Source organism: Cheilinus undulatus, linkage group 17 (assembly GCF_018320785.1).
Source record: "Cheilinus undulatus linkage group 17, ASM1832078v1, whole genome shotgun sequence".
Lineage (NCBI taxonomy): Eukaryota > Metazoa > Chordata > Actinopteri > Labriformes > Labridae > Cheilinus > Cheilinus undulatus.
The window spans coordinates 36,101,064-36,351,007 of NC_054881.1; the positions used below are offsets into that span (position 1 = coordinate 36,101,064).

At 39.7% G+C, this 249,944-nt stretch overlaps 1 protein-coding gene and 1 long non-coding RNA gene across 3 annotated transcripts; one reads left to right on the plus strand and one right to left on the minus strand.

The window, feature by feature from the left end:
• Positions 1-12,534: 12,534 nt before the first annotated feature.
• lamc3 (laminin, gamma 3) lies at positions 12,535-230,237 on the minus strand. Of its 2 annotated transcripts, XM_041811015.1 has the most exons (30): positions 230,154-230,237; positions 228,289-228,412; positions 223,789-224,123; positions 203,319-203,623; positions 164,360-164,490; positions 151,911-152,077; positions 128,317-128,505; positions 125,959-126,076; positions 115,413-115,511; positions 113,308-113,444; positions 110,322-110,441; positions 93,426-93,624; positions 76,155-76,264; positions 67,558-67,785; positions 44,867-45,055; positions 42,658-42,903; positions 41,702-41,855; positions 41,478-41,620; positions 41,172-41,350; positions 36,048-36,228; positions 33,039-33,283; positions 29,535-29,611; positions 29,117-29,251; positions 26,322-26,541; positions 25,120-25,269; positions 21,063-21,165; positions 19,642-19,844; positions 14,409-14,549; positions 14,198-14,297; positions 12,536-13,785 (listed from the first exon to the last, which is right to left on the minus strand). In XM_041811015.1, exons 3-30 carry the CDS (start codon positions 224,087-224,089, stop codon positions 13,523-13,525), a joined length of 4,833 nt encoding a protein of 1,610 aa, XP_041666949.1. In that variant the 5' UTR covers positions 224,090-224,123; positions 228,289-228,412; positions 230,154-230,237; the 3' UTR covers positions 12,536-13,522. The 2 variants fall into 2 exon arrangements, with proteins under 2 accessions (XP_041666948.1, XP_041666949.1); XM_041811014.1 differs by lacking the exons at positions 228,289-228,412; positions 230,154-230,237 and having other exon boundaries at positions 12,535-13,785; positions 223,789-224,317.
• Positions 229,912-241,392, plus strand: LOC121525168. Its single transcript, XR_005993209.1, has 4 exons — positions 229,912-230,233; positions 231,677-231,745; positions 234,383-234,503; positions 241,108-241,392. It is a non-coding gene; the product is annotated as an uncharacterized LOC121525168 (long non-coding RNA).
• Positions 241,393-249,944: the final 8,552 nt, after the last annotated feature.

Here is a 249,944-nt window from a genome sequence, read left to right on the forward strand (position 1 = left end):
TCAGACTTATTTCCTCATGGCTCTTTTCTTTTATTTTATTTTATTTTATTTAATTTTTATTGGTGAGAAATAACAAGACAGATGAGTGATATTCAAGTAGTACATAAGGGACAGTGAGCGATGCAGAGGGGGAGAAAAAAAAAGTATATTCATAATATTGAAATATAATAACGAAAAAATGTATATGTAATAATAAAAACAAATAATAATAATAATAATAATAATAATAATAATAATAATAATAATAATAATAAATGTATATATATATGTGTATATATATATATATATATATATGATGGGGGTGTCCAAAACTATGGCCTGGGGCCAAATGCGGCCTGCCTAACTTTATTGTTCTTTTTAGTTTCAGCACAAGGCGGTGCTACCATGTTAATTCTGTAAACAAACATTTTGACAAAAGAGATCTTTTTTTATAATGTCCTGACGGACAGAGGAGGCTGTCAGGCTGAATTTGTTAATCTTGTTCTTGTTATTTAGTTCCATTCTTATTCTGTGTTAGACGTGGCCATGGCTGGACTGGTAATCTGGCACACGGGACATTTTCCAAGTGGTCTGAGCCACTTTGGGACAAGAATGTTTTTTTTTTTTTTGGTCTTAAATGTTTAACTTTAAAATACTTTACTTGAGTAAAATTTTGATTCTCTTGCTACCTCTGATAACAGTAGACTCAGTGAAAACAGGTTGAATACACATAATTTCATTTGTATGGCATTAACTTCTCAGCTTTGTCCTCTTTAGCAGATCTAAAGAGGTCAGATCTGCTAAAGAGGACAAAGGAACAGTGTGAAATGCTGGGGCCAAATTTTCCTCCCAGTCCAGCACTGGACTTGGTATTCACCTACACTTTGACTTCATAGGTCAACTGATTAGATTTTGGAAGTCGGTGCTCAATCTGTGAATCAGTTTCACCCCCATACACTTAACTAGCTCTGTGATCCAAATTAGTTTCATTTCTCTGAGCTCAGGTACAAACCTTATTTGATGTTGCTTTCAGATACCCTGCCCAATACATTGACACCCTCTATGCCTTACTGCTCATTTAAATTTCTTCCACTTTTCTCAATCCTGAAAACTTGTTAGCTTGTTTTACAAAGTGGAGTGTGTTGCATGGATATTCTTCATAACCACTTGAACCCTAACCACATGAATTTTTATGGTCTGACTTGTGCCAACACGGAGACAAAACTATGTGGCTTACAGCCGTTAGAGGCACCATACCTCAGATTTTCTACTTTCTAAGTAAAAGCATGAGATGTCATATTTTTACATGTAAATTTACATTTGCATATTTAACAGATAACAGACGGACAGTGAGGATGCAATGCTGTGTAATGCAATGCAGCGTGTAATGCTTGCATGCAGTAAGGACATTGGTTATAGTTTCTTTAGTTGTTGCATAGTTGTAGTACTAATGTAAAGTCAGACGAATTCCCAAGGCACACCTAAAATTGTCTCTAGGCACACCATTTGAGGACCATTGCTCTATTCTATTCAGTTAAAACAGCATATATACTCAACCCTAATTATTGACACACTGCATGCTTTTCTTTTCAGTTTGTTTTTCATTCTTAAATACTCAGCCAGTCATCACACAGTCACTAAAGCTGTATAAGATCTGATTTTTTAGGGCTACTGTTTCACCACTGCTGTCGTTCTGATTGTTTGTTACCACGCTTTCTTTGCACAATTAAAACATAAGAAATATTTTATTTAGATGTCGAAATCAGGACACATTTTATTCAAGAAATAAGGAGAAAGGTCCACATGCTGTGCAGCTCCAGCTGGGTCATTTTATTTACACAGGCCAAGCTGAATAGTGTGCAGACCTTTCTCCTTTTACTTGCAGTTGCACAGTTTCTTCTTTGTATATGCATTCATTTACACACTGGTTGTCTTTTCCCAGTGTACAAAACCTCAGCAAATCTGCAATAGACCACAAGATGGAGCCAAAGCCCTGACACAGAGAGCTCTATGAGTATCAGGTAAATACACACATCCAGGGCTGTCACACAGCCTACACACCTCTGTATGTTTAGTTCTGATTGGATGAATGTCTGCTTTTATAGGCATTGAGTCTTTCCCTGTAATAACACTCCATAAAGACAGACAGAGGTCATTCCTGAATAGGAGTAGACGTGTCAGTGCTAAGGCCAAAGCAGCTTCAGACACAAAACATCTTAAACTGGACAGATTTATTCAGATTGTTTCGAGAATTATGCCCAGAAAAAAAGTCTGATCACTCTCCTGATAAAAGAGTTTCTATTGAAAGTGCACGAAGGAAAATTAATTTGCAAAGTCATTCACAGTCAGAAACAATTATTGCCTAAACTTTAATAAAGTAGCAAAACATCATTAAAAATGGAAAGGAACGAGCTCTATTGAGCAGTGAAATTATAGAAAAACCTGCGTTCGCTTTGCTCATCATTAGCAGTGTCTGCTACAAAGACTTATTTAGTCAAATCTACTTATTCTGTAGTAAAGTGATCATCAACAGCAGGAAAAAACTGCCTTAGATTTTAGAAAAAGTTTTCCCACAGCAGTATGGTAAAATGTAGCCCAATTCCACAGCAAATTCAGGGACCTGGCAACCCTGCTTCTCCCCAGATAACTTGGTTTGGCTAACCTGACACACCAGATGGATTTGTTTCACACATCCATCTGGGAAAGCTTCAATAGAAAACATTTGGGAAAAGGCAGAGGCTTTGAAAAAAGCTTGGAGTGTGATTGGATGAACCTTCTGACTGTCAAATCTTTACGGGCCAATCAGAGCAACAAAACATGTGACGAAGCCGCTATCAAGCTGTGTGTGAGCAGCTGCCGAGGAATAACGCGAAACATGGTGACTGTGGACACGTCAGTACACAACTTTTGTCCTTTTTGAAAAGAAAACAACTCACTGCTCTTCTTTGTTCTTTCAATGAAGAAATGTCGTCAAGTTCTGATAAAACTGGCACTTCAGCAGCATCCATGCTAATGTCTTCCGCCATAATTGCACCAGCGTCTTGCTGCTGCTTGCATATGTCACGACTCCGCTGCGCCTGAAAGTACTGCCCCTTGTCGCTGATTGGTCCTGTCACTTTCTAAACGGGCCAAACGGTTCAGATGGGAGCTTTGCAAGATGGATTAACCAGTGAGAAACAAGGAAACGGGCGTATCCATCTGCTTTGCAAGGTTATGGTTTGGCCAGATGACCAGCTCTTAGAGAAGTCCTGGTAGTGTTGCCTACTGGGGTTTGTCACTTTCAGGGATTGGCTTGACTGACTCAACTTTCGTGGGCGGGCTTTATTTGTTGGGGGAATTAGTTAACCTCCATCCATCCATTTTCTATACTGCTTATCCCGTTGGGGATCACAGGGGGGCTGGAGCCTATCCCAGCCATCATTGGGAGAGAGGCGGGGTTCACCCTGGACTGGTCAGCAGTCAATCACAGGGCTGACATATAGAGACAGACAACCAGGCATGCTCACATTCACACCTACGGCCAATTTATCCTAACAAGAATGTCTTTGGTGGTGGGAGGAAGCCGAGAACATGCAGATTTTGCACACAAAGGGAGAGGGACCTGAATGCAGCAGAGGACCTCCACTTCATACCGGAAGTTGGACGAGCACCGCCATGCCTCGTCTTCTAATACCGGTAGTCACATGAACTGAACGTCTTCTTCATTGTTTTCATCGTGTATCGCCGCCATATTAACAGAGGAAAGTCCGCCACATAGATGAAAAATATGTAAATTTTCAGACTAACAAGCACAGCGATTACATGAGATTAATTTTAATAAATCAATGTACGATCCAAATTCAAGTATCACTGTACACAGACATAACATGTGACAGGAGATTGACTGGCCAGACACTGATGTTGCCACCATGTTGCCAGATCTGCTAGGTCATTCAATACAGTAGACAAGGATTGTGCAAGTTTTCAGAATAAACAGCTCTAACAATCAGATTAAATTTCTCTACACACATATATATATTCTGAATTAAATATAACACTCCATATATGAAACTGTATTATATGAAATTATTTTATTTGAAATTATGGAGTACATATTTTCATTTAGCTGAGAAAATACAAGAAAGCGGGTTCTGCTTTTATGTTTCACTATCAGTTATTTGAATATGGATCATTTATTATAAATGATTCATTAAAATCCATGCAATCTCGTCATTTGAGCTTTTTATTCTGAAAACTTGCACAATCCTTGTCTACTGTGTTGAATGACTTAGCGGACTTGCCTCTGGCAACGCTGGCGTTCAGCCAGCCAGCCAATCTCCCGTCGCATATTATGTCCGTGCTCAGTGATAAGTGAATTTGGATCGTAAATCGATTCATTAAAACAAATGTCATGTTATCGCTGTGCTTGTTAAGCCAAAAACTAGCTTATGTTTTTATCTACTTGCATTTCCTTATGAGGTGGACTTACCTCTATTAACATGGCGATGACACGCGGAGAAAACAACAAAGAAGACATTCAGTTCAAGTGACTTCTGGTATTAGAGGACGAGATATGGCGGAGATTTTCCGACTTCCGGTGTGAAGTTGAGGTCATCGGCTGCATTCAGGTACTTCGCTTCCAGGCCCTGACCGTCTTGCTGTGAGGCAACAGCGCTAACTCTACTGTGTGGCACCACTGAAAATAAATAAACAGGCTTTCAAATGCAGCAAAGAAGCACTGTTACACAAAGAACTCATCTACCAAACACAAATTTCCTTACTTTTGTGCTGAGTTTGTTTTTTCATCTTTCCCATCAGCCTCATCTCTGTGCATACTCTGGTTATCATCTTGATTTTAAGTGTTCTGGCTCCATTGGTGAAAAGAAGATCATGTTTGTTTAATTAGACAAATATACGTTCGCTGATGCTTTTGAACACGATCATGTCCCACAGAAGACAAACACCTTCATCAGCTTTCAACAACACCACGGCTTTCATAGTTTTATAATTTGGGCTCTTTTCTAACTTTAACAATTCCCTGCAGACGCCTCAGAATGCTCCTCTTTCCATGAGAAAAGCAACAGAACTGGAGCCATGAGGTAGGATTGTGAACGAGGTTTCTCTTATTTCATCATGCAAATCCATTTTCTTTATAGTTTCAACTTGAATGATTCCACTTGTTGCAATGCAGGGAGTGGATCTGTTGTCAAGCTTGTCACGACTCGTGTTTCTCTTTGGTTAGCATGCTTGTTCACGGAGCAGCTTAAACACACTGAATTATCATACTACAGCAGTATAGTCGTGATTTTGACTGTCTGTTTGGGCTCAGCTAAAATAATGCTGGGTGATTCTGTCCTGCTTGTGTTGTGAACATGTTTCTAAGCGTGCTTGATAATTAAAAATAGTGTTTTTTTTCAGTATAATCTTTCAGAAAGGTGTAAAGAATTAGAGGCACACCTCATAAATATAAAACTGTATTTATGTGGCTTGAAGGATCTATTTGCATATGTTTTTAGGATTTGAAGAGGTGAGTCGAGGCTACAATGCTAATCCTTGTTTTTGCCGTCTTCTTTGAACCTGTGGTCTGACATATTAAAGAATGGTCTGACATTTATTTCCACCTTTTTTCATGAGCCGGTTTAATCTATTTACTGTTTTTGAAGCATTCTCGCAGTCACACTGACATCTCTGTGTGATTCCGTGAAAAGAATGAGGCCAGGAGCAGCTTTAATATTTGAAATCTGTTATTTTGTGGTGCTAAATGAGGCCTGGCAGGGTTTGGAGTGAAAAGGTGAGGATGTTTCAGAGGGTACAACATTTTTAGTTTCCTCTCCTGAGCTAAATTGATGACTGGCTATGAAGTGGAAGTCAGGCCACAGTGGGGGGTTTGGTGGGAACTATCTTTGATGTTAAGACCCACGAAAACCTTATCTGGCCTCAGCATTATGTGCTACTTTTATGGATTTAATCACCTGTTTAATGTTTATGATGTTTCCTATGGAATTAATAATTTTTCTCCTAAAAATATAGTAGCAGCATGTGATCAAAATCCCGCCCATAAATGCCAATATGCTTATCGACACACAAGAGGAGAAAGTGAAAGTAGAGGCTTCCTGCTGATCCTGATGAGCAGCCATAATTACCCCCCCCCCCCCCCCTCCAGTAGCCAAGCTTAATCTATCATTTGGTGCCAACTTCTGATTTGGCTCTTGGCTCATGATCACTGAGCCAGCTCTGAAAATTGGGCAACACCTCCTCTTGGATTTGAAAAACTTCCTAACAAAATGCATTATATCCTCCCCGGCCAATTAAAATGATCTGCCCACAGCATGTTCTCCTCTGCTAATGGTGGTTCCCTCTTCTGGACATTTCTCCGTGGAAGAAACTTCCTTGGCAGAAACAGAGTGTAGGAAAGTTACATTTGTGCAAATTGGAGAACTCTGACAGTCCAAGTGATAGGAGAAGAAGAGCTGTTTAACAAGGTTAACCATGAAATGCTTTGGAGTGACAGTGCATTCAGAAAGTATTCAGACCCCCTTCACTTTATTCAGTTTTCTTATGTTGCAGCCTGATGCAACAGTGAAAAAAATGTTTATATTCCCATTAATCTACACTCAGTACCCCATCATGACAAAGGGTTAATAAAAAAGAAATAGACTTTTGCAACAACACTTAAAATATAGCTCAGGTTCCTCCCATTTTTCTAGATCTTTGCTGGGATGTTTCTACACTCTCTTTGGAGTCCATCTGTGGTAAAAAAAAAATTGATTGGACCTGATTTGGAAAGGTACACACTTCTACATAGAAGGCCTTACAGCTGCATATCAGCACAAATCTAAACCATGAGATCAACAATAGATACACTTGTTTAAAACTAACATAACAGCAGAAACAGTGCTGTGTTTAGCTCTGAAACTGATGTGGTCTTAATACAGAATTTCTAAGAGGGATGATTAGAGTTGATTATTTACTAATGACTCTGGGATGTTGGGGAGACAGGAGAGTTTGGAGCTTTGCCAGTAGATATTGAGGTCATTTTTATCACCAGCCTTGTGCAGTGGGACTACATGAGCACATTTCCTGACCTGGAGATGACTCCAGATATAATAGAGAGATTGAACAGACAAGACATCTGTTCAGAGATTTAAGGGTCACAGAGTTTTAAAAAGTAGAGGCCTAGATCATCCAGCCCCTTAAGATAGGACTGTATCATAGTGTCATTTGAATGTAAAGGATGTTGATGCTTAGCGTTATCTTGTCTTCATTCTCATTAATCTGAACTCAGTACCTCATCAGGAGAAAGTGAAAAACTGAAGGTCAATCTGAGCTCCAGAGATCTTATGTGGAGCTGGGACAAAGTTCCAGAAGGACAACCATCACTGCAGCCCTCCAATGATCTGGGCTTTAAGGCAGAGTGGCTAGACGGAAGTCTCTCCTTGGTGGAGAAACCTTCATGTGAAAGACAAGCAGGCTTATCTTACGGTGTTCCACAAGGTCCTGTATTGGGTCCTGTACTTTTTGAATTTTATTTCATTAATCCTGTACCAATGCTATCAGACTGTAATATCCATCACCATTGTTTGCTGATATACTACATCTACCACAAGGACTCTGCAGTGTTTCTGTTACAAGAGAGAGCTATTTACATACAGCAACTCCAGAAGGTCATAATATAGAAAAGGTCGTGCAAATGTTTTGATCTGGCTGGGTAAAAAAATCTTTCGGCTATCTGTGGTGAAACCATCTTCATTATTCTCTGGCCTGCAGAGAACAGAACACTGAAACCATCTGCATGCCTGTTCTGGACTATGGTGATGTAATTTATTGAAATGTGTCTGCCTCCACTCTAAAACCTTTACACTCAGTTTATCATTCTGCCCTCAGATTTATTACTGGTGCCTGTTACTCCACCCACCATTTCACCCTCCATGATAAAGTTGGTTGGCCTTCAATAACAGACGTGGCAGATGTCAACGACTATTTATTCATAAAGCTCTCACTGGAAATCTGTCATCCTCCATCTCTTCTTTGTTAAACTGGGCTTACGGTTATTATCAATCTCACAGTGCCTATAAAAGTATTGACTCCCTTGGGGGTTTTACTGATTTTATAACTCAATCATGGGCAATATAATTTGGATGTTTTTATAACCAAAAAACTCTTTAAAGTCAAAGTGAAAACAGATTTCTACAAAGCAGTATCAATGAAATTGAAATATGCAATATTCACCCTCTTATAGTCAATCAATTAATCAGGCTTACACATCGAAACGCTGCGATTTCCTCCTTTTTCAAGTCCAGCCACAAATTCTCTTTTGGACTGAGGTCTGGGCTTTGACTTGGCCACTCCAGAACATTCACCTTGTTGTCTTTAAACCATTTCTGTGAATCTTTCGCTGTATTCTTCAAGTCATTGTCATGCTGGAAAAGAAATCTTCTCCCATACCGTAGTTCTCTTGCAGACTAAATAAGATTGTCCTCCAGAATTTTCCTATGTTTTGCCACATTCATTTTACCCTCTACCTTTACAAGCCTTCCAGGGATGGCTGCTGAGAAGCATCCCCACAGCATGATGCTGCCACCACTGTGCTTCACAGTAGAGATAGTGTGTTGTCCAAAAAGCACCATTTTGGTCTCATCAGATCAAAGTACTTTCTCCCACTTGACCATGCCTTTCCACATGCCTTTTGGGGAACTCTAGTCCAGATTTAATTTTCAACTGTGGCTTTCTCTTTGCCACTCTCCCATGAACCTTTGACTGATGAAGAACCTGGCCAACAGTTGTTGTATGCAGAGTCTCTCCCATCTCAGCTGCTGAAGTTTGTAACTCCTTCGGAGTAGTCCTAGGTGTGTTGGTGTCCTCTCTCACTAGCCTCCTTCTTGCACGCTCACTCAGTTTGTGAGGACAGCCTGATCTAGGCAGATTTACACATGTGCCATATTCCTTCCATTTCTTGATGATGGATTTCACTGAGCTCTTGGGGATATTCATTGCCTTGGAAATTTTTTACTTTTCAATAACCTCTTTCTGAGTTGAGTTGAGTTCTGAGTGTTCTTTTGTCTTCAGGGTGTAATGGTAGCCAGGAATACTGATTAACCAGTTACTGGCAATCCAGACACAGGTGTCTTTATTGTACAATTGCCTGAGGCACATTCACTACACTCAGGTGATCCCCAGTCCACTAATTGTGAGACTACTAGCACCGATTGGCTGGACCATGGCAGTGTTAACATTTAAAGTTTAGGCTCAACCTTAACATACACTAAATATGATCTCAAGCTACAAAAACTACGGACTCCCCACCACGATAAAGCCAAAAATGAATATTTTTTGCCCTTGTTTCAGCTGTAATTCTGCAAAGACTGACTTGCTGTTAAATACTTTTTTTGTCCCAACATTGAAAGACACATATAACAAAAAGAAAGCCATCGAGAGTTGAACTCCTTGCTAAGTGTTGACAAAGAAGATCATACTGAAGCAAGTGCTGCTCTAATGCTTTTGTTTCTGCTCTTGAACTTTCATTTAAAATCTGAAAACGCTCTTGTCACATCCTTGTAATTCTCTCTGAAACACATTTTCTCTACCATCTTTTTGATTTTTTACTTGTTTCTCCTCTCTTTGGTAACGCATCTGTTGTACAAAGTGAGAACACATTTTGCTCGAGAGACAAACTCTTGCTTTATTGTCTTCTTACTGATTGAAGTGCATGTAAATGTTCAAAGAAATGCACATCAACAGAACAGCTGTATTAGACGAGGCGGATGTCTTCAATGCATCTTTTGCAATGTACCCAAAACTTTTGGTGTGCTCAGCTACAAGCAGAAGAAATGCTTTTCTGCTGCTTTTAATTTGCATGTGAGCAGATGATGACTCAAGACTTCTGATTGATCTATTTTTATGGGTGAGTTTACAAGGTTCAAGAGGACAGGAAACTTTCAGAAACGTAGACAATATCTTATTTTCATTGTTAAACTCCTGTGTATGATATTTTCTGTCTGAACTCTCCAGTGTTTGAAATTGCAACATTATGGAGCAGGGATTTTCTATAAAAACATTTGAAAGCCTCAGTGCTCCTTTAACTCCCTATGCTACTTCTGAATAATCCAGAATTTTGTTTTCATAATATGAACGGTAATGACGCTCATCTCTACTTAGCTACTACACTGACTGGAAATGACAACTCTTAACTCCCAGATCTCAGAGCTTCATTTATCCACATGATGGATTTCCATTAATGTTCGTCTTAGTGCTGTCATAATTTGAAAGTTGATCTACATTTTAACCAGTTTTTCAGAGAGAGAAAATAAAAATGAGCTTATCTTGGAGTTTGTAGAGCTCTACAACCTAAACTTGAGCAAAAATAATACATTACAAAAAGTTTATCCAGAAAGAATTCACACCCCCTTCACCTTTTTTATTTTAAGTTGCAGCCTGATGCTGCAGTTGAGCTAGACGGAGGCCTCTACTCCTTGCAAAACTCATGAAACCTCCTTGAAGTTTGCAAAAAAAGCACCTGAAGGACTCTCAGACTGTGAGAAACAAGATTCTCTGGTCTGCTGAAACCAAGACAAAACTGCTTGGCCTCAGTTCTTAAAGTTGTGTCTGGAAGAAACAAGGCACCACATCACCAGCCCAATACCATCCCAACAGCAAAGTATGGAGGTGGCAGTATCATGCTCTGGGGGTGTTTCTCAGCAGCAGGGACTGGAAGACCAGTCAGGGTTGAGGGAAAGCTAAAGGGAGAATACAGAGATATCCTCATTGAAAAACTGTTGGACATCCCTCAGGAGCTCAGACTGCGCTTAAGGTTCAACTTCCAACATGACAAAAACCCTAAGCACACAACCAAGACAACACAGGAGTGCCTTAGGGACGACTCTGTGAATGTCCTAGAGTGGCCCATTGAGAGCTCTGACTTGAACTCTATTGAACATCTCTGAAGAGATGTGAAACTGGCTGACCACCCATGGTAGGAATGACAGAACAATGTAAATGTGAATGAAGACTAGCGAGGTGGGGGTGGGGGGCAATCATGCTCGTGCATGGTAAAATAAATCAGGCCCAGAGGATGAGACCTACCCAGTTCTGATTTATTGATGATCTCAATCAGTTTCCTCATGGCTAACAGTTTCCTCATACTGGAGCTGATAAGTCAAGCTATTATTGGGTTCTAATGTTGAAATAATTCATTTGTGCAACTTTTAAACCAATTAAACCACTTTTAATACCAATTTCTGCTACTTCTATTGCTATTTCTAACCCATTTTTTGCTGCTTGTTGCCAGTTGTGGCCATTTTTTACCCTATTTTGCAATTTTTAACACATTTTTTCTGCTTATGTCAATTTTTGCCAATTGTAACTAATTTTGCCACTTTATGATGATGATCAAATTCTACCACTGTCACACATTTTTTGCCACTTTGAACCCCTTTTGATTGCTTTTTCACCTATTTTTAACACTTCCTTTTGCCACTTTTAACCCATTTATTCTGTTTTTAATTCCTATTTTGCCCTCCCTAACCCATTTTTGCTGCCTTTGTAAATTCTTTTTGAAACTTTTAACTGATTTAAACTTTTGCCCTATTTTTCCACTTTTAATCCAAAACTGTACCTTTTTGCCCATTATTGCTCCATTTTTTGCCATTGTTTGGCCACTATTTAGCCAATTTTGCAACTTCTTTTGCCACTTTTAAACCATTTTCTTGATTTTTTTTCACCCTGTTTTGGCACTCAACCCATTTTTGCCAACTTTTGGCACTTTTTGCCTCTTTCCATCCATTTTTGCTGCCTTTTCACCTATTTGTAACACTTTTGCCACTTCTTGCTCCTTTTTGTAACTTTTTTTTACAAATAACAATTTTTTGCCCCTTTTTGACAACTGAGGCCCATTTTTGCCACTTTTAACCCATTTATCCTGTTTTTTAAACCCTATTTTGCCCTCCTCAACCAATTATTGCTGCCTTTTGTCACTTCTTTTTGCAACTTTAACTCATTTCGACTTTTGCCCCATCTTGCCACTTTTGAGCCAATACTGTTTTTACCCATTTGTGGCACTTTTGACCAATTTTTGCTGCTTTTTGGAACTCTTTTTTGGCACAAATAACAATTTTTTCTCCTTTTATGACAACTGTGGCCCATTTTTGCCACTTTTTAGCCAAAATCATATTGATTTTTATCACCCTGTTTGACACTCTTTACCCATTTTTACCACTCTGCCCATTTTTTGACACTTTTTTTTGACACTTTTAAACCATTTCTGCCCTATTTTGTAAATAATTCACATCTGCACCTTTTCACCCATTTTTGTGCCACTTTTTTGTTTTTACAATTGTTCTGCCACTTCAATTCATTTTGCCTCTTTTAAATATTATAAAGTTCTCTTCGATCATAGTTGTCTAAGTTTCTTTGAATTTATAATTCTGGCATCCCGATCTCACCCTTTAAATTTCTTAAAAGGCTCTCTTCTAAACGCTTACTGTATGTGCTGACTAGACAGTTTTAGCTGACAGGAGATAAATGTACTGAACAATTTTGTTCTTAGAGGACTAAATTTAGAAGATGTGTCCAAATGAGCCAGATTCAGGTTGAAATAATTCCCAAAGAGCAAAAAAAGTTTTACAACTTAGTATTTATTTCTGTTGTCTTCCTTGATCCACAATCAACCAATTCAGGCTTTTTGTAGCTCCTCCAGTTCCACTGAGTTGATTAAAAAACTGGCACTTTTAGTATAAAAATGACCCTTTAAAACATAACTTATTGTGAAATGGTTTCTATGAATGTCCACTACGCTCTTAATAGGTTTAAAGTTAACTTCATAAAGATATGCAAGTATGGCTTGGTAATGACTGAATTTTTACAGGTTTTCATTTGTCTTATGTAATTCTGGTAAACATTCTTTTCAAGAGTCTTTTCAAGACAACATTATTATTCACATTTTGATCAGCAAGAGCCAGAGATTTTGACAACTGCAGCCCAAATGTTTCAACAATTCAACAGTGAGACAGAGAAAAATAAAACTGGATGGGCCATAAAAACAGAGAGGTAGGCACTGTAAGAATCCTAAACACAGGTTGTGTGCTATTGAAGCCTGACCTGAACCCCGCTGAGCCACGAGGACTAATTGTTAATTAAGCCAGGCTGATGAAAAGAGCTCAAGTGTAAATGAATGTGTCAGACTGGAGGAGCTCTCAGACACACCTTTTACACCCACAAAGGAACATCAGCATTATTTTTAACTTGACAGTGCACTCCAGCAGTTCAGAACGGCTGGTTATTATTCACGGTGAAATTAAACTTCTGATGCTGTTGATGAAAAACAAAGTGGGAGAGAAAAAAACTGTAGAAAAAAATAGCAGGAGGAAGATAAATCATTTGAGGAAGGGGATAAGTCTGTTGCTTGTGGTGAAAATGTGTGGAGGTAAAATAAATTGTACCCTGGGGGGGAAAAAAAGGATATTAAATGGCTTTTTCAAACAGATTAAAAAATGACCACAGCCCCTTTTATAAGAAAAATCCTCCCTGATTTTTCTGATGTTCAGCTGGCTTAACAGTGACTCTATAATATCTAGCCTTTTCCTACTTCTGTGGCCTGAGGACAGGACTGAGGCAGATTTAAGGCAATGTCCCGCAGACTGTCTCGCTCCTCTCTGATCTCCTGTAAGTCCTGCTCAATGAGGGACAGCCGGGTCTCTTGCTCCTTTGCGGCAGACTGCAGCTTCTGGATCTTAGAGCCCAATGTCGGACTTTCGACGCTGCCTCGGAGCATGCTCAGACGGCGAGCTGTCTCGTTCAAGATCCGGTCAAATCTCTCCAGTGCCACGTTCCCATCTGGTCGGAACATGTGAAAGAGATAGAAGACAGATGGAGGAAGGGAAGACTAAGTTATAAATAAAGTGCATGGTCTCTTCTTTCCTATTACATTCTATAAATTGAACATTGCAATATACAGGAAAAGGCTTTTAAGGAATAAGAGCAGGCCAGAAATAAGCCACTTAATAATCTTAATACTCTGAAATCCAACCACAAAGAAAATACTCCTTGGCCCAATGATCAGCAGTTATTCTTTCTTAACTATTGGGATAAAAATCAGGGATATATTTCCATGTTAAATGAGGTGTTAAGAAGCACAGAGCTCTTTAGTGATCTGACATTTGAGGTATAATGAAGATTTATGAGTTTAAATGATACAGAGGACTACAAAGCAGGCACAGTAAAAATGATCTATAAGAGAGTAACTCACCAATTTTGCTGATTAGCTCAGTAAGTGTAACAGAAAAAGCCTTTAACTGGAGCTTGGCTGCTTCCATGTCTTCTTTTACCGCAGACAAAGAAACCTCAGACTGAAGAGATGAAGATACACTCTATCAGCAGTCTTTAAAGCTTAAACAGAATACAGATCAATGTCTGCAGATTCTGATGTTCAAATGAGTGACTCTTTCTTTTTCAGGTACCTCTGAAGTGATCTGAGACTTTGCTGAGTTAGTCAGTGTCTCCTGTTTGGTTAGCTGCCGTAAAGCAGAGTCCAGGTGGGAGCTTAGGTGAGCAGAAGCCGTCCTGGTATGCTTGGCCTGTGTCAGAATGGCTTTGGATTCCTGCACACAAACAGAGAAAAAGAATTATGGTTTAAAATGAGACAAAACGCATTTTTTAACTGCTAATTTGTTTTGGGGCTTTTTGCCTTAATTTGAAGAGAACATGACATCAGAAAGCAAGAGCAGGGAACAACATATTGAAAAAAAGCCACAGGCTGAACTCAAACACGCGCTGTCCACTTTGACCTTACAACTAGGCAACCTGCACCCTTTGAGGATTTATATATAGAGATAAAACCATTCTAGTTTCAGATCTATGAGTCAAAGTTACTCTGATGACCACTCAACAGTCACAGGGTTACTCTGATGATCACTCAACAGTCACTGAGTCACTCTGATGACCAATCAACAGTCACAGAGATACTCTGACAACCACTCAACAGGCACAGAGTTACTCTGATGACCACTCAACAGTCACCGAGTCACTCTGATGACCACTCAACAGTCACAGAGTTACTCTGACAACCACTCAACAGGCACAAAGTTACTCGGATGACCACTCAACAGTCACCGAGTCACTCTGATGACCACTCAACATTCGCAGAGTCACTCTGATGACCACTCAACAGTCACAGTTACACTCTGATGACCACTCAACAATCACAGATTGTCTCTGATGACAACTCAACAGTCACAGTTACATGCTGATGACCATTCAACAGTCACCGAGTCACTCTGATGACCACTCAACAGTCACAGATTGACTCTGATGGCCATTCAACAGTCACAGTTACACTCTGATGACCACTCAACAGTCACAGAGTTACTCTGATGACCACTAGACAGTCACAGAGTCACTCTGATGATCACTCAACAGTCACGGAGTCACTCTGATGACCACTCAACAGTCACAGAGATACTCTGACAACCACTCAACAGGCACAGAGTTACTCTAATGACCACTCAACAGTCACAGAGTCACTCTGATGACCACTCAACAGTCACAGAGTCACTCTGACAACCACTCAACAGTCACAGAGTCACTCTGATGACCAATCAACAGTCACAGAGTCACTCTGATGACCACTCAACATTTGCAGAGTCACTCTGATGACCACTCAACAGTCACAGTTACACTCTGATGACCACTCAACAATCACAGATTGTCTCTGATGACAACTCAACAGTCACAGTTACATGCTGATGACCACTCAACAGTCACAGAGTCACTGTGATGACCACTCAACAGTCACGGAGTCACTCTGATGACCACTCAACAGTCACAGATTGACTCTGATGGCCATTCAACAGTCACAGTGACACGCTGATGACCACTCAACAGTCACAGAGTCACTGTGATGACCACTCAACAGTCACAGTCACAGTTACACTCTGATGGCCATTCAACCGCCATAAAGTCACTCTGATGACCATTCAACAGTCACAGTTACACTCTGACGACCACTCAACAGTCACAGAGTTACTCTGATGACCACTCAACAGTCACAGAGTCACTCTGATGACCATTCAACAGTCACAGTTACACTCTGATGACCACTAAACAGTCACAGTTACACTCTGATGACCACTCAACAGTCAGAGGGTCACTCTGATGACAACTCAACAGTCACAGTTACATGCTAATGACTATTCAACAGTCACAGAGTCACTCTGATGACCACTCAACAGTCACAGAGTCATTCTGATGACCACTCAACAGTCACAGAGTCACCCTGATGACGATTCAACAGTCACAGAGTCACCCTGATGACCATTCAACAGTCACAGAGTCACTGTGATGACCGCTCAACAGTCACAGAGTCACTCTGATGACCACTCAACAGTCACGGAGTTACTCTGATGACCACTCAACAGTCACAGAGTCACTCTGATGACCACTCAACAGTCACAGAGTCACTCTGATGACCACTCAACAGCCAGAGTCACTCAGAAGACCATTCAACAGTCACAGTTACAGTCTGAAGACCACTCAACAGTCACAGAGTCACTCTGATGACCACTCAACAGTCACAGTTACACTCTGATGACCACTCAACAGTCACAGAGTTACTCTGATGACCACTCAACAGTCACAGTTACACTCAGATGACCACTCAACAGTCACGGAGTCACTCTGGTGACCATTTAACAGTCACAGAGTCACTCTGATGACCACTCAACTGTCAGCGTTACTCTGATGACCACTCAATAGTGACAGAGTTACTCTGATGACCACTCAACATTCGCAGAGTCACTCAGATGACCACTCAACAATCACAGATCATCTCTGATGACAACTCAACAGTCACAGTTACATGCTGATGACCATTCAACAGTCACAGAGTCACTCTGATGACGATTCAACAGTCACAGTTACACTCTGATGACGACTCAACAGTCACAGTTACACACTGATGACCACTCAACAGTCACAGTTACACTCTGATGACCACTCAACAGTCACAGTTACAGTCTGATGACCACTCAACAGTCACAGAGTCACTCTGATGACCACTCAACAATTACAGTTACACTCTGACGACCACTCAACAGTCACAGAGTTACTCTGATGACCACTCAACAGTCACAGAGTCACTCTGATGACCATTCAACAGTCACAGTTACACTCTGATGACCACTAAACAGTCACAGTTACACTCTGATGACCACTCAACAGTCAGAGGGTCACTCTGATGACAACTCAACAGTCACAGTTACATGCTAATGACTATTCAACAGTCACAGAGTCACTCTGATGACCACTCAACAGTCACAGAGTCATTCTGATGACCACTCAACAGTCACAGATTGACTCTGATGGCCATTCAACAGTCACAGTTACACTCTGATGACGACTCATCAGTCACAGAGTTACTCTGATGACCACTCAACAGTCACAGAGTCACCCTGATGACGATTCAACAGTCACAGAGTCACCCTGATGACCATTCAACAGTCACAGAGTCACTGTGATGACCGCTCAACAGTCACAGAGTCACTCTGATGACCACTCAACAGTCACGGAGTTACTCTGATGACCACTCAACAGTCACAGAGTCACTCTGATGACCACTCAACAGTCACAGAGTCACTCTGATGACCACTCAACAGCCAGAGTCACTCAGAAGACCATTCAACAGTCACAGAGTCACTCTGATGACCACTCAACAGTCACGGAGTTACTCTGATGACCACTCAACAGTCACAGAGTCACTCTGATGACCACTCAACAGTCACAGAGTTACTCTGATGACCACTCAACAGTCACAGTTACACTCAGATGACCACTCAACAGTCACGGAGTCACTCTGGTGACCATTTAACAGTCACAGAGTCACTCTGATGACCACTCAACTGTCAGCGTTACTCTGATGACCACTCAATAGTGACAGAGTTACTCTGATGACCACTCAACATTCGCAGAGTCACTCAGATGACCACTCAACAATCACAGATCATCTCTGATGACAACTCAACAGTCACAGTTACATGCTGATGACCATTCAACAGTCACAGAGTCACTCTGATGGCCATTCAACAGTCACAGTTACACTCTGATGACGACTCAACAGTCACAGTTACACACTGATGACCACTCAACAGTCACAGTTACACTCTGATGACCACTCAACAGTCACAGTTACAGTCTGATGACCACTCAACAGTCACAGAGTCACTCTGATGACCACTCAACAATTACAGTTACACTCTGATGACCACTCAACAGTCACAGAGTCACTCTGATGACCACTCAACAGTCACAGAGTCACTGTGATGACCATTCAACAGTCACAGAGTCACTCTGATGACCGCTCAACAGTCACAGAGTCACTCTGATGGCCATTTAACAATCACAGGGTTACTCTGATGACCACTCAACAGTCACAGAGTCACTCTGATGACCACTCAACAGTCAGAGTTACAATCTGATGACCACTCAACAGTCACAGAGTCACTCTGATGACTATTCAACAGTCACAGTTACACTCTGATGACCACTCAACAGTCACAGAGTCACTTTGATGACCACTCAACAGTCACAGAGTCACTCTTAAGACCACTCAACAGTCACAGAGTCACTCTGATGACCACTCAACAGTCACAGAAACACTCTGATGAAGCCCTAGTTAATTCAAAATATCTCGCAGTGTCTCTTTACAGAATCTCAAATGTAAGAAATCACACTGGGGTAAAAGCCTCACCTCATATTTATATTTGCACTAAATAATCTACTTAATGTATCAATAACTATTTTAATCTATTAACTGTACTTAAATGCTACAAGTAATTAATCCATTCACTGTAACTCCTTCCAAATCCTTGTTGCTTAAGTATACTTGGCCAGTAAAGCTGATTCTGACGTTGTTGCTAGAGGTGCAGAGTTTGAGATAAATACAGTTTCAGCTTTTATAACATCACAAAAGCCAATATGTCAGTGCTTTTAAAGAAACCAGTTGTGTCTTCCTTTTTTCTGTGCTGACTTAAGGTGATGTTTTATACATGAATGCTTCTGCTCAAAGTCTTAATATGCTGGACAGTGTGTATCACACTGCACTGAGATTAATGACAAACTTTGGTTATCCTACTCGCATTGCACTTTATATTCTAAAGTAAACTGGACTGCTTTAGGTGCATACCAACTAAGGCACTGGTGTATCTTTATTTATAAAGCCATTTTGGGTAAAACTCAGAATGACCTTTCCTCCATTTAATCACAAAGGACAGAATCTACAACCTTTATTTGCTAAGAGTTGTTGTCCCCAAAGTCTGAAGAGAGTGTGGAGAGAAAGTGTTGAGGTTTGCGGCAACGTTTACTTGAACAATCTGCTGTTTGACAATTAACTAAAAACTAAATTACCCTGAATGTTTTTTTTAAATCCTGAGAGAAAAGCCTGGAAAAAGAGATTATGTGTGCAACGTTTTTGGCTGGTCACTCCAATATCTCAAAAAAATTGAATCATGTAAAAGTAATTTTTGTCCATGACTGACTTTAAAAAGTTATTTTTTAATAAATTCTAGATTCATCTCATACAACGAACAATCAAACCTATTACGATGCCTTAAAGAGGGAAAATGTGAATGCCTTGAATTTCCTGTCAATCCATTGAATTCTATTCAGCCATATTTAATCTGCACCAGACTGCAAACATACCTTGGCCACAGCGTGTGCTGTCTGTTCTGCCTCCTTGGTGGTGTTGCTGGAAAGGCTGGAGTTTTCCAGAGCTGGTTTGAGCATCTTCTCAATCTGTGAGACCTTTTTTCTGACATCAGCAAGAACTTTTTCCTCAAGGGGCTTTTCCTTCTTTACCGCAGCCTTAGTCTGGGCCTGCTTGTGGGGCCACTCCTTCACCATGTCTGGATTGGAACAGAAAGGCCAAAGAATTGAAGCCACTTTTAACCTTGTTAAAATTAAAGTATATCTCTAAATTAAAGGGGACATTTTATGCAAAAATCCCCTTTTCAGGCTTTTCTAACAAAATATGTGCACCTGGCCTGTCCATAATCCCCTCAGGTAACAGGAAAATCCATTCCCTCCCCACCCCTCTTTCTCCACCTTTCAGAAAATGTGTGCTTAAACAAGCCGTTCTCAGGTTTCCCCTCATGATGTCATGTGGGGAGTTAGCACCGCCCCCAGATTCGGTTGGCCTTCCTAGCTTGGAAGGACGTTCTGCCCTACTCCTCTGATCAGGGGAGCAACAGCCATTAAGCCACATCCATTTCCTGAGAGGGGTGTGATCAGGGGCGGAGTCAGACAGCTCAGTAACATTTAAAGACACAGACACAGAAACAGCGTGTTCTGAGAAAGGCTGGATTAGAGGGGGTTTTAGACATGCAAAAATGCTATACTAGAGTGTTTTTCAGCAACAGACTTCACAGGCATGTTTTGGGGACCTCTAAACCAATGTAAACTTGTCTTAAAGGGGTAAAATATGCCTCCTTTAAGGTAAGGGATAAATAAGTTAATCTGCATGATTATAACTGAAAGAAAACTGGATCGGAACGTTGTTTCTTTGCAGAAATCTCTTAGTAATGCAGTAAGTAAATCAGCTCAAACTTTGGGATAACTTTCACTCATCATATAGGCCCCCATCATTCATATTAAAAAGCTGATTAAGAATATATGTTTTCAGGGCTTTGAAAGTGCATCCAAGGTCGCATTAATCCTAAAACTTTTACTCTAAGATCTTCACGCCGGCTGCGTTATATTTTAGCTGCTAATGCTCTGCTCACTTTGTGCTTTATTCAGTGAGAATTCTCAGAGACAAAATCACTTGAAATTCTCTTCACGGATCTAAAAAGGACAAATTTTCATCTACACAACTAATGCTGTAAAAATTCCCACAACAATCCACTTCATTATGTTATTCAAATAATCTGCTGCCACATTCAATACATAACAATCAGGTCCTAACACTACAACGCTGTTGACAAATGTACAGTATAATTGTGAACATGAAGCTCTTGTGTTTGTTTTCACTCTCAATTTCAATTTAAAAAGAATAATTAGGCTGCAAGACAGACAGTAGAAGAGTGAAAACAGGAATAAGTAAGAAGAGAGAGGAAGAGACTCACATTGTAGTTCCTTGTGCAGGGCGATTGCGTCTGATTCCATTTCTTTTCCTGTCACCACAGCTGACAAAGCCTTGACCTTTGCCCCTTTGGTGTGAGCTTGTAGCTTTGGAGAGAAACAGGATGAAACATGACTGCAGAGGTGTATTCAAAGGTTACAGTCAAAGGTACAAAAGACTTTTCTGTAATGTAATGTAAATGGTGGAGTAGTGTTGTGTTAAAAAGGGTTTAAAGCCATGCTACTGACCCTGTGATGCTTTACTGTGACACAGCACTGATCTGAGATAAATGCTGCCTTTATTAGCATGGTAATGTAAATACTTGGATGTTTTTGTTGGGATGGTTAAATGTTAACAACACACTTAACATTGTATCTGCAATTTCCTTTCTAACAGATAACCCAAAACACTTACCACTTTACCATTTTAGGGTTACAGGTACGCATTTAAAGAGAAAAGCATTATCACAACTCTCAATGGCAGATTTTCAATTTGGCATTATGGTTTTTATTTGGAGTAAAACAGACGGAGAGTCAAGTTGTATTTTAACCTTGGCTTCTTTGTGTTTGACGGCCACATTGAGCTGAAAATAGTTTGTTTTGCATTATTTTTGGCTGAAGCCTAGGTCAGCCCTACACACCGGTCCACATGTAACTGACTGACTGAGTGGGTGGGTGACTATAATTTCAGATTCATACAGAGCAGAGTTGCACTATGGACGGGGTTTTGTTGTACTTAAAGTCCTTTATAATGGCTGCTTCCACTGTGGAAAATACCTCGGATATAGCTTTTGCATAGTATCAGTTTTACTAGAACTTGACTACGTTTCTGTATGAAATAAAGACAAAAACAACCCTAAAGTAGGGCTGAACGATATGAAAAAATAATCTAATTGTGATTTTTTTTCTCAGTTTTGCAATTTGATATGCATATTACCTAAGTTCATTATCTTGTGTATTCTACAACAAACACAAGCAATAAATCATTCTATATTATAACCAACACAGTATTAGATAAAACTAGGGCAGAACAATTTTGAAAAAATATCTAATCGTGATGATTTTGACTCGTATTACAAATAGGATATGAGTTATTGTATTGAAGGGAATGATATTTTTTTGTCATTGTCATATTTAATCAGAAAAATGTAAAAAAGGGGAGGAAATAGGATTTTTTGTAGACCATTTTTAAAAAATGGTTTTTAACGATTGCATGACATGTAATGCGTGACATCTCTGCTGCAGAAAAAAAATTAAACCAGTATTTTGACTCTAATTCCTGGTCAAAGAAATACTGCAACTTCTGCGATTCGAAAATTGCAGCAGGGCATACTGTGATTTAATCTAATTTTCTATTAATTGCCCAGCCCAAAAAAATTTCATGGTGTGAAAGGTGTTTTTGCTCTTCTGTCGACCTGCTTTGGCATGAGTATGTGATTGTTACGTGGGAAAGGTTTAGTTGTAATGTGAGTGGTTGTGTACAATGGCTGCTAATGGAGTGATTATCTCAGAATTAGCCACAGCGGCAGTTTTGTCAGAACTGGACAATATTTCTTGATTAAAACAAAGGCAGAGAGCAATGCTGAAAGCTTGTGATCATTACGGGAGGGGTTTGCTGTTAAATCCTATGGCTGTTGCTGCAGCAGCTATTAGCTTGGAAAGAGCTGTAGGAACAAATTTCTTTCGAAAACAAGAGCTTAGAGCCAAACCGAAAGCTTGTTTTGGCAGAGAGGATGTTATGCACGTCTCCCGACATGAATGTGACAGAACATTCCTCCAATCACCTTCGGAGAGTATTTGGAAAAGTCCTGCATTACCCAAAAGCTTTCCATGGGAACTTTCCCAGATGAATGTGAATTATATCTATGCAATTGAGATATGGAGCAGTCTATCTGGTGTGTCAGGTTAATACTCTGTCTATTGCGCTGTGGATACTTTGTTCAGGGGAGTAGGTGAAGCTACTCCTCTCCCCTGTCCTGCATTACAACAGGCATCCCAGATAGTTGTGGTCTGCCATTTACTGGGGTTTAACTCATTATTGTTTGGGTAAAATTCTGTTGAAACACCTGATTTCTTAACTTAATAAAAGCATCCAAATAAAAATCACATTTCCATAAATTCTGATGTGCCTGGTATCCATATGGTCTGTGTTATAGCCCTTCACTTGGCCTGTTGACCTCTTCCTGCTCCCTATCTTTAAACTCTTGTCCAAATATGGTCAGTAGGGAAAGAATGAATAGGTTATTTTTGTTTTGAAAAAGATATATCCTGCCTCTGACCTTTTGCCAGGGCAAGACTGAGGAAAAAAACCTGCTCTGGCATTTTAGTCCCTAACATTTGGTCAAATATGACACAGCAGCAACCTGTAAATACACCAACAGCTCTGCTGTTGGGGCACACAATGCATGTACTGAAAGTAAGTGAATAATAAAGAATAAGAACAAGTGGACAGTATTAATCCTCATCTAAGACAGGTCTTTACAAAATTCAAATGGTACTTGGTAATATGGAAGCTTTTGGAAGCAACTCAGTTTATGTGGATGATAATGATGATATTTTGTATTTGTCTTACATACAGGTGCATCTCCTTTTGCCTGTGATTCCATAAATTCTAGATTAATCTCGTACAAAGTTTAACATTTCAAGCATTTTATTGCTTCTGATCATAATTATTACAGCTTATGGCTCATGAAAATCAAAACCCACTACCTTAAAATGTTAGAATAATGTTGAAAAGTCCACTTTGCAAAGGTTTTCTGAGCCTTCATTTGCTCACTCTGGTTCAGTACACACAACCACAGTCATGGGGAAGACTGCTAACTTGGCTCTTGTACTGAGGAAAATCATGGACACCCCTCACAAGGAGAGTAAGCCACAGAAGATCATTGAAGAATAGGCAGGCTGTTCTCAGAGGCTGTATCAAAGCATATTATTTATAGCTTAGTACTTAATATTTCATCTGCAAATTGTGGTCCAACAGTCTGAAAGAAGATCAGAGAGGCACAGAATCCAAGGTGCTTGAAGTCCAGTGTTTTCAGTTTCCACAGTCAGTGATGGGGTGCCATGTCAAGTCCATGTTTATCAAGTCCAGAGTCAACGCTGTCAGCCGTCTATGAGGAGATTTTAGAGCACCTCAGGCTTCCATGGAGATACTGATTTCCTTTTCCAGCAGGACTTGATCCCTGACTGTGGTATTACTGTAATTGATTGGGCGGCCAACTGGCATGACCTGAACCCCGTAGAGAGTCTCTGCAGAAATGTCGAGAGGAAGATGAGAGACACCAGACTCAAAAATTCAGACAAGCTGAAGACTGCTATCAGAGCAACCTGGTCATCATAACACCTCAGCAGTGCCATGGACTGGTTGGCTCCATGCCACGTTGAACAGATGCAGTAATTTGTGCAAAAGGAGCTCCAACCAAGTACTGAGTGGCATAACTTTACAGGAGGGCAACATTTCCGTATTTTAAATCAGTTTTTGGACAGGTGTTTGTGATATTCTAAAATTTTGGGGTAGTGGATTTAGATTTTTGTGAACTTTAAGTCATAATCATCAGGATCAACACAAAAAAAGTCTTGAAATGCTTCACTTTGTGAGATGAAGGTAGAATATATGGAAGTTTAACTTCTTGAATGAAATCACAAAAAGAACGTTTTTTTTCATGATATTAAATTATAAGATACAAGAGAAGAGAAGAAAGGCATGCAGAGCAGATTAAAGTCATGCAAATAAACTTAACATAAGAGAAGAATCACAAAATGCGATAATTAACCAAACGAAGGTCGAAATTGTGATCACTAACAAAACTCTGTTAATTGTGCTGCTCTGCTTGGAGAGATTTGAAAACCTCAAATGTTAGACTCATGACAATAAAACAGAATTCACCTCTTCTCAGGAGAACTGTATGTAAATGTCCCGACCATCGCTTATTAAGTTGTAAGATATTTCAGTCAAATGTCTTATGCTGCTAGCAAAAGTAGTAAAAGTATTTTATCTGGCATTAAAACAGCATTAATTTAAATTCAACACATCTAGACATACAGCCACACTAAAGTGCTTACCTTATTGAAGTCATCCGTTATCTTCTCTATCTTCTCATTGGCTGTCTGATTCATAGTCTCTGTTTTGGCTCTGATCGTATTAATTACTATGTCTTGGGTCTGGATTTGCCGGTCCAGCTCCTCTGTCTGTTTAATCAGGCTCTCGTTCCACTAAACAGGAAACAGAAACACACAAATTAAATGCTGCCATCGAACCCTTCAAATGTTATTTCCTTTATCTCTTTTGCAGTTGATTGTGATATTATCTAGCTGTTAACAGAGGGCACACCCGTGTATTTCAGTGTCATTTTACTGTGTTTGTTTTGCTCAGAGATGTTGCAGTGGTTAATGGTCCTCCACTAGAACAACATGCATCCTCATGAGTATCAAATCCTGCCAGAATCTTCTCTCCTGTGCCCACTCAGTGTCCCCTAGCACTTGCCAAATGTTGAATAGTGAAAGAAAAAATGACATGGAGTTAACAGACCCCTCTTCAAGCACTTATATCTTATTCTGTGCAGCTATAAACCTAGTTTTAACTAGACTAAAGGCCACTTATACGTCGACAATCTAATGCAGTGAGACTCAACGTGTGGCTCTGGAGCCACATGTGGCTCTTTTGTGATTATTTGTGGCTCCTTTTGTCTTAATTTTAAATATCATTCCCCCAGAAAACCTTAAAAAAGGGAAACTTTTTTGCCATTTTCACAATTTTTGCTACTTTCACCCATTTAAGCTACCTTTTGCCATTAAATACCCCTTTTTCATATTTTTTTTGGCCATTTTGCAACGTCTTTTTGACACTTTTTCCCTTATTTTGACACTTTTATCCCATTTTTGCTCTCTTTCTTAGCCATTTAAGCTACCTTTTGCCATTAAATAACACTTGTTTCCTATTTTTTTTTTTACCCATTTTCGCCACTCTTGACTGCTTTTTGCCCATTTTAGTCACTTCTCACCCATTTTTGCTACTTTTTGACCATTTTTCCACTTTTTCTCCCCATTTTCTGCCCTTATCACCCATTTTTTCTGCTTCTTGACAATTTTTGCCACCTTTAACTTATTTTTATTGCTACTTCAAGCTGTTTTTTTCCACTTTTCATCTCTTAGATTGTGGCTCTTGCAAAGGTATTTTTCAACAATTTGGCTCTTTGGTTGAGCAGGGTTGAATAACACTGATCTAACTGGATAATGCTTCAGAATACCCTTGTGCTGTTACTGACCTCTCCTGTGTGGTTGTGGAGCTGTGTTTGGTTGAATTGTGTGCGGGCCGGCCCCGGTGATAAGCTGGCATCCGTCAGAGCCAGCTGATGAAAGGATGACGTGATGTTACCCAGGGCGAGCTTTAAACCTGCATCTTCCTCCTCCAGGGCCAACTGTTTGGCTACAGTTTCATTCACCTGTGCTGTCAGGTTCTCCTTCTGCTGCTCCATTTGTTTTATTCTGAAAGAAAGAAGGAAATGATGAACTGTAATAGCCGCTTTTTTAAAAAAGCAATGTTTCTATTCCTTTTAGGATCTGTTCATTTGATTTATTGGGGTTAGAATGATGAAAAGAGATGCTGTGTGGCAGACTCAATAGAACAACACATATATTTCACATCATTCAGTGTAGTTCTTTCCTCAGGCAGGAGGATCTGCCAAAGGACTGTTCCCCACCTTACTGAAATCAATATAAATCTGTGAGGAAGGCACTGCTGCTCGTTGTAAGTGAGTAAAGAGAAGGCGACATTGTGCAAACAAAGCATGATGGATTCATGAAAGGTGTTAGGCAGAGAGAGGTAGATGTTAAAATTTCATTTATATCCCTACCACAGCTGTAGTGATATCTAATCTCTTTTCCCTCAACAAAGCAGAAAGAAAAACTTCCACTGAGTGTCACTATAGCATTTTTAATCACATGTTTGCAATTAAGCATGCTCCACTCACGAGAAATAACTGATTATTTCAGGAATTAATTTCAAGTGTGGGGTAAACCTAACAAACAAGGAACCAGGGAAAATCATGTCAGTTAACTAGCTGCAATAGAGGATGGGATGCAATTCATATAGCAGTGAAAGAATCAGCAACATTAATGAAATAGACTGTAAAAACATGGAATAACAAGTAAAAGATTAAAAAACTAGAAAAGCACTTGGAGAGTGCAGACCTTCGCCATTAGCCCTATCTCCCAGTAGTACAGAATCCTAAAAAAAAAAATTCCTGGATCCAGACGGTGATCCGGATCAGTCCCAAAATCGAATTAGTTCTTCTTTCTGCCATTTCTGCCATTTCCTGAAATTTTCATGAAAATCAGTCCACAACTTTTTGAGTTATGTTGCTAACAAACTAACAAACAAACTAACTAACTAACAAACCCACCTGATCACATAACCTCCTTGGTGGAGGTAACAATGACAAGCACAAGCACTCGTGTTCTGTGCTGCTTACTTATGATAGACCTTGATTATTCTCTTTCATTCTGTACAAGCTGAATACTGATAGCGCACTCAGCTCCTCCTCTCAAGAGGACCTTCCATGATTTTCCAATATTGAACTTTTTCACAATATTCAAATTTTCTGAGACACTGAATTTTGGATTTTCATTATCTGTGAGCCATAATCATCAACATTTCAAGAAATAAAGGCTTAAAATATTTCACTCTATGTGTAATGAGTCTATATAATATATGAGTTTCACTTTCTGATATGAGTGACAAAAAATAATTAACTGTTTCATGATATTCTGATTTTTTGAGATGTACCTGTACTGCAATTATTTGTTTGTTTGTTTTTTTTCCATTATCATTTGTGTTTACTCTTTATCATAATGGCATTAAACGTGCTAAAACAATGTTTCAAAGATGGGTTAGTAGCACTTCAGGACATCATTGCTGCATGCCACAATGTAAATCTTCAACTAAATTTAACTTGTCATTGACAGCTATGTCGGGTAACTCCTGCAAACAGCGGGTAAACCACAACAAATCTGCAATCATACACTGTTCTCGTCTGTGTTCAATCGCCTGACTGGAAATTTGGGAGCAGCCTAATGTCAAATGCAGAAGTGTGCATAGAGCCTATACAAATAATGGGGATTCAAAGGGAAAAGAGGTTGGGAACCACTGCTTTAAATTCCTTTTTTGATCCATTTCTATTTCAAATAACTTTAACTTCTCACAGTTTTTTATAAACTCTTTTTAGGATGCAACATTAGTAGAATTACTATAAATAATTACAAATTCCAGAATGCCTAAAACACTTCTGATGATTAATTTAGGGGAATAAATGAAAAAAATGGAATTCTACTGAAAAATGAATATTTAAAGAAAAAATAAAAAGTCTGAACTATTGTCAAAGACACATGTTTAATCTGAGTTTTTGTTCTTTAATCCTATTGTTGATGAAAGGTTGAATACTTGTGTCATTTTTGTCATTGCAAATCTGCGATGCCTTTAAAGTACATTTGATCGGTTTAAGTACTGACACATGGGGAAATATGTTTGTGAAATGTAATTTTATGCTGCCCATCTGTGCATAAACTGCTCAGCACATATCCTATAAAGTAACTCACACATATACTGTGGTACAGCAGTTCTCCAAAGATTAACAGAACTCTCCTGAACTGCGCTGACTACTGTAAGGAGGGCGTAATCAATTTTGAGTTGCTCGCTTCTTGCTCTCATCATGGCCACCGGAGGGCTTTTTGCATCATTCTGTCTGGCATTGGAGGATAATCCTCTGAGCAATCACACGCTAGGAGATGCAGCGAGCACGCAGCAAATCCAAGAAAGCAATAGGCTTACAGCGGAGAGAAGCTGTCCCCCTGCGGCTAAATGTCTTACTCCTTAAACTTCAGCGTGCTGTGAAGAAGGGGGACCTTGAGCTGTAATACAGGGATAGGTGCACTTTGTTAGAAATATACTGCAAAAGCAATATAATCCGGGGAATTTGGAGAGGGGATGCTTTATGTGAATGGGAGACACTTTTTTCTGCTTGTGTCTACGTGGGCGTATGTTTGGATTCACTGTTGTGCTCACTGCTCTGTTAGGCTCCTGATGTACTCCTCGGTGGAGTTGTCCTGCAGCAGATCCATCAGGAAACTGAAGGTCTGCTTTGAGGCTTGAACCGCCCCGCTGGCTATGGCCTCAATGTGGTCTGCTGTTTCTCTGTGGCTACAAGGGAAGAAGAAAAAAAGAAGGACCGAGTGAGTAACATACAATAACAGACCATAACAGCTGCCTGAGGGGAGACTGAATGGATTTCAGCATCGATGACTTCTTCTTGCTGGCTCTGCAATCCAGATTTCTCTAACTGCCTCATAATAGAGCTGCAAACAGGGAGAGAGTGAGGGCATTGATTCCCAGAGGCCTAACAACAATGGAAGTGACACTCTAAAGGAAATCCCTGTGGTCTTTTCTTATAATTGGCCACGATGAGTTCACTGACCTGACTTACCTTTTCATGAGGACCTGTGATTCATTCACCATCATGTTCCATTTGTTGGGTCCTGACTCCAGCTCAAAAGGAATGATCTATAAAGTAATTAGAGAAGCAGAAAATCAAACACTGATTGACATTCCTGTTACTGCAGATTTTTTTGACACTAAAGCTAATGTTTGCATAATTTGAAGATGAATGCTCTACTCAGGGCCACACCTACGAGTACTGTTGTGCCTTGAAGAGCCGCTGAAAAAAACAGTAACGTATGTAGGAAAACAGGTGCTGGAAATTTCATTGACATCTGTCCAGCTTCACCCACAGCGATGGCACATGTGCAATGCAGCTGTAAACATTATGTTTGTTCATCTGTGTCAGGATCACACCAGAATGCAGAAGCTACATCTCTAGAATATGAACTATTTTTTCTGCAGGTTTCAAAACTGTAGAAAAATCTTGACTAGCAGTTAGCATACAAACTTAGCTGAGATGCCCCTATTTGATCTCAAAGCTATGAATGAAATACACACTGTTCACATTTTATGTAAGTGCTGTAAAATAAGACCACTACCAAAAATAGAAACCTTTAATAGTTTGATTTTATCAGTCAATCATTAATGAACAAAATGCATGAGCAGAAGAAGTGAAAAAACAGAAGAACAATCTTAATCAAACTACAGTTGTATTTGTGTGACCACCTTTTGCTTTGATTACAACTTCTTCTATGTTAACTCGGCAGGTGGGTTGTTAGAAACATCATGGAAAATTAGCCACAGTTCTGTGGATTTAGGTAGCCTAAATGCTTCTGTCTCTTCATGTAATCCTAGGCAGACTTAAAGATTTTAAGATCAGGGCTCTGTGGGGCTCATACCATGATATCCTTACACTGAAGCTAATTCTTAAGGTGCCCTCCCGCTGGCTTCCTTTAACAATAGCAACATTGATCCTTGCCAAGGGGCCACTTGCATCTGTACTCAGTCTGATACAGTAGGTGGCGGTATGGACGTGGCTGGTTTACAAACCCGTCTATGAGGGGATAGAAGAAGAAGCTATCATAGCAAGCACTCATGTCATGACCTGAGTGAAGATTGTTCATGTTCTTACCTGGCAAAAGAGTCTATACTGCCACCATGGAGGGTTTCATACATGTATCTAAATAAATAGTATCTACACATCTACGAGCAGCTTAGAGGATAAAATGGGCTTGTGCTACTTGGATATGGCAGGTTTTGAGGTGACGTTTATTGCCTTTGCTGACTCCAACTTGCGATCATAGATAAAGCGACTCATATCCGACCAGTTGTAGACTTGATTCTGATGATCTCCACTGTTTATTGTGAAAACATTAGAAGAACTTACATTTTTGCAATCATGTCACATAGCTGACTCAACTCTCTGTCCTGTATTGGAGCACGGTTGGGTTCACATCCCATTCTAACTGTGCCAGAGTCCACTTAAACTGCACCTGACACCACCTTCCCAAGTGGGAATGGTGCCCAGGTGCAGTTTGTTTGCATTCACACTGACCAAAGCAAACCAGACTTTTGGCTCAAGTGTACTCGAACCAGGCTGCTAGTGTGGAAACCACCTTAATGACACTGGATGTTTAGGTTTGTTGTTCTACTGCAGAATAAATTTGGGGCCGATCAGATGCCCCTGAATGGCATCGCATGATGAATAAGTATCCCCCTGTACTTGGCAATGAGGAAACCATTAATTCTTACCAAATCCTCAACTGATTTCCAAAATTGCAGCCCCAAACTTGTAAGGAACCTTTGTCGTCGTTCCTGGTTGCCTGCAGACACTCAGTCTTGTACTGTTCTCTAGCCTTTTGGCGAAAAAACTGCTTTTTTTTCAACACACAAATATTTCTACAGTAATTTGTCACTTAGCCTTGTTTTCACATTGGAAGTAGCTTTTTGGTGGCAGTTCTTCCATAACAACCATTTCTGACTAGACCTCTCCTCACAGTAGATGGCTGTACCTGGCTCTGACTGGTATCTGTCAGTTCTGAGCTGCTGGACATCTTCTGATTGCGAAGGAAAGTAAGCCTGATGTGTCTTCCATCCGCTGCACTAAGATTTCTTGGCTAACCACTGCGTCTACGGTCCTTAACGTTGCTCGTTTCTTTGTGCGTCTTCAACAGAGGTCAGACAGCACATCTGGAGCCCCCTGTCTGCCTTGATACTTCTCCCTGGGAGAGACCTTGCTGATGCAGTACAGCTACCTTGTGTCCTGTCCCTCTGCTCAGTCTTGCCATGGACTCCTGACACTTAATTGTTTTCAGCAACCTCACCTGGGATCATAGTTTGGCTGTTCCTCACCAGTTTTAACTTTCCTCCACAGCTGTTTCTGTTTTAGTTAATGATTGTGTTTCAACCCACATAGTAAAGTTATGATCATGAGTTCCTTATTGGTATAGCTGGTTAAACACATATGCCTGACTATTTGCCTACAAACTCCCTGACTTTTGCAAGTGTACCTAGAAGAACTGATGCTGTCTTGAAGATACAGAGTGGTCACACCAAATATTGATTTGATTTAGATTTGTCTTGTGTTCTTTCACTTCTTCTGTTCATGCATTTTGTTGATTGAAAAAATACACTGTTAAAATTCTATTTTTAATGGCTGAATACACGTAAGACTAAATTACAACTAACTAACTAAATTACATTGTTGTAAGGACTCTGTGGGATTGCATCTGCATGGGCTCTAAATTTTCAAATAATAAAACTCGTCCAATGAACCTCGTGTTTTGAAAAAGGTTCAAAGTCAGGCCAGACTGACAACAACCTCCTAAAAAATAACCTGGTAAAGTTTTGTCCTGATAAAGGTAATGTGTATGCATCCAAATGCTTCCCAGAGTGGCATTTAATTTGAGAAAATGCAAATAAAGTGCAAGAGCCGAATCCACAATTGACACTGACGCATTTTCTCTTCATTTGGGCGACTTTGCTTATTAACATGAAATTAAATTGCTTCTGCTCCAGGCTCACCCTAGTGATAAGAAAGGTACAGCGTGTCTGCATGCACACTAAGAAAAAAGAGAGGCATATATTGGCAAAACAAGCTCTCTGTCATCTCCTCGTACCTAAATAACATGGCAGCAGCATCCATAATAGATTCCTGAGAACATCGCAGGGGGACGGTAAAAAGCCTCGCAGTGTGTGAAGAACAAGTTGTTAATTTTAGTGTCCGTTGAACATTTGCCGGATTTTCCTTTGGAGGCAGAACATGCCACTCAGACAGAGGGAGGTGGTAGTGGAGGTGTGTGGGGGAGGACAGACATATTGTTTGCTGTGGGGGATTTTGTTTTTTGTGGATCCATACGGAGAACCAAGAGTAATAAACAGCAGCAGACAGGGACATGAAATCAATTGCCTTACAAATAATACCAGCATGTGTGCAGACAGGGGGATAACTTTTATAATAGGGTATTTTATGTGATGAAATGCCTAGGATATGTGCTAACTAGGCCACGTATTAACCAGGGTTTTAAAATGTGATGTTTGATTCACTTACCATATTGTCAAGATCCAGTGTTGCCTGCTTTAACTGTTTTTGAGACGCTCTGATCACCAAAACAGTCTCAGTGAAAGTTTGACACACCGCCGTGCTCCCTCCATCCTGCCTGCTCTCCTCCCTCTCCTCCTCTGTCATGCTGAGGCTGCAGTTCAAAGTAGATGTAATGCCATGCAGCTGAGCTAGGAGTGTGCCTGTAGAAGCTTCCAGCAAGGAAAATTGTTTTATGAAGGCCTCCCGTGCTTCTGGAAGAACAAAAAGCACAAAGCAAATAAAAACCAAGCAAGTCCTTCACGGATTATTTTAAAATGAATATTATTTTTCTTGTCTTTGTGCCTATAATACTGTATTTTAACACAGTAGTCTCATTCCTTTACCTCCCTTAGAATTTTTATTCTAACAATGTCACAGCATGGACTCGAATAGACAAATCTTGTCTACCTTTCAAGATACCCTTCAAGATACCTTTACATCTTGTAATGTTTGCTTTTTTTCCTACCTGTGTTCATAAACTAAACTCCAAAAAAGAGCAAACATTACAAGATGTAAAGGTATCTTGAAGGGTATCTTGAAATGTAGATTTTAAGTTTTTAATATTAATTATTTGCAGTAAAAACATGTTTCTTTGTGTGGTAAAGGCTGACAGATGTGGCATTTTTTGAGACTGGTTCTGATTTATGTATTGACAGATTACACGTACGGTGGTTTATGAACCAGGGTTCCTACAGACTTTTAAAAATCAGATTTAAGACTTTGATGACCTGAACTAAAAGAATTAGTAACACTCTTAAGATGGGGAATGAGGGTATAAAATTGTCAGTTTTGTCCCTTTTCTTTTTTTATTATATCAGGTGTTTAGGTTCAGTCATGCTCCACACCGCAACATATTCCATTAACTAAACATGCATTGTTGGCCTTTTTTTTTTAACTTGGGTCGCGATCTTTCCTAGGACAGACTGGTGCGTTCTGAGGACAGACCAGTTGAGAACCACTGTCCTAAAGGATCTAAAGTGCCGATTCTTCAGCCATAGCATTGTCCAGCTATGAAGTTGAAGTTTGTTCTTGCCTGAGGGAGATTTAAAGTTAGAGTTTGAAAAGTTACTGCAGCTCTGTAAAATTGAAAATATTTAATAACTTAAAAGTATGGTTTAACGATATGTAGTCTGGACCAATATACACTTTTAAAGTGTTAAATCAAACTCTATAGACTTTATTATAGAGGTGTGATTTTATCTGGACAACCTGATTAAAGACGTATTTTCTTTTCTTATTGCCAACAAAAAGTAATCCACAGGAGATACTAAGTGCTTCAAGTAAACTTTAAATTAAATACTTTTTACTTTTAGTTGAGTAGATTTATATACCAGTACTTTTACTTAAGGAAATTAAGTACAATAGTTATTTACTTTTTCCACCTCTGCGTCTATGTTATAAAATGTCAATTTTGTTGACTTAAATTATGACTAAAAATGTTAGTCAACAGCCATTTTCCAATGAGAAAGACTAGACTAAGACCAGCCAAAAACAGATCTTTGATGACTAAAACTGATTAAAAGCATGTTGTGTTTCTGGTAAGATGACTAAAACTAGACAAAAATGTAATTTAGTTTTTTTTCAGACAATCCAAATCCATGATATTTTTCCACTGTGGGTAAAACTGTTAAGACTGAAATGAGAGGACTTTATTTGGACTAAAAGAGTAGAAATGACTAAAATGTGACTAAAACCTACAGGCATTTTAGTTCATGTTAACCAGTTTAAACTGGTTATAAAAGGGAACTGTCATAATTGGGGACAAGGACAGGGAGGGAGGCAAACTGAAGCAAAAGGTGCAACATTTTCTTGAAAATCTGAACATATCTGATTTTTTTATGGCACCAGTTTTGAACCAGCAACCATCAATGTCTTCTGAGAGAAATCAAGGACAATTGGAGCAATGGTGTGCCATGCAAATTGTAACGGACACACATGCAGATACACTGCCAATTATAGTAGTAAGACATGAAAAGATACTTGGCAAAACAAAACCAGATTCTGATTCATACATGTACTTTACTGATCCTGAACTGTTATTGTGATTTAATCAGCCCTTGTAAAATCTGCAAAGTACATTTATTCTGAAAAATAAAACAAAATTCTGTCCATGTTAACACTTTTGGCAGTCTCACTTGTTTTCTGCTATATTTCTTGTCTAATTGGCTGCAAAGACAGACTGGAGAATAATTAGCACCGTGCATCTGCACGTTCATTGTGTTGTTCGGTGACATACTCTGCTTGTCTCTTTGTCCGATACTATGAGCGATAACAAGTATGTGTGAGCCCCAATGTCTCTATGTGAGCCTGTCGCTCCCACATGCTCATTAAATTATTATCAGGCCACCCAGTGCCTTAAAGAGCACTGCTGGCAAATAAGTGTGTGTATGTGTTTATAAGTATGTGGGTGTCGGTAGGGGGTTGTTAGACGACGGTTATCATGATTGCAAGTATAATCATAATAAACCAGGGATTAGAGATGCACCGCCTGTCATATAAATAGGGATTAAGTTGGTCACACGGCGCCTTGTTCTATATTGTTATGATTTGTCTCCATTTGGCCTGTGCAGCTAAGCCTGTAAGCCCTTTCCCCTCCAAAGATAATGAGGATATATCAGCATTGTGTTAAAGTGATTGGGAGAGATTTGCATTGTTGCCTGCTTCCTGATTTAATCGCTTTGTTGTGTGGTTGTATATGTAACAATGTCACACTGAAGAGACACATAGCAATGCCTCATCTGCAGAAACACCCGGGGGTGGTTTTGTGTCAACTATCATAGCCATGCTTGCTGGTCCTGTGTACACTGATATGGCATGTTAACATCTCACAGCCAAAATGTGACACAATAGTTAAAAAGGCTCACGAGTGAGCGTCACATTTCTCAAAGAGAAGGCTGCTAAGGCATGACCGGGAAGGAAACATTAAAAGGAGTGACAGGCCGAGTGGAATTATCTCCGGCTTGTGGCTGCTGTTACCTTGGAAGGCGAGAAAATCCTCCAGAGCGTTTGGTAGAGTATCCTCCCTCTGATGCTCATGCTCGTGAAGCCGGGCCATGTGATACTTCAGCAGGTGGTGCTGCTTCCCAAATCTACCACGGCAATCAAAGCGAGCCAGAAGCTTCTCCAAATCCTGCAGGCGAGTCCTCAGCTTTTCCGCCTGTAATAGCACCAAGATTTATCACTGACGGTGTCAATGAGAATACTGATTTTCAGTGAGAGTACAAAAACACAGGGCTGCGACATCAAATCCCACTGCAAAATATCAATCCATCCGGATCTGTATTAATGTATTCCAGCACAGGAATTGAGATAGGACTCCCCCTTTTTTTTTGTTGGTGCACCATAACATCAAAATGGAGTATTTCAACAAAAGCAATGAATAAATGAATATCAACAGGATAAGGATAGAATGCGTTTTCCTTACAGCATGCTCCTACACTGTTCTCTGCAGTCCATGACTGTCCATGGCCAAGAAGAACAGCAGATAACAACATCAGACATCTTAGAAAATGAAAATCCAGCTTTTTAAAATGGATGTATGGGCTGTGATTGGCACCAGTTTGTTGACCTGAGCTGTTAAATTGTCCAGACTTTCAAAATAAGAGCCAGTAATGTTGGTGTGATCACACTTTCCCACACAAGCAGAGATGCTGCTCGTGCCTTGTTTGAGTGTCATCTGTTCACAGGGTTATACACAGGATGGGATTGTTTTATTAGCAAGGAAGGTGCTAATTAGGGTATGACAGCCTAGTTATTTTAACACCAGGTACAACATATGCTCTATATAAGATACCGTGCAGTTATTCAGTGCTGGAAGGTACCTTTAATTTCTGTCAACATTTTATCACATTTTGTTCCTGTTTCTTTTTAATATCTTTCTCAACCATTGATCACACCTCTCAGCCTTCCTCTCTTTGTGCTTAATAGCCCTTTCCTTCCCTGACGAATATGTGAACAGAAAGATACAGAGAGTAGGAGAGCTAGAGCCGGGGGAGGCTGAGGATTGAAGAGAGTAGTTGCAGGTGTTCAGAGCAGACAAGGCTCAGGGATGTTCACTGAATTGCTAACACTGTGGAAATCACAGCATGCATTCACATAGGTACAAGGAGGTCCGGGTAGAACACAGAGCCACTTTAGCTGAAGCAAGAACATGTACAGAGAAAAAGACCCAACATGTCGGTGGGATTGGATTGGCCTCGGAAGGCAAGTCCACAGATGCAGCGACTTAGCATACAGACGTGGGCTGCAACAAATTTAAAAGGACAGAGAGAAGCAGCACAGGAGATCATTAGGGCAAATGTCACTTTCTGTTCCACAGCATTTGCAATCCACAAATACAAAAGGGGCAACATGGCTGGAATGAAAGGAAGGACATGCTTGTCGGGTGGGGGTGGTAATTCAAGCATAAATCACACCTTTTAAAAGGGAGAGAGGTCAGACACAGAGTACAACACATCTTAATGAATAAGCAGCAAGCAAACGTTAGCAGATGTAAAAAGGAAAGGTAGAAAAAATTAAAGAAGCATGAGTGCATCTATGTAGGCAGTTTACTTAGTTTCCACATACTGACACATCATTTGCATGCTGTCATATGTAAAATGCTGCACTTACGTAACACTGCATCTCAAAGACTACAAGATGCATTACTTTGAAACCTTACATTTAGAAATAACAAGGATAAATCAGCTTCTACATGGAAAATGAATTGCTAGTACATTTAGTAATTTAAGAGTTTTCTCAATACTTTTTTTAAAACTCCTATGTAAATGTTTTTTTTTTCTCCTTGAATTTTGTTGTTAGTTCTTTTCTGTTCCAAATTTTCTCAGCTGGTCAAAGTAGTTGGTGTTTCATGGAATCACAGTCTATATCTTAACTGGTTTAATCAGTCACATGAAATCAAAGTTAGTTGTCTTTTGGAATATGATACTTTATTTATGAATGTAACCTATTATAATATACAGGTGCAGCTTTAAAAAATTAGCATATCACAAGAAAGTTCTCTTTTCCTCCATAATTTTATGCAAAAAAAGAAAAACATCCATATACTCTAGATTTATCACACATAAGTGAAATATTTACTGTAAAGACTGCAGAGCACTTCCATCTGCCCCCACAGATAGACTCTAATTATGCCGTTCTGTTACCAACCTCGTCATTAGATGCTAATAAAATAAGGTCAGTTTGCTTGGAAAGGTGTTTATTAAAAAAACCCAACAACAAACAAACAAACAAACTGCATAATGGCTCAGCGTCTCCACACATCAGTGCGTGTTTGCAGTGATGGCCTACAACTTAATTAGGAAAGCATTTAAGCTGTGCCTTTTGAACTAGTTACATCTTTTTAGAGAGCTGTGGAGCTTCAACAAAGCATCTCACCATCTGGCTATACAGAGTCAGACACATTTTCCAACTTCAACTGACAAATAACAGCATATAAACTGTGATCTCGAACACCAACGTGTAACACATCTCCTGTGTTATCTTGTTTAATGTGTGTTAATATGAGCACAGAGAAAGGCTTTAAAGAGAGCTTACTGTAATCAGGGATTGTGGAGCAGGTGTATCATCACATCCAGGCGTGCCAAATACGTTTCCCAGTGGGCTTGTTTCAAGAAAGTCAATTATTTCAGCTCTGTCACCTTCTTTCTCAGTTATAAAGAAAAACCAGAGTCATAACCATGGTGTTGTTTCCGCCTTTCAGTGTGTATTTAAGAGGGCGAAGGCTGTCTCCTCTTCAGCATTGTGGTGGACCATGCATGTGTTACACAAGAGAAAAGATTTGATGGCTCATGTGAACTTTCCAGAGATCAGGAAACTACTCTACCTCTGTATGACTTAAAATAAATGATAAATAACATTGAGAAAGGGTTGATAAATTTGACTTTAACTTTGATATTACTATTACTAAGCCATAACCAGGAGTTAACTCAGTCTAAGACTCACAGCTGCTCTTTTATCCCTGTGCGGCACCGTTATGCATGACATATTGTGGTTGTTTTCTTAGACTTTTCCTTCATTAAGAGAGGAAACTTTGTCAAGCTGGTTATTAAGTGAACAAATTAATATTACAAGTCTTTTAATCAAACGCCTGTTATTACGTCTGTTATTCTGAGTATTTAACATGTATTGTCAGAATCAGTGTGGGATGCAAGGGGGACTGGACAGACCTGTTGCAGGTGTGGGCGACTGATATGGGAGTTGGTGGTAATGGTCAGAAATCCAGCAGGAGCGGGATTAAGAAGGGTCCTGAACAGGGCTCTAGTCACATGAATGCAAGCAGGTCCATGCAGGTCAGCTCTGAGAAAGTTATTTCAGTATGACGTAATATTGTTAAAAAGAATTCATTAAGCTACATAAAGCTCATGTTAAGTTTTTATTTCATTTGAACTTCCAGGAGGAGCATTTAGGATACTGGCATAAATGAGGCTGACCTTGAGATAACATGCAATTTTTTTCTGACAACAGCTCTATTTAAAAGCAGAATAAGAAGTTCTAAAGTTGTCTGAATTTGTATGATTAAACATAACTTGTAAAATATGTGCTTGCTCTTTTTTGTCTTTGTCTGCTGGCTGTGGAAATAGAAAAGCCTTTCATATAAACTTAAATGGTGATAGTTGTTTAAATATGCCTGTTGCAGTTGTACAGTTAAGGCCTTTGCACACTAAGTCTGCTTTCAGATCAGTGTTAATTCTGTCAACTAAAACTATAACACTTAAAATGTTCATCGACAGCATTTTTTCCATGACAAAAACTAGACTAAGACTAACAAAAATAGATCTGTGATCACTAAAACTGAAAAAAGTAAGTTTAGTTTTCGTCAGGATGACTAAAACTAGACTTAAATGTAGTTTAGTTTTTGTTGGACATTCAAAATCCGGTATATTTCTCCATTGTGGTTAAATCTGTCATAAAACAATGCAGCTGTGGCTATTCTGCCTCTCAGCAAAAGAAAGCAGGGACCCCAGGTTTAGCAGAGTGCATAGAACACACTACAATGATATGGTACCAGATTTAGGCAACAAATTAAATGCTTGGACTAAAAGAAAAGACTGAAATGTGAGGAATTTTTTATGAACAAAACTAGACTAAAATGTCTTGAGTTTTAGTCGACTAAAACTAAAAAGGATAGAAATGACTAAAATTAAAATGCATTTCATTTAAAGACTAAAACTATGACTAAAATTAAAAATAGCTGCCAAATTAACACTGTTTCAGGTGTATTTTTCAGATACCTCATGCTGTTAATAGGTTTGCTGAGCAAGTCCTTTCAGTCCTTGGTTCTTCTGGGCTTTACTCTTTTGAGGCCTGGACATTGACTGTTGGCCAGAGGCAACGGCTGGACTCCTTTGTGACAACTTCTGTTGAGCACATTTTTGGGTATGGTTGGCAGACCGTGTGTCTAACGCTGAGGTGCTTGATATGGGGACAGCCTGTCAGAGGTGTGGCAAAGTGTCATGTAGAGGGCAGCTGGGAGGGAGGATACCCGGAGAGATGGGGCATGGGCCTGGCACAGGCCTGGACAATGGCCATCAGGATACCAGAGCAGTACAGGACCAAGGCTGATGCAGTAAAGTGCTGAACCGGCATAGGCTCCCATACATGACCTGACCTAATGCAGTGCATTCTTGTTTTTTATTCATTGCAAAAAATACAACACAGACAAAAATCAAAAGAAGAAAAGACAAACACAGTCAGAGCTCTTCATATATTCATAATGCATCTTTTTAAGTGACAATTTTGTTGTGTCTTGAGAACAAATTTTGGCATGAATCTAAATGGTTTCAAGGTTGAAATCCACAGAATGGACACAACATAATGTTAAATGTGAGGTTTCAGTGCAAGAGAAAGAGAGAGAAAGAGAAAGGGAGCTACAGACACTGCTGTGAACATCCAAACAACGCTCAAACAACAAAACAATTAATGTCAGTGAGCCTCTTGTTAAAAAAGAAGTAACTTTGGACAAAAAAGGACTCAGTGATCAATGGCCTTTAGAGTTGTAGTTTCATGTATAAAGCCACTATGTGCTGTAGGAAAAACAATCCAGATTCCCCCTGTTAAGTCGCGGATGTCAAACTAACACACGAACAACCATACACTCACCTGTTTCTTGACAAGGCCGTAACAAACCGGGCATTCCTCACACTGATGTGTGACCCTGTTGTGGAAATAGTTCATCTCACATTGGTCACACTTATAACCCACAAAGCCTGGGCGACAGTGGCAGGTGCCGTTGCTGTGACATTGCATGGAGATGGAGCCCATGGGGTCACAGTTACAGGCTGAAGGAAGGGGAGGAGGAGGAAACATTTGAAGGGTTAGAAATGCCTTCATGTGTGATCTGTATTAGGCGTATTAAAGGATTAGAGGAGGGTACACAGAGCAGAAGAGAAGCCTGAAGTTCTGTACCTCTGCAACCTCGTGATGAGAATCCAAAGAAGCCCACACGGCAAGAATCACAAAGTCTCCCCTCCACTCCTGCATTACACACACACTGCCCTGTGATTGGATGGCACGCAATAGACGAGGAGCCAACTGGGTTGCACTTGCACCTACAGAAGGGAGGAAAATATCTTAATAATCAAGCAACAATTCAACAAATCCATCCAGAATGAAAGAGGTAACCTCTTTACCTTTCACATCCTACACCTGGTTGGAGGTTGAAGAATCCAACTTCACAAAAGCTGCAATCACGTCCGGTTACATGACCCAAGCAGCGACAACTTCCTGTCTGAGGGTGGCATTCATTTAAGTGCCCAGATGTTCCGGCATGGTTGCAGCCACATACTACAAGTATATAAAAAAAAGAATGTAATTATTATGGCAGTAACATTTTGTCTCTACATGTTCAAATTAAGGCAATATATCACTTTAGTATCGCAGACATTTTTTATTGATTTGAACCCCAGGGTGCTTAAGAGAAAAATGGAACAAAATGACAGACGGTACTGAGGAGACTCATGGATTTCTTTCTGACATTGATCTGTACCAAAGTTCAACCTGAGGCTTAAAGTGGATGAACACATCAAGCTATTGCTCTTTGAGTCTCTGTCTGCCTTAGTAGAATTATTTCACCACCTCATTCAAACACCTTTTCTGATTCTCCCCAACCAAAGACTCCCTCCCTCTTTTCTCCTATAGGTATCCGTCTCACAGCCCCATTTAAAGTCTTTCCCCTTTCATGATATAAGAACCCTACACCTGTCAAATCTGAACTGCTGAGCTGATTAGTCAAGTCCGTTTTGAATGTGCTATTTTCTGCCTTCTTTTAAGAAGCTGAACCCCAGGCCACGCAGCTCATAATGGGATTTGTTCAGAATATTGTTCAGACTTGAGTGAGGAGATTAAACTCAGATTTAAGGTGAACAGAGATACTTTCACTCCACAACATATGAATGTGGAAATAGATGGATGAGATCCAAATTTTAATAATTCTGCAGGTGAATTGAGAGAAAAAACATGTTTTTATGTAGGGGGGATTTAACTTTGGCTTACTGATGAAAAAAGCACATTTCTCTCTCTGTCTCTAAGTAAATTAAAAACAAAAAAATTAATTGACCAGTCTGCCTTCAGAGTGCCAGATACTCACGCTTGCACTTCTGCACAGCTGTCTGGTTGAGGGCGTCGCCATAATAACCCCTCCGGCAGCGCTCGCAGTGGTCTCCCTCCGTGTGTCCCACGCATTTCAGACATCGTCCCGTGACGTGGTCACATATTCCTAAAGCGTTGAAGTCCACATTGCCGTTGCATTCGCATCTAACACACGCTTGAGCAGCGCCAGACTGTCCCAGGGGGTCACCATAGTAACCGTCTTCACACCTCTGACAGCGCATCCCTACACATGGGAGAAAGATGAGAGAAGTGGGCAGGAAGTAGATGACTGATGGAGCCAAAACACTGTCAGAGGTCATAAGTGTGTTATAAAGTCATGTCAGAGACTCCTGCCTTTAAAGACATGATTGTGAGGTTAAACTAATAACGTCCATAGCAAAACATGGAAAGCCTTCAGAGCTCACATAAGAGGAGCAATGCTTAAGAGCGGGTATGAAGAACAAGGGGACAGGGTTTATGTACATATGGGTTGTTGCATTTCTGACTACATATCTGCATGTGTAAATGAAGTACTTTGATTAATTTCTAAAAATGTTGATTTTTCAATTAATTTAACATGGAAGAGTCATAATCAGCTTCTTTTGGCACTTTTGCTTTTAAATTTGATAAAACCCACCGACAGATGTAAAGGTTGACCAATAGCACTGATTTATGAAAAAAAACAACCTTTAGATAATGAAAATTTGCGATTTGGGCCCTATGTCAGCGATATTGTGAATGAGTTAAAATCTAAAGACAAGAAAATGATAAAATCAGATGTGGATAAATCATGGCAGTCCCTGCCAATGTGCAGTTTTAACAACAAAACCAACAATATTAATTCCAATTAGTTACAGATGCATGACATCAGCGGAATGATGTCCATTTTGGCAGATATGAAAAAATCCAATATGTACAACAAATATATTGGCCATTCATATCGGCCTATAGTGCTTTCAGAAAGTGTTTAGATACCTATCACTTGTTGTGATATGTTGCAGCCTGATGCTACAATAACAACAATAACATTGACACTCAGCACCCATCTTGACAAAGTGAAACAGAATTTTTGAAATTTTTGTAAATTTATGAAAAATTAAAAAATGAAATATCACAGTGACATAAGTATCTAGACTCTTTGCAAAAACACTTGAAATTTAGCTCGGTCTTCCTATTATTCTTGATTGTTGCCGATGTTTCTACACCTTATTGGAGTCCACCTGTGGTAAATTTAATTAACTGGACATGATAGGCCTCACAGGTGACAATGCATATCAGAGCAAAAACCAAGCCATGAGGAGCCAAAGGAGCTGCCTGCAGAGCTCAGAGGCAGAATTGTTGCAAGGCACAGATCTGATGAAGGCTACAAAAAAGTTCCTAAGAGCATAGTGGCCTCCAAAATTTTCAAATGGAAGAAGTTTGGCACAACCAGGACTCTTCCAAAAGCCTTTCCCCTGGCCAAAGTGAGCAACCAGGGGAGATGGGCTTTAGTAAGAGAGGTGACTGAGAACCTCCAGAGATCCTGTGTGGCTTCCCTGTGGAGTTTTTTGCAAACTCCAAGTGGGCTTTCAGCTCTTTGGAGAGTCCTGGCTGTGCCAAACTTCTTCCATCGTAGAATTATGGAGGCCACTGTGCTCTTGGGAACTATCAGTGAAACAGAAACTTTTTTTTGCAGCATTCCCCAGATCTACGCCTTGCCACAGTCCTGTCTCTGAGCTCTGCAGGCAGTTTTTTTCCCTCATGGCTTGATTTTGGAGCTGATATGCATTGTCAGCTGTAAGGTCTTCTATAGAGAGGTGTGTGCCTTTCGAAATCATCAATTTAATATACTGCAGGTGGATTCTGATTAAGGTGTGGAGACATCTCAGCTAAGATCCAGTGAAATGGGAGGAATCTGAGCTGAATTTATGAGTTTTTGCAAATGGTCTTAATACTTATGTCAATGTAATAATTCTTCTTTTATTTATTTTTTCATAAATTTGCAAAAATGTTTTTAATTCAGTTTCATTTTGCCAAAATAAAGTAAATATTATTAAAGAAGTTAAGAGAGGCCACAGTAGAGAGAAGTTTTCACTGCCGTTTCCAGAGAGTATGTTATCTCAGGGCTAAAATCTATAGCTGTCTTCTTTCTAGGAAGTGTTTTTAAAGACCCTTTTTAGTGTGCTAGGCCATGAGAACTTGTTTTAAGTTTCTGTTGTTTATCTCACCGGTCTGTCCTGCGGGGCAGTTGGTACACACCACCTGTCCTGTCTGTGCAATTTGAGCACAGCTGCTTTGGTTCGGGCAGGGGCAGGGCTGACAATCACCAGGTGTGCCAATCAAAGCGTTGCCAAAGTAACCATCCAGGCAGTGCTCACAGGTCATCCCTGTGGTGAAGTCTGAGCACTCACAGACACCTGCAACAGAGAGGGAAGAATAAAATAAAAACTAGCCACTTACTCTACATGCACCTGCTTCTGTTTGTCGTTTTTATTAAAGTGAGTTTGACACAAAATAGGCTGCAGAAGGTGTAATTTTCACTTCCGCCAGCAGAGCGTGCTCTCTCTCTGAACATAGTGCACCCCCTCGTGCAAACACTTCACTCCACAGCTCCAATTCGGTAAGAAAACATTCCCCACAGCCCACCGCAGAGAGCAGAAGACAACTAAATTCACCCTGACTATAATTGCTCTGGGAAATATAAGCGCCAAATGCAGTCAGAAAGACCTTCAAGAAGTAAAGCAATTCCCCCACCAAGAGAGGAAGAGATTACAAATTCTGTGATGTCCTCAAAACAAACTGTTGTTTTAGCCAGAGAAAAACAACTCACAGCTTTATACCATTTTAAAGGATTTGTTCACGTGCAAAATTTGTTGATTTACATGTCGGCTATATGCTCCAAATCTCGGCTGAATTCTACTCAGTTTGTTGAGCAGATTTGGAACTCTAGTAAGCCAAAGGCAGGGCTGAATGCTGTAAGATTATCATGAAAGAGGTGTGAAAATTGACATAACATATACTGTAAGTAATGCAAAACCTTAAAAATAAAGCAGCCATTTCTCTCACTGCAAATCTGTGACTTTAAAACGTCACACGCTGATTTGACATTCACCCTCAGAGCCTCCACTTTGCTGGCTAAATTTGTGCTACAGTAACTTCTGGAACGCACCAGCTGAAAGTTGACATAACACAATGTGGCATTTTAATTTAATAACTGACTGAGTAAAGCTAACAGAGGACAGCAAAGTAATAACAGTTAACAATCTTGGAAAAAGAGTCAGAAAAGCAACCACTGAGATGATTACAGAGCTAAATTTATCAGAAGATCATAATGAGGAGGCTTTCATTAAATTTTGATCAGCATTAATGCATTCTATAACAAATTAACAGCTAGTTTGTGCTACTGCAAAGTGCTGCTTAGCATTCTTTCTACACCGCATGGTGTTTTAGTATTCACAGAGCATCCTGATATCAGAACTTACAATTATTTAAATCTTTTTTTTCTCAAACAGCTTCAGCTTGGTTTGATAACAATAATTGTGTTGATTTTCGAGAGAACACCAATAACATCTTGATGCATAGCAAATAATCCACAGGCGTTCAGTCTTGCAGACTCCTCATTAAAATTTCCCATCACTCGCCGCATAGCCTACAGTGTGATTCAGTGTGAAGCTCTCCGCTGTGCATTTTTAAAATCAGCTCACACCACTGAATATTGGAGGAAAAAGAAATTCTCGCCTAGAGTTATGGGGTCAGTGCAACCACAACGTCTCCCATCACTAAATAAAAACCCTCTTAACTTCCAACCCGTAAGTCAAGAAAGTAGGCTAGAATAACGGCTGCAAAGCTAAATTGATCACAAAGCCATTAAGGGGAACAATTATCCTGTTGCCCGATGAAGTGTAGACTTCTGGGAAAAAATCATTAGTTCTTTGGCTAGGGTAAGGTGAATAATACATGACTTCCAAGCATGAAATACCAGTCACTTAAGCAGAGTATTTAGTAATGATGATCATTCCTGGCATAAAGAAGTGAATCTTTCTTGAATTTCACAATGACACTGATAACGCGCCGTGCCAGTCCCCAATGAGCCGTCATCAATTTAATGGCAGCAGAAATGTGCTGACTTTACTGGGTGTGAAGATGACTGAGCGTGATATGAGGAAGCAGAGCCACCGAGGGGAGCTCCTTTACGCCATTATCATTCCGATCTGCTCTTTGGAAAAACTAACGGCACGCATCACAAACTGTCGCTGAGCCGCATGATCGCTCCTCACGTGATGTTTCCTCATCGTCATGCTAATCGCCGTTACTCCAAAACACCCCAGCAGGATTACTCTATCAGTGAATCAATGAGTGTTCATTCAGGCTTATGAATTAGGGACTTCTGTGAAGCTCAGAATTACGCTTTTCATGCTCTCTTGTGCTATCTCTCTTTTTGGCTGTGGAGCACGGCATTCAAGGTCTTCTTCTCTGCCTGAACTGTGTCTGCAGAGGTGCAAAAGGTACATGCTGTGTATACTTAAGCAGAAGTACAGATACCTCTGTAAAAGTTGTTGATTTAACTTGTTTACGGAACTTTAAGGGAAAAGTTCAGGTCTGGCCACAGAATAAGAGTAAAAAGAAGCTTCTTGAAGGACATTTTGACCCAGAGGTTCTGTATAAAGCAAGCTGAACCTCTCATCATAAACAGAAAACCATACAACTCATAGAGTCCTTCTGAAATACCAAGCTGTAAGCTAAACCCACTGATGTCTTTTCTAGATGCTGAATGAAAGTGTGTGCTCGTAAATGCTGACAAAACAGCAAAAATTGCTCAGTTTGGATGGAAGTTTGGCTGGAAGTTGCATGGTCACTCAGTCTGTGAGAACAGCCTGATCTAGGCAGATTGACACATCATATTCCCTCCATTACTCGATGACGGATTTAACTGAACTCAGGGGGATGTGAATTTTTTTTAAAATCCATTCACCGATCTATACTTTTCAATAATCTTTTCTCTGGATTGCTTGGAGTGTTCCTTTGTCATCATGATGTAATGGTAACTATGAATACTGATTTAATAGTGACTGGACCTTCCAGACACAGGTGTCTTTATACTGCAATCACTGAGACACATTCACAGCACTCAGGTAATCCCAGTTTCACTAACTGTGAGACTACTAGCACCAGTTGTCTTATCCTCTGATTAATTAGATCAGTCACGGTAAAGCAGTGCTAATTTTGGCAGCTATTTCTAATTTTAATTTCAGTTTTAGTCTTTAGATGAAATGTAATTTGGTTGCAGTCCCATTTAAGTCATTTCTACCCTTTTAGTTTTAGTCTAGTTTTAGTTGATGAAAACTCAAAAATATTTTAGTCTAGTTTTAGTCCATAAAATGTCCTCACATTTTAGTCTCTACTCCTAGTCCAACATTTATTTTCTTGCCTAAATCTGGTACTAAATCATGGTAGTGTGTTCTATACACTCTGTCTAACCTGGGATCCCTGATTTATACAGCCGAGAGGCAGAATAGCAACAGCTGCATATGTATTTTGACAGATTTACCCACAGTGGAGAAATATCCTGGATTTTAAATGTCAGACGAAAACTAGATTACATTTTAGTCTAGTTTTAATCATCTTGATGAAAGCCAAAGTTACTTTTAGTCAGTTTTAGGCATCACAGATCTATTTTTGTTAGTCTAGTTTTTGTCATGGAAAAAAAGGCTGTTGCCAAACATTTTTAGTCATAGTTTTAGTCAACAGAATTAACACTGCTGCAAAGGTGAATATTGATGAAGTCACTTATTTCCACTTGCATATTTGTAATCAAATTACATTGCTTTTACAGAAATCTGTTTTCACTTGGACATTGAAGAGGTTTTCTTGTAAATACTTTTTGCAAAAAAGCCAAATTACACTGACAATGATTAATTTATAACATCATGAAAAGAGTTAAACATTCACCAATCCTTGTTCAGGAGACCAGGGATCAAGTGTAAACATATTTCTCATGTTTCTTTGTCTCTGACAAAATATATTTTTCCTAAAACTTAAACTATGTGTCTATAACAAAGAATGCAATCACTGCAATGTGCCAATTCAAAGAACACATTCAGCACTACCTTGGCCAGGCATAGAAGAGACTAAAGGCTTCTCCTCACTGACACTGGCGGCATGAGAATGCTTTGTTCTGTGGTGTAGGAGATGGCTGTGCCAAAATATCTTCTTTTCAACTCTTCACCTCAATGTCATCAAAGAGGATAAGTTATATATAAAAAAAACAGCCCCTCACCCAGTGTGCACCAATAAAGACAAAAGTTATTCAGATTCATTTTTGAACCAGAGTGTAAACATGATTCTGCTGTCAAAATCAACATTTGAATCAGGGAGTGTAAGAGGACTTCAGGAATTTTAGAGCCAGGCCTAAGGCTACAATTTTTGGAATCTTTTTACTGAAATGTCTACATTCGTTAAAAAAACCCCTACACCTTTGTTATACATCTTTAGTTGAGTTTTTACCATACCTCAAATATTTCTAACAGCTTTCAAAGCCAGAGACATTCTTGATTTTATAACTGTAACAAGATGTGCCTTGTAATGGTGCTTGCTATATCAGATACATGTCCATCATTGCCAGGATGTTTAATAAATCAACTGCATTAATATATTTCACATTCATCGAGGATAAACAGCATTTTGAAGGGAAGGACTTTTAAAAAAAAAACTCACAAGGTGATTGGATAAACCTTTTGTCTGGCACATTCACTAGAGGCAAATCAGAGTGACAAGACAAAGTAAGGTTGTACGCATGTGCAGCTTCAGGAAGCTGGTCAGGCTAATGTTTCGTTTCTCTCAACAGTGGAGCATGATGTGGATAAAAACTTATGTCAAGGGCGATTGGGAGAAGAGTGAAAACGCCACAGTGTGGCTCTTTACTCTTGTTTTAATGAAGAAATGTGGTGGAGGCCTGATTAAAGTGCCGCTTTTCTACAGCTACATCCAAGCTAATTGCTTCCAGGTAGGGGTGCGTAATAAGACGATCTCAGATCATGAAGAAAAAGAATGTATTGGTGATCTGCTTCAGCTGTTTTATTGTGGAATCGGCTTTTTTACTTCTGGTTCTTTGCTCCCTCTCCCCCTCCCCTTCTGCCTACCGATGCAGCGGAGACTCACGCTGCAAGTGAAAGTGAAACTTCAGATTTAGTCTTTATGAAGATTTCTAACGGTCTTAAACAAGGCTGTGTCTTGATTTTCTGAACCATCAGTGTGCAACAACAACAACAACAAAACATTTATTTGCACATTCCACGCATAGCCTGTGAATGTTTTTGATGAGCTTAAAAGACAGCAGCCTCCAGTCTGCCGAGGTTCAAACAGGGAAGAGAGATGAAGCATACCGCGGTCAGCTGAGTAAAGTTTGGCTGGGGCAGACAGCCTACTATTGTTGTTACTGTTACAGTCCACATTGTTTTGCTTTCCATAGTTTATTTGAGTTATTTACAAGCCTTTCCACCTGGCAGGTAACCATCAGGATAGCGGAATCACGAGGGGAACTTCATAACATCAGTGTCTATTAAACAGAGGGAGGTGGTGACCAGACATCGATTGTTATTAGGAAATGTTTTTAACAGTATAAAAATTTATTTACATGCATTTCTTTAGCCTACATTCATGCTGCTGAGCACCTAATCCCACATCTCCTTCTCCCCTCTCATCCATTGTGAGCAGCAGCAGAAACGGGTTGACACGTAGACTAGGTCACTGCTCATCACAGCGCTGTAAAATAACATTTCACTACCCTATTTAAAATAAATATCAAGATTGCATTAAAATAACAGTCACTAATAAACTGTAATAACCACATCTCAGAAATTCATCAAATTCTGTGTTATATTTAGTTTTTCTTTCTTTGCCAGTCTGTAAACAAGGCTGAAGTAAATGTGATATTAAATTGCATATCAATGGTTTTCAACTTTATAAATTCTATTTATAGTCCAGATACTTTAAAATGAAAATCAAGGTGTTAAAATGTGCCTAATAAACGTCAAAGTAGATTTAAAAACACAGAAGAGGACACATAATCATTTTAAAGTGGCACAAAAAATGCAGAAATTGTTTCCAGAAAATAGATCAAAAGGCAGGAAAATAAATGTTTGGAACTTAAATATATCGTGGGATTACCTGATGGTGCCAACTATGACATTTTAAAATGAAATAATTAAAAAAATGTTCAAATATTTATTGCATTTGCCAACAGGATGTAGAAGAAAAAGAGAAAAACCTGACTTATTGACACAGTAATTGAAAAATGATAGAGAAGAAAAGGTTGCTTTTTCTGGTTGTTTACTTACAAATTTGTCTTATAAATTAAATGAAAAAAATCCTGATAAAATTGAGATTGTGATCTGGCCGTAAAAAGACCTGTGATATAATTTTTTTTCCATATTTCCCAGCCCTACTTCCGGCTTGCAGTACAAAGCCCCCTTTCCAAGAAACTCTTGCAAACTTACGCCAAAGCAATTCGACATGCTTCCAGTGCTGTTCTTTTCTCTTTATTATAAAGAAATGTGGTCCAGTTCTGATAAAAATGCTGCTATGCTAAAGCTCAACCCGAGCTAACTGCTACACTAAGAGAAAGTCATTGTTATTAGATCATGGTGCAACTAAACCCCACCTGTAGCTACAACCTTGTTCTCCTCAAATAACGCTGATTGCTCACGGATTGGAACTTTTAAAGATGGATTTGCCTGAGGACAGACATGGAGCTGGGCCAATCCATAACTTTGCAAGGTTTATTACAAAACAGTTCTAGAAAAACTGCTTGAAAAGTCCAGAGACAGAGTCCACAATCGTTGAAAAATGGTCTTATTCTTCATAGAGACAACGTGCCAGCTCACACTGAGCTCTCGGTAAAGGCTGGCTCAGACTACATGATATATATATATTTGGTCATTCACGATGGCACCATGTCAGACTATGTCAGCCTGACCACACTACAAGAGTGATCCGGAGCACTCAGCGCATGCTGACGTCACCACTGTCTCTCTATCACAGAAGTGCTCTGTGTGATTGTAGCGGTCTGTTGCTCAAAAAAGGGAAAATAAGAAACAATTATGGATTGGATAATGGATAATAAGTATGGATGTATCAAGAGGAGGACAATATGGACTGGCCCTCCTTCAGATAGAACTAAAGGTATGTATGTGATAACGTGAATAAAATAAAATTCACATAGTTTTAGGAAAAAAAAGGGGATAAAAAGTGTATCTTGTAAATGATGATGCAAAGTTAAGGAACAAAGATGTCAGGATTCATGTCTTTGATGTCAGGTCAGGGTGTCAAACTAGACAACAATGTAAGAAAAATTCTGACATGTTAGTCTTCTTGAATCGTGGTCGTGGGGCGTCGTGGACGTGTTGTTAATTATGCCACACTACAAGACTTTTTGTCGTTCCCGAGGCTCAAAACCGGGCCTGAATTTTGACAATGAGCTGTGTGGGCTGTAACGTTGCTGTAACGTTGCAGTTGGGCTTAAATCTGACTTCTTCGTGTAGGAGCCGGCCTTAAAGCAGTTTCTCGACCCAAAAATAAATCAAGTGCTTGATCACTCTCCCTATTCACCTGATCTAGCACTGTGTGACTTTTTCCTTTTTCCTAAGATCAATCTGGTCTCTAAGGAACACAATTAGAGTCTGTGTCAGAGGTTAAGGAAAGAACAACAGAGGTTCTGAGACAATAAAATTAGTCTAATCTTTTGAAAAATTTAAATTGTAATGCAAGGAATAGAAGTAAAAAGCAATAAAAGCTACTAAAACACTTCTACGCTTTTACTTTCCCCTTGCATTTCTGTCCTCTGACAGGAAGGCTAATATTACTGTTTTTCTCTATTCTACCCATAAGGCCTTGGAGCTCCAGAAAAAGCAGCCTTTTTTTAATAGATGCCCTCCATCACACTGAAAAGAGCATCTTGCTCATTCTACCTGTGCCTCATCCCTCCACTCTGCTCTGCATTGTACTCCACATAAACGCACACTACCAGGCCTAATGCACGTTATTAAGGCCACCACTTGTAAAGGATAGGAACACATCACGGGGGCATAGACAGGCACTACACAATGAATGAAAGACTGGTGGGTTTGTCATCTGACTATTTCAAACATTTCTCGCTCCGACTGTGTTTGCACTTGTGCGTCATTCAGTGTTCCCTCTTGAACAAAGTGCAATGAGTGGCCCTTTCAAACACAGTAGCTTGTAATAGCTTTAACACCAGATGGGGAGAGAAAAGAATATGAGAAAGAAAATCCAAGGAGAAATGGATTTAGAATAAGTATGTTTTTGTTTAGGCGAAGATGAGAGCGCGCCTCTCTTCTGTTATTACATTCTTGCCCTGCAAATCTAATTTATTTACCAAGATAATTGAGTTTCCAAAGAGTGTTGCATGTCATTTCTTTGCCATCTTGGGAGGTCTTAGTGGAAGGGAAGGACAATGTGTGGGGTCTTTGATGATGTGTGAGCCTAAAAATACAAGAAAAACAAGTGAGTGAGTTCACAGATACATGTGGCTGTGGTTAAGATTCAGCCACTTTTAGCCGAGCTTCGCAGCAACAAAAGCCTTTCAAATGACTGCAGCGACTGCCAAAGATTACGACGAACTAAGGCAGAAGATGGCTCTTCACCATGACACTGGTTCTGCTTGTCAAAAAGGGAAGTTTTCTCTTTTTGCTGATGCCAAGTTCCCACTCATAGAGGATTCATGTAAATAATAAAACAAAGACAGCGCTCCAGAGTGTCCTGAGAGGAATTTGGATATAATTAAAGGCATATAAAGATGATATGTTAGTTTCTTGTCCTGCAACACCACTGTAGGTCTCCACTCTTCTGCCCTGTCTTTGAATACACTGTGATGACAAATATACTGACAGTGCACAATTTGAAAGTGATAAAAACAGCTTTTCAAGAGCTACCAATTTTTGCAGACTGTCTACCAAGTCCAAGGGAACATTTAGAGCTTCAAGCATGTGGGGTCTATTTATTAATGCATGTGAACACCCTGTCGTAATGAAGTAGAGAGGAAAGCAAAATAAATAAAAAGACAGAGGAGAAAACTTTCTCTGCAGCTCTGAGAACTCCAGGGTAGAAATTTGGGGTAAATCCGCTGCAGGACTGTTTGATGGCGATGCTGCTCTCTAATTTAACACAGATATGCTGCCAGCGGCTTCTGCAGATGTTGAGTCTGAATGAGCTGCAGAGAAGAGAGGAGAGGAGAGGAGGAGGGTGCTGAATGAAAGAAAAGGAGTGGCTTTATATATTCAGTCTTATATAAAACACACAATGAGGATGACCAGGGAAATATGTTTTGTCATACTGTGAGTGTGGAAAATAAATGCATCCAGTCCTGTTTTGTGTTCAGAGGCTGTCAGCTAAATTGCTGTGGCTAAGGCCTGAGGGTATCTGGGATGGGAACCCCAGCTGCAGAGGTTGTAGCTCATGTCGCCTCACCACAGCTCTCGGTCTCTCAGCTGTTACAGAAAAGATTGACTTGATATTTTACTTGAAGCATAAATCAAAATTTCTACGATTTTATCTGAACATCATGTAGATTTCTTCATTTAATCTTACTTACTTTGAACTAAGGATAGAGCACATTAATGAACACAAAAATGTAAACATGCCAGATTTCTATCCTTATCATTAAGTTTAAGTAGATAAGGTGCTATAGGAGGCAGGGGTTCAAGTGCTGATCTACTGCACAACATAGTGTAACGCATGTCTGAATTGCTCATTTGCCCTCATGCTCCTTAATGTAAAGTGTTGGTGAAATTGGACATAGCCCTACTGCACAGCATTTACATAAAAAGATGTGTTTTACAGGGTTAGCATGCATGGATGTGCTTATGTATGAAATATAGCACAGGAAAAACACATACAGATGTATTTATGTACCAGAGGTTGTATTAACTGAATATTCTCCATCACTGACGGATTTTTTTTTTGAAGGATGACCAAGAATTTTGAAGGCTAGCCATCATTCTGACGGACTGCATTGATGAGGATGAACCTGCATTTTAGCGCACACACAGAGACAGATGCATAGACCTTTCCCATTTTGCACACATGGACTATCAAGGAGGTTATTTAATCTATTAAAAAATCTTGTAGCCAGTGGGCTCTCTCACTGACCTCGACACCGTAGATTAGCGAAAGTGTGTCGATCTCTGTCTCTGACAGAGACCTGAGAGGCTACTGGAGGTGTCTCAGGGGATACAGGGATACAGGTCGGTATGCTGACTGTTAAGGCCGTTGCTCAATGAGTCTGTGTCATGTTGTTCTAATCATGTCTGCATATTGATGCTGAAATTGTCATTTTTGTCGTCCTGTTTTTCGGAGCAGGTTCGATTTTATGCAAAATTTCGTATCAGTCTAAATCATTTAAATGGATGATTGATGATTCAAAACAGTTCCTGCTGCTTCCTCCTTGCTTGCTCACTACCGCCCAACCCTTCTCTCTCTCTCTCTCTCTCTCACACCGAAACCTCACTTTAAACACAAAAGTTTGACTTTAGGCTAAAATCACAAGGATTTCTTGATTGGTCAGTCCCATTACAACTGCAGTACTTGTACAAGCACAACAGCTTAATCTGGTCTGATTTTCTTCCAAGCAATTGGCTATTTTCAGTTTTGCAATCACAAGTTTAGTTTATCTCTTTACTTTTTTATTCTTTAGAATGACCCAAAGGCGGTCATAATAATGGATAGTTTATACATAGATAATTTGTCAAGAACAAGTGAGTGAAGATCTATTATGTTGGGACTTTGGAAAAATGTGGGGATCTACTGCCCTAGAAGACCACCAATGGGTTCCAGAACTGTGATTTTGCAGATTTTTTAATGCTCCATTTGGGCACAATAAAACACAAGTGGATAATCAGATCACAGGAACAACCAGAAAGTTTCAAAACTAAACTCCAACCTGCACCGAACCCTTAAACTCAATATACTTTGATATAGTTAATCTTAAAACAGATTACTCCCTCTATGGTCAGTCTTTGGTTTTCAACAGAGCATTCAGTCAGTTTCAAAATATACAATACAAAAGATGCACTCCCTGTTTTAAATCTCAACCCCTTTATCAATACAAAGTCTCAGAGGTAATACATCTGATGGAAGTTATTCTCACTTAATATTTGGTTGTTATTGCAGGATCTTGGAGTTCCCATGTAAACTCATGAATCTCCTGTGATCATGTGATCTCTTGACACAGACTAAATGGAAAGTAGATTCTACATTTCTACATTTTTATGTAGAATCTGGCCCTGAGATTGGGTCAGGTTAAATGCTTTTATTGCATTAATCAAACTTAGTTATGCAAAGTGCCGATTTACTGAAATCTCATTGACTGTACCATCCAGTTCCTTCAAATAAACTTTACATCTGCTGTCAACAAGGTACAGGAGTTCTTTGTTTATGTTTGAGGTTGTCCCTGAAGGACAACATATGCAGCCTGATTCTATTTTGGTGATTTCTTTTCATATCTGCTGTTTAGAGGCTAGAAAACTTTGTGATTACAATTCATTCTTCTGATGCACCAAGTAGTTTGTGCTGAGTTTCTCTTGTCTAAACTAATTTGCATCAAAGGAAAGGTTGAAACCTTTTCAAACCAGCGATCTCTGACAGTGTGACTGAAAAACAGAGGCAGGCAGGCAGAGTATGCACATTGTTTATCTCGCTGTTTATTTTAGTGTAAAATAAATGCACTGGTTTTGAGGAGATAAGTGAAGCGTGCTGAATGGGATCAGCAGGAGAAATTACATGGTGAGATTCAGTCTAACTGACTACATTGACTACATCTGTCTTTTCTGCTCTCTCCCCACTTTCCTTTTTTTCCCCTCACTGTCGCTGCTCATATCCCATCACGCTGGTTCAGACCCGGCATCTCAGGGCTTAGCCTGCAACAAATACAGCCCACCAGAGAGATTAGAGGGCTGCATAAGCCTGGGCTAGAGCCAGCTTCACTCTCTATCTGTTTGTCTGCCTCAACTTTCTCCCATAGATTTTTCTAACTAATGACCTTAGAGGGCTGAGGATGGCATTTAAGCAGGCATTTGGGAGATGCACGTCCTGGTATGCTCCGACTCATTCTAAAGCGGCCTTTTGCTAGTAAACACAGACACAAAGTATACTCCTTTTTAAACTATGCATTTTAATGAGAATTACATGAGCAGCATGTTTGGTAACTTCTTTATCTGTATCCTTACTGATGCAATGAGACAGGTACCCTGGATGATGGCCTTTATCAGGCCAGTTTTAAAATATTTTGCTGCAGGAGTCCCTGGTGGTCCATTCCTCTTCACAGGCCAAGTCTGAAGAAAAGAAACTTCCCAGCATCCTCTGCCAGACTGCAGTGGGCGTGACATTTAGCTATGCAAAAACGAATGCACATTATAATATGAAAAAAAAAACCAAACAAAAAAAAAAAACGGCCAAGCAGAAATGTCAGAAAGAGAAACAAGCATATGCTGCTACAAACAAACCAAGGAAACCGAAAGACCTTATTTTTTATGTGTTTCTTTAGCAGATGCACATGCTGCTGTCAGGTTCTTGTGTAGTCAGCAGAAATTCAGCCAACTAAAGCTGGTCAATTCACAGCTGCAGGGTTAAAGCTGGATCCAAATCATTGTTGAACACAGTGCCTATAAAAGTATTCACCCCTTTGGACGCTTTACCCTTTACAAATCAGTCATGGTAAATATCATTAGGCTTTTGTAATAAAATGTCAAAGTGAAAACAGATTTCTATGAAGTAGTGTCAATTAAAAACAAATCTGTAATGTAAAACAAGTGACTGCATAAACATTCACCCTTTCAAGTCAATGTTAGTAGATGCACCCTTGATTGCAATCACATCACTGAGTCTGAGTAGATAGGTCTCAATCAGCTTTGCAAATCTGGACACTCAAATTTTACTCAATTCTTCTCTGCAAAACTGCTCTAGCTCTGTCAGGTTTTATGGGGATCAGCTGTGAACAGCCCATTTCAAGTCCAGCCATAAAATTCTCTATTGGATTGAGGTCTGGGATTTGACTCTGCAACGCTAGCACATTCACATTGTTGTCTTAAACCACTACTATGTTGCTTTCTCTGTATGCTTTGGGTCAAGGTCTTGCAGGGAAATAAATTGTCTCCCAAGCTGTAGTTCTCTTGCAGACTGAATTAGATTCTCCTCCAGGATTTTCCATTCTTTTTCAGCATTCATTTTAGCTCCAACCTTTACAAGCCTTCCAGGGCTGGCTGCTGAGAAGCATCCCCACATTATGATGCTGCCACCACTGTGCTTTACAGTGGAGACAAAGCGTTTGTGTTCATGTGGCTTGTTTGGTGTCCACCAAAGATAGCATCTTGTCTGATGGCCAAAAAGCACCACTTTGGTAAAGAACATTTTTTCCACTTGATCATGGAGTCTCTCTACGCGAGATTTAATCTAAGTTTTTTTCAACAGTGGCTTTCTCTTTTCCACTCTCCCATGAAGCTTTGACTGGTGAAGAATGCAGGCAACAGTTGTTGCCTGCAGAGTCTCTCCCATCTCAGCTGCTGATGCTTGAAGCTACTTCAGAGTAGTCATAGGTGTATTGGTGGCCTCTTTCACTGGTCTCCTTCTTGCACAGTCACTCTGCTTGAGGACGGCCTGATTTAGGCAGATTCACACGTGTCATATTCCTTCCATTTTTTGATGATGGATTTAACTGAATCCTGGAGGATGTTCAGTGCATTGAAAACTTTTAGTATCAGTCCCCTAACTTTAACTTTTCAATAACCGTTTCTTTGAGTTGCTTGGAGTGTTCCTTTGTCATCATGGTGTAATGCTAGCCAGGAATATTGATTAACCAGTGACTGGACCTTCCAGACACAGGTGTCTTTATACTTCAATCATTCGAGACACATTCACTGCCAATTTTTTACTGCAACATTAAAAAGGGGTTTCTTGTAAATGTTTTTTTGCCAAAAAAAAAAAAAAAAAAAAAAAGGGATGAATACTTTTTGTAGACACTGTTCTTGGCCGGGAGGCCAGGGGTCAAATGCAATCATGCTATTGTTAAAAGCTACCCCAAGATTTTTTCCTATCTCTGACAATTTATATATATATATATATATTCTTTTTTTTTTCTTTAAACTTAAATATACAGTGCTGAACAAATTTATTAGACCACCTGTCATATTTGTCTCAGAGACCATCCAGCATCATGAAGTGCTTTAATGCAGACTCTTTCATTTTCAGTGAGCTCTCAGCGTTTTACCATTTTGAACAGGAAAGAGGGATTTCAAACTGAATTCACCCAAATTTGAGCCGGCTCACTGGGCTTCTCTGAGAAGTCAGAAATTAATCAAGCATAACATTCAACCACTAAAACTAATTTTTCTGTTCAGGAATACAAGTAAATAACTATAATTTGACATATTAATCAAGAAATAATAATGAGCTTTACTATTTTTCCAGTTTTTTGTAAATCAGTAAATTTGAAAATTCATGGATAACAATAATAACTGTATTTTAGCATTAAAAATATCATTTGGGTTAAAGAGCTTCTACATATTGGTGTATTTACCATTGCAAAAACATAGAAAATGATTTTGATAATTACCAATGCTGTTAATTTAGGGCAGCTGAGGCATAAACCTTACTTTGGGTGGTGGTCTAATGAATTTGTTAAGCACTGTATGTTTGTAAGGAAGAATAAAATTGTGATTCAATCCCTGTGAAAGATCAAGTAGAGTGATTGTTAAAGGTGCAAAGATTTATAATATGGGGAGCATAAATACGTACTCAAAACAGCTTTGAAATCCAAGAAATGGCTGCTTTAAGTATGACTGTATATTCTGGAAACAGCCGCTGAATCATGCAGGACAGACAAAGGTTACATTCCCTGAAGCTAGGTCACTGTTACAGGAAAAAAAGTACAGCTTTAATCCAGCTTTAAGCTCCTTAAATATTGGGTCATTACTTTTTTCATCCCAATCGTGTAGTGATGTTTTTTTAGATAACCCCAACAAAATAAAATACCCTTATCTTTGAAGCCTTATGTCCCTTCGACTGTAGCACATGCACACAAAATACTACCTGACTATTTTCACAGGCCGTCTAACGTTCCCTAAAACTGTCCATTTTAATAGAGACACAGAAAATATCTTTGAAGGACACTGTTCTCTGATGCTACAAGTGTAGTTAATCATGTAGCACCAACACAGATCTATTAGGGAGCAAAGAAGTTCCTATACAGCGCCCTAATGCTCAATACCCAGCAGAGACTACGCAGTTCGAGAGCATCATGTGTTTCATTAGTTCAGGTGATTAATGAGCGCTTCACTACAGTGTGGGCTGCAGAGAAAATTGAGTGTCTCCATTTTATCTACAATCATCTCTTTCCTCCCTCAACTCTCTCCCTCAAGCTTATAAATGAAAGCCTGTGTATGCAATTAACACAGTGTACATACTGTATGGAAACATGTAATGCAAGTATGTCCAAACCATGCAAACAAGAATCCTTTCATGAATCAGAAAGGCATATGTTTAGTTTCATATGCCCTGCAGTACGTTGGGTAGAGAGGGGTGGGGGATTTGCTTGTTGCACCACAAATATTAACATTCCCAATCTGTTGTGTTGCGCTACAGCAAATAGAAGCGACGCAACTTGGAGAGTGTTAATAAATCATGATTATGATGCACCATTGGCTGCAGTTTCCCTCGGCAGCCAGTGGATAAACTTCATCCCAATTCTGTCTGTGGGCACACCCTGCATGATGATACAAGTCGTTAGGTAATTATACAGCAATTAAGATTCTGATAGGAGAAACAGCAGGTTGGTCCGCCCTCCTGGTGACAAATGATGAACAGGGTGTCTCTAATCGACTAACTTTGATAGTTCCCCTTGACCTGAACTTATGGATTTATGGAGCGCCTCCTTCATTTGTTTGTTTTCCTCCTTCGTTTTTATTAAAGACAAGCCAGCAGGCCTTCAGAATTCGACATGCAGTCATCATCCATTTGAAAAGGAAACGCTAATTTTACCCAGCTAATGCTATTCAACCTGAGAGCGACATGCCAAGGGACATAACACACCAGGATTTTTCATCCGTGACTCAGAGGACACATGGAGCTCCATATTTAACACTCGTTCATCTTGTGCCATGTCATATTTTTAAAACGACCCAAGAAAAGTATGTGTATATATATGTGTGTTTTTAAAGAAGTCCTCACTGTTTCTGCAGACTTGTCAGCGGGGAATAGGTCCTTAATGCTTTCCAGCTTAACCTGCTGAGAGTAAACATACTTTGTGTGATGTAAAACAGTTAAACAGCCTCATTAATAAGTAATGGGGGGTTCCTTATAATAGCACAGAACACAAACACATTATGTCAGGCTGCTTTGAAAACTCTCCTAAATTCTGCGGCTTTTAATCTTTTTAAAGAACAGGAAGAACTAAGGTGACTTCTCATGTTATCTTCAGGGTTTCAACAAGATTGCTGCCTAGTAGGAATGGGCAGTAATACGGTTATAACACATCCCGGGACATTCAAAAATAGCCACGGTATTGCTTTACTGTCATGAAGACAGCGCTGCATAATAAGTGCACTTTTATCAAATATGCCTTGAGAGTGTGTGTCCATTTCCAGCACCGCTGCCTGTGTGTGAAGATTCTATAAAAGTGGTGAAAGAACTCCTGGCTACTTTTGCAAACAACAAACACATGCATATACCAGTGCATATATCCAAGGCACCGATGGCACAGGGCTGGCATTGCGGTGTGGCCTTCTGTAGTCAAACTATATAAGCCAAACTGTTAAACATTCCCCAGAGCTAAGATGTGATCCAGGAAAACTTGAGTTCTAAAGCACTTTAATTCTTCTTTCTAGGTGTGGATAAGTGATGACAAATGATCAAGTTAAATAATAATAATCTCACATGCATCCTGCAGCAGCAAGGCCTGACACAATTTAAGCCTTCAAAGGTTTTTAAAAATGTTTCAACTTATCTGTTTCCCTTTTCATGTAAAATGTGGATAAAGTTTATCGGTACTTGGTGGTTATTTTAGGTGCTGAAGTGGTCTGTAACGTATACCCAAGCATCCTGTGAAGTGAAACCGCAGCTGGACGGAGCTCACCATTGAAGCACCACGTGGAAATTAATAACATTAATTTCCAGGTCCTGTATGATGTAACTCAGTTTACCAACTGTGTAATAAGGCTGGGCAATTAATAGAAAATTAGATCAAATGGCCTGCTGCAACTTTCAAATCGCAGAAGGTGTAATATTTCTTTGACCTGAACTTTGTGTTGAAATACCTATTTTAAACTTCCTTTTGCAGCTGAGATGTTATGCACAATATATCATTCAATCATTTAAGTGCCCCTTTTTTAGAATAGTCGACAAAACATCCTATCTTCTTAATTTTTGTCCTTTTTTTTAATTCAATATGAGAATGACAAAAACCCTCAATGCAACAATTCAGAATTCAATATATTTTAAAAAATGTGTTAAGCCCATGTTTAGGAATAAAAGAAAGTTAAGGAATAACAGTGTCAAATCCCAATATTGGGGGTAAAAATCACAATTTGATAATTTTAAAAAATCTTTCAGCCCTACTGTGTAAGCGCAATTTTTAACTATAAATCACTTCCAGCACTCCTGTAAAACTTGCCTTATAAACTTTTCTATTTAAAGACCCAAAGCATTTTGATAAAGGATTGAATGAAATATCAGTGGGGGCGCATGCTCTGCTTGCTGATACAAGACGCCAAACACTGCACATCACCACAAAACCAACATCCCACTGTAAAGCACAGTGGTGGCAGCATCATGCTGTGGGGATGCTTCTCAGTAGTCAGCCCCAGAAGGCTTGTAAAGGTAGAGGGTAAATTGATTGCTTAAAAATATGTGAAAATCCTGGAGAATGATCTTATTCAGTCTGCAAGAGAACCACAGCTTTGGAGAAGATTTATTTCCTGCAAGACAATGACCCAAGGCGTCCAGCGAAAGCTACACTGAAATGGTTTAAGACAACAATGTGAATGTTCTGCAGTGGCCGAGCCAAAGCCTAGAGCTCAATCCAACAGAGAATTTATAGCTGGACTTGAAATGGGCTGTTCACACCCAATCCCTGTCAGTCTGACAGAGCTTGAGCAGTTTTGCACAGAAGAATGGTAAAAAAAAGTAAAATTGCAGTGTCTAGATGTTCAAGCCTGATTGAGACTCAGTGCTCTGATTGCAGCCAAAGGTGCATCTACTAAATTGTGACTTGAAGGGGGTGAATATTTATGCAGTCACCTCTTTTACATTACATATTCTTATTAAATAGACATTGTAGAAATTTGTTTTCACTTTTAAAAGGGTATTTTTTGGTCAAAAAAGCCAAATTATATCGACCATGACTGATTTATAAAATCAGTAAAAGGGTAAAACATCCCAGGGGTTCATGCTTATTATATTATCCACGTAGCTTTACTGTTCTCTGCATTTTTGGGCCGTTTTAGAGTGTTTGATAGGATACATTAAAAATATTAGAGAAGTTTGCTGTACCCATGAAAGACAGGAGGATACACAGAGAGGAGAAACTCTCTAACACAGAAGGGAGTCAAGGACACTTAAAACAAAGTCAAGGTGAGTGGGGAGAACAGGTGCAAAACTAGCTGAGAGGAAGAAGGAAGCCAGGGAGAGGCTGACTAGTGAGTCTGGGGAACAACAGGGAGTAGAAGCGTGTGTTTGAGAGAGAGAGACATCTAGATTGAGAAGAGACATAAAAGACACAGGAAATCTGCAAGCAAATTAGACATCATTAGCCAAGAGGCGGTGAACAAGTCTAATTAGAGGGGAGGCAGGCAGGCAGTGATACCAGACTTGCTTCCGGACCTCAGTGGCACACACATCCACACACAGTCCTATAAACACACACATAGACCCAAACATAACACACTCTCACAGCCAAAGCTGGAGGCACCTCCTAACTAGGTCAGATCTCCGATACTTTAAGTCTGAGGGTAGGAGGGAGAGATAGAGAGGAAGAAAGAGATTGAGGAAAGATAAAAGATGGAGGGTGGGACCTTGGATGGGAAAGTCGTCTGCTCACGGTGAGATGGAGGGACGTGTTAAAAGCTGTGGGAATGAGATAGAGCAGAAAGGACTCAAGGAGGAAGAGTTACACATAGGCATCAATAACAGCAAAGGGTTTGACTTGTTTACACAGCCAGCAGCTGCTGTTTTACTCCACTTCTTTAGGAAAGGTTGCATTTAGGGTAAGAATCTGAAGGAAATCTGCAGCTGCTGCTGTTATCTCCTGTTAAATAACAGGTGCATTAAATACACTCCTCCAGTTTAGCTCTTATTATAAAGATTAGTTGTGTGAAATGAGGATATTGGCGCATTAGTGCTGCCATCCAGTTCTCAGTTTGAGTGATGGCTTGCCAGTGCTCCTGAGGGATGACTGAGTTACATTCCCTTGAAGCAGCGGTGACTGAATGGAGAGATGCAGAGAAGTGCTTCAGTCGAACAGCCAGCATCTCTGTCTGTTCCCCGCTGCTCTCTCAGAGGCACTGTGACAGAAAATATTGTCTCAGCAACCTCTGATGCTTTTTCATCTTATGTAACAATGGCTGTATAATTCAGATGAATGATTTCATTGCCTTGGAAGTAACTTAGATCAGTTTAATATTTTAGAATAATATGACTGCTGTGCTTCCTAAGAGAGCAGAATTGGCTGGAATGCCAAATACAACTGTTGGTAAAAGTTTGTACTTTACGTGACTTCTGAAATGGTTGGTCATTCTGTATATATATATTTGTATATATAAATCATTATGTGTTAGTATAGCTATCTATTTGATGCTAGGAGTTTAAATAACATGACACAGACACATTTACTTTCCTTTTTTAAATGTATTCCTGTGGCTGAGTATTGCACCCCCTTACAACACAATACAGGTCTAAGAAACGGGAAAAAACTGACTTTCGGTTCCTATCTGGGTTTTCAAAAGCAGAAAGATGTCTTTAAAATGACCATCTGATAGCAGCAAAAAAAAGCGAGTGAACCCACACAAACCCTAGTATTATAAAATGGCCAACTTGGATTAGTTTTATTATCTTTGGTACAAGGTTTGGGTCCATGAAGCTTAGCATTAGTTCATGCAGGACAGAATAGTCATATGCCCAGTCATAATCAGCTGATAGCCAGCTGATCCAAATTATTGCCTCCCAGCTCCCACAGCCAATAACAGTTCTTTCTGTCAACATAGTGGTGCATTTAAATATGTCGTACTTCTCACAAATCCCTGCTTGCATTAATGCCGATGAACCACGCTCCTGCTGCTGTAGCTGCTGGCAAAGCTTATACTCCTCCACCCCAGCCTCCTCCTTTATAGCATAAAGCCAGTTGCACCCTCAATTTCAGATTAGGGCTGAACGATTTGCAAAAATCATCTAATTGTGATTTTTTTTCCCCAATATTGCGATTGCATTTTAATGTGCGATTATTATTAGGTTCCTCAGGTTCGTAAGCAATTAATCCATAGTAGCATGAATTTGAATATGAGGTTGCAGCATAACCTGGCACGCCAGATGTATTTGTTTCACACATCCATCTGGTACACCACTCATACACAGTGTTTGGGAAAGGGCAGAGCCTTTGAAAAATAAAAATCTCGGAGGGTGATTGGATGAACGTTCTGTCTGTCACATCTTTATGGGCCAATCAGACCAACAAAACACGTGCTGTTGCAGCTACTGAGCTGGGCCCCTATCGAAGGTGTAAACTCCATAGAGAACTGCATAACGCAAACCATGGCGACTGTAGACATGTCAGTACACGACTTCTGTCTTTTTGAAAAGAAACCAACTCACTGCTGTTCTTTGTTCTTCTTTTAATGAAGAAATGGCGTCAAGTTCTGATAAAACTTAGGCTCCAGCAGCATCCACGCTAATGTCTTCCACCATAATTGCACCGGCCTCTCGTTGCTGCTTGCATACATCACGACTTCACTGCACCCGAAAGTGCTGCCCCTTGTCGCTGATTGGTCCTGTCACTTTCTAACCAGGACCAAATGGTTCAGACAGGAGCTTTGCAAGATGGATTCGCCAGTGAGAAACATGGAAACAGGCGTATTCATCTGCTTTGCAAGGATAGGTGCAACAAGCTTTAAGCTATAAAGGAGGAGGAGGGGTTGGAAGAAGGTGTGGATTAGTGATAAGTAAGTCGTTTAAAAACCCAGCTTTGTTCTTGTTTTCATTAAGAAAAAGATGAAAATAAAAACCAAAAAGGGGGATTTTTTGTAAACCACTCTAAAAAACATGACACTTGAAAGTTTGCATAATGGCATTTTTATACATTTCAAATTAAATATTGCACATTCTGTGATTTGTGAATTGCAGCAGGCCATATTGCATTTTAATTTAATTTGCAATTAACTGTCCTGCCCTAATTCAGATTCATGCAACTATGGATTAATTGCTTTTGGACTAATTTTACTGTAATCAGTACACAGTCCTAAATGTCCTAAATGTATCTGTCCATATGGGGGTTTCTAGCCATGGGCTCCCTGGATAGTCAAAGCATGCTGCTTGACTAACTGTACATCCATATTGCAATAAAATGGTAAAATATATGATCAGAACGTTCCTTGGTAGAATTTTATAAAACTCCCAATAAAATGTTCATAAGCAAGCGGTAGGTTAAATTTCACAATCTTTGCCAGTCACAGGGGGGGGAACACATTCTGTTGAAATTTCTAATAAATAGGTTATTGAATAAGCCTTGACCCAAAAGCTCTTGATTTTACACATATCATACCTTGTTAGTGGAAATTCTACTGAAGCTCAGAGTCAAGTGTAAAGTTTAATAAATGACAGGTGCCATTTTTTCATGGATGGTTAGCTGATTTACAAGGTGTAGCTATTAAATAATGAGACTGTGCTTATGGGGATAAAACCACGTGGATCACAGTCACACTGAGTATTATAATTCATACCAAATTCTGGGTATTCACACACAACTGCTGTAAGTTTCCAATAAGTGACTTCTTTAGTTCACTGCTAGCTACTGATTGAAGTGTGTATATTTTTGCTAAGGCTCTGGAAAATGATTAGTTTAAAAGTTGCATGAACTTGAAACTTTTGGTGAATTGAACAAAACAGCAGCACTTAACCACTTGAAGGCCATGCACATTATGTTCATGGCTGCCATGACTCCTTATCACAAATCAACACCTACCACTTAAAGGCAATACATGTCAGGAAGGACAGATTTTTAGACATTGACGTCATGTTGGCTGTACTAAAATTGCAATGAGAGGGGTGACGAGGCTTGCAACAACAACACAATACAGAATAATATCCATTGAAGTTAGATGAAACTTGGATATATCATTCTTGAAAGGTAAAGGACCATGGTAGAGACTGTGAGGGGTAAAGACATAAAATCACAACATTAGCACCTTTTCTGTCTCAAACTGGAGAATATTTAACAGCAATGCACCATGGTTGAATTCACACCCCCAGAAAAAAGCAGTAAATAAAATGTACATTAAGTATGCATTGATTGATTCTGTAGAGTGCGTTTCTTTGAAACTTGACTCTTGAAAGCTGAAGGTCTAAAGCTCAGGCTGATGTACTTTCTCAAGTGTATCAAAATATATTTCAGCTTCATCAAAGCTCCTTCAAAGCCATAAAAGACATTGTTCAGCTGTTTTTATGGGCAGTGAAGCACTCCTTGTGACTAGTAAATTGACTTTGGCAAGTGAAGCTGATGGAGTTCTCCTTTAAATATCAAATGTTCTGCACTTGATTTATGAATCCCTTTTAAGGGCTTTTTTAGGTCACTGAAACAGACACTTTGTTGAGTGGTTGTGAGCTCAGTTTGATCATGTTTACACATTTCTGTAAAATAATCTTTAATTACCTGTCTTGGGATGGCAAGTACCATGCTGGTGGCAGTTGCATGGCACACAGGCTGAGAGAGGCCCCTTTCCAGGGTTTTCCCTAGTGTATCCCTGGGCACACTGCTCACAAAACTGGCCAGCAAATCCCAAGGGACAGGAACAGGATTCCACCCATGGGGCAGGAGGACCGGCGGGACCAGATGAGATGACAGCTGAGGTCAGGGTTACCCTTGCAAGCTGTGATGTGTCTGAAGAGGATGGAGGAGAAAAGACATGAGGAGGGCTTATAAAGGTCAGTAGTAAACTGCTAATTGTTGCCTCAGAGGCTTGTTGAAGTGTTTGCGCTGGTATCCTTTCTCTAGAATTAGCAAAATGTGTTTTGTGTGCATAGATGTGTGCGTGGGTTTGTGTCCGTGAGTTTCTGTCTTGTTAAGCAGCAGGTTATTAGCATTTGTTACAGCACTGTCCCTCCCTCCCTGTCTCATTACAGGTTCTGGCCTCTGTCTACAGCTTACAATCACACACCTACACACACACACAATAACGGATTCATCCTCCCACACATGCCCATAAATGCCACACATAACGCTCACTTGCACACATTCCTGTGCACGAGTGTGAGCCCACACATACACTCATCACCTAGGGAATCTTTGATATAGCAAATGAATAAATCACTTCAGCAGAGCAAGACAAAAGGAAAAGGAGGCAGAGGACTTGGTGGAGGTATGTCAGGCGGGTTGTTCCTATGGGGTTGTCAAGATCCCTCTCTCCTTACATGAATAGTGATAGGACAGGCCATCCAGAACCAAATCCCTTTCTCTCTGTTCACTCTAAATCACTGACACAGAACACTGAATTGCTTCTCTCCTTTGCACCCTTCTGTGACTCTTTCACCCATTGACAGCATTAAGAGAGGATGCGTAGATTGAAGTTATAAAAAACACATATATATAGAAAACTTTATGCCAGGTTGTAAGTAAAAGGTCAAAAAAGATATGCGACTATTTCTTTTAATTTCATATCTAGATAGAATGGTGACAGACAAGAGATCAATACCCAGAAACACTGATAGCTAAATAGTTGACAAAAATGGAAAGGCAGACAGCTATCCCGCAAGAAAATTAGCTAGCAAACAAAGGCAAAAAATAGCCAAAAGGCTAGCTAGACAGCAAAAGAATACAAAAAGAAAAAAAGGACACTAATAGCTACATAGAAGAGTCATGAAAAGATAGCTAGCTAGCTGACTAATTCATTAATTCATTCATCAGATGAATGGATGGATATAAGTGATGCTCCAAGGCAAATACTTTCCCATCTGGTTTAAGGCCAAATTATAATTCTGTTTAGCCAATAAGGCTTTTAGCCAATAAGACTCTGTAAACCAACTTCACATGGTAAAAGTGCAAAGTTGCTTTGCAGAATGGGGCTAGCGTTAGCAGTGCTAGCACCGCCAACCTTCAATCCTCAGTGCAGGTTAACGTCCACATACCTGAGCTGAATATCGTTACTCAGTGACTCGGTTATATGCAAGTATAACCTGACAGCCTCTAGAAAACTTTATCCCCTATTCCTGGATTAAAATAGTGCTGAACTGTGCTGTTCTCATGAGATGCTATCGGTGCTATCAGATAGGGGTTGTTTATATTGGGTTAAAAACCACTGCAGCAGCAGCATTCATTTAGAGCACCTACAGTGACTATTAGTAGTGGGAGGCTGCTTTACAAGGTTGTCAGCCTTAATTGATATAATAATGTTAATAATTAGTTTAAGGGGCACGCAGATGGCCTAGCTGTCTAAAGCACTACCCATGTATGTGGGCGGCCTGGGGAGAATCTGGCCTGTGGTCCATTGCCGCATGTCTCTCCCCACTCTCATCCCATTTCCAACTCTATCCACTGTCCTCTTCTGTCCAATAAAGTCACTAAAAAGCCCAAAAATATATCTTAAAAAAAATTAGTTTAAGTATACAGTATGAAAAATTTAGCCACTAGGGGGCTCTCAATCAAAACAACAACAGGGTGAGTCAGACTGACTCTGCCCTAGACTGCTCAGCTCCACTCAGCTCTGCTTTTTGCTTCTTGTTTTGAATTGAGGACTCTTCTCTCCAAGAAATGCTCATCATAAGGTGTAAACTGAATACTGACCTCCTTTTATCATTTATTAATTTCAATCTGACTGCGTCCTGGTGAATTAGAATCGTCTATTTCAATTCAATTTCAATTCAGTTCAACTTTATTAATATAGCTCATTTCATACAAATGTAGACTCAATGTGCTTTACACAAGATTAAAAACAAACAGTAAAAGCAATAACACCCCCAATCCACACACACACACACACATCCCACCCCCCACAAACGCATACACACAGAATACACATATGCAATACAGTTTATGTTGTTCTTTCTGTCAGGACAACATATCCAAAAATGCAAAAATACTGCAGGTCTAACAGTTAAAGGCATGAGCGTATTTCTCCCTCATTTTTGGAAACTAATTAATGAAAACAGAACATCAGTTTTCTGTCTAGTTACTACGCCTTATGATGAGTGTTTTTTTGTAGAACAGAGTCATCGGTTCAAAACTAGAAGTAGTAATGAGAAGAAGGCTGTGAAGGTGGGCGGAGCAAGGCAGCGCTAGTTTGAACTGTCCGGGTAAGACATGAGTGTGTGGTCAGTTTAAGTGATTGAACTCACAACCCATGGCAGCCTCTTAAACAGGACACGTCCTGTTGTAATTATAAAAATAAACAATTTCTTTGTTAATGAAAACTTTAGGAAATATTTGAGATTCTGTACGACCTCGATTAAAAAAGTTATTTAACACAGAAATGGTCACTTTTTATATTAATATAGCTATTTCATTGCAGAAATTTTGCATCTTATATCTTTAACCAACTCGTAATTCTGGCACCAATTACAAAGAGAGCTAACCCAATTAGCTGGCTAATTGCATGCATCCCTGATGGATATAGATTCAACTTTTAAAGATCTGTTAATACCACCATGCAGCTGACAATCATCTAGTACAAAATAAAAATTAGGTGCAAAATAACACACAGAGCTAAAAATGGGTTAATGGGGGGTTAAGGTTTTGAGTTTTACTGTTAGCCGGTAGCCATTAGCTTGGATATAGCTGTTGAAAAGCAGCAGTTCAATCAGACTTTGACCACATTTCCTGTCGCTCTCATCAGCCCGTCATGTGACAGGCACAGCTTTTGTCCATTCACCCTCTAGGAATTTTTGAAAGTCCTGCCCTTCCCAAACACTTTGTGGGACGTTGCCCAGATGAATGTGAAATATATTCCTGCAATGGATTTCAGTGTGTGAGGTTAATAATGGATAACCTTGCAGCATAAATAACAATGGCACCATGGAGAATAAACACCAGAGAAGAAAAACAGAACAGAGACTGACAGAAACTAATACTCATGCTTATGCAAAACTCATGCCAAACAAAAAATCAGACTGAAGAAACCAGGTGTCTTTTAACTTGATTGATAGAGCTATAGATAGCTTAAAAGCCACAGAGCCAGACAGATACATATTTAGCTTTCAAGAGGGATAAATAAAATGCTAGACAGCCAGCTCCCATCATTTTCTTGACAAACTGGATATAATAAGCAGGACTGACTATGTTTAGTCAGATAAGAAAGAAACCAAATACAATGGTCTTAGAAAGTGGCAGAACCAGAGGAGAGGATGGACCTTGACTTCTAACAAGTCATGATTTCTTCAGTGCTGATGAAACCTAGTTCATTTACACCTCTGAGGGATAATCAGCAGGCAACGCTCTCGTCTTTCCCTCTTCCTGATGAGGCATGGCCTCTACCCTTTACTCTCCTCTGCCTCCTGAATTCTATTAGCCCATTTAACAGGGGAGAATGAGCAATTAAAACAGTTTTCAGACCCTGTACCTTACATTTCAGTTAATTAAAAAATATTGTTTAAAGTCAGGCAGAGCAAGTTCTCCTCATCAATCCTTTTTCCAGGAACTCTGTCAGAAAATGTGAGGTTTTAATACCCGGCAGCTCCCTAGCCTAGGATGAGTTAGGTCTCTTCAGGTACCCAGACACTCAGCCATTAAGCTGCTGACTTCTAATAAACCACCAATACGACTACCCACACTCAATTTTTGATGTGGAGAAAATGAAAGGCTGTTAGTGTGACTTCTGTCAGAGCCTTGTCTTTATAGTATAAAGACAATGTTGTCATTAAAATAACACAGCTCTGTTGTCAGAGAGTGTGCACAGGGAAATTTAACGAGTAAAGGAGAATGTGAACAGGGGAGCGGAGAAAGATGAGAGGACAGCTTTATGGGATTTTGAAATTAAAGTTTGCCATGCAGCCAGCAGCGATAAGACACTTCTAACACTGTTTGAGAACGTCTTTGAGACCTAACACAAGTCATTAACAGAGTTTCTCCTCTGTGATGTGTAATAGATGCAGTGTAAACTGTGTGTTTGACTTTGTTTGCTCGTTTGTGCGTGTGGGTCGTTACAGTAAATGGTTGGATGGAAACTGTGTGGCATTGTTTCTGTTTCTGGATGAGCAAACTTCTGTGCACTTCATCTCTGGATGCACAGGCGTAGTCTGTGTCACAACGCCTGAGAATCTATATCAAACGGGCCGAGTTAGTGTGAGAGAGCTGGTGATTTTGACCAGCTGTTCTGTCTTACTGGGGCTCTAATCCGTTGTAATACCTCTCAGATCCCAACTGTAGTTTACAATGCTGACTATCTGATAGAAAGAAGGAAGGACATGATGATAAAAGAAGAGGAGAATTTAAAGAACTAGTCCCTGACATCTGGGAATAAATGTCCTCTTTTTGAGCTGAACCACATTTGGAACAGTTGAAATAATTTCCTGAATACAAACACTGAAATTGTTTCAGCAACAATCTTTGGAGCAGGATTCCTTTAGATGTGATGAGTTTTTCTTAGCTTGCCAGAAGGTCGGACCATAGTGTACACACAAAGTTTGGTTCCAAGGGCTGTAAGAGAAATGGACTAGAAGCCTCCCTAAAACATCCTTCCTCTTGGAAAGAAATTGGGCAGTATCAGAAATGGTTCATTCTTCCAAAAAAATGGGGAGCTGTGTAATTTGCAAATCTCATCAACCCCATATTGCAGGGGTTTTCAAAGTGTCTGAGAGTGAGCCTCCCCTAAGAGAAAATCAGTTGTCTGTGGACCCCCACCACCATGAAAAACAAGATAATGAAAATAAAACTATTTTTTCAAACACTTATGTCTCATCTTTTAACATTTTTAAATTTTGTATGTTTTTTGATATTTTGATCTGTGTATGTCTTTAAACATCCATCTTACCAAGGCAATCAGTTATTTTGTTTCAGTAATGAGTTAAGAGTGAATACTACCTGATTTTTATGCTTTATGATCTGTTTTAGTGGGATCTGTTAGTTTGCATCTATGCAGTTGATGCAGGTTTGCATAACTGCATTTCATCCTCCACCTCCAGCCTTGCCTAGTACATTTGGTGGCAAAAACCCACACATGCATTGGGTGTCGTCTTGTTGACGGCACAAAATGTATGTTACCTTCAGTGACCAAAATTCCTTTAACTACCTGTCAAAAACTCTCCTTGGTTTTGGTCACTAGACTTAGTGCTTTGTCTCTGTATGCCCCTGGAGTTAACATAGCCTTATGCTGTCATCAGCGTGTTCATCTTTGCAAATTAAACACTGTGGCTGCTGAGCATCATCAGGACTAATACATTAAAACCAAACTTTAATGATCGACTCTATAGTGTAGTTTCTGTAGTTATTATAAATCTGTCCATTTTGCCCCGCAGACAGCAGAAGTTAGCATAGCAAATTACCTTCTGGTTTATGGTACCGCGCCTCCCCTGAAGTCCTTGGGCGCCCACCAGGGGAGGCCCACCTCAAACTTTTAAGACCAGTGCCATATTGTATTCCCAACGGGAATTACCAACTTTACAATGTTGAAACTGAGACATTTTATCATGGGCAGCAACGCATATCAAAAAAGTAGTGCCAGGGTCATGTTTACCATAGTGTAGCATCCTCTCTTATTTTTACAGCAGTCTTTAAATGCTGGGAAGTGAGGAGCAGTTTCTGCAGTTTTGGGAGAGGATTGTTGCCCCTTTATAGTCCGACATAGGATTCTAAACCAAAACAAACAAAAACTAAGGAAATTTACATTTAGTAGATTACTTCTTTGTTGTAATAATGCTTATTGGCAATAATTCATGCATTTGAGGGATGAGCAGCAGAATTGAGTATGTGAGTTGCACCTATAAAAAAGGTTCCCAATCTTCTCAGCCAATGCCAAACATCTCATTCTGCCAGTGACTTTTTTTGGTGTTGTTTTGTGGATTGGATGATTGAGGTCTGAAGAGACAAGACATGATGGAAATTTAACAAATTATTCATTTAACAAACAGGAGCCTCAGTAGCATGGTATCCCCGTCTTCAACCAGGATTTGTTGCAAGTCAGCCAATGTGGTCGTGTTGGTCACTGTGGTAAGTGTTCAATGGGGCTGACGTCAGGACTGTTGGTAGACTATTCCATCCTCTCAACTCCTAAATTCTGAAGGTAGTCTCTGACAAACCCCGCTCTGTGGTGGCGAGCGTTATTGTCTTGGAGGATAGAGTTCAGTCCCAGACTGTGGAGATATAGGATTGCCACTGGTTGCAGAATCTCATCTGGATATCTCTCTATATTCAGATTGCAAGATTCCAAGGATGACAAACCTCAAAAAGATGTTACTCTGAGCAGCAATTACCATAGCATTGTCTGCGTCTTCTTCGTGATTTGACCCTTTGATACAAAAGCAGTAGGCAGAATCTGGACTCATTGCTGAACATAACGTTCCTCTACATGTTCTGGTTCTAGTGCACGTGTCGCAGACACCAGTGCAAATGGGTCTGGCGGTGAAGGGCCTCCTGGCAACTCTATGGCTACATTCACACTGCTCGATCCTGATCTTTTTTCCGAGATTCGATTTTTTTGTTTGCCTGTTCACACTGCAGCTGACTCCCAAAAGATCAGATAAGTATCTGATTCAGAACCACACACAAAAGTGGCCTGGATCTGATTCAAAAAGGTCAGATTCAATGTAACTTGCACTTTTCACACTGTCAGAATAGAATCAGATACGAGTCACATGTGAGCAAAAAAATTGGATTCAGGTCACTTTAAACTGCAGTGTGAATGTAGCCTATGAGACTGGAGATAGGCTGTGTGCAGTCTGTTGCAGATTGTCTGGGCGAAAAGCCATTCACCATAACATCCTGCAGACCTTGACTGTAAATCTGTAGAAGACTGAGGAAACCTCAAAACAAAAGTCAATAGCAAGTGTTTGGCATTGGAAGAAAATATTTGGCAAATTTTTCATGGGCACAACAAATGCATGTTTCTTGCAAATGTGGCTCCATTTAAAAGGAAAATAAACAGACCTTCAGCAGTACAAGATTTATTACCAAGAAGCATTGTAACAACAAAGAAACAGTCTACCAAACACAATTTTTCTTACTTTTTGTGCTACGTAGGTTTAGAATCCTACATCAGAAAAGAATGGGACAACATTCCTCTCCCAAAACTGCAGTAGCTGGCCTTCTCACTTCCCCCAAAGAAATCATCTACCAAATACAACGCTCCTCTTAAACGTGACGCCTACCTGTATATTCGACTAAAAGCTCGAATATACAGAGGAGGAGAGAATCCTTTGAAAACAGTCAAATTCCACACATGGTCATTGTGTTAATGGGTGTGATGTGAGCCTGATATTCTCTCTACAGCATGGTTAACATTAAAAGCTAGTTCCGCCAGCCTTCGTTCCTCTTTGCAAATTAATATCATGCTTTGATACGTGGCCTCTTTCACTTTGGTTGAGAAGTTATACGTGAGTTCAACTCTCGATAGCCTACATATAACTTTAATTCCATTAACTACTTAAAAAACTGTCATACTGCACTGTTCCTACTACATGCTAACAGCTTCTTGTGTTTATGTCCGGTAAAGTGGTAGGGGAAAGCTCAGACAGGAAGGCAGCAGTTATTAACTGAAACTACAGCAGCTAATAGGGCGGGAGGTTCACTGCAGTATGAAAGAGCATTATAAAATGGGATTTCAACACCGTGTATATAAAAAAAATCATACTTCATTAGCTTAATCGACTCATAAATCTTATGTCGGCTAAATTCATAAACAAATTTAACAGTTTAACTGTGTGCATCCCTACAGGAAACCTTTGCAAATTGGACTTTTCCACAATATTCTAATTTTCTGAGATTGTGGATTTTTGATTTTGTGAGCTGTAATCATCAAGATTAATTTAAAAAAAAAGGTCTTGAAATATTTTACTTTGTATGAGATGAAACTAGTTACTGGAAGTTTAACTTTTTGGATCAAATTATGGGGGAAAAATGAACATGATGTTCTATTTTTTTTTAGATGCACCTGTATATAATGCATGTATTAATTATGTTTATCTGCACAGTGTGCCATATGACACTTTAAGGAAATGAAATTCAAGTGTAAACAGCCTTACACTTGTAACTGTGTTACATGAAGAGCATGGTAAAATGTTTGCTCATAATAAAACACACACACATACTCACAAACACAGACTTACAGTTGTGTCCTCCAGCGTTGCTAATGCTGAGTGCTGTCAGGTTGTATAAGAGATGTTGGAACTCAAGGGCAGTCAATGAAGGTTTAAATCTCCTCTCGTTTTCGTGGAGCCTAAAAATGAGAAGACAGAAAACACATGATTAATATTTTATATATGCGGGGCTTTCGAATACAAAGAGACTATGATAAAACATCAACGGCGCCACATTTTACAGGTACCAAAGCTGTCACGGTGTGGCTGATTTATGATCAACTGTAGAAGTTTATATTGCAATTTAATTACTCCCCACAACTAGGAAGATAATGAATGCCCTGTCACACATGTGCTTGGTTTTTAATGGAAATCTATCCGCAGCACTTACAGCAGACACTGTGAAAAAAAAATGTAAATGTGCTGACTTCAACACATATCCAGGGTCTTGATCACTGAGCTCTGCCATCTGCTGAAGGATGTTCAGTAAAACCAGGCTGCGCAGCTGACATCTGCCTGTTTTACTCCAGGTAGCATGAACTCTCTCCATCTTGATGAGAGGTGCTGTGTCAGCTCCACGCAGGCGATGTTGTGCTACAAGATTTTTCCCCTGTATCCCGTGAAGGTCCCAAGGGCGAGGAACAGCAGCATGAAAAATATATTCATGTACCATGATCCTCATGAATAGACACAGGGAACAAAATTACAGCTAGTGCTTCCTAAAAGTTGGTTTCAAACAATCAATAAGTCTCACGTTCTAATAAAACTTTTAGTGTGTTACATTTGCTATCAAATGTTAAAGGATTTAGGGACAGGTTCTCCTGAGCCGTATGAGTTAAAAGGCCCATTAAGTTTTAAATAATAAAGAACTAACTGACTGTTAAACACACTGTTAATACGGCTGCATAGATTCCCAATACCACAGCACTACTGCCCTGATGAAATATAACCTACGAAGTACTAAATGGAAATGTTGAACAACCATTTATGATCCCCCTGCTGCTTTAAATTAGATATTCAATGTTTGATATTAATGCTGTTTGTTGAAACATCTTATGAGGGAAAAATCTTTTACTTTCCTAATTATTAGGGATGTTCCGTTACCATTTTCCCTTCTGATACCAAGGTGTTGGGTATCGGCACTGATCCGATACCAGTGTGAACTTTCTGGACTGACTGTGCAGACTAGCAGATTATTTAAGACCTATATTGGACTCAGAACATCACAGCATATCTGTGACCCTAAAGTTGTTTTTCTGCTGATTATTGAGTTTTACTGCTAAATATTAAAATAACAATAATAAAGGGGGCTGCATCACAGGCACTCTATCTCTTTCTTGCCATTATGCTCTATTCAGGCAGCATCACATGATTACAGAACAGCCTGCCATTGGCTGACCCTCACAGAGGGTAAACAAAAAGACGGTTAGCATTCGAGTTAGCATCTGAGCTAGTGGTAATAAATGATCATAATTTGATTCGAATGGAAAAACAGACGTTTAATGTTGCGTTTACAGTTGTGGATTTATTCATTCAAGTCAAAAAAAGTCACAGGTATTCCAGACTTGCTGAAAACAAAGGCACAACCGCTAGTTTCAAGAGGAAAAACAAGTAAGAGGCAGCGATTTATGGTTCAAAAGTTAACTAACTTTTGATAAACTCTGTCACTTTCTGTCATGTACAACAGCATCGGTCTGGAAGGCATTTTGACGATCACATTCAGAGAAAAATTGTCATGCAGACAACATCTTTGCTGTTGCAATGGGTCTTTCAGTTCTTCTTCGCTGCTCTAAAAACAGTAGCTCATGCATGCAGTGCTCTCCAGTAGCAAAGAAGAATTGATTTCCGGTTTATAGTGCTAACTTTTAGCATGTCTAAAGAAGCAAAATATAAAGCTAAACCAAATGGTATTGGATTGGTGCATAAACTTGTGTACTCGCCGATACCAATACCTGCATTTGAAGCAGGTAGATACTGGTATCGAAATCCGAACAACCCTACTAATCGGTACCTTGTCACTGTCACTGAAGTAAAACATCATTCTAGAGCAGGGGTTTTAAACACCTGCTTTTAAACACCTGCAGTAATGTGGTATACCATGGGGAAACTTTGGGAGGCTTTAACAGTAACAAAAAAGTGGATTCCACCCAGTCCTACCTCAGCATAGTATTTTCTATCTCCTGTGGCATGACAAGTTTCCCACCCACATCTACATGCACGCCCCAGTCCATAACACCCTTTAACTGGTCTGACTGGTGCCGGCCTAAAACCTTCCTGCATTGAATTTCCCTCCCTCATGGACAGACTGAACAGCAACTTTCTCTTCCCGATAACAACATGAATTCAACTGTCATCTTCTGCTTCCGATACCAGCTGTAAAACTTTTCTAAACCTGGCCATGCTGCCATGTGTACCTACTTTGTGACAGACTCATCTTCCAACCTGACAGAAAGTGCATCAAGTTGCTGTCCCGCAGCACAATAGGCATGACGGGTCCCCGTCCACTCAATGGAAAATGAGTGACTTTTGAATACAGTGACTCATAAGTGTTGACATGTTGTTGTAATATTCTTGAAATAGTTGTGGCTGTAATATCATTTATTGTGAAAAGTAATGGCCTTGAAATACACCCTTGTCCTGTTTAAGCTGAAAGGAGTGCATAGGAAGGGTATTTCTAATGCTGTTTCAATGTCCTGCAAGTGGTCTGACTCAGTCTTGATAATAAAGGCATTTGTTACAACTTAAAAAAAACCCACATTGATAAAGGGCACCTTAGTTGAAAGTGGTACCTAATTATAATAAATGAGGCTTGTAATTATAGGAAAGAACCACAGACGAATAAAACTCCAACCTTTAGTTTGTTGACCGTATCCGCCAAAGTCAGACCTTCAATGTGTGGATGTACAATGGCCCCTATTTAATTAGGTCAACCGTTCTCATATCATTTTCTAAATGCATCATTTTGTCCATGGCCTCTGTCTTAGCATTCACATTTAAACTGTACACTTGAGAGCATATCTGTGTGTGCATGTTCATCCCTGGCTTGCCACACAGAGTCATCCTTGTTCCCTGGTCTGACATGTAGGCATGGTAATAAAGAGAGGCAATTACAAACTGGGCCTCAAAGCCATGGTAATGGAGCTGGTCAGACAGCGATAAGCAGAGTGTGCATGAAAGTGAACAAACTCCAAGTCAGGCTTTCCCTATGGAGCGTCAGTGTCCCTTTTAATCAGCACCAAGCAGAGCGTGGAGAGCCACACTGTAATTAAGCCTGCTCCACCGAGGATGAGGGGAGATCATCAGGAGAGAAAAGCCCAAAAGAATACTGGACACACGCACACACACGCATGGGTATCCTTATTGAGAGCACAGATAGAGATGCATGGCGATCAAGAGAGAAAGACATTAATGAGTGTGAATGAGGGATGGAGAAAGAGAAACACAGGCATGACAAAGCCAAGTAAACATGTTCATGACAGCTTAATTAAAAGTAGTTTCAAAAGTAGAACATGTATGGGGGCAAGTTATTGGCACATTGTAAACATAACAAGCTGTTAGAAAAGAAACATTTTAATTGGATTGTCTTTTAATATAAAGATAACAAGACTGCAAAACCTGGCACCCCACCAAGTGCTAAGTGAAGCTTTCCGACATATTATTAATTTTTATGTTGCTATAGGTTCTTTGCAGAAGGTGTCAGCAGCACCAGAGACTCCCCTTGGTGGGCAAGACGTGATTTCTACACGGAGAAATACTAATAAAAGGCCATGTTTTAGCTTTCTACTACTATGCCAAGTGTTCAAAGAAAAAAAAAAAATTTTATTCCTAAGCTTTTTTGTGTCCTAAAAGTAGTGAAATATTCAAGCAAAAAAAAAGTTTTCTTTAAAGCTCGTGGTAAGACCAAAGCCTGGAGCAGTGTCACAAACTTCTCGTGTATGGTCTGTTTTCACATTTTTGCGAGACTGCCTAGAAATTTGGTAATTCCTCAGGGAATTTCCTTGTTAGCTTTGCAATCCAAAGAAAATGTGAATTTAAACATTTTGCACTATACAGAGTGTTGCCGATACCATATATTGCTATCTATGCCATTTTTTTCAACTGTTTAGCTAATTTAGCATTAGCCTTGTCTCCATTTTTATCGTAGTATAACTGCAGTATTTTATTTCTTTCCTAATGTCCTTTCCCTGCTGCTGCTATATTGGTTGTACTAACTTTCTCCTGCTGTATGACCGTCCCCTCTGCTGACCTCACTGGACAAAGGGTGCAACAGCATCATCAAGTGGACAGAAAAAGCAGCTGATGCTATTTATCCAGTATCATAGACTTCAGTTCATATTAGCAATTAATTTGAAAAAATCGATACTTGTGCAAATACCTGAATTTACTGATTATTATAGGAAAAGCCTTAAATACATGTTAGAAATAACTGTACAATTTAGGGTTTGCATATGTAAAGTTTTTGCCAAATTTTTCCTGGCACATTTTTGGGTCCCAACCCACCATTTGAGAATAGGGCTGAATGGTTGGCAAAAATAATTTAATTGGGATTTTTTTTCCCCAGCATTGCGATTGCAATTTGATATGTGATTATTACTAGGCATCCCATCTTGTGTATTTTTCAACAAATTCAAGCAATAAATCATCTATATTACAATCTTCACTTAGTCAGGCAGCATGTTTTGACTTTCCAGGAAGTGCGTAGCTAGAAACCTCCATATGGATAGATGAATTTGTGACAATGTGCATTAGCTCAAGAACAGTGCATAGAGAGCTTCATGGAATGGGTTTCCATGGCTGAGCAGCTCCATCCTAGCAATACATCACCAAGTGCAATGCAAAGCGCCGGATGCAGTGGTGTAAAGCACGCCGCCACTGGACTCTAGAGCAGTGGAAGCACATTCTCTGGAGTGACAAATCACGCTTCTCCATCTGGCAATCTGATGGACGGGTCTGGGTTTGGCGGTTGCCAGGTGAACGGTACTTGTCTGACTGCATTGTGCCCAGTGTAAAGTTTGGTGGAGGGAGGGTTATGGTGTGGACTTGTTCTTCAGGAGCTGGGCTTGGCCCCTTAGTTCCAGTGAAAGAAACTCTGAATGCTTCAGCATACCAAGAGGTTTTGGATAATTCCATGCTCCCAACTTTGTGGGAACAGTTTGGGGATGGCCCCTTCCTGTTCCAACATGACTGTGCACCAGTGCACAAAGCAAGGTCCTTAAAGACATGGATGAGAGAGATTGGTGTGGATGAACTTGACTGGCCTGCACAGAGTCCTGACCTCAACCTGATAGAACACCTTTGGGATGAATTAGAGTGGAGACTGAGAGCAAGACCTTCTCGTCCAACATCAGTGTGTGACCTCACAAATGTTCCTCTGGAAGAATGGTCAAAAATTCCCATAAACACACTCCTAAACCTTGTGGAAAGCCTTCCAAGAAGAGTTGAAGCTGTTATAGCTGCAAAGGGTGGACCGACGTCATATTAAACCCTATGGGTTAAGAATGGGATGTCACTTAAGTTCATATGTGAGTCAAGGCAGGTGAGTGAATACTTTTGGCAATAGTGTACTTCAAGTTAAAGCAATATTGCAATGTCTGCAATTTGTAAGGTGCAGCATGCCATATTGTGATTTAATCTCATTTACGATTAATTTCCCAGTCCTAGTTGGGAACCACTGCTTTAAAGTCTGTCTTCAGGACTGAAGTTCTTGGTCTGAACTACATTTGAAAACCACTATTATTGTTATCAGTCAAAAATATTTGTAAATTTACTACATATTGGATTTTTCAAAAATCCAAAATCGTGCATTCTACTGAAATTTCGCACAGGCACAGAGTAATAGCATGCATTTCATACTCTGCTCTGGCACCTACAGTAAAAAATGTTTTCTCATCAAATTCTGATTTCTGTTCAACATATTGTGCTCTCTCTGATCTATGAACAAAGTCAGTGAATTTTCCAAACATGACAGAAATGTTCTTAGTGCCAGATGGACCGCATGCCCCTGTTACTACCAGCACTGCTGACTACTGCAAACTGGTGCCTACCTTTTAAAGACATTCAAGTGTGGATTCCCTGAGATACTTTTTTTGGCACTTAAAATAGTGAACAGCTGATCACCCTTGATATGCAGAATATGTATGTTTACCAGGCATTTGCCAACAGTAGCTGAGTATCTGCAGGGTTCCTTACGGCATAAATATTATGCCACAGGCAGCAGACGTACACATACACCTACAAGCAAGGCAATAAGAGCTCCCCGCCTACTGGTTTCAAGGGAACAGAAAGTGAACAGAGGGAACATCAGAGAGAAGAGTGAATGATACCTTACATAAGCCATTCACCTCCTCCTTTCATCAATCCCCTCAACTCAAATCCCAGCGCTTCCATACATCCGCCTTCATCTGATTTTAAAATGATGTTTCCACCGGGTGGGAACACACGGCCACTTAACGGGTTAACATATTTGCCAGGGATGAATGCAGATGCTGTCAGTCAAGAGAGATGTGGAGTGTGTGTATTTTCTGCTCATGTTTATTTATGCATTCACACGCCTTTAGCAAAGCACTTGGAAGTTGGAAACACGTCTAGTCCCATTTTTGAAACATGATTTTTTTTTCTTTGCATATGGTGCGTCGGATTGTCACAAATCACACTGCCAGATGGCCACATGGATTAATGTGTTTGTGTGAAAGCTCATGCTTGCACAATTTCTTGACATGTTTGCATGTTTGTGTGACAGAGATGCAAGGACACAGAGGGAGTATGAGGCAGTGATATAGAACATGTAGTGAAGTGCATCTGTGCATGTACCTGAGAAGCGTAATGAGTTGTTGGCAATCTTCAGAGAAGGACTCTTAATGACTGTCTCTGTCCCTTAAGCTCCAGTGCATTTCAGAAAGGGAACCAAAGAGCTTCTTGAGCTCGAGCTCTTGGTGCTGCTGGGAAACTCATTACTAGTGTGCAGACACCAGGGAGAGAAGCACTGAAGTACTGGAAGGGAAATAAAAATGTGTCCCAGTTCAGGTACTGGATTTGACGGCACATGCAACAAAGATGTACCACTTCTGACTCAGATATGAGCTTCAACCATGCTTGGCTGCATAATGCAGTTACTCACAAGCACTAGATCAAACCTACATCAAGAGCTATTTACCATGCGTACATTTGTGTTAATAAGCCAAAAGTTTGACAAATAATATCAGGATGTTGGACACATCACTTCAGCAAGCACCTGTTCACAGTAGAAAATACTCAAAAAAACACATTGAAGTTACAGGTCTACCACCATGTGGAAATCAAACCAAGTTATTTAGGTAAAAAGCCAGATATCATCTCCAGAAGTTAGAAAACACAAGCAGAACTTAAAGTCGAAGGATATTCTTTCAAATAAAAGCCAATCAAAAAAGGAAAACTGACCTTTCAACTTAAGTCACTGCATCGTCAAAATATGATGAATCCAGGCCTACTCTGAGTAAGGACTGGGTTAAAAAAAAATCAATTCTCCAAAAGAGATAGATTCCTTTTAGAAAATTACAATGACGATTCATATAATCCAAAGATCGATCTTTTAATAAATGCCTTTTCCTTTTCCTCCTAGCGCTCCTCATGCTACCAGTGGATGACTTTCGTCACTCATGTAGCCTGAAACTTGTCCCTAAACGTAAACCTCCGCTGGTGCAGCGGGAGCAGCCGAGCTCTGCAGGTGGAGAGTGGTTAAGCTGCTGCTGCTACAGACCAGGCAGACTCACACACACAATAGTGATCGTTCGGGGCGATACATTCAAGACGAGCAAACCTTGACTGTTTTGTGAAACCCCCATGTACATGGCTTTGTACAGTGTGTTTGGCGAGAGTGCTCAGAAAAGTGCTCTGCTCCACTGAAGGAACCTCCAAACCTAAAAGAAGACTGCATTTTGGATTTAAACACTACAAGTACAGAGGCGGGGCTGCATGGCGGTGCAGGGGTTAGCGCTGTTGCCTCACAGCAAAAAGGTTCCTGGTTTGCTTCCCAGTCAGGGCTATTGCATGTTCTCTCCGTGTATGCATGGGTTCTCTCCGGGTACTCCGGCTTCCTCCCACCACCAAAGACATGCTCGTTAGGTTAATTGGTGACTCTAAATTGGCCGTAGGTGTGAATGTGAGAGCACCTGGTTGTCTGTCTCTAAATGTCAGCCCTGTGATTGACTGGCGACCGGTCCAGGGTGTACCCCACCTCTTGTCTCTCACCTCTAGCTGGGATAGGCTCCAGCCCCCCAGCTGTGACCCCCAATGGGATATGCGGTAAAATGGACAGATGGAAATAAAGAGGCAAATTGGACAAAAAAAACCACACCCAGGATGTGCCACATGGAGGTAAAATAGTGATGTAAATACTTCAGTTCTCTCTCAAATGTAGAAGCAACATAGGTTTTGTGACCCTACATGAATCGATATCAAATCAAATCGAATCAGGACCTTGTGAATTGGAATCGAATCAATTCAGGCAATCAGTGGCAATACCCAGCCCTACTTTGAGATGACCATAAACAGAATCGTAAATCTGTTAGCTTTTAATTATTACCATGTCTAGCGGCATGCCAAAAGGGCTGTGAAAAATATAAAAACAAGACTAAATTTTGTTCCTATATTGGAACATCTGCTCAGATATCTAGGATAATTTTGATATTCAGAGTAATAAATACAGAGGCGGGCTTACTGGACAGGCTCCAGTGGATGTGGGCTTCTGTTCTTTCACCCAGTGAACTAAAATCCGTTAGAAAAAGACTGACGTGACCTTAGTCAAATTCTGCTGTTCAACACCACAATCAAAAATAAAAGTCTATCAACTCCAGCTTGAACTGCCAACAATCACAGAGAGACTGGAGAAAACCAACTGTGCCAGAAACTCTTCATAGAAAACAGCAAATTTACACTTAACAACTTCTGTCAAGCCAGACCTTTCCTCATCGAGGAGTCAGGGCAGCTCTTTGCTCATGATTTAATCATCTCCCACCTGAACTAGTGCAGCTCCCTTCTGAGCAAAGTACAACTTGCTCAGAATTCAGTAACCTACTGAACCTTTTGTTCAGCTGCTTCATAACTGAACATATCACTGATTCTTTGGAGTCCCTACAGCTGGATTCAGCAGCTAGCTGCTGATTTTTACTAAGACTGTGAGAGGGTGATCCCAAAAATACGTGAAGGCTTTACAGGACTGTTTTGAGCTAACGGACTGGAACATACTCCTCTGGGGATACAGGGAGTACAATGCGATGCCCCCTGAATGTAGAACATGTCAATGTCCCGGCAGAGCATTCGATTTAATTAAGCAGTTTGCTGCTTTATGTCATTCACTTTGAACAAAACCTGAGAAAACAAAGAAAATATAATCCCATCTTAAAAAAGGAGGGCTTCCAGAGCTGACTGCAGGGAGGAAGGTAAGAGGCAGAAGCTGGGAGGGAGCATTTAGAGATAGAAACACAGAGGATGAATTTAAGACAAATTGAAACAAAACAGTCTGAAGGAGGTGCTGAGTGGGATGGGAAGGATTACTGGATACAGGACTTTACGCCAAGTGGAGGAAGAGAACAAAAATAGAGTGAATGACTTCAGCCTGTGTTCCAAATGAGAACCAGGCCAGCTGCACCCACTCCCTTAGGTTGACAGGCCTAATGAGTTCTCGCCACAACAATGTGACTGATTGCACTGCCGCTCCCCCACAGATCGTCGCACCAGGGTTTACCACTCTAGACCTGAGTCTGCCTCTTCACGTCACTACCACCTACTGATTGACCACTTTGCCATGAAGGGCAGGGAGGAAAAAGGCCTGCAGGAGTCTTGGTAAAGAGCAAATTGGTGCAAGGAGAACCAAACTGATTTCAGCAGAGAAAGTGGTTTAGTTCTGCAAACAGTCGAGGGTCGATTTCAACAACAAATTGGAAAGCTTTGAGAACACAGAAGGTAAGAGGAGAAAGTAAGCTGTTTCCTTTAGGCAAGGACCTACATGTGCTGATGCAGTCTGCTGTCTTAGTATGACAATGAGACAGTAAAGCAAAAGTAGGGGATGATTTACATTCATTTTCAGTCCAAAACATCCGTCTCCTTCTATCACATTGTTGATCCAAAAGCAACAATTTCAGGGAAAACAGAACAGAGAGAAACTGTCTCATTCACAGGTACCACAGCAGCTCGAGCCTCACCCCCTGGTCAAACTGATCACTTTTTTCCCTTAATTCTCTAAATACACTGAGTCAAAAAGAGAGATGGAAATAAAGACTGATATCTTTACCAGTATGCATGCCAAAATCAGAGCTTTAAGGTAACATCAAACAGACAACAAAAGTGATATGATAATAAAGAAATAATGTTTTGAAAAAACTATATAAATTACAGTGCCTATAAAAAATCTGTACCGTCTCTAATATTTTGGAAGCCAAAACAAATCCACATATCCACTATGAATGCATCAGAAGCTGCACTGCGGGCTAGGAATGAGCAACCGGCTCGCGCAGACTGGAAGTCTTGCGTGATCTCGTTGTCTAAGATTCCAAAGAAAGGTCAGATGGTGAGGCGATAACATATTTTCTCAGGCCCTTGCTGCAGCAAATTTAGAGGTATGAAAATATAAAAGCTTTGAAAAAAGGGGAAAAAAATTAAAAGTCTTTTGAAAGTCTTTTACTTGATAGAACCGTGGCAGAAACAAATGCAGACTCATAATGCAGTAGAAACAAAATATTAGCTAGAAAAGACAACTTACTCAGATCCATATTTTCTGCTCAAGAACATTTAAACCAGGGCTCATCAAGTACATTTGCACAAGGGCCAGTTTAGTCTCGACAGAAACTCTAGGGAAACATACACAAAAATTAAATAAATATTATGGTTTGATTGAAATATTATTCTATTAGTATTTGTATTTTCTTTCAAAACGCAGGACATTTTTAAACATTACCAGAAAGATCTATCCCTGTTATCTATAATGCAGCAGGCCACAAGGAGACAGGCCTGCCCACAGCATTGGCTGGATCCATGAAAATCCCAGAGAATGGAGCCTCCACAATTGCGGTTTAGCACAGCATTAACTCCATTTAACCTCTTTTTGCTTTTTTACCCAATATTAGCCATTCTTTAACCCCTTTAAACCACTTTTCCTGCATGTTTTATCCCCTTTGTGCCACTCTTATCCATTTTTGCCACTTTTCTTCTATTTTTGCCCCTTTTTAACCTCTTTTCATTGAAGTCTTTCAACAATAGTTGCAACTTATAAACACATTTTAGCCACTTTTCAACCATTTTCGCTACTCTTTAACCCCCTTTTGCAACTTTCCTGCCAATTATTTCCCTTTGTGCCACTCTTTTATCCATTTTTGTCACTTTTTAACCTCTTTCTTTTTTTTTTTTTAACTTTTTTGAACTATTTTTGTCATTTTTAATCACTTTGATACTTTTTGCCCTTTTCCCCCCTCTTTATCCATTTTTTTGCTACATTTTAACCTCTTTTAACCACTTTATCTAGTCATTTTTTCAGCACTTCTGCCAACATTAACCCTTTTTTTAAATATGTAACAATTATGACAGTAAATTTCAGTAAAAACAGATCAAATTTTAAGTCTTCTAAAACTATTTTAATATTAATTGTTTTTGGGGTGGATTTAACAGCTGCAGACATTTAAAGCCAAAGGACACTCTTAAACCACAACATCTTTTCTCCTTTTCTGAATTTAATGATTTTTCAGGGGCCAAACAGGAAGCTTTGGGGGGCCGGATTTGGCCCCCAAGCCGCCAGTTGATGATTAGTGATTTAAACTAATCAAGCCACTCCAACACACATACGTTACATATGTGCAACTTTACTACCACTAAATATAGTCTAGCAGTAAATGCAGAGAGAAAATGGCTGCCATAACAATGACTTTTAACTCCAGTCACACTGAGTGTCAGGAGCTGTCACAGCTTGAAATGTAATTGCTGCCACCTTTGTCAAAGTATAACACCAATGATTACAGCTGTTTTTCAAGGTGTGATCATAGGTGCAAACTGTTGTGAAAACAACCTCCCATACCCCCCGCCATAGATGTAAATAACCATGATCGATAGGCCATGTGAAAAAGCCACTATAGACAGCATAATGGACTTCAAATTGTGCTACAAGTTGATTTACAAGTGTTTTTATATGCCACTGTAGGTGTATGAATGGTAACGGATGAGGGAACAAATGCACTTTAACATGTGGGAGTGGAGTTGTGCATTATACCACAGTGAATGAAACTACTTAGGAACTTTAAACTGCAACTTTTTAACGGCAGAGTGCTCTGCTAGGTCAGAGATGTTTTAACTCAGACACTCATGGATAAAAAAAGAAAAAGATAAGAGACACAATATTTAATTCAAACTTAACTTTGCCATTATGGCTGAAAAACACTGAGCAAAGTCCCTGCAACGTGGGCTGCAGATATCCATGCTGTACACATGCAATATACTGTGTGTTTCTGCACATACGCACTGTAAATCCCCTAAGGAATACATCCTACCTTTAAAACCTCGACAGCTCTAAATAATGAGAATAGTGCTGCAATTTCTGCTGGATTTGATAAGGTGCAAAGCTATATAATATGACCTTTAATATTGTGTTTTGACATATCCTGTGATGTAGAGAGATAATACCTGAGACTTTTTTTTCAGCATATGTGTTCTGGTAGTTTCACTCATGCTTTCTGTCTTTTTTTTTTTTTACAGAGTTGTCCATATAAAGAAATGATATATTGCTTTATTTCTTGCTTTGCATTCTTCCTTTACACTTTGAATGAGAAAGTGAGCTGCAAATGAAGAACCCAAATAGAGGAATTAATAAAGCAAGAACTGTATTTGAACCCCACATTTTACAAAAACAGTGTCATACACAGTCTAGCCTCACAGTTTGCCATCTTTCTTTAAGTAAACAGGAAAGCAAGCTTTAATTTCTAATGCAATCCTCCAAGCAAACATTTGGATGCTTCTTTTATAAATGCTGAGACGTCTTATATTCTTAAACCCAAACAATGAGTTAGTGTTTATCTCCCCAATGTTTATATGACCGTCTACTGGTACTGTATTATTCATGTTCTGCGTTTTCTTGAAGCCTTCAATGTCCCAGTTTTCCTCATCAAAATCAATAATATTTCATTTTATCCTCCGGCTGTCTTTGTGGGAAATTTGAAGCCTTCATGTTGACATATCAGGCTGCACAGGGACCACTGCCCACATTCTGTACCTCCAGGTCATTTAATTACCCACAATCCACCAAGAAGCCTGCAAGCTATTGAAATTCATCTAAAGTGTTACTAGGATGGTCTTTTTCCTGCTAAGAGTGGTCATTCTCTACTACAGATCAGCACCTCTGGCTCCCAGGGCCTTATAGTAAAGTGTTTGGGTTGTAGGAAGAGCTGATCTTTCTTTTTTAAACAAGAATCAAAAAGTTATTTTCCTGTTCGTGCCTAACACCTTTGAGGATGCAGTGCATGTTCATGTGTTTGGGAAAAGGTGGGGGTGGGGGTTTGATTGATGACAACTTTCAATATAATAAGTCTATAAATGGCGGGGTCTGCTTTCCTTTAACAACTGCCTCTACATACTGGACAGAAAACTGAAAGAATCCCCTATTCATTATCTATCGAGGAAAATACCTGCTTGGACCTTTGGACACCCTTACCTGATGGTGCCAAATTAAAAAATAGCAAATTTAAAATATTCAATGCATTGCAAGAGTTTAAGTTTGTTTTAGTCTGGCCATTAATTACAAATTAGTCTTAATAATGGAATAAGAAATTATTGATAAAATCAAAATTGTAATCTGGCCATGAAAAATTTTGATACGATATTTAATCCATATCGCCGACCTCTACAGTGACACAAACTGGAGACGTTTGATTTGTGTCTGGCTGCTCTTAATACCGCATTCCAAATTATTATGCAAATGATATTTTTCTCAGATTTTCCTAAATAGTTTATGCAAACAACAGTCAGTATAATTTTCAAGTCATCAGCCATTAGAGCATAATTCAGATATTATTGAACAAACCCCCCAATGATAACTATTTTGTTTTTCAAAAATAAAAAACTCAAAATGCACTGTTCCAAATTATTATGCAGAACAGAGTTTGAGAACATTTTTTAGTTTGTAAAGAACGGAAAATGATCATTTGTTGAATATGCAGCATTAGAAGGTCATATTTACTGAAATCAAAAGCTATTGCAATCAAAAACATTTTAACAGGCAAAGTTCCATGTTAACATAGGAGCCCTTCTTTCATATCTCCTTTACTATTCTTGCATCCATTAAACTTGTGAGTTTTTGGAGAGTTTCAGCTTGAGTTTCTTTGCAGGATGTCAGAATATCCTCCCAGAGCTGCTGTTTTGATGTGAACTGCCTCCCACCCTCATAGATCTTTAGCTTGAGGATGCTCCAAAGATTCTCAACAGGGTTGAGGTCAAGGGAGGATGGGGGCCACACCATGAGTTTCTCTCCTTTTATGCCCATAGCAGCCAATGACACAGAGGTATTCTTTGTAGCATGAGACGGTGCATTGCCATGCATGAAGAAAATTTTACTACGGAAGGCACGGTTCTTCTTTTTGTAGCATGGAAGAAAGTGTTTAGTCAGACTTATATACTTTGCAGAGGTCATTTCACCCCTTGAGGGACCCTAAAGAGACCTATCAGATCTCTCTCCATGATTCTGGCCCACCACCTCCTTGCTGACGTTGCAGCCTTGTTGGGACATGGTGGCCGTCGACCAACCATCCACTACTCCATCTATCTTGACCATCCAGGGTTGCACGGCACTTATCAGTGAACAAGACTGTTTTAAAATTAGTCTTTTATCTTGTATGTATTTCTGGGCCCACTGCAACTGTTTCTGCTTCTGAGCATTGGTTAGGGGTGGCTGAATAGTAGGTTTATGCATGACTGCAAGCCTCTGGAGGATCCTACACCTTGAGGTTCGTGGGACTCCAGAGGCACCAGCAGCTTCAAATACCTGATTGCTGCTTTGTAATGACATTTTAGCAGCTGCTCTCTTAATCTGATGAATTTGTGTGGCAGAAACCTTCCTCATTATGCCTTTTTCTGCACAAACCCATCTGTGCTCTGAATCAGCCACAAATTTCTTTACAGCATGATGATCACACTTACGTTTTCTTAAATATCTGTTTTCATTCCTTGTCCAAGGCATTGCACTATTTGATACTTTTCAGCAGCAGAGAGATCCTTTTTCTTTTCCATATTGCTTGAAACCTGTGGCCTGCTAAATAATGTGGAATGTCCTTTTTGAGTAGATTTCCTTTAATTGGGCTAACCTGACAAACTAATTATCACAGGTGTCTGAGATTGATTTCAGTGATCCAAAGAGCCCTGAGACACAACACTATCCATGAGTTTGATTGAAAAAAGAGAAACTGAATCTTTATGACAATAAAATCCAATTTGCATAATAATGTGCAAAAAAAAAAAAAAAAAAAAAAAAAAAAAACGTCCTGTGGCAGAAATTGTACTGGTGACAATATTGATTCCAGTTTGCACCCCACCACTAGCCAGAGGGAGCTTCATGGAAAGCTGGTGAAGCCTGTTAATGTGGAAATTAAAGGTTAGTGTTTTATTCTCGGAGTAATGCATTTTGATGTGTGGAGTCAATGACCAAATTAAGTTCGGACCATCTTGTTCAAACTACTGTGCTCTGTGCTGTAGTTTTCTCTATATTTATACATGTTAGACACAACTAAAAATTCAACTTCTATTGTTTTTGTGAGGTCAGTGCTGATTATTAGTAGTTCATGAGGAGTTCAAGTATCTTGGGATCCTGTGAGGGTAAAATGGAGTGTGAGATTGAGAGCCAGATTGGTGCAGCGTCAGCAGAACTGCAGGTGTTGTGCCGGACTGTTGTGGTGAAGAGGGAGCAAAGCTGAAAGGCAAAGCTCTTCATGTACCAGTCGATCTACCTCCCAACCCTCACCTATGGTCATGGACTCTGGGTAATGACTGAAATAATCAGATCACGGATACAAGCAGATGAAATGAGTTTTCCCCAGAGGGTGGCTGGGCTCAGCCTTAAAGGTAAGGTGAAAGCTCAGTCATGCTCTGTGCATACATGAAAATACATCAGTGCATTTTGAACTTTACAACTGTCAAAATCCTCATACTGACGTGTGTCTGTTATGTTTGATTAGATATTGAAAAACAAAACCACAAGTGGATGTCGTTTCTCACCGAGCTACCTTGATGCTGCTCCATCATCCCATAGAGTGAAGACAGAACGTCCTCTGCTCAGTTGTGCTCTTGCATTTGTCTTTGTGCCCAGGTGAGCTGACATCACTGATATGTTTGTATTTTCTAATAACTGCAGAGAGTGAAAATAAAGCCACACCTTGCAGTTGTTAACTAATTAACTTTATAGATTATCGGTACAAAAAAATGCTGATACTGATAACCAGGCCAACAATCGCTTGCCCCCTAGCTAACACCCTCAGTTATATTATCATCTCTTGTTGCGTCATTCAGACCTGGGATTTGAGCATCACACCACAGTAAACATAGACGGCCACTGGCAGGTCTAAATCAGGCATATTTGATTTTTATTGCAAAATATATCTAGAGAGTACTAAGGGAATGTTTGCTTCAAACTAACACATGAATCCATTAGTAATTACAGTCTATATCTATGTTATCATCATGTTAGAATATATTGAACATGCTAGCTTATGCCTTCAACATTCAGCTCCAGTCCCTGTGCTCTTTTCTTTTGATGCAGTTGTCTTCTTTACCTCTATTCTTTGATCATTCACACTCCAGTGTGAGTTCCACTTTTCTTCAAGCTTTTTTTTTTTTTTGCACTTTTGGTGACTTTTGTTACATCACTGCTGCTCACACTCCAAATCACATGGGCTGAGACAATCTGCTAAATGTCTAAAATGTAAAAATGGAAATGTAATGCTGCTACTCTGTACCTGCCAGATCTTCACGACAGCCAGCGCATGAGGGAGCTGGCTCGTCACTGCAGTCTTATCCCCATATTCTGCAGGGACCATGACAGCACAGTCAATGTGGGTGAGCTGTAATCAGAACATGGGTGTCCTGGATAGTCTTTACTCTAAAGACTCTCTCTATATATATATTCTAACAAGGTACAAGTCAGGCAACAGGGGGATGCAAAGAGGTGGAGGGTACAAACAAAATGGCTTACATGAGCACATTCAGGCATGCACTTTGGTATTTTCCAGAGAGACAAGTTCAGCAGTGAGAAAAGCAAGCACAGATATAAAAACTGACAGGCCTACGCCTGCATCCTTGTACCTGACAATGAAAGAGTGTCGTGGTGTGAGGCCAGGGTCATGGTGGAGCACTGGTTGGGGTGAAAGGTTGGCGGACAGGGTGATTCCAGAGCCATGGAGGAGCAGGGTGGCGTGGTTGGGAAGCAGCTCGACCGTCTCAGAGGTGAAGGTGATGGAGAGGAGCTGGCCATAGCTGAAGGCTTGGTGACCCAGGAATTTCTCTAGCGGAGGGGGGCAGAGAGGTGAGTGGAGTCAGTGCTATTACTGAGGTGAAGCCAACTTCCTGTGTGTTGATGGAAGCTGTTACTATTTGTGTAAACTCAGAAATACCCTCCCTGTTTCTTCTAGCAATTTTTTTGTATGTGAGGGCTGAGGGGTTCAGGCTTTCTGTGCCCACATGGAGCTCTGCAGGAATCTATGTGTAATTACCCACCCTCTTATTTTAGGCTCATTACAGCTCATTAAGAGGACTTCAAAGATCTTAGCCACCACTAGACTTCCAGTGGACTCCACTCTTAAACTAGCAAAGGAAAAAACACTTCTGATATAAAAATAGTCAGAAGTCTTGCCCTCTATCAATATGGAAATGTGAAAAAATGTAAACAACCCGTGCTGTTGTCAAAAGTCTTGCACCAGTTATGCCTTCAAAATGAAAAAATCATAACAATTTGTGGGGGAAAAACAACTCCACTGCCATTCTCTACCAGCTCAGGGTGAGTGAGTGGGCAAAACTGACAGTTTGCACGCTTGGTTGCCACCTTGTTTTTGAGCGTAATCGTGTGTGAAGTACATCCTGAGCCCTTCTGGGGGTTGGGAGGGCTAAGGAGTAGAGTGGGTGATTTTTTTTTTTTTCTTTTCTCTGTGAGGTGCTTCTGGCGTCATTCAGAGCAATTCAACTGTCTGATCTTGTAATATGTGCTCAGCAAATAGCCGCCTTTTATCATCTCTGCCAGGCTCTTCTGTAAACTGAAGCCCACTGAAATCAACAGCCAGGTTAATCATAGTTTTGACCAGCAGCACTTCATGACACCTTGTACTGAGGATTGTGGCCATGACTGGTAATGTATTAATCACTCATGTGTTAAAGTAATTAGTGGAAGTAATAAGTTATCACTTTTTAAAAAGTAAAATCCTATATAATTATAATTTTAATTAAGTCTGAACAGTTTTTTCTTCACTCATCATCTCATGGATTTTATGGTGGATTTGCTTTTACAATTCAATTGGTTTATTATACATCACATCATTATATTAGCATACTGCTGCTGTGTCTTTTCAGCTAGTATTACAGCAGCTTGGCTCTAAGGTTTTGCCAAGGATTCAAGTTTTTTCTATCTTCTATTGCCTTTTTTTTTAAATGAGCTACATAATTACACTATCGTGAAGGAAACTGAAAGAAAAGACAGTGCAACTTTTGTTTCTTCTTTAGATTTGGAAAAACTATTGATAATGCTTCCTTTAAAGTGGTGGTTCACTAAAAACTATGGCTGGTCACACACTGCAGGACTTTGAGCCCAACTTGAGGATAGATTTGCTTCCTCCGATGATCATGAGGGTATATCCCAAGTAGAGTCTCACTGAAAACAACTATTTACCTGAATAATCTGTATGTGTGTTGTGGCATCACGATTGTTTTACTGCTCCAAACTATGTCGTAGCCTTCCAGACCTTGAATCGTAAATATCAAAAATGTTTGATATTTGGAGCAGTTGCAGATGTGAAATATTCTTCTAAGGGAAGCCAGAGAGAAGCGCGTAACATTAATCAATTATACAAGCTATAAAAGCAAGAATCATGCTTAAGACAGAAACGGTTGCACTCTGGCAATATTCTTTAAATGATAAAATATGTTTTTTGGTATCTCAGATCTGTGGTTCAAGACTCAGTTCTGATTCAAATGTAACACCTAGCTAGGTTTTTAGCCTGCTGATAGAGATTGAAAGATAATGCTTTGAGTTTGCTGACCAGTTCCTTCCTCTTAACCCTGTACTCATAACTAAAACCTGAGGTAAAAAGGGCGTTAAGTGGCCCTGTGTGATCAGGAGACATGCAGAGTTGTGTCATCAGCACAGTGCTCGAATTTGATGGCGTTCCTCCTGATGACATTACCTAGAGGTAACATGTAAAGATTAAAGTGTAGGGTCTAAATCTGAACCTTATGGAATAATATGTGAAAAAATAGTGAACCACATAATAATAAAAAGCCAAAGCCTTGAATTACAAGACAAATGAATAGCATAACCAGATTTGCTCATGGCTCAACATAGTGTCATCCATGTTACACGACTTCACAGTAAATTGGGATAGATGAATACAGTCAAACAGGATAAGGGGAGCAGCTAAGCAACCACCAGTCATCACCAGGAGAGAGAAAACACTAACTCAACTGAAAATGAGCTGTCACACATCTCAGTGTAGCTTCACAATCAATACTTATTGATGAGAAAAAATAAAAAGGAAATCAGGCAGACTGGAAAGAAAAGAGCCTTTGATTAAATCCTTCACCAATTAGGTAGAGATGCCTTCAATGAGCCCTTTCACTCTGTAAGTCTAAACCTGTGAAAACACGACTGGTTAGTGTGAGAGACGTTTAAATTACATAACTGATCAATACTTGTTTCCAAGGCTGACAAGCCGCTGCTCATACAATCCATACTTTGACCATAGACTGTGTAGAAAATGGACATGGTCTCAGTAAAGAGGCCCTAAAAAGCTCAAGGATGGCAGTGGCCATGTCTGAAACTTCAACTAATTTCTGTCTAGTTTAGAAACAGGCAAAGAGGCAGAGTTAATGCTGGACAAATGAATTTTGGACTTTGATGGGATCTATCAGCAATGAAAGTACTGAAGCAGATTTGTTGGGACATTTATGATTAATGAGACCAAAGAAATTCACTTTTCAACATGCTTTGGTTGCATTATGACCCTAACCCTGCACAGCAGATGGATTCGCCCGTTTCCGTGTTTCTCACTGGCGAATCCATCTTGCAAAGCTCCCGTCTGAACCGTCTGAGCCCGGATATAAAGTGACAGGACCAATCAGCGACAAGGGGCAGCACTTTCAGGCATGGCGGAGTCATGACATAAGCAAGCAGCAACGAGAGGCTGGTGCTATTATGGCAGAAGACATTAGCATGGATGCTGCTAAAGCGCCAGTTTTAAAAGACCTTGGAGACATTTCTTAGTTAAAAGAAGAACAAAGAACAGCAGTGAGTTGTTTTCTTTTCAAAAATGACAAAGGTCACGTACTGCCATGTTTATAGTCGCCGTGGTTGGCGTTATGCCTCGGTAGCTGCGCACGCACACCTCGGTTGTAGCTACGTCACGTTTTTTTGCTCTGATTGGCCCATAAAGATGTGACAGAAAGTTCATCCAATCACACTCTGAATTTTTTTCAAATCCTCTGCCCCTAGGTTATTGTAGTTAACTAAAACTAACTAAATAACTAAAACTAAAATTCAAAAATCATTTTAGTTAACTGAAACTAAATAAAAACTAAGCTTTACCAAAAAAAAAAAAGAAAATTAACTACAACTGTATAGTTGTACTTACAAAATTAAATAAAATATGAAATAAAAATAGAAACAAAATATCCTTAGTTTTAGTCTTTGACACAATCAAACTGACTGACACCTTCACTCTTGTCTTGGGAGTGTAAAATTGTCTGAATTGATTGGTTAAGACTTCACATACTGGTTTTTTTATGTCTGAAGTTGTATTCAAACATCAACTTTAAATAAATAAATAAAATGATAAGTGAAGAGTACCCTGTTTGAATATGTTTTTCTAAATGTATGACATTCACTCAGCCCCAAAATCTATCCCAAAAAACTGAAACTAACACTAAAACTAATAAAAACTAAAATTAAAAAAAGCATTTTTGTAAAACTAAACTAATCTAACAAACCAGCAGTAAAAACTAATTAAAACTAAACTGAAACTGAACACAGACAGTGAAAACGAAATAAAAATTAAAACTAATGAAAAATTCAAAACTATTATAACCCTGCTCTGCCCTTTCCCAGATGCTTAGTATTAAAGGTTTTCCAGAAGGATGTGTGAAACAAATCCATCTGGCGTGTCAGGTTAATGTTGTGCATGATGATGCAAAATTGCAGTAGGCATTTTAATCTAAATTTCAATTCATTGCCCAGCCCTAGTTTAAACAAATGGATTTCTCCAGATGTCTAGAGAGCAACTGAAATTTTGTTATTATCACAGGAAAACAGGTGTTGTTTTTCTGAGGTAACAACATAAATAAGTTGAACTCGCTCTGGGGTTTGTAAATGTTGGGAGAGGGAGAGAGCAAAAATTTAATTGTGTCCTTGGACCAAAAAGAAACATTAAAGAGCTAAAATGAAAATTAGAACGTACCTGATAAAAGTTAACGTCAGTGTCTGATCCTGAGTTCAATGCAAAAAAACCTGGGGCCATGTCATAAAACTCTCAAATCATCCCTGCTGCCTTAACTATGAAATATTCTCTATTTTCATTTTTCAAAGACTGGACTTATTAGTTAGTCACTCATCACATCATACTCAGGCAGCGCGTTACAGGATAGCATCTGCCAGCAGATGATCATTGTTGCATCAGGGTTATCAACATGAACAGTCTCAGCAGAGCCACTTTTTTTTTTTGGGAAACAGAGACGGAAGAAAATTACCTGTATTTGGTGAGAAACATGCTATTAAAATTAGTAATGTAAGAACTACATGTTCACTGGTAATAAAAGTCAACAGATTACTTTTGAAATGATTAATATGAAATATATACTGCGCATTCGTCGCATAACGGTGGGTAATGAGCCCAGTAATACTATTGTGTGACCAAGCTAATATTCTCTCATAAAGTGCTCCCTTATGGTTGAGAGTGGTTATGTTTCAGAGGTAGCTCCCTGGTCATTTTTCTGCTGGGGTCTGATTTGCATCAGTGTGCTTCCTGGTTTTGTTCTCTCTCCATCTGTGAGCATGGAGGAACCAAAGCTTAATTACTCATAACCTTAATAGACGATCCAGGGAAGGCCCCCACTGGAGGCTCCCTCTCCAAAGTAATGAATCACCATAATAAAACAATGAAAGGATTATTCATGTGTAATTGTGATCTTCTGTCTGTGTATTCCCATGGATTTATATTCATTATTTTATCTCACATGACAAATTGGAAGGAATTAAAAAGTTAAGCAATCCTCGAATACCATAGCGTGCTGCTGCACATGAGAGAGAATGTCATTCTTCATACAAAACTCATGTTTTCTTATTAGTTCTGTGTCACCATCGATGGATATATTTGAAGGTGTGTTATTTCTATCAATTGATTATAAAGTTAATTATGTAAATGTTAAAATTTTCTGGAAATTTGATTTTTTACATCAAGAATTTTAGTAGCAATGTTAACCTTCCTCATGTCATGTCTGTGCATGAACTACAGTGGTGGATGAAGACATCCTGTAGCTATGGATAAAATCTGCAAGGAGGAGGAAATAGCTACCCAGGCTCCAGTTACAAAAGAAACAAGACTATGTTAAAACCTAGTAAATGGCAGACTGCAACTATCTTGGATGCTGGTTTTAATGCCAAACAGGGGAGAGTAGTAGCTCTGCCTACTCCCCCAAACAAGGTATCCACAACAGTGTAGATGGAGCATTAACCTGACATGCCACATACTGTTTTATATGTGCATGGATATCTTTCACATTCATCTGGGAAAGCTTTCCTAGAAAGCATTTGGGAAGGGCAGGACTTTTCAGAAAATCCTTAGAAGAAGATTGGAGAAACGTTCCGTCTGTTACATTTATGACAGGACAACCACAGCGATAAGACAAAATGACTTTATGCTCTTGCGCTACTCTTGAGCTGACAGTCTACAGCTGCCATGGATTGTTAATGGTGGAGCTTCTAGGCGAATAAAATTGATGCCAAGGCCAGTCAGGAGACATGCATAAACAAGCTTCTCTGCCAAGACGAGCTATTTGTGTGTCTCTTTGCTCTTTTTTTTAAAACAAATGTGGTCCAATTCTGCTAAGCTGCCGCTTTCTTACAGCTAAATTGAAGCTAATAGCCACTGTGGCAGCAGCCGTTGGAAACACAGGCAAACCCCACCCATAACATTCGTGGAATGAATTGCAACAAAAGGAATGATTTTGTCCCACGTTTTAATAGGAAAATCCACACAAATAAAGGAAAATAGGAGTTTTTAGCAAACTATTCTAAAAATGGACATTTTAATGTTTGCATGAATCATAATGCATTTGCATCTCTGCATCAAAAATGTATTGAACTGGAATTCTGACACATTTCAGGTCAAAGAAATATTTCATCCTCTGTGATTTGAAAGTTAAAGTAGTACATATTGCAATTAAACCTAACTTTTGATTAACTGCCCAGCCCTAATGCAGAGAAGGGAGGCTGCTGGGGGGACAGTAAGATGAACAGATTCAAAAGATGTTTTTTATTTGTAGCTTAGAAGAATTAATTCTTTCATATCTATTTCAGGTTAAGTTTCAAAATTGTACATAGTATTGTTAAAATGACATAGTTATACTCTCTTACAAGAGTTTGCTTAGGGGCTCACTTTGGCCAGGGGCTGCTCTAATTATAGCCATTTTTGTGTTTGATTTGTATACAAATCAACAAAATGCAGATGTTGAAAAAGACTGATTTATTTAATTCAACTTGCAGTAGAGTGTGACTGTTGACATACCTTACATTTCCTAATATATAAAATTATGATGTTGTGATAGCCTGCAGAATAAAAATAACCCAGCAGCCACTGTTGTATAATCTGGCTAAGAAAAAACAATATTTGTGTGTATATCCACCTGTACTGTTTCACTAATATATTAATATAATTATTAACTGTATTTTTAACCTACAAAATATCACTTCCCGAGAGCCAAACAGACAATTCCTCCATTAGACTGAGAGTGCACACACATAACAGCGATGCTAATGTGGCCATGACTCCATGCTACTCAGCCGGGCAGGTAGCGCTGCTACGGGTCGCCTGACGCTAGCTTAAACATCACCTGAATTAGCCTGCAACTCTTTCGGTAGTTAAGTAGCAAAACTTCAACTTTTCTGCATAAACCATGACAGAAAGTTAAAACGTTGCTTGCATGTTCTCTCAAGTTAACAGGGCTTTATGTGTGGTATTTCTACCTTAACTTGCAGAAATAGTGAGAGAGGAATGAAGGTCTGGAAACAGAGCATGAACTCCCCTGCTGGATACCCAAGGCATTACCAACAGATCACAGAGCAATCAATCTACTCATACAACGATTAAAAATAGACTTGATTGCAGAAAAATAGTGCACAATAACAACTGGAAATAAAATCAAACTACAAGAAAAAGGAAATACTTTAACAAATGCAATAAAGCAAAATAAATTAAAAATAAATTAAAAGTGTTCAAAACAAGTTGTCATAGCCTACTGATCATTCTCGTTTACACTTTCAGTTATTTTGATTTTAATAATGACTCTTACATCACGCAGCAAGGGGAGGCTGCCAGAAATCCCGTTTTCAAGGGAAAAGAAAAGCATTGCTGGGATTTTGCATTTCTTTCTCTATAGAGGCTATAGACAATATGGTGTGCCAATAATCCCACCTTTGATTTGTAGACAAAATCAACCTTGCAGTCCAGCCCGAGTGGAGTAACCTATCATATCCTGACAGTTAACACTGAATTTTTTATATATATATCTTTATGTTATTCTAATAAACAAAGCAGCCACTGTCTTCAATTCAATATTCCCTGTTTCCTCAAGAATTCTTTGGCTTTAGCTTTCCTAACAGTACAGTTTTCTGTGTCATATCTGTTCAATTTTTTTTATACCAATTCAAAAATTTTTTTATTTGATAATATAAATTTTTCTGGCTCTTAACCCCTCAATGCCTGTTGTCACATATTTGATACATACTTTTATGATACCTCTATCTAATCAATATGCTCAATAAATTACTCAAAAAAACTTCTGCATACAATCTGATAAATGATAAAAATGCCCTCAAGTGGATTATCAGTTACCAAAAACACCTAGTGAATGAAATGAGATAATAAAATATATTTGTTAAATTTTATGGAAATTTGGATTTTTTTAAATTTCAGTAAAAAGTTAAATGAACATTTCAGTTCCAAAAAATTGGATTTTTCTGGCTATAATTTCTGTTTTCAGGCTTTAAGGGGTTAAAATTGAACAAAAGCTACATAGGTAAATCCCTCATGACTGAAAATAGTCCTTGCTGCCAAGGGTCACTCCATGGCATGTATTACACTCCAAACTTAGAAATAGGGGAAACAAAGCCCCTACCACCACTTTTCTGCTTCTGTTTTGTTTCTATGATTCTCTCTGAAAGATGTGGAATCCACTGAGTGTACCTCACTCTGCCAAGAACCCATAAAACTGCCATCCAAGCAGGTGATAAATGTGCGAATAACTTTTGGAGGATGACAGAGCTCACAATCAATCAGGGGCTTTAGACTTTGCTCCCACCAAATTAAGTCAACTCTATTCCAATTAAATCACAACTGCTCCGCTCTAACATGAGTCCCACCGAGGCTCAAACATCGACTGACATCCAGAAAGTCTGCAGCTAAAGGCCAAATCAACAAACTTTAAACTTTTAAACAGGTTCATCGCTGTCAGGACACTAAACTGCACTGCCTTCAGGCGCATAATGCACAACCTGAAATTTAATCACACAAGTGAGGAAAGTCTCATTTATATTCTTGGGAACTTTTATAGCTAAAAGGAAATCAAATACATATATGCATACAGCCATGTATGGAATGCAGTTTGTAAACAATTGGCAAGATTTTCTTTATCAGATATAAATCCAATATAAATGGAGATTAAGGTGCTCTACTTAATAAGAATATATATATGGAGAGGTTACAAGGACGAAGTGGAGTTGAGGACTGACCTCAGATCTGAGGGTACTTAGCTAACAGACAGGAAAATATACAGTCACACCATGGCCTCTATGAATCTCAAATGGAAGAAGTTTGGCACAACCGGAACTCTACCAAGAGCTGGCCACCAGGCAAAACTGGTGATTATCACTCTGACTGAGCTGCAGAGATCCTCTGTTGAGATGGGACAAAGTTCCAGAAGAACAACCATGTCCGCCCCCTCCCGATCCGGGCTTATTGAGGAGTGGATAGACTATTTGCTGTGCCAATTTTGCACTGTAAACAGGATTTTGGCCAACATGAAAATTCTGTGATTTCAACTTTTATCAGGCTCTATTGATGTAAATTATGAGGTAAAGCCGAGGTACTATAAGGCCTGACACTGTATATATATGCTGCGATTGTAAGATGTCTGCAGCTTTGTACTATTGTGCAAATCCTATGCAACTGTGTTTATCTTTGCACACATGTGGACAGACATAGCATGACGAACTACCGTTTTTCTATTTGGCTGTACTTGACAGTGCAGTAGAAAGGAGAAACCATACATCCATTTACATTACACTGCGTTCCACATTATTATGCAAATCGCATTTTAGTGTCATAAACATTCTCATTTTTGTTTTTCAATCAAACTCATGGATGGTGTTGTGTCTCAGGGCTCTTTGGATCACTGAAATCAATCTCAGACACCTGTGATGATTAGTTTGCCAGGTTAGCACAATTAAAGGAAAACTACTTAAGAGGGACATTCCACATTATTTAGCAGGCCACAGGTCAGCAATATGGGAAAGACACAGAATCTCTCTGCTGCTGAAAAGTGTCAAATAGTGCAATGACTTGGACAAGGTATGAAAACATTAGATATTTCATGAAAACTTAAGTGTGATCATCGTACTGTGAAGAAATTTGTGGTGGATTCAGAGCACAGAAAAGTTTGTGCAGATAAAGGCATAATGAGGAAGACAAATTCATCGAAATAAGAGAGCAGCTGCTAAAGTGCTGTTACAAAGCAGCAAACAGGTATTTGAAGCTGCTGGTGCCTCTGGAGTCCCACAAACCTCAAGATGTAGGATCCTCCAGTGGCTTGCAGTCGTGCATAAACCTACTATTCAGCCCCCCTAACCAATGCTCACAAGCAGAAACAGTTGCAGTGGGCCCAGAAATACACGAAGGCTCATTTTCAAACAGTCTTGTTGACTGATGAGTGCCGTGCAACCCTGGATGGTCCAGATGGATGGAGTAGTGGCCTCAACCCTGTTGAGAACCTTTGGAGCATCCTCAAGCTAAAGATCTATGAGGGTGGGAGGCAGTTCACATCAAAACAGCAGCTCTGGGAGGCTTCTCTGACATCTAGCAAAGAAATTCAAGCAGACACTCTCCAGAAACTCACTAGTTCATGCAATAATTGTGAAGGTGATATGAAAGAAGGGGTCCTATGTTAATAAGTAACTTAGCCTGTTAGGATGCTTTTTATTAAAATAGCTTTTGATTTTAGTAAATATACTGCAAATTCAATAAATGACCATTTTCCATTCTTTACAACCTATAAAGTGTTTTGAAACTCTGTTCTGCATAATAACATAATAATTTGAAACAGTGCATTTTGAGGTTTTTATTTTTGAAAAAAAAAAAAAAAAACAAGTTATCATTGTGAGGTTTGTTCAATAAAATTTGAATTATGTTCTAACAGTTAATGACTTGAAAATTATTCAGACTGTCATTTGCATCGACTATTTAGGAAAATCAGAGATAAATATTTTTTTCGTGATAATTTTGAAATGCCCCCCCAGTGCTATGCCCATGAGTATAAAATGGGTATTACTTCTACTCTTTACTAACTTATTGTACATCTCATTTAATTTATCAGATGTTAATTACAAAGTTATTTGAACTGAAATGCAGTGCACTTCATTAAAAAGCTTTTGTGAATGCAACAGACAATATCAAGTTTATTGAAGCAAAAATTTGTTTTCATTTAGCTTTTGTAAAGTTTATCAGGTTGCACATTTTTTAAAAAGTAAGGTTCATTAATTGGATATTAACCCTTTATGACCTACCACAGAAGGCAAAAACAAAGATAAAAGAAAACTGTGTTCAATTTGTAAAAAGACATCATGTTCATAAAAAAATAAACTATATAAGTAATGCAGTACAGTAATCTCTAAGTGCGCCAGATACTTTTGTGCATGCATATGTTTGCAGAAGACCATATTGAAACAATAACAAGGGCGACTTATGACCTGAAAGAAAACAACGCGACATGTTTCATGCAGGTCCGGATGAGATCATATTATATTGTTTTTGATGTGTGTGCTTTTTACTACATTTCTGCACAAGAAGAAAAGATATTTCTGAAAGAAAACAGTACCCTGGGACACAATGAATGAGAGATATGTTAGTGTTACTCCTCCGGTTTTATATGCAAAAATAATTTTTGCTCTCTCTCATTTGGTTGCAATTTTACCCCAGGTTAAAAATGGAAATGCATTGGGGGCGCCAGCGATCCCGTAGGTCTTAAAGGGCTACAGTGAATTTGCCAAACCAAATCTAACATAATAACCAAATATCCCCCGATGGGGGGTCAATAAAAGTTAATCTATCTTATGTTATGGAGAAGATGAGGCTGAAAAAATGTAAAGATTATGTTGTTGGTTGCGATGTGGACATAAAAAAGTTCCACTGTCCAGTTAGACAAGTCAGGCTGTTATTAGGAATTAAAATCAATATCTACTTAAAAACACAGCTTACCCTTCATATAAATATGGCCTTGGGCTTAATTGACTCATAATATCCTGTTGAAATGATATTGTACTAAGCCAGGTAATCTGGCTTATGCTGTTAAGCATTACAGCATTTGTATAATATGGTTTGAAAGAATGACTTTTCTAGTGCTAAGGCCTCAGTTTTGTTAAATCAAAAGGATTAAAACATTGTCTAACTGTGCCTGAAATCTCCCCACAAACATTTCAAACTGGCATGACTGTGTCCAAGATTTTTAGAAACTTTTTGAAACTACTCCTTTAACTGTTGTTGTAGCTTTTATTCTTTTCAAGCCCTCTTTTTCATTCCTTGCACGACCACTTCTGTCCCTTTCGAACATGTGCAACCAACGTAAGAATGAGAATGAAGGGACCGTCCACTCTATGCACTGTGTCGAGACAACAAAACATGCAAGCGCTGCACAGAGAGAGAGAGATCTTGGGGGAGTCTCTGGTGGCAGGCTTGTCGACGAGCCTTTGAGCTGGGCCGTTTGGAATGGGAACCAACACTTTCACCTTTAGACTTTGTCAGAGAACACGTCTTACAACTATGTTCGTTTCAAGCATACTGAACTCTCTATTCCCTCACTACAGCCCCACTCAAACACTTCTTCACCTCCCACGTAAGCTACTTCTTCTTTTGTTTCTACCCTTTTACTCCCAGGTGTTGTTTTTCCTTGCTTGCTCTCTCTCTCTCTCAAATTGGTTTCCTTACTTCCCTTTGCCTTATCTCCTTTCTGTTTTGCTTATGCTTGCATATGACAAGGCCACCACAGGACTACATTTCATGCAAACCTGGGAGCAAGTACAGTTCTCAGGTTGTGTGAGGCTCCTAGCTGCAATTACAACTTGAATCAGAATGACAGCTAGCCTGGAGCTGCTTGGGTGGATCTTTGCTCTCCTTCCTCTGCCTGCAACTCCTTAACTAAGCACAAAAGCAGCCATATGCATCTCTTTCCCTCTTCTGCTAGAGGCTTACTTTATTAAAATTTACTTTTTCCATCTGTGTTTCCCTTCCATCCCATTTTATTCTCCATCTCCCAGCTGCCTCCAGCTTAGCAGGTTGGCCTGGACCTCAGATATGAAAAGGATCGACACTGCAAACTTCTCAACAGATGGCTGTAAGGACTTATGTTCGATGATGTCCCCTTCAGCATGAAAAGCGGCTCAGCCAAGAGAGCCGCAGTCACTGTCCAGCAGATTCGAGTGGTGACCGCAGTTGTTGGAGGCAGGTCAAAGACTGTTTAGGGGAGGTACTTCATGTTTGTCCATGATAGTTCCTGGCAGCTGCGCTCAAGTGTTCAGCCTGGTGAGTCACCGCGGGGAATGTGAACTCAGCCTGTGTCAACCGCCGAGCAGATGTCCAGGACAAGGGGTGGACAAGTGGCAGCGAACATGACTCAGAGAGAGAAAGCATGCATGCTCAAAAGTCTAACTACAAAATCTGTATGAGTGAGGCAAACAGTAGTTGTGACAGGAAAAATAGGAGAAAAAGAACCAGGAACAATACAGGATTTAACTGCAATCAGGAAGGGAGTGATTGATTTGATCAGTCATTGGGCAAGCATGATGAGGACATTTACATCTTTAAGTGTAAAAGTTGGCATATAGATCTTTATAAGTTCTGGCTTTTTCCTCCCCAGTGTTATCTTAAGCTGTTACAATCAATTGCTAGTATGGAAAAGCCTACACTTGTATTAATGGATGTAGTTTTTTGCTGACAGGCACAAGGAGGATGTTGGGTGAAAAGATCAGAAAAAAACATTTTGCACTAGAAGTTGTTTGTGGCTGGATGGATGCTTTAAATACACACATTTTTGACCTTTGCATTGTTTAAAAAATGCAATATTGAACACTTTGAATATTAATATACCAACAGCAAATACAGCGTGATTAAGAAGTATTCCCCTATTTGGTTTTTACCTTTTATTGATTTTATAAATCAAATAAATAAATATTAATTTGTCTTTTTAATGTCAAAGTGAAAACGAATTTCACTTGGGAGAGTGACAAAGAGAAAGCCACTGTTGAAAAAACACCTCATGTTAAATTTTGTCTAGAGTTTGTCAGAAGGCATGTGTGAGATTCCATGGTCAAGCGGAAGAAAGTTCTTTGGTCTGACGAGACCAAAATGGAGCTTTTTGGCCACCAGACAAGATGCATTGTTTGGTGTACACAAAGAACTGCACATCACCACAAACACACCATCCCCAGTGTGAAGCATGGAAGAGGCAGCATCATGCTGTGAGGGTGCTTCTCAGCAGTCAGCCATGGAAGGCTTGTAAAGGTAGAGTAAAATGAATGCAGCAGAATCCTGAGGACAATCTTATTCAGTCTTGGGAGAAGATTTACTTTCCAGCAAGACAATGACCTGAGGCATACAATGACAGCTTCACAGAAATGGTTTATAAACAACAAGGTGAATGTTCTGGAGTGGCCGAGTCAAAGCCCAGACCTCAACCCAATAGAGAATTTATGGCTGGACATGAAAACGTCTGTTCACACCTGATCCCCCTGCAACCTGACAGTTGAAGTGTCCAGATATGTAAGCTTGATTGAGACCTATCCACACAGACTCAGTGCTGTGATTGCAGCCAAAGGTGACACTACTAAATACTGACTTGAAGGGGGTGAATATTTACGCAGTCACTATTTAACATTACATATTTTCACTTCATTACTTGGTAGAAATCTGTTTCACTTTGAGATTAAAGATTTTCTTTTACTTTATTTTTGTCAAACAGAAATCCAAATGATATTGACCATGATTGATTTATGAAACTAATAAAAGGGTAAAACATCCAAGAGCGTGAATAAAAATGTCATTAAGAAAAGACTGTAAACAGGCACAATCAAACTCCCTCTTGGTTTGTTCTTTTTTTTTAACTCTGTGTTCACATTGGTGGGACAGCTTTTTATGTTGCACTTAGAAGCTCAAACATGTGTCAAAAAGTTTTGTCTTTGCAAGTAAGCCCTGTCCTCACCATCCATTAGTCCTACCAACATGTCGGAAAAGACAGACAATGCTGGGTTTGTTGTTCTTAGCACTGTGTTCCCAAGGAATGAAACAATTCCCAGGACTTTGAATGCTTTGACTTTCCAGGGAGTGCATAGCTAGAAACTCCAATATGGATGGATTTAAAAATTACAATGCTTACTAAATACAATGAAATTAGTTCAAAAGCAATTAACCCATATAAGCATGAATCTAAATGTGAGGGTGCAACAAGCTTTATGCTATAAAGGTGGAGCCTGGGGTGGAGGACGTTAAGCTTTGCCAGCAGCAGCATGTTGCATCAGTATAAATGCAAGCAGGGACTAGTGAGAAGAACGCTATATTTAATACACCACTGTGTTGAGAGAAAGAGCTGTGATTGGCTGAGATTGGGATAGTGATGGTCTATATTCAAGCTTCACTGTTGTACCTTTTACCATAAAATATCTTCAAAGTATTTTCAACCTTTGATTGAGAGTAACCAAGAAGTATTTGAATGGAAAGCTAACCAAACTGTATCTTTCTGGAGCAGCAAATCTTGTATTTACTGTTGTTACCATGACCCCAACGGTTCAACAACTATCTGCCTGATTGTTGGGGCTACTGTGCACCTTTGGGCTGACTTTTAAGTGAAGTAAACCTTGTATCAAGCATTCTTTTGGTGGTGGTGTGATGTGTAATCACATCTGAAGTTGATACACAGAAAAAGTGAAAAGAGAAAGGGCTTCAGTTTCAAGTTGGCCTGGATTTTTCACACTCTACTGAGAGTCTTTTTCGCTACATTTCTAACAACTCATTTTCCATGCAATTTTAAGAGGATATCTGCAGCTTTTTGACCCCTACAACGGCTGTTATTTCTGGAGCTGGATGAGCTTCATAGATCCCAAATACTCCCCTTTCAACTAATTCAATTTTTAAAAAACGCCAGCCAGTGATTGAATCCTGTCCCGCCTGTCACAGCTGAAGCCCAAGAGAAACCATGGTGACAAATACATTCACGGAAATCACAGAAATTGCATTTTGTAAGATGTTCAACGCCGGGTTGTCACTCAGAATTATCTCATACTTTGGTGAGGGACACAGTGGAGGGATTTCTGCATAAATACAAATTAAAAGCAGAAGAGAAGAGACATTGGCAGTGAAAGAGAGGGAGAGAGAATTTTAGAGCTCCTTTCCAAAGCTGCTGCCACTCTGGTTTTAATCTTTAAAGTAACTGTACACATGCAACACTACAAGGGAAAGGCGTGAGAAAATGAGATCATTAATAGGGATGGCAAGGCAATAGATTTGTGCATTTATTATGTGGTGGAACAACATAAACAAGCACTGGCTATAGTAGATAAGAACACTGCCATAAAGCTGTTCTCAGCCAGTTGGACCACTAATCTGTGGGTTGTGGCCTTCAGAGACATCACTGTAAAACATGTGAAGAAGAAAGCAACTTGAAATAAGATATTAGCAATGCACACTTATAATTACATGTGCATATATATGGGAAAGTAGGCAAGGATTCGTTACACAAACACACAAAAGTCAGGCCTGCACAGCCGTGACTTCTAAATGCATTTATAATGACGTTCCAGCCTGACCACTAGGCTTTGTCACATCCCGCTGTAAGCATTTCATCTTTCTAAATAAAGACCCCTCAGTATGGAGCCGTTTTCCGTTCATTTTGGGCATTAAAACCTCCAGGATGCGGAGTTAATGGGATTGCTCCTGTTTTGCCTCTGGCTGCGGTCTGCTTGAACGCCAGAGGGGCTGCGAGTCGACGCCGAGAACCGACTTAGCCGAGACGAGGAGAAACCAAGCCAATTTTTACTTTGTTGCCTCTCCAGCATGGCCAAGACATCCAATTCCATCAGGCCTTTTCCTGCTGGGGCGGCTGATAGAAATGGCCCCTAAGTCCTGTAGCTGGGCCAGCTTATTCCCTTATCTTCTAATGGCCCTGATAACGGGTTGGAGGGAGTGGTGTCAGAATAACTGCTACATGACCCGCTGCCAAGGAGCCTGATTAATCTCACTGAGGAACAACAGGAACAAGCTATGGCTGTTACTGACGCTCTCAAAAACTAATATCATTTGCATATTTGCTAGAAGAGCAGCAAGTAGAGGATTTATTATCTAATAACATAACTGTCAACAATACCACAACAATATCTCCTGGGGATATAAGACACCCATCTGACCCAGCCTGAGGTAAAAATCTATCATGTGTGACTTGAAATCTCTATTATTTTGCATTTTGACTCACCAGGGGCTTTGTAGAAGCCGATGTCTTCTTCTGTTAGAGGCAGCAGGTAGACTTCACCCTCCTTCCACAGCAGGGGGTACTCCTGCCCCGCAGAGAACTTGCCCACCCATCCGTCCTGATCTGGAGATAAAGAAGACAAAGCATGAATCATAGCTTTTCTTTTTGCATCCCAGACAATCAAAAAAAAACCCTCTGCACGGTACTGTTTATAGAGTGTTTCATTGTTTGCACTCTTATAGGAAATATGTTTACGTGAGTTATTTTTCGATTTCCCTTTTTTCACTCTAGACAATAGAGGAGAATAAAGCATCAATAAAGAAATAACACTGCAAATACAAAATGCACCGTCAAACAAGAAAGAGAAATCTCTTACAGAAACACTGCACACACAGAAGTCACTGCGAATCTGTTTTAAAGGGATATTTCAAGATTTTTGAAGTTGGGTTGTATGAGGTGCTTGGCTATAGTAGAGAAATTAGCCTCAGGTGATTTCTGTGAAAGCTGCTCCTGTGGTTATTACGAGCTCAGAGAGATTTGCGGTATAGTGGCTGTAGATGGGAACGTTTTATCCATGTGGTTTAACGAGTTTTACATAAAAATGGGCCAAGAAAATATGTTGGCTCCCCTGTACACTGTGTTGAAAACATACAAAGCACTTAATTCCTCCCAAAAAACCCACCTCTGTGTCAGGCACTAATTTACGATGCAGCTTTCGCCATTTTGTCTCCTTCTGCCGTGCACTGATCCTCTGATCAGCTGTCCCAACAGAGGGACAAACAGACGAATATTTGCTTTAAAAAGGGATATCTTGGACTCAACACAGATGCAGACTGTTTCCTGGACCGGTGAAACTGAAGTTGGAAGTTTTGAAGTTTTTATTTTATTATTGTGTCATACATACAATCATATGCCCAGCCCACATGGGCTTGTATGACACCAAGAATTCAGACAAAACCAGGATCAGAGTGCATGGTAGTTCTCTCATCATTATAGAACAGAAAGGAAGATGGATACAAACTAAAAATTAATTGATTAGTTATATAAAGTATCTTGTCTTCTTTTCCAGGCTTTTGAGACAAAATTAGCAAGCTTAAACATACCAAACTTAAACAGCCATTCCAATTTTTGCTCATCAGTCGACTGCAGAATTTCAGGATTTTGGCAAGTCATTTCATGAAGCAATACTTCTCTTAAGTCATCATATTTGGTACAATGCAAAATAAAATGGGACTCTCTATTTCTCCTGAATCACACAGCTCACATAGCTATGTGGCCACAAATTTGATTTCCTGACGTTTATGCGCAGCCTGAAGGCAGACATCAGCCCCGTTCATCAGTGCTTCTTCACATCAGTTTCATTGTGAAACTGAATTAATGATGAAGTTTTGTTGATAGGACTCTCCAGTATGTATTGCTATTTTTTGACTTATTTTTATGAAAAGTAATCTATGAAAGATCACTCCCTCTCACTTTAAAAGGACATCAACATATCCAGGATTTCTTACCTAATCTCATTTGATTTTACCACCAGATAAACTTTCAGCTTATTTTAAATGTGAGGAATTCTCACGGTACAGCTCTCAACTTTCATATTTTGTGGCATAAACTGTTATAGAATCAGATATGTTCACTTCATGAAACATTCACAGAAATAACTTTAGTGTGTAACCAAATAGAAGCCATGTTAATTTACAAAGGCTTCTTTATTTAATCCGGTCTTTCCCCATGAAACCACTCATCATCAGAGATCATGGGACAATTTGTAGAGCTGTAAAACATAATCTGCTGTGGATCTGCACTGACCACGGTTTACACAGTCGTGTTCATGTTTACTGCGTCCTCAGTGATTTCTGTTACATGTACAAACTTTCTTCAACTCAGCAGCTGAAACAGCAGGGACTCACACTGTCTTTGACGTCACATGCATAGCCTCTACCATCCACCCACCAGGTGAGGGTACAGGTGTCTGTGGAAACAAACTATTTGGGAGTTAGGCGCACAGAACCAAACCATACTCAATCAAACTGGACCACCTGATGGAAACGTGGCTTTATTGACGTTGGGAGTCAAAAGTCAAGGTCATTAGGCTTCATTTTAATCCCTTGAGTATGAACAGTAATGTGAAGAAAACTTTTAAGGATTTTCTTCAGACTTTGCACTAATGTCCACTCTGACCCAAGGATGAACCAAGAGATTTAAGGGGTCAAAGGCCAAGGTCGTTAGCCTCATGTCTGTCCTTGCTTGAGAAGTAACATCCCAAGAATGCTGAGGTGTACTTTTGTTCAAACTTTGCACTCATTCAAACTCAGACTGAGAGGTTAAGAGATTATATTATAGAGTTTTAAAATCAGATTGTAAGACCACAGAGCCTCATGTTCATTCTTTGCTTGTAAACTTGATATCTGAAGAACACTTGAGGAACTTTTTACCACCTTACATCTACTGTCTGGCAGATGAATACCTTGCAGAAGCATATAACTGTCTTAACCACACTGAAGAAAATCAGCACAACCCTCTTTGTTCTGAAAGCTATACAAATAGAATAGATCTTGACCTTAAAACTGAAAAAATCTTTAATTGCTTTCACTCTCATCACCAGGTTGTCATTTTAATTGCGTCTTGTGTTTTCAGGTCATGTTTTTCTCAGTGTATTAGTGCTATATTTCCTCTCCAGATTTAGCATGTCTCCAATTTCAAGAGGACGGTTCAATAATTGGCTTATGTTTTTATCGTTTGCATAGCTTTCATTAATCTGCTTTGTTTCATTTGCTGTCCCTGGATGAGTGTTAAAAGGCTATCTAAAAATAGAACACAACATATTTAAAGAAACTGCACCATCAAAACACAGACCAGTACTTTCACAACAAATAAAAGCAAAGTAATAAGGCAGGGCAGGAGAAAGTGTCCATGGTTGGTCTTGTTAATTTTAGTTGGATGATAAAACAACAGTAAAAAGGGGTTTCATTAACAGATGACACTTTAATACCTTCAATGAAATCAGAGGTGATGTTGACAGCAGTGTAGTGACTGGAGGAGGTACAGGCCAGTGAGTGTCCGAAGCAGAAACACGGTTGGCAGCCTGCTTCGTTGTCCAGTTGTAGGTTGAAAAAGCCTGGTTTGCATCTGCAAATACACACACGGACACATACTCTCGTGCATAAAAAGTTATTAGCATGCATATGCTGGGCACAGCTATTCATCACAACATTCCTGTGGCGTAAGTCTTGCTAATCTCTCCCCCCCTGCAGCAGACAGGATGCAGCGTTAAGGAATAAGAGACCAAATAAATCTCAGCTGCAGAGACCCTGAGCGCTGACCTACAGACGCTAGCCGGCATATGGGTGGGACAGGAACACTGCTAAAAATCAGCCCCTACACTAGTCGCATTACACAGGAGAGGGGCCCGCTCAATGAGGCATGAAATCAGGGGGAAAAAAGTCAACAAACAGGGAGCACAGGATTATTCAATAGTTTGAGACCTGGGGGCTCTGTGTATGGCTGATGTCAAAGTGAGTTTATCAGTTTGATCACTCAGAAACACGATAGAAACAGACATGCAGCACGTACTGAGAGTCAGCGCTGTCCAGGAACTCTAATAGGGCCAGTTCAAAAAGCTTTATTATATGTTGGTTTTCTTTGAATTAACAGTGTTGGATTATTTTGAAAGTGTAAAATGAAGTCCTTTTCTATGGAAGCTTTAAGTGGACATTTATCTCATCATTTCAGGATAAAAACACTGGTTTATGAAGGTGAAAGTGATAAAAATTAAATCAAGGCAAGTGGGAACCTCTGCCCCTGAAAAATGAAGCCAATGCGAAGTGCACAAAACCTCTATACAGCAAGTGTCCATATTTCCCATCTTCAGCTTGTAAAGTTTGCTAATTAACTTCAATTTTGTCAATTCCACTGCAGATTTCTACACTGGATTAATATTGTTAACAAACTGGACTTGCTCAAAGTTTCTGTGCACTTTTCAGCATTTATCTGAGCAGCTGAAGAAGAAAACTGTCCTGAAGCAGCTGAACAGAGTGGTATGACCGTGGCTTTAGCTGTTGTTGTTGTTAGCGTCTTTGCTGACATTAGCAAAGATGTGCTTTGCCTGAAGGTGGTACCTTACACTCGTGCTTCGGTAGAAAGACAGTTCATAACTTCAGCATGTACCCACAGTTTTGGTTTAATCTTAACTAACATTGGCACACCCCTTGGCACGTAAACATCCGCGCTGGAGGACTACAGGAGCAAGTTGTGGTCAAACTTAGTCATATGATTAGATTGTGTTATTATTTTTTTTAACGTGTTAAAGTTTCAAGATTAATCACAAGCGTTAACGTGTTAATGTTAACAGCCCTACCCAAGACCCAACATTTGAATTTGATAATGTTCTGGGGGCCGCATGGGTAGATGTGGGGGGGCCTGATGTGGCCCCCGGGCCTCCAGTTGATTATTACTGTCCTAGAAGGTAGTTGAGTGTGGAAAATTTTAAATACCAACTAGCGTCAAAAGGGGTAATATTTATGCAATGACCTGATAAATAACAGTTATGTTAAAAGGAAGTTTAATCAGATATTATTCAGAGGTTTTAGCATATATTTCTGTTCTCAGATATACAAACCGTCAGCAGTCTTGAAAAAGAATTAAATTTCTAAAGATCTCTAGAAATGTACTTTGTATGTGAAAACCAGAGTTTATATCCCAAGTTAAAACAGCCAAATCTTTTGATTAAATAGGCAACAGAGCGAGACAAAATATATGGAAGAGTGTCCACTTTGAGCTTCTTTACTAAGCAGCTTTTTCCCTCACATGCAATAAATACAAAGGTAATAATCTGACCTGTCTGCTGGGTATAATCTGTTAAAACTACATTTAACAACAGAAAAACTCTTAAATTTTTGATGTTGAAGTTATGATACCAATGCTGTTCCCTTATACATTAAGACCTTGTAGATAAGTGCAATTTCTACACATAAACTGACAACACATTCATAAAAGCATTAGTGGTTCCATTGTGAAGAGCGATCATCGCTGCCTTGGTAACCAACCAGAGGTCAGAGTGCACATACATGACGTATGTTACAGCACTTTTCCACATACCTGTCACAGCTCTGGCCCTCCACGTTCGGCTTACAGTGACATCGTCCATCCAGAAGAGAGCAGACGTCCACGCTGCCGCTGGGCTTGCACTCACACGGCCTACAGACAAAGGTTTATACTCACTGTAAAAGATGTGTATTGTGGAGGGAAAGTGTCATCAAGAAATAAGGAGCAAGAATATTAATGACACAGTTATTCAAAGCTTGCTGGTGTCTGTTGGAATATTTGCTCTCCACTCAGGGTCTGCCACAGAAGAGCTGCACAAGAGCCCCCCTAGAAACAGTGGGATGTTCTGCAACGTGAAACCTCCTCTTTGGCTTGAACCGGGGTCTTTAATCAACACTTGATGCTTGATTTAGCACACGATCTACCACAAAAATTAAAAACAGTTTGTAAAGCACCTTGATAGAAGTAAATGAGGTGTACGGATCAGTAGAGACTGGGATTATGTCAAAAAATGTTTCATCACCTTCATTGATTGATGACTTTTGTTTGAAACCGTAACACAGAATCTGCTTTTAATTGAGGAGCTATTACAAATAATTCAATTATCTCAAGGCGAGCAGTCTCTGCTTGTTTCTGCTCCACTGGTCTGTGTAATTCACACCTCAGCTCAACAGCCTGATTTTGCAGCACGAATGAGAGCAAACAGTGAGAGTGTTTGCTGGTGTCATGTCTACATGCATACATGTGTGTTTTTGTAGAGGGATGTTGGCTGATAGGATTGTGCAGTTAGAGCATAACTTAAAACCAGCAATGAGTTTGTTTTTTTGACGGGTTTTAGACAGTGGAAACTAGCTGAATACAAGCAATCGCATCAAGTTTGGAGTAAGCATTAAATTTTAATCAGGATTTGACTAAGGCTGTGTTATACATTCTTAAATGAACAGAAGAAAAAACCTTTCAAGGCCATAAAGGAAGGGTTTGGCTTGGAAAAAGTGGGGGAAAGTTTAGTCGAACTCTTCAAAGAAATAAGAACTGAATCACTTTGGGACAGTGTATCTGAATGGAGATCGGTCCTCCTCTCAGTCTGATCACTGAGGGAGGGGAAGTGGTGCAGTGAGGGAGTTTTGTGTTGTCGCATATTATTGTAAAAATGAATGCAATATATTCTTTTCTTTTAGCTCCACTTTGGTCTCCTCCAGCATCACCATTATTGTGTGCAGCTGCTGATTGCTTCATGATGCTTTAATTCTATTATTTAATTCAATGTTTTTTGATGCACCTGCCTAAAGCCAGGTACAACTGTATAACCCGTATATCTTACGCTAAAACTTTAATAAAATCCGATTAAACCTTAGTGTAGGTTTAGGGTAAAGGTTAACCTAAGGGTCAGAATTCTAAAGGTCAAAAACCTGGGTTAAAAGCCGAGTAAACAGACTGCGTACAGAAAAAAAAGCTTGTCCTCTATGAAAACATTACAAAGCATATCGCTTACATAGCTCCCTTAGCTGCATAAAGTATGTAGATAAAGGAGCTGTGTAGCTAACATAGGTACATAGCTAATGTAGCTAAAGCTAAGCTCAAAAGCAGCTGTGTAAACTCTGTAGGTACAATATTTGTGTAACTACATTAGCATTAGCTATGTTTGCTAAAGCCCATGTTGCTTTAAGCTAAACTAGCCGTAGATAACATAGCTTTATAGCTAATATAGCTATGTAGCTAACATAGCTAAAGCTAAGCTTACAAAGTGGCTATGTCAGCTGCATAGGTAAGTTAATTAGGTTGCTACATTTGCTTTAGCTACATTTGCTATAGCTCATTTTTCCCAAGCCAACTTAGCAATAGATAATATAGCAATGTAGCTAATGAGCTAAAGCTAAGCTCACAAAGCAGCCATATACTCTACTAAGATGTGTTGTCTACATAGCTACATTAGCTTTAGCTACATTTGCTAAAGCTCTTGTTGCTTAAGCCAACCTAGCTTTAGATAGCACAGCTATGTAGCTAACATAGTTAAGTAGATATAGCTTAAGCTAAGCTCACAAAGCAGCCATGTAAGCTGTGTAGGAATGTTATTTATGAAGCTCATCATTATTGTCTGCAGCTGCTGATTGCTTAATGATGCTTAAGCTCACAAGGCAGCCATGCAAGCTACTAAGGTGTGTTGTCTACATAGCCTCATTTGCTAAAGCTCATGTTGCTAAAGCTAACTCAGCAATAGACACCACAGCCATGTAGCTAACATAGCTATGTAGAAGTAGCTAAAGCTAAGCTCAAAAGGCAGCCATGTAAGCTACTAAGGTGTGTTGTCTGCATAGCTACATTTGCTAAAGCTCATGTTGCCCAAGCTAACTTAGCTTCAGACACCACAGCTATGTAGCTAACTTAGCTATGCTGAAGTAGCTAAAGCTAAGCTCACAAGGCAGCCATGTAATCTACTAAGGTGTATTGTCTACATAGCTACATTAGCTAAAGCTCTTGTTGCTTAAGCTCATGTTGCTAAAGCTAACTTAGCTTTAGATAGCACAGCTATGTAGCTAACATATTTATGTAGAAGTAGCCAAAGCTAAGCTCACAAGTCAGCCATGTAAGCTGTGTAGGTTATTTATGTAGCTCATCATTATTGTCTGCAGCTGCTGATTGCTTCATGAAGTTGTAATTCTATTTATTTAATTGAATGTTTTTTGATGCACCTGTCTAAAGCCTGGTATAACTGAAGTTCTTTTCATCTGTCTGAAAGTTCAGCCATACAGCATCCACAGTTAGTAGGCGAAAAATAATGAAACTGCAAACATTCATTGATATGCGATTCAACACCAGCAGAACTTAGCATTCTCTCTGCAGGTAGACAGGGTCAGCGGGAGTTTGAGTGGACCTCTTATGAATATAAATACAAAAACGTAGTTCTACACATACACACTGACATATGTGGTGTTGTATGAACATTTTCACGCTTGCTTATATGTATGCACACTGCATGAGAGCTTTCAGGTCAGAGAAAGTTGAATGGTGCTTTGTATCATGAAGATATATGATGCAGAGCGGTATGCGGTGCATCCTCTATCTACAAAGGACGAGATTAGGGTTAAATTATAACCCCTGAAGGACGTTATAGTAGGACACTGCAATAACCAGACTCAGGCTGAGTATAGCAAACAGAGACAACAATATGTCATTAGCTGCATTTTACTCTTATTTAGGTTGTTTCTTTTCAGGAATGGAGAACAGTTGTAATCAAACATTGATTTCACAATTATGGAGCCTTTTATGCCAATCAGTCTTTGGTTCATCTATGCCAAGAAAAAAGCAAATCTCTTAAAATGAATTGAAACATTCATTAACTTCTCTCTGGGTAATTCCATATGAATGAGGTAAAAGTACTGACTCATCCAGCAGAACTCTTTGAATTATGCTCCATAAAAAAACTAATTTTAAATGATTATCGACAGAGATAAAAGGATTAGGGTGTTTTGGCCTGTAGACCCAGATTTACATGACAAAATATAATCAGTAGACCACAGGAACATTTCCTGGCTAGATATGAGGCATTTTTCCCTTGTCAAGATGGGAAAGTTTCTTCTTGGCTGCAGTTAAGACTGTTTTCTGAAGTATCTTAACGCAGCAAAGCAAGATCTGAAAAACAAGGTACCAGATGGAGAAAACTGCATGATGCCCAGCTGGGTTCTGAAGGGTCTTCATACTTTGGATCTTTATCTTCTCGTCAGGACGGCCATCTGACAAACCCAAACACTGGCCATGTGCAGCAGGAAAGAACTCAGGGCAAGAAATGTCAGAAAATATGAACTTTTTAACAAAAAGCCAGAATCTCTGTAGGAGGATAGTGTTTTATAAACTGTAGGGATACAAAGGTGCTATAGTTTGGTTGAAAACCAAATATTACACCCTTTTGCCCTTAAATAAATTTTATGAATCAATTATGGTCAATATAAATTCACGTTTTGACAGAAAAAAACTCAAAGTCAAAGTAAAAACAGTTTTCATCAAAGTAATGTCAATCAAGCAAAAACATGCAAAGTAAAATAAGTGACTGCGTGTGGATATTGTCTCAGTCAGGCATGCACATCTGCACTTTTCCTCTATTCCTTTTTGCGAAACTCAAACTGTCAGGTTGCACAGGAATCATGTGTGAACAGCCTAGGTCATTTTCTTACTGGAAAACAAATCTTCTTCCAAGCCGTAGTTCTCTTGCAGACTGAATAAGACTGTCCTCTAGGATTTTCTACACTCATTTTTTACCCTCTACCTTCAAAGCCTTTCAGGGCCAGCTGCCAAGAAACATCCCCAAGGCATGATGCTGCCACCACTGTGCTTCACAGTGGGCATGGTGTGCTTGTCATAATGTGCAATGTTTGGTGTCTGTCTTGTCTGATGGCCAAAAACAACCTTTTTGGTCTCAATTAGACCAAACAACTTTCTTCAGCTTGACCATGGAGTCTCCCACACGCCTTTCGGTGTACTCCAGTCCAGATCTAATCTGAGTTTACTCCAACAGTGTCTTTCTCTTTGCCACTCTCCCATAAAGCTTTGACTGGTGAAGAACCCCGCCAACAGCTGTGATATGAAGTCTCTCCCATCTCAGCTGCTGAAGCTTGTTACTCCTTCAGAGTAGTCATGGATGTCTCTCAGGCAGATTTACACATGTGCCATATTCCTTCCATTTCTTGATCATGGATTGAACTGAACTCCAGGGATGTTCAGTGCATTGGAAAATTTTTCATATCCATTCACTAACTGATACATTTCAATAGCATTTTCTCTGAGTTGCTTGGAGCTTTCTTTTATCTTCATGGTGTAATGGTAGCCTGGAATACTAATAAACCAGTGACTGGACCCTCCAGACACAGGTCTCTTTAGACTACAAGCACCAATTGGCTCAACCTCTGTTGACTAGGTCAGTCACTTTGAAGGGGGTGAATATTTCTGCAGACATGTATTTGATATTAAGGATTTTTATTTTATTGACATTACTTTGTAGAACTTTGTTTTCCCTTCAACTTTTAAGAGCTTCGTTTTCTTCGTCAAGAAAGCCAAATTATGTTGACCATGACTGATTTATAAAATCATTAAAACAGTAAAACAGTCACATCCATAAGATAATTTTCAATAATCTAACTTAGACAGGCACGCATTGTTATCAATCTATAACAGTGCATCTGATCTAGAAGAGCAACACCTTTAGATATTTAATTTCTGACATTTTTAACAAGAAGAACCATCCTCTTCTGTCTTCTTCTTTAAAAGAAACACAAAGACAGGTTCTTGCACATGAATGAGGACATTTATTAGTACATAAATGCCTAAAAGTTGAGTAAATAAGTATTTATGGTGATGATGAATGAGAAAGAAATTAAACTTAATACAAAATTTAAGAGAAATAAAGCAACTTAGGCAAAACATCTGATGATATACAGACATCACAGCTGTTGAGTAATATAAGCTGAAAGATTGGGAGGCTTATTTCAAGCTTAGCTTGAAGAGTGGATATGTTTGACTGAGTAAATGCTTCTAAAAATGTCTAGTAACATCAATGATGTCCAGTTTGACCTTTGGGCACAGGGATGATGATGTTGTGACTGTCTATGTACTTAAGGAAGGTACTGAGACACCCTTTACTTTTTTCAATGTTTTCAAGCATCACATTATTTGATTGAGGTGTTGGGTTAAATTACCTATTAAGCGTCTGTCCTCTGAACTTTCTACCCATTAGAGGTAGGATGCAGATTATCTTTTACGCTTTGGCTAGTTTTGAAATGGTCCTAGAGAAATTTAGAAGTTTTTACACTTTTTGGGGGGCACTTTTTGACCAGAAGTGACATCAGGAGACATAGCTTGCTCGTGCAATGGATGTATCACACTGGAAAGTAGAATTATGTGCAACTTTCTACTAATTGCTGTTGGATCTCTTTCAGGTTGACCTTACTAAGCTAGTTTTTCCTTTTATTATAAAAACAAGACATGAGATCCCTCTAGTTTAAAATAATATGCCAAGGCAGATGTCAATGCAACATGCTATGCTATGCAGTTATACTGTTTGACTTCCATTTCAAAGTCTGAGATAATGGAGCATGCACAAAGCACCTCCGCCATGCAAGAGTAGGTTAACCCCCAGCCACATAACCAAGGTGCGTTAAGCTGAGGTCATACTACATGATTTTTTGTTTGTTAAGATGGTCATTTTGCCAGACTAGGTGATAACAGCCATGATTAGAGCAACAGACATAGCAGACTACTCAGAGAGACATGACCAATCATTGCGACCAATGTAACAATGTTTGAAGACAGAGGAGCTTTAACCCAAAAAAAGATGGTAAAAAACAATCTCATTGTCCTTTATTTTGCTTAGCCATTTCCTTTTTTATATTTGTGACTTCTGCACATGCAAAGTGCTCTGTAAACATAACTAATGTCACAAACTGTAGGAGGCAGGACACAAGATTTAAGACTTTCTGCCAGGAGGTCATGAGGTGTTCAATTTTGAGAAATTTGCAAGACAGTCTGACTGTATACTGTTAATTTCTGAAGGTCACTCTCACAGACCACCTATCTAAGATGCTGTATATCTGACACTAAAACTTAATAAAATTGGATTAAACATCCGTTAAGGATTAGGGTAAGGGCCAGGATTCCAAAAGTCAAAAACCTGGCAGGTAAACAGTCTGCTCACAGGAAAAAAGCTTATCCTCTATGAAACCGTTCTAATGCAGCCAGTAGAGCTTACATAGCTCTGACAGCTGCATAAAGTATGCACATGAAGGAGCTATGTAGCTAAGGTAGCTACATACCTAATGTAGCTAGAGCTAAGCTCAAAATCAGCTGTGAAAGCTACGTAGGTACAATATTTATGTAACAACATTAGCTTTAGCTATGTTTGCTAAAGCCAATATTGCATTAAGCTAACTTAGCTATAGATAACATTGCTATATAGCTAATATAGCTATGTAGCTAACATAGCTAAAGCTGAGCTTACAAAGTGGCTTTGTCAGCTGCATAGCTAAGTTAATTAGGAAGCTACATTAGCTTTAGCTACATTTGCTATAGCTCATGTTGCCCAAGCTAATTTAGCAATAGACAATATAGCCATGTAACTAATGTAGCTTTGAAGTCAATGTAGCTTAAGCTAACCTCACAAAGCAGCAATGCAAGCTACTTGGGTGTGTTGTCTACACAACTACATTAGCTTTAGCTACAATTGCTAAAGCTCATGATGACAAAGCAAACTTAGCTTTAGATAAAAAAGCTTACATAGTTTTCTTAGATGTAGCTAACGCTAAAATGACAAAGCAGCCATGAAAGCTGTGTAGTCATGTTATCTATGTAGCTAAATTAGCTTTAGCTTCATTTGCTAAAGCTAATGTTGCCAAAGCAAACTTAGCTTTAGATAACACAGCTTACATAGTTTTCTTAGATGTAGCTGAAGCTAAGCTCACAGAGCACCCATGTAAGCTGTGTAGATATGTTATTTATGTAGCTAAATTAGCTTTAGCTTCAGTTGCTAAAGCTAATTTAGCTACAATGGCTTATGGAGTAATGTTAACGATGCAGCCAGCATAGCTTTGTTATTTTTAGCAAAAGCTAACGAGGCTAAAGCAATCCACCGTCTGTGTAACTACCTCTAAAATGGGTCTATACATAATTTATTCCATGTTTTTTTTTAACCTGCAAATAATGGCATATCCTTTCTGAGGTAAACAGTGTCTCTGATGCACGGTCTGTGAGAGTGGTCGTCAGAAATAACAGGTCTGCAGCCAGACCCTTCTCAAAATTTGACTTAGCAAGACTATGTTAGACTAACAAATGCACACCTGCATTTTAGAGTCCCAGTAAATCAACTTTTCTCCCTGCAGATAAATAAAACAACTGTTGATGTGTAAGAAGTTGTAGAAAAAAATCTCTCCACAAAAACTTTGCTGAAGTAGCTGCTGCAAAACCTTTTCTTTTGGGCCACAACCACAAAGAAGAACCATAAACCCCTTGAGGGACTTATAAGTTAAAAATGATGATCATCAAAAGAGTGTTTTTGGTTTTTCTGCTACTGTCAGAGATATATGAGATTCATCTGTATTTTTCATGTGTTTACAAAGGGTTACGGAAAGACTTGTTCAGTTCAGAAAGGCTGGATTGGAAACCCAAGTTTCTTGATGTGAAGGCGAAAGTTCATTTTGGAAGGTCCTGGAGATTTGTGGACTTCTCACAAACCAGGGCTGTTCACGCTTCACTGAAACAATATACATGACAGTGATGAGAATGCAACAGAGAGATGTGACTTGTTCAACCAAAGATAATCTTTACGTTAATCCATCTTTTCACGACACCATGTTAACAAACACGATGATTAAGACTGGATCAGACTACGTGTATTTAGTCAGATTTTGACCCAATTGTGTCATGGAAGACCACTGTCATAAGTCAGGCCTGAATATGAACATTGGGAATGATGAGTGCTCTAGCATCCAGGGCATCCTGCTTCGACAGAGCTAGCATGTCAGAATTTTTCTTGCATCTTCTGACTAGTTTGACACCCTGACCTGGCATCAAGACTGCTTAATTCACATACAGCGCTCCTGTTGTATCCATGGTTGACACTCCTTGACCCGCCTCCCTGACGAACTGTCCTTACAGCAGATATCATGACTTAAACGTAAAATGATTGGTCAGGATCACACCTGTAGAACTGCCAGTCTGTCTGAAAAAGACAGGACGATTTTTTTTGTGTAGTTTGACATGGTGCCGTCACCATAGACGACAAAAAAGGAGTCTGATCTGGTGATTAGAGTAGTGCTGATAATGCAGCTATACAATCCTGTATAAGCAGTATGAATCATATTGATTGATCAGAATGTGTCAAAATCAGCACTCTAACGTTCAGTCAGAAAAGAAAAACTTAACATATGATCCCAATCCCAAAAAAGTTGAAGCACTGTGTAAAATGTAAATAAAAAAAAAAACAGAATGCATTGGTTTGCAAATCTCATAAACCCATATTTTATTCACCTACATATAAGAAACTGAGTAATTTAAAGAAAAATATTGCCTCATTTTGAATTTGATAGGAGCAGCACATCTAATAAAAATAGGGACAGGTAAGTTAAGACCCAAGACTGTTGAGCAGCTAGAATCCTACATGAGACAACAATGGGACAACATTCCTCTCTCAAACTGACTTTCCAGATGGTTACAGACTGCTGTTAAAAAAGATGGAATCCTATCTAACACTGGTTTCCAACCTGGGGTTCAGGACCCTCCTCTGGGGGCGCCAAAGATCTTAGGGGGGCCATGAAGCTTTGTCTGCTCTGAGGCTGCCAAAATCAGATTTGCAAATGTACAAATGTTTTTTGATAAAAAAAAGCACACATAGACCTTTATTGGGGTTTTATCAGTGAAACAATTAAAATCTATGTTGTTTTTTGATGGCAGTGGGTCACTTTTCTTCTCTCTTGGGTCCTGGGGGGGCTCCAAGGAAAAATGGTTGCACAAAGGGTAGGGCCCTGTCCCTACTTTTTTGAGCTGTTTTGCTTTCAACAAATTTAAAATGGGCTGTTTTTTAATGAAAGGATAAAATTAGGGATGCATGACATTGGATTTTGCCGACATCTGATATGTTGATATTTACAGATTCATTTTAGCCAATACTGATATTATATTATGCTTTTCGGAAAAGAAAGTTCAGTCATTTTGGACACACTTAAAGGCTTGAGGATGACCAAAGAAACAAACTTTAGTCCTTCAAAAACACTTTTAAATTTAAAGAATGAGGATAAATAAAGAAAAAGACCTCAACTCACATAGGTTCAGCCTAAAACTCCACTCCAATTTATTAGTATATAAGGACAAAATTTACGGTCAATATATGCTGAAATACACAGGCAAAATATTGGATGTAAATATCAGCAGAAATTTCAAGATCTACTGAAACCAGACCGACAAAATTGTGCATCCCTGGATAAAATGTCTTGATTTCAACATCTGATGTGTTGTTTGTTTTTATTGTGATTAAATGTGATTAAAATATGAGTTTATGACATTTGCATAGCGTCCCAACTTTTTTTGGAATTGAGGTTGTATATTAATCTTGGTCAGAATAATATGATAATTCATGTGAATAAGTAAGTCAAAGATGAACAACACTCATATAAGAAATGGAATATCCCAATCATGACCTATCTCGAGGTCGATGTAAGAGTATTTTACTATTAGACTAAATGAAATATTTTTACATGCAAACATAAAATGCTCTGGGTTAGCTTGCTTGTTAGAATGATTGTTAGCAGTTTAATACAGCATATGGCAAAACCTGGTGCCTGCTGATAAGAAGGTCACTAATTTACAGCGGTGTCACATGGAGGAATGAGAATCCTCTTGTTTATGGCTGCTTTGTAGTTTGATAAATTCATGCTTGGGGACGTGAGATGGTGTAACAGCAAAACAGGGATGATAAATTAAGTCTGTTTATGTAACCTGTTTATTTCTATCAACCTCACAACTCTATTAAGGGCCTCCTTTTTTGGTGCTGTTTCTTTAGTTATTTCTGGAGAGCTTAGGTTTTGTTTTTGCATTTCTGCATGTGATCGTGCGTGTAGCTTACCTGCAGCCACCAGGGCCAAGGGAGTGAAAACCAGCCTGGCATGTGTCGCACTTCTCTCCTGTCACGCCAGCTCGGCATGAACACCTCCCTTCGACATCACACTGCAGACTCACGGAACCTGGAAGGAACAAAAGAGAAATCATGCAGAAAGACAAAAGAGCAAACAATAAGAAGTATCTTCCAAAAAATGGAGGGAAAACACAAGAGACCATAGCGGTTATCAGAAAGGGATCAATATGTCTTTAAAAATTTGTTGTGACGGGATAAATGATTACCTGTTATTGAATTCCTGCACATAAACCCTAGAGATGGACTTGGAAGAGCTGGATAACCTTGCAGCCGACACATACTGTAGCTTTAGTTAATGGAGAAAAAAGACCAGCCAGGGCTTTGTGGACATGAGAGAAAAGGAAGCCTGATGGAGTCTGCTATAACCTTTTATCAATATAATGGACTCCAGCAGCTCCGTGCAATCAGTTTATACTGTCCAAAAAGACACTGGCAGGAAAAGAAAGCTGATGTTTTACTTGATTTCCCCAACGGTTGTGTCTTTTTACACTGATGATGTTGTAATTAAGAGTGCCAAACATTTAATGTCTTTAGAGCTAAAATTAGACTGTGCTTAATGACCACTGACTGTCTTCATTGATGATGTTCACTGAGTCAACTGGATCAATTTACAAGCAGCATGGCTGAGTAAAAGCATGGATTTCTTTAATGGTCTTTTGGGAAGCAGAGGCAAGGATGTATCTGATGAGATGCGCAAGACATGAGACGAACAAGATTGTATAAATTATGAACCAGAGAAGACTCGACTCTTAGATATGGTTTGGCAGATGAGTTGAGGATGTTTAAGAGTTAATATTAATGTTATGCCATTAATATTTTAAACAAAATTGGCCCTAAGTTTGCAACTCTTAATCAAAAGAGTGCCTTTTTTTTGCTGCTTTTTTTGAAGTGCTGTTAAAAAGAACAAGGATTTTAACACAACTTTTCCAGACATCCTAGTTTAATTTAGGATGCTTACATCATTTTACTTAGCACACAGAAACAAAATTGTTTCACAAAAACTACCAGGGTCTAAATCAGAGGTAATGAATTAATATTCAAAGAGGTCCAGTCAGAGAAACTGTATTAAACGAAAGGTACGCAACATCATAACTTCTAACTTGAGGTACTGTGATATGTGGATCTGGGTGTGGTTTCAGGGACTTGTTGCGCTGAAAAAATATGAAAATTAGTTTTCCTTTAATGCTGTTAATTTTATTTAAAACACAAGTTTTTATTTTAATATAGCAACACATAACAGAAGTAAAAGTGGAAAGTATAATTTAATTGTCATTTTAAAGTTGGTTTACAAAATGTATTACTCCATAAAATCTTAAAATAATATATAAAATAAATTGCTTCAACTGTCTCAACCAGCTTAACGATATATCAAATTCACCCGTTTCTTCGTATGTGAATCTCTCCTTGTCTCAGCTCACTCATCTTTCGACCCGACTGCAAACACGTGTTGCCAACAGCCAATGAAAAAGAGTGGTTGGGACACAGGAAATAAGGTCAGAAGACAACGGGAAGTAACAGGAATATCAAAACAATGATGGCGAACAGTCCATTCCATGGTTGTTTTCTTCTTCTACATCTTCTGGTCTCACCAACTGGTATTTTTGTCTACTCTTTAAGCTGTCACCCTCACACAAGTTTGCACGAAAGATGGCTTAAGTTGGTCTGACAAATTATGTAGTCAGTGATCCCTTATCAGGCGCAGCTGATTAGTGTGTGAGCCCCAGTCTTTCAGTTGTCATACAAAAATCTGCAGAAACCAGTTTATGAGTGTTTACTCCCAGTCTTTTCAAAAGCTGTAAAGACTGCTTTAGTCATTTTTTAGTTTCTTGGCAGCTGTTCTAGACTGTGTGGCTCTTTTTGAACATCTTGATGATGCTTCTCACTCCAGTTCTTGACACTTAGAAATGCTGTGATAACTTTATAGATCCTTCTCCTGCTTTGTGAGAATCAGCAATTTTTTCTCTGAAGTCTAAACTGATTTACTTTGCCATGATGCTTTCTCCAGAGACAGCTCAAACCCTTTGGTTTTTGTGTGTAAATGTGAAGACAACCCTCAGTTTTAACTTGATATTGCAAGCTTTGAGAATAACAAAGTTAAAGCACATCATTGCAAAACAGTGGTTTGTGCATTGGCTCAACAAAAAGTTCAGTTCTAAAGGGGGCAAATAATTTTGATGCTGGTAGTTCTGTTTTTTTATGAAATAACTTTATTTCTGTGTGCAATGTAAAATAATGCAGGCATAAGAAAAACCTGCACATGCAATAAAGGGTTTAGCACCTATATCTTACCATTTATATCACAGTTGCAGGGCAGGCAGGGCTCCTCATCAGATTTCCTGTAATGGTTCTCTCTGCATCGTTCACAATGGGGCCCATCAGTGTTGTCTCTGCAGCTCACACAGCGCCCCCCACTGCCAGTGCTCCGGTACTGCTCCGCATCGAACACACAATCGTCTGACCTCCCACTGCAGTTGCATTCTGTGAGCGAGGAGAGAAGAAGAAGAGCGAGAAAAAGAGCAAAAGGTCAAGTGAGGAGAGATATGGAGACGGGGGAAAGAGACTCAGCAGGAGGGCAAGGAAAAAGGCAGAAGAGGCATCGAGGTAAAAAAAAAGAAAAAAAAAAACAGAGACAGAAGGCAGAAATAGATGGAGAAAGGAGACCGAGGGGGGTTTATATGTGCAGGAGATTATGTGTTCTGGGATTGGATCATAATTTAGAGGCTCGTTGCTAATCTCATTTCACAGAGGCCTAATGAGGAGCCAATCGGCTGTCAGGGGGCACTTAGATAACAGTAATTCATGTTTATACAAGAGCAAATTACTCGACTGATAACGCACCATCACAGCTCTCATACCCCTCACATCAAATCCCTCCTCAGTTCACCAGTTGCCCTGAGGGGGGATTTAGGTGAAATTGCCCATTTTATTTTGAATCAAGCGCTCCATTGTGCTAGCAATAACCATATAATCACTCCTTCCTGTTAATAAGGAGTCTCTGAGGTGTGCACCTTACTTCAATGATTAAAAATGAGCACCTGTTACTTTAAACCTTACACGCTCTAAACTTTGGATTTGAGGGGAAAAAGTTTAAATAAAGATTTAATGAGGACGGATAAATTCCATCTGGCACTAATTTATTCTTCATTCATCACTTATTTTTAGGAAATGGGAGTTTGCAGTCTTAGAAAATCTTTTTATTAGGATTTCTCTCATATTTGTTGAAACCAATTTAGAGTCTGATGAGCAACAAGCTGTTCATCAGTTGCTTTACCAAAGCTATCGACAGCTGTTTTTGGCTGTTCAAGCACAGCGATGATGATGATGTGAAGGATATGAGACGGGCAAGATAAATAATGAATCAGAGAACTCAGCTCTTAGGCATGGTTTTGCAGATGAGTAGAGGATTGTAAGAGTTAATATTAATATGATGTTACTTATTTAACAAAATTGGCCTTAAGTTTGCAACATTTTAACCTTATTAAACCCCTTTTTGTAGCTGAGTCTCCTGATAGAACACTGTATAATCAAGCCAGGGAAACAAACTTTTTTTTGTCGATTTGCAACAAATGAAACAGACCCAGAAGTTTTTCAGACCTCAAATGTTGCTCGCTAACTGTAGCAAAGATTAGCATTTAATCACATGTTGCTTAGTGAAAGAGGATCAGAAAAGAAGCTGTTTTGAATTTTAATCTTAGATGAAATGTCACATAGTTTTGGTGACATTTTAGTAATTTCTACCCTTTTGAGTTTTAGTCAAAAAAACTCCCTCAAAAACATTTTAGTCTAGTTTTAATCCATAAAATGTCCTCTCATTTTAGTCTTTACTTTTACTCCAAGCATTTATTTTGCCTGAATTTGGTACCAAGTCACAGTAGTGTGTTCTATGCACTCTGCTAACCTGACATGCCAGATGGATGTGTTTCACACATCCATCTGGGAAAGTTTCAACAGGGAACGTTTGAGAAAAGGCAAAGGATTTGAAAAAAACTCGGAGTGTGATTGGATGAACGTTCTGTCTATCACATCTCTACGGGCCAATCAGAGCAACAAAACACGTCACGTAGGTGTATCGAGCTGCACGTGCGCAGCTACTGAGGAATAAGGCAAAACATGGCGACTATAGACATCTAAGTACTCGACTTTTGTCGTTTTTGAAAAGAAAACACCTCACTGCTGTTCTTTGTTCTTCTTTTAACGAAGAAATGTCGTCAAGCTCTGATAAAACTGGCGCTTTAGCAGCATCCACGCTAATCTCTTCCTCCATAACTGCACCAGCTCTTGCTGCTGCTTGCTTACTTCATGACTCTGCTGTGCCTTAAAGTACTGCCTCTCGTCACTTTCTAACCAGGCCCAAACGATTCAGATGGGAGCTTTGCAAGATGGATTCGCCAGTGAAAAACAAGGAAACGGATGTATCCATTTGCTTTGCAAGGTTAGCACTCTGCTATATCTGGGGTCCCTACTTTCTAAAGCTGAGAGGCAGAAGAGCTACAGCTGCATTGTATTTTGACAAATTTACCCACAGTGGAGAAACATCATGGATTTTGAATGTTGGACAAAAACAATATTACATTTTAGCCTAGTTTAGTCATCCTGACAAAAACTAGACTTACTTTTAGTCAGTTTTTGTCATCACAGATGTGTTTTTGTCATTCTTAGTCTAGTTTTTGTCATGAAAAAAAAGGCTGTCGATGAACATTTTTAGTCATAGTTTTAGTTGACAAAATTAGCACTGCCCCAAACACACCTCCAAATGATGTAGGGGCTATTTGATCAAGAAAGATAGTGATGGGGTGCTGCATCAGAAGACCTGGCCTGCACAAACACCAGACCTAAACCCAGCTGAGAGGGTTTGGGATGAATGGCAAAGCAGCCAACAAGTCAGCATCTCTGAGAACTCCTTCAAGTCTGTTGGAAAAACCATTCCAGGTGAATGCCTCATGCATCTGATTTAGAGAATGGCAGAAGTGTGCCAAGCTGTTTGAAGAATCTAAAATAAAAAACATATTCTGGTTTGTTCAACACTTTTTTGTTTACTACTTAGTTCCATATGTGTTCTTTCATAGTTTTGATGTCTTTGATATTATTCTACAAGAATAAAAAATAAAGAAAAACCTTTGAATAACAAAGTGTGTCCAAACTTTTGACTGTTACATGACTGTTTCTGGGTAAGGGTAAGTGTGCAGCAACTTTATCAGATTTGATGAATGAGCTTTGTGAGTAGCCTAAAAAAAAATCACAACAGATGCTCCTTAAAAATCAAAACAGTTAACCAAAAGATGCTGTGCAGCTGAAGAGAAGTGCAGGATGAAGTTGTACGTCTGCTTTGTCACCATGAGTTAATCCTTGCAGAGGCACACAGGGATTTAAACAACTTTTGATAAAATAAAAACTGACAGATGTGACTTAACCTATGCACTTGAAATAGATGAAACAAAAAGAAGAAACCAGTATCCTACCCTTTGCTTCACCAGTGACATCCTTTTGACCACAGCATACATCTTCTGACAAACGCTGAGCTGTCACATTTGCAGCCTTTCTGCTCGCAGGGCAACATTCTGACAAAAACTGACATGCCACATTCAAAGTCACTGCAGCATGACTCAGCTGTGATTGGCACTAGAGTGCAACTGGAGCACAAATAGAACCAGCCGTCTCTACTTGTCAGCTTGCATGCTCTCTATCTTTATGGTACAGGCTGCCACTGCTGGTCAGACGGCGAGCTGATAACCAGGTGACAGGACTGTCAACAAGGCCGAGTCTCTGTTGTAATTTCTTTACTGATAAAATTCATGTTGAACCTAAAAAATCTCATAGCAGAAGGTAGGGAGTGTTTGATCCTCAGAATTTTCACTAATATCTCTTAAAGCACAAAGTTTTTTTTAAACGTCTTTTGTTTTTCATTATGGATTCCTAGTTTTATTCATATAAAATCACTTTTTAAATTTGCTTAAAGCAGTAATTTTCTACATAGAATAATTAATAATTTAGAACTATGAACAAGTTTTTGAGATTTCATCAGCACAATTTTCTCTTCACTCATATTACTCCAGTGTTTCCCATATAAACAAAACTTGGACAGGGCTCCAATGTATATTTACTGCCACCCAGGTATATTTCCTGACCTTATTTCCGGCATTTTTAAATCTTTGTACTGTATAATAACCACTCATGCACAAGATAGGCATCCATTAGGGATGCATGCAATTAGCTGGCTAAATAGTTCAATTTTGAGCCCTCAGTTGGCACCCGAATCACAAGTTAGTCAACTTAACCCTTCAGGGTCCCTCCAGAAAATCTCACACTTAGAACCCTTGGGACCCAGATGGGTCCCTTCAGAAAAACTGCTATAAAATCATAAATATTTTTTCCACTTTCAAAGCTTAAATCTCTGTATCAGCTTCAGTTCTAATCAAAAATATAAAATTTTTATTCATTTTTTAAAATATATTTACATTTCTATGTCATTTTTTCCTAATAGCACCTCCTATTTTAACAACAAAAATGCAAAATATAAAATATGAACTGCAGAGTGAAATGTTTGGGGCCTTGTATATGTCAATAAAGTATAACAACACTGATTTTGCTGCATTATTTTTTGAGCAGTACAGGTTTATGTAAAAAAAAAAATCAGTATTATCCTTCGGAAACAGCATAGATTAGGACTATTTTGATATGGACAGTGTGTCAGGTTATACTAACATGTAACTGAAGCATTCAGTGATGATTTCAGTATAGATATTAGAGATGGGCAGATCCGTTTTTTGCAGTTCTAATCTGATGTGGGCTTTCACAATAAAAGCACTCAAGGAAAAGAATCACTACAGACTTTTAATCTGAAGTATTTATCTAAAGAACCACATTTACCATTGATTTAACTTGGCTTCAACAGCAGCCGCCATGTTAACAGTCAGGCTCCTTGTCACTCTGTATAGCTGCTTCTCTGACCTCACTGAATGCCACAGCCGCTCCTTTGAATCTTCATGGACTTAAAACGAGCGAGTCATGAGTCAAAACACAGTTTTAAACAGCTGTTTATGCTGTTGTAATACAAGTTGCTGCAGCTTGTATTAAAGCCACAGACAGGACGACATAGTAGACTCGCTTCATGTTGCTGCTACTGCATTATTTATTGTGATGAATGGACTCAGAATGAGCCACTGTCTCTCACATAGCTCGTTCCTAATCTAGCCGCATTGTTTACAACACATGCACGCTACAGCCCAGTGCATTCACGGATCACCAAATACATCGAATTTGGATTGGTGATGTGGATCAGTGCTGTCAGTCTTTGTGAAGTTGGTTTATGAATACGATGTGATAGTGGTTGACAGAATGGTTTACTTGACTTAAGAACGGTCAGCTAAAAAAGGGGTTGGGCTAAACTTTGCTGTCCGTCATTTTGAAGGACAGGGTCGTAAAAATTCTGTCATACTGTCTGACTATCCGTCATTTTAACTTTCTCTCAAATATTGGGAATTAAACATAGTTCAATATTATATTCAAAAAAATTGGGAAAACTAAGCATGGCGTACCACTCCGTTCAGTAGTTGACAAGTGTATTAACCATTGTGGAAATGCTGCTCCTTTTATAAATACTTTACAATGATCAGATTTAAACTTATTATTTTCATTTAGTTAATTGATTTGGTTTTCTGCTATAAAGTAAAAACAAACAAACAAACAACTATTTATAGACTGTAACTATTCTAAAGTTAACCACTGAAGTCTTTCATGGACATACATTCATATAGGTTAAGGAAAAAACTTTGAAGGCGTTGATATCCTGAGGTAATAAAATAAGGATGTCAAGTTCTTGAAACACAAAGAAAGATCACTCAATAGAAAAGAATGGCTAAAATAAAATGTAGGCATGCATGTCCCTTTAGGGCTACCGTATGTCAATCAGCTGTTTATTTTCCATGATCTCTTCATGTAATGTTGTAATAAACATCAGCAGCCTCGACACTGATGCCCTTTAGTCCTTGTTAGCCTCTTGAATGAAGAGCCATCATGCTATTAATCCCATCATAACAAGCATTTTAAATGCTGCAACATGTTTTCCATCTGAGATAAAGAGGAGAACAATGTGAGTGGCATAATGATTCATGGTGTAATGTGGAATAAAGATCACCACAAGCAATGTTCACATACAGCAGAGCGGAGGAAAACCAAGATAGAGCAAATCACTTAAAGCTGTTTATCAACAGGTTTAACATAAAGACCTTGAAAAGCTTCCTACAGTTTGTGTTTGGCCACACGTAGATCTGCACACCCACAACACTCCCTCTTCTCCATGCTTTTCTCAACCTGTCCTGGAAGCTCTTACTGAGATTGTAGAGAATACTAGAGATGTAAGTCAATATCCAATATGCTAATATTTCAAATCTCATTTTAGCCAATATTGACCAAAACATGCCATCTGAGCTGCTTTAACTAATAACAACAAAGAAAACATTGAATTAATGTATTTCCCAAAATGAAGAGTGTGAACATATCAGTAAAATAGTTTATTTCCATGGTTTTTCAACAGAAACTTTTAGATATTCAATATCTGCAGCTAGAAACTAAAGTCTGTCTAAAAATTGAAGTTTTGTTAAATGCAGAAAAGGTCAAAACTGACACAAAGGCCAAAACAGGACTTGTTTATACTTTGGAAAGTTGCACCTCACCCACTCAACATGTTAAACTTTTTCTATTCAGACAAACTTTCAGTTTTTAAACAGTTGGCTGAGTCTGAGCAAAAACATGTTTAACTGTTGGCCTTTAAAATCTGTTTAGACATACCACTGGACTTCTTCTAAAGTAGTAATCTCACAGTAACAAAGGGCCCATGCAAGTGAAAAGCTACAGTCTTTTCTTTTTGATGGCCAGGAAATAAAGCCTGGAGACGTGGTTCTCAGTCTGTTTATCAACATGTCAATAAAGTTGATCTATTGTTTAGCCCAACTAAAACTGGACTTAAAATGCAGGTAAAATGTCAATTCAACAGATACCAAATAAGATGAGTTTGACTAGCATACCAAGATTTTTGTCAATTTTTGGCCCATTTTGCCTCTTTTTGCGACTTTTTCTGTTGTGTTTCCAATTTTTGTCGTTTCTTTTCCCTAATTATAGCCATTTATGGCGCTATTACCAATTTTAACTACTTTTCCCAATTTTTCCACTATATGACCCTTTCTTACTGCTTCTTTTTACAACTTTAATCAATTTTTACCACTTCTACCAGTTCTTGCCATTTCTTTTCCCTAATTACAGCCATTTTGCCACTTCTACTGATTTTTACCACTCTTTTTGTCAATTTGAATCCATTTTTTGCAATTCTTCATAAAACTTAACACATTTTTGCCCCATTCTTTTCCTCATTTTAGCCAATTTATTGCCACTTTAACTAATTTTTTTTTACCACTTATTTCCATTTTTTCCACTTTTGTGCTCTTTTTTACCACTTCTTTGTGCAACTTTAATCCATTTTTTACACTTCTTTTCCCCGATTTTAGCCATTTTTTGCCACTTTTACTGATTTTTACCACTTTTTGCCACTCTTCCCCTCTTTTCTCCCTTTTAACACCACTTCTTTTTACTACTATAACCCATGTTTGCTTCTTTATGCCACTTTTTCTGTTTTGTCTCCAATTTTTACCTATTAATGCCATTTCTTTTCCCATATTATAGCCATTTTGCCAATTTTACCAATTTCTACTGTTTGCCCATTTTTTCCACTTAACTACCCTTTTTTTTAACTCTTTTTGTCAATTTTAATCAAATTTTGGCAATTCATTTTACAACTTTAGCACATTTTTGCCAATTCTATACCCCAATTTTAGCCATTTTTTTTGGCACTTTTACCATTTTTTACCACTTCTTTTTGCAACTTTAACCCATTTTTGCCACTTCTTTTTCCCAATTGTAGCCTTTTTTGCCACTTTTATCAATTTTGACCACTTTTTGCCATTTTTTCCATGTTTTTGCCCTTTCTAACCACTTCTTTTTAACGACTTAAACCCATTTTTGCATTTCTTTTTGATACTTTAACACATTTTTTGCCACTTTTCACCCATTTTTTGTCTCTTTTCAAAATAAATAAATAATATTCCTGTAAAATTGACTCTGTTTTTTCTAGTTCATTTTCTTGCATGCTGGCGTGGGAACACATTGTGGCTGAGCTCTTAAAGTCTCACATTATTTTCCTAATGGTTTTGTTTAATGTGCCCATCTACATTATTATCATTATCTTAAAAAAGGTAATTCTGCTTCAAGATAAAGGGTTTACATTTTTAATAAGGCCATATGGTACTACAGCATAGATAAAATTTCTTTGTTGCTTTGATAAGAGTGAGTAAATATTCATGTCAGATATAAAATATGGTTACCACAGTTCACTTTATTTAAAGATTTATTTTGGGCTTTTTTTTGCCTTTATTAGAGATAGGAATGACATGTGGTGAAAGACCCACAGGCTGGACATAAACCCCGTACATGGGGTGTGACCTAACCGCAAGGCAATCAGCGCCCCATCACAGCTTACTTTTATAATGGACCATGATTTTGGTGAACTCCATGGGTCCCCAATTTGGCTGGACTCCGGACAGCTCTCTCCCTTACACACCCTTATGGCCTTGTCGCCACTTACTGTGGAGTCAGGGGTTTTTTTGTCAATAAATTGATTCTCCAATACTTGTTTACTGGGACGAGAATTGTAGTCCAATCAAATTACCTAATAGCGCTGTGAATTTTTACATAATGAGTACATCCACCTGCACTGGGCAATTAAAAAACTCTTGTCCACAAAAACACCAGTATTTTTCATGGAGGATAATGCAGATAACTTTAACTTTTCTCTCCAGATATGTAGAGCTGTTCTGTAGGTCTCTGTCTTCCCTACATATATCGTCCTGCAGTTTCTCGTTTGAAGTAGAGAAGGCTCTTTGACTTCAGTGACTCTGAGCCTTGGCACTAACCTCTCTTGAGAAGCCATTCCTGCAGCATTTCAGGCTCCTGCTGGGGACCTTCAAGGACTCTTTAATTTGCATATCATGCCCATATAGGCGTGGACTCTGGCCTCATATTGCTGCTCGGGGCTGTGTCTCACAGGGATTAGGGTGGACACATAGTGACAGCCATGCTCTTCTATTTCCCCAGTGCAAGTTTAACAGCACACACTACAACAACAGTGCATCCTTGGCTTCAGAGACAAAAATACACCAATAATACAGGAGTTGTTGGCTGTACTATTCAGAATGTTAACAATAAAGTCATGGAGATGTAACACTTAAGTATCAAGTTTAATCCAAAGTTATTTGTGGTGTTACCCAGCAGGTTATGGAACTGAATAACAAAGACACAGTGTTAAACAGACAAAGGGAAATAAAACAGTGAAAGGATGTGTGCAACCCTGTTATTTTACATATGAAAATCCACATGATATGTGATGGTACTGGCCCCAAAGATGTCTTTTTAATGTGGTACTGATAAAAGCACCTGCAGTTATCACAGCTGATACAAAGTTACACAGATTTAAATGAAAAATTAATAAAATGCAACATGTCATCTACAAACAAGCATCTTTCCCTGATAAGATTATGAAACTCTGTATCAGCCATCTTTCAGCTGCAAGGCAGATTTTTCCTCACCTGCTTTAGCAGTGATGCAATCCACCATCTCATTGTCTTCTGCCCTTTATATGAATAATTTCTTGGTAGTGTTGCAGAAAGCATTGCAGAGAGTGCCTGGTATCCCTGCAGGCGCAGTAATTTCTCAATTTTTACATCTAATTTGCTGGACGAATGAAACGTTGGACTTGCCAAGAGAGGAGAACAGGAGCAGCAGATAAGAAACCAGTCTATGAAGGATCACGCTGCAGGTATCTGTATCTGTACGACCTTTAGTGTACTGTTTCGACTACACAGACTTCTGCTGAACTCACACAACATATTGCTCTCTCTCCTGTGTAAGGTTACGATGTGATTTTATAATGCAGAATTTACAAGAAAGCTCAATTCGTGTCCATCAACATAATTTACCAATAAAAGGGGTCGGTCATTAGGGCTTGAGCACCGACCTAGCGTCATTGAGGACCCTACTGTATCTGCATGTATCATTTTTCTCTCAGAAGAATATCTAATTTAACACGCTCAAAACTCACCAGACTTTACTGAAAATTGTCCCCAATGGAAATTTTGTATTATGGTGGAATCATGCAAGTCAGTCAAACAGGGGTGAGATTCGGGACTGGGGAAGAGCTACATGCATGGAAATCAGTACACATATGTATCATAATTAGATGGAAAAAAATCTCTTGGGGCCATCCTCTAAAATGTACAGGAAGCACACTACAAACAGGTCAAATTCTGAAGTTTTTGGTTAGTTCACTAGTTTCATACTTTAACAAACTTGTTAGTGAGATTTTATCTGATGGACTCCAGTTTTTTTTGCTCATACTAGACAAGTTGGAGATCGAATGTGATGCGGAATGTGAGTTTCCACCGTGACTAGTGCCCACACTTAAACTACTTTTTGTACATTTTTTACAATGAAAATACACAAAAATGCTATGAAACTTTTTAATCCTTTTGTCAATCATCACCAGACTTCACCAGGCTGATCACACATTGATCCTGAATACATTCATACATTAATAATATTACTTTGTCACAGCACCCCCTTCTGACAATTGAACATTTCAGTCTCTAATTTTTAAAAATTTAGCTTTAAATAATCAGCCCCTGCACACCATTCAGCCTAGGCTTATGATTTTTGGCCAGCATACGGGTCATCATAAGACCTACAAAAAAGCCTCTTGGACCCATGCCCAAATCCCAACAGGAAGTCAACTAGCTTCATTCTAATTTCCAAATAAGGTATTTTTGATGGTGCCAAATGACTTTAATCTACTATAACTTTAGTATTCAATATTTTTTGATCTTCTGCTCTTTCTTGCAAGACAACTGTATCACACTGATCATACCCAAATGCAAACATCTCATAATAGTGTCCCCTACTGGCAATGGGAAGTGACACAAATGGGTCATATCTATACCACACTCATAAGTCTGGGTTTTTCTCAGGGAGAAAGTGAGAGAGCTGGAAAATTACTGGACTTTGTTGCAACATGCCCACAGGGAAACGTATTTGGCATGCCTGGATGTAATGACACACCTGCTCCACAATCCCTGATTAAAGGAAGTTTTCTTTAAAGCATTTTGCTGTTATTTGTCAGTTGTAGTTGGCGGTGCTGCATAAACATGTTTGAATATGTGTCTGTCTCTTCACAGCCAAATAGGGTTATGATTCATTAAAGATACAAAATAAAATGTGTGCTCTTAAACTTTGTAAATAAGTCAAAAGGCACAGCTTTTATGCTCACCTTATGATATCCTTTGCCAAACACTGCAAATGCACCAGCATGCAGAGATGCTGAGCCATTATGCAACTGCTTGGGGGAAAAATACCCCTTTCCATGCAAACTGGCCTTGTTGCATTAAGCATCTAATGATGAGATTGATAACAGCACAGTGTTAGTAGAGTAAACAGTCTACTATCTGTAAGAGCTGATGGAAGTGTGGTGTAATTTTCAACAGTGCACAAACTTTCTAGAGATCAGGAAACAATTCCACCTCAGTATTAGTTAAACATAAATTATGTTAAATAAGATTGGTAAATATTACTTTGACACTGATATTAAGAAACTAAATCCAGGAGTTGAATCAGTCTGAGACTCTCAGCTGCTCTTTAAAGCATGTGTGGCACTGTTATGCATGATGAGGGCATGAGTGTTGTGGCTTTATCTTCATTCAGGAAACCTCTGTTCACAGCACTGGTGATATGATGGTGAACGAGTAGATTAGGGGCAAACTGCAGTGTTTTGTACAATTCTATAACCTTGGGGCACTAAATGTACATTATAGATCCTTTATCTCCTACAGTGCATGTTCTAGTGGTCAAGAACAGTTTAAATAGATCTCTCTACATGGAGCACAAATTGTTATGCAGTTCATGTAGCTGCAGCCATGTGACAACCAAGGTGGAAAGGACTCAGCAAGAAATGAAGTGGAATGATGTTGGCAGGTGCCAATTTACATTTTGAGAAGGGAAAAGCAGATTTCAGATTTATGGCATGCTGCTCTAAACACATAGTTGTTTTTAAAATGTAACGTTGATTAGACAGATGGGGAAGTCATGGCGACATGCGCCATTTTGACCTCAGATTTAGAAAAGACAGAAGGTAAAAAGCCTGCTAACACTTATTTGTGCTATGTTATTTAACAAATAATGAAAACTGAACTTTTTTATGTTTTCGACATGAGGGGATGTGATTGCTTAGAATGAGACTGACTGCAAAAGTACCTGGAAATTTAATACCCCTATAAACTGGAAGGTATTAAACCTCCTTTAGGTACATTATCAGTATAGAGCACGCAGCTTCTTCTTCTTGGTACTTTTAGTTGTTCAGTTTTAAAGGTTGAGGGCTATGTATAAAGTGCTTCCAGAGAGTCTTCAGACCCCCTTAGCTTTTCTTCAATTGTGTAATGTTGCAGCCTGATGCTACGGTATGGTATTGTATCATTTGTATTGTATCATATTAGTTACAGGTTAATTTCAAACATTGAGTTTTACTTTAACAAAATATCATGACTGGTTTTCATCAACCTGTTTTGTCTCTGTAACAAAAAGACATTCATGTTTATTTATTTATTTATTTATTTTTAAATTAAAGGCAGTTTTCTGTCCAGTGGCTGCTCCTTGTAAATTAGCCTGGTCTCACAGTTTTGCTTAATGAAATCTGTGTTCTGTCAAAGGTAATGTTTTTTGTATTGTCCATTACTAATAGCTGTTGCCTGTGTTTGCAGAACAAAATAGAAGAAAAACAAAAAATATGATAGGGAGTTAAACAGATTTAAGCCTCAATCCATTGTGTTTTTCACGTTCCACTGTATGAACTTCGCAAGGAGACCTGAAGTTATAAGTATCTGACAAGTCTTTAGTATATTATAAACATTAACATTGATATTCTGGAAAATGATCACAGTCTCCCAGCTACAACTGCAGTCTTCAACCTTGAATGAGTGAGAAGAAAGGATTTATAGAGCGTACCTGCTGGAACAGCCTCAGGCTAAGCCCACGACAACATCAAATAATAAGAGAAATTATGAAGACCTGTGCAACCTGCTCATGATATCAATGTGTTCTGTCTCAGAGGGGGAGAATTTTAGAGAATAATAGCATTTCCTGTACATGCAACACACAAACAAGCAAACCAGTGGCTCTTACACAGCTATTTACATGTTCCTTCACACTTGTTTTAAGACCAAAAAGGCCAAAAGACAGCTTAAAAAGAAAAAAAGAATCCTTTACCATGTCTTGTTATACGACCTGAAAGGGCTGTTAAATAAACTCATTCTCAACATCATTTAAACAAAAAGTAAAGTCAAAAGATTAAGAGCTCTTCCTTCCTACTAGCTGCTGTTAAGTCATAAACCTTGCCTCCCCCATATTAACAGATGCAACACTGGTTTAACTGTAAATCCAAATTTGGAAGAGATGAATGTTTCTCTACTGGGTTCACTGTGGTTATCTCCTTGTAAATGTCACATGGGTACTTGATTGTATCTTTGTTCAATGATAGGAAGCTCAGAAAAGCTTTATTTTTTGTTTAAGAAAACCATCCATCAGTCCAACCATCAATGAGTTTGTACATCCATCCATCCATCCATCCATCTATTCATGCATCCATCCAACCAGCCAAGAGTCCCTCATTCTGTCCGTCTGTCTATATATCCATGTATCCATCCGTTCATCCATCTTTGCATGCATCAGTCCGTCAATCCATCCATGCATCCATCCACCCATCCATCCAACCATCCAAAAGTCCACCTGTTTGTCTATCCATCCATATTTCCATGCATCCATCCATCTATGCATCCATCCATCATTCCACGCATCCGTCAGTCCATCTGTTCAACCATGAATCCTTCTTTCTGTATATCCATCCATGCATCCATCATTCCATCCATCCATCCATCTGTCTGTGGATCCATCCATCCATCCATCCATCCATCCATCCATCCTTTCCATGCATCCGTCCATAGTCTATCCATCCCCCGTTCATCCGTCGGCTAACCTGTCCATCTATCAATCCATCCATTCATCCATCTGTCCCCCCACGCATCAGTTCGACCATCAGTCTGTTAGTCTATCCGCCCATCCATCCATCCATCCATCCATCCATCCATCCATCCATCCACCCGTCCATCCATCCATCCATCCATCCATCCATCCATCCATCCATCCATGCATCAATCCAACTATCCGGTTATCTGTCCATCCGTCTATCCATCAATTCTCTTCTTAGTTGGCTAAGCAAGTCCACCCAGACATACCCCTCCCCATTGCTAAAGGAATCTTCTCAAGTTTTCCCAGATATTCCCAGGCAAGATAAACTATACAGAAGAAAAGTATAAAAACGAATGCTTTGAGGGATCTTCCTAATACATTGCACAAATGTCCATTCTGACTCATGGATTAACCGATTCCATACTGGAGCTACAAGGCCAAGTTCAAGTCCCATCCTAGTCATTCTTCTCGACCCATCACTCTTCCTTCACTTTACAGCAATGGCATACCTAGCAGAAGCATGAAATCAACAGGCAGCAGTCCTGTTTGTAGTCAGATACTGTATCAAGTTTACTTTATTTTAGAAATATAGTGACACATTCTTCTGTCAGTCTGTTTACAGCAGAGAAATATTATTCAACTCCAGTGCATCTTTTAAAGCAGGTTGGCACTGGGACCCTCTGTGTGGGAGGACTACTCGGATTTGCGTAATTGACAAACACATTTAACAGACACACTCCACGGAGGGTCAGTATTGGGGTCACTTTAACATGCTTGTTTTGCTTTCTTGCTGGTTCATCCATAGTCCAGGTGTACTGGTTAATGCAGAATGTTGTTTACTGAACACTTTAACATGTTTTCAGGGCCTGATGGGGCACTTTTAAAGACATATAACCCCTGAGTTATTATCTGCATATGTATTTAAGCATTTTGCTGCAATAGCGAGTTAGAGTATTGCAGAGTACTTCAATTCACCACAATCACTAGGATGCCTGATTGTTAATTACTGCAGTGACAAGACAACAAGAAAATCAGCAGTAAAGTTCATTTCCTTGCTAATATATAGGCAGAGGAAGAAGACATATAAGTTAAAGAGGATTAATGGATGAAGAGTTAAAGAGGCAAAGGACATGAAAGCAGAAAATCAGCAGTGTATTAACTGTATGTCACGTTGTGTTTATTTGTAAAGTTCAGGTTTTATCTTAATTAGAGTCACATTAACAGGTTCCTTGGTTTTCTAAGCCCTAAAAGGTCACCAGTCAGTGGTACTTTATTTTCCTGCTAAAAAGATAATTTGTTAAAATACTTCTTTTAACAGACACTTGACATTTTTTCCCCCTAATTTGTTGGAAATCAACGGCTTCTATTAGGACTGATAGCAGTCACGGAAAATAGCCAACGTAATTGCATTCCACACATTTTTGACTTACTACCACCTTTCAAAATGTGTGTTTTGTGTCTCAGTAATTGGATTGGATGATGTGAAGTGTTTGTGAATGAGATGCCACATCTTATTTGCATGGATGCTTCACATGAGTATAGCTACATCTGTGCCAGACTCTGCTACCGTTGGTAGTCAGTGATTGTAGCTGCTTTGTGCTATAGAATGCAAGGTTTTAAGGAACTGCTGTCATCATTATGAGACATCTTCTACATTCAGAAACACTGAGAAAAACTGTTTGTTTTAAATCATCTGCTAAAAAGTTTTCATCCCCTTGGATGTGTTACCCTATTATTACCCACGCTGATGAAATCGGCAGGGGGTTATGCAAAGGGTTCCGTATCTTTGTTTTTTGCTTCTTTGTTTGTATGTGTACAAGATAACTCGAGAACGGAAAGCCGGATCTTCACCAAACTTTCAGGGAATATTGGGATAGTGACAGGGAAGAATCAGTTAGATTTTGGTGATGATCCGCGCACCCGTTTGTTTTTCTCTGACTTCGAAATTTTGAACAAATTGGTGATCAATAGGAGTGTAGTTCCTTGGTGGTGCTGCTTAGGTGTGGGTCTGTCGCCTCAGAAGGCCATTCTAGTTTGTTTCTTTGTTTGTATGTGTACAAGATAACTCAAGAATGGAAAGTTGGATCTTCACCAAACTTTCAGGGAATATTGGGATAGTGACAGGGAAGAATCGTTTTGATTTTGGTTATCATCCATGCACCAGTTCGGTTTTTTCCCGGACTTCGAATTTTGAACACCATAATAATCAGTGGGAGCGTGAGCTCCTCGGTGGCGCTACTTAGGCGTGGGTCTGCCGCCTCAGACGGCTATTCTAGTTGACTTTATAAATAAGTTATGGTCAATATAATTGGCTTTTTTGACCAAAGAAATTACAGGGAAAAAAAACTCCATGGTCACATATTTTACCCTTTTAAGACAAGTTTATATTGGTCTCAGAGGTCCCCAAAACATGCCTGGGAAGTTTGTTGCTGAAGAAACACTTAAGTACAGGATTTTTGCATGTCTAATAACTCCTGTTTCATCCCTGCTCAGAACGAGCCGTTTCTGTGTCTTTAAATGTCCCCGTCCCGCCCCTCTGCCCCTGACCACACCCCTCTCAGGAAATGGATGTGGCACTCCTGATATTACAGACACTTTTATCCAAAGTTTTAGGACCTGACTGGGGTTTGAACCGTCAACTTCCAAGACCATAGTCAGCAGGGTAACCCACTGAGCATCTCAGCTGGCAGCTGAGAGGAAGATCTGTAGAGGAGGGTGGAACTTTCCTCCAAATGAGGAGGGCCAACTACACCTGGGGGCGGTTGCTTACTCCCCACGTGAGGTCACTAGGGTTAAAATCTGAGAACGGCTTGTTTCAGCACACATTTTCTGAAAGGTGGAGAAAGAGAGGGTGGAAGGGAATGGATTTTTATGGCACTTGAGGGGATTGTGGACAGGCCAGGGGCACATATTTTTGCTAGAAAAGCCTGAAAAATTGATTTTTGCATATTATGTCCCCTTTAATGATGATGTCAAAACAGATTTCTAGTCACTAGCAGATACACCTTCAATCACAGCACTGAGTCAGTGTGGATAGGTCTCAGTCAGGCTTTCACATCTGGACTCTGTGATGTTACTCTATTCTTCTTTGCACAACTGCTCAAACTGTCAGGTTGCACAGGCATCTGGCGTGAACAGCTCTTTTAAGTCCAGCAACAAATTCTCTATTGGACTGAGGTCTGGGCTTTGAGTCAGCCAATCCAGAACATTCACCTTGTTGTCTTAAAACCATTTCTGTGTAGCTTTCTCTGTATGCTTCAGGTCACTGTCTTGCAGGAAATAAAACATTCTTCCAAGCAGTTCTCATAGCATTCATTTTACCCTCTATCTTTACAAGCCTTTCATGGCTGGCTGCCAAGAAGCATCCCCACAGCCTGATGCTGCCACCACTGTGTTTGATAGTGGGGGCCGTATGTTTGAGATTATGTGCAGTGTTTGGCATCCACAAAACATAGTGTCTTGTCTGATGGCCAAAAAACACCATTTTGGGTCATGTCAGACCAAAGAACTTTATTTCACTTGACCATGGAATCTCCCACATGCCACAAGAGTTTTCTTCATCAGTGGCTTTTTCTCTTTGCCACTCTCCCAGAAAGCTTCGACTGGTGAAGACCTCAGTTTGTGAGGATGGCCTGATCTAGGCAGATTTATACATGTGCCATCTTCCTTCCATTTCCTGATGTTGGATTCAGTTCTTTAGTATCCATCCCCTGTCTTAAACTTTCCAATAACCTTTCATCTGAGTGGCACGGAATGTTCTTTTGTCTCCATAGTGTAATGGTAGCCAGGAATACTAGACACAGTCACTGCACTCAGGTGATGCTCATTTCACTAATTGTGAGACTTATATATATTTTTCATCTGCCAAAGAGATGCCCATTAGATAAAGTTTGGCTTAGAGACTGAATGCTTTCATTGTTCTGGGAAGCTGTTTTCATTTATGTCAGGGTCAACATGACCAGTCTGGTCTCTGCATGAACCAGAAAACATTTCAACTACTGTGAGCTACTGATGTGATAATTGTAGCAGTGGTTTTAACTGTATTATGAATTACTTTTATATAATTGATAGTTTGGTTTATTTCATCAGACTTAATTAATGAGCTCTTTTCCCTTCAATCTTTAAAGTGGTGCCCAGAGGTGGATAAAATGTAAATTAAGTCATGTTACTTAATACAATGACGAATTATGTCTGGCTTTATTATTAATTATGATAGTCAAATTTAATCTAAAGGCTCAGATATAATTCTCCCTAGCAGTATCTGCATATAATGAGCAAACACAAGAAAATAAATCTTCAATTAAAACCAGCAGACAGAATTCATATTAAAGTTAGGTAAATTAACAGATGCCCTAAAATTACTGAAATACACAACTCTCCTTTTGGCTTTTACTCCAGCTTCTGAGGCTCATGTTCCCTCTGTTCGATCAGACCAGCTTTATATATTCTGAAAATCCAGCCTATCCCTTCCACCTTTTTTCAAAGAGCTCTAAAATTACATGCAGCCAGAGCTGTCTCATGCTGCAAATGGAGCCTGCTGCCCCCTCCGAACGTGATATCAGCTATAACTAGGAGTCTCAGCCACCTCGAGCCCACAAATTTTTCACACCTTAGACCTCTGACAGCTCAGGCTGGATTTGTTAGTATGAAGGCATCTCCACCATAACTAGCAGGCGGAGCGGACTATTTCAACATAACTTCACCTCTAGGTATTAAACATGCTCAAAGTAAGAACATGTGAAAACAGTGTGGTATGCTGTTTGTGCTGTTTAAGAAGGGACTCAACTTTATTGCTTAGTTAATTATAAGACACTTTTCGGTAGTAACTTCTTTAAGAACTTCCTGTGATTAAGAACCTCACAGGAGCATCTACATAGAGGGTTTTTAATCTATATCATCAGCATACTTTATGTAGTTTTCTTTCTTGATGCTCACTTTTTATAGGATTTTGCAAACAATGACAAAATAAACGACTTCGTTCCTTAAATTGTTATTCAGCAAAGCAGACCATCGCACTATATCCACCATGTTTGACCACTGGTATGATTTTCTTTAAATGAAAAGCTTTGTTAGTGTTAAACAAGATGTATCGGGACTCACGCCTTCCAAAAAGTTAAACTTTTGTTCCACCAGTCCACAGAATATTTCCCCAAAGTTTTGGTTTTGGAACTGAGAAAAGTGAGGCCTTCATGTCTTTAGATGTTGTTCTGGGTTCTTTTGTGACCCCCTTGATGAGTCGCCTTTGCGCTCCTTGGAGTCATTTTGGTCGGTCAGGCTCTCCTGGGAGGGTTTGCCGATGTTCCAAGTTTTCCCCATTTGTGGATAATGGCTCTCATCATGGTTAGCTGGAGTCCCAAGCCCCAAAATAAGCTTTAGGAACACAACTGTTACTGAAATTCTTCCAAGATCACGTAGGTCTGAAAACCTATATAATTTAATATTTTTTCACCTTTCAGAACTTGCTACAAAGTTTGGGAGCTTTTACCACAACTTCTAACCTTACAAAGCAGATGGATACGCCTGTTTCCGTATTTCTCACTGGCAAATCCATCTTGCAAAGCTCCCATTTGAACAGATTGGGCCCTGTTGGAAAGTGACAGGACCAATCAGGAGTAAGAGGTAGTACACTTGGGCGCAGCGGAGGTGTGATGTAAGCAAGCAGCGGAAGAAGGCTGGTGCAATTATGGTGGAAGAGATTAGCCTGGATGCTGCTATAGCATCAGTTTTATCAGAACTTGGCGACATTTCTTCATTTAAAGAAGAACAAAGAACAGCAGCGAGCTCTTTTCTTTGCAGAAACAATGTTTTTGCCCTTCTCCCGACTGGATCTGGCAAGAGTCTAATCGTCATGTGTTTTGTTGCTCTGGTTGGCCCGTAAAGATGTGACAGAGAGAACGTTCATCCAATCACCCTCTGAGTTTTTTCTTCAAAGGCTCTGCCCTTTCCCAAACACCGTCTATGGGAGGTTTTCCAGATGGATGTGTGAAACAAATCCATCTTGCATGTCAGGCTGCACAACTGCCACAACTGGAAGAATAACAGTCCTTCAGCAGCCATAATGATTGAAAGTTGGTTTAATTTGAATCACATGCAGATTTGCTTGGAGGTTGGGTTCACCCTTGCAAGATGTATATTTTTGCACCAGATTTTCAGGTTCTGAAAAATGCAAATAAGCCAACATGAGACCTTTGAAAAATGGGATTGGTTATGCATATCTGGTAATGACTGCCTTTAAAATGTTGGAACTTTTTGTGGGACTGAAAAGAGCCAGAACTCATCACAGAAAAGCCACAGGTAGAGTATTACGGCTGTATATGAGCACTCTGGCAATGAGCTGGGTGATGTCTCATTTTTGGACTTAAATCAGTAATGGTAGCCTCTTTTGCAGTGTAAATTTAAGGAAGTATTAAAATAGCACTCAAATGATCCAATTAGTGACACAGTAATTGCTTCAAGAGCTGATTTAAAACCAGTTCTAGTTGGAACCATATGCACTCGGAGACAGTGCTAAATTTAACCCTTTAAGTGATAATTAAATGCTGTTTAAGTGACCCTAACATGCTTTTATACCTTGATACTGGATTTCATTTCTGGTCATAATCAAACAGAGAAAACACGTTAGCTTTGTCCTCCAACATAAAAGCGTCCTCATTTCAACTCTTGATTAGTTCTACACTTTTCAAAGTTTTAATTCAGTTTACATTACACCACTATATGAATTAGCTGTATTTAATTTCCTTGTAGCAAATTTGCTGATCACAATCACCAGCAGATAACGCTCACTCCTTTGTGAAAATATTCCAACCAAACAAATACATACATGGATTATTATCATGGCGCCCGACATGAATATATAAAAGGCTGAGGAGGACAACTGAGGCAAAATGATTTTTGTCTCATATAGATGTGCAATAACACAGGCATTCATTGTTATGCTTCCACATACGGTTGCTTTTTTACACCGTGCATATTTATTTATGAATTTACTGCACTGATTAAGTTGGGTGCACAAGTCTGTTTAAGGCACCATCTGCTTGGAACCAAGAGAAAGAGTAATTAAAACAAGCTTTCTGCTTAATAGAATTCAGTATATAAAAATTAAAAAAACAAATACGATTTGTGAGCCACTCGCCTTTGGGTTTTTATCCCTCAGTCAATTAGAGTTTATCCTCAACAGCATTCAGTAAAACTGTTCAGTGTTATGAGCTAAACCTGATTATGCTCATGCTAATTTATATATACAGAAGCTCTCCAGGGGAGGGGCGCCTGCAAACACACGTGGATTAAAACAGTGCATGTGTTTCAACGCACACATTTTATATCATGTGCATAAAGCAGCCACAAAATTAATTTCATTATTGTTCTGGCTTGAATAGTGTTAATAGAGACGTGGCAGCAGACGGGTCTTCTAATGCTGGATGAAGCTGGGTTCAGCATAAAAAGGCTTTTAATTTACAGCATAATGAGAACCAGTGCAGCTCAGTTTTGATGCACACTTGATTTCCAAACTGATTATCAGAGTGCAAAGCTTTTTTACTGAGGCAGTGGAGTGTGGCATCTGCAACAAAAGTGTAAGGAAATCCACTTACAGGCCTAAATTTGTTATTTATTTGTTATTTGTTTTTCCTCATGTTATATTTTCTTCCAAGTGTAAATTTACAGTAACAATCAGGACATTCATGAGAAGGAAATATGGCCAAAAAAATTATAAAAATAAGCTTCAGATGCACATGGAACACATCCAATATTTCAAACTAGATGCATTTGTCCTCAGAAGGACAATCGTTGTCCTGTATATTGACTTTACTCCTCTGTAATCACCGTTTTTTGCTCCTAGATAAGATGCAGAAACCCATCATGCACTGATCAAGTCCACCTTGTGACACCTGTCATCCAGTAGCATACACCCAATGCGCATCAGATAAACTCACAGCATCAGAGTGCTAAATCCAACTCAAATATGTTTCACTCATTGATGGTGTTGTTAGGCTGGTTTGTGGTGCAAATATGTGGATAAATAAAGTTACATAAAAAAGAAAGACTGTGCAGCTACCACAAGCCATGGGAAGCAAGACAAAGGTAAAGCGTTTTCAGAGGTAGCTCAGTAAAAGTTTTCTGCACTTTATAGCACTAGGAAGTTTGAGCATGAGACACAGCAGTTACTACAGAGATGCAAAAGAAGGTCATGCTGGTATGTAGTGCAAGCAATTTCAGCAAAATTGAGTTATATGGGTTTAAAGACAGAATATGAAACTTTTAATCATGCTTTCATTAATTTCTGTAGCAAAACATCTACAATCATTCTAAGATGGATTTATGTGGTTTGATTTGTTACTTAGAGGTTCATCTTTGAGAAAATGGGAGGTTTACTGATTTAAGCTCAATTTTTTTAACAGTTTTGATACATTGCAGATAAAATACAGTGTCTATAAAAGTTTTTCACCCCCTTGGTTGTTTTACACTTTTATTGATTCCATAAATCAAACATGGTCATTATAATTTTGCTTTTTTTTTTTTTTTTTTAACAAGAAACGTGTTAAGTAGATGCACCTTTAGCTACAATCACAGCACTGAGTCTGTGTGGATAGGTCTTAATCAGGCTTGCGCATCCAGACACTGCAATGTTACTCCATTCTTCTTTGCAAAACTGCTCAAGCTCTGCCAGGTTGCACGGGGCTCTCAAGATTGTCCTGAAAGATTTTTCTACCCTCTACTTTTACAAGCCTTCCAGGGAATGGCTGCTGAGAAGCATCCCCACAGCATGATGCTGCCACCACCGTAATTCAGTATGGGGATGGTGTGTTTGTGGTGATGTTCATTGTCTGCAGTTTGCAAAACAAAGCGTCTTGTCTGATGGCCAAAAAGCACCATTTTGGTCTCATCAGACCAAAGAACTTTATTTCACTTTCACCCACGTGCCTTTTGGTGAACTCTAGTTGAGATTTCATGTACGTTTTCTCCAAAAATGGCTTTCTCTTTGCCACTTTCCTATAAACCTTTGACCGGTAAGAAACCCAAAATGGGGATCACCTGAGTGCAGTGAATGTGTCTCAAGTGATTGTAGTACAAAGACACCTGTGTCTGGAAGGTCCAGCTCCTGGTTAATCAGTATTCCTGGCTAACATTACACCATGAAGACAAAAGAACACTCCAAGACACTCAGAGAAAAGGTTTTCAAAGCCACAGAAATTCCCCTGGAGCTCAGTTAAATCCATCATCAAAGAATAGAAGGAATATAGAACATCCTTACAAACTGAGTCACCTATTTTACGATACACATTTTATTTAATTGACATCCCTTTGTAGGAATATTTTTTCACTTTGACGTGAGATTTTTTTTGTTAAAAAAGCCAAATAATTATGACCATGACTGACTCATAAAAGGGGGTGAATACTTTTTATAGGCACTGTACTTTGAATATTATACATTCATCTGTGTTTTCTATTTGTCATGCAACCTGTGAATTAAATTTCCATTTTGATCAATCTAATCATGGCATGTGCTGAAATGATAATAAATAGGGTTCAAAAACCTCACAGATTGATACAAACTGTTGCCGATGTTTTCTATATCAGCACATGTGGAACTATTCAGATTGCGTGGTCAGAACCAACAGTTCTGTAAATGTACTTAAAGCAGAGTCAAGTTTGGGTGCATGGCTTATAGATTTTGTATGACCTTTGACAGGCTAAGCTTGCCACTTAAATTCATCACTAACCAGTGGATTTTGCAGCAGGCAAAGAGATAGTGACAAAGATAAGCTACTCACTCAAACACTCATTGGCTGAGTCCCCTGTGCCCCTGGCCCAGGGTCTGTCTTGGTAGAATGGATGACATCTCTGGCAGTCGTCTCCCGCCGTGTTGTGCTGGCAGGAACAGACCAGACGTCCGTGTTCCCCCGTGACGCACTCGCTGGCGTGACCGTTACACTTACATCTGAGGGAAACACAGACAGATACAGTAGTTATGTAAAGAGAGTAGATACAGCTGTATCTATACGCTCTCCATCTCTTCCTCCTCCTCGCTGACTCCAGTGTGAGCATTCTGTACTCTCACGGCGACTTGAGTAGAAGGAAGTGAGAAGGTGTTGCCACAGTAAGGAGTTGTCACTTCTGATTACTTTTCACAGAAATAAACATGGCTTGAGTTGAGAGGGTCTTTTCATTCCCCTTCAGCAACTGCACTGTTTTGTGGTCTCACTCTTAATAGGCTCACAATGTCTGCAAGGGGAAGAAACATTGACTGTATAGAAGAAGTAGACATGGTCACCCTGCAGCCCCCTACAAAAGCCTCCCTTCTGAGTTTTTTAGCAGCCATATTTGGACAGTAGAGCACATGCATCACATGCAATATTACAGAGCATATGTAGCTGGTGATTGAGACTATACACGTGGTTCACTTAAAACTATAAAATCCAACTGTGGCGGTTTATGTGGAGAAGAGACAGATAAACGTCCACTGAGAATACTTCAGTGCTGTCCTCTAGTCCAGTGTTTCCCAACCATTTTCCTTGGAGCCCCCCACTACATGTACCTCAGAAAATCAGAAGCCCCCCAGGACCCAAGAGAGAGGAAAATTAACACACTGCTGTCAAAAATCAACATAGATTTTAATTGTTTCACTGATACGTCCCTATTAAAATGCAAATCTAATTTTGATAGCCTCAGAGCAGACAAAGCATCGCACTCTCGCAAAGATCTTTGGCGCCCCACAGGGCATCACGAGCCCCAGATTGGGAACCAGTGTTCTAGTTGATGGATCGGCTGAAGCAGAAGTTTGGCTCACGGCTTCATGTTAATGTTGCTAATCTGTCTGCAGTCCTCCAGGTTTCAGCTTCATCATATCCACCATTGATGATCAAATCAAAATCCATCCATAGCATCATTTTCCTGCATAGCTGTCAGTAGTTTTCACATCACTGAAGATATTTTGCATGACATCCTCAGTCTTGCTCTCATGAATATTCACCATGTACTAGCTAACGAACTAACTAACCTAATGCTAGCACATCTGCTTCAACAAATGATAGCTTGAATGTAGCTGTCACAAGCAAGCTGTGGACAATTCTGTCTCCTTCTCTGATATTTTTGAAGACTTTTCGCTGCTAATGTGGAGGTATTTCCTTCAAAATACCTCATACTTACACTGTGGAAAACTAGCTATTCAGCACAGGGGATGTGTAAGCCTGCCCGACATAGAAACCAGTAGAGTTGTACACAAGTTCACACACCGATCCGATACCGTTTGGTCTAAATTTGGGTTCATATTTTGGTTTATCTTTAGCTTCGCTCAGCCATGCTAAATGCTAGCGCTATAAACCGGAAATCATGTCTTCTTTTACTGACATGCATCACTGTATGCATGAGCTACCGTTTTTAGAGCAGTGAAGAAGAACTAAAGGACCCACTGCAGCAGCAAAGAATGGAGGCTGTGTGACAGATTTTCTCTGAATGTGATCGTTAAAATACCTTCCAGACCGGCGCTTTCATACACGACAAGAAGTGACACAGTAAACACAGTGACACCATAAATCGTTGCCTCTTACTTGTTTTTCCTCTTGAAGCTATCTGTTGTGCTTTCCCATTGATGCTATTGATGCCTTTGAATCCCCTGCGTTGGCATTTTCAGCGAGCCTGGAACTCATGTGACTTTTTGAGACTTCAATGATTAAATCCACACCAGTGAACGCGATATTGAACACCTTTTAATCCATTTTGATCCAATTATGATAATTTATTACTGCTAGCTTGAATGCTAAGCACCATACTGTTCACTCTTTATGAGGGTCTGTCAGCCAATAGCATGCTATTTTACTAGTCTGCAAAGTCAGTCCAGAAAGTTCAGATCCATATCAGATCAGAACTCGGTAATGGCCGATACCTAACACCTTGGTGTCGGAATCAGAAGGAAAAATGCAGAACATCTCTAAACTAATTTCTACCTTTTCTGAAAATAAAACTGTAAAACAACCCTTTTCTCACTTCCTTTATAATTATAAGTTACTGAAGGTTTTATATGACCAAGGGCACAAAACATATTTAAAACAAACACTGACAGTCTCTCACAAAAGCAGGTATTGTTACAGCCCAGATTAATGGTAAGAAAACACAGCCTGTATCTCTGTGAGTATTTAAATGATACTGATAATAACTTTTTCTCTCTGTTACTACATATTTCTAAACTTATATAAAGTCAATAATCATGAATAAACTGGATTTACTGAGTCAGTTTCCACACAGGATCTGTTCATTTCCTTTCTCCTTGCTTCTGGAGAGGCTATCATTTCCTGTGAAGCCCAGTGGCTGCTCCCCCAGTGTAATATTTCCTGGCAGAGTCGTCGGCTTTTGTCAAGTGGCTGTGATAGAGGACAGGGACTTGTCACTGACTGGCAGGCTCTGTCAAATTTAGCCAGCTGTCCCGGATCCAGACGTGAGCTTGCCTGAGGCTCAGACCCAGTTATTTCTGCTGTCGCCGGGACAACAACGGACTAGTCACTCAAAGGGCTTCCAATCATGATACCGCCATATCTCTGCTGGAGGAGACCTGAGCTTTAGTTTTTTTGTTATGCCTTAGAGATTAATGTTTTTTTTTTCTTCTTACAATCAATAAAATAATCTGGCCTCTTTTGTCAGTTTTATTTGTTTCAGTTGCATCCAATTCAATCAATTAATTCTAGCTTAAACCTATAAATTCCCCTTATGTATTGAAATTGAATTAAACAGATGGAAAGACCGAGAATTAAAGTAAATATAGCTCATAAAAATGACCTTTACCTACTTAATTTTGGGTTTATGTAATATGGTAAATTGACCTGAGCTTGCACAGAGCTTTTACAGCACAGCTCATACCTATGCATTCAAATTAAAACACTGGACATCAGTGTTAGCTGATCCGATACTAGGGAAAAGTGTTTCACCCAAAGACACATTGACCTGTGAGACATGGGACTGCACCCACAACCTTCTGTTTACAAAAGGACTGGGTCTACCAACTGAGCCACAGTTACCATGGCTTGATGATAAGGGCAGCAAACTGGTATCAGCCCCATTACTGGTAAAAAACTCTGCCATGGAATGCTACACCAGCCTCACTAGTTTAAATGCATGCATTGTGTTGCTATGTACACAGGAGGTTTAGCTGATGCCACTGTTGGTATAGCAGAGTGATATGTGACAGACAACAGCTCAGTCTGAGTCCAGTCATCAGCATGTTTTACCCTGGAAAGAGCAGCTGGGTAACTAAATATCACCAACTCCTGCTGTTGTAATTAAGCACAATAAACAGGTAAAATGTTGGTACTCTGTTCTCCAAGTTTAGTGTCTGTAATAACAGCAACATACAGTGAGTGGCTTGGTGTGTTGTGCCCAGCATTGCATCCAATAATGGCTTAAACCAGTGGTTCTCAACTGGTGGGTCAGGACCCAAATGTGGGTCACAGAGCATTTTTCAGTGGGTCACAAATGTATGTTGTAGCTAAAATGGTGGCAAAAGTCCATGACGAACATGCAACCATAATGTTTAATTTACTCTTTTTTATAAATTTAAATGTTTTACAATATTTTAACTCATTTATCTCATTTTCTTGCAATGAAAGAGCTGCTTTGACCATCTTAATGAAGTAATTTCTCAAGATTTCTGGAAAATTGTCTCAAACATACATGTTATCATAGGGAAAAGGGTGTAAAACATGTCAATTTTGTCCCATCTCTTGTTCCTATCATAAATTCTGTTCCATCTAAGATCTGTAGTGCGACATTTTTATTTACTAAAAGTGCATTGTTGAAAATTTTAGGAAATTTGGGTCACCATTTTTCATCAAAGGGATTGGTGGGTCTTGTGGCTAGACCAACTGAGAGCCACTGACTCAAACAACTATTTAGAAGGGTTTCAACTCATGGCTAACTTATTTTAAGTCAATGATGAGTCACAGAACAAGGCTGTAGCAGACTCTTTCAGAAAAGTTCAGGAACATAAAAAGTTCCTCAACATAAAACTGCAAAACTTAGAATACATCTACAGTCCACAATATCATCAGAATATTCAGAGAATCTGGAGAAATTTCTGTGTGCAGGAAACAAAGTTGAAGGTCAATATTGGATGATCATGATTTTTGGGCCTTTTCTGACCAATTAAACAGGCATGCATTAAAAACAGGCATGATTCGTGGGGTGACTGTGGCTTAGTAGGTAGAGTCGGTCATCTCAGAATTGGAAGGTTGTGGGTTTGATGCCCAGCTCCTGCAGTCACAAGGTGTGTCCTTGGGAGAGAAACCCCTAACATTAAGTGGCATCTAAATGGCTATGAAAGTGTATGAATGAGATTAGGTAGTACTGATGGCCACTTCTCCATACCAAGTTCTGCCATCAGTGAGTGAATGGGTGTGAATGGCCTGTGGTGTAAAAGCACTTTGAGTAGTCAGACGGATGACTCAAGTCCATTTACCATTCCATTCCATTCTGCACTGGGAATCACTGCTCAGGAACTTTCAGAAATCCATAAACTGTTAGCCTCATAGCATGAGGATGAATTGTGATATCTGCCTAACTCTACTCTCCTAACACTGCTGATTCATTGTGCCTTAATGCCTATGTGAACATGATCCAGAAATGCCTCCGTCTTCTCTGGGCTAAAGCTCATTTAAAATGGACTGAGGCAAAATGGAAAACTGTTCTGTGGTCAGATTAATCAAAATTTGAAATTCTTTGGGGAAAACACAAATGCTGTGTCCTGTTGACTAAAGAGGAGAGGGGCCATCCAGCCTGTTATCTCATCATGATGATATGGGGGTGCATTAGTGCCTATGCTGTAGACAGCTTACACATCTGGAATGGCACTGTCTGTGCTGTAAAGTGTCGCAGCTTCAGAGCAACATATGCTCTCATCCAGACAATGTCTCTTTAGGGGAAGGCCTTGACTATTTCAGGAAGACAATGCTAAACCACATACAGAGTCCATCACAACAGCATGGCTTCACAGTAGAAGAGTCTGGGTGCTGAAGAGGCCTGCATGCAGACCAGAACTTTCATCAATAGAATGCATTTGGCAAACCATTACACAGCGGCTCAGGAATCCTACATTAGACAAGAATGGGACAACATCTCTCACAACTCCAGGAACTTGTCTCTCCACTTGTAAAAAGAAGAGGGGATGCTACATAATGGTAATCATGGCCCTGTCCCTACTTTTTTGGGATGTGTTGCTGAATCAAATTTAAAATGAGGGAAAATTTTTCAGGAAATAGTAAAATGTCTCAGTTTCAACACCTGATTTGCTGGTTGTTTTTTATTGTGAACAAATACGAGTTTATGAGATTTGCAAATCATTCTGTTCGAATACATTTTGCACAGTGCCCCAACTTTTTTGGAATTGGGGTTGTACATAGACTCTGTTGTAATTTTATCACTGTTGACTCAATCAAACAGAACCTAAAAGTGGTCTATTAGCTTAACTCAGATACACATTTAACACTAATGGTGCCATCACAACACTGTTTTGTGTTTAATTGAGTTAATTTCAGTTGTTTTCTTAAGATCTCAACCTCATTACCATGGAAAAACTAACATTGCTATTTAAAGAAAGACAACCTAGTTAAGTTGAGATCTCAAGAAAAAGACAGAAACAAACTTGCTCTCACAGTAAAGCAACAGTAAAGTTAATCCAAGTGTATGGAAGCATTCCTGCAGCAGTTTTACTGAAGAAACAGCTAACTTTACCGTTACATGATGATTGCCTTCTGTATTCCTACGATCCAGATTGACAATTTACTCTCCTGAATATGTGAAACTTCCTCAACTCCCTGGAATCATGGAGCCCTCTCATGAATCTAACTGCATATGCTGTATGGTAGATCAGCTGCACTGTAAAGGCAACTTATGACAGTTGAGAAAAGGCGCAAAGATGCATAAAAAGCCTTTCTCATTTATGAGGATTGTTGCCACCCCAAGTACAACGCATTTACTTTCACAGCAGTCCACCTCGGTTATGGTTTCAGTGATATTAAATCCCAGAGAAGTATTTTACAGCATCTGTCAGTGGGAATGGCCCGCTTGGTGCGGTCTAGCGCTGAGGTGTAAAGGCATGTGTACACACAGAAAGTACTGGTACAAGGATAACATGTTGTCATGTGGGTCGCTCTCCCCAGGGTGTTGTGGCATTGGTGGGTAATTTGTCATGCCACTGCAGCGATGCTAAGTGTTTATGACAGGTGTCAGATCAAATTTATATTCTTCCTGAAGGCTTCATCTCCACTACTTAATCGTCCACTTCTATCTGCAGGCGCCAAGGTGCTGCCTGGTCCTTGGCGCCGTGTCCTCTCTCATTACTCTGAGTAATAAACCAAAAGTGGTGGAAGGAGGGTGGAGGATTATCTTGGTTTATTCTCATCTGATGGCCACTTGACAGGCAGAAATGTGCTTTTTTTATCAGTACGGCAGAAAGCTACGGGAGGTAGGATTTAGATTGCTTGTGTTGCTTTGCACATTTTACAGTTATATCCATATCAGCACGTTCTCACTTACAATGCCTTAGAAATGGCAGCTTGATCAGAAGACCTACACTTAAATGTGATAACCCATCCACAGACATGCGCTGGACCCTGAAAGGCCCTCTAAATGGGCCCTCCTTAAAAGTCAGTTAGAGAGTAACTTAACCCTTGAGTTTCAGCTGAGGTGTTTCTTAGCTGGAATCTCTAACAATGCCTTCAGAATGTCGTGGAAAGAGATGGGGGGAATGAAGGAAAGGATGCTTTCACACTATGGGCTCAGTCCCAGATTCAAGTACACTTGAGCTCAAAGACCAGTTTGTTTTGGTTGGTGTGAATGCAAACGGACTGGCCCCATTTTGGGCGCAATTCAAGTGGACTCTGGCAGGGCTCAATTGAGACGGGAAATCTTCTTTCCCATGGGTTGCAGTTTGTTCACAATTCTTCTCAATCAATGGTGGAAATTGTTCTCAAGTCAACAAGTTGTCTGTTATGACAACAAAACGTCTCCTGCAGCCTGAAAAACTGCCATATCCGCACAGCCTAGGCCCGTTTAATCCACTGAGCTTCATGTAGATGTGTCCCCTATCAGCCACAACACCATCCAGTCTCTGCTGCATTTCTGATCTAATTATTAGCCACAATGTCATTACCGTTCAAGGTAGACTTACTAGGATAAACTAGGATATACAGCCATGTAAAAGACATTCGTTTGTGTGCCATCAACCTTGTTTCAAGATGGTTTATTGGTCAACAGCAGAAATTCTGACCCAGATTTCCAAAAGTTTTCAACCACCAAAAATCCTTTTAATGAAAAATGTTACACTTAGGGCGCGCCGGTAGTCGAGTGGTTAAGGCGCACGCCATGCTGAGGCGGGCCAGGTTCGAGTCCGGCCCGCGGCACTATTTCCTGCGTGTCTCTCCCCGCTCTCCTCCCTGTTTCCGACTCTATCCACTGTCCTATCTAATAAAGGCAAAAAAGGCCAAAAATAAATCTTAAAAAAAAAAAAAAAAAAAATGTTACACTTAGGACCCTATATAGAGAAAAACATATAACTGAGAATAGATGCAGGATATAACTTTGGGTGGACACGCATGCATGATAATGTAGATTTTAGTTGTTTTTTACATATCGTGAGAAAATAAGCTTTCAGAAAGATATTTTCATCCAAGGGAACTACGTAGATCAGTCATTTTCACTAGAAAACAACTGAAATTGACTTCTTTTCCAGCAAAAAAAAAAAAAAAAAAAAGAGTGGATTCATATCTGCTAAAAACTTCAGTACATCCTAGATACTTTGCCACAATCTCTTTTTTCATGCACCAATATGCGACCCAGTGAAAGCAGCTCCGTAGCCCACCTTTGGGTCCTGACCCACCAGTTGGGAGCTGCTATCCTAGAGTGCCTCTGTAGTTGTGAAAAAAAGTGGGTGCTACTTGTTGAGATCTGTGGTCAACCTTAAACAAAACAGTGAATTATTTCCTTTTACTTCAGGTGAGAATTTATTCATAGTTTTGATTATTGAAACACTGCAATGCACCTGTCATACTTCATAAAGACTGCTGCGTATTGTACACCTGTGGCAAAGTTAATTGCCTTTTAGCAAAGAGACAAATCTGGGTCTGGAGAACTCCCTTTGATAAAAATAAGCATTTCATCCTTTACAAAGGGTCATCCTTTTGCCAACTGACTCAGTGGATAACTTCATCCATGGTGCAGAAGTGTCTAACATCAAAATCAGCAATAATCGATTGAAAACATGGGCAAAGGAATCCAAGCAGAGATCACTGTACAAAGGGCAATATTTGAACACTTCTAAAACACATCTAAACACTCGGCCCAAGGATATGATTGAAAAACACTGCTGCCCAGATTTCAAGTGGCAGTGGACAAAAAACAATGGTGGCTCAACATTGTCAAATAACTCCAATATTGAACCATTTAACTTAAAGAATCCAACACTTCAGTTTCTGCTGGGAAGCACTGAAAACTGTCAATAAAGTTTCCATGCTAATATGTATTCCTTTGCAGCAGGTTAGGCAAAATAAATGTGTATCTCTTGGCAGCTGGAGGTTCTATTTCCAGCTATTTACCTTGTTCAAATTTTTCATGATAGGACCAAAAAAACTATTTAAACCAGCATGCCTGCTGTTTCAGAAGCTGCTGGCCATAGTGCATAGGTGCAATTATGTGATTAAAGGCCCTGAAGTTGGGGTATCGACTTTTGGTTGTGCATATATTGTGTAATAGTGTTCAGCTGTATAGCCTACACTTCAAATATGTCAGAGGTTTCTCTTTTTCAGTCTGGAGCAGCAGGTTGGGCTGTGATTGGCCGTGCTGCAACCTAGTTCAACGTGTTTATAACAAAGTCAAATCAGATATCTGACTCAAAATTGCATCAGACATGTTTATGTGGATGTTCAGCATACTGCACATAATAGCCTGATGCCTTTCGATATCTTCAGTGATATCCTGAGTTATGAGCCACAGCCCTGAAATCAGAAACTATACAAGAGAACCTACTGCTTCCTATTTTAACACTGTATCTGAGCAATTACAAATCCAGCTGCACATTTTTTCATTTAGTTTATTTTTAAGCACAGCTCTTGAATGGAAATTTGAGATTTCTCTTTAAAAGCAGAATTTGATTATAACCTATGCACAAACCAACTGTTGCAGAGGCGTGATGTTAAAAATTAAAAACATCTGGAAGCGTCTGTGTCGTTTTTTAACTCTGCAAACTTCAAAGCTATAAGCAGCAGATGTGATAGGCTCATTTTTAAAAATATTCAGCCAACTCCATATTTCCCTGATGTTAACAATCTGTATTAACAAACTAGCTATAAAAATATGTGAGTTGGAAAAACATGAAGCCTTGGTTTCAGTGTTGAAGTCTTCCCTAACCATCAAATTCTACCTTTTCAGGCAGCACTTGTGGCTTCACCAAAACATGTTTGACACAGCAATTACCATGGAATAAATGGATTCTGCAGGAAAGAGATTTGTTTTGACATGTGTTTGAGACGGCTTGAGACTGGAGATTTAAAACTTTTTGAGAAAAAAAACATGTCACCACATGGACACCTCAAAACTATCTGGTTTTCTCTTAGTTTCACAGTTTCAAGCCTAAGGCTATCCTCCAAGGCCACTTTATCCTGCTGAATCCTGTGAGTACTGGTATTATTGTTCATTGTTCAGGGCCTGAGTTTGACATTTGTGAGCGAACTATTTATATTCTACATTTTGTTAGAAATGATTACTGACTGCCCTCTACAGGCTGAAACTGGGTTACTGCTAATCACTAAGCCCTGCCTTCTATTTCTATAATAGAATGTAACTACATGGTTTTGGATGTAAAACTCCCAATCATACCCTCCATAGTGGATTTGATAATCAGCAATATTGTCAGTAGTACCTGAGCTACCTGAGTGTCAAACAGTTTGAAAGATATTGACCTCTTTTAAGAAAACACGGCACATTCTCAGCTCAACATACTATGACCAACAATCCTAAAGTGTCACAACAACCTTTCTGATTGGTTGGGTCTTTAATAATCACGATAACGTAAACAACGCCTGCGAACGGCTGCTGACTACTGATGACGACCATGCATGCTGCCGTTTAGAATGAAAAGTAATTTATAAGAAAACTATGGTATAGCATTAATAATAATCAAACATTACTATAATGATAAGGTAAAAAAGTACATGTATGGTTCAAAAGCATGAAAAATCATCCTTTACAACAAATAAAATTAATCACAGGGGATTTGTAGTGTCTTCATCTTCATAGGGATATATCTACAAAGTCTTGTACTTTTGCATTTTTCTCCGTTTTTGAATGCTGATTTTGCACCTGATCAAATGTGTAATAGTAATGAGCATTCAAGTGATTGGTTAGCTTTAAATATCCAAGCATGGAAAATGTTGCAATAAGGATTTCGCAAAATGTCTATGTAGGATTTGAATGGCCAATTACATCTGGAACCATGGACACACCTCCTGACCAAACGCACTGGTTGGCTATGGGTCGAAGAGGGATAGCTACAGAGATGTCAAGAGATTTGAAACAGCAGAGAGAGAGTGAGTGTGTGTGGGTGTGTGTGTGTGTGTGTGTGGGGTGCTACTCACAAAAGAAGCGCTTGTGGCCATGCACTGCAAGTGCAAACTGTATGATCAAATGTAGCCCAGAAAGTGAGTAAATTTGTGTTAGGTAAATTCTTTGTAGTATTTCTATGCTTCTTGGCAACAAATCATACCATTGGAAAGCATGTTTATTTCCCTTTTTAAAGGGAACATGTATTTGTGGGATGAGCAGCAGAGCTGAGTGTGTCAGTTACGCCCTTGTCTTCCTGTTGCTTTTGACTCCTGTTTTAAGCTCCTGATACCCCAATGTGCTGACAATCAGATGCCTGACTGGCACCTGTTATGCTCAGTGATGAGTCCAGATTCTGCCTACAGCAGTTTAATTGAAGGGTCAAAGTGCAGAGAAGATGTGGAGAATGATATACTGATAGCTGCACCGATACAGTACATTTCTTTGGTGGAGCAGTATCTCCCTCACTGGAAAACAAGGCTTGTCATCATCAGAGGCAATCTCAATGCAAAGAGATATCAAGATGAGAGTGACTATCCCATATCTCCAAAGTCTGGGACTGAACTCTATCCTCAAGATGTCAATGCCTGCCCACACAGAGAAGCGTTTATCAGAGACTACCTCCAAAATTTGGGAGTGGAGAGGATGGATTGGCCCGCCAGCAGTCCTGACCTCAACCCCATTAAACTCTGTAGGACCAGCATTGGCGTGCTGTAAGTGCCAAAGTGACCAACACAACCACATTGGCTGACTTGTGACAAATGCTGGGTGAAGAATGGGATGCCATCCCACAGCATTGTGTGACCAGGCTGGTGACCAGCATGAGCAGGAGAAGCCAGGCTGTCGTGGCTGTGTATGGTTCTTCCATAAACTACTGACGCTCCTGTTTGCTGAATGAATAAAGTGTTAAATTACTATTATGTCTTCAGACTTCAATCATCCAATCCACCAAACAAGAGTCAAAGGCAGAACAAGCTGTTTGGCACTTGCAGAGAAGATTCAGCAAATTTTTCATGGGCACAACCCCCATACTCAGCTCTGCTGCTCATCCCACAAAGGCATGTTCCTTACAAATGTGGCACCATTTAAAAGGGAAATAAACAGGCTTTCCAACAGTAAAAGATCTACTTTTAAGAAGCATTGTTACAACAAAGAACTAATTTACCAGACGTAAATTTCCTTACTTTTTGTGCTTAGCTTATTTACTGTACAACGACCCCTCGCAAAACTATAAGCAGCTTGGCCGGGAATTCTTGCAGCTTTCCAGATTAGCCATGGGAATGATGGCATTGTTTCCACATTCCAGAGATGTTGCTGTGACACTCTAGGACTATGGGTAGTGCAATTTTTCCTGAAATCATGATCAAACCATCTTTTATCATGTTTTTTGGGATGAGGTCAATAATTTTTGAACTTGTGCACATACCATCATTTCACACTCAGGTCATAGTAAGACTACCTTGGATGGTTAGCCAATAATTAAATCTGTGAAACCAACATAGGCTGTAGTGGCTGAAGGAGATGTAGGAAGGAGTGAATGTGTGTGCCGTCCTTTCCAGGGTAGATGCACTGCAGCTGAAACTCTGGGTTAAGCTGTCCTGCATGACACTTTTTAGAATCTATTTTTTAACATCTTTCTTACCTTCCACCCACAGAGAAATCTGAGATGGCATAGAAGTAAGACTTCAACACTTTGGCATCCATGAAGACCTCGTCTCCAAAGGTGTTGAGCCTGTCCAAGGAAATGAGCAGGTCAGTCGCTGTCACCCATTCCTGAAAGAGACAGGGAAGAAAAAAAGGGCCAACAGGGTGAGTGAGGTGATGAGAAAAACCTTTGAGGTCAAATTTTTCAAAAAAAAAGGATGAGTGAGAGAGGAGCGGGAGAGGGGCGATGTTGACTGCTGTCACTCTCAAAGCAGAAATAAAAGTCAGGGAGAAAAGAACTCAAACCAGGCTCGTGGAAAGGAGACAGCAAAAGCAAAGAAAAGAAGACACTGGAATGAAAGCTTCAGGATGAAGGAAAGAGGACAGGGTGAAGGTGTAACAGCAGGGAAGAGAAGATGTAATGGGTAGAAAATGAGTCTAGTGTACGAAATTGAATGAATGTCAGAAAGGGCATCAAAGAAAGAAGGGGATTAATGGAAATAAAAGCTGAAATATGAAAGAAGCACAAGAAGAGAGACAACACGGCAGCACTACTTCAGTATAATGGATGGTACGTGGTAAAACTCCCCTCCCTGATATGATTTAAGCTCCTCTGTTTGAGCCCGCTGCAAAGGTAAAGACAGGGATGAAGCAAGAGTGTGGAAAGAAAGTGAAGAGGGATAACACAGATAGAGGAAAAGCAAATGGGAAGTGCAATAGTGAGGCTGGAAGATGAAAGCCAGGCCAGGTAAAGGGAGAACAAATGACATGAAGAATCTCTTACTGAGCGAACAGAGGCAACTTTTAAACAAATAGCTAGAGAGAAACTTTCTGTCTGTTTCTTGGCTGGGACTCATAGAAAAAAAAAGCCTGTAATGCTGTACGTTTTGAAGCTTCTCCCCAGAGGTGTCTTTGAAGTGTGGCGATGGGAGAAAAGGAGGTTTAAGCGGAAGGGCCTCAGACTAAAAACACATGATGGGTTCATTCATTCATGTTTTCCACAAGTGCTACAGTTCATCTTTGTAGTGCTGAGGCCCTGTGGACTGGTTTTGGTTTTGACCCACAAACTGCTTTTGTCTACTTTAAGACCCATTACACTTCCATACTACACATCTAAGCGTTTAAACCCCGTACCATGTAGTCCACTCCCGAACATGTCTGGACATTACCCACAATTTTCATACGCTTAACCAGGTAGTTAACTAGAGCAAAGCTAGTAGTCTGATAGTTAGTGAGATGTGGATCAACTGACTGCAGTGAATGTGTCTACAGTGATTGTAGTATAAAGACATCTGTATCTGGAAGGTTCAGTCATCAGTTAATCAGTATTCCTGGCTACCATGGCACCATGAAGACAAAAGAACACTCCAAGCAACTCAAAGAGGAAGTTACTGAAAAATATAAGTCAGGGGATGGATACAGTTGCCTGGGTTCTTCACCAGTCAAAGCTTTATGTGAGAGTGGCAAAGAGAAAGCCACTGTTGACAATCTTGACTAGAGTTTGCCAAAAGGCATTTGGGAGACTCCATGGTCAAGTGGAAGTAATGTAAAGTATGTTTACAAACAACAAACACTTTACATCACCACAAACACACCATCCCCACTTTGAAGAACGGTGATGGCAGAATCATGCCGTGGGGATGCTTCTTGGCGGCCGGCCCGAGAAGGCTAGTAAAGGTTGAGGAATGCAGTAACATAGGAAAATCCTGGAGGACAAACTTATTCAGTCTGAAAGAGAACGACGGCTAAGGAGAAGATTTATTTTTCAAGCATAAATTGAAAGCTACAAAGAAATGGTTTAAAGACAACTAGGTGAAGGTTCTGAGTGGCCGAGTCAAAGCCCAGACCTCAATTCAACAGAGAATTTGTGTCTAGACTTGAAAAGGGCTTTTTATGCCTGATACCAGTGAAACCTGAGTTTGAGCAGTTCTGCAAGATGAATGGAGTAAAATTTCAGTGTCCAGATATGCAAGCCTGATTGAGACCTATCCACACAGATTCAGTGCTGTGATTGCAGCCAAAGGTGACTCTACTAATTACTGACTTGAAAGTGGTAAATATTCATTCTGTCACTTATTTTACCTCACATATTTTTATTCAATTAACATCACTTTTTGAACTCTATTTTCACTTTGACTTTTAAGATTTTTTTTGTCAAAAAAGCCATATTATATTGACCATGAATGATTTATAAAAAAAAATAAAGGGTAAAACATCCATGGGGTGAATACTTTTTATAGTCACTGTAATTTTAAAATTAAGTAGCTGGTTTCATATCAGTTGAAAAGCTTTAATGCTATTGCTGAAACACAAAAAATACCTTAAAATGTCAAATAAGTTGAGTTCAATTAAGTTACGCTAGCAAGTCAACAGCTGAGGTTGCAATGCAGCATGGGTAGGATTAGAAATGAATGGAAAAGGGTGGGGAAAGATGCTCAGGCAAACATGAGATTCTTCTTTTTGAGGAATCAGGGGTAGAATTTTTTTGCCTCTCAACCAGAAGGTTGGAGGTTCAATCCCTAGCTCCTGCAGTCACGTGTTGATGTGACCATGGGTTTAACACACCCTGGTTTACTCCCAGTGCCGTGTCAGTGGTGTGTAAATGTGTATGAATGGGATTAGATAATAGTGATGGACACTTTACATAGAAGCCTCTGCCATCAGTGAGCAAATGAGTGGGTGGGACTTTGTGTTATATACAAGCTCAAGTCCATTAAACATTTCTGATTGGTCTAAGCAGACTATGTAGGCTTGGCCCTTTGTAGCATGGGTGCTTAAAAGGATGCTATTTCTGCATTGAGACACAGCTAAGCTCCCAACAATAAGGGCAACTTCTCTCTTTTTCCCTCAGTTGACCCAGCTGCCATCATTGACCCAGCTGCCATCATTTACCCCAATGAAGCAATATATTTTTCAGTATCTGAAACTGTCATCCCCTGCTGTTTACAACAGTTGAGAACAGCGAGCTCTGGACCGTCTTCTCTGGCAACGTCCAGATTTCATGTGTGGAAACAAATCAGCTGACTTTGTCAAACCTTGACTTTACCCCTGCTGCCACCAGCATGTTGATGTTTTTGGCTTTTAGTTTGACATGTATTGGAAGGATTTTCTCCAAACTTGGAACTGATATCTCTGGATCCAGTGGCTGTGTCACAGTAAATCTGTTGGCCCCCTGACTTTCCCTCAAGCACCAGTAACTGCCCGCTGTAGGAAGTATTGCACGCCCCCTTCAAAATAATTGCAAAGGTTAGTCCTTTTCATAATTCCACTGCCAGATCAGGGATATTTTTGGCGACGCAAAATGGCAAACTAATGACCTCAGCCTCAGCTTTGTGAGTCCAAAATCTAATAAGCCAATGTAAATTCTTTTCAGTACACTTAAAATCTATCAGGTCAAAGTCTAGAAACTAAACAAGCTCAGTTTTCTATGCATGTTCTCTTTACATCACTGCTCTCTCATCTTTGAGCATTTATATCCATGTTTTTCTAACACTGATATTGTGATGTTAACATTTTGTATGTTCTTGTGTATGTATGACCTCAGCACCAAATCACAAATGCTAGGATGCCATCTGTGAACTGATACACATTTTCAGCCTTCACCCTGGTTAATACCAGCATATTAACATTTTCATTCTGAGCATGCCGACATTTCCATTTAGTCCAAAGTGCAGCTGTTCCTAACCACAGCCTCCCAGAGCCATGAACATGGCTGGAGACTTAGTCTTGTGTGAGATTGATTCCTCCCTCGCAGGCAGGTATCGGCTTCTTGTCACTGCACGGTAAGTGAACTTGTAAAGATGTAAAACTTGCTAAAAGACAAATTATGCAGCTTAAGTTTTTGTAAAAGTTGCAGCTGTCATTTGGACAGGTAGTCGAATGAACAAGGAGGAATACTTGAATTTCCACCAAGCAGACATGGTGTTTTTGGTAAAACAGATGGGAAGGTGATGATTTGATTGCTTCTATTTAAATAAGTTGATCTTTTGTCTTTATTTGTTAAAGAACAAATAGGAAAAACAAAAATCCAACTACTTGGTAGATTATTAACTTTAAAATGCCCAAATTCAAGCTTTCATCCTGTTTGCACGGGAAAGAAGTAAATTCAAGTCAGTATTGTTATATACAGTGCATTCAGGACGTATTCAGACCCCATTCACTTTTTTTTAGTTTTCTTATGTTGTAGCCTCATGCTTCAGTCCAAAAAATGTAGCTCAGCAATAGTTCATGCAGGACACGGTAGTCATATGCCTAATCATGATCAGCTGATGGCCAGCTGATCCCAATTATCACCTCTAAGCTCTCACAGCCAATCACAGCTCTCTCTCTCAACACAGTGGTGTATTTTAATACCAGCTTGCAAAAATGCTGACGCACCACGCTGCTTCTGCTGCTGCTGGAAAAGCTTAACCTCCTCCACCCCAGCTGCCTCCTTTATAGCATAAAGCTTGTTGCACCCTCATATTGAGAATCATGCTACTATGGATTCATCTCTTTTGAACTAATTTATTGTATTCAGTGCGCATTGTCATTAATGTATCCATCTATATGGGGGGCTCTAGCCATGTTCTCCATGGACTTGTCCAAGAGCTGGCCAACAAACCTGTCTGTTAGCTCAGGCAGGTCCTTTGACCTCATGGTTTGGTGTTTGCTCTGATATGCATTGTCAGCCGTAAAGCCTTCTCTAGAGAGGTGTGTGCCTTTCCAAATCATGTCCAGTCATCAGCGATGATCAAGAGAAATGGGAGGAACCTGAGCTGAATTTCAAGTGTTGTCGCACTGGGGCTGAATACTTACTGCATGTCAATGTGATATTTCAGTTTTTTATTTTTCATACATTTGCAAAAATTTCTAAAATTCTGTTTTCACTTTGTCATGATGGGGTATTTATTGTAGATTAATGAGAATAAAAATAATTTTGTTCGACTGTAGTATGAGGCTGCAACATAACAACATTGAAAAAAGTGAAGGGGGTCTGAATGCTTTCTGAATGCACTGTAGGTAATGAAGAGAAGGATGGTACAGGATGCTTTGCTGCATCTAAGTTAAGGATTTCTCTGGCTTTGAAAACTGTTGGAAATGCATATACTGCCTAAACACGTTTATATGTGGCATTAAAATCAGCCGATTTCATTTTATAAATCATTTTGTTAAACTTTTACTTCCTTGAAATACAATGTTTAAATGGACTTGGCAGATAGCTAGATGTTGCGTAATAAGGTTATAAGATATTTTTTCTTAATTTGGAAAAATGTGCACGCTTACATTTGAGTTTTTCAATGTGGGAACAGTATATATATAAAGAGTATATGTCCTCATTATGCCTAAAGAGTTCAGGAATGAAACTGTTAAGCTGTTAGATCAATCCTCTCCCTTCAAAGACTCAGACTGTATCACTCTTTCTTTAGACAGTGAACAAAGTTGTCTAATTGGATGTCGAAAAATATAGCAATTACACAACCTCAGGTGCTCTTCACAGACCCCTAATGTGATATTTCTCAGCTCTTATAATAGCCTGAGCAGAAAAAGTTTTCTTTAAAAGGCCCTTTCTCTGGGCCTGTCTTGCTCTGTCATCCCCTGCTTCAAAGGAAAGGGTCTTGGGATTCAGACCACCTGCGTGGATGGAGCCTGCAGTTCTTAGAGACATACTGCTGGGCATCAAGAGGTCATATGACCTTAGAGGAACATCTGGTTTGAATCAGCTGCACATGTGTTCCTTATAGGTTTAACCCTTACATGAATGGTGTCAGCATGACTACTGGATTTCAGTGCCACCTGTGGGTTAGTCATGTCAGTGAAACCTTATTAGGCAACAAATGAAAGTAGGAGGTTATTTTACTGAGCAATTAGGATTTAATGTCCCAGTGAATAAAAATCCCTAATTAAGAGGTCTTTTCTTTTTAATTAGGCCAACTGGTGGCTCCCTTTCAGCAGAGTTCTGAGTGTTGTGCAGTCCTCCCATCCTTACCTGAGTTGCCCTCTCACTTTACCGTGTCTCTTTATTTTCCCATTCTCCTCCTCCGCCAGCCTTATCTTAACGCTCCTGCTAGCTGGAGTGCACTTGAGGATTTTCTGACCATTGTCTACCCTGGCAGCCTGTTGAAGGCTACAGAGCCACTATTTATGAGTGAGTGTAACCATAGTAGTGCAGGGTTGAGAGCGGTTTGATGGCGTGCTATAGTTCCAGTCCTTTGCTTATCGACTTTGACCCTCTTGACATGACTCTGCGGGCTAATGGTGTTTGGAAGACACCGAATGACCCTGATGCACTGCAGTTGCCAAGAAAAAAAGATGCTTGTTTTTATTCTATTTTATGCTGCTTAGACATTATTTTCATCCGTGGTCTTAAGGAAGAACTGTGCTGAGTGGGACTGGACTCAGCTGCAGGCCAAGATTAAAGTGAGGGGTGGTAGGGGTCAAGGTTAGATTGTCTGAGCCCGAGACTGGCCAAACAGGCCAGCGGCAGAAAGCTGGGGTGGGCAAGGACACCGCCCTCATCCTGGCCTGGGCCTGAGGGGGGTCAACATGTCTGGACAGTCTGTCAGACAAAAGATTTTTCCCTAGACCAGTGCTTCCCAAAGTGTGGTCCTGGGATCATTGTTGGGCCCTGGAGGTACTTCAGGTGGGCGGCGAGAGGCCTTCATATAAAAACTTCAAAAATCAAAATCAAGTTTCAATTGATCATAAAATACTTTATTACATCTTACTTGTCATCTTAAAAACACTGATTTTGCCTGATGGGTGTCATGGTTTAACTGGGGCTGGATTAACTGGTGACAATCCATTAAACATTCTACTATTCTACATTAATGTTACTGGGAAAGAGTTCATGGAGACACGGCGTACGATTTTAGAGATTTATATCAGAAAAGGAAATAAATGTGACTTTGCAGATGCCTGTTTAAACAAAATAAACACTGGTGGATCATTTATGGACTTGATGACTATGCCAACACCTTGCTGTGGTGTCAAAGTCTCAGATTAGGCATTTGCATTGAAAACCTCAGTTTATGGAATAAAAAAAGGAGGTAAATACTTTCAGTCTAATGTAGTGGTCGAATAAAGGTTTTGGTGGTCCAACAGAAGATTTTCAGGTCTCAGACTGGGCTGAAGCGCACCAATTTTTGGGAAAAACTACCCTCGACTTTCAAGTTTTTTGGTCTACTTTTCTTGTAATAACATTAGAACAACTTCTGACTAACTGAACAAACCCAATTTGACCGGTGAAGTACTGCCCAGCTCCACTGATCAATTATCTTGAAATAAGATGTCTTTTAGAGAAAAGCTGTTAAAAAGTGGCACTGCCAGCCTGGCCCACTCTGTGAGCCCACAGTGAAACTGTCTCGTCAGGTCAGGGTCAGGTATGAGAGCATACGCTGGTTTGGCACTTCGTCACGTCAAGCTTGGTTGTGTACTGCTCTGGCCTCCTGATGGCCATCATCCTGGCCTGCCGTCTCCCCAGGTATCTTCCCAGCTGACCCCTCCCCAGTGCATGTGGGTACCCTCAGTGTCTGGAGCAGCCCACCAGGTCCTGGGTATGCGGTAAGCTGGATCTGTCCCAGGAAAGCCAGGTGCCTGTAAAAGCACAGCCATCAATCAGCTGAGCCTTCATATCCCAGCTCTCCTGAGCACGCCAGCATTAGACACATGGTCTTGCCAACAACACCCAAAAATGCGCCCAAGAGCTCTTGTCAGAAAGGAGTCCAGCCAGCGCCACTGGTCATCAGTCAATATCCAGGCCTCACAAGAGTATAGGAAGACCGGGAGGGCTGAAAGACTCTGACTTTTGTCTCGTTGCTCATACTCCTAACCACACTGTCTTGCTCAGCAAACCCACTACCCGATGCACGAGTCCTACTGTGTAGTGGGGAATGAACAAGAGAGAGATGGCACACCATTGCACACTAAAACTTCAAATGACCGTCTATTGTGATGCAGCTCAGTCAGCCCATGAAGTGTGGAAGCTCAGTGCAGTCAGTGTCCTTCTGTCCTCACTGCCCCATTTATCACTACCAATAAGTCCTTCACAGAGGTCTAGTTGGAATACAAGCTTCCCTTTTGCAATCCATAAGGTCTCACATAATGTCTGTCATCAAAAACTTGAAGCTGTAGTCTAAAACTTTGATTTTGAAAGCCATCTCACTAAAAAAGAAGTGTTAAGATGAGTCTCTAGCCTGTAAATACAGTTAATGGTATAGGCCAGACTTGTAGAGACTGTGCGCCAGCTTGGGTAGGGTTGGTTTGGATTTGTTGTTCCTGACCAAACTTCTTAAACTGGGAGCATTTAGATAGAAGTTGTGGTTCAACTTTTAAATAGAAAAAGTTAGGCAAAAGAATACAGAGTGAAAAGAAAATCCTTCCAGTACCGCTGTCTACTTTAAAGCGCCCCTCCCCACCTTTTTAATTGTTAAAATTTAAAAAAGGTCACCATGTTGTACTTCTTCATCATTCTGATTATCCCGAATTCTACATTCCTGAATATGGTGAATGCTTATAATGTCCTCCAGTGTGTTCATAATACTAATAATAATGCCTGAGCGCACAATAACTGAAATGCAGATATGCAAAGTATGACGCATAACTCCAGTATGAGCCAGGGGCACACCACTTTATTGATAGTGAGAAGAAAAATGAATGTTAGAATTCCTTCTTTAGAAATAAAGAAATTATATCTTAGACTGCTAACTGAGTTAAATGCTAATGTTAGCATGCCTCAGTCCTGATAGTGCCCAGTCATGGATTTGGACATGAGTACTGAGAGACAGAAATCTCTTAGACTGTTTGACTGACCTTTTTGAAACAGCAAGTGAAAGGGAGTAAATCTTTACACTTGGGGAGATTTTTTTCAGTATTTGTTCACGTTGGCATGTACTGTAAAACTAAAGTGCATTCATTCTGCCTGGTCTGCAAAAGGCATAAAAAACCAAGCTTTAAATGAAAACCTGTAAAGTCACTACAAATGCCTTTGCCTTCCATTTGTATATTTACGTAGTTTTCATGTACCTTCATTTTAGGTCCTGCTTACACACCATCAAAGAACCTCCTCCTGTTTGTTCCAGTCAAACTTAAAACTAAAGGTGAAAGTTTTTCTCACTAATTGGAGCTGTGACAGAGCACCTATAAAGGTAAGTGTAAAATAAATGACTGCATAAATAATCATCCCCTTCAAGTCAGTATTAGTAGAGTCACCTTGGATCTGTGTGGATAGGTCTCAATCAGGCTTGCACATCTGGACGCTGCAATTTTACTCCCTTCTTCTTTCCAAGCTCTGTCAGGTTGCACAGGATCAGGCGTGAACAGCCCTTTTCAAATCCAGCCATGAATTCCTTGTTGGATTGAGGTACGGGCTTTGACTTGGTGACTCCAAAACATTCACCTTTTTGTCTTTAAACCATTTCTGGATGCGTTGTTTCATTGTCTTGCTGGAATATAATTTTCTCCAAACCAGTAGTTCTCTTGCAGACTGAATAAGATTGTCCTCCAGGATTTTCCTACATTTTGCTGCATTAATTTTACCCTCTGCATTTACAAATCTTCCAGGGCTGGTTGCTGAGAAGCATCCCCACAGCATGATGCTGCCACCATCCTTTGCAATGGGGGTGTGCAAAGTTTGGTGTCCACCAAAGATAGTGGCCAAAACGCCCCATTTTGGTCTTATCAGACCAAAACATTTTCTCCCACTTGACCATGGAGTCTCCCACATGCCTTTTTGTGAACTCTAGTCCAGATTAAATGAGTTTTCTTCAACAGTGGCTTTCTCTTGGTCACTCTCCCACAAAGCTTTGACCGGCAGCAGGTGTTGTATGCAGAGTCTCCCTCATCTCAGGTGCTGAAGCTTTTGAACTCCTTCAGAGTAGTCATAGGAGTCTTGGTGGCCTCTCTCATTAGTCTCCTTCTTGCACGGACACTCAGTTTTTGAGGACGGCCTGATCTAGGCAGATTTACATATGTGACATATTCCTTCCAGTATCCTATGATTGGAGTGTTCTTTTGGTGTAATGGTAGCAAGGAATACTGACTGGTCAGTGACTGGCACTTCCAGACACAGGTGTCTTTATACTACAATCACTTGAGACACATTCACTGCACTCAGGTGATCACCACTTCACTAGTTGGGAGACTGATAGCACCAGTTGGCTGGGCCTCTGATGAATTAGGTAAGCCACTTTGAAAGGGGTGAGTATTTATGTAGTCACTTATTTTACATTACCTGTTTTTGTTTTATTGACATTACTTTGTTGAAATCCATTTCATGTTGACATTAAAGAGTTTTTTTGGTCAAAAATCTCAAATTATACTCACGATTATTGATTTATAATATCAAAAAAAGGGGAGAAACAGCCAAGGGGGTGAATGTTGTTTATAGACACTGTAAATACAGGGCATGGAGATTAGAATTGGAAGGATACCATTCAAAATGAGGTTGTGGGTACTTAATGAAACCCTCACACTTGTCCTAACTATAACATGTAAAGAAAATTACTCAGAGAGACTTTTAACCAAGGCTGTAAAAATCCCTCTCTAGCTAAATTCATGTGTCCAAAATTCTCTTGTGTCATAAACATGAGGATGAATCGATCTCTGGGGGATTTTTTTCCTCCATAGAAATCCCTTTGATCAATTGTCTGCCCTTACAGGGAGATAAAGGTTGGGCATTAGTGTCAGGGGTTAAAACTACACTGCCTCAACAGAGCATCAAATGATCCCTGTTCCTCTCTGCGGAGTGTTGGCGTGCCATTTTCCCTGCATATGGCTCATACAGAGCTATGCATATTTCATGAGGCTTAAACCAGGAATTGCATCCAGCCTGTTTTATTAGCATTTTAATCCCTCTGCAGATTCGCCGCTCGCGCCTCAGTCTGACGAGTGCGTTCTTTCAATATAGAGACTTCACATGCTTCATCTGCTGCTTTTAAATATCTATCTCCTTGTCATCTTAAAAGGTCAAAGCCAAATGACGTAAAGAGAAAAAACAACTGGTGACAGTTAAAAGCAGGTGCTCCTTTCATGTATGTGTCACTGGTGTAAATACAGTGAGCTGTTCATACAAGCAGCCCAATATGTTGTGTTGATTATTTTTATTTAGAATAAACAACGCTCACCTTCAGCAGCCACTCACATGTTTTCTCTAAAGCTGCGGTTTACTTCAAAGGAGGCTCTGTTGTCAACTTTGTAAAGCTCCTTTTTTTTCAATAATCACGCGGAAGATGAAAGCTGTGGCATGAATTCAAATTTAATTTGTTCAGTCATCCATTAAAACGGTTTGTCTGTCTCCCCTGCCACCAGTCCGTCCTCCTTGCCTCCCTCTCTCTACCTCCCCCCCTCATGCTCTCCCCCTCTTTACAGAAAGCTGTGTGGCAAATTGGAGCTCCAGCAGTGAATGACAATGAGTCAAAAAATGGGGGAAAATACATATTGAGGGCACAGTGAACTTAAGCAATTAAATTAAAAAGTTATTAACTTTGGTATGAGGGACACTGCTCTCTTTTCCTCATCACAGCCTGCAGCCAGAGGCTTCAGAGTTCAAGGAACGGCACGCCAAAACAGGAGAGGAGAGAGGGGGGACGGACATGTGGAGAAAATGAGGTAGAGAAACAACAGGGGGAAAGAAAAAAGAGACTGTTAGAGTGAGGGTGAAGGTTACCAGCCCCTAAGCAGAGATGTCCTCCACAGCAGGGGCTCTAAAACTTTTCAGCCCAAGACCCCCAAGATAAAGCTGCCAGAGACCGGGGACCCCCACTGTACCTGAAAGTGTTTGAACAAAGCCACGCACATTCAAGAACAGTTGTGGGCAGACATGGCTGTCCATAAGGGGGGATAAAGGGGAGAGCTTTCTGGAGCCCAGCCAAACTGGGGCCATGAAGCCAGCAAAATCATGGTCCATTGAAGAGTTAAGCTGTGATATCCATTACTTACCTGAAAAATAACCACTCTTAACAAAGCAACAGATATCATTTTTATTCATTTGTGCTATTTTATATATAGCCTTGTTGAAAATGTAAATCCCTTTACTTAAAAACAGAATTAAAATTGAGCTAAAAATTGTGAAAAGGGTGGTAAATGGGATTCTAAAAGTAGCAGAAATGGGTCAAAATGTGCAAAAATTAGATTAAGTGACCAGATATCGACAAAAAAAGAGCAAAAATTGGTAAAATTGGCAAAAATACGTGTAAAAAAATTCTAATAGTGGTTAACAGTGGCATTATTTTTAAAGTGGCAGAACTGGGCTGAAGTTGGTGAAATGAGATTAAAAGTCATAGAAATAGTTTGAAGTGGCCAAAATGGATGGAAAGTGCTGAAATAGGACGAAACAGCAGTAGAAATGGGTTCAAAGTGGCAAAAATGGGCATGACAAACAGTGGAGTGTTGTTATAAAAAGTGGTGAAAAGGGGTTAATAGTGACAATAATGGGTCAACAGAGGCAACAATAGGTGAAAAGTGGCAAATATTGATTAAGAAGTGGGAAAAACTGGCAGAATAGTGGTGGAAAGGGTTTAAAAGTGAACAAAATGGCTTGAAAGTTGAAATAATGGTCAGAAAATGTGGCAAAATTGGATTAAAAAGCAGGGGGATCTGGTTTAAACTGGCATTAATGGGTTAACTGAAAGAGAAAATAGGCAAAAATGGCTTGAAAGTGTAAAAAAAATGGGCAGAGAAAGTGGTGAAATGGGATTATAAAGTGGCAAAAATTTGAACAATAGGTGGGGAAAAGTGACAAAAGCCAGTTAAAATGTAGCACCATGGGTGTAAAGTTGCAAAAAATGACAAAAAACAGAGGCAAACGTGTGCAGATTACGCAAAACTGATGACTAGTGGCACATAAGTTGGTTAAATGTGGCACATATTAAAACTTTCAACATCAGAACCCAATAGCTGTTTGACTGTTAGCCAGGACGCTAGCACCGATGCTACTGAATAAATCACACCAAATGAACATGTTTTTATTTCACTTTGAACTATTTTTATGAATAATTTTTCATAAATATGGGTTAAATACACAAGTTGAAATCATTTAAAAATATACTTCGTTATTTTTAGGCATGTGGTGACCCCCTCTCAGTGTCTTGTGACCCCCCAAAGGGGGTTCTGACCCCCATGTTGAGAACCAGTGCTCTAAAGAATCCTGTTCGATACTGTCACACACTCTGTGTCTGTGTACCTGCTTGTTTGATCATTGAACCTTTTTTGTCCGAAGCAAAGGACTGGCTCATCGCCACTCTCCACGCTCTCTCCTATCCCTAAGTCAGCATCATTGTAGCATTGTGAGGCCAAATTCCAAGGGAGCGAGAATCAAAGTTAATTAAGCTTTTGCTGTGGTTTGCACAATAATAAGTAATGGGCTGACTACTAATTAACCCTAAGAAACTGCTTCCTTTCAGTGCAGTAAGTGATATTTGGAACTATGTCTGCCTTTTCCTTACACAATTAGCACTGTTTCACCAAGCATAACTAATAACTCCTCCATATGATAATGGTCTCATCCTCACTGATAAATGGAGGACAGTATTTTGCTTTTATGAAATGCTAACAATGCATTTGGAACATTTTTATCATCTGTGTGTGTTTGAGCGTGAGAGCTGGTTGGAAATGCAGCAGCAGGGTTCAGGAAGGGCCCTCATTAGTAAAGATGCCGATCTCATACATTTAAACATTAACTATGATCAGTTTATGCTAATCCTTTATTTAATAATTTAACAAAAGGCCAGGTCATGTCCTTTATGTCCTGTCCTTGTTATTTATAGCAGACAGCTGAGATCTGACTGCATCATTATTTTTTTATTAAAGTGTCCCCATGAAAAAAAAAAAGTTCCTATTAGCTTACACCCATGTTGACCCGGCTATCTTCTCAATTAAAAAAAGACACCCATATACCAAATATCAGGTTACTCACACTACGGTCAGAGCCAAACATGCATGCATTTGACTAAATACGATGCTTATAAAAAGTTTTAATTTGCTTGTATGTTTTTGACCTTGTAATGATTTTATAAATCAACCATAGTCAATATGATTGAGCTTTTTGACAAAAAAAAAAAGAAAGAAAGTACCCTTGTTAATGTAACCAGAGTGTAATTCTCAAGTTGTAATTACTAATTGTATTATAAAGACACCTGTGTCTGGAAGGTCCATTCACTGGTTAATCAGTATTCCTGGCTACCATTACACCATGAAGACAAAAGAACACTCCAAACAACTCAGAGAAAAAGTTATTGGAAAGTATAAGTCAGAGGATGGATACATAAACATTTCCAAAGTGCTGAAAATCCCCGAGAGTTCAGTTAAATCCATCAAGAAATGGAAGGAATATGGCGTGTGTAAATCTGCCTACATCAGGTCATCCTTACAAACTGAGTGACCGTGAAAGAAGGAAGCTGGTGTGAAAGACCACCCAGACACCTATGACTACCCTGAAGGAGTTCTAGGCTTCAGCAGCTGAGATGGGAGAGACTCTGTATACAACACCTGTCGACAGGTTCTGCACCAGTCAAAGCTTTCATGGAGAGTGGCAACGAGAAAGCCACTGTTGAAGAAAACTCAGATTGAATCTGGACTAGAGTTTGCCAGAGGGCATGTGGGAGACTCCATGGTCAAGTGGAAGAAAGTTCTTTGGTCTGATGAGGCAAAATGGTGCTTTATGGCCATCAAACACCGCACAACACTGCAAACACACCATCCCCACTGTGTAGTAAGGTACTGGCAGCATCATGCTGTGGGGATCATTTTTTTTGCACTATCTAAACCTTAGGAAATGAAAACTATATTTTTATATGTTTAATCTAACGTATTAGATATAGGGCCTCCAAAAAGACCAAACATCCCAAAAATGGAGTTTTTTATCTCGAACAACATATTGTCATTTTTGAAACAAATTATAAAATGATGAAATTATGAAAAAAATTACCAGTGCCGGTCGTGTACAGTATGGTCCACAGTCCCTTATGGGTAAAATTCATTTTTGTATCAAATTCAAATGATCATATTTCCTGTTTTACTTGGCCTATTGACATCAAACCAAAATGTAAAGAAAGCTTAAAAATCACGCTTTCCACATGTAGTGATTGCAATGCAAAATGTGGCTTTGTTTTCATGCTATCATGTGACAAAAACAGCAGATGATGACATCACACCGGTGTGATCATGGACCCCTAAGGATTAAATTGCAGTACCCAGATGTACAAGCCTGATTGAGACTTATCCACATAGATTTAGTGCTATTTGCGGCCAATGGTGCGTAGATAGTGACTTGAAGAAGGTGAATATTTATGCAGTCACTTAACATACACTGAATGTAAAAACTCAGGTGACCACCTAGATCATTAGCATGTGATGTAAATTCAAGCTCTGGAGGAGAGGCAACACATCTCCAAGAACCACAGTCAAGTCCAGATGCCCCTTTGATGAAGATCTGGATAACCATGACTTGGATGAATGAGACTACACATGGGGTGATGGCTTCAACACAGCACAGCCCCCCTGAGTCAGCACTGCTTCACACTGAATGCCACCGTGTTACCTGATTTCCACTTCTGTCGCTCTTAAAAACTGTTTTAGATTGTTTAAGACGGACCTACTTTAAGCTAGCATCATCATCCCCAGTGTGGGAATAGCTTCTACTAGAGGACACATCATCAAAGGGGGGGGGAGTGAATACGTGGGGCCTAAGAGTGGCATGTGAGGCTCGAGTGTTTCCTCTGTTCCTCCGCTGAGGCGTCGGCCGGGGCACGGAGGTTCATCCAGAGTGTTTCCCATCATTTCTCGCGTTCATGTCTACAGTGTCCTGATTCTTGTTGGAATGGAGGGGTAGGGTGAAACGTCTAGGTTTATGGCCCTTCAAAGAGAGATTTTCCAGGGGCAAACTCTAAACTGAGTGTTTAATCTCCCAAAATGCCATTCAACAAGATTTAAAAATTCCACTAATCTAACCACATAATCTAATATTTCAATGTTATTTTGTCATTTTGAGTTCTAAAAAATTAGCTCATTGTAGAAATGTACTTTTGTCATCCTGTTTCTTGAGGGGGGAATTCACCTTTGTAACCCCCCCCACCCCCCCTTTGTTTTAAAGGGGTTGGGGGCACTCAAAAATGGAGGGGTAGGAGTAAAAGAAATGGCACCGATACACAGGACTTTCTCAGGGCTGTTTCTTTTCTGTTCTCTGCTGATGTTGTACTTTTGCAGCCATCCCTTTCAGGGTCCTGATGGTCTGGCATTAAAAACAATGTCATTGGGATGGATATAATATTGTTGGCTATAGCTTCTTTTGTACCTTGGGGATATGATTTTACTGCATTAAGTGGATCACTGCTCATGCCTGTGAAGTAGAAATGCAATATTGCTGAAAACAAAGCAGAAAAAAAATTGGGCAGTAGAGTGCTGAGGGCATTTACTTTGATTACATCAACTTTATGAAAACCACATTCTGCCTGAGAGGGAAAAATCAGGGACCGATGTTTGTTTCCTCGCTGTGTTTTCAATGACGCTAATCAGTGATTATTATCCTAACATGGGAATTTTTTCCCCTGATTTTCTTTTGCTTGCACAAGAGTTCTTCAAGGGGTTTCTGAGGAATGAAATTGTTCAATTGGAGACATCTAACTGCAGGGTATTTCAAAGCAATCTCTGCCTTTTTCACCACAAGAAGACACGAGAAAAGGTCAACCTAAAATAGAGACTGTGGAGTCAGCACATGTAGCATGTGAAAGTGGAAAAGTAGCATGGCTGCAAAAAATGTGCTGTCTCATTCTCTGATTTACTGTTAACATTAATCAGACCAAAACCCCCTCAGTCAGTTCTTATCACCTGCATACACAAGTTTAATTGAATGAAAAGTCATCTGAGGCTTAAGGACTTCTTCAGAAACATAAGAGCTTCAAAAGTGCTCTTCATCATGAGAGCCAGACCCATCGATGCCAACAGATGTGCACTTGATATGTGGACAAACAAAATTACAACGACCCATGGAGACTGAGCATGATTTAAGTACCACCATGTGTTTTCTTGAAGTTATGTCCTTATGCTATTATTAGTACAGACACAGTCAAATCAAATGACAGCCGAGGCTGATGGGAGTTTTATTTGGCGGAATTTTATTACAAAAAAAAAAATGGTTCTGGCAAATTAAAATATTTGTAGAGGGATGTTAGGGAATAACCAAAGTAATTTGGATTTATTGTCTGAGAAGGATTTATTCTTGAGCTAAATTAATCCAGTGATTGTTTTGACATGGACTTTTGATCTGCTGGATGCAGTTCAAGAAAAATCAGAGAATGAAACATTTCTGCAGTGTGCTAGTAGACCCTAACCTTGCAGAGCAGATGGATTCACCCGTTTCCATGTTTCTCACTGGTGAATCCATCTTGCAGAGCTCCCATCTGAACTGTTTGGGCCCGGTTAGAGAGTGACAGGACCAATCAGTGTCAAGGGGCAGTATTTTCTGGTGCGACAGAATCGTGACGTAAGCGAGCAACATAGGCTGTTGCAATTATGACGGAAGAGCTCAGCGTGGATGCTGCTGAAGTGCCAGTTTTATCAGAGCTTGACAACATTTCTTCGTTAAAAGAAGAACAAAGAACAGCAGTGAGTGGTTTTCTTTTCAAAAACGACAAAAGTCGTGTACTGACATGTCTACAGTCGCCATGATTCGCGTTATGCAGCTCTGGAGTTTACTCCTTCGTTAGGGGTGCAGCTTGCTGGCTGCTACGTCACGTTTTTTTGTTGCTCTGATTGGCCGGTAAAAATGTGACAGACAGAACGTTCATCCAATCACCCTCTGAGTTTTTTTCAAAGGCTCTGCCCTTTCCCAATTGCTGTCTATGTGTGAAACAAATCCATCTGGCGTGCCAGGTTAAGTAGACCCTAAAACAACTCCAAAACGCTCTTGTGGACAAGTTGTGACTTGCACATTCACCACGCTATGAAATAATCATGGAACATTATGAGATGGAGTTGTTTTAGGGGCAAATGCAAAGCCGGAACTACACTCCAAACATGGCTGGTGGGTGGAGTGATTTCAAAAGCGCACGCCCAGTGGTTTACTCAAGAAAGTAGTTCAGAGTCTTTGCTTCATGTGTCGTAATGTTACATAATAGTATGTTATTATTTTATAGCGTGGTGAATGTGCAGGTCACAACTTGTCCATGAGAGCGTTTTGGAGTTGTTGAATTGTGTATTTGATAAGTTTGATGAGGGAAAGCCGGAGTACCACGTCTCTGTCGCGTTAGCTGAGCAGCTTGCATCTCAGCCCCGCCGATCTAAAAACAGCTTGCACCTACTCCTAAGACTGTAGGGATTATGTCAATCGGCGAATTTGCCAAAATGTTGAAGTATCCCTTTAAGGATTAAAAGAAGCAGACTGTGGCTTTGTCTCTCTCAAAGCAGCAATAGTTCAATCCCTCCTGCCTGTTAGCATCACATTGCTAAAGTCTGGTAAATAGAAACATTCGATTCCTGCCAAGTCTGTCACAATAAAAGCCTCCAATGCTAATAATCATTAATGCTATTTTGAATTTCTTGAGGGTCTTCAGCAGCAACTCAATGACAAAGACTTGTCTAAACAGGAGTTTGACTTGTTTTACTTTAAAGATAGTTTCAACTCAATCAAGTATTTGGTTACGGCATATTTCAGGTCTTTTACATTCATACATAAAATGTTGAATACAACATATTTAAGACACTTTCATTTTTGCCTTTTGCTCACTTGTAGTCCAGAGTTGTCACAATAGAGGACAGAAACAGTGATCTGTTAAATGTGAACGTCACATTCCCCCACAATGACCGACGGTAATATTTTTGAGCTAAACCACCAGCTGCTAATGTTCGCACAAGAGCCAGTGGCAAAGACGCTGGGAAGGCAGCCACATACACACATGCCTTAAAAGTCCCTGCAGCCAAAAATGCTGCATGACAGAGCAGCCCGTAGTGCTATGATGATATGTGGGATCAGCTGGATGGGTTCACAAGGGCACAAACTAGTCCACGGGCTTTCAAAGAGAAAGTTTAATCTCAGCAGAAGTACACTTGATTAACACACTGTGCTGATGTTTTAGTCTTTTTTATTGTTTGAATCTGATGCAGTGGCTCCCTTAATGAGTATTGGACCATCGGGATTATGCAATTATAGTATGCATTGTCGTGAATGTATCCATCGATATGGTTGTTTCTAGCTATGCACTCCTTGGAAAGTCAAAGCATGCTGCTTGTCTAACCCAGGGAGCATCTACTGAACAGACCCTTTTTGGCAGAGTAAAACTGCATGCCTATTTTGCAGTAAAATGGTAAAATGTATGATGACGTTAAATGTTCCTGACTGAAATATGAGTTCTGGTGGGCTCTCACACTAGTCTCCTTCTTGCACACTCACTAAGTTTGTGAGGGTAACCTGATCTAGGCAGATTTACACATGTGCCATATTCAATTTCTTGATGATGGATTTAACTGAGCTCTGGTGGATGTTCAGTATCTTTGACATGTTTTTATATCTATGCCCTGACTTATACTTTTCAATAACCTTTTTGCTGAATTGCTTGGAGTGTTCTTTTGTCTTCTTGGTGTAATGGTAGCCAGGAATACTGATTAACCTGTGACTGGACCTTCCAAACACTGGAGTGTTTGTAAAATGTTTTTTGCCAATAAAGCCAAATTACATCAACCATTACTGATTTATAAAATCAATAAAAGGGTACAACAACTAAGGGTGTGAATGCTTTTTATAGGTACTGTATGTTTCTGCATATACTTGCCTCATTTCCCACATCATCCCTCTAATTTCTCATGTAAAACATAGAAAAGTGTCAGGAATAATATTTATGAGTGCTGCTCTGTTGTATTGATGTGCCAATTTTCTCCTGCAGCGTCTCTAGCTGAAGTGGGAACCTTTACGTCACTGTAAAACAAAAGTACGCCTCTCCATCTTTTGAATATTACTTTGAATTTCCTCGTCTTTGTTTTTTGCATCAAAGAGGATGGCTGATGTGTTTTTGTCTGTGCTCACTATGCCCATCTGTGCCATCACCCTTAAAAAATAGAGGGGGAATGAGAGATTTAATGAAAAGAAATGGTGCAATTGATCCGCCTCTTATTCTAATGGGACACAGATCACAGTCAATTATGGGCCCTCTCATCTTGTTGTTTGAGAGGAAAGCAGAGAGGGGGAGGCAGGGGTGAAGGAGAGAGAGTGTGTTTGGCTGCTCCTCCAAGAGATTTGCCACCCAATCTATGTTTTCTTGGCTTATATTGATCCCACACAGCTTTATAATCAGTGGGTCGATGTCATCCACAGAATACAGAAGCACAGCCGGAGGCACCATTAGTAGTCAGATTTGAATGCAAGCAAAGCTTGATCACCCACCCACCTTACGGCTTTCGTCACATGAAACATCAGATGTTTCAACGGGCTAATGAGGCATTACAATATTTCATGTAGTCACTGCAGTCTGAAGCTTAGGTTAGGAGAAAGAACTCTCACATACAGATTTACTTTGCATTATGATTTTTCGTCTTCAGTTCCATTAAACAGAAGCAAACAGACTTCTAGATTAAATGGAAGTGAAACACCCACACAGTCGTTAACAAATATGCTACAAATTAAGATATAATTAGTTATTCAGCAACATGGTAGATTTAAAGTGATTTTAGTGAAGTAGATTGTGCTTGCTTCAGTCCTCTCCACAAGTCTCAGCCTTTGCTGTACTATGACACTCAGCCAATCCAGGAAGAACTCCAAAGAGGGTATTTTAGAGGAAACATGTGGACTTTAAACGAAATGGCAAATAATACTCTTATCAAAGGCCTCCCAAGAAACTTAAGGACACTGGGTTTGTCACTGAGAAACATAAAATGCATCCAAGTCCAACCAGCCAGCACACTGTGTACTCCAGAACTATCGCAAGGGGGCCAAAACACAGTGAGTGAATGTAGTCAGGTACACCATGACATTGATTTCCTCATGAATGGACTGGACAAACTTAAAGGGCCTAGAAAAAGTATTCACCCTCTTGGATATTTTACCCTTTTTATTATTTTATAAATCAGTTATGGTAAATGTAACTTGGCCTTTTTTGACAATAATATAAGACAAAAAACCCTCTTTAATGTCACAGTGAAAACAGTTATGTCAATTAAACAAAAATATTTAATTTAAAATAAGTGATCAACCCTGTAAAGTGACTCACCTTAATCAACAGAGGTCCAGCCAATTGGTGCTTAGTGTCACAATTAGTGAAACAGGAAGTACAGTGGATGTGTCTCAGGTGACTGCAGTATAATGACACTTGTGTCTGGATGGTCCAGTCACTGGTTAATCAGTATTCCTGGCCACCATTACACCACTGAGACAAAAGAACACTCCAAGAAAATCAAAGAGAAGGTAAAGTAAAAGTATAAGTCAGGGAATGGGTACAAAAAATTCCAAGGACCTGAACATCCACATCACCAGCCAAAGCTTTATGGGAGTGTGGCAAAGAGAAAGCCACTCTAGAAGAAAACTCAATCTGGACTAGAGTTCACCAAAAGGCATGTGGGAGACTCCATGGTCAAGTGGAAGAAATTTCTTTGGTCTAATTAGACCAAAATGGTGCTTTTTGGCCATCAGTCAAGACGCTTTGTTTGGGGGGACTCCACACTTTGCACATCACCACAAACACATCATGCCCACTGCAAAGAACAGTGGTGGCAGCATCATGCTGTGGGGATGCTCCTCAGCTGCCTGCCCTGGGAGGCTTGTAAAGACAGGGTAGAGTAAAATGAATATGGGAAAATCCTGGAGGACAATCTTATGCGGCCTGCAGGAAAACTATGGCTTTCGTGAAGATTTATTTTCTAGCAAGACAGTGACCTGAAGCATACAGTGAAAGCTACACAGAAATGGTTTAAAGACAACAAGTTGAATGTTCTGGATTGGCCGACTAAAAGTCCAGACCTCAATCTAATAGAGGATTTGTGGCTGGACTTGAAAAGGGCTGTTCATGCCTGATCCCTGTGCAACCTGACAGAGCATGAGTTCTGCTGTTTTACTAAATACTGACTTGATTGGGGAAAAATATTTATGTAATTTCAACCTACATATTCGTATTTAATTGACATTACTTTATAGAAATATTTTTTTTCACTTTGACATCAAAGAGGTTTTAATTTTTTTTCTTAAAAAAAGTCAAATTATATTGACCATGATTGATTTATAAAATCAATTAAAGTGTAAAACATCCAAGGGGTGAATACTTTTTATAGCCACTGTCAAGGTCTGCAGGTAAAACTTAAAAAAAAAAAAAAACACCCCTTTCCCCTCCAAAATATCAGGTTATTACTCAGCCACACTTGTAACTCATGCTAAAATGAATGTAGACAGAATTTATGTTAGTTTTCACAGCAAAGTATTTGTTTTTTCTGCTTCTTTCCTGTCTAACATGATATATTCCATCATCTTTTTTGGAATAAATGTTTGCTGATGTTGGAAATGTAATCTTTTTTCTTGGTGCATAATGATTTTATGCAAAGCAGCCGTTTTCAGACCTGACTGTATGAAATCTGATCAGGATTTGTGATAGTGATTTTAATCACTTTGTACAGTCAATGTACATTTTTCAAAACATTACGAGGGTAATTTATGTAATCATATTTTGGATTTTGCCTTGGGAAAAGAGCTTTCCTGGAAGAGATGCAGAACTAAGTCCTTTCAGGCACGATAAAAGAACAGACTGAGCTGCTGACTGACATGTGCAGGCAAACCTTATTATTTTTATCTACATACTGAAAACTGTTGAGCTTTTCTTACACAATGAATAATGCATTAATTTATTGATTTTCCTGTCCAGCTGGTCACAGCGATCCCACATACACTGAACTGCAGGAGTGATCACAGGATGTAGAGCAAGCCGCAGAGACCAGATCCAGAAGAGCCTGTTGCTGTTCCTGATTCTGACTCAGAGCTGTGATGCTGCTGGCTTGGACCGGGAGAGACAGGGGCGAGTTAGCGTCATGGTTAGACACACCTGGGAGTAAAACCTGGCCAGATAAACAAGCAGGAAGGATGAGTCCTCTGAGGTGTGAAAAGCAAAATCATTTCAATAGGATGAGCCATGAGTGTTTATTAGACCAGAGCATCCTGCATGTTTCTATAGAGCAGGTCCATTAAGATGTGTGAGCTCTAATCTGAAATGTGCTCAGAGTCTAAAGATAGGCCTCTAATGGAGAGCCATACCTAAAGTTAGGGATGTGACAACTCCTTACAATACATTTCAAAGGCAATGAAAATATGGACGATTTTAATTGATTTGACAAAAATACACGTTGCATTACTTTATCCAACCAGCAGGGGGGTGACTTTATCAGGGGTGGCCGCAAGTACTCTATATAGACAAAACAATTTGGATGCCTGACCATTACGCCAACAGAAAGTGTAATGACATTGTTTTCAAATGCACAAACTTTAATATGGAGCCCCCCCCCCCCCCTTGTCAATATAGCCACTTTACACAAACTTTGCCACATTTCAACCAGTTTTCGTCATCTTTTCTCACCAATTTTTGCCACTTTAAACCCTCCTGGCTACTTATTGACAACTTTCTGCACATTTTTGAACTTCTAAACCACTTGGTTTCACTTTCTCACCTAATGTTGCCTCTTTTGATTCTTTATTGCCACTATTAACCCATTTTCACCACTTTTTAATGCCAATTTTTGGCCATTTTAACAACATTCCACAATTTGCCATGCCTATTTTTGCAAGTTGAACTGATTTCTGCCACTTCCGATATATCTTTCTGCCTCTGTTAACCCATTTTTGACAGTTTAAACAATTTCCCCACTTTTTGATCCCATTTCACCCCTTTTTCCATCCATTTTTGCCACATTTCTGCCCATTTCTGCCACTTTAAGCCAAGATTGCCATTGCTAACCTCTTACCACTTTTTATGCCTGTTTTTTTAAAAAAATGAACCAATTTTTTTTAACCACTTTTTGACTAATTTTTGCCACTTAATCTAATTTTTGCACATTTTTACCCTTTTGGGATACTTTTAAAGTGCCATTTCACCTCCTTTTCCACCATCTTTTAACCATTTTAACCCATTTTAATTCTGTGTTTTAGAAAAGGGGTTTATATTTTAAGGAAGGCTTTTTACTATGGCACAAGTGAATAGAAGAAATAGTTAAATAGATATTTTTTGCTTTGATGAGAGTGGTTATTATCCAGGTAAAAACATAAAATATTAATGTCACAGCTTAACTTTACAATGGTCCATGATTTTGCTGAGTCTTTGGGCCCCCAGTCTGACTGGGCCCCTGAAAGCTCTCCCCTTTACCCCCCTTGTTCTAACACCTTCAGGTACCGTAGGGGTCCCTGGTCTCTGGCACCTTTACTTTGGGGGTCATAGGCTGAAATATTTAAGAGCCCCTGATGTACAAGAACAAGTAATGATAGAAATATTATAAAACATTCAATCAAATGTTTAATTTTCATGAATAACAAGTTCCAGAAGTAACAAAACACAGCCAGAAGTTTTAATTCACGGCAACTTTTTATAATTTATTTCCTCTGAACCTGTGTCATGGTTAAAATGGTTTTGGATCAACTTGTCACAGTCTGTTAAACATTCTATTATGCCACTCACTTCCTGATTTTAATAATTTACCAGTGCCTTCAGAGACAAATATGCTGCTAGGAAAGTTTTATTAAAATAAAATAAACTGCGGTGGCTCATTCAATCTACTTTGTGATCCCACAAACAATGTTAAAGTCAGTTTAATAACGCCAAAAACCAAGCATTGCATTTATACAGTATATAGGAAAACACTTTGAGTCTCATGATATGGTTTCATGATAGGGTTTTGGTGGGCCCTGGATGATTTTCAGGTCTCACATATAGCCACAGAATGCAGAATTTTGGAACAGCTGATGTAGATCATCTATGAGGTCAGGTACTTATGTTGGATGGAAAGACCCAGCCCATAATCCCCATTCAAGTTCATCCCTAAGGTGCTCGATGGGGTTGAGGTCAAGGCTCTGGGTGGGTCAAGTTCTTCTGGTCCCCACCTCTTCCTTGCTTTGTGCACATGTTGGCATAGAAAAGGGACTTTCCTAAACTGTTGCCCCACAGTTGGAAGCATAGCATTAGGGATGGGACCGATCCGATCCAATATCGGTATCGGGTCCGATATGGATGTAATTAATAGATCGGATATCTGACTGACGGTGCCGATTCAAGTGACCGATCCAAATCCATCCTACAGTTTACGGTAGACCATGAACGCACCACAGTTCAACAAGAGACAGTCTGTGTGTAACTGAGCTAGTATTAGTTAAGATGTTCTCAGCGGTATAATTACCTAGTAGATTAAATGTTAATCTATATTTAGAATAGTCAAAACTAGTCTAAAGATGAGAGAACACAAAGAAGAGTGGGTGTGACGTTAGCCTGATAACGGGCGGTGCAAGCATTGAAAGCTAGCACCGCTAGCGCCTTCGTTCCTCTTTGCAGATTAATATCGTGCTTTGATATTTGGCCTCTTTTCACTTCGGATGAGTAGTCATACGTGAGCTTAACCCTCGACAGCCCACATAACACTTTATTTCCATTTACTCCTTTGGAAAACTGTCGCTAACTGCTGTTAGCCATTAGCCACCAACAAGCTTCTAATCGTTGACATCGGGTGAATGGTCAGAGAGGAAGGCTGCGGCCATTAACTGAAGCTACAGCGGTCTCTAGTGGCGGGAGGTCCGTTACAGTTTAAAAGAGCATTATAGACAGGGATTTCAAGCACGTGTTCATAAAAAATGATAGGTGATTAGTTTAACTGACTAGTAAATGTTTAGTAGTAGTTCAAATAAATTTGCTTGGAATACATTTAAATTCAATTCAATTTTGTATCTTTTTTGCTTTTTAATAAGAGGAGCTGGTTGGTTTACTACAGCTCCATGCAACCTCACACATTATACCAACAACAATAATAATTGTTAAAAAAAGAAAAAAAAAAAAAACAAAATCAAAAAATTATATATATATATATATATATATATATATATATATCGGAATCAGTATCCGTATCATACATATTCATCTGAATCGGATCGGAACTGGAAAAAAGTGGATTGGTGAATCCCTACATAGCATTGTCCAAGATGTCTTGGTATGCTGAAGCATAAAGATTGGCCTTCACTTGAGATAAGGGGCCTAGCCCAAACAATGAAAAACAGCTGCATACCATTATCCCTCCTCCACCAAACTTCACAGTTGGCACAGGTAAGTCAGACAGGTAACACTCTTCCAGCATCCACCAAACCCAGACTGATTGCCTAACAGAGAAGTGTGACTCATCACTCCGCAAAAGATGTTTCCAATGCTCCACAGTCGAGTGTCAGTGTGCTTTACACCACTCCACCCAACACTTGTTACTGGACTTTGTGATGTGAGGCTTGCATGCAGCTGCTTAGCAATGGGATCCCATTCCATGAAGCTCCTGCTGCAGTTGTTGTTTTTACAGTAATGCCAGTGGAAGTTCAGAATGCTTCAGTTATGGAATCAGCAGAGTGGGACACAAAAGTCGCTTAAGAATTAAGAATGTTCTTAATTGAACACTTGGCATAATCGTAAACAGCACAAAACATGGCCTTTTTGGAGGCATTTCTCCATGCATCAGGACTCTTGGCTGATGTGTGACTTTATCTCCAAAGAACCTACACAACAGCTGCTATCAGTCTTTTCTAAAGTGGTGCACTGACAACTTGGCTCTGCCATCTAAAGAGTCTCTCAACTTTGTCTCACTAAATACTGTGATAATTTGGTGTAAGCAGAATTAAAAAGTACATCCATGTAACACCTGAAGTGTCATAACACTAATAAGGAATTTAACACCATGATAAGAATTTAGCAGCGTGAGGTGCCAACAATGGAAAATGATAGTCTTGTGTTAAAACCTTCCAGTGTTCTAATAATGTAATAAATCTAACAATGGATCGAGTTTTTCTTCTGTGGAAAATGAAGAAAAAGCCAAGTGTGAAACAACTTCTGTAAAAGTTGGAGCCAAAGAAAATAGTATATGTGAGATTTGAGACGGAATAAAAAATTAGAGACATAAGCCATTACAGATTCCTGGATGTGCCGCCACCATGACTGCAATGCTCTTTTCTTCCTCTAACACCATTGTTGACTCTTACACTACCTGTTTCCACCCATGCATCCTTTGAATGATCCTTTAATTCCTTAATCCCACTTAATCCTTTCATGGAGAGAAGCAGTTTTACACGCTCTGTTCATGCTGGGAGCCCGTATTTCAAACTAAAAGTTTATTGTCACTTTAACAAAACTGAGACTGGACTCGATCCTGCTTTTAGACCCTGGACTCCTTCAGCCAGAATGACATAAAGGAAGGATTGGTGCAGAGACTGCTAGCTGGATAACTCTGTGTACTAGAAAACCAAGCAGCAGCTAACTTTTCCTTGAAGCAGTAAAACTTCTAACATAAAATAATTAAACTCCAAGGGAAGAAAGTTAAGAACAATGTAATACAAACTGGGCTGAATCAATTGCTGAAGAGAGAAAACTGACATAAAGGTCACACCCACTGACCTCTCTTGACTGTGCACGTGTAAATAATTTAAATTTTTTGACAAGAAACACCTTAAAAACAGATTTCTACAAAGTAATGTCAATCAAACAAAAATATGTCAGGTAAAATAAGTGACTGCACAAACATCCACCCCTTTTAAAGTGACTCACCTTATTCAACAGAGGTCCAGGCAATTGGTGCTAGTAGTCTCAGAATAAAAACATAAAGATCACATGAGTGCAACTGATGTGTTTGTAATATAAAGACACCTGTGTCTGGAAGGTCCAGTCACTGGTTATCAAGATTCCTGGCTACCATTACACCATTAAGACAAAAGAACACTCCAAGCAACTCAGGGAAAAGGTTACCACTCTGGAGTTACAAGCTTCAGCAGCTGAGGTGGGAGAGACTGCATTACAACAGCTTTTGCTCAGTTTCTTCACCTGTCAAAGAAATCTGGACTAGAGTTCACCAAAAGGTATGTGGGAGACTCCAGGGTCAAGTGGAAGAAAGTTTTTTATTTCTGATGAGACCAAAATGGTGCTTTTTGGCCATCAGGCAAGACGCCAAACATCGCACATCACTACAAACACACCATTTCACTGGAGAGCATGACCGTGGCAGCATCATGCCTTTGGGGATGCTTCTCAGCAACCTGTTGTGGAAGACTTATAAAGGTAGAGGGTAAAATTAATGTGGAAAATACAGAAAAATCCTGGAGGACAATCTTAGTCAGTCTGCAAGAGAACTGCAGCTTGGGAGAAGATTTGTTTCTAGCAAGACAAAGACCCAAGGTGTACATCGGAAGCTAAACGGAATGGTTCAAAGACAGCAAGGCGAATGTTCTGGAGTGGCTGAGTTGAAGCCCAGACCTTATTCCAAGTGAGAGAGCTTGTGCCTGGACTTGAACAGGGCTGTTCACGCCAGATCCCCGTGCAACCTGACGGAGCTTGAGCAAAGAAGAAAGGAGTAAAATTGTAGCGTCCGGATGCGCATGCCTGATTGAGACCTATCCACACAGACTCATGCTGTGATTGCAACCAAAGGTACATCTACTAAATACTGACTAATAGTATTTTCTACATTGTTTTTAAAATGACTTTGTAGAAATTTGTTTTCACTTTTGAGGTTGTTTTTTGTCAGAAAATCCAAATGATACTGACCATAATTAATTTATAGAATCGATAAATGGGTAAAACATCAGAGTGGTTGAATCCTTTGTAGGCACTGTACTTTACTTGGTTAACCACAATTTCATAAATTCTGATTCAGAGGACACTAAAAAATGCTATAAAAAACTGCACTGTTCAACAGATTATTGAGGTTCCCTGAAATACACCTGGGAACTCAGCAGCCTAAGAAATATGAAACAACATAGACTTAGTAAGGGGAAAAAGCATGCCAGTGATGATATATTTTTGAACAAAGCCTAAATCAGTAAAGACAACGCTGTCAGTTCTTTCCTCTGAGGGCCTGAGTTGATTGAAACTTGAGTGGATGAGCTCAGAAGAAAGGGGAAAAGAGTAATTTAACTTATTGGATCCTTATGCAAATCTAAATGATGCTGAACCACCAGCAGGACGGGCAAAATGGATGAGTTGAATTATTATGAAACGCTGCATGAAGAGGAATTCAGCTCAATGACCAAGTTTAGTTCTGTAGAGTTCTCCCTCTTCTGTGTGATTATGTGTCGTCTCACTGACAGTAACATGCCACACAATCCCCCAAACCCACAACAGAAATCCAATAGTACATTTCAGATCTATTTTCACTTTTCCTACACCCGAGAGGACCTCCTATAGAAGCTATGACAAGGAAACGTCTTTCTCATGCTGCTCTGTCTAACATGTTTCTGAGCTGATGTGACTCCACCAGCGCCGCTGTCTGTCCTCCGTCTTTTAGCGGTTTGAAAACGGGATTGCTCGAGAGAATCACGCCTGTGTTTGCTCTGTAGGAGGCTGCAGAGATGTCACACATACAAAGTGCCGAGGTTGATGAGAGGAGAGACTTTATGAGGAGACAGCATCCGGCGCAGAGAGCATATGTGTGTGTTATAGTGGGAGGGGAGTGGGGGTGGGGTTAAGGTATGTGTGCAGGCAGAGATACCATATGTAGCCCTAAGGGCCTGTCAGCTGCATCGCGCTATTTTGCTTTTAAAATGGCTCAGCTCAGGGAGGTGTAAGAGTGCAAACTGAACATCAGTTACAGACTGTAAGAAGCAGCATGCATTACTCCATAACTCTGTAGAATAAATTACATTAAGTGTTTTTTTTTAAATCATGTTGCAAATCTATTTTACCTTCACAGCTTTAAGGCACATATTTGTTTAAGGAATAAAAGAGGTATTGAAAAACACCTACATTTGCAGACATAAAGCAATTTCTCTGCAGTTTTCTTTGAACGGTGCTTTCAGAGATTTGATACATAACATATTTCATAGTTAAATATAAAAACATCAAGTGTGCATGGAGAAAAAATACTCTTTTTGGTAGGCTGTAGCTAAATCATCTCTAAATTGATTTACAGCAGCCATAAAGGGCCACCATGCAGGCAGGCTGAACAACAGCACATCCCCCTGAAAAACCCCTTCATTGGGACTTTATTAAGTTGTGGAAGCAGGATTTTTTTTCTCCAGGAGGGGGCTTATGGTAAGGCAGGGTTACACTGCTGCTGTGTAGCCTCCACATATCCTTCGAAAGGCACCCTCACTCTCCTTATTTAATGATGTGGAGGAGGACAGCTTCGTACTCTGACATATTTAGGAGAAAGGTCAGACAGAAAAACACGTTATCTATTAGCTCAAAGAAAAAACAGTGACCATTTTGGATCAATCGTCAATTGGTGTGCAGTTCCATAAACTATTGATTAAGATTTGCATCCAGTACATTGGAGGATTTTTGTTGGTGTTGTTGAGAGGCGGGGGATAAAAATAGCAGCTCACACATGGCGTGTTGGAAAGTGAAGAGAAAGACAGTAAAAACACTTGGCCAGTGCCAGAGGAGCAAGTTGTCCACATCTCTGAATCAGATTTTACACTTGGTTGTGAGGCTATTTGGAATAAAAGAAGATTTAGGATGAGGCTCATTTATCATGTCTTTCCTGCTGCGGTCATTTGCATTGTTTTCTTTATTACTGCTGTTGTCTTGGCATTTTTAAAGCTGCAACGAGGCAGCAGTGCAGTTTATTTGATGAGCAGGCACTAACAGGATGCTGCACTTGCATGTGTCAGAGATTCTGTTGGTATTTATGCTTCATTTTTGCAATGGTATGGAAGCCCTAAGAGGACATTTTATCTGGGTCAGTGTACTTTCTGGCAGATCCATTTTCTGGTTGAAACCAGACTGAAAAATTGGAAGAAAGTCTTGTTTTTCCACTTTGTCGTTTTTGACTGAAATAGGAAAAACAGGCCATTTTTCTGTTATTCCATTTTAGTGACAAAACACACACACACACACACACAAAAAAAAAAAAAAAAAAAAAAGTGAATTTTTTTTTTCCCATTTTTGGTCTAAAACAAGAACGGCTTGTGTTTTTGTTTTTTTAAATTTGGTAAAAAATTGAAAAATGGGAAAACTGAAAAGTAGATTTAAGACCAAAAATTTAAAAAAGGTAAATTTCTCCCATTTTTGGTCAAAAACAAAAAACCTCTAGCTCTTCATCCTTGTTTTTCCATTTTTGATAAACAAAAAAAAAAAAACAAAAAACTAGAAAACGGCTTGTTTTCCCGTTTTTAACCACTTTTGGGCAAAAATAAAAAAAAAAAAGGCTTGTTTTTCAATTTTTGGTAAAAAAAAAAAAATAAGAGAGAGAAATTGGCTCATTTTCAGTTCTTATTCCTTTGTTTTCAATTTCTGGCAAAAAATTAAAAAATGGAAAAACTGTAAAAGCAGCTTGTTTTTCCTGTTTTGTTCCATTTTCTGTCAAAAATGTAAAAGCAGAAAAACAAGACTTTTCCTGATTTTTCAGTCTGGTTTTAACCAGGAGATGGATCCGCCAGAAAGTACACTGACCACAGGGTTTAGTTAACTCAAAGCTGTTTGCAATGGCTGCCTCCAATGCAGTGATTAGCTTAGATGCACAGTGCTTCACAAATTAATTAGACCACCTGTCTCAGAGACGCCCTAGCATCATGTAGTGCTTTAATGCAGACTCTTTATTTTCGGTGAGCTCTCCACATTTTACCATTTTAAACAGGAATGAGGAATTTCAAACTGAATTCACCTTTTTATACCTAAATTTGTGCCGGCTCACTGGGCTTCTCTGAGAAGTCAGAAATTAACCAAGCATAACATTCAACCTGTTCAGGAATGCAAGTAAATAACTATAATTTGACATGTTAATTAAGAAAAAATAATGTGCTTTACTATTTTTTCAGTTTTTTTGTAAATCAGTAAATTTGAAAATTCATGGATAACAATAATAATTCTATTTTAGCATTAAAAATATCATTTGGGTTAAAGAGCTTCTAATATTGGTGTATTAACCATTGCAGAAACATAAAAAATGATTTTGGTTTTACCAATTTTTACCAATGCTGTTAATTTAGGGCAGCTGAGGTATAAACCTTACTTTGGGTGGTGGTCTAATAAATTTGTTAATCACTGTAGCTTTAGCATAACACCAGTTTTGCTAACTGGACTTTGTTTCAGTATGTAATCAAGAGTAAAAACAAAATGTAAAGCTTTTCTTGATGGGAAAGATGGTTTTGCTCCTCTGTCGACCTGTTTTCTGCTTCGTCACAAGTTTATGAGAGTTCACATAAAGGGGTTAGTTGTTGTGAGCCTGCTAGTGGAGTGATTAGATCGGATGTAGCCACAGCGGCAGAACTGTCAGAACTGGACAACATTTCTTTATTAAAACAAGGGAAGAGGGAAACACTGAAAGCTTGTCATGATTGGAAACACATTTTCGCTCCTCTGCTGATCTGCTTTGGCCTGGGTTTGTGATCGTTGAGGGTGGGGTTTGCTGGTGAATTCATGTCTGCTGCCGCGGTAGCTATTAGCTTGGATGTAGCTGTAGGAAAGCAACAGCTTAATCGTACCTTTTTAGATTTAAACAAGCAACGATACACACCAAAGGCTTGTCTCGGTAGAGAAGGTGTTTTTGCACGTCTCCTGATCGGCCTTGGCATCAGTATTACTCACCGCAAAGCTCTGCTGCTAACAATCTACAGCAGAGGCAACCTATCTGCTCAGGAGAAGGGCGTGCGTCATTTTGTTTTGTTGCTCTGATTGGCCCGTCATGAATGTGACAGAGAGAACGTTCCTCCAATCACCCTCTGAGATTTTTTTTAAGTTCTGCCCTTCCCAGATGCTTTGTATAAGAGCTTTCCCAGATAAATGTGATTTGGCGTATCAAGTTAACATCTTTTCCCTCATCAATGTTGTTTCAAGATATTAATAGAGTTCTTGTTTTACCACAAAAAAAGATCAATCACTATTTCTCACTTTCTTATTGTGGTTGAGAGGGATATCAAAAATAATCACACTCTGATTCTACATGCAGTCTATGCTATGTTACTGCAAGACTTTATATGCAAAGTCTTTGGAAGATCTCCTGAGCTAAATAAAGTGATGTGCCAGACTGGATTCAGCCCCCCAGCTATGAGTTTGACATGTGTGACTTCAATGCAACAGTGGAGAGGAAATTAATGTTACATTAGCAACATTTTTATGATCCAAATGCATAAAAGTTTGAATAAACCTATGAACTCTGCCGTTTGGGTTGTTTTCATTTATTTTCTCCTATAATCTGTTTCATACATTTGTTCCAAGAATATATATTTGCCAGTGGCAACATAAGTAAATTAAATAAATGATTTATTCTATGATTCTTTTAAACAAAGCTGGGGGCTAAGGTTTGACAAAACTTGTTCTTGGTTAAACACTCAGGAACTTCAGAGTGACTTCAGGCGTAAAACAACCAACGTCTATGAAATATTCATCTGAAGCCTAGCTCTTTACCACCTAAACTATGGTGCTGTCTCTGCCTCAAGTTAATCACTCACAGCACTGTGAATAAAAACCTCTGAATCACACTTAATAAGCTAACCTTACATCCTAACCACATCCTACTGCCACAGAGTGGTAAAAGACTGTTACCACTTCCTTTCTTCAAATAAATAGTACCGCCACAACCTTTTCATTTCTTTCAAGTTATTGCCCTTTGCTATTTTTTGCTGCATTTGTCCTCCAGGAAAAAATTGTAACACAGCAAACGCATCTCATGGAGCTATGTGAGCTGTGTAAGCTACAAAGACAAGGGAGCAAAAGAGCTATGCAGCTAACACAGCAGCATAGCTAATATAGCTATGTCGAAAAAGCTAAGCTCACAAAACAGCTACATAAGCTATGTATCTACATTATCTACAGAGCTAAGTTACCTTTAGCGACATTTGCTAAAGCTCATGTTGCTACACAGCTAGCACAGCTCACAAAACAGCTATGTTAGCTATGTTCATGTGTTATCTACATTGCTATGTTTGCTTTATTCAAGTTTGCTAAAACCCACATTGCTAACTTAGCTACAATTGCTTATTTAAGGACATTTTTTACATATCTAGCGTAACAATGTTAGCTTTAACTAAAGCTAATGGTGCTGAAGCCCACATAGCTAACTGCTCAGTAGGTAGAGAAGGTCATCAAGCAATCGGAAGGTTGTGGATTGCTGTATAGCTGTATAAGCTATATAAACATCAGAGCTACAAAGCTATTTTCCCTGATGTAGCGACATAGCTATTGTAGCCAAAGTTAAGGTCACAAAGTAGCTACGTAAGCTATGTATTACATCATCTATGTATCTGAGTTAGCTTTAGCTACATTTGCTGAAGCTCATACTGCTTCATAGCTAATGTAGCTCTGTAGCTAAAGCTACATCCCCAATGCAGCTATGTTCATACGTTATCTGTGTAGCTCACTTTGCTTAAGCTAATTTAGCTACAATAGCTTATGCAGTTATGTTAAATACATAGCCAGCTTAGCGGAGGGTTGTGGGTTCAACCCCCTGCAGACAGACATCCGTGTGTTGATGGGCAAGACACTTAACCCTGGATTGCTCCCAATGCTTTGTTGGTGTAACTGTGTAATGTGTAACTATGTATGGATGCATTTGAATAGGATTGGCTGATGGCCAATTCTCCTTAGCAACCTTTGCTGTCAGTGTGTGAATGTGGGGTGAATGGAGTGAAAAGGTGTGAATGGGTAGGTGTGTTCTGCGATGTAAAAGCATTTTGAGTAGTCAGATGATTAGAAAAGAGCTACGAAAGCTCAAATCAATTTAGCATTTAGAGTTAGCCTCCGTTAGTGTAACTACTTCTAAAACATAATTATACATAATTTAATTCCAGATTAGACTTCTGATAGTCTGTAATGTTTGCAATGTGGTAATTTCATGAATGTAACTGCCAGACTTTCTGAATAAAGTTTAATAAAAAAGTATATATGACAGACTGGAAATTCATTGCACATTCATTGCAAATGATGGCAGTAAAGGTACTTAAACATCTTTTCCATCATAAAAATCTTTCAGTGCTGTTCTTTGTATTTAATAAAGAAATGTAGCTAGAAATGTCAAGCTAAACACTACACTGGCAGCAGCCATTGCAATTGGCTTCCAGTACAACTAAAACCCCATCTGTGGCTACCGCCTCGTTCCCCTCTAATGATGCTGATTGATCAGATCTGTTTTCACACCTGGATTGTTTCAGAATGGAGTTTTGTGAGATGTATTTGCCAAATGACTGACATAGAGTCTGGCCAATCCATCAGCTTTGCAAGGTTGCCTTTTCTGGTGGTAATGTGCTAGTGTTCAGCTTTAGAGTGATTCAGAACTCAAACACTACGTCATTATGACATTTTCTCCACAGTTCATGACTTTAGATCATTTCAAACACTTTCAATTTACTGGATTCAACTTCAGAAATTCATACCACCTGAATAACTAAAGCAATCAAGCTGACTCCAGAATTTACTTTATGCTCTGTCTGAGCACACCTAAAGGTTGAAACTCTAACATATATTAACAACCATCTCAAAATAACTGCAGATATCCATTTGATTGAAATCCTGCTTGCTGAGCTTATTCACCAATTTAGATAATACTACTTCTCTCCTGAGTCGGACCACTAAATGAATCATTTCATATCCTTATCTACTATTTTTGGACATACACATGTGAGTCATCTGCATATAAATTGCTTTTTCTACCTTATCATAAGTCCTCCTTAATTAAATGGTCCCGTAGAATCTCTCCTTCAGTTTGCTAATTTACTAAATGTATTTTGTCAAGGTTACTTCTACTATGAACTTTGGTCCATTACAAGTTACACGAAGTACTTCTGAGACCTGGAAATATGATAGAAAACATCCAGTATTCTACACACAAGACATGAGTAGTAGGCTTTTATTGAGCACATGCATGGACAGATTTATTCCTGCATGCTCAAAAAAGGAGCCAGCTGCATTAAGGACCTTATTTACTCATTTTTAGACATGTTTTGCAATGCCCACCCTTCCCAGACGCTCCCTCAAGAGGCTTCCATTAATTCAGCACAGCCCTCTAAGAGCTTCATCAATGTTAATCAGAGATAAACACAACATTAGATTCCCTACAGCTGCTTTGAAAAAGGCTGGAAGCCATGTGTGTATGTTTGCAAAGCGGGGGTATGTTTGCCTCTATAAAAGGGGTTTTGATATTCTAGATCATGTTTGAAGTTTTGGCCAGGAGCATCGTGTGAATATTACAACGTGCTTTCTACGAAGATGGAAAGCAAAGGTAAACAAAAGGCCTCCATTAAGAAATAAGTCATACTGAGCCATATAGCCTTAATTCCTGTATTATACATTATATATTAGCCATGCTGTTAGAAGCTTGTTATTATTCAAGTCATCAACTTTTTCATTGTTTAACATCTGAGAGAATTAGATTCATGGTTATTTTAAACACACCTGTAGAGAAGAAGAATGACACCATCAAATATTGCAGGTTTAACTGCAAACTGTCTGAAGCCATGTTTGCATGACCACAAACAATAACCTGTGCTGCACTTCTGCACATTGTTTACATGACAGCAGTTTTTTTGAAAACCAGAAAGTTTGAAAATGGGTTACAGAGTGCAAACTGTGGAAAACTGCATCACCCCTGTTTCCGTGTAAACTGGGAATATGCCATTCCTTTTTAAAGTGGAGATTTTACACACATGTGCATTACAGTTCCAGCCAGTAGCCATGCATGTGTAGGTTGACCTCAACACGAGTGCCAGACTCAAGAGTTCTGTTTGTGCTGCTCTTTCCAAGGCAACATGTTCTTGAATCTACTCTGCAGTTTATAGTCCCTTTAAGTATAATGTGTGCGTTGCTCTTTTTTAATGTCACACCATCAGCTACTGACCTGGCATGCATGCTACAACAGAATTTCATCTTCAATTTCAGGTCATTAAAATCAAGAACATGTCTAACATTTGGGGCATTGATGAGAGGGTTAAAGAGGAAGCTCAGTCAGAGCAGCTCTACTGCACACACTCATGTCTGGCTATGGTATATCCCAGAAGTGCCACAGCGCTTCACTTTGTTGGAGATGTGCGGCAAGTCTTCTTATCACTGCTACCAAACCACATCAATCCACATAGAGCAGATCAATCCAAACAGCCAAAAAAATGTGCAAAGTATCCGGCCAACTTAAAATACAACACAATGCATGGACTACTGATTGTTCCAAATGCTATACCAACATTTTATAGAAAAACTGTGGTGCTGTGGAGTGTGGTGCAGCTGTTGTATGTGGAAATTTTCAGTTTATGAACACACTTCACAACTTTTTCTGGCACTTTTTGCCCATATTTGCCCTTGTTCTACACACTTTTGCCACTTCAGCCATTTTTTGACACTTTTAAAATCCCATTTCACCAGCTTTTCTGACTATTTTTTATATTAACACATTTTTGCAACTATTTCAACCATTTAAAGCACTTTTTTCTGACCATTTTTCTTCTTTACAAATATTAATGCCACACTTCAAGCCCTCTTTACTCACTTTTTTCTACCCATCATAACTCCTTTTCACCACCTTTTCTGCCCATTTCTGCCACATTTATGTGCCGCTTTTTCCCATTTCTGCCACTTTAACCCATTTTTGACACTACAGTTTCATCACCTTCTCAACCCATTTTGCCACTTTTCTTACCATTTTCATCACTTTTTCTGACCATTTTCACCAATTGTATTTGCCCATTTATCCCTGTTTCTACCCATTTTTTTGCCACTTTAAGCCATTTTTGACACATCTAAAATTGCAGTACATCACCCTTTCTGCCCTATTTTTTTCCTGTTAACCCAGTTTTTGCCACTTTAGAATCATTTTCATTACTTTATTTCTGACCATTTTTACCACTTTTAAAACCATTTATGCCACTTTAAAACTTTTTTTTGCCCCTTAAAACTAATTTTTGTCAGTTTCCAAACATAATTCACCACCTTTTCTGCACATTTTCAACACATTTATTTCCCACGTTTAATCAATTTTTGACATTTTCGCCCATTCATGCCTCATGCCATTTCTGCCACTTGTTAATCCATTGTTGCCATTTTAAAACCTTTTCAGCACTTTTTTCTTGTCCTTTTTCCTCTTAGCACCCAGTTTGCCCCATTTTAACCCATTTTCATGACTCTCTTCTGCCTGTTTTTGCGACTTTAAAAATGACTTTAAACCCATTTCAACCCACTTACGCCCTTTTTGAGTAATTTTTTCCACTTTTTTCCTCTTTTAACACATTTTTGCCACTCTAAACCCATTAAAGTTCATTTTAAATCAAGTTTTGCCAATTTTTGAACACATTTCACCCCTTTTTCTCCCTGTTTTGCCCTCTCTTAACCATTTTCCCCCCACTTTTTAATCCTGTTTTGCCTATTTGTCGCATTATTCAATACCTCCCCTTACAGTTGTTTCAGTTTCTTCCCTATTGTTTGGCATCCTGATGTTTTTGCACATCATGATTTAGCTATGAAGTCTAACATTACTTTCCAAATGGTTTTATTTAATGTTCCTGTCCATGTTGTAAACATTACCAAAGAAAGGTTATTCTGTTTAAAGTAAAAAGGGGTTTACATTCAGAAGAATGCTATAGACTACACCATAAATACTAAAAACAATGAATGTTGCTTTGATTAGAGTGGGTATCATTAAGGTCAAAAATAAAATATGGTTATCACAACTTAACTTTACAACGGACCATGATTTTTTTGACCTCCATGGGCCCCCCATTTAGCTGGGCCCTGGAACGCTCTCCCCTGATGGGTGCCCTTGTTCATAGACCAGATACATGGGAGCTTTTGCTAACTTTGATATTCTTGCAGAAGGTCGACCAAAGTGTGTCAGAGAATAATACGTCTAGGCATTTACAGAAAAACAGACGGCTTTCTCACCTGCAGCACCGGGCTTTGGTCAAAGTTGTACGCGCTGGGCCGTCCCTCCAGCGTGGAGAACGCCACATTTCCTCCAGTGAGCGGAGAGATATCACTGAACTCATCGGTACATAAGGCTGTCCGCTCATCCTGTCCGAGGCGAATGAAAGTCTTTGAATTCTTGTGATAGGTCTGCTTACACGAGGCGCTGTAATACTGGTAAGGCAACCAGGGCCCGTCCTCCTGAGTGCGCTTGTAGATGGCGAAGCTCTCTGGTCGACTGGTGTAGAATTTCAGTCGTATGTAGGTTATGTCAAAAGCCTTGCCTGTGGGAAAAACAGATACGATTAGCTCTGAATGGAATCAAAGGAATAATTACTGATAAAATGAGATCCATTGTAGTTACACAGTGGGATCTGGGCTGCTTATGTAAGAGACAAATACTGTGGGGTGATAGTTTAGGGCCCAGGAGCGAAGGAAAAAACAGGCATAATTGCATTAGAGAAAGTAGAAAAACAATGGGGGATAGGCTTAATTTCCCGTGCCTCCATGCCGGGTAAATGAATGTCATTCCTGCAGGAGAAGAAGAATACTCTGGATTATTTTCTCATTATCCAGATCATAATAGGCCCCACAAGAGAAACAAAGGTCAAAGGGAACGAGACGGAAATTCTTTTTCTCTAATGTTAACTGCAGGGCAGAATATGACACTGAGTGCAAAACACAGCAGGAGGAAAGAAGTACCTGAATTGTTAAGTTAAATTCTGATGCAACACTTGAGGGGTGACACAAAAGACAGGATCAATAACCACATGATTGGGCAAATACTAATGAGTGTCACGAGGGGCTGAGGATGGCAGTGAATTAAATACAGTGATTGATTCAACTAGGGGTGAGCTTTCAGTGGTACATCAGCTATTCAGGGGCATGGCAATGAAGAGAGGTAAGACTTTTCACAAGTTCAAATTCCCCCCAAAGCAGCAACTCTACTTCAATCTGTGAAAAAGCAAAAAGGGGGTTTCAGAGCAAAGTCCCCAGATGTGAAAGATCCAAAGAAAAACGAGGAGATATACCAGGATTCCATTTGGTGTTAAGGGATTTTGCAGATCTGACTAAGTTTCGCTGTAATTGGTGTTGCATTGTAACTCAAGAAATGTGTGAAGTAATTTTTGCAGGTGCATAATGAGAGAAGGGATAAGTCTCCCAGGTACATGTTTAATTAAATAAGAGGAACGCTTAGGAAAAAATGCTTTGAGACTTTTTTGCACACTCAGATAGCTCATATAATGTTTTACAATGCTTCCTGTGCAGAAATTAAAAGGGAAGGCCATTGATTTTCAGCTTTTATAAAAATCTGACATCTCCGCCAAGGCCGTCCATAAGGGGGGATAAAGGGCAAAGCTTTCTGGGGCCCAGCCAAATGGGGGGGCCCATAGAAGTCAGAAAAATCATGGTCAATTGTAAAGTAATGATGTGATAACCATATTTTATATATGAGCTCAATAATAACCACTCTAGTCAAAGAAAGAAATGCAAACACTGATATTACCTTTTCCCTAATGTTAACAATGTGAAGACTTCAAAGCTAAGCCATGATGTGCACAAATGTCAGGATACAGGAGTATACAGAAGACAGAATTGAGATAACTATTTTTAATAATTGGAAAAAGATAAAAGAATTTGAAACTGGGTTTCAAAAGGGGAAAATGGGTCAAGAAAGGCGAAAATAGGCAGGAAAATGGTGAAAAGTGGCTAAAAAGTGGCAAAAATTGAGAGAAAGTGCCAAGAATGGGTCAAGAAATGTGAAAAGAGGGAAAAGGGTATGGGAATGGTGAAAGTAGTTATAAAGTGACAAAAATGGGAAAATTAAGGCAAAAAGGGGAAAGCGATGTGCAGGAAAAAAGTGGGAAGTGGCTAAAAGTGGCTGAAAAGTGGCTAAATTGGAGGAAAAGTGCCGATGATGGGTCAAGAAATGCGAAAAGAGGGAAAAAGGGTAGGAAAATGCTGAAAGAAGTTAAAGAGTGAAAAAAAATGTTTTAGGAATGGCAAATGAAGTCAAAGAGAGTCAATAAATATTTAGGAATATTGTGAAAAGAGGTTAAAAAGTGGCTAAATTGGATTAAAAGTGCCAAAAATTGGTCAGGAAAGGCAAAAAGGGGAAAAATGAGTAGGAAAATGGTGAAAACGGTTAAAAGTGAGAAAAAATAGGTTAAAATAGGCAAAGATGGACAAAAACCGAGCTAGAAAATAGTTTTATGTGGTTAGAGTAGTCAAAATGGGATAAAAGTTCTCAAAAAAACGGTCAAGAAAGGCAAGACGGGGGCAAAAAATGGAAGGGAAAATGGTGAGAAGCAGTTAAAAAGAGGCAAAAATGGGTCAAGAAAGACCAAAAATGGGCAAGGAATGTATGGAAATATGATGAAAAATGGTTAAAAAAGTGGCTTAAATGGCTTACAAGGGTCAAGAAAGGCAAAAAATTGAAAAAAAAAGGTTAGTGTAATGGTGAAAAGCAGTTAAAAACTGGCAAAAATGGTTAAAAAGACACAAAAATGGGGCAAAAATGGCAAGAAAAGGGGCAAGAAACCAGCAGGAAAATAGTGAAAAAAAAGTGGCTTAAATGGTTTGAAAGTGCCATGAATGTATCAAGAATGGCAAAAAAAGAGGAGAAAAGGGAAGGGAAAAGGTGAAAAGTAGTTAAAAAGTGGGTTAATATAGGCAAAAAGGGACAAAATGGGTGGGAAAATGGTTAAGTGGTTATAAAGTAGGTAAAATGGGACCAAAGCAGAAAAAAGAGTCAAAAAAGGCAAATAAATTAGCAAAATATTGGTAGGAAAATGTAAGAAGAGATTAAAGAGTGGCAAAAATGTGTGGAAGACAGGTGCAAAGTGGCAGAAATTGGTTGAAAATGCAAAAATAGGTCCCAAAAGGCAACAAATAGCAAAAAATGGGTGTAAAAAGGTGAATAGTGGTTAAAAAAAACTGAAGAGTGGCATTAGTACGCCTTCTGTGGGCGTACTGTGGGCCCATCCTCTGGGTTTTTCAGGGGTCCAGCCAAATCTGTGGGTGGGTCTGATCTCCACTCTCACAGCAAACTAAAGGGCTTCTTTTTGATAGAGTTGGCACCATTTCCCACCGTGTTTACCCTCTTTGGTCAATAATCTTGCCACCATACTGGATCATGCAGGGATACTCATCCCTGCAATGAATCCACACCAAGCTTTGCAGGGGATTAACTGGACGGGCACAAACTGGAGACGTATTGAGACACGAGTGTGAAGCAACATGCTGAAACTCTCCTAACAGGCTTCTTCGTTGCACTCATGGGGATTTTTTTCCTCCATCATTAGATACTAAGTCTCAGCCGCTCAGCGCGTTCATGGGATGCCATCCACAGCTACAGCCATAATGACATCTGTTGCTTAACTCTGCCAAGTCTGTGCGGCGCATCTCTCTGTCTCTCGTCTCTGCAGCAATCTCTAATGGTATCGCTCCTCCAGGAGAACTACGATCATTTAGCTTTCATTTACTCCCTGCGTGAGGTGAGCTCAGCCCTGCTGGGACTCGGGCAAAAACATAAAAAGAGACAGAAGATGAAACATTTGTTGGATATCCCCTGTGATGAGGTGCAGACTAATTGCAAAGGGAATTTATGTGTCCTATGCATCATGTTTAATGAGTCGTGATTTGTGCTCTTTCGCCACTGCATACTTGTCCATTAAAGGTTACACAAGCACAACAGAGAGCTTTTTGAAGCACTTACATGTTATTCAAGCAAAGCATCACAAAACACACAAAAACATTTCTAGAGAGAATAATGAATCGCTCATTTACTTCACAATTTTGACAGCTCAGTTTGAAGCATCAAGAAGTCTCTCCTCACCAAGTACTCAATTTTTTAGTAATGACAAGTTACAAACACAGTAAAATAGCCTGCTGTGACGTTTGAAAGCTGAGCCAGAAACTCTGGACATCACAAATCAAGCCAAAGCAAGACATAGTGCACACAGATGCCCTTAGAAAGTGACTATGTCCCGCTGAAGCTTCTTAAAAAGATGCTTCAAATGGTGCAGATGTTTTCAATGATGTAGGAAATGGAGGCATCAGGCAAAGGAGAAAAATGTTTATGTGCCTTTGTGACCTTGCTAACTATTGCTGATGCTCTGCTGTATGCCTCTTTATGTCTATGCATGTATAAAGCATGAAAAAGGCTGACATTACTTGTATTTGCTCACATGAATAAAGATCGTAAAGCTTCTGAAAGGATTGCTTATACTATGCATGGTGGCAGTGACCTTGACTTCCAAAATCTAATCAACTTACACTTAAGTCCTAGTGAAGTCACTTGTTGATCAGCATTCGTGGCTAACATTACGTCATGAAGGCAAATGAACACTCCAAGCAACTCAGAGATAAGGCTATTTAAAGGTAAGGGGATGGATACAAAAAAAATTCCAAGGTGCTGAACATCCCCCAGAATTCAGCTGAACCCATCCTCAAGAAATAGACGGTATATGGCTGTGATTTTTGAACATTTTTTTTGCCAAAGGCACACCTAAGATCGAGCCAAAATCTCAAGGCAGACCGTCTCTATATTCATGCATTCATTTCTTCTTCATTTCTCTTTATTTGATGTATAGTCATAGTAATAATGCATGGTTGTTCAGATCCACAGCACACACCTAGACATTCCTGGCCTTCACCATTTGGGGACAACTGGAATACTCTAAAATGTATGTTTTTGCAGCATACATTTCAGCTACATCTGCCTTACGTACAGTTGTTGATCAAAGCAATCTGCTGCTGCAAATCCAACACTTTTTGCACCAGTTACTAAGCATTTTTACACCTAATTTTCTAAAATATGTTTATATGAAATAAAAGCAGAGCTAGAAACTACCAGAAACACCACAGAAAAATTTAAGCTTTCGAAGAAGTTGTCAGATTTTTTGAAATTTTATGATACCGCAAGTAGTAAGACAATATTATCAAAACAACGGCCACCTTAATAAGTGATTGGACTGAAAACATATCTGCAAACTCATGCAAAAGTATCTTGAGTTCACTCAAAGCATTCATGCATGGTTGTACAAATTCCTAAGGCACACTTAGACTTTCCTCAAGGCACGCCATTTGAGAACTACTGGTATATGACACTAACCTTGCAAAGCAGATGGATATGCCTGTTTTACTTGTTTTTTACTGGCATCCATCCTGCAAAACTCCCGTCTGAACTGTTTGGGTCTGGTTAGAAAGTGACAGGAACAATCAGCGATGAGGGGCAGTACTTTCGGGCATTGCAGAGTCGTGATGTAAACAAGCAGCAAGAGGCCGGTGCAATTATGGTGGAAGAGCTTAGCGTGGATGCTGCTAAAGCACCAGTTCTAACAGAACTTGACATTTCTTCATTAAAAGAAGAAAAAAGAATAGCAGTGAGTTGTTTTCTTCTTAAAAACAACAAAAGTCGAGTACTTACATGTCTATAGTTGCCATGTTTCATGTTATTCCTCGGTAGCTGCGCATGCGCAGCTCGATAGCAGCTACGTCACGTGTTTTGTTGCTCTGATTTGCCCGTAGAGATGTGCCAGACAGAGCGTTCATTCAATCACAGTCCGAGTTTTTTTTCAAAGCCTCTGCCTTTACCCAAATGTTTCATATAGAAGCTTTTCCAGATGCATGTGTGAAAAAAAATCCATCTGGCGTGTAAAGGCACATGTAAATCTGCCTAGATCAGGCCATCCTCACAAACTGAGTGACCGTGAGAGTGGCTACCAAGACCCCTATAATTAGAGACTCCATGGTCAAGTGGGAGAAAGTTCTTTGGACTGATAAAACCAAAATAATGCTTTTTGGCCAAAAAAAAAAAAAAAAACCAACAACAACAAAAAAATCACAACAAACACAAACCATTCCCACTGTGAAGCACAGTGGTGGCAGCATCATGCTGTGGGGATGCTTCTCAGAAACCAGCCCTGGAAGGCCTGTAAAGGTAGAAGGTAAAATGAAAAAATACTGAAAAATCCTGGACAATCTTACTCAGTCTGCAAGAGAAATACGGCTTGGGAGAAGAACAACAAGGTAAATGTTCTGGAGTTGCTGAGTCAATGCCCAGACCTCAATCCAATAGATTTGTGGCTAGACTTAAAAAGGGCTGTTCACACCTGATCCCTGTGCAGTAAAATTTTAGTATCCAGATGTGGAAGCCTGATTGAGACCTATCCACACAGACTCATAAATGTCATTAAAATTTTGGAAAATACATAAATATGTAACAACTCTTTAGAGACTGACAGCCATGATCTGTTTAGGGGTCTATTTTGCCCGTTCATTGTCTGTTTTAAGGTCCATCAACATTTTCACCATTTTTCCATCATCAAGCCTGGGTGATGTTTTGAATTTTCCTTGAAGTCTTCTCTGCTGCAGCATCCAATCAATGTCTGTCAGTGAGAAAAAACAGAAACTTCTGTGAAGTCTGCTCTCTTGTGTCCCTGCTTATAGCTCCTAAGATCTCTGTCCTCTCTCCTTGATACTCTGTCCTCTGAGCAGCTTTAGGGGCTTTGGGATGATCCTCAATATGACAGGACAGGAACTACTCCTAGTTCTGCTGAAGAGTGAAGAGCGAGGATGCATCATTTTAGAGACTAGAGACACAGCTCTAGTTAAAAAACCCCTGTGTCAGCATGGAAGAGCATGTTCTGATTGACATTTGCCTTCTTTCGCCTGCCACACCAGCACATTATCATCGGTGTAGCGCAGAACAAAGGAGTATGTTCTAGCCTACTGACGAATTATAAGTTTGTAAAAATGAACTTCAAGTGATTACTAAGGGTGTTCTCACATCTTTAGCTCAGTTGATCTGGTCCGAATCATGATGGAGCAAATTATTTCATTATTTAACAATGATCGTACACATGGCTTTATTATTCTCCGATTGTGCAAACCTGGTTGGAAGTCTGTTGTGTGTTCAAAGTAAAAGCTGGGAGCATCTCTGGTTCACTTTCTGATCTGGGCTGAGTCATATAAACCTAAAGCAGCTGTAGCCGTCTGGTCAAACTCAGACAGTCTAAGAGTAAACTCATCACAAGTAGTGTAGACTCAATATTTACGATCTATTTACTCCAAACTCAGATTCCTGTGATCAGCAGATACACGACCAGACCTGCCCACAGAACTGGCTCGACCCAGAGATTTTCAGGATTTTTACTCTATTTTGCCACTTTCTTACCCATTTTATGGCTTTTCAACCATTTTCCCCACAATTTCACCACTTTTAACCCCTTTTTTGTCATTGTTGGACCAATTCTTTTGCCAATTGGAGCAGTTTTTGGCTCTTTTCTTTATCACTTTTAGCCCATTTTTGGTGCCCCACCCATTTTGCAGCTTAATAGCCATTTTTTTACCATATTTTGGTCACTTTAAACCTTTTTTTTAATCCAGTGATGGGCCACCTTTTACCCAATTTCGCAGGTTCTTTTTGCTACTTTTGACCCATTTTGTCCATTTCTCGTTGCCACATTAACTACCTTTTGAAGCTTTTTGCCCATTTTGCTATTTTTAACACCTTTTTTGGCCAATTATGGCTTTTTTTGCCACTTTCAACCAGTTTGGCTGATTGCCAATTTTACCATTTGACCACTTCTAAACCATTTTTGCTGCTTTTCACCCAATTTTGCCACTACTTCATAATACTTTTAACCATTTTTTGCCACTTTGGTTCACTTTTACCATTGTCTTTTTGCCAATTATGGCCTATTTTTGCCACATTTTACCCACTATCAACCAGTTTTTACACCTTTCACTCATTTTTACACTTTTCCCCTCCAATTTTGCCCCTTTTTTTGCTACTTCTACTCATTTTTGACAATGGACCATGATTTTGCTGACCAAGAAATTTCTCCTCTTTATCCCCTCTTCTGGGCAACCTTGTACACAGATGACTTGAGTTTTCCAATGAAAAGAATTGCTCCCACCCATAATGTTGCTGTGAAAGCATCATGCCAACTGCGGCAGACTTTTATCATTGTTTTACATCCGAGACAGGATGTTGCTTTTCTTTGACGGTGCTGAATGAGAACCAGCTGCAGACATCAGTGTGTGCTGTACAGATGTGTGTTTGTGTGTGTCTCAAGGCTTTGTGGGAAAAACCTGACCCCAATTCCTTACCAGCAAACCACCCGGCATTTTCTTTTTCCTCCCACCTTCGTCCTCTTCTGTTTTGTTTACTCCCCTTGAAGCTGCCGGACTCCCCCCAACATTTCTTTCTACCCTTTCATGGACCCACTCTGTGACCTGGCTGCAATATGCGTCCCTACATCCTATCCCTGTGTTTATCAGCCCGGCATTTGCCTCTATTTCTTTAAGACGGAGCTTGTTTGGTTTGGAGAGGCAAAAGAAAACAGCCATGTTGAAGACGCCCCCCCACCAGCAACCCAGATGGATCAGAGGGCTTTCATACAGACAAGAAATGCCACACATACATTCAGGCAGATTCTGTTACATGAAATGACTTGTGAGGAAAGCTTTATCATCCTTTCTCTCTGCAATGCTAGAACCATTCAGAGACGTCAGGAACTGAGAAACACGTGTTTGAGAGATGTGCAAAGAGGAGCAAAGGTCAAGCTAGTCTGCCGGACACAGACGTGTGGGTGTTGAGATTGTTAAAAGAAAAACAAACCCTCCAGACAACGTAAAACATACCTCTGCAGCAGCAGTATTAGCACCTTTGCCAAGAAAAAAACAGGAACTAGCCTGAGATTACAAACAACAAAGTCTCAAAACACATCCAGACTTCTTCTTTCTATTGGAAATCAATACTCTCCATTTGACAGAAGCACTTCTTGCTTTCAGAGCACGTGATATAACTGTTCCTTTCTGGTCAAAGTGCTGACATTTTCAACTGCTGTCATCATTTTGTCCCTGTCTCTTGTTCCTTTGAAGCAGGGCTTTTTGATGAGGGAGCGCCCACTCTCCACCTCCAGATGAAGAGGGAGGAGATCTGACCTGTCAAGAAAATTTCCAGTTTTGAGCAGGAGCTGTCTCCACAGACTGATTGCTGAAAGTTCAATAAAACCCTCACACATACACACAAGGTAGCGTTAAGGTGATTCTAGCCTTAGTTTAAAGGGCCACGATCAATATTTCCCCAACAATAATGGATTCCGTTTTCAATTTTGCTGCTTTGATTCAACCCAGCTACTTTCAGACGTACTCTGGGTCACAGCAGACTGCTGTTTTCTGCCCTAAATGGCCCCAAAAACCTGGTGGCTGCTTCCACATTTGTATTGAATTAGCACCTAGCTGATGAACATGGTGTGGTAATTAGCAGTTAAAGAGACAAAGATTTTCTTTAAGGAGATGGTGAAGACCTAAAACAGACAAAAAAATCACACTTAAACAGTTCAGCCTCTCATGGTGGACTACCAAACAGCAGAGACAGGATCTGGCTGCAGCTCTGAGCTAGACCCTCCCGCAGACCACCGCTGTGAGATGATGCTTCTGTCAGGACGGAGGCAATGTAATTTGCCGGTACAACACATTTACTGTATCTTTATTTAGTTCAACTTAAACTTCAAACTAAGCTAAAGCTAATGTAGCTAATCTCGGGGTCTTGTTCACAAGTGAGGGAAGAATGGAATGGGAGATTGACAGGCGGATTCGTCAGCAGTGATGCGGTCTCTGCATCGGTCTGTTGTAGTGAAGAAAGAGCTGAGTCGAAAGGCAAAGCTCTCGATTTACTGGTCGATCTATGTTCCTACCCTCACCTATGGCCATGAACTGTAGGTTGTGACTGAAAGAACGAGATCATGGATACAGGCAGCTGAAATGAGTTTCCTCTGCAGGGTGGTTGTTCTCTCCCGTAGAGATAGGGTGAGAAGCTCGGCCATCTGAGAGAGACTTGGAGTAGAGCCGCTGCTTCTCCACGTTGAGAGGAGCCAGATGAGGTGGCTCGGGCACGTCCCACTGGGAGGAGGCCCCGGGAAGACCCAGGACACGCTGGAGAGACTATGTCACTCGGCTGGCCTGGGAACACCTCGGAATCCCCCGAGAAGAGCTGGACGAAGAGGCCGGGGAGAGGGAAGTCTGGGCTTCCCTGCTTAGGCTGCTGCCCTCGTGACCTGACCTTGGATAAGCAGGAGAAGATGGATGGATGGCTAATGCAGCTACATTAGCTTTGCCTTTAGACACATGAGCTTTAGCAAATGCATGTTTATGCTATGTTTGCTCCATAGCTTATGTAACTTACATAGCTTAGTTAGCTTTGCCAAATGTAGCATAAGCTAACATAACTTCATTGGCTTAAGAGTTAGCCACATATCATACATGAAAAATTATGAATATAAATGAGTTATGAGAAAAAAGTAAATTATGTGTCAACTCATTTAAGAAGTAGTTACAGAGCAGTGGCTTGCTTTAGCATTGCTGCTTTAGCCAAGGCTAATATAGCTACACCAGCTATGTAATTAACTTTACTGCATAAGCCAATGAAGTTAAGTTAGCTTTCGCAAAGTCAGCTTTATCAAACAAAGCAAAAGCTAGTGTAGCTGTGATGCTACATAGCTTAGTTAGCATTACCAAATGTAGCACAAGCTAACTTAGCTTTTATAGCGGTAGCTACATAGGTATTTTACATGAACAAAATTATAAATATGAATAAATGATGAAAAATCAAGAAAAAAATCTGTATCAACCCATTTTTGAAGTAGTCACACCAACAGTTTCTTGATTTACATTTTTTAGATTTAGCTAAAGCCATAGCTACACCAGCTAAGTTTATTATCAACTACTTAAGCGAAGGTAGCTAGGTTAGGTTTAGCAATGCGAATTTTTGCAAACTGAGCTAAAGCTAACATAGCTTCTTTAGCTTGAGATTTAGTTATATGGCTACGTAGATACGTGAATACAATAATGGTTTAAGAAATTTGCCGAACTGCAAAAGGTGTACAGTCTTCAGCTACGTTACGTATGCACATTTAAGCTAATTTATCTTTATTAGCTTTAGCTACATTATGTGTATCAGAGTGTTTTCATGTAGAACAAGGATTTTCCTTTAAGCATGTACTGTATAGTTGGCTTTTTAGAATGTTTTGTGATCAGGCTTTGTAGGTCAGGTTTTTGACTCTTAACATTTAGTATCCCAATCCATACCCAAACTCTAACCACAATTTTTATATATTTTATTATTGAAATAAGGCGGCGTCTCACAGTGGTGGTCTGCAAGGCGGGGCATCTGAGAGCTGTTGTCTGCAGCCAGACTGTCTTTAAAAAGACTCACAAAACTGTAGAGTCAACTTTGACTTCCACTTTCAATACTTCAACCAAAGTATTTTCAGTCCCTAGAGGCTAAATCCCAAAACAGACCAGCACTTTCTGACACAAATCCAACTGATCACCCTCACTATTATCATAGCGCGCCACAGCGCTTTGCACCACTATTTTGCCCACCTTGGCTGCTACAGAATATGTGGGTGGCCTCAGCTGCTGGTGAGGCAGGGAGGCGAGCAGGCTTTCAGCTCTGGTATCAAGACCTGGCCACGGATGGCTGATGGGGAGTGCGACCATTGACACTCTAATGCTGGTGAGTTCTAGGGTTGGAATTTAGGTGACAGCCCAGCACCGCTGTGATGCAACATAATGGAAAACATGCTGCTGTCCCAGCTTTTTTGGAGCATGTTTGAGGCATCAAATTCAAAGTGCGTGCATATTTCCAAATAACCCTTGAGTTTATCAGTTTAAATGTTTAATATCTTGTGTCTGAGCTGTACTCCATTGATTTAAGGTTGGAAAAGATTTGCAGGCTCTTTCCTAGTTAAACATTTCTTCTCAACTAACATTCGTCTACTTTCCACTCACTTTTAGAACTTAACTTTACTGGCAAACATGTCTGGAAGTTAATTCTCGACTTGTAATCATGAGATTAAGTTTCATCACTTGGTACAGACTTTGTGCAAAATCCTCTTATTTTTAAAAACACTCAAAACTGTCGAGACAGGGAGTAAAATTCAATGATTTATTGACCAATGTGAAGATAAAAAAGCACACAGGCATTGGTAGAAAGTCCAAAGAAAAGAACATGAGGATGTGCAGGAAGCCAGAGGATGATAGGAAGAAGGTAGAGGCAGGTGTGCAGGGATGCCAGCTTTTGATAGAAGGTACAAATAGCTGTGAAAAAAGCACAGGAGCAATGGCATGGAGGAACATTCACAGGATTGACAGGAATAATTGGAAATATTCTGCTTTAGCACTGCAGGGCTGATGAGTGGAGGAGGGAACGGGCGAGTTGTTAGCTTTGGGAGTCAGGTAACAGGAACAGGTAGCGTAGTTTTCACTCTAATGAGCTCTAAAATCACAAAAAGAGGCCAGGAAGAGTGGAAACGTGGTTAAAAGAGGGACTCAGTGTCAGACTAATCTACCGTCTACCAATGCCAGACTTGCTTTCTTTCTTTTAAGTTAAGCTAACCATTCCCTGGTTCCAATTTCATATTAAGTGGACAGAAATAAAAGTGGTATTGATCTTTTTAAGAAACCACATTTTCCGAAATACCAAAATTTTCCTTATCAAACAGAGGAAACATTCTTGACTGTCTGCTGTCTGGATCAGTAACTTAGGATTATTAACAAACTGTCAATGCTGGAGTGCAGAAAAGTCACCACTGATTTGGTAAAAATTCAAATATTAGGACATGCTGTCTGACACTCACATGGCCAAAGGAGATTAAAACCAAATCATCTGCAGCATCCTCCTTAAAGAGTAACTAAATCCCGGAGTTTCAGCTGAAGTGCATTTACCCTGGAATCTAAAAAAGTTTTGAGTGCATCATGGAAAAAGGCTGGGAGGGACGGGGAGTAAGAAATGCCTTACCCCAGTCACTGGTCAATTAGTATTCCTGGCTACCATTACACCATGAAGACAAAAGAACACTCCAAGCAACTTGGAGTAAAGGTTATTAAAAAGTATAAGTCAGGGGATGAATACAAAAAATCAAGGCACTGAACATCCCCACGAGTTCAGTTTAATCCATCATCAAGAAATGGAATATTGCGAATATTGCACATGTGTAAATCAGGGCTGGGCAATTAATTGCAAATTAGATTAAACTGCAATATGGCCTGCTGCAATTTTCAAATCGCAGAAGGCGCAATATTTCTTTAACCTGAAATTTGTTTCAAAATACCAGTTTAGATCTTTTCTTGCAGCAGAGATTTCATGCATTACATACCATACAATCATTCTAGTGCCATATGTTTTGAATAGTGTAAAAAAAAAAAAAAAATCACTTTTTCTTCATTTCTGTGTTTTTCTTATTCAATATGAGAAATATATTAAAATGATCATTCCCTTTAATACAACAGTTCAAATCAAATTTGCAAAACGAATAAAAAAAAATCACCACAATTAGATATTTTTTATACAATTTTTTTGCCCCACTTTAATCTAATATTGCATTATTTATAGTATAGAATGAATTGTTGCTCGTTCTTGCTGTAAAATGCATACAATAAGGAACTTTTAAAAATTGCCTATTAAATCGTAATTGCAATATTGAGCAAAAAAAATCGCAATTAGATTATTTTTCCAAATTGTTCAGCTCTTGTGTAAATTTGCCTAGATCCAGTCCTCCTCACAAACTGAGTGACAAGCAAGAAGGAGACCAGTGAAAGAGACCACCAAGACACCTATGACTACTCTGAAGGAGTTACAAGCTTCAGCAGCTGAGATGGAAGAGACTCTGTGTACAAAAACTGTTGCTCAGGTTGTTCCCCAGTCAAAAAGAGTGGCAAAGAGAAAGCCACTGCTGGAAAAAACACTTGTTCAATCTTGACTAGAGTTCACCAAAAGGCATGTGGGAGACTCCCTTGTCTAGCGGGGGAAAGTTCTTTGGTCTGATGAGACCAAAATGGTGCTTTTTACCCATCAGACAAGGCGCTATGTTTGGCGTGCACCAATAACTGCACATCACCACAAACACACCATTCCCCACTGTGAAGCACAGTGGTGGCAGCATCCCGCAGTGGGGATGCTTCTCAGGCGCTGGCCCTGGAGGGCTTGTAAAGATAGAGGGTAAAATGAGGCAGTCTTATTCAGTCTGCTAGAGAACGACAGCTTGGGAGAAGATTTGTTTTCCAGCAAGACAATGAGCCAAAGCATACAGAGAAAGCTACACAGAAATCGTTTAAAGACAACAAGGTGAATGTTCTGGAGTGGCCGAGTCAAAGCCAAGACCTCAATCCAATAGAGAATTTGTGGCTGGACTTGAAAAGACTGTTTGCAGCTGATCCAAGTGCAATCTGACAGAGCTTGAGCAAAGAAGAAAGGAGTAAAATTGTAGTGTCTAGATGTGCAAGCCTGATTGAGACCTATCAGCCAAAGGTGCATCTACTAAATGCTGACTTAAAGGGGGTAAATATTTATGTTGTCACTTATTTTATATGTTTTCACTTTGACACATTAAAGAGCATTTTCTGTCTAAAAGGCCAATGTTATATTGACCATGACTGATTTATAAAATCGATGAAAGGGTTAAACATCCAAGAAGGGAAATACTTTCCACTTATTTTATAGGCACTGTAAGTATAAACTTTATCCTTCTCCCTTCGAACATTTCCTATTTGTTTCATGTTGGATATGGATGCTGATACAGTGTAAATGATTACTGTACTATACTTTTAAACTCTGCTTTTTTTCCTTTGTCAACTGGTTTTTATGTTTTGTTTGCATGTTCAAAATAAAGATATCAATCGATCAATGAAAGAAGGAAACAGTGTCCCTGAAATAGACCTGTGCAAACAGAATTATGTCTCCACAGTGTAGGTAATTTAAGGTAGGGACACACTTTAAAAACACACTCAAACACAGCTCAGCAAATAAATGGAAGCAGGAAAGGTAATTTCATAGAAAGATTTGTATTAATGCTTTGTACCATTAATCGCCACAGTTTAATTCAGTTACAGTGACAAATGCACCCTCTTACTCATTTCAGCAGTTTTCCACGGCATGTTAATGGGATAATGATGCTAATGGCTCAGGCTGGTCTCATACCATTTTTGTGCAATGAAAAATATAGTCAAATACAAATATGTACACAGCGTATAAAGAGTGAGTCTAAAACTTGTTGTCAAAGGAAAAGACAGTGTGACAGAGGAAGCCTGAAAACTTGTATTAGTACTACAGAACTAAAAGAAGTTTGCTGAAAAAAAGCTCTTAGTTGCATTTCTACTTTGAACTGAGAGACCCACTGCTAAATAAAAGACTGGTACAAATAAAGTGAAGTGAAGAAAGTTCCCACAACCATCAGTCTTTCACATGAAACGGTCACACAAGGAATAACTGCCATTAATCTCTGAAACCATTGTTAAATAAAACATTTACATAATTTGTGTCAAGCACATGTCTCAAAGAGTTGGCTCATTTAACTCCCTTATTGTACGGAGTGATTTAAATCTTTAGTTTACTCATCAGCGCACTGGTATGCTGTATCTTAACATGATTTTAATGAATTTAAAACACTCCTATTTCTAACTGAACTCAAGAGTTGCTCATCTTTTGAGAAGTTCTGGGCTTTAAATAGTCGATACTGATCAAGCAGAGGCATCTTATTTTTGTAAATTCAATCAAAATCATTTTGTTTCCAAACAAAGAACAAAAACTCAGTAGAATACTGTTTCCACTGATGTCTAGAATCAACCCAATGATTGCACAGTTTGGAAAAGTCAATCAAATCATTCATGATATTCAATGTAACTTTTAAAAGCTGAATGGCGTAAATATTGACCACATAATAGCTATAGCTCCCAGTCTTAGATCCACAGGTTGTCCCTTCTGACTGCTGACACAGAAGCTTAAATCTAAAGGTGCTTTTTCTCATCGCGGTCTGTCTGCTTTGGAACGACTTGCCTGGGGAGAAAAAGACTGGCAGAAACATGACTTCTTTTAAATCACTTAATAAAAACCCACCTTATAGACGTCCTTTTATGTGATGTTGTATTTTCATTCCATTTTATGACTTGTATTTTTCTTGTTTTATGTGTATTTATGTATAATTTATTTAGTCTTGCTTTGCTGCTTGGCTTTCTGTTGGTATACTGTTTCATTAGTATCCTGCTTTTACTCTCTTTGACAAAGGATTTTGTTATCATTATATCTGACAATAATAATGATTTATTATAGCTTGTTGGAACTGTTCAAAGTTGGCTGTAATACCTGCCTTTTTAGGATAGATTTTCTGTAGATGTGACACCTCAGCAGCAGTCTCTCACATCAAAACAAGGCTTTTTTGCCATAACTCCTCTGTTCCTCGGCGCCTCAATTTTTGCTCCTTTTCTTCCTTGGTGTTCCAAACAAACAAAGCCATCAGGACTAATTTCCACTGAGAAACACAACTTATTTCTCTTCTCTTTGAATTATTCTGCATTAAACAAAGCCTTTTCTTTTACTTTGCAAAGTCCATTAGTTCTCCTTGAATGGTACTCTTTACAACACCACGCTGCCATTGTACCTCTACAAACAGTGTTCCTGAGTGGGCAGGGCTTTCTCTATTCCCTTACAAGGTGGCAGGGCTAACAAAAAGGAAGGAAGGAGGTTTGTGTGTAAATGATAAGCATCAAAATGTGTGAGCTTCTGAGACACATGAACAGACATAAAGAAGTGCCGTCTTGTAAGTGTGAACCAAGGGCTGAAAACAACAAACCAAGGGGGAGGTCGAAATCACTTGAAAAAAGGCATTACACCACAGCACATCTTACTTAGCATATCTGGTACCTGCTATCAGGCCTAGAATGGCATATGGAAATACAGAAAGATTTCTGGTCGGCCAGATAGTGCCTATTAAAGTATTCCCCCATAGATGTTTACCTTCTTATTGTTTTATAAATCAATGATGGTCAGACCCCAAAAAACTACAAAAAACTCTGTAATGTCAAAGTGAAAACAGATTTCTACAAAGTAATAACAATTCAATAAAATTATATAATATTTTAGATCTTTCTAACTAAGCCATTAACTTCACCCATGGTGCAAAAGTGTATAATACCCAAAAGCATTCTGGGAAAATTCTGCAGAGTAAGGGATGATTGCTAAACAATTTGAGAACAATGCTAAAAAAATAGCTGAAATGACTGAGTTTTGTTTATCTAAAACTATAAATGTATTCAATCAACTCAGAAAATAGAGCTGAAATAGCTGTTTTGGATTTGTTTTTGGAGTTTTAAATTAGCTATCTTAAATTGGCGATTTCAAATCTCCCTATCTGGAGGGTTGCTTTCATCATAATGACTTACTATTAGATTTTAAGATTAAGTTTTCATGTGGCAAGTGATAGAAATTGGCTTTCATAGACTTTAAAATTTCATGGAGTATAATAAGAATTTTTTACTTGATTTTTGTCTCAAAAGCAGTTACAGGAGCCAGTGCGGTGCTAGCTTGAGGCATTTTGGCTCATTTCCACCGAGAGGCTGATTTTGCAGAGAAACAGTTTGGCTTTCATGACTGTTAAAATAAATCACTGTGAATTATGCTCACTGAACTAGGATTTTGATTTTTGATGAAATACACTATGATGGTTGCTAAGAACAAGATTGTAGAGAATAATGAACCATTTCCGAATTATTCATTAGTAAGACAAAAATTCCATATCTAAAAGTTTTCACCCCCTTGGATGTTTTATCCTTTTTTTGATTTTATAAATCAATCATGATCAACATAACTTGGCTTTTTTGACAAAAAAATATATATAGACATCTGTGTCTGGAAGGTCCAGTCACTAGTAAATCAATATCCCTGGCTACCATTACACCATGAAGAAAAGAGAACACCCCATGCAACTTAGAGAAAGGGGTATTGAAAGATTTTACAAATCAATTTAATTTGCCTTTTTTAGGAAAAAAAAAAAAAAGTCTGGGCGTTGACTAAGCCATTCCAGAAAGTTCACCCTGTTGTTCAACTATTTCAGTGTAGCTAGCTGTATGCTTCAGGCCATTATCTTGCTGGAAAATAAGTGTTCTCACAAGCCATATTTCTTTTGCAGACTTAAGGAGATCATCCTCCATGATCTTCCTATGTTTTGCCGTATTCATGTTACCCTCTTCATGTTCCCCTTTTCTCTGAGTAGCATGGGGTGTTCCTTTGACTTCATGGTGTACTGGTAGCCTGGTATACCGATTAGCCAGGTACTGGACCTTCTAGACACAGGTGTCTTTATACTACAATCATTTGAGACACATTCACTGCACTCAGGTGATCCCAATTTCACAAATTCTAAGACTACTAGCACCAACTGACTGGACCTCTGTTAAATTAGGTTAGTCACTTTAAAGGGGGTGAATATTTATGCAATCACTTATTTTTCCACACATATTTTTTTTTTATCTTAATTTGTAAAAAGCTGTTTTCACTGACCATTGACCATGATTGGTCTTAAAATCAAACAAAGGGTAAAACATCCAAGGGGTGGAATACTTTTTATGGGCTCTGTTTATACTTTTAACTGAAACTATTTTAACAGTCAGGAAAACTCTGACCGCTACATTTAGTTAGATATTCATTAGTGAAGGATATCGCTCCAAAAGCTTTTTTTGGGGGGGTGGGGGTGGGGGGGCATTTCATCCGGGTAAGATGAAAATTTGCATAATTTGAAGTACCAGTAAACCTGCTGACCAAGTCCAGGCAAAGCAAAATGACTCTGTCTGGGGGTTAATAGAAGTTACCACCCTAAAAAGTGTGTGTACGTCTGGAATTCAAATGCTTTTTATGTCAGTGCATGGATTACTTCAGTTCCTTCTTTCCTTTATAAAAGTCTTACCTCTTCCAAACCTGACATAAGATGAAAGCTCCCCAATGAAACTTGTAGCAGGAAAATGAACGCTGAATTTGAAATGGGATATTGTGTAAAATGTGGATTTAAAGCTCTCCAAACTTGATTTGTGTCAGTGCACTAGTTTGAATTCTGCTTTAAATATGTCTCTGTGAAAGCTTTGTGTTGTGGCTGTGGTCTTGTTGACTTCTGGGCTGTATCAGACCTAAAAACAGACCCATCATCTTCACCTGTGACTGATTCGTGGCAGCTTGGTTCAGGTGGTACCATCACAGTGGCATTATGTGGGCTGAATAAAAGAAAACGTGGGCTAACCCTGAGCCATCATTCAGTTGCTATCTTTGTGTGTCAGAAGCAACTGTGTACACTTCATCCACTTGAAATCCAACCAAATTCTCAGACATGCCCTTGTGGCTATGAGCTCGTAAACACTCCCAAGTCTAAGCCATGTCTGGGCTAAGGATTCTTTATGAAGACAGTTCAGAGCCTCAGCTGCATCATACAAATCGTTTGGTGTTAAGCACAGCTGTTTTATATTGAAGCTTTCTCCCATTTACAAAACACGAAGAAAGAAAACCATACACATGGAGGAAAAATGTAAAATTTACAACACGAAATCAAAATGCTGTCAGATACCATCACTAGCACAAAGACCTCCCCACAGAATCAGCTGGGCCCCCCGAAACCCCAGAGAATGAGCGCTCCCCAGGTGTGATGTAGTGATGTCAATGGCATGTGTGTTTCACCATTTTCCCCTAGTTTTTCCCCCTTTTTGCATTTAAGTGACCCATTTGAATCATTTTTTTCTATTTTTGCCCCTTTATCCTCTTTTCACTACTTTTTGACACCATCTTTGTCAGTTTTAACCCACTTGTGTCTTTTTTTGACAATTTTTTGCCACTGTTGACTCATTTGTGCCACTTCCTAAGTCCTTTTACCACATTTTTTTTGTCACATTTTAGCTACTTTTTACCACTTGTTAACTGCCTTTCAACATTTTCCACCCATTTTGCCCCTTTTCTGCATTTCAGTAACCCATTTTGGCTGGCTTTTATCCTATTTTTGTCTACTCTGATCCTTTTTTCACTACTATTCATGGCAGTCTTGCCACTATTTGCCCCATTTTGGCACTGTTAACTCCTATGTCCCACTTTTTAACCCCTTTTAAACACTTTATCTGTCCATTTTTACTCCTTTTGTTATTTTCTGCCACTTTTTAACTGCTTTTCACCATTTTTCACCATCCTTTGTCCCCCTTTATGGGTGATCTTGCAAACATAATATATATTGCATGGCTTATCATCGGACTGTTAAAAAACTGACATAAAATCCATGCTCTGCACCAGACCAGTATCAAGGATGTTAACAGAATCTTGACATTCAAATATGTACTAAAAGACCCTGACACTTACTGCTGGCACCATAAAACTCTAACACTATGATTTTAAAGCTGTTGTATGAGGCTTTAACACTAGGTCCCATCTGCACCTTCACTATCTCACATAATCATGTTCTAGTCTTGGACACAGTGAATTCAAGGATGGTATAAATGAGTTTTTACTACTTGAGCACACATGCTTGACCTGGATGACTCACTCAGACCACAAACTACACTCCATGTTGAAATAAAGTCAAAAGTGAAGAACTCTGAGGGTCAAACTGAAGTAAGAAAGAGTTGCTGTGCTTACCGAGGTGAAGGGTGAGGTTGACAGAATTCGGGTACTGGGTACCATAAAACATGGACTGGCTCTGCCACCATGTGGGCTCGTCGTTTCTGTGGAAGTCCGTCAGGAGGCTGGTATCATGACTGAGGCTCGGGTCCGATGCGTTACAGTAGTGGCACAAGCGTGATGAGCTGGTCTGCATGCAGTACTCGTCAGGCGGGGAGCCGCACACGTTTGATGCCACCATGGTATGATTGAAAGCGATGTTCTCAAACTCGGGCATGCAGCGGCTCGGGGCGCCTTCCTCGTCGTAGCAGGAGTCCATTCCGGCCTGCACCAGGAGAAGCTGGTGGTTTAAACTGAGGGAGAGAAGAAGTGCCAGGAAGAGAGAGCGCACTGATGATGCAGCCATGTCTACAAAATGTTTCTATCACATGAACACTTCTCTGACATTAATCAAAAGCATGGAGACTCTGACTTGTGAGAAGTAATCCAACTACAAAGAAAAAGTCCAGTCAGAGAGCTTTTGTTCCTGCAGAGTCTCCACATATGTTCTCCCTCTGTGGAGAGGAATGAAGTTTGTGCAGGAACTCCTCTCATCAGGGGCAGCATGAAACACTCAAAGGAGGGCCGGGGGAGGGGGCTGGTGGGTAGAGAACTTCATAAAAACTTCCCCTCCCTCTGGTCGACCTGAGCACTGCACTTTCATAATATTTAAAAGCAAAGCAGCTGGGTTAAAGGTCCTTATTTGATTGGAGAGAGCACTTTCCATACTGCATTTTAATATCCAGCAGCGAGGTTGTTACACCTTTGGGACATTGAGGTAGTCAGTACCAAAGCACCTGCACTCTCCACTAACAGGGACACACAAAATCATCGATATGGTGATAAATGCAGTTGGCGGCGGGCCCCACAGCAGGATGTTCAGGTATATGCTGACTCAAGTGATTCACAGTGGAAGTGGAAGGTGCTAAAGCTGTCTGGAATATTTCAGCAGGAACGGGTTATATCCATAAAAGGATGTCGCTCGGGGGAGTTCTGCAGCCTAAAGGGATGATTTATTTAAAACAGAGAGTGAAAATGGTCCCATAGCTGCACTGCTTTTAATGCATGATCTGCACATGGACCACTATATTCGGTATCTGATGTATGTGATGCATACTGAAAGGTTGTATAACTCCTCTCTCTGTGTTTGATATGACAGCTGACTGGTGATGTGACATACTGAAATGAACACCCATGCCTTTTTATGAGCTACAAAAACAAACAAGACTGACAGCATTATAATGCATCGGTGTTTTTTAAATGCCTGAAATTGCTGCTGCAGGGTCGGTGTCTAAGAATAAAATAAACAGCACAATGCTGAAACAGACTGCGCCAACATTTTGAACATCAACATAAATCCTTTTCATTCAATTGTTCAAATTTTTATACCGCAAAATCTAGAGTCACCAGGGGCGTCAAAGCCATGGCCCATTGTCAGATGCAGCCCGTGGTCACATTTTGATTGGCCCGCAGCAGACTTTAGAAATAACATGAAATATGGCCCACATTTGAGCACACATTTTGAGCTTGTGCTAAACTGTGTTGTACTTCAGAGTCTCCACACAAGTTGGTGCTACCATGCTAATTTTGTAAACAAACATCTTGACAAGAAGAATTCATTGATGTCTTTGTGATTAAATTGAAACAACACTGTGGTAAATATATTGGCAACAAGGATTGGGTGGTATCCTTTTTTTAATACCACCATACCCTCCCCAGATTTCACCGGGGTATATGGTATTACCCCCCCCCCAAAAAAAAGCACTCCTAGGAAAGCATAACCGAGCAGAGCGAGAGCACTACATTAAAAAAAAACCCTAACGTATATAGGGAGACGTTTACAGGAGCGCTGTAAGTGATTAACAGGTGTTTATCATAGAAGTAAACATTTACTTCAGGACACAGGAGCAAATGTCGTTTCTCTCTTTTTCCTCTCCACAGAGATGTGTGCCCTTTTCCCCTCTCTTACCTCCGCTTCTTCCAGAGCTAGAATGAGACATAATAAGCTATTATCATGTAGGATCTGGGAATGTTAAGTAATATTCAGTGTGCTTTTAAACAGATAAAAGATTGGCCTTTAATACTGTATTATTTCCACGTGGTGCAAAAATGCCAAGCTCTGTCCTGCCGTGAGTTCTCTTTATATGAAGCTCATAAAATGTTAGGGACTTCAGTGCCTAAAATAACCAGTCAGCACCCATTAACCTCATCTATTTAACATAAAAAAGCAGTAAAAATAAGTTTGAGCGTTTTTAAAACTATCCAATGGTTTTTATTGTGCCTGGCGGTGTTGCTGCTGCAGGATCTGGCATGTGGTTATTAATAAACTTCATCTACATTTTCCAAAAAAGGGGGCTAAGGAAAGTTCAGATGTTTTTAAAATTTGTTGATGGGGTAATTATGCTTGACTTTGTTTCGTCAGCACACAGCACCTGTGGTTAATAGTAGCCTAAACGTGAACATTTCTCATCACTGATCTACATACAGAAAGAAGATTTAGGGAGTTTTTTGAACTCACGATATCGTGGCTCACATTACAGCCAGCAGTGCACTTTAACACTTTGATTTTAAAGAGGACCACACCGCTGTGCCAGCGCCATGCCAAGGAGCCAGGCCATTGCGCACAGCGCACAAGTATAAATACAGCGGTATAGCTCTAAGTGCCTTCATCATTTGCCAAATTAAAAAAGGAAATCATAAGCAGGATTTCATTTAACATGTTAATGCATCTTCACACACTGGCAGTGGCGCTGCTGGTGGAGAAGGACACAAGTTTTCAAAGCATTTGTTTTAAAACATGCACTGATTAAATGGCCCCATCTTAATGATGGTACCGAGGCTATTTTCTAATATCCTGGTATACGGTATTACCATATTACCGCCCATTCCTATTGGCAACCAAAAAAATATCTTACCAATGGCAGCAATAATATTCCACAGGTGGAGCCAGTGCTAGCTAGGGCCGAACAGGGACCCCTGAGATCTGATTGGCATCCCCACAAACCTGAAAACAGTTGTCTATTTGCCAGCTGATTTGCTCTGCGCACGCTATTGGCTATTCGCTCTCATGCTGCCTTATTTAAACTGCTCCAGCCTAGCCTTTTTGATGCTCTTTCTGCAAGTTAATCTTGCAGCCCTCCTCCACCCCAGCTCCTCCTTTATTCTGCTTCTGACTCAATCAGTGTCGTTCAGTTGTCAGTGATGCCTGCTCTGCTCTTGGGTTTCTGATGCTTTTCTCCCAGCCTCAGGCATTCCTTATCGGCATAGGGAGAGCAGGATGCTTGATGCATTTTACGTAGGCCGGTGGGAGGGCAGGGAGGTCCCAGAACAGCCTGCCCTCCCACGACTGATGAGACCTATCCACACAGACTCAGTGCTGTGATTGCAGCCAAAGGTAAATCTACTAAATACTGACTTTAAGGAGGAGAAAATTTATGCAGCCACTTATTTTACATGACATATTTTTATTTGATTGACATTACTTTGTAGAAATCTGTCTTTACTTTTATATCAAAGATGTTTTTTCAATTAAACTGACCATGACTGATTTATAAAATCAACTGAAGGGCAAAACATCCTTTTACAGGCACTGTATGGTGTGGAATATACTGAACAAATAGGAAGTGAAGAACTTTTTCCCTTTTCCAATGGTCTCTGTTTTTATCCAGAATAACAGCAGCAAAGCTGACAAAGTTTCCCCATTTTTCACTTTATAGGAAACCAATCACACATAACTGCCCTCCTGTGCACATTTCTTTGTTGATTAAAGGATCTTTTTGTGTGTAACCAACAATTTTAATCAGTTTGTGGCCCTAAACAGTAATTTTGTTCTATTCAGGTTTGCTTGTTTGATTCCTTAGCGATGTGTTTAAGAATATTAAAGTATATACCCTGTTCACCTCAGCATCCTGGTTTGATTCCACAAATAAGAAGGTACAAAACAGAACGATCCCACAAGTGACAAGTCTAACAAGTGGGGGCTTAGAGTCGCGACCAATGACATGTGGTGTAATGCTGTGCAGTCTAATCTTCTTTCTATAAATTGTTTTATTGCTGCTGAATTCCATTAAAATTTGGCAAAGTCATCCAGAGAAGCGATGGGCATTTAAAGTGACAGCCAAAATCAGCACTAGTACAATTCAAATAATGGTGAGATCAATGTGGGAGTGTTTGAAATGAAGTACTCAGGGGAAAAGGGAAAAACAACAAAAGGAAGCGATTTAAAGACAGGTAGCTTGAAACAGAGTGAGGCGGGGAGAGCGGACCAATGGGTTTAGACAGTACATTCTGATTCCCTGCTGGATTTACTGCAAAGTCCTGGCCACATCTCCTCGTGATTGCTTTGATTTATTGGGGCTCTATCAGCACTCAGGCAGGGACGGCGTCTAAAGGACCACATCAATTTGCAGGGAAATCCTTTGCTTACTTTGGATGAGACGGGCCTGGCTGGATGTAAAACCTCAGCAAACAGACACTTACTCATCAAGTCAGTTCATCATTACAGGACGTGACAACACAACTGTTGCTTAGGGCAGTGGTTCTCAATGTGGGGGTCAGGATGCCCTGGGGGGTCACAAGACACTGAGAGGCGGTCGCCAGATGCCTTTAACAAAAAAGAAGAAAAAAAAAAAGAATAATTATAAATAATTTTAAATTGTATATATGACCATTTTTATGAAAATATAAGCACAAGAATAGTTAAAAGTGGAATGAAAACACTCATTTGGTGAGATTTATGCAGTAGCTTTGGTGCTAGCATCCTGGCTAACAGTTTCCTCGTTCTGGAGCTGAAAAGTGTGTCAAAATATCATTGGGTTCTTATGTTGAAAGTATTTATTTGTGCCCCATTTTAACAACTTTTCCTGCCCAATTTTGCCACTGTTTGCAACCTTTCATAAATTCTGCACTTTGCATGCATTTTTGCCTCTTTTTGAAAAAAAAAAAAACCAAAAACATTTTCCTACTCGTTAGACCAATTTTGCCACATTTTAACCTGTTTTTCATGACATTTTTTCCCCACTTTAACACATTTTGCTAGTTTAAACCCCTCTCATCCACTTTGTAATCCCACAGCATCGCATTTTCTGCCTATTTTTTCCACTTTCAAGCCATTTTTGTTACTTTAAAACCTTTACACCACTTTTCTACCTGTTTTTTTGCCACTTTATGCCTTTTTTGACCCATTACTGACCCCTTTTCACCACTTTTTACGCACAATTTTGGCCACTTTAAAAACTATTTCACAATTTGTCATGACAATTGTTACCAGTTTAACCGATTTTTGGCACTTTCTGCCTATTTTTCTGCCTCATTTAACCTGTTCTTGCCACTTTTTAATCAATTTTGTGTGATTTGCTCACATTTCTGCCACCTCACACCAATTTTTGTTACACTTTAAACTGTTTTCATTACTTTTTCCCTACAAATTTTTGCCCCTTTAAACCTTTTTACCACTTCTAAACAAATTCTTTCCACTTTCCACCTATTGTTGAATCTATTAACCCCTTTTTCACCACTTTTTATGCCCATTATTGGCCCTTTTAACTAAGACCGATCGATATGGATTTTTGGGGGTGGATGCCGATATTACAAAAAGAGAAATTCTAGTAACCCATGTACTGGCCGATTAAATTCTTACATGAAACATTTTTGATTAATGAATAAATAACATAAATAAGTGCTCCTGCTCCCTTGAATTTAGTTCAAATATGTGTTACAAAGATATAAACTGAAGGCAAAAATATTTCATTATTATCAAAAACTGTAGCCATCATGAACGAAATGCTGTGCGAAAATGCAGTAACCTCTGGGAAATAGAGATGGCGTTATTTATTGGTGTGCATAACATTGCACAGGTGTGTCTAATAAAATGGTCAGTGAGTTTATTTACCCCAAATTTATTTATTCTCATGTTCAGGTGACAATTAGGTGGATAAGCACCACCATAAAAGTAACAGGTAAAATTACATGCCCCTCCGATGTTGACATTTTCTCTCCTCTATCTTTCTGAGCCATGACGTCATTTTGACTCGGACTTCGACAAGATACGCCCCGCCCCCCGGAACTCTTTCATTGGTCTTATCCGGCTGCATACACCTGCCTGAGGGGGCATATTACCGTGATAAACTGCACCATTACGTTCATTGTGTCGTCGTTGCTGACTCTGCTGAAGTTTATAGTTAGCTAAAGTTAAGCTAGGTTATCCTTTAGCATGCTAACATTAGAAGATAAGCGTGACCGACACAACGAGGCACGCCATGACTTCTCATGTCATGGACAAGCGGGTTGAAATGATACTGAGAACTTATGGAGTTACTGTTAATTCAAACTAGTTATAAACTTACCATTGAGGCAAACCGTTCCCTTCAACAAAGTCGACGCTCAGCCAAGCAGCTCTGCACTCTAGTCTCCCTGCTGATAAAAGGTAAATATGGAGAACGCGGCAGAGTAGGAGCGCCCTCTACTGGATAAATAATAGAACACAGACTGAGACAGCACGTCTAAATAGTTTTATCCCTTGCTCTTTATTGGTGAAAATTAAAGTGTTAACTGGCATCTATCGGCAAACGTTTGGCCATCATTTTTAATGTCTATAATCGCCCGATTACATTGGCCAGATGATTTATCGGTTGGGCCCTACTTTGAACAACATTTCACTACATGTCATGCCCATTTTTGCCACTTTTAATCCTGCTATACAACCATTTCAGCCCATTTGTGCCACTTTTAAACCAATATAGGCTATGGGAAGCCCTTTTAACACTTTTCATGCACATTTTTGCCACTTGATCGAATTTTTGCTTATTTTAACCAATTTTTGCTACTTTTACAATCCCATTTCACCACTTTTTTCACCAAATGTTTACCATTTCTATGCAATTTTAGCTATTTTAACCTGTTTTGATTCTGTTTTTAAGAAAAGGGATTTACATTTTTGAGAAGGCTTTATTCTACAGCATGAATGAATTTTAAAAAATTGTTGCTTTTACAAGAGTGGTTATTATTCAGGCAAAATATCAAAATATGGCTATTACAGCTTAACTTTGCTAGGGACTATGATCTTGGAGACTTCATGGTCCCCCAGTTTGGCTGGGCCCCAAAGCTCCCCCCTTGTGGACGGCCTTGTCTGCACATGACTATTCTTGAATGTGCATGGCCGTGTTCAACCACCTTCAGGTACAGTGGGGGTCCTGGGTCTATGGCACGTTTATTTTCTGGGTTGCAGGCTGAAAAGTTTGAATCCCTCTCTTACGACAACAACCTGTAGAGATAATGTCCAAAGGAGGGATTGTATGGGGAGATCTAGAGGAAATTTAACTTAAGGGAGAGCCCAGAACATCACCTCTCTTGAGGCCAGCTCACAAACAGGATTAGACGACAAATTCTCAGTGGAAAAAAATATTCTGACTTTATCTGTGACACCTCTGGCAAGATAGAGAACCAGAAATTTGCAGGAGCCATACTTTTGACTTCAAAACTTTGGTCTGTATTAGAGTCAGCTGGATGAGCCCAGCATGAGGCCTGCTGAAAACTAGTGGGGGGAAAGTCTGCAAAGCACCCAAGGGTATACTTTCTCCTGGGACCCCCTGCTGTTTTGTAACCATTCAGACAAGTCAGCCACATGCTCTCCTGTGACGCACTGACGATAGACCACACAACTCGGAGCCTGAGCTTTGGCAAGGCTTGTCAGAATCACTCTGCAGACTTTGTAAGAATGAGTTCTCTTTGAAAGCCACAAGCTGTGTATCATACAAAAACATTGAGCTTAGTGGTTGCACTTATTTTTTGGAACATCTCCACAGTATAACCAAGGAGTTTGTGTTTTTTTTCTGCCTAAAAAACACTCTTTTGTGCTTTTTCATTTCAGTTATAAAGCTTGAAAGGAAAAGCTGTTTATCCTGCCTGTGACATGTTCTGCTGATCTACTAAAAAACAGGTAAATAGGGCTCTCAGTCCTAATAATAGTAAATAATGACAAAAAGCTTGGGTTTCAGTTCAACCACTGCATGAATATACAGTAAATATATCAAATATACACAATATTCACTGCATTTTTACCATATTCTGCATTGCAAAACTGCACAAGCTCTGTCAGGCTGCAGGGGGATCAAACGGGACCATTCCTTTTCAAGTCCAGCCACAAATTCTCTGAGGTCTGGGTGTGACTCAGCCACTCCAGAACATTCACCTTGTTGTCTTCAAACCATTTCTGTGCAGCTCTGACAGTATGCTTTTGGGTCATTGTCTTGCTGGAAAATAATTTTTTTTCTCCCAAGCCGTAGTTCTCTTGCAGACTGAATCAGATTGTCTTCCAGACTTTCTAATATTTAGCTGCATTCATTTTACCCTCTTCCTTGACAAGCCTTCCAGGGCCAGCTGCTGAGAAGCATCCCCACAGCATGATGCTGCCACCACTGTGCTTCACAGTGCATTTGTGGCAAAGTTAGAATAGTTTTGGATTTTTCTGAGTTTTTATTTATCTTTTTACATTTACTTTTAAATTCAGTTTAGTAAGAATTTATTCTTAACATTTATTTACTAGTTTAGTTTAGCTTTTGTTTTGCAGAAATGTTTAATTTAAGTTTAGTTTTTTTATTAGTTTTTTTAAATTATTGTCTGAAAGAATGTTCCTATATTTTGCTGCATTCATTTTACCCTCTACTTTTACAAGCTTCTCGGGCTGGCTGCTGAGAAGCATCCCCACAACATGATGCTGCTACTGCTGTACACTTCACATTGGGGATGGCGTTTTTGTAGCAAGGTTATCATACAGTAGTATGGATTTTTTAATGTTTTTATTCTTATTTTGTATATATTTTCGTCTTAAAATCCAGTTTAGGTTGACTTTATTCTTACCTCTAGTTTATTATCTTTTTTCCCCTTTGTTCAGGAATGCTTTGTTTTACTTTATTTTTTAAATCAGTTTTAGTTTTAGTTTTTTCAACAATAAGTGATTCTGCTCAGGGGCAAGATCCAAACAGGCCAGAAAAAGTAAAAATCATTCATTTTAAAAACGTTTTTTTTTTTTTTTTTTTTAATTTATTCAAATTTGATTTTTAGATACAACTCAGTCCCTAGAATAAACCTTTGAATGAAGTTTTCTTCAATGAAACCAAACCTTTTTCCACTCTTTAGGCTCAGTCAGAAGACCAGCATCAAAGACTAAAACTGAGGAGATTTAACTCAAATTTTATTTTAGTTAGTATATCAAACAAAGAATAATGTTTTGGTTGGCTTAAAAAAAGGTATCATAGGTTTTCATTAAGTTTTAGTTAACTAAAATTATTTTTTAAATTTGCATTTTAGTTATTTAGTTAGTTTAAGCTAACTATAATAACATTGGTTTGTGGTGATGTGCAGTCTCTGGTGTCTGCCAGACATACTTACATATATTCCTCTTTATTTTTCCGCATTCATTTTACCTCTACCTTTACAGGCCTTCCTGGGCTGACTACTGAGAAGCATCCCTACAGCATGATGCTGCCACATTTGTGGTGATTTGCTGTGTCTGGTGTCCACCAAACAGTTCTGTCTGATGACCAAAATGCACCATTTTGGTTTGAACAGACTAAATAAATAAATAGTCTCCCACATGCCTTTTGGCAATTTAATCTGGGTTTTCTTCAACAGTGGCTTTCTTTTTGCCACTCTCCCGTAAAGTTTGGCTGGTGAAGAACCCGGTCAACAGTTATTGTATGCAGAGTCCCTCCCATCTCAGCTGCTGAAACTTGAAACTTCTTCAGAACTGTGTCTTGGCAGCCTCTTTCACTAGTCTCCTTCTTGCATGGATCCCCTGACTTATACTTTTCAATAAGTTTCTTGGGGTGTTCTTTTGCCTTCATGGTGTAATGGTAGCTAGAAATACTGATTCACCAGTGACTGGACCGTCCAGACACAGGCGTCTTCATACTACAGTCACTTGTGACACATTCACTGCACTCAGGTGATCCCAAGTTCACAAGTTGTAAGACTACTAGCACCAATAGGCTGGGCCTCTTTAAAGGGGTTTTCATTGAAAAGACAAGCCAAATTATAACAATGATTGTTGTTTTAAAAGATCAATAAAAGGGGAAAAAATCCAAGGGGGTGAATACTTTTCATGGCCGCTGCATGTATCTCTGCAGAGGAAGTGCCATGTTGTACAAATGTAAAGCCACACATTTTTATTTCGTCTGCTGAGACAGACTGACTATGTCTGCCTGGTTGGCTTTGGTAAAACTTGGCTTTGATTTGTGTTTACCAGAGCTCAGCCAGCTCCTTTTGAATCCCTGCCTGAGCTCGTGATCAGAAAAAGTGTTCTGTTGTCATGGTAATCTTGTTTCAACCTTTTTACAACTTGAATTGAATGTAGACAGAATATGAAACTCAAATTTTATTAGTTTTAATTAAGATTATATTGTCAGCCTGCTCAGGGCTCATGCAGATTTCCTTGCACCCATCTGTTTCCTCTGCATTAACCCTTTCTTCCTCATTGTCTTTCCTCTCATTCCTTCTCTCCTGCAGCAACATGTAATACTCTAATCTCCCCCACCACCCTGCCAGATATTCCTCCACATCTCACCTCTCATTCTAGTTTCCCCTCTTCCCTGAGTGCCACGGATCCTCTAGCCTCCACCTGCCACCTTCCCCTTTCATGCTGCAGATTGGTGCAGCCGGCTGTCACGATGCCGAGCTTGTTGCACAGCGACTCGCAGGTATGGCCTCCTTTTTATGATGACACAGTGTCGTAGCGATGAGTTACACTTTCAAACAGTGATTTGATGTCACAGCTGTCAGCGCTTCACTTAGCAATGCAGGAGGCGGCTGCTGTATCCCCTCAGGGAACACGTTATCTGACAAACTAATGAGCGCCACACAGACGCCAAGTCGTCACAAAAATTTCCTACTATACGATACCTGTATGAAAGTCCTCTCTAACCTGACAAAACTGTAAAACATGCACTTCTAAAGGCTGTCTTTATACTCTCTGATATCTTGGTTGCAACATTTTTACAGTAAAAGTTTAAAAACTCTTATTCCTGTGCTGTATGTGGAAGACTTAATTTAATACCCAGTAATTAAAGGACACTTCTGCACGCTGCAGTTTTCTTGGAAGAATAAGATAGAGGCACTGGAATTGCCTGTTAGTGTAGCACCTTCAAATTAACACCTGAGAGTCGAATCAGCATCAGCAGAAGCAGTTTGACACACCTAAATTTAGAAGTGTCATTGACACACTATAGGAATCAATGCTGTCTGTTCCTCTGAACAATCGTCTTTAGTACTTTCCACACGTGTAAGCAGTGTTTAAATGAAGTCATCACAGCTCCATATGTTGACTTTCCTGATCTTAACATTTCAATATGCAAATGTGGTTGCAAAACTTAAGCATCAGAAATAATGTTGATTTCTTTGAGACCCATTGTGGAAACACTGGGTGAAAGTATCTCAATTTGGCATGTCACAGATTATCGCTCCAGATTTCATCTCCAGTGAATATTCCAGTCGACTGTAAGTGATAGTTTTTAGAAAGTGAAAGCGTTTAGGAACAACAGCAACTCTGCCATGAAGCTGAAGACCATGTAAAATGGTGTCAATGTAAGCACAAAGTCTGTGCGGCAGGAGCTTCATGGAATGGGTTTCTGTGGCTGAGAAGTGGCATACAAGCCTCACATCATTAACCTGACACATCAGATGGATTTGTTTCACACATCCATCTGGAAAACGTTCAATACGTTTGGGAAAAGGCAAAGAATTTGAAAAAAACTCAGAGGGTGATTGGATGAATGTTCTGTCTGTCACATCTTTACGGGCCAATCAGAACAACTAAACACGAGACGCAGCCGGGACTGAGGTGGGCATGCGCTGCCACCGAGGAATAACGCGAACCATGGCGACTGTAGACATGTCAGTACATGACTGTTGTTGTTTTTGAAAAGAAAACAACTCACTGCTATTGTTTGTCCTTCTTTTAACTAAGAAAGGTTGTCAAGTTCTGATAAAACTGGCACTTTAGCAGCATCCACGCTAATCTCTTCCGCCATAATTGCACTGGCTGCTTGCTTACGTCACGACTCCGCCACACCTGGAAGTACTGCCCCTCGTCACTGATTGGTCCTGTCACTTTCTAACTGGGCCCAGACAGTTCAGATGGGAGCTTTGCAAGATGGATTCGCCAGTGAGAAACATGGAAACAGTCGAATCCATTTGGCATTTCAGGTTAGTTTGTTGGTTAGTTGGGTACAAATATCAGCATAGGGCCGGCCACACACTACAGGATTTTAAGCCTGATTTGAGGCAAGATTTGCCTCCCCCAACAATCGTGGGTGCGTATCCCAAGTGGAGCATCGTTGCAAAGGACTATTTATAAAGTGATATTATTAGAAAGTGAAAGCATTTAGGAACAACAGCAACTCAGGCACGAAGCTGCAGACCACTGGGTGGGGTCAGGGACTGCTGTTGCTGACGCTGCTGATTCTATAGCTGAAGAGTTCTGAGCTTCCACTGATGTCAGCACAAAAACAATTGGGTGGGTTCTTCATGCAGTGGGTTTCCATTGCCAAGCAGCTGCATGCAAGCCTCACATCACCGTACCGGGTCCAGTACCGAGTGTCTAATGGAGCGGTATTAAGCAAACTAAGACTGGACTGTGGAGCAGTGGAAACGTGTTCTGTGGAGTGACAAATCATGCTTCTCTGTTTGGCAGTCAAATAGGTTAATCTGGGTTTGGTGTATGCTGGGGGAACGTTACCTTCCTGACTGCATTGTGCCAGCTGTGAAGGTGGTTTGGGGCAGTTTTTCAGGGTTTGGTCGAGGCCCCTTATCTCTGTGTAGGCGTCACCATACCAGAAACATTCTGGACAATGCTATGCTTCCAACTTTGTGGCAACAGTTTGGAGAAGGCCTTTTTCTAGTCCAACATTAGTGTGCCCTAGAACACAAAGCAAGGACATGGTTTGCTGAGTTGTGTGTGGAAGAACTTAACTGGCCTGCACAAAGCCCTAACCTTACCCCCACTGAGCATCTTTGGGATGAACTGGAATGGAGATTTTGAGTCACCCTGACCTCATAAATGCTCCACAGAATGAATGAGCTCCCCAAAACACTCTGAAATCGTGTAGGAAGCTTTCCAGGAAGAGTGGAGGCTGTTATAGCTAAAAAAGGGGAGCAACTCCATATAAAGTACATTTCTTTGAATACAATATTATTACTGTTTATGGTCCAAGGGTTGAGATACATGTTAAATTCAGTTCAAAGTAAATTTGAGTTTCTCATCCTTATTACTGGCTGTTTGTTTTGATCTGAAGCCTGCATGCATCTGCAGACAGTGCACCGTAGCAGATGTGTAATTTAAAACTGCCGTCATTGCATTTGCGGCCATATTGATCCTGCAACATCTGTATCGATACACCTATCAGTGGGGAGCATGTGACAATATATTGCCATATGGATTTTTTGAGTACAGGGCTATTTTTCAGCCAGTGCGCAGTCATTTCATTACACAGGATAATTTTATGTCCCTACAGGAAACCAAGTCAGATTTGTCTTCCAGGCACAGGTGCTCCAGCAGCACCCAGGCAGAATTTACACAAGCCACCTGTATCCAGATTACAGCACACAGTTACTGCAAATTAACCAGCATGAAACAAGACGCCCTGCAAGGCAATGATCCACACGGTAATCAGCTAAACTGCAACAACATCAACATAGTTTGGCACCAACAAGAGCACATGCCACGGGTTTGAATGGATCAATAAAAGAGATTGGACTCTGTAAAACCAGCCACAAAAAATACAATCTTCACCCTCACAGTTTTACCACTGTATGAATAAAATAAGCAGTGTCGCAGGCTCACACTGTAAAATAAGGCTGCAAAATTCTCACACAGGCAAATGCATTCCTCATGCATTTCAAGCTCTTTTTCAGGAGCTACTCTAACTCTTGGTGACAAGTTTGCAAAACAAATAAAAACAAGCATAAGTTCATTCCTGCTGGCAAATTGAAAAGGATGAATTAAAAATGGCTTAGTTATATAAATGAAAAGCCATTTTGTCCCAAAATCTTTGCATAAATTTGTTTTTTTTTATTGGACTTTCTAGTACTGCGGGAATAATGTTCGTCCCTGACACACACAAAAAACCCCTAATTCCATTTAAACTTATTAAAAACAATTGACGTCAAACATATTCAAGTCCATGCATAACAGACTCACTTATATCAAACTAATTAAACCTATCAAAGTAAAAAAAGGCCAGATGGGGCTCTTCAGTAATGTTAGGACTAAGTGTTACCACAGAGAGGTAAGAAACCTTTCCCACTGCCAGTCCTGAATGAGGTTTTTGTTCTGCCCTTATTTTTAGATTAATTATAGTACATTAACAGTGTGGGCCCTCTCTGGTGGGTCATATTAAAATGAATAAGAGCCCCTTTTTTGCTCATGAATGCCATTTAAGAGAAATCTGCCAATGAATCAGAGAAAAGAAACTAGACTCCAGCTGTATCAAGAGTAGCATGTTATAGCCATCAATGCAACTGTGTTACTCTGTATTGTCAACCATATTCTTTTCCTAAAGCCAATACCATAAGAAAGGGTTTTATCACAGAGTTAACCTCAGGACCATCATGAGCATATATGGGCTAACTTGTTACAAAGTAATCCATTAGAGTACAGAGATTACTTTTCTGTTACAAGTTACCTTTACATTTCAGGAAATTTGTTATTTGTTTCTTAAAAACAAATTAATCTATCTTTTGTCACTACAAAAAGAAAAATCCAGAAGCATCTACACAGTTTCTGTTTTTCTCCTTCCTATTGGCATGTTGGCACATAGCCACATACCAGTGTTGTGTGTGGGAGTTGCTAACAGACTAAGCAAGAGAGAAAGCAGAGAGACTGGTGTTGCACAGTTGCATTATCAGTGAAGTTATCCATGGAATTTTAATGCTGGAAAAGTGTTTAAGTTCAAAACTCCTGTTGTATGATTAATTTAATTGAAGTATGCAGCATTACACACCCTTTGGCTAATACTGTATGCCTCTACCCAGTTCATGAAAGGGGAACACACATCCGACATGCTGTATATCTCAGACAGAAAGTGCTGATATATACCAGTACTACGTATTTCCATTTTTAATTTTTTTTTTTTAATTTAACTTTAATTATAAAGTCTGGCAGCTATACATTCATGAAATAACCATATAGCAAACATTACAGACTAACAAACATTTCATATATTAAACAGAAAAAAACTGTCAGAGGCCTTATACAGCATTAAATTATGTAGCAAACCATTTCAGAAGGTAGTTACATAAACAGTTGGCTCACTTTAGCAAACGTAGCTAAAGCTGATGTAGCTATGTAATATAGATACGTAGCTTACATATCTTCTTTGTTAGTTTAGTTAGTCAGTGAAGTTTATTTTGAACATGTAAAGTAAAAATGTACAGAAAAAGGTCTTATACCTTCAGAAGATACATACAGAATAAATAATAAATGAAAGAAATGAAAACATTGAAGAAACAAGATTACATTTTTTAAAAGGAGCAGGAAGTAAAAACTTTTCCACAAATTACAACAGTTCATTATTACACTTCCATATTGGTATAATTCCACATTGTAATTTTTATGTTATTCAGACATGTTTTACTAAATATAGATAAGCCAGATATCACAACGACCTATGTCTTACACCAAAAATCCTTCTAATTCAACTATGCATCAGTATTTAAACATGTCAGTAGAAAAATAGAATTGCTACACTTCAGCTATGGTAGCTACCTAGCAACAGTAGCTGCGTAGCTGCGTTTTCTATAACAAAGTTAGCTTTAGCAACATGTGCTAAGCCTTACCTAGGGTTAGGGCTAGGCAGAGGGGACAGCTCTGGGTATCCACCAGTGCTGGCTTGATTCCAGATCAGTCCAGCTGGATGTTGCCCACGTACACGCTAACCCTCCCCCCTCCTTCTGCAATCTCTTTCCTCTGCAGGCCTGAGCCTAGGGTTAGGGTAGGGCAGGGAGGATGGTTCTTGGGTTTCAGCTGGGGCCTGGGTTGCATCCTGAGTGACCAGACTGGATGTCTCCCACGTGCAAACTAACTCCACTTGCCTTCAAGCCAACCTTGTTCCAATACTGCAGGCCTTCCTAAAGGTTAGGGTTAGGCAGAAGGACTGCTCTGGGTATCAGCCAGGGCCCTGGCTGCATCCTGAGCAGTCTCACTGGACGTCCTCCATGTGCACAATCGTCAAGTCACTAGTCTTTTGATCCCAGTACAAGACTGGCTTCTAGTTCTACTTCCAGTTAAGGGCCAATATAGTATAATAATTCTTTCACTGTTTGCCATTGTAGATACATTAGTAAAACCACTAACTCATTGACTCACCTTCTTGGAGAATATCCAGAGCTTCCTTAATGAAGAAATACACTGCAGGATTTAAAAGGTAATATTTATAACCCTAACCCTAACCCTAACCCTAGGGTTAGGGTTAAACTAACTAAATAAATCTTTAAAACATGATAATAATCCCATTGTCACTCTAACCTCAACAATCTGTGACTCAAATGTAGTAGAGTGCTTTATTAGATAAAAACGCCAGGTTAGTATCATGTTTGTTTCTAACAGAAAGTCCAAAGAAACCAGACAGAGGTAGGCCAAAAAGCAGAGTAGAAGGAAAAAGCTACTGCTCTAGGATTTTCCTTTCAAAGGGGTCTAAAACACAGGAGGCAAGGGTCAAAAACCACAAAATGAGATCAATGCAGGCAAACAAAACCCATGGGGCAGGCAGAAATTGCCTGCCCCCCCAAAACAAGTAAAGACCAGGAAAAAAAGGACACAAAGGCAAGGCACTGAACTGAGAACCCGACATCTGATCCAAAATCAACTGGCACAGAAACAGGGGGGCACTGATAAAGCGAGGCTAATGGGGCAAAGATGAGACAAATTAGGACAGAGCGAGCATAACTAAGAGGAAAACACACAAACATACACTTCAGATCCAACAAGAAAGCCGGCCTGTGAAAATGATGGCAAAACAGAAAAGGAGCAAGAATAGGGGGACCATATGTCCCGTTTTCAAGCTTCATATCCCGAGTCCAGACAAATATAAACACTTACAAACATTTCTAATGCTGTTTTAATTAACAATTGGCAGCAAAACACACTGCCTTTCGCCAGGATAACAAAGACAACCTTGAGCCAACTGTCAGTTAGTGTCATCGCTGGCGATGTTTCTATTTAAACTACCAGGAAACATCACAAACATTGATAATTCACCATCAGTGGCTTCTTGTTAAACATTAATGTCTTGTTTTCCTTCACTACAGGTGTTGCTGAGTCACTGCTGGGGAGGAGGATTTACTTAGTGTGTCTGAAATATTCCTGTCCTTTGTGAAATATTCTTGTCCTTACAGCATCGCTTAATGAGCCAAAGCTTAAACCTCTGACTGTGTGCCTCCATTAGTGGAGCAGTGGAATTAATTTCAAGCTTGGTCATTGGATTCACCGCTCACTGGGATTTTAACTTCTTCCCTGTAAAACATATTCACTCAGCTTAGTATTTTTTAATAAGCAACAAGCAATTTTATTAAAGTCTGCAAGAAAAATATGTACTTGAAGTTGGTGAGACTGCATTATTAACAAGGACAAATTCAATTTATGAAAAAGACTGCCATGTTTAAAAAATGGAAATAATGAGTGGTGGGGTAGGGCTGAGGGCAAACCTGGACGGGTCTCACTACGACCTGAAATGCTCTGTTGAACCTGTCCAGCTCTGCATGTTTGAGCTTCCAGAGCCACAATCAGACTCAGAATACTGACCTGCTCATCCTCAGGAAATTAAAATAAACAGACTGAGCTGCTCTGATGTAGACCTTTTGCACACACGTCACTCACTAAAGTGAACGCCGGAAGTGGTGATGGCACACTGGGGTTTAATCTAAGATACTACTCCTGTGGGTCAATGATTATGCTGAGATGTGTTCTGTGTATTTCATTTTTTAATCTTAAATTTAAAAATTTTGCTTTTTGACATATAAAGTCAGTATTTAGTAGATGCACCTTTGGCTGCAATCACAGCTCTGAGTCTGTGTGGATAGATCTCAATCAGCCTTGCACATCTGGACTCCATTCTTTACAAAACTGCTCAAGCCCCATCCGGTTGCATGGGGATCTGGCGTGAACAGCCCTTTCCAGGTCTTGGCTTTGACTTGGCCACTCCAGAACATTCACCTTGTGCCTATATTTTGTGGCAGTTATTTCACCCGTTACCTTTACAAGCAGTTACAGCTGCAGAGAAGCATCCCCACAGCATGATGCTGCCACCACCATGTTTCACAGTGGGGATAGTGTGTTTGTGAAGATGTGCAGTATTTGAACTAAAACACAAGATACTTGTGCCCTATACAGGAATCAGTGCTTAGTGAGGAAGTCCCTCATCCATTACTATTTGCCTTCACAATTCAACCGTGCAGATCGATTGGTAGTAAGAAACCTGCACTTCACCACGGTTGTCAAGTGGGAACCCTCCTTCATCAGTGTTTCATCCAGTTAGTCCTACGACACTTCCAGAGTGCTGAACAGTGATCTCTAACATCCCAGAGCGCACCCCTCCATGCCAGCTCTCATCATGCAAAAACGGAGACATCATGTTACCTATCTTACCACATGGCCCACACAGCCTCAACAGCATGCCACCTTCAAAACAAAGCGTCTTGTCTGATGGCCAAAAAGCACCATTTTGGTCTCATCAGACAAAATAATTGCGCCCCACTTGACCATGCAGTCTCCCACTTGCCCTCTGGTGAGCTCTAGTCCAGATTTATTCTGAGTTTTCGCCTATGAAGCTTTGACTGTTGAAGAACCAAGGCAACAGTTGTTGTTTGCAGAGTCTCTCCCATCTCAGCTGCTGAAGCTTGGAACTCCTACAGAGTAGTCATAGATGTCTTAGTGGCCTCTCTCTCACTTGTCTCCTTGCATGGTCACTCAGTTTGTGAGGATGTCCTGATCCAGGCAGATTTACACATGTGCCAAATTCCTTCCATTTCTTGATGATGGATTTAGCAGAAGTCCAGGGGATGTTCAGTGCTTTATAAACTTTTTCATACTCATTCTCTCACTTATACTTTTCAATAACCTTCTCTCTTAGCTGCTTGGGGTGTTCTTTTGTCTTCATGGTGTAATGGTAGCAAGGAATACTGATTTACCAGTGACTGGACCTTCCAGATACAGGTGTCTTTATACTACAATCAATTGAGACACATTCACTGCCCTCACGTGATCCCCCTTTCATTAATTGTGAGACTACTAGCACTGAATTAGGTCAGTCACTTTAAAGGGGGTAAATATTTATGCAGTCACTTATTTTACATCACATATTTTTGTTTGATTGACATTACTTTGCAGAAATGTTTTCACTTTGACATTAAAGAAGTCAAATAAAAGCCTGTATACATTTAAAGTTGACCAAAACTAGTTAACTCCTCTAGCTTACATCTGAACCCACTTTAATGCCCTGTCAGTCTGGATGCACTGTCCTCTCGGGGTGGTTTGTGAGCCTCACAGTCTGGTATGAAATGAATTCTGCCACTACAGCACTGGGAATACTGCACATCTCGAAAAGATCGAACCACTCACTGAAAGTGTTTCAAAAAGTTCCATGAGGCCTGCAAACAGCTGTATGACACTTGTGCGCAGAGGTGCAATCAGAGGACTGAATCTCTGCAATGATTTAAGGGGGCTCAGGGCTGGACTGAGGGCTTGCATCAAACCTGGAGATTGTAGACGTCTGAGCTGTCGTTAAGCTGTTGACAGAGGGACAGAATTTGTAGCCTCACCAGTCCTACTGCATCTTTTTTTTTTTTTTTTTTTGTAATATCCAGCACCCTTTTTTTTTAATTGGACAGCAGGGAAGGTGACATTTTCTTATCTCTGTCCACCCACATTCTTGAAACCAGGAGATTTTATATTCCTACCATCCCTGGTTTAAGTCATTAGTTGACTGTTGATTAAAAAAAGGAAGCTTCAGAGAGACAAAGGAGATGCAGCAATTACCCTGCATATTAATCTCCATTAATGGCGTCATTAGAATGCTCCAAGCAACCTGGTGCCAAGTTTAACATTTAGAATGGGTTCTGAGATTTTTACATTGTAATTTGCACTTTTAATGCACTCCTTCTGTAATTAGGCAGAGCTGCTTAGTGCAACAGTTGGTTTGTGAGTGGGAGCAGCGTTTGGCTCTCCTGTTTTTGTTACTTACTGTGAGACCTTGCAGATTTAGAGAAGAAGGAGACTAACGACTTCTGCAAGGCATTTTACTTTCTCTCTATGCTGAAATTCCCTTATACTGCTGTTTGGGCTGTGGTGGCCATGTGAGAGAGGAAGTAAGATAAAGAGGTCTTTGTGTTGGCGTTGTGGGACAGCTAGCATGTAGGGCACTGTTCATCAACTGGCAGCCCGGGGGCCAAATCAGGCCCCCCCAAAGCTTCCTGTCCATCCCCTGAAAAATCATTAAATTCAGAAAAAGAGGAAAAGAAGATGTTGTGGTTTTAAGAGTATCCTATGGCTTTAAATGTCTGCAGCTGTTAAATCCACCCTAAAAACAATTAATATTGAAATAGTTTTAGAATGACAATATTTGATTTGTTTTACAGAAATTTACTGTCATAATTAGTAGATATTTTAAAAAAAAAAGCATTAAGGTTGGCAGAAGTGCTGCAAAAATGAGCAAATATAAAGTGGTGAAAAGAGGTTAAAATGTGGCAAAAAATTGGATAAAGAGGGACAAAAAATGTCATAAATTTGTTACTAATGACAAAAATAGTTCAAAAAAGTTAAAAAAATAATTTAAAAAGTGGCAAAAAATAGATGAAAAGTGTGGCACAAAGGTTATAAAACATGAAGGAAAAGTGGTTTAAATGGGTCAAAGAGTGGCAGAAATTGGGTTAAGGAAGCAAAAAGGGGCAAAACGTATCAAAAATAGCAAATTAGTGAAAATATGTTCAAGAGTGGCACACAAGGGAAATAATTGGCAGGAAAGTTTCAAAAGGCGGTTAAAGAGTAGCAAAAATTGGTGTCAAGTGGCAGTAAAATTTGTGTTGAAGTTGCAACTGTTGTTGAAAGAATTCAATGAAAAGTGGCAAAAGTAGAAAAAAAGTGGCAAAAATGGATAAGAGTGGCACAAAGGGGATAAAACATACTAGTACAGGAAAAGTTATTTGAAGGAGTTAAAGAATGGCTAATATTAAGTTAAAAGTCAAAAAGGGGTTAAAATGAGTTAATGCCGGTGCTAAACCACAATTGTGGAGGGCCCATTCTTTGGGATTTTCAGGGATCCAGCCAATGCCGTTGTCAGGCCTGTCTCCTTGTGGCCTGCTGCATCATAGATAATAGGGATAGATCTCATTTGGTAATGACTAAAAATGTCCTGGGTTTTAAAAGAATATACAATATTATGTCAATGAGACCACAATATTTAATTAATCTGTGTGTATTTGAAAGTCCAGCCCCCAGAGTTTTTGTTGAGACTTTAATCTGGCCCTTGTGCAAATGTACTTGATGACCCCTGGTGTAGGGGCATGGCTCTGCAATGCCAGAGCTCATTGTCCTGCTGCCCCAGGACTAACTGGGAACATACGAAGGGAAGTAACCCCAGTCTCATCAGTCTACATACTGTATATGGTTGGGTAAAGGTTTGTCACTATCTGGAAATTAATGTTTGGTGCCTCAGCTTGAAGGTGGCAATGTTGGGGCAAAAAAAGTGCCTATGTAATGTCATGTATAACTCCAATTTCCGAAAAAGTTGGGGCACTGTGTAAAATGTAAATAAACAAGATGTGGTAAAAATCTAGTATATGGCTGACCGCAACTATCTGGGATGCCTGTTGAAATGCCTGACTGAAATGTGTTTTGGCAGAGTCATGTTGTCCTGATTGTTAGTAGTTTATTATTTTTAGCCAAACGTATAGTAAGTGGTTACTGAAATGTAAGAAACTACATGCTGCCCTCTCTCTCTGTCTGTTTCCCTCTGTGTGTAATGAAGCCCTAAGCAGCGTCATCCCCCCCTCCGCTTCTGCTTTTCTTCTACCGCATCTGATTGGTTAAACACACACACACCATGACTCAGCTGCAGCCCTAGATAATACACTCTCTTTATTCTGTGCGGGCAGGGGAGACATCACTACAAGAAATGTGCAAAAGCCTCTTCTATGCACAAGACAAGCTGTCGGTGTAGCTCTGTTCTCTGGTTTTAACAAGAACAGCAGTCCAGTTCGGAGTAAACTGCAGTGACATCTAAGTCAACAGCTAACGCTGGACAATACCAGACAAGCCCACTGCCATGATTGGAAAGCCACGCCAAAACAGACCGGGAGTAGAGTGAGAACATTTTTTTCTGTGACGGAAAGCTTTCAGTGTTGCTCTCTGCACTTGTTTGGATAAGACACGTTGTCCAGTTCAGACAGAAGTGCCGCTGCAGCTCAGGCCCAGCTAATGACTCTCGCAGGCCTGCTAGTGCAGTCATTAGCTGGGACACCACAACTCATAAGCTGTAAACAACAACTAATCCTTTCCCCGTAATTATCACATGTCAAAACAGGGTGCGACATCGTTTTCTGTCACAGAAAGATGTCCGTGTTGCTTTCAGCGCTAACTGCGATGAAGAAATGCTGTGTATTTCCAACAGCATGACATCATGCTTTGGAGCAACTCTGCCTATTGTGACTGTGCCCAATGAAAATTTCATTTTCTTTTATGTGATGTTTTTTGTTCAATGGATGAACTCTCTTGTTATGAGCGGCAGACTACCATCAGTGTACCAAAGGAGGCATGAAGCAGTCACATCCATGTTATCCATAGAGCCTGTATTGGACACCACTTGCGAGGGGAAAGTAAATGATCTCATAAGGCGGTGGTTTATGAATAAAAAAATGCAGACATAGTTGACAAAACGAGGCGAGAGGCCCACCCTGCAGTTACCTCTGTCTGAAATACACTATATTGCCAAAAGTATTCGCTCACCTGCCTTGACTCTCATATGAATTTAGGTGACATCCCATTCTTCATCCATAGGGTTTAATATGACGTCGGCCCACCCTTTGCAGCTGTAACAGCTTCAGCTCTTCTGGGGAGGCTTTCCAAAAGGTTTAGGAGTGTGTTTATGGGAATTTTTGACATTCTGCCAGAAGCACATTTGTGAGGTCACACACTGATGTTGAATGAGAAGGCCTGGCTCTCAGTCTCCACTCTAATTCATCCCAAAGGTGTTCTATCAGGTTGAGGTCAGGACTCTGTGCAGGCCAGTCAAGTTCATCCACACCAAACTCTATCATCCATGTCTTTATGGACCTTGTTTTCCACCTCTGTGATGGCTCCTTCAGCTTCTGCTTTTTGTAACCCCCCCCCCAAAGTCATCATGCTCGCGTGTTATGTGGAGTTATTTTCCCCTCCCTGCCTTCCCTTTGGACCAATTGTCAGTGCAGGTGGATGATCAGAACGTCTTCAGCTTATTCTGATTGATTGTTGGTATCGCCTGTTGACTGTAAATCATTAGGACAACTTCAGATGACTGTAAAACATTTAACTGCTTCCTTAGACTTCAGCACTACTTTTCATCACTAATTGATTTGCTGCTAACTTCATCTCCATTAACCAGTGAAAAAGCATTGTCATTTTACTACATTATGAATGCATTTTGACTGTAAATCCAGGCTGTTGGCCTCCAACACCTTGGAAATAATTTGCCTTGTGCTTTAGTGCACTGGTGCACAGTCATGTTGGGACAAACTGTTCCCACAAAGTTGGGAGCATGGAATTGTCCAAAATCTCTTGGTATGCTGAAGCATTCAGAGTTCCTTTTACTGGAATTAAGGTGCCAAGCCCAGCTCCTGAAAAACAAGCCCACACCATAATCCCCCCTCCACCAAACTTTACACTTGGCACAATGCAGTCAGACAAGTACCGTTATCCTGGCAACTGCCAAACCAAGACTCGTCCATCAGGCTGCCAGATGGAGAAGCACAATTCATCAATCCAGAGGATGTGTCTCCACTGTTCTAGACTCCAGTGGCAGCGTGCTTTACACCACTGCATCCAACACTTTGCATTGTACTTGGTGATGTCTGGCTTGGATGCAGCTGCTCAGCCATGGAAATCCATTCCATGAAGCTCTCTACGCACTGTTCTTGAGCTAATCTGAAGGCCACATGAAGTTTGGAGGTCTGTAGCGATTGACCCTGCAGAAAGTTGGCGACCTCTGCACACTATGCGCCTCAGCATCGACTGACCCAGCTCCATCATTTTACGTGGCTTACCACTTCATGGCTGAGTTGCTGTCATTCCCAATTGCTTCCACTTTGTTATAATACCACTGACAGTTGACTGTGGAATATTTAGGAGAGAGGAAATGTCACGTCTGGACTTGTTGCACAAGTGGCATGCTATCACAGTACCATGCTGGAATTCACTGAGCTCCTGAGAGCGACAAATGTTCGTAGAAACAGTCTGCATGCCTAGGTGCTTGATTTTATACACCTGTGGCCATGGGAGTGATTGGAACACCTGATTTCAATTATTTGGATGTGTGAGTGAATACTTTTGGCAATATAGTGTATGTCCACACAGTCCAGAGAAGAGTGAATATCCTCTTTAGCTTAGGTGCTTACTGTTAGCTACTACTACTACTACTACTACTACTTTAAAATAAACGTGTAGCTGAAATGTAACAGTGTAGACCTATGTTTTGACGTTCTATCAATCTGATTGGATAGTTACTCAAACAAGCAATGTATCGATAGACGCACCAAAATCTGTGTGTTGATTTGGCCTGATCAGTACTGGACGTACTGTATTGGATTTTGATGTCTACCCATAAACAAAAGGGGAATAAACACAATGGTACAGTCATATTTGAAAAGTTTATCATCTGTCACAACACACTGTAGCCTTTGAATGACTTTCTAAGGAGGATGTGGCCCAGGAAGAGGAGGGCTCTTTGGCTGCCTGCCCGGTTGGTGAGCCTATAAGGGACAGATATTCCCCTTTATCTCTCTCTCACAATCTCTAACACTCTAATCATGCCAAACGATTATGACTCCACACCAGCCTCACTTTATTCTGCCACAACTACCTGATACAGAGCTGAAAAAAAGAAGCTAATGAACAAAACCTGCAGACAGCCACTTTTTGGAGTTAAATTACTCAAATATGTCCAATTAATGTCCCTGTTGCACATTTCCTAACATGAGTGCTCTCGCTGTCCAATCAGACTCCACCAGTGAGATAACAAGTAAGGTGCTGGGGCTTATATTGATTCGTAACACATGGAGGAATAGAGGAGACGCTAGATCCATAATTTTAGACCACCTAACAGAACCTCAAGGTGATAAGTTGCTGGGATTCCAGCAGATAGACGAAATGGATTATCATCCAGGTGCACATTCTTACTAACAAATGAGCTTTGTCTAATATGACAGATAAACATGAGGCATTCATGCTTATAAGCACTATTTTTGAAGCTCTATAGATCATTTGAGGCATGCACTTTTTTCAAATGTGTGACCTCTGCTTGTTCCTTTATCCTTGCTCATCTTTCATGTAATAATGTACACTATTTGAGGTTCATGTTTGTTCATTCATTATTTATACACTCACATGAAGAGCGCTAGAACAGGCCATTAATTTAATGTCTGCTCCTCCACAGATGGATGGAAAAATAGGGGAACGTGGGTGCTTATGTTCAATCTTTGCAAATCTGACCCCAGTGGTATGTGATCACTCACCCGCCCTCATATGCAGTCAATCCACACATCCACCTCCATTTTTTTTGCCCTTTTCCTCCTGTTTTTTCTCACCCCTGTTTGCACACACAGCCCATTGTTACACACCAGGCACATACCAACACACCAGGCTGCACCTTAAGGCGAGCAGTGTCTGCTTAATGGAGTTAGTGATATATCCATTGGGTGCTCCGCTCATTTAAAAGTCAGTGGAGGGAGGACAGGAAGGGAGAAGGGAGGAGGGAGGGAAGGCTGGAGGCGACAAAGGAAAGGACATATGGATGGAGAAGAAGAGGCGGAGGAAGGCGGGTGAGAGCGGGAGAGTGAGTGGGAACAATAGGTGCAAATGACAACATTAATCCCACATCAGGGCTATCACTGGATGGGGAGAA

Excerpts from the sequence above, each read along its gene's own strand:
- lamc3 (XM_041811014.1), bottom strand. The coding sequence starts at position 224,176 with ATGGCTGCATCATCAGTGCGCTCTCTCTTCCTGGCACTTCTTCTCTCC. Across the intron at positions 110,442-113,307 it reads CACCTCTGATTTCATTGAAG|ATCAGGACGGATGGGTGGGC; the intron begins GTATTAAAGTGT and ends CTTTATCTCCAG. Across the intron at positions 67,786-76,154 it reads CAACGCTGGAGGACACAACT|ACACATCACAGCTTGCAAGG; the intron begins GTAAGTCTGTGT and ends CATCCTCTTCAG.